Below are 249,683 nucleotides of genomic sequence, written 5' to 3'. Positions count from 1 at the left end.
TTACAGACAAGGGTACTTGTAAGGTTCTTGAAGTATACCCCTACCCCCATGGTCTCTTTAAAGCTAATGGGTAGTTATTTATATCTTTATTTGGGGGAGAAGATAAAAAAAGAATTATGATTAGCTCACTGACGTAAATCAAATTGTTCTAAATGAATGTTTTGTGCATCTTTCAAGCCAGCCCTGTGACACAAAAGCATTTCCGACTTACCCCAACACCTCTACTAAAAGACAAGAAACACCCTAATTTAGTTCATCTATGGCCAAATGCATATAAAGCCTGCATGAAGAATTAAACATTGTATTTGTTTTGCAACTACGCTTGGTTGCGTGAGACTTCTGATTTTAAAGACACAGGGTCGGCTCAACATCAGTTCTGTGGATGGAGATAAACGGTGGCCTCTCAAAAAGACAGGGCCTTTAAAAGAAACAAAACCATCACCATCACTCCAGCAGACTGGCATCCGGTTTCCAAGGAGGTCTGAGCAGCCCCTAATCCAATCCAGTCTTTTCATTGGTGGCCAAGTGGGCAATTCTCAATGGTTTGTTTCATGGTAAACAGGGCATCTTCCCATCAAGGAAAACAGAAAAGTAGCCGAAAGGCAAATATTTAACTGGTCAGCTTCACATCTACAAGGAAAATATCATCCTTCTTTTCTCACTTAATATAATTTATATTCAATTCACCATCCACTTTCTTTTTCTAAAGTGCACATTTACTGAAAAGCTCCACTAACCTTTAAATTTTTTTCTTTATGCGTGCACAGTTATGGTGAGTAGTTCTTCAGCTCTACACAAAACATTTTTGGCTGATATGACATGAGTTTATTGTCATTAATCTGCATCATCATAAACGACTAAAGTGCCCCGATCACTTTGTGTGTGTATGGGTGGTGTGTTTGTGTGTTTATCTGTGTGTACATGGGCTGCACGTCAGTGAATAGGTGATCTGCATGGGAAACTTCCAGCACTGTGCTGGCTGTTACAGCAGGCACAGCAGCTGGCAGACAGTATGCCGGCAACTGTTATTAGGGCTGACTGTATAAAAACAAAGCACACACACACAATGCCCTTTTATTTGACATTACAGCCATGCCACTAACAAAGTGATCCACACACCATATGAAATTTGACTTTGTAGGTGGATGATGTAATCTTCAGAAACCCTTACTGTTTATTGGGTTGTTTAACATCTCCTATTTCTGAGGGGGTTGTTTCGTGAATACTAACTTGGGCTAAGCACATTTTAATTTGAAGTTACATTCTGAAAATACTTTGAAAGGTAATTTGGACATGAAGTAGGTTTTTCTGTTCAGCACCAATGACCTGGATGTGTGACAATAATACCTCAGATATATGTTACAGACAAAACACTAAGGTTTTTCTAACCAGCAAGGCAATGTAAGGAATTACAGCCCAAAACCCAAACATTTCTTAAATCTTGAAGCAATTTTCTCTGCTCTAATTTATGTTATGTTCCTAATTAAGGATAAGCACAGTGAAACAGGGCTGATAGCAGTCAGCAGAGGCAAATTGAGGTAATCCTCGAGCGTCTAATTGCAAATAAAGAAAAGCTGCTGAAGTGCTGTACCAAACACAACAGCCACCATGGTTACAAACCGCAGATAAAATGGCAGACACTGTGAATGAGCTCAAAATGAGAGGCGGTTTAAAGTGCTCCGAGAGTGAAGCTGGCATCAGATCGCCGGTTACATGACTTGGTTGAACAATCTGGGTCTGCAAGGCGTTCCTTAATGTGTTGAATAGCACAACTTGAATGGCAAAACTCCCTGCTCAAATTTTCAAAGGATTACAAAGTTTCCCCTCTGTGGAGAAAGACAGTCTGGTAATGAATGTTTGGTTAAGACAGTTTAATTGATTACGTCAGTTTTTCCAAATTCTTTTCTGAAGTTATTCAGCTGGTGAGTAAGCTTTAAACATTCAATTCCAGCATACACTAAAAAAAAAAAGGCTCAATAACATTAGTGCACAAAAACTTGTTCCAGCTGCAGAGTTTTGTGGACTAATCTGCAGTATATGGACACACCTGAGTCTTTTCCCAGAATAGTCACGCTTCAGCGAGCAGATGAAATTTAAGCATTTTGAAAGTTACACAGGATCTGTTTTTCAGCATGTTGACTTTAAAATGGTTTGAATGTCTGCACCATTAAAGTGCAAAGTATCAACTCCAATTTGGATTGGTTTATGTCAGTGCTGAAAGAACCGTGTGTGAGACATAATCTATTTAACACACTAAACGTTTTACTGTTAGTTCATGTATAAAAGACGGAGAAGGGTTTGCATATCACATGCTGAAGACTAAACTGAACACAGAGACCGACAGCATTGTTGTCCAGTTACTCTTTGAAATTTGGGCGCTGTGTGTCATACACAGTCCTTTCAGTGCTGACACAGACTGAAGCGAAGACTTGGCTCTTGACACAAAGTGTCTTTGAGCCTTAAAATAAAGACTGTTTCAGCTGTTGATAATGTTGACTGAACTCTCTCTCTCTTGTGTACTCTATGTAGCTGTGCACTTGGAGTTCATGTTTTGGAATAAACGGAAAGATTTGTTACTCTGGTGAGAAATCCAAAGATTCTCCTTCCAGCTGTGTGAATGATGTTAAAGCTCTGTTCGCTTTAGAAAGTAGATACTCACAAACTCTAGTGCTGTTCCTCAGACTTTAACCTGGAACTGTAGTGAACAACATATGAGGTTTTAGTGTGGAGTCAACATCTGGTTTAGTATTTGGAAAGCAGTGGAAAATACGGAGGAAGAATGTTGTTTACCTCTACTCGCAAAATGCTTTCAAGAGAATCTAATCTATTCAGCTTGCCTATAAAACTAAATCCCACTTGCAAGTTGGAAGCATGCGCACTTAGAGAGAAAGCATGGTTCCAGCAAATATGCCCATGCGGGCCCACAGTGGGGACAATCCCGTTTGTTTGTTTTGCTTTTTAAGTGTCCCAGTGGGTAAAACTACTGTGGGGCCTGCATGGCCTAACCCACAGGTGGAGCAGTGAGGTACTCATGTAGGCTAACCCATGTGGGACCCATAAGAATTTTGCTCTTTTGGGTCGTCATGAGTGTTTTCATTATAGGCTTGCCCACAGAAAAGCCATATAAGGGGGCTAAAAGGCAACACTTCTGTGGGCCTTGTATGGGTGATGAGCCTGGGTTTTCCCTGTCCACACAGCCCCACAGTTCAGCCACACCTACCTACTGGGGCTCACATAGGCATGTTTGCTGGCAAATTATTTAAAACAAGGAAACATGATACAGAGACACGTGACTTATGTGTTTTAGTATACGTACAAAAATTTGAGGGTGATAGAGGTTAACTGATTCAACAAACAAATCTCTTGGGTTGTCAGGAAGAGTATGTGTTATAAAAATCCGTCAAATCAAGTAGGGCAGCCTACGCCTCGAGGTTGCTGACATTTTATGCCAGTATTTGGGTTCACTTGGTGTATTGGTTTACACATTTGGCTAACAGCTAAAACATCCCTAGTTCAATTGTGGGAGGAGTTACAAATCCTTTTCAAGATGGACATCCAATATAAAAAATCTGTCATATGAAATATGCTGAGCTACCTGCTGTAGTGAACCCTTGAGAATAAGAGGGCAACCAGAAGTAGCTTTAATAGGGCCCACAGTGATCCCACGTGTGCCCCAAGGGGTGAATGTTTGATGGATTTTTATCCAGTGTTTTTATTTTAAACCACAGTCCCACGTGACCAGACACTTTCTGATTATATATTTATATATTTATCTTTATCTTATTCTTCCCAGTTAAATTTACCCTTCATTCTAATTTGTGTTGTACAGTTATTTCATTTTTAACCTTAATTTATATTTTATTCCTTCCTAGTTAAATTTACCCTTTTTAATTTTTCATATTTATTTCCTATCTTATTCATAGCCTTTTCCTTTTTTGTTTTCTTTAGGTCACGAGCAGTTGTCCAAGCATTTCACTACATATCGTACTGTGTATGACTGTGTACGTGACAAATAAAATTTGAATTTGATTTTGAATTTGATTATATCTTGATCAAGTTTAACAAAATAAAGGTCTTGTCTTGGGAGTGTTTTCTAAGCATATCAGTCTCTGCAGGAGGCTCTGCAAACACAATGCATCACCAGTGCTTATGAGCCAAAATAGACAATGGCGGTGACCGACCCCAGCAGGCTGACGGGAGTGAAGAACATGTAAGCAGCAGTGAGCTCATGTAATTTATCGCTCCCGAGGCCCCAAGCCTGAGGGTAGCCACAAAAACAGCTGGGAGTAGAGCAGGAAGTTAAACCCAGGCTAGTTTCGCTCTAAGCCCGTGTGTGGAAGGAGAGAATTAAGAAACAGGCAGGACAAACTGTGTTGCATCTGCTGTCCTTGATTTGTGGTGGTGTTAGAGGGTGAGAGGAGTGGCTAGATTTAGTAGACAGCTTTAACTCAGGGAATGGAAAAACCAAAGCAATACACACACCCTCGTGGCTCTGCCTCCAGAGATAATTGGGTCACTGTGGCTCAACAGCATTCCTCATAAATTAACTACCAGCTGTATTTTCTGATGTTCAAAGCTTTTTTAAAAAAAAAAGATTGCTGCACATATGAAATAGAGATAGCACAATTATGCCAGGTAAGAAGCGCAGACAAGCATAAAATATGAGACCTATTGATTCTGACATGCAAACAGGACCTTAATACTGATGGAAACTGTCGCTGAATTTCTCCACCGCTCCCATCCTTTCTTGGCAGTAATGGCCATGGACAGGAGCAATATCACAGCATATTTTTGTGAGCTTTAGACCACATGTTACATGCTATTTGAAGCTCTTTAAAAAAGAAGATTTGTATAGGTAAACCTTTGGATTTCTTGGTAGCTGGGTTGATGGCGACATAGACGACAGCTTAACCCAAGTCTAGACAATGCTGCCATCTAGTGCGTTATTTTATGGTGACTCAGAGACACAAAGTACAGAAGAAGAAGCCAAAACATAATGTAGAATTTCTCCTAAATCTTGACATGTCCATTCTCCTTGTTGTGATAAAAATCCTCATTTGTATAAACTCAGCAGTTTATGGGCTGCCCCTTTTATTTATTTATTATAACTGCTTCAAAAAAAGGCATGAACCACAGAGAAGACATCCGATTTCTTAAGTTTCACATTAAAGTCTGTTGTTTACAAAAATGTCACACTTGACAACAAATCTGTCCCCTGTCTGCTGACTCATTTACTGTGAAAGTCTCTCACAGTGAGCTTGAGTTTCGGGGTCCCGGTTCTGTGCGTGCTTGTCACTGTCCCACTGATTTCCTGCAGAGAGGAAAGTGCTTTTATTTCTGTTGCACGATCAAAACTGTCTGGTGAATTTTATGCTGCAGCTTCACACCGGGATAAGTAAATAAATAGTCTGGTTCACCGTTTAACTGTGTCATTGCTCAGTGTCTGATGTTGTTGGAGTGCATGTTTTATACACCGAAGTCAAGGCAGCTTGACAAGTAGGAGATTATCTAGATAACAACGTGGCTTTAGATGTCACTTATTAAGAAAATAATAAAGCACAGACAAATAAGAGTTAGCAAGAGTTAAACCTCATTAATTTCAGTGTTTAACTCCAACAGTGTTCCTCATTAGTTTGATTGTATAATAGAAGCAGACAGCTGCCTTTAGAAATCACACATATACAGCCCTACTGGCCATTTATCATTCGTTTATTAGGCATTTTCAATTAACACATTACATTAATAAGATTTCTTTTTCCCATCACAAATATTGAAAGTGAAATTTCTCCAGAGGACTCCTGTTATGTTACTTGACAGATTAAGTTGAGTGCTCGAGTTTACCTGAGGGAAATTATCAACTCATTGGATAACAGGCGCCTTATGCTACTTGAATTGTATCACCTCCAAGCAGCCGCTCTCCTGTTGTCTCCCCTGAGTCTGGAATGAAAGCATGTAGTTTTGTGCGGGCAAGAGTGCGTGCTTCACATCTCTGTCCTGCTCTTGAACTCTTCCAAAATAGATTAAAAATAATAATAGCAATAATAATACAAATCCATGGAATAAGAAGCTGAAACTGGATTGTGAAATGCCAGCATTTAGTTTTACGTAAAATATTAATTTATATGTAAAGAAAATACCCAAAAAATACACAGGAAAATAACAGGTGATAGACTATTCAAAAGAAAGTTATATCCAACCAAATGTGTAAAATGCAATCAATAAATAAAGGAAGAAAAAAAATGGGTATTGGATGTGATCATTTTTCTCACACTTGGATGATTCAAACAGTGTCAGCTGCTACATTTGATCAAAGCCCATCTGCTGCCAAATTGTTTCAACTTCTTTCTTTTTAAATAATTGATTGCTTTTGTGATTACGTTTACATCTTTTATGATCACTGCAGATTATATATATACAATTTTCCTCCTTCCTCATTCGAATAAACGGCCCGTGGTGTTCTTGATGTACAATACAGTGCATTACCAAATCAATGTATTGAATAGATAACCTTCAACACTTGTTCTATAAACATTTGTTATCTTTGAAACTATTGCTGTTCCCAAAGGCAATCATGCCAGAACTCAATTGCAGCGTCTTTCGAGATTTATATTAAAATAATGCCTCATAACACCCTGCTGTATTCAACAAACACAATGCCACTCCTAATTAGAGATAAATAGGTCTACATTTTCTCATATGTTATTCATCTGCAGGTTTGGTGACCTTCAAATGGCAATGTGTCACTCTGGTTTTGTATTTACCTCAACAAACGAGACACGATTCTCAGAAAAGCCATCAGTGCTGTGATTACTTCTTTGCCAAACGGATTTTCATCTGAAAGGTCTCCGTGACGTTAATCAATCAATATCAATCAATAATCTATTACATTAGAAAATACTTCTTCTCCTTTATTATTACAGTAAATCAATATGCCAGTGTTTGCATGAATTTGATTTGCATACTCTGTAAATTTGCCACAGTATGTTGTTTATGTTGGTGTTTCTGGGGGTTTTGTATTCTTTCCAGCAGCTCATCTTTACCATGGGAACTTCAGGTTTCATATGATGGACACAATAACACAGAAGATTGTGTGTATTATATATCTGACTTATTAGTAAGGAGCTGAAGCTTTTGAATGTAGCTCTCTGGCATGCTTGAGCATTTTGACCCAAATTCCTTTGATTTAAATATGGTAATTTGTTATAGGAAGTGTAAAGAGTAAATTATCTAATCTTACTTATCACGCCTAATGCATGCATTTATTTTGCTGCCTAAAGGGCTTTTTTTCAGGATGTTTGTGCTCCTGAATCATTAACTATTATATAACTACTCTAGAGAGGGAACATAGCGAGCCTCTGCTCAGTGACAGAGGCCAGTAGAGTGTCATTACTTTCCCTGGAGGCCCTGTTTCATTAGAAAACAGACCCATCAGACTGCCAGCGGGGAGCGAGTTCATCACTGAGCCTCTCCCACACTGATCCACACTCAATACGGCCACAGAATGAGAAATGTACGCTTCTAAGATGTGTCAAACCTTTTTAGACAATTTTTAGGAAAAAGGTGTCATGCTTTATCTGTGCTTTAACTTATTTTATGTCACTGATGAACATTCAGAACAGTTTGTCATTGTTTCGGCTCACCTCTACACCTGTACACCTTAATCGGCATGCTGTTGATGAAGCTGTGGCATTCTCTGAGCTTTGTAGGAGAAAAACAAAAAAGATGTTTTGGGGTCAGTGCTCGTGTATTTTCTGTGCAACACTTTTAGGACAACAGCCACAGAGGGAAGATGTGCTGCTGTCAGGCAAAGCGGCTCTCATGACACCATCACTCGCACTGTTATCAGGAGGTTCTCTCCAAATGTCCTCTTAACAGCTGAGACTCAGGTTATTACCTTAGAAGACATAGCACAGAATGTAACTGTAAGCTCTTCATATAAAATATTCTGTGTGTACAATATTAAATATATGGAGAAGAGTACTGGTCAAGTAAAACAAATCATTTAATAAACACTATTTTAATATTTCTATAGATTTATGCATGAATTATTTAAAAAAATATCTATCATTAATTCCTTGTGTGTTTATTTTACTTTGTCAAATAACCCAAAGTATTTATTTATTTATTTATCACATTTTACCCCTACTCACTTCATTAAATGTAATTATTTTTATATTTTATTTTAATGTTCATAGATTTTTATTCTAGTATGCAAATGAGGAGGCTCTCATGAGGTCAACTTTTTAAATTTTATAACATGAATTGAAATTGACTGCCTCCAGTCCAGAGATTGTTAACAAAGTAATCACTCAGATAAAATAAATGACATGTGAATAAATAAATGTGCACATGAAGACATAAATATCAATGTCATAAGTGTCTGATAAAAACAAAAATGCCTAAACATGTTATTTAGAATAATGTTTTAGGTTTTTAATGGCATATTTATGTATTCACTACAAGATATTAGCTATTTTTGATGGGCAGTTTTGATCCTCCATAGAGCTTCTCCTGAAATGTAAAATACTCTTTATTGTTTCATTAAAATTATATATTTATACATTATTAAAAAGGGCTGGAAAGTTTTCTCCTGGGAAAAAAAAGAACAATAATCAAATACTGATCAACTCAGTACAAGATGTCTTCAAGATAAAGAGAAAACTATCATTTTGCAAAGTGAAGGTCAAACATTGTAGGGTGACAGTAAACAATAGGTATGTTTAATTCTGTGGCGCATCCTCCCACAAAGTGGGCAATATAATCAAATTATTCCTGCTAACATTTGCACGATCATTGTACTCAGTACTCGCTTAAAACAATTCATAATGTGATTTCTGGGGAGGTTACTATTTTAAAAACACGCCTGACCTTTCCGTCTTCTCCTCCATCTGGTAAAGACAATTGACTGATGCCAAATTAAACTGTGCTTCATTGTCTCTCCCCAGCTTAAGGAGTGCAGCTACAGCAGATCAATATATCATTTGTAAAGTAAAATCTAATTGGAAATTGTTTCCCATTTGCTCCGAGACACAGAAACCAGACCCGCTGGCTGGATTTTGGTGAGACGAGGCAGGCAGAGCCAGAGGGTGCTTTTGGCAAAACCAGATAAGAATAATTTGTTATCTTCCTCATAACGACAAATCAAACAGATTCCTCTGCTTATGTGGTTCCCTCTTCCCCAGTATACGGGCTACTGTTTAATTGTGTTTGCCAGCTGAAACCCTCTCAGCTTTTGAGGTTTCATTCGTCATCAGAGAAATACAGCTGCTCCAATCCGCTTATCAATGTGTGTCTCACTGATGTTTCCATGGAAACTGTGTTTACTGCCTCACAGTGTGCTAAAAATGGTTCCAAAGTGATAACGGTGCCAGAGTAGTGAAAGCGGTGTAAAGACGTTATGAACAATGACAGTCATAGACGTTGTGGCATTATAAATGTATACGTGTAAGCCATTGTTTATTGTTTAAACACGATCAGGGAAAAAACCTCTTCTATCGTGTTCTGAATTTCAAAAATGTCTCATCTGCCAATTTTAATCCTACTGATTATTTCAAGATTTGATAAAATGGGAAAATGCAAAAATATCCTTTTTCCTTTCTTCCTCTTCATCACTGTCTCCCTTTTCCTCTTCACAAATCTCACTGGCAGCTCTGTGGAGGTGCTAAATATCTCAGCCAATGAGTACAATTTAGACATAGAAATTACAAGTTGAAATTGAGTTTGACCTTGTGGCAGTCCAAACCGAGTGTGAAGTCCAAATAGGGGAATTACAGAGCCTAACTAATGTCATTATTTTCCCTTTCTTCTAATAATAATATGGATTTTTTCTCTGGCACGTTACCAAAAACCTGATCTTTTGTGACCCAGATTATGTTTTGGTTTCTGCAGCTGTGGCTCTCATTTCATCCTTATGATTATTCTCCACAAGTGACTGACATGACTACAATTTTCCAAGCTTTGCCTTTTCAAAATGTAGTGCAATTTAAATATATATATATATGTATATATATATATATATATATATATATATATAAGAAAATCCAACAAACGACTTTTATCCTCGTAATTATTTGAATCTAATTTTCTCTAAAACATCACTGTAGCGGTTTCCCCCACATGCACGCACAAACACTGTGAATGCTGTAAGATTGCTTTTGAAGAAGACAATAGTCATGTGTTGTAGATAGAAGAGACAGTTGGAGCACTGTTCCCATGGCAATGGGTTTAGAGGAAATAACTTTGCATTCATCAAGTTTAAAGTATTTTTTTTTCCTTTTTTCTGAAAAACTGGAGAGAAGCCGACTTTCTGCAAAGCTTTATGATTTCATTTTTTTTTTCTTAAAATTTGTCTTTTCCCTTTTATATTTCTTCTGATTCCATCAAACTTCTGCTTGCTAAGATCCATTTTCACTTTTCACTCTTTTTTAACCATGAACAGAACAGATAACATTTAATTTGTTATTTAGAGCAGGATCTGGAAGAATGTAACTCTGGGGTTATGTTTCACATGTGATTAATGGTTGGGAATGAATTAAAGCGTAGGTAAAGATGGCACTGATAAATTTCAGACCATATTATGAATCTTCTCTCACCGGCTTATGTAACACTTCCAGATCAGGCCCATCACTTAAACTAGTATCATCTTTTATTCCATTAGAAATAAACGTCATAGATTGTGACACTTAAAGTACATTCTCTTAATAATTTCTAACTAATGACTTGATTACAAAGTGAATATCTTCCACTTAACCATTTCAGGACCTGGAGTGTATCCTGGCGGTAATCGGGCAGAGGCTTACATTCATGCCAATTTAGAATCACCAGTTAACCTAGCGTGCATGTCTTTGGACAGATGGAGGAAGTTAGAGTATCCAGAGAGCAATCGCCAGGACAAAATGCAAACTCCACACAGAAATGCTCCAGCCAGGATTCAAACCCAGGCTCTTCTTGCTGTGAAACAACAGTGCTAACCACTGCACCACGTTGCGTTTAAATTACTTATAAACTGTAGAGCAGTTTTAAATAAAAGAAGGTGCACCATATAAAGCTTTTATTGAGTGTGATTTATTAGAAGGCATTCACAAAGCATCAAGAATAGATGAGTTCAATTTGGAATAATAAAGCATACCTGTCCTATCATTTCATTTAGTAACAACAGAAATACATTTGCAGTGACAGCTTCATGTGGGACTTAATGCTCTTTATAGATTACTATTAACACAGTAATAGGATAGGCTGTGTAATGCTTTATATGCCAGATATGACGGTGAGTGAAGAACAAATGAGATTAAATAAAGAAGAAAACTACAAAATGTGGATGATGTAATGAACTCAACATAAAGGTTTCTTCTGCATCTTTACATCCTTTATAAAGTAGATCAGCCGTAGTTTGTTTGAATACATTGTTAGTGTGCATATTCTGTCATGGATTTTAAAGCAGCTTTCGGGTTTTGGAACATGTGAGAAAATTCTTTAAAAAGTGTGAGGAATTGGCTGTTAACCAAACCCCGTCCCTAGATTAGTCAGGACCTTGATGATTGTTAGCAGGCTTTGTCATTGATTTATAGAAGCTGCATTATTTATTTCCCACTGTTTTCCTGAGTTACTTGCGGTTTGTTCCAGTCCTTCAGAGGAGGCTGAATCTACGGTGGAGTTGGTTTAAACACAGAGGTCACCCAAATGGACTAAACCATCTGCTGCAACAGCATAGGGGAGAATTATGTTTCTGTTGTTGTTTTTCTTTGATATAGCCATTGTCCCCACTTTGCCTTTGAAATGTTTTCTCCACTAGAATACAAAATATTTGTTTAGGAGAGCCTTATTTTTGAGTAGGTTTGTTTAGTTTACCGGCTTATTTCCTAAACAAGTACAGAAATAAATAACTATTTTTATGGTTATGTATGTTGATATTATTATTAATCTTTTTGGGGTATAATACAACCCACATTTTGAAAGTTATACTTGTGCCTGGATATTGATTGTCCTTAGAACGGACATTTTTAACATTACTACCAAGAAAGCTCTGATTCCCTTTAATAGTGTGTTTATCTGAAATATAGCAGTAAAGGGTGAGCTATAATGTAACCAATCACATTAAAGCATCTGCTAAAAATGTTAGTGCTTAATAAAGAAAAAGAAACAACCGATATAGGAAAGGTTTGGGAAGTGTGGACGTGAACTCGAGCATGAAGACATGCTGGGCAGTCGTCAGATTTGGGGACCGCTTTGAAAGAAAATTCCAAGGTAAATTCAGATGTGGCCCAGCTGTGACAGAGTAAACCTTTCTGGTAGTTTTACATCAAGACACACATGATGAGAATGAGACGAGACGTGACACTGGTTCAGTCAGAAAGACACTGATGCTTGATAATGGCAAACAATGTTACTGTGGGCTGTCAGCAGTCTTTTGCCTCTTTGTATTTCTTCAACATTAAGCAGTATTTAAATTTAAAATTCCCGACTGGGGCAGGAAACATCACAGACAAACCTCTCCGGAACAGTATGCTGCTCAAATTGATTCTGAATGTGACAAGCAAGTCATCTTTAATGCATTCTTCCATTTGACAGGCTGCATGCTAATCATTTTAATATTTGTGCGAGCACATCAAATCTTGTATTCTGCCAGTGAGCTTTTAACTGTATACCTTTACACACACCACTAAATGGCACATGTCATAATGACACTATCTCTGCCACAGAAGTTTTCCCACTGAGAGAATACTGAGAATACTCAGTAGAGCACTCATCGGTTTTCTCCATAAATATCTTTTTTTAAAGGCAGTGAAAAGGAAAATTTGATTGAAACCAGTTAAGCAACTGAAATTGCATTCAGTCTTCAATTTATTCTTGCATCATTTTGACAGCAGCACAACCAGTGTGACAACTCTCGGAGAGACAAGCCTACAAGCCAGAAATAGATAAATTATGAGTTTGTGTCAACATGGAGCAGACATTGGCCAAGAAAAAAGTACATGTAGATGAGCTGTTTGATGCTCGGGTGACTGCACAGAAACTGGAACTCAGGGGAGATGTCCCGACATGTAGATCTAAGTAAAACACGATGGAGTCACTGTTGCTTAAAAAGTAATTGCTTAAGAAACTGAGCAGCGCATTCGATAAGATGCGTACATCCTGTAGAAACATTGTGGCATTTTATTGTTTCTTTTAATCTCTTTAAATGTGTAGACATGGAGTGACTGTGGAGGATGGATGGGGGTCTAGACTGTGGATCAGTGGGTCTTCAGTGCTCAGTGATGGAGAAAGGCTCTCTGGCTGTCAGTGTGCTCCTACTGATGAAGCAACGCTGTGATTGACAGATGAGTCTTAGTGAAGACCACCACTGCTCTCTTCACTCAGCTTGAGGGATAACACACCCTATAAGGAGGTGCATCCTTATGAGAATTTAGGCTTTTTATTGGCTTGGGGTTCATATGAATCCATAGCTGTAATACCTAGAGAAGAGTAAACATTGTTTCATGTGACCGCGTTGCAGACAAACTGTTTGCACTGTATAATCTAAATGACTTTATCATTCTCTTGTGTGGAATGTAGGAACCTCAAAATAGCTTCATTTCGCTGTGAGAGAGAGCTTATGATAATTGTGTTGGGTGTTTTGGCACTAGAGAATTCTCAAATCCTTGCTTGTCTTCAAGAATCCCCTCATTAAATCCTTTGCATTCTTCCTCCGGCATGTTGTCTCTCTAAAACAGCTCCAGCCACAAGTTACCTCTCCGTATCCCTGCTAGGCCCCGAGATCAGCTCCATGAGTTGAATTATAGAGCAGAAAAGTCATTAAGTGGGATAAAGATACAAAGAATCGATGAGGCAATGGATACTCCGAAGCTCCCACTTGTCTTCAGTCCAGTGCACATGAGCATCAGGGTGGTGTAAAGTCTGCTTGTTGTTTCCAGGTGAGCTCTCCAGTCAGTCTACAACTCCGCAGTTACTGATGAGGATCAATAATGACCACCTACCCAGACAACACAGAACTTGTTCTTCCTAAATAAATAGTTGTATGGACAATAATAAATGTAAACAAGCATTAGTTTTGGCTGCAATTCTATAGGAGAGAGATTATAAAGTTGAAGCCCCTTCGTTTAATTTCATAGTTATAAATTGTGCAGCAAATCCTTATGGACATCACAATAAAGCTGATGATGTAAAACCTCTAATTCCCCAAAGAATAACAGGCAGCAGCAACCAGTCTTTGTTGTTGTGGGTGGGAAGCTTTAAAATAGCGCCTGTCCCGAGCCTGTAATTTTTAATAGCTATGTGAAAACTGCTGGATAAATGAGACCGACAGGCATTTCTTGTCTAAAGGATTGTCCTGTTTTATTCACAGAGAAAGGCCCACATCTCTCTCTGTCTCACACACACACTCTCTCGCCTCAGTGACAAGCAGATCTGACTTGTTCTCCTTTAATTATGTGACCCACCTGGGCTGAAGTCTTTCCTTATGGAAACTAATGGCCAATTGAAGCTCTGGTTTGGTGTCATTACACAGACATGCCAAGTGCACCTGTCTCAAAGATGGGAAATAAAGGGCGTGAGTGCAAAGACGATTTTGGCTCTTACCAGAGAGAAATGTATTCATTAGAGAAAATACCGGGTTTTATAGGTGTTATTGCCTTGAACCAGACACGCTCACAAGTGGAGTTATCCACATAAATGGTTGACACAAGACAAGACAAACTTTGTTTTTTTGTTTTTGTTTTTAACTTGAAAGTATTTATGAAAAACAGTACATGTGCCAGTTGTTCAATAATTCATGCAATCATTCAGTATTTATAATACTTCAGAACAAGCCATACGCAAGACCTCTGTTGATACATCAATGTTAAATCTGCAGACTATGGCAAGCCATGCCTTCCTGAGCATAAGATACAAAGTGACACTTTTATGACAGCATTAAAGGGGTTGGCGGTGGGGTGGGGTGAGGGGAGTGACGGCTTGACCTGAGAAGGGCTAAGATGATCTGTTAACTGGTTAGTAGCCAAGTGTCGGGCTAAAGTGCAATAAGCGTGTGATGTGCTGGCAGTAATCCTACAACAGGAGTCCTGCACTTGGCTTGAAGTGAATGAAATATTTTCTTTTCTCACTAAGTTTAGCTGCTTCCTCCTCACCACATGCCTGTGCGTTCATGTGGAATGAGTCATTCATGCCTGTGGTCCATAAAGCCTCACAGCCCACTCACATCCTCAAACTGCCAGGTCCCTATCCACTCTCTGCATCACCACCAGCAGCTTATATACATATATATTGAACAGTTATCACCCAAATCTGTGTGGCGGCCTTCTAAACCTCAGTTCCTCCACCCTCAGGCTACAGCCACCCTGTAGTAGCCTTTATTTCCTGCTGTCTCCGTTTGTGTTTGTCAGTCAGCTTCTCTTCGGTCTCGCTCTGGGAGGCCAACCTTTCAGCATTTCCAATGATGTGCCTTGGAAATCTGTTTCCAGGGCAACCGGGGTACCAAATACTCTCCCAGCAGCATCTCGCTGGTGCGTCCTCCTTTGTTTACACTCTTGATATCTGTGAGGACGTAGGTTGCTCTAAACACATTTGGGTGGGAACAAAAAAAACAACAACAACACTGCAAATATATAGACAGAAACGGAGTGAGAGTCACACAGTCAGTTTTATGTTATACACCCACAATATGTAATATGATAATGGAAGCCCTGAAGAATAGATCTGCTTTGTAATAAATCAGATCCTAAGTAGATGTCGATTTAACTAGAAGCCCACACCACCGTTCAGCTTAAACGCCGTGCATCATCTCTAGAAAACACAAGAAATGTTCTAAAACCAGTTGATTCTTACGCGCAGCTGCGCGCTCCCAGAGTTCCCCCATTAAGCCGATCTCGTGAGGTAAATGCTATCATTTAAAAGCGTCGTCATTTAAAGACAATGGAGACAATGTCTGAGTGTCTTTCAAGTGATTACCTTCCTCGTTTATTTGACTTATTGAAAACCAACTCACGTCCGCCACTTTTAAGCCTTGCGCTTGCGCGTAACTCAACCGGGAGCTGTCCAAGTGCTGAAATGAGAAAAAGGCGTTCCTCTCTCATTCCTTGACGTTCCCCCCACCTGAGAAAGATCTCACTTCATGAGTAACAACGCAAGCCAACGGGCTGTTCTTCTCAAAGCCCGCTCTTACATCTCAGCCAGCGCCACCGAAGCAGAGCTTCCAGCTGATGCGTCTTGGAGTTTCAGCTTCTCTACGTCTGGCCACTGGACTGATGTCTCTTCACACCTACGCTTCGACAAATCTGTTTTCGGGAGTTTCATGAAACCGCGTTGAGGAATGTCTCCTGTATATTCCTGTGACAAAAGAAGACCCAAACGCCCACGACTTAGTCCGGAAAAAAGCGGGGTCCCTATCTGGATTATGTGTTTGACTAATGTAAACATATGGAAGAAATAGAAAAGTGAGCACATGGGGAAACCACCAGGAATGAATCGCTCCCTTATTAAGGTTTTAGCAGCTTTATTCATATATGTGATGGAGACAAACAACTTCAGGTAGGCGAGTCTATTTATCAAACACGTTTGATTCAATATCCGTGAAACACTTTGTCTCTTCCAAGTAAAGTTTGGAAATTTAGATGTTAGAAGTTTTCGATGTTAGGGAAACGACATGAAAGCAGCGACAGTGAAGAAATTTCTGAACAAAGTTGGTAATTGAATATGATGTGCTTTTATTTTCAAAACTCTTTCTTGATTAAGATTTTAATCATCGATTGTTTTGTCGAGATTATTCTCTAACTAAAATATTATTAATACAAATAATATTCGTATTGGGAAATTTGGTTTGTACTTAAATGGTGACAGAGACGTTTACGCGTGTGATGGTATTTTCCCTTCCCCTCTGGCAACTCAACATTGCGTTAAAACATGGCTACAGCGTGGTGTGGTATCTGTGCGTGAATCTTTATCAACAGAATAATCCTTTCTTAGAGGAGAAGCCCACGACGTCGAAATCCCATCCGATACGTTTGTGCGCATTAACGCATTTTTTCTGGTTTCGCTCTGCGTGCCCACCACTGCGAGGCAGCTGCTAGGGGAAAGATAAGGTTTAACTCCCGATTCTGAGCTCTGACTTGTGTGATCCAGTGATTTTTCTCACCATGTGTGCGTTCCAGAGTTGTGGACGCCAAGGAGCACGATTCCAGATCATCCTCCAACCTGTCTCCATCAGACTTTCTGGATTCACTCATGGGTCGCACGTCTGGGTATGATGCGCGAATAAGACCGAATTTTAAAGGTTTGTTTGTCACGATCTTTATGTTTTAACATAATCTCCACACGCCCCACAAATTTCTAGAAACACAGCAAGTTGGGCATCTTTACTTATATGATTCACTAAAATGACTCAGAACACACAATCACTTCAGTCATCAGTAACATGATTGTTCCAGCTTGAATGAAACCACAAATTAATTCCTCACTATAACATTGCGTGCATGTTTTCATTTCCTGAAAATGTGTAAAGCAGAATCCCCATCAGGATAACATCATTTAAAAGGGATGCTTGTAAATATCTCCGTCACAAAGAAACAAATTGGTTCTTGCAGTAGACAAGGATGCCACCATGACAGGCCAAATGATGGATGGTGCCCCCGTGGCAAGGCTGCAGGCTACTGACTTCCTCTGTTGTTGTTGCTGCTGTGATGCTGAGGACAGACACAGCATCACAGCACTGGAACAGAGCTGAGTGAGAAGATGCTAGCCCAGCGGCGTTCAGGCCCACTCCAGGCTGGGTCAGGTGGACAGGGACTTGTTGGATAGCTGAAGCAGTCAGACAGTACACCACAGGAGCTAATCAGACTCAGAGACACATGGCCCAGATCTTTCCTTCCCATTTGAGGCAAAGGGAAAAAAATGTTTATTGCTGAGATGGACTCAAGATAAGAGGAAGATAGCCTGCTTAATACCAGCTGGCATTTTTTTTCTTTTTTTTTGCCGAGGGATGATGCATCACTTCTAGCCTTCAAAAAGAAAAAAAGCCTGATTTTATGTTTCCGGTTATTCTTTATTCTGATCACACACACACACACACACACACACACACACACACACACACACACACACACACACACACACACACACACACACACACAGAGTTCTGAATGCACACGCATACATTTTCTGGCAAGAACCCTCCCCCCCAACATTTGCATGAGCTCACTTCATCGTAAATAGATGATTTTGCTTCTGAACCTGCTAGTCACACTTTGAAGAGTGTTGAACTCATTTTCTGAAGGTTGCCCTAGATTTCCTTTGCGTGAGTTTTGTTGTCAGCAGCAGGTACTGCCATATTTTTCTGCTTCCACTGTTAAATGTAGCAAGCTAACGACAAACTGAGGCAAATATTAATACCAAGCTCCATGCAATATTGATGAAGAAAACACAGGGGAAGGGCACTAGGAAGGGCTTACAGCTCCACTTATCAGAGAGAAAAAGAGAGAGAGAGAGCGAAAAAAGATTTGCTTTGACTTTAAATGGCACATAACCTGCCAAGCCTCGCAAAGAGATTTCAGCTCAGCCTCTTCTATACAGAAAAAGATGACACTATTCATCAAAGCATGCCGGGCACTTCTTACTCACAGTGTTGGAGAGAAACTGCTCAGATTTGATACAAAGAAGAAAAGATTGTTGTAGAACTGCAACCAGAGAGTGTTTTCACTTTAAAAAAAAAATACTCTAGATGACTTTCCCAGTTGATTAGAAATTAATTGTTTAGTAAAAAGAAAGGGAATGTCAGTGACAATCCCAGCTTCATCATCCAAATCAAAATTCGTCACATAAAATAATCACATTTCTGAAGCCAAAACCAGTTATTTTGCGATTTTGTTTATACTGAAACAACTCTTAGTTAATAGAGTACTTAACATTACATTTTGTGGGGATTTCTAATTGATTATTCAGCCAAAGGTACTTTTGTGTTTGTGTGCATGCTCCTATCTGCATGTGCATGTCTCCTCTTGTGTTGTGTAGACACAAGAAAAATGTGTTTACAGCACGACAACCTTGAAAGATTGCCTACATTATCCTACAAGACATCACTGCATCATTATAACATTAAGCTGACACAGTGATGCCTTTACTAATTAATAGATTTTTCCTGCCCCGAAGCTCCCTCAAAAACAAAAGTTCAAAACACCGTTTGTTCTGTGAATGCATATTTTCCGTTTTCCTGTCAAAATATCTTCCCCACCTGAAACCCAGTCATCCTTTATAATACGTATGGTTTAAGGCTTTTTCCTGTCATGTCATTGTCATTCCATTTCACAGGTCCCCCTGTAAACGTTACATGCAATATTTTTATCAACAGTTTCGGCTCTGTCACAGAGACAACTATGGTGAGTTCCTCTGGTATTTGGTTGATTTTTGTCCTGTACAATGTGTCAATATGTTATCTATTCCTCAACCTGCAGGTCCACCAGTTAATGTTACCTGCAACATATTTATCAACAGCTTTGGTTCTATAGCAGAAACTACAATGGTGAGTTGAGCGTTGTGTTTGGACATGTTTTAAAGCCCTGACCTCTCCTATGGAGATACGACTGAATCATCCTGTTTTTACTTAGCCTTGCTGACCTTTTTTAAAACATCCTTCCATGCCATGTCTTCCTATTCATTAAATAAGATTTAGTTCTTTGCCATCAAAAAGTTTATTGGCGGGCTATCCAGTCAAATATTGGTTTCTGCTCCCATGAGTCTGGTTTTACTATTTCATACAACAAATCCTGACAAGTCACTTAAGCAGAGCCAATAATTAACAGTGGGGGGCTGGGGCTTTCAAACAAACTGATGTGCAATGCATGAGGTGTGAAGGCATCCAGCCCCTGAAGGGTAAAAATATAAAACCTGCAGGGTTGCACTGAAACTAATCAGGATCAAATCGTAATGAGTGATAATAACTACTTAGATCATAAATGGAAAATGATAATTTGCGCAGGAGGTGGAACATGTACGGTTGCCAGGAAATTACACAGTATTAAGACGGGCATGCAGATATTTGGAACCGCCAATATGCTGATAAAATGTCAAGCAACATAAGGGCTTCTCATCATCGTGACATATCAATTACATTGAGCTGTGTGACACTCAGTCTACTGCTAACTGTGCTGTCAGATGCCTCCTCTTCAGGCTCTGCATCTGATAAACACCTCATTTAGCTTCTCTTGCATAATTTTGAATAAGAAAGGTTATGGTGAGGTCAGTGGCTTGTGAATGCAGCTTGCAACAATACGTAGTCATGAAAGTTGCCATGAGAACAAATGTATGATAATTAAGATTAATTTTGATGGTATTGCTGAATGATATAAATTTTGCACATTTGTCACTCATTTTCCTTTTATTACTTTTCATGGATTATTACTGATGTTACAGGATTGCTTTCGATCCTTCTGCATTGCAATAAAAGTTTTAAAAAATGATCATCAAAACACACTGGAAGCACCAAAAACATTCATTACTGTCTGGTCTAAAGATGCATTTCATTTATGATTTGTGTATTAGAAAATAAATACAAAATTTCCTGTATTTACCTTGTCAAAAAGAAGGTTATGTAATATTAAAAACTGATACCAGTGATTGACATTTTTCCATCAGCATGCATTCTCATAACCCGAATCGCTGCGCTGCAAAATATGCAAAGCCGCCTGTCATCTCCGCAGGATTACAGAGTGAACATCTTCCTGCGGCAGAAGTGGAATGACCCTCGGCTGGCGTACAGTAAATACCCAGATTCCTCCCTTGACCTGGACCCATCTATGCTGGACTCCATATGGAAGCCTGACCTCTTCTTCGCCAACGAGAAAGGAGCCAACTTCCATGATGTCACCACAGACAACAAGCTGCTGAGGATCTTCAAGGATGGGACTGTCCTCTACAGCATCAGGTGTAGTACTTCACAGGTTTTTAAAGACAATTTTAAAAGGCTGAAGAACTGCACTAGAGCATCATTATTTGAAAATGTTTTAATAATTATTATTTTTTTGATATTGGGACAAAAAAGTTTCTGGACATTTTTTCACCACCAATGTTCTCTAAAGGGACAAAATGAGGAAAATAACTGGTAGATTAGGAAGCGGCAATAATAACTTGCCTTTTACACAGTTTGATATTAGTGTAGCTGAAGCAGAAATCTCTGCTGAATGCTCAGATTACCGCAGGACATGTTCACTTACTGCCTTTCTTACACTTTCTCTTAAACATCAAAGACTGTCAATCTGCAGCATGCAATTTGAAACAGATTTTTATCTCACTGTGATCATTTCTTTGAAACTGTATAATTTTCTGAACCGCAGCACATTCCCATGTGCAATACGACTGCAAGAGGACAAGTAAATCTCAGGGGCGCTGGTGAAAATCTAAAGTAAAGCCCAAACTTAGAGCTGAGAAGGAAGGGGGTATTTTTCTCCATGCTGGTCTTCTATTAAATATGAAAAGATGTTTGAAAACTTAGGATCCATACCACCACAAGTACAGGCCAAAAAGGGAAAAAAAAACTTGTAAAATGTGTTGCATTTTATTACAATACAAAAGCCACATGCAACATCCAATTTTCTCTGCAGCGATGCGATATAAAGCAGATCAATTCTGAGTCCATTTAGAAAGCGGCTCAACTCTGAGTGGTGCTCAGGTGTTAAGGTATCGCGGGCCAAGAAGAAAATGAAAGGTGGTTAGCTGCAGTCTCCATTCATGAGAGAAATGACAGAGTGAGCAGACTGTGGACCACAATGCATCACAGAAACAATAAGTTGCAGTAATGAAAGTGTAATAGGAACCTGCTGAAGGGTATCCTACATGATATGTTGGAGGTTATGACACAGGAGAAAGAGCAGCCAATACCTGATACAACTAAAAAAAAGTACCAACTGTAATCTAATTTTTCAAGATTTTTTTCAATACGCATGTCGAGCTGCTAGTTTGAGTGTTAATAAGCCTTCTTTTGACATCAAATAACACTGTTGTTTGTTACATTTTACATTGTGACCTTGTGTCATGTTACAGGTTGACTCTCATTCTATCGTGCCCGATGGATCTGAAGAACTTTCCAATGGACGTCCAAACTTGTACGATGCAACTGGAAAGTTGTAAGTGCTGATCTTTTTATATTCCAGATTTTTGCTACACTTTCTAAAATGAGAATCTACTTACTAAATTCACCCGTTCTTCTCTGGCTCTAGTTGGATACACCATGAATGACTTGGTGTTTGAGTGGCTGGAGAACGGTGCAGTACAGGTGTCGGAGGGACTCACCCTGCCTCAGTTTATCATGAGGGATGAGAAGGAGTTGGGCTACTGTACCAAACACTACAACACCGGTCAGCATTTATGTCTATGTTTCAAACAGCTGACATTTCTCCCAGGTTGATGGCTGAATTGCATTTTTAAATATGTTTTCTTGTTGATGAACAGGGAAGTTTACCTGTATTGAAGTTAAATTCCACCTGGAGCGCCAAATGGGCTACTACCTGATCCAGATGTACATTCCTTCTCTCCTCATTGTCATCCTCTCATGGGTGTCTTTTTGGATTAATATGGATGCTGCTCCAGCCAGAGTGGCGCTGGGAATCACCACTGTGCTTACCATGACCACCCAAAGCTCTGGGTCCAGGGCTTCTCTTCCAAAGGTAAAACCTTTGTTTGTTTTCCTCCAGCAGATAAGCACAAGCCTTGTATGTGGCAAAAACATATGAAGCTTGAGTCCTAGGTTTTGTTAGATATTTCTCATAAGCGTCTCACGTTGAACCATGTTCCCACAGATGTCTTTGCTGTTTATAGTAATTTGTACAACTCACCTGATCTGGTCTGAAAAGACTTGTGATTAGCCAAAGTGTTTCATGTCATATCACAGGGTAAATTTTCTAAAGCAAGAACGGAGAGCACACAGGAAGTAACCTAAGAGATTAATATTTCTTTTAAAAGTGAAAGTTTGTTATGGATATGCAAGTTAAATATATGTCTGCTGGCAAGATTGTCTCCAGGTGCTCCGACTTTTTCCCACAGTCCAAAGACATGCTTGTTAAGTTAATTGGATGTATGTCTCTCTGGGTGAGCCCTGTGATAGACTCGAGGCCCTCCCTCTGACTCTATGACAGCCTGGACAGGTTTCAGCCGCTCAGCTAGGAGAGCGGAGGATGGACAATGCAGTCAGTATGAAGTCAAATAGCAGTTTAAATATTAAATATCAAATGTTGTTATTTAAGACTGATCGCTGGTACATAAATCCACTTCTGAGTTTTTACATTTTTTGTACGTTTACATCCATTATGTAATTATATTGTTTGAGTGGTTATCATAAATATTTATCATTTGAATTAATGCAATCAAGGAAAAAATAGATTTTATAACCATAACTGTAATTGGCATTTGAATAAATTCTGTCTGACACTGCTAGAAAGCATTCATGGTTTATTAAAAAGATAGTAGGTCCCTGCAGTTTTAATGTAGCTGTAGGCACCTAGAATCCCAGCTGTACCTTGAAACAAAAGCAACCAGTGGATCAAACAGATTTTACTATTTCTTCTTTAGGCAGTCAGTGCAATGAGCTGAAAATGGGTGCTGCTCCTTTAGTGTGAGACTCAGGCATCAACATTTCACACAGAGGATGGATTTATAACTCAAAAATAAACACTGAACCAATTGAGAGAACAAACAAAGCAAATCAAAGCGTTCTCCACAGTGGACTGTTTAAACTACAGCTCAGAGCTGTTGTGAAAGCCACTGTAATACATCAGAGAATAAGATACTCTATTTTTGTGTTTTTGTAGAAGCACAGCTGGGCCTGATACAGTTCACAACATGTAACATTTTTGTCATAAACTAAAAAAATTGTATCAAGTGTTAAAGGTACTGCAGAAACAACACGAGTCAGATGATGATCAGTCACACATCAGTCTGCACATGAGCACTAAAAGGCCTCAGCCCTGTCAGAGATTCTCATATGAAAGACACGTATGCTGATGAATATTTAAAGGCAAGCCTTTGACAGCCTCAGTGCACGGACAACAATTCAATATGCCTTAAGTGCCCTCTAGAACCAGAGATGTTTCTCCACATGCTAATCAGCTGTCATGAAAGGATGGGGTCACACTGATGAGCAGAAAAAGGTTTCAGCCTCATCTTCACTTTCTCAAAAGAACCAGATCAAAGTCAGGGAACTACAGGTACAAAGTAATGCCACAGTTCTCTTTCTTTTAGCGGTTGAGACATTAATTATTTGCTACTGTTAAAGCCACGCAATCACTGACACTGCTGGCAGCTCTGACACACTTGTTAGCAAACATTATCTGTAATTACAGCTATTTAGAGGTCACAATTAACTGAAGGATCAAAATAAAAGGAAAAACACAGAAAGTGGCTGTGGAACAACTGATAGACAACAACACATAGGACTCAAGTTTAATATTAATAAAAGAGAAATACAAAAATTAAATAGCGTTCTCAGCTAAAGGCTACATTCACACTTTATTTTAACTGTTAGCCAATGCTGTCAGCTTGAAGAATCTAACAAAAAACATCTGTTTTCTCTCCCAGGTCTCCTATGTGAAAGCCATTGATATCTGGATGGCTGTGTGTCTGCTCTTTGTATTTGCTGCATTGCTCGAATATGCTGGGGTTAATTTTGTCTCCAGGCAACAGAAAGAGTTCCTTCGCCTGAGGCGAAGACAAAGAAGGAATCACAAGGTAGGCTTTCGAAGTCTTCACATGGTTGCTCTTCAAACTTTTTAGCCACATTAGCAGCTTGTCTCTGGGAACCCAGTGACAGGTGGGGCCGACAAGCCATTGAACTCCTAGTGCTGTTCCCAAGATGGGATAAATAGGAAGGGTTGTGTTAGGAAAGGCATCTGATGTAAAACCTTTGCCAAATCAAACATGCTGATTATCATAGCTAAGATGGTTTGGACGTGGGCAGAGGAGGGATAGTGGATATATTGGGCAAAAGGTGTTGAATATGGGGCTGTCAGGCAGGAGGGAAAAATGATGACTACAGGGAAGACTGATGGATGTAGTGAAAGGGGACATGCAGAGGGCTGGTGTGAGAGGTGCCAGTGATATGGTGAGATGAAGGCGGATGATCTGCTGGGCAACCCCTAAAGGAAGAAACCAGAACAAGAACAAGAAGATGAAGAAGAAGTAGTGTGTCTCTGAGGATGAGCATCAATAATACCTCTTTGGTCTGAAACAAAATTTCTCATTAACTATTGGATGGATTGCTTTAAATTTTGTAAAACATTTGTATGGCTCAGAGCATGAATCACAGTAGATCAGGTATGTAAAGTCTCACGCCCTTTTTTTGTTTAAGATGCCAAAAGTCAAAATTTTCACTCATATTTCAAAATTTACCAAGTGAATTACTTTAGAATTTGGTATAAAGCTCATGAGTCCAGAAAGATGCAGCCTAACTATAATGTGCTCGAACCAAGGGCAGACTCCAATGCAGGAATCGGACAGAGCTCTGGATAAAAGTCTATAAATCTTGTTTTAATGGGCAGAGCAGGGGTCATACACAGGCAGACTGTCCATGAGAAAGGGGGCAGGCAGTAGGCTCAGTCGGAAAAATAGTCCCAGAATAAAATCAGCCAAACTCCAGGGATTTAACACTCATGGTGATCGGCAGGCAGGAAGCATGAGGTCATATAAAGTCAGTCAATAAAACACTGGTTTTATTTGGACTGTATGACAAAAAGGGAAAAAACTTCAAAAGGAAAGGAGAAATGATATTTCAGAGTCTATGTAGGTCATCATACTGTTGACTGTGGCCACCGTGATACTGGCCTTTGTGATTTCAGATGTGATGGATGAATTTCTACCAAATTTTGTCCAAAGAGCTGGATGAATTGTCAGTGTGAGTCAGTTTAGTTTTACATCACAAAAAGCACATATTCTAACTACAAGTATGTGGCAATTACCATCTTTCAGCTGTTGATTTGAATGACAATCTTTTAAATGGAGAAAAAGGAAGTCTCATGTGCAACCCAGGAGGAACTGCTATAGTTCCTCCAGAATAAAAGAATACAACATAATAATAATGGTCTTGTTTTGTTATCCCAGTACCTGCAAAACTGCTGACTTCCTATTAGCTCTAACTCTATTTGCTATCATAGCCATAGAAACTTGTCAGGGGCGCTGAACACATGCACCTTTATTGCTGTTTGTCTGAATTAAGATTCACCCCCATGTGACCCTGTATTGAATAAGCAGAAGGAAATAAATGGATGGATGGATTAAGATTCATCTCCCGAAGCAATCTCTGTAAATGTTTTTTCGCCACTGTGCATCAGGTTATCTTGGGAGTTTATTTTAAATTAATTTGAAAGTGCAATATCTCATGATTAATGTTCATGTTCATGTGGGTTTGTTGAAAAACCTTCAGTCATTACAAAGTAAAGCCTAACATCTGAGCTGCAGGCTTTTAAAAAGCTCTAGCAAACTCATCCACATGTGCATGTCACTTTTCAGGATGACGATCTGCGTGAAGGCCGCTTTAATTTTGCCGGCTACAACATGAGCCAATGTCTGCCAACAAAGGATGGCTCAGCTGTTAAAAATGCTGTTCCAGCTCCCAACCCTCAACAATCAGCCTCAAAGGACATAGACACCATGAGGAAAAAGTTTGTGGACAGAGCCAAGAGGATCGACACGATCTCACGGGCCGCTTTTCCTCTGGCTTTCCTCATCTTCAATGTCTTCTACTGGGTTACCTACAAGATCATCCGGCATGAGGACATCCATAAAAAGTAAAGACTTTGCCGTCGGCTGAGAACATATATTTTACATTTCTCAGATTGAGAAATGCTTAGAAAGCACAGGGAGATGAGAGGGTAAACTGTGCATTGAGAGGCACCATTGTGGTAATGGTGGTGTTCTTTCAGGGATAACGTACAATATTTATGAATCGTACAGTAATGTTCATGATTTGATAATGTGAACAGTTGTTCAGACACAGATGCTTTATTTGTTCTTGTACTGCTGCAAAATATTTTCTGAAGATTATAGAGAAAAGGTCTTAGCTCAAGACTCACTAACATGCTGGAGAAGATGGACCAAAATGATTTTGAATTGATTCAGCCTTGAGGTCTACAACCAAGAAACAGAGGAACATTCCATGAATCCGTAACTCTAAGGTAACTCTAAGGTAGCTCTGTCAAGCCCTCAAGACGTTTTGCAAATTTTCTTACCGAGGTAGCATAGGACTGTTTTATAATGGACTTCTGTCATAGAACTTCCACCCTATTTATACAAAACATAGCTCTCACATAGCATTACATAACTTTTGGGGCCAGGGACCTCTAAAAAATATGTTTCAAGAAGCCCTTAACAATCGTAACACCACATTAGCTGATGTGGTAGAATCGCTGGATGATGTTGAATAACTCAGTTTCTTAATGCTTGTCTGCTACTTAGATGGCTAACAAGCCAAGCTAAACAGCACCCCGTCCTTTTTTTACACAGTTGTCACACTTACATGTTTCAGATCAATATTATTAGACAAAGACAATATGAATAAATACACAATGTATTTTTCAAATGCTGATTTCATTTATTAAGGAAAAATAGCTACTCAAAACTTTGCGATGATAGCCAAAACCTGATGACTGGTTGTTCAAATCATTGTTCTGCTGCATAACCTGCTGAAAATGATGGCTGGGCATTCTCCTTTAGGATATTCTGGTACAGAATTCATGGTTCCATTAATTACAATGAGTCATCCAGATCCTAAAACAGCAAAGGAGCCTCAGACCATGACACTACCACCACCATGCTTGACCGTGGGGATAATGTTGTTTTTATGAAATGCTGTGTTAATTTTATGTCAATATGTAACACAACAAAAAACCCTTCAATGAGTAAATAACTTGGTTTTTTGTTGTGTTACATATTGACATAAAACTAACACAGCATTTCATAAAAACAACATTATCCCAACGGTCAAGCATGGTGGTGGTAGTGTCATGGTCTGAGGCTCCTTTGCTGTTTTAGGATCTGGATGACTCATTGTAATTAATGGAACCATGAATTGGTTTCTCATCCGTTTCTTTATATTGTGGCATGAGTGTCAAGTAGTCAACTTCACCTGGTCAGGCGAAGTTGACTAGTTAATGGGATTTATTGATTCTGCAGGTCTCACAGTAATTAGGCCTGAGTGTAGCCAACTAAACTGAACTTCAGTCATTACATCTCTTATATTAGTCCATGTTTTATCCTTTGAATCCCCTCTTGGATTTGCCATTAAATTGGAAAAGGAGACACAACAGTGTCAGAATGAGGCTCTCTGTGTTGTTTTCCAAAAATATGTGGTTAATCACAGTTAATTCATGATTTAACATGGGGGACAATTACTTTTTCACACAGGGATAAGTACGTTTGGTGAGCTTTTTTTCCCTTAACAAATGAAATAATCATTTAAAAATAAAATTTTGTGTTTTCTCAGGTTATTTTTTTCTAACACTAACATTTTATTTGATGATCTGAAATATTCAAGTGTGACAAATATGCAAATAAAGAAATAAATAAGGAGTAAGAAATCAGAAAGGGGACTTTCTCACAGCACTGTAAGTGGTTTCACATAAGATTGATATCATCTGTCATAATCATTCCAGAGTTTCTATTGGCCCAAATATAACATGGGGTGCACCCAATTTAGTGCTGCAAATGATTCCAATCCCTTTTAAATGATAGAAAACAATCTATCTGTCTTTAGCTCATAATTTCGCCCTTGTGGATCCCCTGGCTTTACTTTGAGAACCACTGTTTCGAACTATACGAGCAGAGCACCAAACTAAGCAGCAGTAAATGTCTCAGGCATAGGTATGAATAAATCAGATGAAAATCTGGAATCAGGAATTGGGTTCTGCATTTTTACTAAATCCTGAGGCCTTAGATGTCAACAATTTGGTCGGATAAAGTGCTACGCTTCTCTGTTTTCCCCTTTTGGGCGGTCTATCACAGCTGAACGCAGCCTTTGAGCTTTTCTACCAGTGGCCAGACATCCAAAGGTACTTAACAATGTTTCCTTTTTCTCTAAGTGAATTATAAATATTCGGAAATGATGTCACCTTTTTGTTGATGTCTTTAACTTTGCTTTTCATTCTTGTGCAGTTTATTTAGCAAAATATCATATATCTCACATGAAAAAGGTATAATGGCTTATTTTGAGCAAGTGTATAGGTAAGCCCACAAACTGTGAACATGCACTATGTTGCTAAATGTTATCACACGCCCGTATTCACGTGAATTATTTTAAATTCCAGGGTTAATACCCCCAGGTATGTAAGGTATAGTTTTAGAATTTGAGCTATGTTTTTGTAGATTTAGACAAATAAAATATTTATTGTAATGGGAAAAAGTTATGTTTGTTATAAAATAATATCTTTCTGTATACTTCCGCTGTGGACTGTTTCCCTTCACTTGTTTGTTGCTGGCTGATGATATTTGTTTGTAGATGGACTGAAAAGTGAAGGACAGATCTGCATAACAGTAATGGTACAAAGCAGCTAATGACCCTTGCACTCCTTATATACTGTGGTGACAAACTCTTTTCTTGAATGCTATTCATGAAAAAAGGTTATTTATTGGTCTGTACATCAATAAAATTGACCGTGCACCATATTTACTTTATTTCTGCGTCTCCTGTCATTTATAAATAAGTGACCAGTCCTCTGAATTGACATTTTCATCCATTTGTTGATGAGAGTATAGTTTGCATTGCTTTCTTCTACAACAATAAAAGATGGATGCCTTAAAAAAAAAACGGCACAAACACGCAAAAATACTTTTTTGTGCTCGGTTGCAGATCTAAGAAAATGAAAACACTGCCACTTCTCTTTGCCAAGCTGATAAGTCAGGGTGATGACACATGGCATGGATCACTGGGTGGCCTGAGGTGACATAGATATGATCTGACAGTAGGTTTCCATTAATGCATGATAATGGACTTCACACTGTAATACAGAGATTCCATCAGCTGGTGCGTGCCTACTAGCTGAAGGGAAAATACTGGCACGGCTCCAGAGGCATAAAACGGCAATTATATACCTAAATGTATTTATTGTTTACAAACAAATATGTCCGTTAGATGGTTTACACCTGTTGTTACAGCATTTGTGCTCAAACAAATGCAACCACTACCCTAGTCCTATATGTACAGATGGATATACAGTCGTGAAGGTTTTGTGTATCAGGACAAAAAAAAATGAAAAAAACCCAACTATCTTGTATTTCCCAGGTTTAAGATTATTAAAACACCACCTCAGATAAGCACTGCGATTATTTATTTTAAAAAAACTGAGAGAAAATGGAGAAGCACTGGGGTTCAGGAGGTTATAGAACCCTTTTCAGCAGCAACTCGAAGTATTAATTTGGGGAAATTTTGGTTTACTCTTTTTTACAAAATTGCTTCAGTTCATTGAGGTTTGTGGCCACTAAATTATGCACTACGCTCTTAATGTGCTGCCACAGCATTTCAATCATGTTGAGGTCTGGGCTTAGACTGGGCCATTGTGGCACATTGATTCTTTTTCATTTAGGCATTCTTTTGTTGGTTTGCCGCCATGCTCAGGATTATTCTCCTATTGTATGACGCAGCTTCAGCCAAGCTGTACCTGTCAAACAGATGGCCTCATTTTGACTCTAGAATACTTTGCTACATAGAGGAGTTCATAGTGGACACACTGATCCAGGTGCTGTGGCTGTAAACCAGCCGAAATTAGCACTTTTCCACCACTGTGCTTTACAGCTGGTATGAGGTGTTTCTGCTGATATGCTGTGTTTGGTTATCGCCAAACTTGGCACTGTGCATTATTGTCTGAGATGCAGCTCTTGTGTTTGTTGCAATCTCTCTCTCATTGTATGATCTGACCTTGCAGTTAGCTGGGATGTCCACTCCTGCGATGATTGGCAACTTTCCACTTTCGCGCAATAGAATAACAGACAGAATAACAGACATAAATTGCCTAGAAAATGTTTCATAAACCTCCTCCGATTGATGGGCAGCATCAACTCTTTCTCTAGGTTCATTGCTCGTGTTCCTCCTCATTGGCATTGGTATCTTTCTTCCATGTTAACACACATCTAAATGTTCCAGACCAGCAAACTGCCAAAAAATCTGCTTTTATAGATGTGCTCACACTTACTGATGATCAGTCTGCTACTTACCCTCTTAAATTCAATGGAACAGTAAGCATGTACTGTAATTTTTCACACAGTTTCTGGATTTTGTCTTAAGTTTTATTAAATAAAAAAAGACAGTATGATATGACATGTTGTTATTCATCTGATGTTGTGGTTACTGTGGTTATTTAAAAAATATGCTCTGTTATGCAAAACTTTACAAGTAAAAATGTGTGCACACTCTTTTTCACAAGAGCATACTAATATATTAGGTGTCCAATAATGTTAGTAATTGCCATTCTGTTGACAGCGCTAGCATCCATTCAACCCTGTTTTTTATTTAGTGCAGAATACATGGGCTGTGGTGGGTTTATTGAGAAGGTCACATGAATCATCCAACTGCTTTTTAGTGCTTAAAACACAGGGATTATAAACTAATCAGCGATACTAATCCGCACTTGGAAACACCAGCCATTACACTGCCAGAGCTCTACACCACTGCCCAGTGTTACTGCTGTTTGAATATGCAAGGATGAAACAGCCCTCGTGCGATCAAGTTCAGTTGAACGATTTATGAAAGAAAAATTATTTGAAGCTTATAATTTATAAGAGGAAAGAACTTTCCATCATCCGCAAGGTTTACTGAGGCTGGTTTGTGAGGTCTGAGAGGCATTACATGAAGGTTGCCATAGTAACTGCACCGGTGTTGATATGGCCACTTAGAGGAAAGCAGGAAATTAATGAACTTAAGAACACTTGTGCCTGGTTTCACCAATGGTGCCTCTTAAGCCTGGATATAAATACTGCATTAAATCACAAACACAATTTCTACTATATTCTGGTAAGGCGGAATGAGTTTCAGGGTTTCTTCAGAGGATTATGCTTACATGATGCTCAGATTACACTTAAACTACAAACAGGGATGGTTTTGTGAAGACTTTGTTGCATATGCGGTGTCCACTATTTTAAATGCGAAATTGGATCAATGGGAGATGTGACAAACTGCTATTGATCTGTAGTCTTTTCTCTCCAGTGTGTATGAACTGACACTGCAAACTGTTTCTATAAAAAAATAATAACATGACAACTATATTCCTTTCAATTGCTTATCTTAGGGAAACATAGTATTGAACAAAAAGCTAACAAAAAGTGGCCAGATGATGTTCACATGATATAAATTCAGTATTATTCCTCTCTTTAGCATCATTTAATGTTTTTATGCAGAAAGAGATATAAGAAAGAGACGAAAAGGAAAATCTACAGCATTGTGACTATGTTTATTTAATCAGTTTTATTACTGTAAACTGGCCATGATAGTCACCCCTGGTGGACCATTCTAAAGCATGAAAACCCTATAAAGACTGTAATATTAGGCCTAAGGGCTTAACAACAATGGGCCTGCTATGTCAGCAATTTGTATGCAAAAGGTGCAACCTCAACAAATACTGTTAACTGCAACTGGTTTTAGAAATCTCTAATTATCTGTGGTGAGATGTTCCAAAAAAAGACTGTTTGTAGGTTAAATATTTTAAATATGGAAACAATAAATGCAAATGTTGCTAACTCATGAGAATTCTCCCTCTTTGAAATTGAGTGTCATTTCACATGGGAGCTCACTGGATACAGAATGATATAGCCTGTCTGTGTGTGTGTGTGTGTGCACGATGCATTATGTTGTAGATAATCAATGCCCTTCCATACCGTTTGGCTGATCAAGTGAGTTCCAGAATCTACCAGAGAAAAAGCCCTGTGACCCCGGATCAATAAGTCGACTGCAAACATAAAATCAGTGCCTTCGTCTCAGAGGGCCAGTATAAGCATGGTTAAAAGCATCATTCATCATGGGGATCACGTCAGCTGTAATTCAGATGTAAACAAATGGCATATCCTTATTTGTTATATATAGTTGTGGCAGATATAAACTCACCTGAGCTTAATAATGCTTTCCAGTGCAACGGTATCTTTATGTTATTGCTTATTATTATCCACAAAAATACTTTCAAAATTCAGATTTTAAAAAAATGTGCTGACTTTGAGCGCAGAGTGTAAAACATTTAAATAGGATTACAAAGATTAGATATGGAATCAAGCATGAAAATTATTCTAATTAGATAGCAAAATGATGGCATTTCAATTCCAAGTAACGTTCAAAAAAAAAAAAAAAAGAAAAAGAAAGAAAAAGGTTAATTTTCTTAATTAATTTTGGTAGAAACTGGCTTCCACGCTAAAATCGCTGTAGGTGGGAGGCGTCGGCACAGGTGTCAGATAATGTAGGAATCTGTTCGTTATCAATTTGTCTGCAAATTGCCTCAAGATGGGTCGCATACATTTTGTTTTCCCCTTGCCTGATAAGTTTGATAACAGCAGAAAATTTTCTGATTAAGGTGAGGAGGAGGAGGAGGCCAGAAACCCTGCAGAGGTCCTGTACCACTCACAGTAAATAGAATTTGACAGGAAATAATAGGACGACAAACCATGTTTTTTATTTGTGTGGCAGCACTCAGGGCTCTAAGGGAATACCAAAACAATTGAATTTTCCTTTCCACATGTGGATCCGTTTCCCTCCAGCCATTTACTGGTGTTATTTACTGTAGAGGATTCAAAGTTTTTCTTCGGGGCTAGAAGTGACAGAGGTGTTTATATCACAGACAAAAGGGGATGGGCTTCCTTCTGTATGTGAGAGACTACGTGCCGGTGTGTATGATCAGCCTGCATAGCAGCTGAAGTTCGAGGATTATTTTGTACCATAAAATAACAAAATAAAGGATTTTCAATTAACAATTCATTAGCTCACAGCAGTCTTACCATCAAATGGTAGGACATAAAGAATCCCTCATAATCTGAATCTTTTAAATGTGATACATTATGCTTGTCCTTATTTTCTGTATACTGTGCTTACAGTGGTTAAACCTTTTTAAAAAGCTAAACGCTCAGACTCTTTTCTCTCTCTCTCTGTATGATGTTAAAGATAGAGGGAAGCTCTTAATATTATAATTTAAGGCACAAGCTCACATAATGGCTTGAAGGGGAGAGTTGCCTTATAAAGAAATGTCCAGTATAAGACAGTTTAACTCCTCTCTGGAGGGGAGAGGGAGGGGAAACAGGAAACAGGAAACAGGAGGACAAAGGAGGGGGGAACAACTAAGCTGTAGTGCCTCTTCACCTCACTGTACAATACCTTGTGCAATACTTTTTGTAAATAGTCAACAGTGCAATAGACTCAATACTTGAAATGTGCAATTCACTTGTATTTTTATTTTTTATTCCTATTTATTCTATTTATCCCCTTTGTATATTTTATTTATATTTGTCTCTGTATTATATATATGTGTGTGTGTGTGTGTGTGTGTGTGTGTGTGTGTGTGTGTGTGTATATATATATATAACAATTCTGTAACTGTAACTTCGGTCGTTGCTGTGCTTTTTTTTGGAAGTCGAATTTCCCAGAGGAACCCACCCGAGGGATTAATAAAGTTCTATCTTATCTTATCTTATCTTATCTTATCTTATCTTAAACAAGCATTATTGCGAACTGTGAATCCTGCCAATCTCGTCTGGTTACAAAAATGTTCACAATAGGCCCACTTTAAGTAATTATGTTCCCATTCTGTGACAATGAATCCTGCGGTAGCATTTAACGCGATGAAGCAGAGAAAATAAAGGTGTAAAAAAAAAAAAAAAAGTACTACATACAGATGGAGTAGCTCCCAGAACAAACTAAATTAAATTCCACTGGGAGGAAATAACCTCTTGCCCTCCCTTTTAGCCAACGCTACTATTCAAGCTGTCACAAGCCTTAAGTATCGAGCCGTTTTGAGTACGATTTGATGTTTACTTGAATGAATGGCATCGTAACTACAGCACTGACAGGCTGTGCAGCATCGCAGCAGAAACATCTTCCAAGGACTTCTTTTTCTTTACATCCTTACGCATCAAAAATAACCGAACCATGAGGGGAAAGTACCACTAAAAGATTTCAGTCAACTATGTGAGGAGAAACAGTGAGGAGAAGCATAAAGCGTCGCAAAACCATCATGTGGTGTCTTTATTCATAACACAAACTGTTTCTGACTCCTGGATGAAAGTGATCTCTGTCTAGCATGTGGCTGCAGGCAGCAACAGACATAAAAGGGCATTTTTGAACACATTAGTCTAAAAGGACATAAATAGAAAAATAAATTAAACAGAGGGCTGCATCATAAAGGTGTCATTTTAAGAATCCCACATGGTCCAATTGAAATGGGCTGAGGCTTTTATCAATAGACACTAGAAAGGCATAAATACAAAGAGGCTGTGCAGAGCGGCTAGGTTCTCATTTGTGGTAAAATGTATCTTTTTAGTCATTACACCAGACACAATAAAGAAATAAAGAGCTACTTAGAGGTGGGATTTTTAACCATGAAAACCACTGCAGCACATTAGTGGAGAAAACTGAATGTCTAAGAGTGCTGCCAAATCCCCATTAAGTTGGATTTTCGACATGCTTTGGATCAGCCTACGATACTGCCCCACATCCACCAGGGGGCTCAACTTCATATTGCTCCTCTCCAAGTCCCTCTGGCACATCGCTCTACACTTCTGGAGCCCCTCTACAGAACCTGCATCAGGGGTTTCTTTATATCCAAAGCACTTCTCCTTTAGCTTCTCTTCATCTTCTTCGCAGAGTAGTAATGAGGCATACTCTCTGAGAGACACCAGCTCTTTTTCCAGCGCTAAGGCAAACATTTTAGATGCACCCTTACCTCCAGCACCTTTGAGAGGCTGGATGGAACAGGACTCGGGGAGGTACGCCAGCAGAGAGTCCAAGAACTGGAACATCTGTAACTGGCTGCATGTGAACAAAAAAAAAAAAGGTGACATTTCACAAGTTATTACATAATTCATGTCATAATACATTTAAAGAAGTTAAGTTTGTTGAAATCTTTTTTTGTCATTTGTCAGCTGATTCACAACCAGCTGCTAGTTCAGAGTTTATTTTGGGGATTTGTAATTTTAAGTGCTCTGCTCTCCAGAGAATCTTAATCTCTTTGATATTCAGTGGTATATCATGCTGACATACATCTTAGTCAACTTCAAAGCTATTTCAGCTTTGAATCTGTTAATATAAATTGAGCAGTGGAGGCTTCTACTCGTAGAACTATGCTTTCTTTTTCTTTAAATAAAATTTAATACATCACGACAATCCCTAGTAGAAGTGGCTCAGTGCACTGAGCAGTGATATTACAGGTTGTAATATCTAGCTTTGGATAACTAGAAAAGAAAATATAAGGAATAGCAGAATAGAAAGACTAAATGTAATAGCATAGGACAGATCCTTGTGGGTAACAGATGTTCTTTCTTCTTGTTTGTTTATTTGGTCCATGTGGTACCCTTAAATTCTAAGATTTACAAGAAATACTCCTTTCAATCTCCAAATTGATAATTCAATTGTAACTATACATCTCAGAAGTCAGAAATACAGCCTTACTGGTATCAGCCATCAGAAACTTATTTACCTGGAATGGACATGCAGCTCTCCCTGGAAAGGGGTTATCTGATGCCAGTTCAGCAGCATGAGAGCAGATGGTCCTGAAGAATTTAATAGTAGATACTGAGGGCTCACTTCTATCTTCTTACAACCCACTCTTTTTTGAATCCAGCCATTTATGTCACCTAAGCTGTATTCAGGAGAGTCTATATGGAAGACCCAGTGATCCAGCACAGTTAAAAGACTCAGGAAGTCCTCTCTAACCTCATCTGGAGAAAATAACAAAACAATTGTTAACATCTACATGTCAGGAGTAAAATCACAAGTCGCACACCTTTGTGCTTTTACCTGCTATGAGTTGGGGAGTTTTAAGCAGCTCGGTGTGCAAATTGTTCTGAATGTCTAAAGCAACTTGGCCACAGTGCAACACAACTGGTCTTTGGTTGCTCATGAAGGAAAAAGCATCTGGTGTCTGGATGTAATGGAGCATGACATGGCACTTGACACGGCCAGAGTTCAACAGAGGTGTCAGCTTGGTCACCGCAGTCACAGCCACTCTGCATGCGTTGAGATCATTGGTGCTGATGGCGTTGTGCTGCTTGCTTTTTTTGGCTGGGGGCTCTGGGAATGTGGAGGCAGAGAAGGAAGAGGAGGAGGGTGATGATGGCGAGGAGCAGGCCGCAGGGAGCCAGAACACTTGGCTCTGGGTCTGGATGACTGCGGGCCTTGAGCACTGGCCCGTGTCTGTCAGGATGGATAAGCTCACATTGGTCACTGGTCTGGAACAAAAATAGCACATCACTAACAATCAGATATCACACAGATAGTGGCTATTCAGAGTGGAAATTGATATAACAGTAAAGACGATGTGTGCGTGTGTCTGTGAATTGAATGTGCGACTGCTTGTGAATTGATTATTTCCAGGCAGTGAAATTACATCAGCTGTACAAGTACACCAATCAAAACAGCAATGTGTGGGACTTAAATGGCACCTGAGACCGTCATGAAAGTAGCTTTCCTTCACATGTTCTCAAATGAAAAATCGGTAACAGGTGGATGGAGGAATCTGATAGCTTTTTGTTCCCACATAAGGAGGTTGGAAAGATATTAAAAACTTGTTGCCATGGTGACCACCTAGTCACCCTGTATCTGCCTTGTAGTGAGGGGCAATCAAAGAGGCAAAAAAAGGATCTCTATCCAGTTAGTGCTGATTATGTTTAGAGTTTCTTACTGATTTAATCGAGCGCAAAGTAATGTGATTTATTCCACATTATTTCACAGCAAACAGCAACTGTTTAAGTTCAGATAAATCTAATCAGACAGCAATGATACCGTCTGACAGCTGGACTGTGGTTCTTGTCACTTGATTAAAGCACAGAATGCCATGTTGTTTGTTGTTGCCTCTGTCTTCACCCTACACTCATGGATCCACTCAACCACACGAACAGATTATGAGTGACAAGGTATCAAGCAGATTAAGATTTCAGAGGCGTCACTACTAAATGTTTAGATAATGCGTTTCAGAACCTTGGACCTTTGTCCATCAAATAATTTTTAAAAATGTAACAAAGAAATCATGTTTACGCTGATCTGTCAGTAGTTAGTATCACTCCCACAACCATTCGGCCCTCAGTGGTGCGATGCCACAGCTTGTCAATTCGAGGTTTTGAAGACACCGCTGGGATGTCGTGAATCTTGTCATCCAAGGCCTCGTTCTTTGACTCATCATCAGAGTCCCACAGAGCAATAAGCCCTTCCTAGACGGAAAGTGCAAAGACTATAATCAGCAATGACAAGTGTGTGACAGCACTGACAGCAATAGCACTTTATGTCAGACGTTTCAATTTGAACAACAGGCATTTAGGCACAGACACAGTGGACTTTATGAATGTTATTTAAAAAGCAGACTTCAGATGCAATGATGCAGGTAAAAGAAAAAAAAAGGATGTAAAGTATTTGAAAATTTTCTTTGAAAAACATTTATTTTGGGGAATACACTGCATTTGTTGTGGGTGTTTGTTCGATTTAAGAGGCCAACAGTTTGTTCACTTCAACTTCCTGGAGATCATATTAAAAGAGAGGGGGAGAGAGAGGGAGAGAAAGGGAGAGCGAGAGACAGATTTTGTGTTATAAGCTTCATGTTATGGACGCACAGTGTGAGCACTCAGGTCGCATCGGGCCGTATAATGTGAGACCCTGCATCGTGACCTACAAACTTCTAACCCCTGCGATTCAATCGTACAGTTTGAGCAGGAGCTGAATAACGTGACTGAAAAAAATTGCACAGTGTATGCCGAGCTTAAGTTTAACAATTTACTCTCTCAATACACTTCAACAAAGCATGCATGATGTGTTGTTACTGTAGTACCTGCTCATGCTGTGTGAGAACAGGCTCTCTTTCTGAGACCACATCAGTAAGGGCTTTGACCGACTGCCGTAGAACGCTTTCCTTCACTGTCACTTCTCTCTGAAGCTCTTGAAGCACAGTCAATCCACTCTAAATTACAAATCATATCTGATTGACAGGGCACATTATAAATTTAACACACAGTGAGTAACTTAAATTAGGTTCACGAGGGGTCAACATCTCATACAAATACCATCATCAGGTCTTTAATTATGCAGCAAATGTGACTGCCAGTATGGATTAAATCAAATTAGCATCACAATAAACTGTGTGTAAAAAATATTTTTCCAATTTTGATATAAAAGGACGACAAATTAAAGGAAAACCCTGAACCCTTGACCCCTACAGTGACGAGATCTTGCTGCTCTGTTTTGCTATAAGGGCATTTTGCTGACACAGCTTGAGTCCAATAGTCCCTTTGGAGGGAAAGACTGCTGAAAATCAATACAATCAGTACAAAGTGGGAGTGGTCACTTCCAGGGTGACAAGACCTCCATCCACAGGGCCTGAGGGTTCACTGAACAGTTCATTAATAATGAAAAATGATCTGAATCATATGACATGGCTCTTGCAAACACAGTGGGATTAGCATGTGAAATAGCACTCTGAACCGCCATTATGAAAGTCACCAATTCATTTTTAAAGAATGGTATGTATATGCCTTCAGTAAAGTTTCAGAGAATTGAAGAATCAATGCATTGGTGCAATGCAGCTGTTCTGATGGCAGATGAACCTAACCCCTTATTAAGAGGCTTTATGTTGATTTTTTTCCTTTAATTTGTCACTGCTACTTTGCTAGATAACAAATGCATATAGAAATACATCCAAGTGTTACAAACCATTAGACAACACTGACTTATCACACAACACATCAGAAGTAACTCAGATGAAAAAAAATAAAATAGAATGCTGTAACCATCATTCTCGTATGGTTAAACTAAAACATAAAGTCTTCCATTCATCAATTTGCTCATTTTCTTAAACAGTTATCCAATTCAGTTATGTATTGCTGGAGCCTATCCGAACTGTCACTGGGTGTGAAGACAGATAGATCAGCAGTCCATCACAGGGCTAACACATGATAGAGACAGACAACCATTCTCACTAGGATTCACACAAACATCTAATTTAGAATCACCAATTGACCTACAATGCATGTCACTGGCCTTGAGAGGACCCATGCAGGCACAGTGAGAACAAGCAGACTCTATACATAAAGGCGGGAGCCAGCAACTGGTTTCAAACCCAGGATTTTCTTGCTGTGAAGCGCCATTGTTAGTCACTGCACCACTGTGTGACCCCTGAAGGCAATCTATTACATACATAAACCATATGGAAAAAAGTACTGGGCCATCTACACATTACACCTACAGGAGCTGCTCGGTCTTTGAAACCCATGCCATGAAGCTCCCGGTGCACAGCGTTTATACTGGTGTTAATGCCAGAGGAGGTGTAGAGCTCTGAAGTTTTTGAGTCAGCAAATTTTAGCAATAGGCGACCCCACTAAATGTTTCCACGTTGCAATACATTTTGCAATACAGTTAGCTCTTATAGCTTATTGTAGAATATCTACTAGGGAAGAGATTTCACAAATTGACCTATTGCAATGGTGGCATCCTATAACAGTACCCTGCTCACATTCTATGAGGCCTTTAGAACCACCCCTTATTCACCCACATGTTTGTAAAGGGAGACTGCATGGCTGAGTTCTTGATTTCATACACAAGTGAAATCAGTTGCAATGAAAAACCCTGAATTCAAAAATTAAGAGGCCAATTTGACCCAATACTTTGGACCATATAATGTATGACCATTAGCCCAAAAAATATTACTGCAGTGCTTCTACACCTACTCTATTAATGTGTTATAAAGACTCACCTGCAGTCTTGATTCCAAAGCTTTAAGTGTAAGGAGATAGTTCTCTGGTGGAGGAGGGGATGTCTTTGGTGCTTCAGTGTCCTGGCCATGCTGAAACATGTATTTTCAGTTAGACATACTTAAAAAAAATCCTAAAACTCCTAAACTAAAAACTCCTGTAAACTAAAACATTAAGTCTTCCATTCATTCATTACATTTTTTAAACGCTTATCCAATCAAAAGTTGTGTGTTGCTGGTGCCTATCCATCACAGATAGATCGGCTTGTCACATTTGCCCCCCACGCCCCCGAAAGGGAAATTGGTGGAAATAGGAAGAAGAACATCACTCATAAGAAGAAAAATATGCTTACAGAAAATGAAACACCACAAAGGTCAGTGATGAGGAATTCTTCCAATGCTATAACTCGATCCTTAAAAACCAGCAGCATCTGGTCTGTTCCACACCCCAGGAAGTCATCCACATGGATGGAGGTGACACTTGACCAGAGGGCAGCTATCTGGAGAAGATGGTTTAACAAAGTAGACTTTATTAAAACTTTTAAAGCACAATGAGGGGTAGACAAGAGACTTGGACTGTAAAAAGATCATGAAACCTACCTGAAAAGTTTCCTTCCATATGGTGCAAACATGCCCCTCACAAAAGGATACAGCAAACAGAGAACCATATCTTCCTGTGTTAACTACCTGAATATTTTCAGGTTGCTCAAAGGGTAACTGACAAACATCTTTTACTACTCCATTCTCAAAATAAACAAGTTGCCGATTAGATGTTGCTGCAACTACATCACATTTAAGCACACCATCCACTCTGTCAGCCGCAACCACCAAGATGCACTGTGTGATGCTAATGTATAGATGAGGTAAAATCACACTGCCATCAAACACTTGTCCATCTTCAACAAAATAGCCAAGGGTTTGGCTAGTGGACTCTTCTGGAAGCTTTTGCAGTCCGAGAACAAACACCTGTCCTTTATGGAGAGGGAGTTCACCTACAACACAGTGGGAGAAATGAATGGGAACCTGTCTCACTCCTTCTGCCTGCGGGGATGTATAAAGGACACCACCTTCATGCCTCCACAACACAGTTGGACCCTGGAGAATATACACAGCCCCCTTCATTTGATAAGGGAGTTTAAACTCCACACAGGGCTCCAGTCGGTTTGAAGAGCTCAGTGTGAGAAGACTGTACTGAAAACTGCTTCTTTTCTCACTCTTCTTTATCACTAAAACACATGGCGCCGTGGCTCTCTTCTGAGCGTCCGTGACGCTTTTACATTTCACAATATCCACATGAGCTAATCTTTTCCTGCTGATGACAGCCGCTCCGTCAGCTGCCTTCAGAAACGTGTTCCCTTCCCGTTCAAATGAAAGACTGCAGAATATTAACTCGCTTCCTTCGTTGTCATTTGTGCCCGGAGCCCGTTTGCAGTTAAATGAGATAGTCTTTCCACAGTGGGAGAGCCGATGGGGATTTCGATACAAATCTTCCGAGAGCACACTCTCCATCATGCAGCAGAGAAGGGTCCGTTTCCGCCTTCTGAGACCTTTAGTCTACGTTAATGTAAACTTCGAAACTGTCACTTTCATTACGGTGGTGTTACAAGTTTAAATACACGCTAATTTTACTTGTGTCAACTTTTGTTTACACCGAGGTCACACTCGAAGTAGCGCGCCAACGGTCTCTGAACGCTTCCTGTCAGACGAAATGCATTGTGGGTGAGAGTTGTAAGCGAAACAGCCATGCACCGACACGGAAGTTGAAATGTGTAGCTACCTGGAACATTTATCTAAACAGACTTGTTGTAGGAGTAGTTAGGCTTTTAACAGGTCTTAGACACAATTCAACACTCCCTCGGTTACGAACAAAGAGCCACGCGAAGAGGTGTGGCTAAACCGGTAGAGCCAACATGGCAACGACAGGGCGTCAGTTTCCCAGTTAGTTCGCACTGATTCATACAAACAACAGTCAGCTAACTCGCTTTCAGTACACGGAACTGCCAAAGACCAGTGGACAGCTCAACATGGCTGAAGTTGAGCCACACGAAGGAGAGCAGGTATCGCTGATAACCGTTATTTATTTATTTATTTATTTTTGATCACTTATTGTCATAAATGACTATACGATTAAAGCCAAAGACGACTCTAACCTGAACCAACTCTGTTTTGACAGGACCTTGAAAAGAAAATCGAAGAGACAAGGCAGAGATTCAACAATGAGTTGCTCCAAGGTAGCACAGTTATTGCGGGCAAGCTGACAATAACATATCTTGCTTTTGAATGCATTTTGGTTGCTGTCATCTAGCTTGCATACATTCAGATATTGTACATTAAATAGTTAACTGTTACTTTACGCCCTGTTGCTTAAACGTTGACCCGAATACCCAGAGCCCAGATAAGCGTTAGCTCTTTACTGCCCCGAGTAGCAGTTTAGTTTTTAGACTAATTTTAGGCTAAGCCGTCACACCATGGCCTCCTGGGGGCTTTATTTGAGTTTGCGGCACAATGTGGACATTGTGGGTCTATGAGAATTTTAAATGGGAAAGTTTAAGTCTTTGAAATTGAAACCGATTTTGAAGTTGTCATGTGATTCAGTCTGCGTGTAAATGTTTGCAGATTCAACAGAGAAGTATGACCCCAGGGACGTGGAAAGGCTTCAGACAGATGACAGTCTGGTGGAGGGCTACCTGACATGGAGGATCTATAATGTTGATGATGCCTTGAAAATGATTGATGAAAGTCTTCATTGGAGAAAAGAGTATGGGGTAAATGGTAAGGTGCTGATATGATATGCAATATGTCACAGTATAACAATGTAACCTCACTGTTGTTAATGCTTACAATTTATAGTTTCAATACTAGGAAAATATTCGATTCCCAGTGCTACATGCATATTATATTTGAGCCCCAAAAATCATAAGCCCTTCCTAAAAGTGAAAATATTGACATTACCATTTTGAGATGTCTATAAGCCCGCAGTACAAACCGCTGCTTGTCTTTGTGCTTCCCTGGCATTAGTTCAGACAGAACATCATTGTTTGGGAAACGCCAGTTTCTCCACACACCCAAGAACAATCCCCACTGTTTCTTGTGAGGAACTTTTCAGAGTAACTGTCTGTTTTTTAAATAGCAAATTCTATTTGTCAACAGTTGTTTTTAGAAAGTTTCCTTCAGTAAAGTCTACAAGGTATTCAAGGACTTCGCCTTTTTTTTTTTAAGGGGGGGCTGGGGTGAATTTATATCCATTAACAGAAAATTTGCTATTTTCCATCAATTTTGGAAGTTTTAGAAAGACCTACTTTTGGGAATCTAGGTCCCTTAATAGCAAGACTTCATAATACTCTTAAAATGTGGCAAATTAGTGACCTTCTTTAAAGGACCATGCAGTGATTCAGAAATTTAGCACAGTATATTTCATACACTTTATGCTGTTTTATTTGTTAATAACTAGGGTAACACAAAATAATCAAATTAAAGATTTTCTGCGCCTTGAGGCAAAGAAATTAAAGGCAGCAGTAGTCTAAAAGATACAAGACAGATTCTTCCCTTTGCCTAAAATGTCATGTTGCATATTGTTATTCTTTGAATGAGAGCACTGGATAATAATGTAATGAGTGTCCTCATGTGTGTTTCAGACATTAATGAGAGCACTATTCCCAGATGGATGTTCGAAACTGGGGCTGTCTACCTCCATGGCTACGACAAAGAGGGCAACAAACTCTGTATGCACTTGCTCTATTAAAAGAGATTCTTCAGCTCAGCCTTTATTTGTTAGAAACGTTATCTTTCCCACTAAAAATGTTTGATCCCAATTTGAGAAAAAAAAATACAAATGAAATATGATAACTTAAAATTTGTTTCCTGTGTTTTAGTCTGGTTTAAGGTAAAGCTGCATGTCAAGGATGCAAAGACTGTCATAGACAAGAAAAAGTATGTTGCCTTTTGGCTGGAGAGGTATGCAAAGAAGGAACCTGGGATGCCTCTAACCGTTGTGTTTGACATGACGGACTCTGGCCTCAGCAATGTAGTAAGTCCATAAAGTTATTTTTAAGAGGAAGTCTTTTGTGTTTAAATAATTTACAGTTCGTGCTCTAGTCTAATCCAGGTCTTCAAAACTCACATTATTTTTTCAGTCTTTTCCTCTAAGGTATAAGTCTGTTGCTTTCCTGTTACTGTCACTGCAATGTTGTTTACCTTCCTCATACTTCTTGCTTCTTGAGCTGTGGACTTGCAGGGGCTGATACTCCTCAATGGTATTACACGTTAGAGATTAAAGTAACCTTTAAATCCTGATGGTCAGCTCGAGCGGGCCGTCTAATCCTTAGGCTCGCTGTGTCACAGGCATTGGCTCCTTGATGGAGGGCTCTGTCAGCGAGTTTATTTCATTGGCTTGGCTCTCTCCTAGAAAAATTGCTCAATTAAAGATGAATAAACCAACACAAACAAGGCAAAAAGAATATATAGCTATGCAGCTCCTGTATAAAATGAGTAGATTAGATGATCAGTTTGGAAAGCAGCTTTATTGAGGCCCGTTGAACCACAGTATGAGCCAGCGCAAAGCTAGCCAGTATGATCTCATTATGGGTTGGGAGTGAATTTCCTGCATAGCAATGAGGCTTCTAGCCAATTGTAAAGCTGAGCCGCGATATAGGGGTTATTACTATTGACGTATTTGCTGTTTGTCTGATAATTTAAATTATCATAAAACAATGAGGTTAAGATTTTTCATATTTATCTAAAATTGTTTAAAACGTGACTGAACATTTGACTTGGAGATTAAAATTTGTGCCTGTCTAAGGGGCTTTAATCAGAAGCCCTTTTATTATTTATGTTGAGAAAATGCACTGTAATCTGAGCCATTTGGGAGCTCTTTTTACGTAACTTGATTTTAGCAGGATTGCAGGATTGTGTAATTAAGGCATTGTGTAATGATAAAAGTTGAGGGTTAAATGTGCGTGTTACCATTAAGTAATGGCAAAATGGCATAAAAAAGCTAGATGGAAAAGATTCAATTTTTGTTAAAAAAAATATTGCCGTTCAGAAATGGAGAAAAAACGTGCTTAAGACTTTCTCTGACAATGGTTGACAGAGGCTGAGCAGGGGATCACTCAGAAGGGGAGCATGCAATGAATTTCCATATAATATTAAGTGGGTCGCTTCAGATGTAGAGGCTGTTAAGAGAGGGAAAAAAAATTTCCCCAGCAAAAGGGGTTTGTTGATGCATATTTTATTTTTTAAGCCTTTTGTGTGGTATTAATCACAAATTTCTTTCTTCCACTTTGTGTTTCAGGACATGGAGTTTGTGAAGTACATCATTAATTGCTTCAAAGTATATTATCCAAAGTTTTTATGTAAGTTACAAAAGTCATGTAAGTCATCTGGATCTTTTGAAACATTATTCTTACTAACTTGTTCCTTTTTTTTTTAATCATTTCAGCCAAAATGATAATAGTGGATATGCCTTGGATTCTGAATGGTAAGACTGTGGCTTCCAAATTTCAAGCAGTCCTTACTAGTTTTTACGATTCTGACGTCTCAACAATAAAACATTTGTGTCTGCTACAGCTGCGTGGAAGATTGTGAAGTCGTGGTTGGGTCCAGAGGCAATCAGCAAACTTAGGTTTGCATCCAAATCTGAGGTCCAGACATACATAGGCCCCGAGTACTTGCCACCTCACATGGGTGGAACGGTATGTTATGGCTTTTTAAAATGGTTTTAAATTATGCGTTAATTAGTTTAACAAAAGATGCATTAGCAATGGAATGGTCAATACTCCAGTGGGATTATAGTGTGATAAATATTAAAAACTGGGGTAGGCCACATGGTTTGGGTGTGATTTAGCAAAAGAAAATCCATAATAATCTTTCAGCAGGTTGTAATTCAAGTCGTCTGAGAGGGAATTAGAGTCTTCTACCCCCTCTGGGCTCTGATTTTAGGCTTTAGAAAATCTAACATGTGATGGGAAACTTCACGAGTCACAAGTCCTTTTCAGAGCAGATCAGGTGAATGCTACCATTTTGTATAGAATCTAAAAAGACCTATTAGAAAGTAACAGTGGAACATGTTAAGTGGACCATGATGTAGAAGATTAGGATTCAAATGCAGTGTGAAGTGTTAAGGTCAACACTGGGTTAAATGTTGTTTTTTTTCCCTTCTGTATCTGCATTAGTTTTCTTGCCAGTGATGAAGAAATCTAACTTTTTTAAATATTAAACACAAGTTTAGTTACTTTGCTTCTTTGTTTACATAACCAAAATCATATTTACTGATTAATCTGTTAGAAAAAGTGTTACTCTTTAATAACCATGCATGTGGTGACCTAACCTATTTGGCTATGTTCTAGGATTCCTTCAAGTATAGTTACCCACCTCTTCCTGACGATGACTTCCAAACACCCATCTGTGACAACGGGCCCATTGTTAGTGATGATGACAGGGAGAGCAAAGAAGGTGACTTGGATGTTAAAGATGCCCTTGAGTCCAGCTTCACTTCAGATGTTGTAGTAAAGCCCAAAAAGGTACATTTTCTTTCCATTTTAGTTATTTATATACTTTTTTTAACAAAGGAAAAAAAATAGTGGATAAAAATAATTTCAACTTTGTACACAATTTAATTACACAACAGTATAAAGTAAAACTGCTCCCTGGGTGTTGTGCAAGTCTGTACTTTGGCACTCAACACTTAGTATATGTGTAGTTAGTTTGATCGCATCTGATTGCCTATAAATAAATGTGATCTTTAATGCTGATGCTAATATAATTGGCAGGATTAGTGTTTCTGTTGTTATTAGAGTAGCTGCTCTCAAGTTCAATTCAATTGAATTTTATTTACAGTGCCAAATCCCAACAACAGTCGCCTCAAGGTGCTTTATATTGTAAGATAGCCCCTACAATAATACGTACGCGATGTCAGCTGAGACTGAGTTCTGAACATTTTTTAGATTTGGGTAGTGAAGCATTCTGCTTCTAGGGAGATTAGGTGAGGTTTGGTCACTGATTATTTCATCCTGTGCCTTCTTTCACTCAGTTTCTTTAAACTGCACACAAGGTAACAACATGTAATTGGGTTCCTTTCCAGCAGGTAATGGTTCTGATTTTTGTAAACATTGAGCTGCTACCTATTGCCTCTGTGAAGGTGACTTGTAATGTAATTGGCAGCAGGCATATCCAAAGCTCTTGCATCACAGATGGACCACTCAAACTCAAACTCAGCAGTCTTTGTCAACCACACAAGGAACTAAAAGATTGTTGAGTTTGTTGCTTAAGCCACTCCATGCTGGAACTGGATTCCTTCTCCCTGGCAGGATGGAGCACCATCGCTGAAATGCCCCAAAGACTGAATGTGTTGGAGCCCTCATCACCTCCCTCTCCCTCTTGTACAGCACCTTTTGCAAATGAGTGTTAAGTCCACCCTTCCAAGTCAACCTTGCTTATTTTCAAGTGAGCAGCATGCAAAAAGTGCCTGGCTGGAAGAAGATGGGATGTTATCAAAGGGATTACTTTAGCATATACTCATTATCTGAAAGCACCTGTTAAAGAAAGTTGCACTTACATTGTATTAGTGTGTTTTAATAAATACCACACTGGTTTAGATTTTCAGAGCTGGGATATACACATCAGACAGTCATTTCCAGTCACAAGTTTGATGCTTTTTAATGTCCTTAGTGTAACAAGTGAGATCACCTCAAACTCTCAGCCATTGTTTTGACTAGAGATGCCTAAACTTCACATAATCAAAACGTGCACAGATCCCATGAATTGCGTAATGTTATTTCCCAAACGTTGGTATTGTACTGCAGGCCTCTGAGGTGGCCGGTTTCATATCAAAACATTTGCGTCAGCTCTGTGGAAAAGTTGAAGATATTTTTGAGGCTTGCCTGACAAAGTAAAGTTACACAATCACTCTGAGATGACACTTTACACACACTGAATATCTGAATATGGCGTCTTAGGTGTTGTGAATATTCAGGGTGAGAGAGTAGTGGTTCCACTTTGACAGGTAATTTGTTGTAATGGTAATTAAAAATTCATGTAAGCTGTTGTTAAGCATAATTTTGACACTCGCCTAAGGTTGCAGACCCCATTAGAAATTAAGTCTGCAAACGTTATTCACCATCGCTCCCTTTTGAGCCTCGGGCATCTTTATTCAAGGTTTGCATATTATCCACAGCACCTGCATAATAACCACTTAGCACTTATTTTTGTGTTGCTTTATTATCCTGTTGGAAAAAGACCAAATTGGGTAGATAAAGGAAGCACAATAGAATAAAAGCAAAGCACTTGAATGGGATCAGAAGTGGACAATGTTAAGATGAGAGCTTGTGCATCAGCAGGTTGCTCAGTAGGGTTCATCATGTTTTCAATTCTGCTACACCTGATTTCTGGTAGTCCATACTATGAGTGAATCACTGTGTTTTTACAGTTGGAAACTCTTGGAATTTCAAGCCCGTCTGAGCGCATTCCTTAGTGCTTGTGCAGACGTTTCTGCTCCTCAACCATCTTGTGTCACTATACAAGACTGTTCCTCCATCAGCACCATGCACCTCAACCTGCATTCTTCTGGATACCAGTAATCACTAGCACAACTTTTTGGCCTCAGAAAGCTAATTGAGTTTCTTTCTGTTTTGAAACAAGGGCTGGATGTGGTAAGGAAGTGTAGGATTTCGCCTACACAAGGAGCTCAATGTCCGGAAGATTTCTGCAGGCTGGAAAGGCAGGTGTACTCACGTGGGTCGAATTATTGTGAGTGCACCTCCCTCACAGTCTCCTGATGTCATCACCACCCCTGGACATGTTCATCCCTTGACCTGTCCTGGACCTTACATTTCGATTTGACCCTCCGTTTGAAAGCATAACATTTCTGACCTTGTTATCAAGGCATGTCAGCTTAATAATGAGAAGCTTATCATTTGCACTATGTCCTGTAAACGCCGAACCAAGTGGGACAGTCATTTCACAGTTTAATTAGCTGTGGAGAAAGCGTAGCACACTCACTGCTGATCATTAGCAGTTTCACATTATTTGTATCTTCTCAGTTGAAAAAACTGCCAAGGTAATTACTGTTATATTACAGTAGACCAACTTATTAACCCATAGCACTAAATCTTTAATCCTGCCTGCCTTTGAGGCAGCTTTTCACAAAAGCCGTCTGTGTCTTGTCCTCTAACACTATCTCTTTTTAAGTTTGTTATTTAGCATTGCTAATCACACAGAGAATCTTATTTTGTGCCTTGATATGAACTGTTTCACCAAAAAACACTCCGATCAGCTCTTACTTTATTATATTTGTCAGTCCCTTCTGTGCCTTACAAAATGTGTAGAAATCACATATTTCTGTAATTTTAGTTTAATTCCTTGTACCCAGCTATGGCAGTGTATTCCTTTTAAATGTAATTTTCAAAATTAATTACCTTTTGTTTCTTTTTAACAAGTAATGAGATTTTGTATGAGTATGAATCTAGTAGAAATAATGCCAATGATATTATCACTAAAATAACTGTTAAACACTATCTGTATGAGACAGTAAAACATTTCACTTTTTAATTCAAACTTGATTATGTTTTACATTTTTCTACTCGCATTTCATTTTGTTAAGCTTGCTCTTTAAATGGATAAATAAATTGAGACATTTCATCAGCGGTTGATGTCTTCATTCTGGCAGTTGCATGATGGTCAGCCATGAAATTAAGCTCCCTTCCTCTCTGAGTCACAGAAAATACTGTCACGTGTAGAGTCTGCTCACTTTTGCCCCTGCCCACCTTCCTTTCCCCCCTCGATTCCTCACCTGCTGTGCTTGCTGCACAAACTGTTTTACACACCATGAAGCATCCATTTCCCGAACTGACCTACTTTAAAATAACTACCATTTATGCAGCCATTTTGAAACGTCTATCCTGTCAGCTGGTGTGTGGTCTTGAGATTTGTGTGAATAATTTGGGTCGAAGTTTAAGCAATTTGCTGACGTTATGAGCTGTATATGAGTCATCTTGTGACTCCTCAGTTACTTTCGTTTGTTTTGTTTTGTCAGAAGTCACAAGTTTGTGGATCACTTTTGGTTCCTCATCTTCATGGACATGCTAATTGTGGTTGTGTGTTCCCTCTGGAGGCTAAGTGGAACGACGGTCAGGGATCATCATAGGAATTTCCCATGCAAAATTATATTAAGTTGCGTTATCTGAGCATTTAAAAAAACTATTCATCAATGCCAGTACATGAATCCAATGACAGCTTTCTCTGTATGAATGCCAAAGGTCACACATTTCATTTTTAGGGGAAAAAAAACAGATAATGGTCACATGACAAAAATTGTGTGTCTCTCTAATCAAATGCTTTTTGTTCTTTCAGGTAAATTTTCTGGAACAAAGTTTGAGGTCAGAGGACAACGATAAAGGAGATGCAAGCGCCAGGACCAAAGGTGCCAGGAAGCCGCTGACCACCTTCAAAGGTTCTCTGTTAGATGTTAGGTAGGTTATAGCTCATCAAGATTGCATTAGTTTGGACACCTAAATTTAAGGTGGTGGTGGTCAGAGGGCCCGGTGGCGCCAGTGTCCGGCAGCCTCGCCTCTGTCAGTGCGCCCCAGGGCAGCTGTGGCTACAATGTAGCTTGCCATCGCCAGTGTGTGAATGTGTGTGTGAATGGGTAGATGACTGAATGTAGTGTAAAGCGCTTTGGGGTCCTTAGGGACTAGAAAAGCGTTATACAAATGCAGGCCATTTACCATTTAAGAGTTCCCATAACTTTGTCACAGGCAGGCGACATCTGCTGTTTTTTCCCTTTGTATTCTAATACTACACTGTTCAAGACCATACAACATGTGAGATAAAACCCCAACAAGACGACCCCTTATGAGCAGCCACTTGGCTTTTGCGCTTATACTACAACTGCCATGCTCTGCTGCTGCTTTTCGTCCCTCACTCTCCCTCTGCGTGATGCGCACATGATCACTGGTGCGCTCATTTGGGTGCGCTTGGTTCTTGCCTCTAGACATCCTGAGGCCGAGTCAGCAGGGAATTTGCACAACGCCCATCTCTCTTTGCGAAGAACCAACAGAAGTCACCCATCATGCTTGTATTCAGGTTTCCATGATATTGTTCGTTCAAAATGTTTTCACACGCTCAAAGCCAAATTTGGTAGAAAAAAGTCGATATGAACATGTAGAAAGTGTATTTTCAGTGGCAATATAGCACCTGCTTTCAGATTAGGAATCACCAAATAAAATTCGTTAAAATACAGGTAACAGAATCCCAGTAGCTAAGTGCTTGCTGAGCAGTGTAATAGTAATGACAGAACAATTGCAGCCATTTAGTTGTAGATCATTTCATGTTCAAACTAGCTTTTTGCAAACACACCTTAAGGGAGTAACCATGAAGTCTTGCAGACTGACAAGTAACTGATGGGTTGGAAAGCTTTTTGAATGTCACTCTGCATCATCAGTGTTGTGGACTACATGGCGAGATCATATTCAGGGAACAGCCATCGGGTCATGCAGCACTGTAATGCTTTTTATGTGTTTACATTTACTGAATGTATCACACAAAGCTCATGGGAAAAACCTAACATAGAACTAATATTCTATGTTCTAATATTTTTATTAAAAAATGATGTGCCTCAGCAGCTCCTCCTTTCTTTGGTACCCTAATGAAGATCACCTGTCAGACAGGCCTTTAGAGCCCTGCAGCGCTTCCTTTTTCTCTTTTGATGAATAATACCATAATTATTGGTATTATGTCTTGGAGGGGGTTACTACTATGGGAATTCCACTATCAGCTACTTTTAAATGGACCTAATGAACTACTAAATTTCATTGAGTAGGATACTGTCCAGCAATGGAGCATCCCCACATTCATGTGCTAATAGGCATTCCTGTTTCCATGGTTAACATTTCTGCAGAAATACAGTCCCGATCAAAAGTTTAAGACCACTTGAAAAATGGCAAGAAATCATGTTTTGCATGGTTGGATCTTAAGTAGCGCTTCAAAATGCAACAACAGTGTTGTCCTGTTGAAAAACCCAGTTGTTACCACACAGATGAGGGCCCTCAGTCATGAGGGATGCTCTCTGCAAAATCTGTGCATAGCCAGCGGCCGTTTGACGCCCCTGCACCTCCTGAAGCTCTATCCATTATGGCGTCCACTCCACTGTGGCACGCAGAAAAAAATCTCAGGTGGGATCTGCTGATCAGTAACTGCTGATCAGTAACGTTGGAAGCCATCAGGACCATCAAGGTACATTATTGCCAATTGGGTCCTCCGGCTCAGTCCTAGTGAAATTTTTTGGGGTCTTCCTGACTTTTTTTTGTTCCATAACTCTCAGGATCATTAAAGAAATTCCAAATGACTGTTTTACTGCATCCCACCTCAGCAGCGGTGGCGCACTGCGAGAGACCCTGCTTATGCAGTTCAGCAGCCCGACCTGTTCAAAAAGGGAATGAGTTTTTGCTTTTGCCATCAGAACGTCATGACAGTGTGACTACCCGACAGAAAATGACAATGAATCCACATTTTTGCACAGATTTGGCCTTTTAAAGGCATGTGGTCCTAAACTTAAGTGTTGTTTTCAATAAATTGGATGCTCAAAAAATGTTTTGTCTCACTCATATTTCTTCTGGTTGCATGTTGAAGCTCTACTTGGAACCTTGTTCAGATCCAACCATGCAAAATAGCATTTTTTTTGTCATTTTTCAAGTGGTCTTAAACTTGATCAGGACTATATATATACATATACATATATTGCTTTTGCAGATTCCTTCCCTTTGTTACGGTAATACTAGATATATTTTTTGTAATTTTGTAAATCATGCTAAATTCCCACCTCTGCTATCACAAACTCCACACCACACCAGAGTATACCAATATGGACCAATATTAATTCTATTTGTTTACTCTGGACCACGATTCAATTGCAGTTTCACACAAGCTAAACTAAAAATATACTAGCTTTAGAAATGAACCTCACCCTAAACAAACACGTAAAACATTCTTGGGGTCTGATCTGCACCTAGCATACTCTGCTTCTCTGCAGGTGCACCCAGCCTAGTTGTTTAAGCTGCTTCAGAATTTGCTTGGCCTTCTTCCCTGCAGCCTGAAAAAAAAACTGCACTAACCGGGCAAACATGCCAGAATCAGTTTTAACTGCAAACAGCAAAGGTTAGCTGTGAATGCATCAGTCTAGCTGATGTGGACCTGGGTTGAATACACAGACCAGCCAGCTTCTTTGTTCTGCAACGACAACTCTATTGTGTTTGGGAGACCTAAAGCCAGAAGTGTTATCTGGTCACCAAAAGGTAACTGGTTTGATGTTCTACACAGTTTACATGGGTTCATCTATGAGTCTGTCCCATGTTTCCAATATTTCTGCCAATTCCCTTTGGGTAAGACATGCCAAAGCTTGTTCAGGACCCTTACATCAAGGAAGATTTGCTGTAATATACGTGTAACTAGGTATAACCAGTTGACTCGCACGTCTATGTCTTGAAGAGCCATATGCAAAAAGATTAACTGCATCTGAAGTCATTATTGATGTTTTGTACCTTTATAGCTCAACTGATCTGTTCAAACAGAGGCAGGAATTAAGGATGCTGACAGTCAATTGCTCATTGACTAGAGATGAATTGGTGTTATGCTAATTAGTAAGAAACACTGGCAAATGATCAATTATCTTCAAGAAAGGTGTGCTAGTCCCCCTCCTACACATTGTCAAACAGAACATATATTTTAATTGAACCTTCATTAAATTGCAAATTGATTGCTGAGTTCAGAAGATATGCATTTCAGTATGGAGTACAACAATCCCATAATGATCTGGTTGTTTCGTGGGTAAATATTTTGCGTATATAATGTGTACTCTTCATGTACTCTTCATTTTCATGAATAATGTCTGTTGATTTCTGTGTTTACAAAGCTAAAGCTTTGATGTGAGGATTTTGACAGCTCTGGGCTGTGAATTATACTGATAAACAGATTAAAATGAGCCTTAAATGCAATTATGTTTGGGAGTTGTGTTAGCCTTCATTCGAGACTGGGGGCTTTAGGAGAGAGTAGGGGTCTTTGATCTTGTGTTTGCCAGAGGTTTGCAGAGCCCAAAGACTCACTTTGAGATCAAGCATGCTTTACTCTTTTTTTTTTTCTCTTTTTTTTTTTCTTTTTCCCTACCATAAGGGACATGGAAAAGGAAAAAAAGGGAAAAAAATCTTTGTTCTTAGCGGTCTTAGTTCATAAAACAGCCAAGCTGCATCATTGAGAAGCTTTATACATGCATAGCAGATAATATGATCCCGCTGTAATAAGTATGCAATGTGCACCAAGGCCAAATTCATCAAATCGCATGCTGCATGTATATATATATATATCACCAAGTTAGACTGTGTGAGCTAACGACAAGCAAAGCATACGTGACCCCTTACAGGTTTCCTATGGCTCGTTCCTTCCTTTGCAACGTTATACAAATCTCACTAAATCAAATGCTAGAAGGGATTCATTTTATTTCATATTTTTTAATCCAAGTCATAATATCAGGAGGTCTCCCTCTAGTAAGATGGACAGCTTGATTCCGGATACTAAGTTAGATTGCTTTATTTTAAATATATTTTCCTGTAGCAGTAACATCAGTGTTCTTGATTTTGTAGCTTGCCATCACCAGTGTGTGAATGTGTGTGTGAATGGGTGGATGACAGGTTGTGTAAAGCGCTTTGGGGTCCTTAGGGACTAGAAAAAAGCGCTATACAAATACAGGCCATTTACCATTTGATATTCTGGTACACAACAGACTTTGGAAAAACAACCCATGCTGAAGTCTCCTCCTTATAACTTACAAAACAGCCGGATTTTGCCCTGCAGCTAAGCTTGTTGAACAAGTCATAAAACTTTCAAAAGGGCTGTAGCAGAGCGCCGGTAACATAACTTGTTTAGGTTGGCTAAAGAGGACAGTAAACAAGTAAAGGTTGGTTTAGATGTACCATGCTCGTTCAGTACCACAGTGTTCTGTTATTATGTTTCCTTTTTTAATTCAATGATAAAATTGTTAACAATTAATTACAGTGAATTAAAGAAGCAGATTCTTCATTCAGTTAAATAAAATCCTGGAAAAGGTAATTTGTTAGAGGTTTCCATTGTCAAAACATTTGGCTACATTTTTAATAAAAAAGAATAAAATTGTGTCTCAGGTTTCCACCTATGTAGCAGTCTAATGTAGTTCCTGCTACACTCTGAGGTTTTTTTTACTCTTCATCTCTCTGTTCAGCCCTGCAGAGGAGCTCAGCTTTGGTTCTGGAGAGACTGAAAAGAAAAGCTTAATTATCCTGAACAATGTGGTCAAAAATCAGGTGGCCTTTAAGGTGAGTCTGAAAGCGTGTGGCACTTGCTACAGTTAATTCATGCACCAGTTCCCTTTGATCTCACAGTTCACAGACTAACTTTTGCGTTTATGTATTCAATAAATTGAGGAGACAGAAAAAAAAGCATTGTTAAATGTTCCTCTAATGTTTTCACAGGTGCGGACCACGGCGCCCGACAAGTATAGAGTGAAGCCGAGCAGCAGCTGCTGTGAGCCAGGAGCTTCAGTAGACATAGTTGTGTCACTGCATGGAGGTATTGCACTTAAGCTCTGCACTCTTCTCACAGCAGATGTTTCTAAATGCTGAACCTCAGAATAATCAAGAGGTTCAGTGTATTACCTTCCTAAAGTGCAGGCAGCCACTTTCTCCTGCCTGACATGCATATTTCAAGACTGATAAAAGAATCATCTCTACAAAACAAACCATCAGACAACTGACAGTGCTGCGTGAGTTGAAACAGCTTGTGCCCTTCAAGCACCGAAATGTCAGCTGTAGGTTATGATGTGCTGAACATAGCTCGCTCAGAGGAACCAGTGCAGCTTATTTTGGGTTACTTTTTTTCCCAGCTTTTATGCTGTGGTGGGGGGGTTTCTTCTCCCCAAAACTGTCACATCTAACACTGGCTTCTGTGAACATAGTCCTTCTGTTTCTGTGTCTGAACCAAATCAGTCAGCTGCACTAGTTTTGTTGTTGATTTTAAGAGCAATTTAAAAAATTTTTTTGCATTTTCTGAAACAAAAATCGAATTATTCAGTTTTCAACAGCTGTCTCGGTGAGTTGTGCTTACGTTAATGTTTTTGTTTTTTTGTTTTTCTCTGCCTGATTTTGTGCAGGTTCTCAGGCCTCTCCACAGGACAGGTTTCTGATTATGGCTGCAGAGATGGAAAATGCTGGATCACAAGATCTTTCACAGTTCTGGAAAGACGTACCGAAAACCAAAATCATGGAACACAGGTCTGCAGTGACGTGTTGGCCACACGTAATGCCAAGCTTTTACTTTGGCATGCCTCCCAAGTATATTTGGCAGCTTATTTTAGATTCTGTGCTCGTTTAATTCGCTGAGAGAAAGAAGAAATCCTTGTCTGACTTATTTTTTTCTAGTTAATTCACAACTAACCTGCTAGTCCCAGCCCTTCCTGTCTCATTTTCACTACCAGCTGTTTCACTTGCCAGTTTGCTAATGTAACAGCCTCAATATCATTCAGCTGCTTCCGTAAAGTGGATCCTATCCCAAAGGTGGTGGAAGTGGAACTCCACCTACTTACACTGCAGCTGGATATCAGCTTTGAGCTGTAGGGCCAGTTAAGTTGAAAACTAGTTTGTGTGCTATTGTGACGAGCTCAAAAAGGGTATAGCGCAGAACAAGGATTACAGCTGCTAACTGAAGTCTAAAATGATGGAAATAAATGAAGATGGACTATGTTTCTGCCACACAGTACTCCTGTGGACCAATGATTGCATCCTCCTGATATCCTACACTAATTAGATTGTCTTTCCTACAGATTGCGCTGTCATGTTCTGGAGAGTGCTAAACCAGCAATTAAATCTTTTAAGGATAACCCAATGGAGACAATGCCAATCGAGCAGCAGGAGTTAAATATAGCGGTGAGTTTTGGTGTAAAAAATAAATAAATACAGAAATCTTGGTCAGTTTTTAGACTTTTCAGACTCTGGCTCCATTGGTAACCATCTAATGAATATACATCCCTGTCACATGGCAATCAACAGTATCTTTCAAGTTTAACGTGGGAAAATGTTAACTGTTAGTTTGCTAACAGTGCCTGTATTTTGTTGGCATTTCTTGGTCTTTGGTCGCCACATGTCTACCTGTGTGTACACCACTTAAGCAACAGACACTCATCCATCCATCCATTTATTCAGTTCAGCACAGACTGGAGTAGGATGAAAAGTTGGGTAAATCCACTACAGGTCTCCAGTTCATCACACAAATGACTAACACAGAGAGACAGACAACTATTCATGCTACATTCATACCTACAGCAAATTTAGAATCACCCTTAACATGCATGCTCTTGGACTATGGGAGGAAGTTGGAATCCCCACGCAGACACATGGAGAACATGCTGACTTCATTTTCTAAAATTTTTCTGTCAGCAAAGAGAGGTTCTTACCGTAACAGTTAGCTGTTCCTGTTTTCCCTGCACACATGTTTCCACGACCTGTTTGAAAAACACTTTAGAAGCATAAACGAGGTCATTCAACCAGTTTTTGTCTCACCAGCTAATGCGAGTCACAGCCTGCACCTCACGGCTGGAGCAGAAGCTGGACAACACCCTGTGGTTGCAGAAGGTTCTCATTGTGTTGGTGGTAGTCCTCGTGATGCTAAACCTGCTGTGTCTCCACCTGCTGGGAACAGCTCAGCAGCCATCTTGATGTGCAACGGCACCCCATCAGCTGTTTCTGTAAATTCCTAATACACAGTTCCAGCGGGGCCGCGTTTGAACTTCCTGATTGGCGGTCATCTGATGTTTTCCCGCCCTTTCCACAAGCTGCTATCATGGAGAGTCAGCAGGGCTGACTTTAGGACATGTGAGTTGTTGTGGAGTAAGACTAAATGAAGAGATTCTCTTTTTCTGACACAGTCAGATTCAATGATGTGACATCAGTTCCTTGGTGTTTTTTTGTTGGTTTTTTTTTGTTTTTGCTTTTTAATATTGCTCATGGAAAAATTTAATTTACTCAAATTAATTGCAACAGTCACAATATGTAGAAAGTATTAGTTATTTTTTCAAACACGTTGTATAATTTTTTACATGATATAAATATAAACAAAATAAACACCTTTGGTCACCTTATCTAATTTCATTTGACATCAAAAGGCTTTTGTCTTTGTGATCAGTTCAGGTAAAAATAAGAGGAAAAAAATGAACTTGTGGAGTTCAAAACGCCAGCATTTGATCAAATATAGATGTTTTGGCTACTTAGCAGCCTTGTTTTACATAAATATTCAAGCTCCCGAGCACCCTCATTAGTACAGAGGTGCTTAATTGAAAACATCGCAACATATGACCTCACTAAACTTCTCCACACTCCGAGCAAGGAGCCACAAGAGATCTCTGTCTACACTATCTCCTCAATTTGTTTTAATTACCCCAACACTGAACTAAACTAAAATTACCAAAGCAATTACTGGCGAGTGCAAGGACACGGCACAACCCACTTGTAGCTTAGTGGGAAGCGCTGATATCTATAACAAGATCCAGCTCGGAGCAATCAGGATGTGAGCCGCGGCGCGAGGAGTGATCGCGGTTTGCTTATTAGATGTGTGCACATAAGGGCTGCCTGGCTTTAACAACTTGCAGTTTGTTCACAGTCAGTGGTAGCTGCTTACATTTTAGGGGTGATTAGAATTCTTCATGCATTAATGAGTAAACTAATCCTGCTTTCATTATGAACACTGGGCAGCTTTCACATGCCACAAAATATTTATTTATTTATTTTGTTTCCCTGCACATGGCATCGTGTTTTGTCATCTCTAGCTTTTAATATTTTAGAGGTAACTCTAAATATGCTGTCTTTCTTTAAGTGAAAGCTTCGTGTATGCGCTTTCTAGAAGGTATAGGATAGCTTTAAGTGAATGTGCATTGGATGTAAAACTTGCATCCTTGCTAGGAAGTGCATTCTGCACTATTTGGGTAAAAAGTGCCAATGCACTTTAAAAAAAAATGGATAAAGGTTAATGGAGTGTGTGCCTCTAGAGGGGAAAAAAGTAAAAGCTTTGGTATCACACATAGCTTGGTTGATTTTTGGAGTGCATCTGAGTGCCATGCAGCACGTGACTGAACTCTGAAATATTTCAGAAGAATAGCAGAGAGTCCAAAAACAGCCAGGATGACTGGAGTGGGAAATTATTCAAGTGGTCATATGACGGTGATTCCCAGACAGACTTGCCTCATCTGATTTTCGAGATATCACTAATTGCAAGCTGTGGATATTGTACGTCTTTTTTTTCCAGCAGCTGCAGAAGACAGAAACTCCTCCGTAGCATTGATTTCACATTAAAGATCAGGTAAATCGAAACTCGGTGTGCGTGCGTGTGTTCCTGGCCCCGGGCGCTAATGCAGTGTTTGAGGGGGTGACGATTTAGTTCGGGCGCCGTATTGGAACAGAGGGATCAATGGGGAGTTAACGAGTGCCGCATTCAACAAGAAGGCTGTGGGTGAATTGAATAAAATCATGTTGATGTCCAGAGGTGAAGGAGCAGCACATTCTGCTCCTTCATCATCTGTAAATGACCTGTTGAAATCAATGATTTTGATACAGTGGCATTACTCATTTCCAATAAAAATGACAGATGCATAAAATGCATCCATATCCCAGTCATATTGTCTGCTTTAGTCATTTCTTGCTTTTTACTTCTAGTATAAGCCTCTTTTCTGCTCTGGCTCCTGTTCTGTTGTATGTATTGATTAAATATGGGTCAAGGGTCAGTGAGTGCTTACTTGGTAGGTTGTTGACAAGCTTACAGGCTGCTAGGACTAAGCATTACAAAGTAATGCCTTGCTCAAAGTTCCTGGTTATAGGACATTCTTGAATAAAACTATGGGCGTTTCTGCATTGGAACAAATGTTTACTGTGAAACCAGCAGCTTATTGTCAATACTGGATTTGGGGAATGGAGATAAGTTCATCTTCTTTTTTCCCTTCTTTCAGTTCCTCCCTTTAGGGGTCTCCACAGCAGGTCATTTGCCTCCATCTCACCCTATCTTCCCCCGTCACACCAACTCTGCATGTCTTCTCTCACCACATCTATGAATCTTCTTTATGCTGTTTTTTCCCCTCCTGCCTTCCAGCTCCATCTTCAGCACCCTTTTTTCAGTATATCTATTTCCCCTCCTGTCTAATTCCAAACTGAGCTGTTCCTTTGATATAACCCTGTCCCTCTGGGTTACTCCCAATCAAAATCTTCAGCTCTGCTACCTCCTGTCTTTTTGTCAGCACCACTATCTCCAAACCATACATCATAGCAGGTCTCACTACCATCTTGTAAATGTTCACTTTCACTCTTGCTGCTTCCTTTCTGTCACAAATCACCCTTGACACTCGTCTCCACCCACTCCACCCTCCCTGCAGTCTCTTTTTCACCACACTCGTGCACTGTCGGTTATTTTGAAAGGTTGACCCCAGGTATTTAAACTCGTCTACCTCCACTGCCTCTACTCATGGCTATTCCCTTAAGATGCAATAAGTGGTGACCTTTAAGAAAAAGTCATTGCATTGTGTACAGTGTTGTTCTATCTTGATGCTCTTGTTCCCTCATAGAGCAACACAAGAAAAACAGAATCTTGCATCTTTACTATAGCATCTATAAAGGGCCCAGTTTTTTAGTCAGGTACACAGAAGAGTATTGATTGTGTTTATGTAAAAATAGGCTTTACTGAAATGATGACATAAGATTAATTCACATGATAAACAGAGGAAGTTCACTTTTTTCTGGGCTCGGGTATTTTAGTTTTATCCATTGTGCTTCTAATTATGTTGTTTTTCTGTTCAAATGTACTCTTTAAGAGTGCAACAGCTTTTTCAGTAAGTCATTAGTAAGATATCTTAACACTAGAATATTTGTCTTAAACTTGAGTAATAAAAAAGGTATGAACAGGAATCATTGCATTCAGTAGTGCGTTTTTATTTGCCTTACTATTAAGAGCAACACATTTCTAAGCGAAACATAAAATATCTATGAACAAAAACTTAAAGGAGTAAAAAAAAAGAGTTTTTTTAGTAGCCTAACGTCTGGTAGCTTGTGCGCATCATCCACCTGTATTAAACATCAAGACTAATTGATGTCTTTCCCGTCCAGCCTCCCTTCCTGAGGGAAGCAACAAAGATATAGGATATCTTTCACTGAAAGTAATTCCGACATTGTGGTTCATCATCAACCAGGAGCACGGACGTTGTTGCCACCATGTAAGATTATACAAGTCTGCCCCCTATTGACCAAAAACTTTTAAGACTCAAAATCTGAGGTTGCAGGGTTGAGGAATTTCAGCGCATTAAGATCTCCCCTTGGGTCTGATTGGTAGAGCAGATACTCTATCAGTTCTGTGGGTAACTGAAGGTCACAAATCGCACCCAGCCTCTTGTTGCCCACAGCTTTCCTGATGTGTAGTCGGCACAGCTGCATTAGAGGAGACACTCCTGGGGACACTCAGGGGAGAAGCATGAGCCGTTATAGATGGTTAGCTTCTTGCTGCGCCACCAGCCCAGTGCAAAGTCTTGAGTGCAAAGTCTCGACTACCTCCTGCTTGTTTCAGAAGTCTCTCTGTAAGGCTGTTGGGCGGAGCGAGGTCCAGTGGCTGCCTGCCCTCTGAGTTCCTAAGGAAGAGATCCGCCCCATGTTCAAGCAGGACGGATGTCAACTCAGGGCTGGACTGACGGGCGGCCATGTGCAGAGGCGAGTCCCCAGACACGCTGCTGTTCACATTTGCACCTGAAGAAAAGAAAAGGCCAAATATGATGTCCCCACATTACATGAAATAAAGCTTTTGTTGTGGTTCAGGTAAAGGTTTTCTTTGTTAGAACAGTTGAACAACCCAAGTCAGGAAAAAACTGCTGTATTTTAATTTACAAGAATAAGGACAAGGAGTCCTGCAAAAGATGCTAAGAGTCTCCAAGCCTGGGATTACATGAAAAAACACAAAACCTGAAGCCACAAGAGGACTGTGGTTTCTTAGCGCAACATGCAAGGTAGCTTGTGAAAGTACATGCAAATATACAGAGTAGAGCTACTGTCTTAAAAGCCATGTTGGTACAAGAAATATTGATATGATTTGGGTTTGTTTACCGCACACTGAGGTTTGAAGTACTGATGATATTTTTGCAAGACATCTTCACTTTAGTGCCTGAAACCTTTGCGCAGCACCATAGCATGGCACATATTTCCATGTTATATACCTTTCTTGTTATTAAAATCCAGCCTCTACATTACCTGTACTGCTATTGTGTGTAATGTTTATGATATTACAAGAGTTTCTAAAGTAGCCCCTGCAGCTAGCCTCCACCAAACAGGTCTAATAAGATAATTAATTCTCTGCTCTATAAACCCAATCTTCAACCCCTACTAATGCTGGCTCATGTGATGTTGTGTGTAGGGGTTTATCTAATTTTCCACAGCTCTGTCTGCAGCCACAAAGGGTTTTATACGCAAGTTTTTGTACGCTTCTCTCAATAAAATATTGAACACTAGACTTGCACTCTGAATATCGCACAATGGAGCACCACTCTCTTTTTGCCATTGAAAAGGTCTCAAAGTCTTCCACCAACTGATAAGATATTGGAAGAATGGATATTCTTTTAGCAATAAAAGTTCTAATGAGAAGCTTTCTTACCCAGCTGCAATAGTTTCCTCACGGTGCTCAGATGCTGATTGGAGCAGGCAATCTGGAGAGGGGTTCCTAACTCGTCAACATGCTGATCCACATCTGCTCCGTACTGAACAAGAGGTTCAATGCACTCAGGATGACCTAGGGAGAGGAAACAGAAATCACCACAATGATAAGAAATGTTCTTGAAAGGTTCTGCTGTAAAAATCTGCTTTTGCCTGCCATTCAAGAGATTTTGGGACTTCTGCCAGGATAGATTTTTCACATATCTGAGTCTGACCTCGAACCTTTTGTTGCAGCTATATGAATTGGAGAACTGGACTGGCTGGTCCCCAGGGAAGCAGCTCCATGTTGAAGAAGCAGCGATACACAGGTCACGTGCCCCTGAGCACATGCTTCTGTCAGGGCAGTTTTTCCATCCACAGTTGAGCTGTTTACCTGATGCATGGCGATATAGCAATAAGGTTAACAATGAATAAAAAAAATCACTAAAAATATTTACACATGTTTTGGTTTGTTTAGTTACGTATTCTTACTGTCTTAGAAGGACTGTGACTACATAATTTCTTCAGGGATCATTAAAAATTTCTGACTCTGATTCTCATTCTGATAACGGTGGTTGGACAAATTTGGCTTTATATCAGCTGATATTTGTTTGTTAATGAGTTATTGTCCATGCACGACCGTGGCTGTGTATTCGGTTAAAATCTTACTGCAGTCTCCCATCAATAAGTTAATATTGGCAATAATTGACATGGTTGTTTTGGGAACGAACTGTGAGTCTCTTTCAAGCAAAAACTGACAGCATACCGTCTTAAATTTGAGATTCTCATGAATTCAGCCAAAAACCACAAATAAACCAACACCACATGATGATGCTTTACTGACATTTGCACCGTTTTCCATCAGAAGCTTGGCACAAGCCGTGTGACCTTGTGTACACGCCCCATGAAGGGGTGAGGCCATATCCAGAGTGTTCAGATTTACACATGCACCCTGTGAACAAAACACAGCACATATAGAGTCATTGAGGTAGATGCACATGGCAACTTTTGGAAAGCAAGCTGCCATATGAGGACACAGTCGCCTTATTAAAGGTTTCACATCATAGTGAGAAACACATGGTTATTTAACATCTAATATTATGGGAAGGCAACTTTTTTTTCCCCTTTTAGCACAACTTACAATATTCAGTTAAAACTCTACCTGATCAATGAGCTTTTGCAGGGTGAGGAGACGTCCGTTAAAGGCTGCTTCGTGAATTGGAGACCAGTCTGATTCAACATCTTTGTGCAGACAAATAAAATAGTTATTTAACTTAGAAACCTACCTGCATAGGTACATGAATACATTAGAAGACCGGATGAAAGTCTCTGCATAAAGCAGTAAATAGAGCCCAGCTGCAGTGTGAGCTTGCACTGTTACTCACCACTCATCAAAGGGTTTGAGAAACAAACAGTTCCACTTTGACATGTAGGGTCTCGCGGAGTGTTTTTCTGTCCAGCAGACATAACTCACAGTGTGGGTTCAAAAGCTCCTCTGTGGCCCGGTTGTCTTTCGCCACAGCCTTTGGAACCTAAACTGAACTGTGTCCAACTAGGAGTTAAATATATTTTGTCCTCATTTGTTTTTGTTTTGATCTTTTTCAGTAGATATGTGACTGACCTTGGTTCTGTCAGTGTTATTTCCTGTCACACAAAGTGTTTGCCATTCAGGAAGCAGGCTAGTTTCAAGCAGCAGTTTTAGTCTCAGCCAATGGAGGTGCAGAAAACGAGAGAAAGACGCCTGTTGAGCAGGTCTGTAGTTTGTGTGTAATATGACACTGTACCTCCACACCCATCCTCTCCAGCAGGAAACATGGGCGGCGCTGGGGGAGGGGGTTTCTGGCGTTTTAACTTTAATAAAGGGAAATTAATATTCGGTGTTTATTATAAAGTTGTGCCCCCCTCAGAAAAATATTATGCATCATTGGTTTAAAAACTTGGAGGCAAGAGTGACTTTCTACATTTAAAGAATTTGATCTTCATGCAGTATATTGTTTCCAGTTATCGGATATAATAAGCTCTTTAAAATTATGCCCAGATTTTATGACTTTGGTTACATTTTCTTGAAAATTGTTACTTGACATAAAGCGCTCACTTTGTTGCAACTGGTTTGTTAAAAGTAGCTCTAATCATTTTGAAAGTTTTCTTCAGCAATAACGCTTCATGCCATGGTATATTATTGGATTTTCTGAGGTCCTTTGATATTTGTGGGATATTTGTGGGATGATGCTGTGGCTGCTTTATGAGTCTGCGGTGACCAGTGCCATCTGCTGCGCTGTGGTATGCTGAGGCAGCAGACTGAGAGTAACAAGCATCAGACAGACTCAACAAACTGATCCACAAAGCCCAGTAATGTTGTGGGTGTGGAGCTTGACTTTTTGATGGTGGTGTTAGAAAGGAGGATGTTGTCCCGGTTTGCTTACCACATAACATCACAGGAAATCATTCCTACCTGTGGCCATCAGTCTTTACAACTTCACCCTGTGAAACAGTTTTTTTATTCTATATAGTATTTTTACGAAATAATTACAGTCATTGCACATGTGACATGAGACACAGAGAGCAAAGGAAAGCAGCAAAATGGTACCAAAGACTTTCATACACTCTGCAATCTCATTTTTATTTCTGGGGATGGCCAACAGTTTCAGAGGAAGGAAGTCACGTGGAGAGAAGCTCAAAATATAATACACACACAGACTTTCCTGCTAAGGATTTCATTCCTCCACTGTGGCTTTACACAGCTGACTGTTGGTTGTTGATGTTTTAATGGTTCAGACCTCGTGCATTAGAACCTTTGACTTGGCAAAACTTTGTTTGACATGAGTCGGTGTCCTGCTGACCTTTCCTTTAATTTAGCACACCCACGGGTCCATTTTTCATTCTAGAGTTGCCTCTACTGTTCATGTATAAATTGCTTAACACCTTTTCTTACCCAAAAGCAACCTTCTTTTTAAAATTTCTTACCTAATATTATTTACATTACAGCTGAAAAGTAAATGCATTTGGACCTGGACACAGTAAATGTGCTGCTTAATTATTACTGGTCTGTGTCCTGTGTGAATTACAGAAAATAAAATCTGTAATCAATCATGGTAGCAGCTAATTCATTTAAAATATTTATTAAAATGTATTTTGCATAATGTAAGAATTGCATATTACATCAGCTCAATTCTTTAGAGCTATAGAATATATGCAGACCAGCAGAGGGCAGTCACAGAGAGCAGATGTTCAAAGCAAATCAATACTGTAATTGTATTCCTATGGGAGCTGTTAATCTCTGGCAAAAGGCTACACACTCGCTGTACAATTGACTTTGTGCCTTGTCAGGGAAAGGTGCATATGGATTAGAAAAGCTCTTTGCAAACTGAATGAATGTCTTCTCTGTATTTCAGAATAATGAAGGCCCTTGATGCTTTGTTCCCCAAATAAATCTGCTTCAAATGTCCACCAGTTTTCTCAGATCTCAGGCCAGGCAAGCAGATCCAGCAGCTATGACCTCTCCTGTATTTGGACTTCATACAAGACTCAGCTAACCCATGCAAGCACAGTGCACCACATGTCAGCTTTTCTGTCTGGAGTCTAAGAAATGGGTTGAAACCATTTAGACCCAAGCTTTCCGTGCTCGTGGATCACGTTTAAACAGGGCATAGTGCAGATACGACTCGATTTGACTAGGAAAAATGTAAACAAATAGATAAACTCAAAGCACGTAGGTTTAGTTGTTTACTGATCACTTGGTACAGCTCACCAGAGGACCATTCACAGCTCACCAAAAGGTGGAGGAGTCCCAGTTTATGCATGCAGACATGAAGGGGTTTGCATCACCTCCAGGAGGAGGGCATAGATCTTCTGCCTTTACAGAGAACACTTCTTAATCACGTGTTGTGCCAAAAAGCAACTAACAACAAGTGGTTTCCTGTATTTGCCTAAAAACTGATGTAAGTGACTTGTTGGTCAAACATATCTATGATGAATGATATCAAGTCATTCTGAGTCAGAAAGAGAATTCAAGTCACAAGGTAGAAGCTGCAGTCGGTTTTTCGGCAAAGAGACTTTTATATATCCTTTATTCATCTGGGTAAAAACTGTCATTAACATTAAAAATGTCTTTTTCAAAAGAGCTCTGGCTGAGAGGGCAGCAGAAAGATCAACAAATACAACATCACGGTTTTATGAAGATATTTTAAATGGCCATAGAGGCCTGAATTGATTATAATGCGGGTACAATAACGCAGAGCCATAAAGATATTTACAAATGGGACATTTCTTTGTTAACACTGTTTAAAAATTCAATGGACTACAGTCCGTTTAACAAAATAAGCAAATATATTACACATAAAAACGCACAGAAACATCAGAAATCACTTTTTGGCACAACACCTGTCCGGCTTGAAACTTTCAGCTGTCCAAGAGACTGACAGAGATTAAATGTTTGGGGATGTCTGTGTGGTATTTCACGTCCTGTGTAAAAAAGTACTATTTCTCTAATGAACGGAATTAGTCATGCAAAGGGGTTAACAGCAGAAATGGGGACTAATTGGTTGATTTACATATATTTTTATACACTAATGTAAATATAATATAATAAGATCATAATATTGTGATGTTTTGTGCATTTGCGGGCTTTTCTGTAAATCGTTTAAACTGATACATAAATACACAGAGTACTGTGATGAAGCCACCCCTTTTAAGACCTTTTAAGACCTTTTCAAACAACGGCGCTTTGTCGGATTCTTGCTTTGTGTGACACAGTTAAGCTACAACTGCAGGGATTAAATGGAAGCACATGATGATTCAACCCCGTGATTTCTCAGTTGGGTCATGGACTCAGTCATTTCCTCTCGTTTTCTTTTCTTTGTCTTCTTTCTTCTGGCACGGTAGTTCATTTTCTTCCTTTCTCTTTCTCCGCGCTGCTTTTTCCTTCAGTCCATCATGGCATCTCCGCGGATGGAGACTTTCTGCTGCCCGAACCGAGACGCGGCGACAGAGTTTGTGGTCACTTTTCAGCCCGTCTTATTCGGCGCTTTAAGTCTGGGAAGCGCGGCTTTAAGCCTCTTATTCGCTATTTTACAAATTCTACCAAAACGCAAAGGATACAGAAGACTCGGGCAGTATCCTCTGCCAAGGCCTGCGTCCTCCTCGCGGATATTGTTCATCATCAGTATATGTGACATATTGGGATGCACAGGTAGAGAAGAAACTGCTGGCATTGACCTACTTTTTCTCTTCATAGTTGAGGCAAAGAGCGAGTTAGTTTTCGCAGCGTGGTTTTGCTTGCTGGATCTAATTACGCACGCACATACTTTCCTTTTAACCCCTTTGTTGCACTGCATTGCATAGGTGCAACTATGAGAAATGTGTCTGTTAAAAGAAAAGTGTGAGATTTAATCTGCAATAGTCGATGCTACATATATTTTTACAAGATAAAATGTGTGCCCAGGGTCATGAATTCAATTAAAATCAAAAGAACGAATCGGGATCCTCTCATGTGAGTGATGAAATAACTCAGAAGATGCTGCACTTTTACTTGGCCTAGATTGATTGGAATGCGGCGGATTTCTCAAAGTCACACAGGGATGACACGATAATCTTTCCAAATACAAATGTAAAAAAATTAAATGTAAATAAAAACAGTATTTAGTATGATTGTTTAGATTATTTCATATGTATTTTTGTTGAAATCCTTATCTGTGAGAAAGCAATTATTGGATTTTGAAAATTGTTTAGATTTTGAATTTGATGCCAGCACTTTTTTTTTTTTAGATGAGTGACAGCGGGCCAGTTTCCTTCACATACTCGTTCACCAAATATTATTTACTGATGTTTGAGAAAATGCAGGGTTTGGTTTGACATTGTCTTGCTGAAATAAGTAAGGCCTTATAAGGTCTTTCCAGTGCCTGCATGTGAATCTTTCATCACTAAATAGGCCTTCACAGAACGGTTAGTAGAGCATGATTGCATGGTATGCAACAGTGAGTTTTCCACTTCACCTATGCCCATCTTAAGTGAGCGTGACCCAGAGTTGGCACCAGTGTTTCTGGATCTTGTATGTATTTTTCCCCCTTTGCATTGTAGAGGTTCAGCTCACATTTGTGAATGCAGCAATAAACTGTGCTGTTGGCCAGTGGTTAAAGTTAGTGTTAATGTCCAAGTCACTATTTAGTTCTTTGAAAGCTTGTTTTTGACATTCATAAATTGAAATTTTGTGCTATGATCTCAAATTGTTGACTTAGTAACTCAAAATGTAGACTTGTGGTTGGCTCTTTTTTATGGCTAAAATAAGCTTCCACAGTTTCTTGGGATTTCAACTATTCAGTATAGTTTTTGACTCTGTTGAATCGAGTAGTCTGCATCTTCTGAATCTTTGATGCTATTGCATACTGTAAAGAATGCAACCATATTCTTTGAATTTTTATATTGAGAAATGTTATTCTTGTAGGCAGTCTATCAAAGAGTGGCAAACCCCTCCTGAGATGCTCTCTGAGTACTTATGATGTTGCTAATTAATAGAGTGAGCAGATATCAACAAAGTAAATGTGGGCCAAACACTGTTTGTCTGGAACAAAGTGGGACTCATTAACAATGCTGGAAAGTGGTCAAGTGTATTATATTTTAACATTTCAAACTCACTGGTATTTGAGCTGCTGTTGAGTCTGGTAACAGTCTTTGGGTTTCAGAAGGAGTGCAAACAAAGAGAAAAACTTTATATCTCAGTATTGTTTTATTCTCTTTTCCATCATATTTGCCAACATCTGCAAAACCTGTGATTTTCTGGTGACTTGTAACTTTCACTGATGGCATGTCCATTCAAATCCAGAATGGACATGTCATTAAAGCTTTAACGTTTAACCTTTTCATTTAAACAAAGGTTTTAAATGTTTTAAATTGTATACATTAATTTCTTTAACTTAAATTGTACACAGCATCCCAACCTCTTTTTTTTTCTAAATGGGTTGATTTCTGTGTACTTGGTGCCCATGGAGATTCATGCACCGCTGCAGGGTAGCAGCTTGAAACCCGCTGATGACACAGATTAAAATGAAATACAGAACAGTAATAAAGATTCTGGGAGTGCTTCCATTGTTCCATTCGGCAGTGAAGCTAGGAAGTTTCATGGAGGAAATGGAAACACCCTTATAAAACACACCTGGTGGGCGTTAATATTTCCACATTGTAAAATAACTCTTGAAAGGACGCTGCCACTTAAATCTAATTAGTCAAAGCACTTAATAATAAAAGCTGAAAATAATAAATCTGTGGTGTTTTAAAAGTAATGAAACCCACACCAAGTTTACATCTCCTGGTAATGTTTTCGCCTTAATTATATTTGCTTGCAAAGCGGGATTTCCTCCTCAGCAGCTACAATTAAATATCATGCACTGTTTCCTTCTTGCAGGTGTCATTGTAAGATCATCTGTGTGGCTAGGTCTGCCAAACATCGTCGACCACATCTCAGTAGTCAACAACACTGATGTCTGGCCAGAAGTCTTCTGCGTAGGCAGCGCAGTATGTATTTTTTTGCAATAGTGAGATAGACTTATATATGCCTTGATAACACAGATGTTGAAAGCAGAGATGTGTAGTTATTAAGACAAAAGGATAGCAATAACTTTTACATTAGAAAAATTATTATAGAAAAATACACTTAGATTTGTTCGTTCCAATAATATTCACTTCACGCACAGAAGAGGTCATTTTGTTTAATGCATCATCACACATGACACAAATAGCTGATAAGCCAAGTAAACAACACATCTTTATCAGTTATTATGATCTGTAAAATAAGTGTAAGGCATGCAATTTATGTGTTGCAGATGTGGATCCAGTTGTTTTTTAGCGCTTCTTTCTGGTGGACCTTTTGTTATGCGGTTGACGTCTTCCTGGTGGTGAAAACATCTGCGGGAATCAGGTTCCCCCCACCTCACCTTCCATTCGCAATTCATTATCACCTTAGCTTCTCCTCTGATAGGATGCAAGTTGAAGCAGTATATTTTTACCAAGCAGAGTGTGAAACATTTTTCTCTCACAATGCTCAACTGCCACCTGTATTTTTATATTTTGGTTTTCACAAGATAAAACTGGTTTGAATCAACTCTTTTATTCTAAACTAAAGGTGCAGGATTCCATGCTGTCTATTGTTGCTATAGTCTGAGTTTTACAAGCCTCTCGTACTTCTCTCCCCACTCAGTCTTATTCAATTGCATTTTGTACAACAAATAAATGGGGGAAAAATATCCTCAAGATAAAGAATGACAACACGTAGTGTGAGCTTGGTCTCATGACTTTGGTTTTTTCTTCTCCCCCAACAGCACCATTATACTCTACCACATGATTACATGGGGCCTGGCTGTGCTGCTGTGTGTTGAAGGAGTGGCCATGCTGTACTATCCATCTATTTCTGAGTAAGATACCACTGACTGCTGTCCTGCTGACAGGCACATTTAAGCATCCGTTGGTGGAAAAATAGAAAATTAACATTTTCGTGTTCACATATTAACAGCCACAATAACATAACAGCAGAGAACTTATCAAACATATCAGTGGTTCTAACCATGTCTTAAAAAACGTCATTATTTCCATAGAAAAAGTCTGCTGTTGTATGGCTTTTATTAAGTGTTAAGTACAGCATTTTCTGACGTAGAGAAATATTACAATAATTCTGTTAACTATCACAAAGTTGATTTTTGATGCTGAATGAACTATTTCTCATGTTTTTTTTCTTCTCCCAGCTGTGAGCAGGGCCTCCAACATGCTATTCCTCACTATGTCACCACATACGCACCGATGCTGCTCGTTCTCATAGCCAACCCTGTGTTTTTTAATCGGACCGTATCTACTGGTGAGTTCCTCGCTCTCGAATTTCTCTGACAAATGCAACTTCTTACACATGTAAATGAGGGGAAATAAGATGCTTTCTCATCTCTCTCGCCTAGTGACATCTTTGCTGAAAGGACGACAAGGAATCTATACGGAAAATGAGAGGCGGCTGGCGAATGAGATAAAAATACGCTTCTTTAAAATTATGCTGGTGTTCTTTATTTGGTAAGTTAAGAACTAGTTTTGGGAAGGAAATAAGTGCTTCTTGCTATGTAGTAAATATAAATCTAGTGCTACGAGCCGGCAGCCTGTTAACATAGACAGAAAATGCACTGATAAGATGAAACAAAATGAATCTATCCACATGTTAAATCACCTTTGTTTGACCCATGAACCGCACCGTATAATACAGAAAAATCTCACTTGATTTCTGAGCTGAGTGAACACTTTGCTAAAGAGTTTCTGGTCTCGTTTGCTTTTTTCATGTCTCTTTTAACACAAAATAGCATCATTTTATAAAATCATGGTACTGTTTGGATTAAAAATGGACAATTATAGAGTGCAGCTGCCAAGTGGTTTAGAAGTTGTTACCATATCAGTGTGACGTGTCCTCAATTTCTCATTCAGCTCCACCTCTCAAACCTAACCCAGTTTCATGGTGACTATGTACAAAACAAAATGGCAAAGAGTCCACTGAACTTTAAGAACAACCTGAGTGTTTCCACTGTTAATTCAGTTCAATTCAATGTTATTATGCAGCATCAAATCACTAACAACAGCTGTTTCAAAGTAAAGATCCTACAATAATTGGGAGAAAGCCCCAACTCTCGAACGACACCCTGTGAATAACCTGTGAAGTTTATTCTGTGAAGTTTTGGTAGCTTGCTGGGCTGAAGCATCCAGGTGTGTGTAAACAATGCCACAATTCCCCAATAAATTCAAAATACAGACCCAATGCAATGCTCAGATTAATTGCAAACAACCCATTAGCTAGATATCGGACTCTACAGGCCTCATTTAGCATGGCAAATGTTCATGAACTCCTCTAAATATCATAATATTAAAATGTCTGTGAAATGAGTGAAATGTAAGGCCATCTGTCATACTGAAGTTTGGCTGAAAAAATCTAAAACAGAACAGTTAAAAAAGAAAAGTGTTGTGATGGCCCGGTCAAATTCCAGACGTCAGTGCTGAAATGCTGTGGCAACACATTAAGAGAGCTGTGCATAAACAAATGCCTACAAACCTCAATGAATTGAAGCAATGATGTAAAGAAGATGGGGTTGAAATTCCTCCACACTGATGTGAGAGACTGCAAAGGTCATACAGAAAACAATTACTTCAAGTTATTGTTGCTAAAGGTGTTTCTACAAGCTATTGAATCGTGGGGTGCACTTATTTTTCCACAGGACTGCATAAAATAATGAGAAACCTTTTTCCCATGACTGTATGCCTGTCTTTTATATACTGCCTAAGGTTTAACCGGTTTAAAAACCAGAATGTAAAAAACGTTGTAGTTTTATGGATGGGTGATCCAGACTAATTCTTTCCACTGACAGCAAATTATCAGTCTTGGCAAGTTTTTTGGCAACTTCACACTGTAAGAAAGGCCAGGTTATATTTCGGAGGCTAGGTCGAGAAGTTATTAATCCAGTATTCTTTTAATAACTTAAATTTAACTGCATTAAATTTTGTGTTTATGAGGATGAACCTGAGGGCAAATTGATTTTTAAAACTCACAAAGTCACAGAAACTAAAGCCAAGCCTGCTTAAAGATTTCAATATTTCAATTTCAGTAAACAGGCCAAAACATGCAAAACAATTATTTGTGATTTCAAACTTTTTATACCTAACCATTAGGTCTTTTCAATGATTTGTAAATAAGAAACATCATTAACATTTTAATGTTCTTGTAATAAGATGTGGGGGTTTTTTCTTCTCCGATGTTTTAGCTGGGTTCCCAACATCATTAATGAGAGCCTCCTCTTCTACCTGGAGATGCAGATAGACATCAGTGACAATAGTTTGAGGAATATCAGGAACACAGCGCTCATCACATGGTTTATCATGGTGGGTTTTAACAGGAAACCAGCGTACAGCACGCTACTTTAACCTGCATGCAATCCCTTGAAAATCTTTATATTCCACTCTTTCAGGGTATACTGAACCCCATGCAGGCTTTCCTTAACACCCTGGCCTTTCATGGCTGGACAGGCTTTGACATTGACTTCAGCCTGCAGCAGAGGAGGGAGCTGGTCTGGGACTCTGTCTCTACTTCAGCAGCTAACATGACTTCCCATAACCCTGTGGTGGGAACTACTCTGCTTTACCAGAGTCACGTCCAGGAATCACAGAAGAACATGATGGGAAACGGGCAACACCACTCTGATGCCATCAGCGTCCTCTCAGAAGGTAAACGGCATGTCAATGGTGGTAGCAGCTCGCCAGTATATCAGGGCTGGTGATGCTAAAAAGATATCAGCATCATATACTGTATGGGCTACCTCCCCTTAATATGAAGCACGGTTTAGTATTTTCTTTGAGATCTGAATACTGTTATGTTTTGTTTTGTCTTTTTTAAAAATAAATGAGCTTTATCAAGGTGTTGCAATGGCCTAGTCACAGTAGAGAGCCACTAAAGCAAACATAAAGCTCGCTGTGATTCATTTTAAATAGAATTTTATATTGTACTGCTGTACTGTAGCTGACGCTTACTGGGTGGAACCATGAATCATGTTGTGACGTTACGCAACACCCTCCACAATTGTCTTCATTTCTTCTTTTTGATTTGTACTGAATGCAACAGCAATGGGAAACTGCAGAGCACAGGAAGTTAAAAGATTTTCTGTGGAGAATGAACTAAAGTGATTAGAACTTTGCTGCTATCGCTCTGAATGTGTTGCTTTATTTATAGATGACTGACATGCTGTGTAATTTCATCAGCTGCAGTTTTTCAAGGTGCTACTCTGGTGCCAAGCTATCACACAGCGCATTAAGTGCAGATAATAAACAGAGAGCAGTGGAAGCCAATAAGAAAGAAAAACAGGTAGAATACATCACTCTGTCTGATACTGACTTTTAGCCAGGAAAAATAAGGAGATTAGATTCTGCATATATACTTTCAACAGCCACTTTATTAGGTACGCCTGTTTAACTGCTTGATGTAAATATCGAATCAACCAATCACATGACAGAAAATCAATACATTTAGGCATCCAGACATTATTAAGATGATATGCTGAAGTTCAAGCATCAGAATGGGGAAGAAAGGTGATTTAAGTAACTCTGAACACGGCATTATTGTAGGAGCCAAAGGGGTTGGTCTGAGTATTTCAGAAACTGCTGACCTTCTGGCATTTTCCCACACAACCATCTCTAGGGTTTAATGTCCAAAAGAGAGAAAATATTCAGTAAGCAGCACTTCTCTGTATGAAAATGCCTTCTTAATGCCAGCAGTCATAGAAGAGTGACTCCTTCAAGCTGATAGGGAGGGAACAGTAACTCAAAATAACTATGGCAGAAGAGAACACATCAAACCTGGAAGCAGAGGGGCTACCACAGCAGAAGAATAGACTTTGGTGCCACTCCTGTCAACTAAGAACAGGAAAGTGAGGCTACAGTTTGCAGAGGCTCACCACAATAGAAGATGTATTTTTAAATTTAAAAATAATGAAGTTGCCTGGTCTGATGATTCAGAAAAGCTGGGATTTGGCATGAACAACATGAAAGCATGGATCAATCCTAACTTGTATCAAAGCTCAGGTGATGTAATGGTGTGTGGCATATTTTTTTGTCACATTTTGCCCCCCTTATTATTCGCTAAGCGTTTAAATGCCACAGCCTGCCCGAGTATTGTTGCTGACAATGTTCATCTGATCATGACCACAGTGTACCCATCTTCTCACGGTTGCCTCCATCCCCACGCTTCCTGTCAAGACTCAGATTTCTCAAACTGATTTCTCGAACACGACAAGGAGTTCACTGTACTCAAATGGCCTCCACAGTCACCAGATCTTAATCCAATAGAGCACCTTTGGGATCTGGTGGAACAGATTTGCATTATGGATGTGGAGCTAACAAATCTGCTGCAACTGTGCGATGCTATCATGGCAATATGAAGCAGAATCTGAGCGATGTTTCCAGCACCTTGTTGATTCCTTGCATGAAGAATTAAGGCAGCTCTGAAGGCAAGAGAGGGTCCAACCCCGTACAAGTGAGGCGTACCTAAAGCGTTCGATGTAGTATGCAGATTACATCGAAAAAAGAAAATGACGAGTTCATTCTTTGACTTTCCAGCAATGTATTTCACAAACACGTTTGCAACTTACTGTGACGCACTGCTTCACATCTGCTCTGTGATTCATTCTCTGCCACATGCGCTAAAAAAAGGATGTGAAAACTGCAAAAAGGAATTGAAGCTGCTCTGCTGGACAAGCTGTGATAACACAATTTTCAATTTATGCTAAGCATCCATTAAGCTGCACCAGCTTATTAAAAAAAAATATATATAAATTGTATCAAGTACAGCAACACAAATTGGTCTATAATTTGACATCAGTGCATAATATAGCAGCAATTCTAACTTATAATTTGAAGAGATTATAACGCTATAGTCCCTCAAAAGCTGTTTTAAAGTTCAGCTAATTTTTCATTGTGAATATTCAAACTTTATATGCTGAGTCCTTTTGAATATCGTGGAAACAACTCCCAGTTATATCTATATGTACTGTAGCTCAACACTTATGTGCATTTGCAGCATATTCATGTTAATTTTATCCCTGAGTGACAATTGTGCACCGTACACCTCATGGACAAAATCCTTTCAGTGCTTTGTACCACCAGTGTCCCTGACATGTTAAGTATATTAAAAAATAAAGTTAATCTTTGAAAGAATATGTTTTTTCCCCCCATTCTTGTTTATAGACCATGTTTTTTTTTTTAATGCATTTAAAAACCACAAATCATCATTTCCACATTAAAAGCTGCATGGAAAGATATATGTTAACACAAATACGCAGTTTTGATAAGCTGAGTTGGTGTAATGCGCAGAAGCACCAAGTAATCTACCCCTATTTTGTCTTGCTAGGTTCAGAGTCTAGTACAGTTGAAATCCACATTTCCAGCGAGCTACAAGACTATGAGGATGTAGACGCAGACGGAGAATCCTTGGAGAACTCTGTGAGGCACTAACTGGGGTCGTCCACAAACCACCTTCCTCCACTTTGCTGCACCGCATTGCTTTTGTGGTCACGTTTTTTGTAGATGGTCTCCCATTAAGCCTTTGTTTTCCTGCTGAGATTTGAACTGGTCATGAGTTTCATTATTTGGTATGACAGACTAAGCCTCATTCCTGAGTCCAATCCTTTTTTTTTTTTTTTTTTTTTTAAATCCCTTTCCATAAAAAGAAAAAAACAAAAGTGCTACGTTTCAGACCCATCAACTCAACAGTCCCAGAATGAACACGGCTGACCTTTAAAAGTACTTTAAGTGCTTGAAGAAGCATTTCTTCAAATTCTTTAAATTGTATACACTGATTTTGTGACAAGAATCGTTTTCATTAAGCTGTAAAAGCCCCACAAAATGAAATAAGCTAAATAACTAATCTTAAAACAAAGTTATTGTATTGCCAGGTGTCCATGTTGTATTTTTACACACATGTATTTCATGCTATATTAAATATCTAAATATCTTTTACACTTTTGACTCAAAAACCTTTCAATTTTTCCCCAAATCTACAATATGTTAATGAGCTCAAGAAAAAAGGGGGAAAACACACAATTCAAGACAAAGGCTTGAGTTCTGTTATCAAAATAGAGTAATTTATTTGAGACACTGAATGACTTCAATGTTTTTTTTTTCTTGGAAACAGGTGACAGACCCTGGATCAGGGTGAAAAAGATAGTAGCCGTCACAGCGCTTATTCCATATTGGGCTCCTTAGCATGCCAAGAATGGCCACTGACCTACAGCCCAATGCTCAGTCTGACACAGACAATAATGGCTCTTAGCAAATTTAAAAAAAAAAGTAGTCAAAAAAAAATTAAACACCCATTAGTATCCAATTGTGACATTAAAAAAAAAACAAAAAAAATAAAAACAAATAGTTGGACCTTGACTTTCAGCAAAATGTGATTTTTTTTCTGAGCCCACCGATACAAAAGTGCACTTCATGTTGCTCCTGCTGAAGCTGACAAAAAGTGAGACAAAAACAAATAAAATCAAACAATAAAATGAAATTTAAAAAAATATTAAAAGCTAAAAAGGCAAATCAAAGTGGTAGCAGGTTCGCTTGAAGATACTTTTACTTTACATCCAAGCAGGCAGACATACTGCTCACAACACATTTCAAGCTCAGCACACCTGAAAAAAAATTTAAACAACAGCAAGGCTTTTGCATAAAATCCACCTCCTGGTCAAATGATCAGAATTTTCAGTAGGCTGATCAGAGGAAAAGTGCCAGAGAGGAACCATGCTAATAATAAAACAAGCTGCAGAAACTTTCCTTGCTTGTCTGCTTGGCAGTTACAGGTTTGTAAGATAACTCTTTATTGTCATTGCACAGTCATACATAGTACAGTAGTACAATGAAATTGGAAATTGTGAGCCCCGTGATGACTTGTTTTACACACAAAACAGAAATAAAAGCAGCAGGCTAAGTAGGATAGTGATGACTGCTAAAATCTTTAACAAGAGAACTTCCCAAATGCAGATGATGCGGTGTACATTTCCTCCATGGCTTTTAGTGATCAGCAGAGAAGAACAACAATGCTCAAGCCATTTTCCTTGATGTTTTTTCTGTGATTCACTTAACGAAAAGTAAGCTCGATCAAATGGATACGACTGGCAGATTTCAGAAAGGCTGCAACATAAGAAGCTCATGAGATATGCACTTCATTTAAAGAGTGGTCTTGTCTTGAATTATCAGCAAAGATCTGATAGCTCTAGCCATTAAAAAGCCCCTACAGGATTGCAATAAAGTGTGCTGTATATAAACATATATACACAGTATATAAGTCTGTGTATGAATCTAATTTACATCTTTACATTCTTTAAATTTACATCTAGAGTGGCAGATAATTCTCTGTATAAAGCACACTTTTCACATCTTGTCCACAGAATGACGTTTTCTGACGACTGAATCGAACAGGTCATTTTTGGAAGTTAGGACAATTTCTTGGCAGGCCTTTCCTTTTGTGTTGTTGAACCTGATGTTAAAAAGGAGCTAAGAACTACCTCATAGCGGCACATTCAGTTTGATTTTCAAAAATCCATCTGTGGAAAATAGATACAAAAAAAGAAAAGACGGAGGAACAAAGGAAAAAAGAAAAGAAAAGGAAGAATTACTCTTGAAACAAACGTTTCTCCACTGGGGAGAAATTAAGCACTGTGTCAACAGACAGCAGCAGTGCTTCAGTTTTCAGTATCAGCTACTTTCGTTGTGTTACTTCATTACGACATGAAGTTCCTCGCAATTTGTTTCCTCTCACAGCCAAACACCAGTGTCTCAATAACACTTTTGTCTTTATATATCTCGGCTCATCCGTGTTTCTACCCTCACAACCCGAAAACGGTGGACCAGTGGCCCGTGGGGATCGCAGCACTTCATCATAAGGAACCATTTTAATACATGGATGCACCCAGCGAGTTGTGTCCAGTCTAGGGGAATCTCTTAGCCAGCTTCCGCTATGTCTCAAACAGGCTTCTCATAAAATACACACATCGACTGGAGGGTGCGCTGAATTCAGTTGGAGTTAAAACCGCTGCAGTGATCTGGTTTTATTCCGGTGAGAGTTTTCATTCAGTTCACCTTTACAGCCTTTCTTGAGCAATGAGTGTGTGTTTGCTGATGGCAGGAGAAGGCATTTTTCTCCACAATCCAGGATTAATCATCAAGTGGGCTATTTTCGGAGATCGAGAACACAAACCTAGAATGTCAAAATAAATAAATAAAAATTAGATAGCTTTAATATTACATTTCAAGTCTGCATTTTTACTCGCTGTTCTTCAAATATTGGTCGTGAGAGCTTTCTGACATTTTTGTTTTATTTGAAATTAAAACTAAAATCAAAACAGCTTACCGAGCCGTCTGAGGCACTGGCACCAACTTTGTCTCCGGTGCTGTTCCAGCACACCTCGAAGATGCCGCCAGTACCCCTGTAGCTGTGCACCAAGGCTCCAGTCTGAAACAAAGCCACAAACAAATGACAATTAATTGTCTCTTCTCTGTCGTTTGGCACAGTATAAATTCCAGTCCGGCTCTTACCGTAGTATTCCAAATGTGGACACATTTATCAAAGGAGCCGCTGGCTAGGTGTTTGCCATCAGGGCTGAAGGCCACGCTGTAGACCGGTTCCTGGTGCCTGGTCAGTGTATGAATACAAACTCCTCGTTCAACATCCCACAGTCGCACTGTAGAGTCAAAAGAAGCGCTGTGTGGAGAACAGAGGATAGGAATCAGATGGTTAAGCAGCATCAAAGCATCCTAATAATCAGTTTCTTCAATAAATGCTAGTTTTTATTTCCACTGCTTTATATTGCAGAGGAAGACACGGGAAAAAAAAATTCCATTATTGAAAGCTATCCATTTGCATCATTTCAGTTTTTAAAGGCCATGTCCTAACCTATTTCACATTGCCTGTTATATCAAACTCTAAATTTACTGAAGACTAAAGTAAATGCAGAATGAGACATAGTTTCTTATCATCAAGAAGCATCGGGGCTTGTGGCCTTCGCAAACACATCTATAAGGTTCAACATACACACAGCTCATAGTGAACACAACAAGCCAGGACTTCATTAAAAGTTGACCCGTGTGATCGGTATTGAATGAGAGTTATATATAGTCAATCTCCTACCTGGCAAGCATGATGTTGGCGTTGGGGTTATTTGTGCTGGGGCCTGTGGGGCTCCACTTGATAGTGTAGATTTCTTTACTGTGAGCCTGGAGGTCATGGACACATGACTCCTGCTTCATACTCCAAATCTGCACGTGAGGGGAATGGCAAGAGCAAAGTATGTATGAATACAAATCAATGTGTTTGTTTTCTTTAACCTCCAAGACCGGAGACTGGTCTTACCTTTAAGGTCATGTCATCCGAGCAGGAGGCAAGCAGCATACCTGATGGGTCCCACTTAATGGCATTAACTTCATTCTGCAAAACAACGCTCATTAGCATGTATGTTGAGGTAGAACTAAAGTTAGTGTGAGAGAGAGATGGGGTCAGAAAAGCTGCTCACCGTGTGGCCCTGGAAAGTCTTGAGGGGGCGGTCGCTGCCAAGTCGACATACGTGGATGCACATGTCTGTGCTGCAAGAGGCAAACGTGGTGTTGTTCTGCCAGTCAACATCCAGTGCTGGGGCTGTGCACAAATCCATACTCATTAGGGTTGCACGATCGCAACTGAGCAGCAGTCACTTTGTATCATATTCATTATCTATAACAGTCATTTATCTGGATACATGAATTCGCTTTACCTGAGTGGAAAGGGAACTGCTGTTTGGCTTCTCCTGTGTGTGCGTCCCAAATGATTGTCGTCTGGAAAAGTTACAATTGCATTTTAAAACACAAGCTCAACTTTTCTGCACAAATGCACATGCCTCATCTGTCGTTCGATGGTCCATAAAGCCATCTGCAGTTAATGTCACCGACTCAGTTTGCTTAACCTTTCTTGGTAAAGTTTTACTCCATTCCATTTGATTAAATGTCTGTTGTGCTATAAAAAAGACAAATTAATCGTAAAAGACAGATAAGAAAATTTAATGTGGGAGCCAAAAATTTCAGGTTTCTTTCCCTGTTTTTAATACTGTTAAGAATTTTAGGCTATGGATATGAGAAAATGATATGTCAGAGATTTAGTCTTTGTCTGATGAGCAAAAAAAGGCTGGTTTGAAACAAAAAAAGCAAACAAAACCCCCCAAAACACAAGGATATTATTAGTGAAAGACAAATCCACGCCTGGGGATCTTTAGGAGTACCTTATCTACACCAGCGCTGAGAATACAGTTCCCCTTCTTGTTCCACTTGAGTGCAAATATGGGCCCTTTATGTTGACCCAATGTGCTTGCCAGATTTCCTAATGGATAAGAGTAATATCAGTTTCTCTTAGAAAAGATCCCTCACAAAATTGTCACGAAGGTTACATTTTTCACATCAACAATGTCAAAAAAATAAAAATCTAATGGCAAAAGAAACAACAATGTGTGACAATGATGGAGGACATACCATCCTTTGTCCATATCCTGGCAAATCCATCATACGAGCCTGTTGCCAGGAGAGTCCCATCGCTCTGTTGGACGACAACATAACAGAACTGTTACCTGACGGCACTGCCTGTTTACCAGATGGTAAAGGTACGAGAGGAAAGATGTGATGTATGATCTGAAACCTACATTCCAGTCTAGGGAGGTGACATCTTTGTTGCTGGGGACATCCTGGCCACCTTCTCGGATACAGTGGCGCAGCACCAGCTGGGTGGAGATCGAGTTATTATTCTCGTTCAGGTTCCAGATCCTGGCAGTGGAGTCCCCCGAACTGAACCAACCAACATAACAGGAGGCGGTCAAATGATTGTGGAAATACAACCTATCAGCAGTGTTTTTTTATAAAGCTAGATGTCTTACACCACAGCGTAAATACAATACAGTACGATTCATGCAGGATGAATTAAGATGTGTTTCAGCACAGACAGAGACTGACCCTGAGGCCAACAGATCGCTGACAGGGTTCCAGGCGCAGATGAAAACTTCAGACTCGTGGCCTCTGAGTACTGTAGCTTTACTGGCTGGTATCTCAACATCCACATCCATCTCCATAGGCTCACTGTGGTTATCTGAGGAGTGGACAGATACATATTTTATGTACATTAACATACACGCAAAACACAGATTTGCCTACAATTCTCAGCAAGTTTTAAGCATTGTGTAGATTTACCATTAATGTTTACAGTATTTAGTTTAGACAATTGTCAAAGGAGGTGAATATATTACTTTTCAAGCAACAGGGGGCCAACAAAGAAAATCAGTAATCTATTCAAAAAAGTCAACTAAAGTATATATTGATGTGCTTCAACTACTATGACATCTCTAATTTTAAAAGCAACTCTCAAGCTGTTATATTCCAGTAAGAAGACTCTGACCTATGCATCATATATTACTTCACACATGTTGGGCAATGGAAAATGGCTATCACTGCTACAGACATAACTGAATATACAGTAACTGACTGTGAGCTTGACACACATCTGTAACACAATGAGGTCACATTAACAGATCTCAGAAATGTATTACATGAGTCACCATTTCTGTCATGACTCAGATATTTGGGTTAAAGTTAAGAGACAAAATGTGGTGACTGTAAGCTGCGACCAACGATATTAATGTTCAACTTACTCATGTTGTGAGTACCATTCTCCTCGCCATTGACAGTGGCTTCTCCATTTTTTGGCGCATTGGACTGGATTCCAGAGGTTGAAGCTGTTATGGTACAGGTGGTCTGCTGCTGGGCTAGTCTGTCGCGGAAGGCCTGCTGCCGCGTCTGCACCACATCTGGCATCACCGCGTCAATGAGCGACAGTGACTCAATCGGTCGACCGTCAAAGACCGTGCCGTCCTGTCATCACAAGAGGAGTTAAGAACGCATGGTGGAGGGGTGTGGTTTTTAATTAGTGACTCGTCTCGTTTCCCTGATAATCGTCAATTACAAAGGTGAAGAGTGCTTCCTAATTGGCAGCCTAATACAAACACACTTCAGGGCTTCTTCCAGTACAAGACGACGTAAATGTGTGTGGGGGGGGGGGGAAATAAGCACTTGCAGTTACCCTAGCGAGTCGGCATCAAGATCAAAGTCTGTCTTTGTATCATTAAGCAACAGAAGACATCTGTGGGAGTCAGTAACAGCAGGTCCCAGCCCTCACCTCATTAATGCTGATTTCTGCCTCCACATACTGGAGTCCTTTCTGCAGGATAGAGATGAGAGCAGCAGGGGGCACTAGTGTTCCATTGATGTTGGATTGGCTGATGTGGCTCTCAATGCCAAAGGTGAATGCTGAGTGGGAGAAACCTGAAAACAAAACACCATTCACATTCATTAACAGCAGAGTGCCAAGCACAAGATGTGCACAAACACAACACAAATATTCAAAGAAAAGTCTTGTCTGATCCAATCAAAGCTAAGAGTAATTGAATACAACAACAAAATGGAATAACAAGCATGACATTTGAGAGTACAATAAGGCATGCCAATTTTCAGTGTTGACCTCTCAGAGCTGCTAGTAGCTTGTACACTGCCAGATGGCTTCAGACAGTCTCAATAAACAGTAATAAAAGACAACAGCTAGGGTTTCGGGACTGATCCAGATCCTTTAAATTCAGATCCCTGAGTATAATAGCATGCTGATATATCAAGAGCAATGCAACACTGTGTTTTCACATGGTGCTTACATCCTAAATTTACAAAGAAGAAAAAAAAAAAAAAGACATTTGAGAGGCAAACCTGACTCTTGGAGATATCTGTAGACCAAGAAGTTCACTTCGTCGCTGGTAATACTCATCTTAGCCCAGTGAAAGGAGGCGGTATGTTGGAAGGCTGAGCTCACTCCTGAGAAGAGATCAAGATTGGGATCTGAGATTAATATTTAGGTCTGTGCTCTGGCATGTGACATTTACAAATCCATAGTTTTATTGACCCGAATGCCATTTGGCATCTCCTACTGGTAAAAATAGTTACACAATGTGTCTTTGCATAGTGATACAGCTATGCGCAGACAAACAAACACACGCACGGGAAAGCCCTCACTTCCACTTCCTGTTAGTTCATTCACACTCTGGTCTTAACCACTGCTGCATGACTCGATCCTCTGATGTTGTTAAGCGCTGGATTAGTTCCTCCCAAAAATCTACATTCAGAACAAAAAGCAAGTAGATGGAATAAGCTTTGATTTTAGGATATCAAGCATGACTCTACTGCCCATCTAGTGACTTAAAATTAATCATAGCAGCCCACCTAACCTTCCAGTTTAAACAAATACAAGTATTTAATAACAGTACTTACGTTAACAATTAAATCAAAATGGAGTAACATTGTTAATTCTAACAATTTTTGGTTGCTGTACTGTTCATAATCTCCCACATGCTTTACAAGAACAGAGTAAATGAAGCTGGAAAAAAAAACCTTGTATATACACCCACAGAAACAATGTAAACACACACAAATTTATAGTAAACACCACAAGAACGAAAATGTCAGAGCAGCAGACAACAAAGCAAAGGAACCAAATTAAACCTGGGAATGCACAAAGACACACATCTAACCATTTCCTGCTCTCCCAATAAGAAGTAAACAGATGGACATTTCACCATAAAGAGACATAAAGGGATGCTGTCAGCTATGAAGACTGCATGGCTGTCCAACTTTCATTCCATACACTATCCAGGCCCACTCAAGATTCCCTTCGGTAGCATAGCAACAAGAGAGATCGAGCAAAATAGACAGAGCGGTGTTGTCCCAATTACCAGTGGGCATAAAGCCAGAGGGCTTGAACATTTTACTCAACATGAATTATTCACTCTTTCACCTTGGTATATTCTTTCAAATTGGGTCTACCTTTGTTGTAGCCCCATAGAGATGCCGAGGACTGGAATAATAGCTACCTCTAACTAGTGCAGCAAGCTTCTTTTATATTTTTGAACATAAAAGACTATGTCATTATACTCGGAGCAAAGACGCTCGCAACTGCAAAACATACACCTGAATGTCAGAAGCATTACATGGACAACAGTTTTATTCTCATTTCATCGATTGCTGAAGCATATGATAATGACAGACACATTTCACTCAAGGTAAGAGTTCTTTTACCCGCTTCTTCCAAAGAATAAACAATGCTAAGCTTGTCTACCTTCATCGATGTACCCAGTTCTGGCCCACAGCCCTCATGTTTCCCCTTTAGCTAATTAGCTTACATATGGGACTAAGACAGACTAGCCACATCAAAGCGTTCAGCCACTGCTCCCAGGGCCTCTATAGCTACATACCAAACAACTGGAAACATCATCAAATGGGAGTCTAGAGAGAGAGATGCTGGTCTCATCAGCAGCACCAATAAAGCCTCTATCAGATGGGCACATGATGCAACCGTCCATTACACAACACGCTGTGCATTCAAGACTCCTTTGACTAAACACTGGGCCTAACCAGAGAAGATGCCAACCTCTGTCCTGCAAAGGTTTATCAGTTCAGATGAACTCAGATAAGCACAGAAGAAAAACATGAGACATCCAAACTGATTGTACGCTTACAGGATCGTAGGATTTGTAGGACTTATTAGAGGGCTGTCTAATGTGCTTAGCAACATGCAAATAAAATCAAACACATTGTTGATCGTAAACCACACGGCTCAGTTTGAAATAGAAATCTGATTCATGTCACTTATTGCACAGGTAAGAGAAAAATACTCAACAATGAAACACGTAACCCTACTTTGTGAAATGCTTTCAGTCTCTCAGCTGGCAGATTTGATTAATGTCCTGTCAATCAACGGAAACAAAGCAGCAAATTGCACTCCAGCAAAACCAGTCTTCATGTGGCAAATACACATACGAGAAATCAGATGACGCATCTGAAATACAAATCAGCGTGTGAGCAACAGTTACAGAAATACCCATCTGTTTTCTATTAAGCTACCATTATCATCTTAAGAGTTTCCTGTCTTCACTTCGTCTTAGAGACTGTATTAAAACGGACAAAAAAAATAAAACCTCATCACAACGAACATGCCTGCATGGTGATATTGACACCATTTACAGGCGGAAGAAAAATATAGCTCTACAATCGTATCAACTCTGTCAAATGGAAAACATGTGACTGCAAAGCAAAAAATAAAAATAAAAATGGAAATTGCTAGAGTTGATAAAAATCACCTAATGGGTCAATTATGAGCATCCCTGCTGAGGACATCAGGCTCACTGCAGCCACTCTCACTATACTGCCTCTAAGACGACACCCTCATAATCCACCTTTGACCATCACACTAAACCAAACAAAGCCTGCTTAATGCCTCCTTAGTGTTCACATAGCATGTTATTGTTTCTGAATTCATGATATGTTAATGCGAAGCGATGTGCTAATCTGAATTCATGTGCATATCCATGTATACCAGCACACTATGACCCAGACCTCAATTCAGCTCTGATTTCTGCTCAATTTATGGTCATGCGTGGATGTCGAGTGTAGCTCTACGGCTACACAGATAACATAATTACTGGATTGAAACCAACGCAGATGCTGGAGTGCAGTCCTTCAGAAAGCCAACAGTATGTTGCCTGACTGATGACATTACAAGATTACAGCAGGTTTAAAGCCAACTGGTTGAAAAGCTGATTAAAATAGGAAAGTGTGAGTGGTGAGTGTGCACCACAAAGAAGAAGAATCACAAAATTACAAATGAATACATAAATAAGAAGCACACATTAAAAACATAAACAATGGCTGCAGAGAACAGTCTATACGTTTAAATTATAAATTGTGTCTTCTCTGCAACAGAGCGAAAGCCAGAGAACCAACAAGAGCCAAAACTGAACAAAGTAGCACACATTACTGGCTGTTCCACATATCTGACAGTGTCCCCAAGTGACACAGTGGCAACATGTAGACACGGGTCTGGTTAGCTCTGTGCAGCAACAGCACAATACTAAAGCAATATTGTGCCAGGACTGTGCCTCTGCTGCTGGCTAAAAAAACGTGACAACAATGCCCAGCAATGCTGTGGCTGAATGCTTCGAGATATTTTCAGTGTTGAAATAGACAACTTAGACTTTTGCCAGTATGTTTTTCTGCCCAGTTACTGCATAGTTGATTTATTTATCCAGGTACTACAGCTTTGGATTTGATCTTATCATAGCAGATAATGTGAATGTAGAAATAGCAGGTACTAGCTGATACTCAAAGACTCACAAGAAATATGAAACTGGATGTCAGATATAAGGACAGATGTCTCTTTTCTTTTCCTTTTTATTCTTTTTGCAGAAAGACCAAGGATAGTCAGCACCTAACACTTCCCTCTACAGACGCTCTGTCGATAAATTAGTACATTCCTAAGAAACAGACATGACTAACATATGATGCAATTCACAGAAGGTGGCAGTGTTGGGGGAGGGGGAACTCAAATTGTCATGCTATGCTGTTACAGCGTTTTTCCAACTTCCTTGTTTTGAGCTTCACATTTTGAACTGTGACCACAGAGGGATATCAGATGAAAGACTGGAGAGTAGTATGAAAGCTGGTCAAATCTTAATTTGTATGAAGTCAAATTTCAAATTAGAGACTTTTTTTTTGGAAAAGGGGTGGTTATAAAGCTCAGAAACCTGCTTCAATACATAAACCAAGAGTTTTAAATATCAAGCTGCTCTAAACTGTGCAAAAACAGATCAACAACAAAATATTGATATTCCCCTTAAGGAAAATGAAAGGATTACATATGAAACCGTTTAAATGCAACTATTTGAGCATTTAAAACAGCATGTGTTGATTTAAATGTGCATAGATAGAAACAAAAATTCACAGCAAATTGAATAATACCTTGTGCAGAAATCTTAGATCTTTTCCTGTGAAAACCTCACTAAAAATCCAATCAAATGCTTTCTGAACATCAACATTTGGCTGTAAAAAAAAAATAATAATAATAATAATAATACAGCACAGAAAAACACACAGGCATCTCCTACACATGCAGGCTGGAATAGAACGATGTTAAAAAAAAACCCTGCATACCACGGACCCCATTTTCTCCTGAACAGTCAACTCCTGACAGATGTGCAAACAAGACCTGGAAACAGCAGCCATTTTCTCTTGAACTGCTCTGCTGAGTAAAACCCGCCTTTGAAGCTTCTGGTTTGGGCTGCAGTCTGGGGTGTGTGTGTGTGGGGGGGGGGCAAAGGGGACAGTGGAGGGGTGCATTGTGATAATGATCCCCACACAGGTAATCACAACAACAACAACCATTTGTGCATTGTCCTTTGCCTTTCTCAGTGACTCACTAAATGACAGTCAATGTAGGTCGGCAAATGATGGGGGATGGTAGCCTTCGGTCTCTAGGGGAAACACTTCTCCCATGCTTGCTATGGGTGGAAACACTTAATGTTTACCAGGGGTGGCCAGCCAAGTGCAATGGAAGTCTGCAGGTTTTTCATTCCAACCAGTTACTACACCCACACATTACAACACCTTTGGATGAGTGCATCTTACACGTGAAATTACCTGTTACAGTAATGAGTTGCGGAAAAGAAAAAAAAAAATCTTTAGGCTCTCCAAGCCATGGTTGGCCATGCTTGGAACTACAAGGACTGGGCTACTAGATCTTTCAGCATGATGAGTCATGAGGCTGAAGCAGCTGGCATAGTTGTGTGACCACTGCAGCTTCTGTCTGCCTTTTTTTTTTTTTTCCTTTTTGAAGTCTACATGCAAGCATGTCTGCATAGGTTGTATACCCATACACCTTCACTCTGTGTAACCAAATACCTTTGCAAATGGACACAAACATGATACCATGAATCCCACATAACACATTAATGAGCGCATTCAGTCCCACTAGAGCTTCATCAAACACACCCAATCCTATGATCCTCGCAAATTACAAGTCAAATTTGAACTCCTTATTAGACACAGCAATATGAGTGAATTTGCACTCGCAAGAGAGACACTGGAAAAGAGGGTTTCTCCCTGGGAAATGATTGGAAAATGGCAACAGACTAAGGATCACTGATGGAGCCACCATAATTGTTTCCATTCAGGACCCAAGATCCACCCTCATGCAAAACTCGTCAACATCAAATAAAAATGTCATCTCTCACTTGCATACGGGTGACATTTAGTTTTCTCAGTTGAAACCAAACTAGTATTATAGTGTTCAAAGAAGGAAATTCCCAGGTGTCTTCTCTATTAGCGCAGACCCTACATTTGTAACCATAAGAGAGCAAAACATCAATTATTTTAATAAACAGAGCATATGACTCAAAAGAAGATGAATCTGTATTTTCATCATCAAAGAGTACACTCTAAAACTGCTTTAATTTTATAACAGAAGAGGGCTAAAATGACTGATTATTTCTAGTAAAAACATCTAAATGAGATCATCCATCCATCTCTCTCACACACGTTACAAAATTATTAACTACTGTTAAGTCAAAATGTAGCATATTTATTCCTTAAAAATAAAAAGTGCTATATTACGCTAATCATTCTTAACAGCTTTTTATCCACTACATGAAACAACCTGCCCACACCTAGGCACATTCTTGCCTAAATGATTTTGGTCATTTTGGCTGATGACAGATGCATCATTTTGTCATGCAAGTACAACAAATTATTGCATATATTAAAATGTTACAATATCGGATTAGTTTAAAAGCATACAGCATGGAACTGGAAATAAATCTGATTACTGACAAGCTACACTGAAGACAAAATAACCAGGTTACTGGTAAGCTATTAATTTGGCGTCTCCAGATAAGCTTCTTTCATACATACAATCACACAAGCGTATCGAGAACTAGTCACTGTGGGGCATGCCTGTGTATATGGCTTTGTGGGGGTGGGTGGCGAATAAGTACATTGTGTGGAGAAGATTCTGGGACACAAAGCTTTTTTTTTTTTTTCCCTTCATGCTGAAGGCAGCACACAAACAACATAAAAATCCACCTTTCCCATTGCTCAGTTAGAACTTCACAAATTTATGTGGTTTTACATCTAGGCCAGTGCATACCAAGCGAAGCGGAGAGTGAATTATCTGCACGTCTGATAATAAACGCCTAAATGAATAATGAATAGAGCATTTGGAAGTGTTTTGACTGTGTTGACATTACGCAAATGCAGCCATTGTCTACACCACTGACAGGAACTGAAAGTATTACATCTCTATGGGAGTGTACAGTATGTCTTAACAAGCTTTTGCATAAACACTATTTCACTACCCGAAAAAAAAAGTAACCATTATAGCTTTTGTGTATTTATTCAATAGTAATAAAGAATCCTTAACAAGTTAGTAGTCATTTCAGAGGCCTCTGCAAGGCATTTCTTTTTCTTCATCAAAATGAGGATAGCACAAATGAGCTGTAAACACCGAGACACACCAGTGTAGGCAATACAAGTGTTGCTATGGTGACCAAAGGCTCTTGCTTCTCTGTCAACAGCTGCTCATGCCACCCTAAATACCCCCACTCTCCTTGAGCTTTCCTTCCATCTGACATCAGGGTCAAGCAAACAAGTCAGACAAGCGTGCTGAAAAACTGATCTTCATTCTAAGCCATCTCACGGCTGCTTCTTTAGCCAGCATTTACACCGTGTAACACTAACAGCAACACACCAAAGATTTCCCTTTGTCTGTGTCCTCCACACAGCATCTTCCATGCTGAACAACTGACTGCACACGAGCAATAAAAGTTTGGGACATTTTAGGGTTTCCTCTTGCAACCGCATGAGTATATGGGTCATGGAAATACACACAATTATAGACAGTCACAGAATACTACTACCACATTTTACAGAAGTACATTCATTTTTGCTTCTTGGCCAAAACTATGAAATTGTCTTATTGCGATATCCTGTTGCAATTTTAAGCATAAACGAAGAAAACAAAAAACTAAACACTGCTATTGCTGTGTAATAAAAACTGATCTTAAATACTGCTGCATATACATCCAGCTGCTGCATGATGCACTTAGCCTCACCTCAACTCTATTCTGTTTTGTTGAATGCCTTTATTAAGGCTTTCAGTTGGCGTGCATTTAAATGTCAGAGTTGCATGTAGGGCTGGGCGATATGACCCAAAATTCATATCTCGATATTTTTTAGCTGGATGGCGATATAAGATATATATCTCGATTTTTTTTTTTTAAAGCTATAAGTTAAGAACAAAAAGAGAGTTCTTAGTCACACTGTGTCCCAGATGTCACATGGGCACTTTTATTTACATACAGCGTAGATGTACATGAAGAAATTACTCAAAAATAAATTATCAGCATTTATTAAATAATCATGGTCCATAAATAAAAGAAAACAATGTTGTTTTTGTGCATAACAAAAAGCTCACAATTGTGCAGTCAAAATGTAAACTAATAGACGCTGAGCATAATAACAAAGAGACAGATTTCACAGCTGCACCACATCTCTGAACAGGTGCCGTTTGTGGTCCTTATACACACACAGTACGTATCACTCCGCGAGGCTCCTCCTTGGTAGCCGTAATCCTCCGACAATCCATCAAGCGGTGCAGCTCCGTAGCTTAGCAAAGTCATATTAAAACATTTTTTTGACAGATTGCTGAGCGCTGTGTTCCACATAAAATCGGTTCGCGGTCAGTAAGCACAACCAGAATTCATACATAAGGCGCACTGTCGATTTTTGAGAAAATGAAAGGATTTTAGGCCGTGCAGCTCCTCCGGGCTGCATGTCGTTAGCGCGGTTAGCTCGTTAGCGCGGTTAGCTCGCTAACACGTTGACGCCGTCCAGCCCCACGCACGGTAACTCGCTAATGGAGATTTTCCGCTTTCATCTTGTCATTGCCTGCAGGTGAAGCTATGGGGGAGGCGGAGTTGTGTTCAGTGAAGGAGAGGCGAGGCCGAGTAACGTTGCGTAGAGACAAAAGTGGACGAAAGAGAGGCAAACCTGCGGCTCCACAAGTATAATTATAACGTAACATAGACTATATCGATATAAACGATATTCTCACATCTTATATCTCGTATGAAAATATATCGATATTTTTAAAAAACTCGATATATCGCCCAGCCCTAGTTGCATGCATTAACTTTCTGCCTTCTACCATCTGTAGTTTGTGCTTCTTTGTTCCTCTACATGTCCTCTCTCATTGTGTCTTTCTGCAGGGATCTCTGGACTCAGAGCTGCACGCTCCTGGTCTTCAGATACAAGCCCTCTGAGCTCAGTGTTTGTCGTTTCCCTGTAGTCTTCTTTTCTATCTTCGCTTCTAGTGTCAAGCTTCAAGTGAAAGCTTTTTTCCCCCCTCCATCCCCGCTGTCACCACATGCTTGCTCAAAGAAAATCACTGGGTTTCTCTCTATGATATTGTAATTAGGACATATCATACCGTTCACGGTAATACCGGTATAATGTTGGGCAATGACAAGAAAATGAAATATCGCGATAGAATATGGGTAAAATGCGCATGCGCAGTGCCTTTGTTTTCATACGCACATGGCGAAAAAGGCACGGCGGCGACGGAGAATGACAAGGGCGAAAGCGGATCGTTGAATGAAACGGATGAACCAGAATTGGTTTGTAAAAATGCTGCAACTTCAGTGGTGTGGAACTGGTTTAGCTTTCGTCTGTCAGATACATAACAAAGCACTATTTTTGGTGGAGCATGCTAGTGGACCGTCATTATTACCGTTTTTTTTTTTGGAAAATACGGCACACTTAAAAATCAATCATTAGATTTTTCTGAAAATCGACAGTGCCCCTTATAATCCCGTGTGCCTTATGTTTGAATTCTGGTTGTGTTTACTGACCTCGAAACGATTTTATGTGGTACACGGTGCTCGAAAATCTGTCAAATGTTTTAGTACGACTTTGCTAAGCTACAAACCCGCACCACTTGATGGATTGTTGGAGCATTACAGCTATCGTAGGCAGGAGCCTCCGGAGGGATACGTACAGTGCTTCAACATAATATTACCGTATTGCATGTGTATAAGCTCTTTTTAAGTTTTGTGGATATTATACTTCGTTATGCTGAGGATATGTCGGTCAATTTCCACTGGAAATGCCTTTAGGTTAAACTGTCAGCAAGGAATTTGCATTTGTACTGTTACATTTTTATATAACTTTAATGCAAAAAACAGCTGCTTGTTTAAGTGAAAATACATTGATGGGGTTTTTTTGCACTAATAAAATTGTGGAGTTGTAAAGTATTTTGTCTAGTGTCAATTATCGTCAGTTATATCGTTATCGCAAATTTTCAGATCTATATCGTGATAAATATTTTTGGTCATATCGCCCTGCTCTAATTGTAATGGCATTAAAATGGCACTGGTGTGATGCTCGAGCCATACTGCCTGCCTCAATCTCTGCATATAGCTACCTCACTGAACAGCTGTTGTCCACAAAGACAGTGCTGCTGTTGCAGCACTACTATTGCCAGCCCACAGAGAGAGCAAGAGAGATACCTTTCACCTTAATGCAAGTTTCCAACATTGTGGTACATGGCTGACAGCCCACCTGGCCCAAGCACCTACACACCACCTCCACAAATAAAATGGAAATCACTTATTATGAGGTGGATGTTGGCTAGTTGAATGAACTAACCTACATAACATGAGGCTGTCAACAAGTACTCTAAATTGGATTATATAATCAATATAATCTAACTATAAAATACATACAAATAAATAATATTCTTTGGAAAAACAAAAACGACAAGCAACACTGTTATGCCATTTGTCTTATCTTGCAAGCCACACATAACGCAATGCAGAGTTTCTACCAGTAAAGTTTTTAGACCCAGCAGCTGGGAACAGGACTGTTAATGTGGAAATATTTACCCACAATGTTGCACAGTGGCAGAGTGGAAACAGCAGAGCTGCTTGCTGCTTCAGATTTCAGACACACAGCTGCTGGTGCAAGGAAATACAGGGAGCAAACAATTAAGCCTACCACAATAAGGTAAATCTTAATGTGTTAAGTCACAACATTTCCCTGATTATTTTAATTTAGTTTTTCAAACTTCTTTATAGCTCTAACTACTAGAGGCTAAATTCAGTCATCAGGATCCTTACATTTTGCACTACACCAGCAGACAACCTAAAAGCATGGACAGAAGTTACAGCTTGTCACTATCAGTGACTGAAAATGAAATGTAAGTCCAGGGTCTGACAAGAGTGAATAATTCTGTAACAACCATGTGGTTTTGATGGCATGGAGTTCACAGCTGAGCTCAAGTGTGATTTGCACTCAAATCAATCTAAAAATAAACAACGTTAAATAAAATAACTATGTAAGACATGATGTCTCATTGTAGTGGTATGCCTGCTTGCAGACATGCTGCAGATACATCTAATATGCAATAATGGTTTGAACCTGAGTGGATTTTGATAAAGGAATAACGAAATGTCTTTTTTGGCCAATTCTAACAGCCCTAACATCATCCAGTCCTTTTGAGAACTGTGGACTTTCAGTGTTACTGACAAAACCCAAGCATGCACACATATACTGCAGGGTTTCCACCAGCATACTGCAAACCCAGAAGCCCAAGCAACTGCAAAGTTTGAATTACAGCCTTTCAAGTGACTGGAATTATAAAGAGATTTTAAAAAACAAACAAACCAAAAACATACAGATGCTGATTTTTTTAAATAAATAAAATATAATTCAGAAACAACTGTGAATCCATCATAAGCAGGGGATTCTCTCACATATCAAATCGCAATATTCAATCAATATTTAAGCCCAGTTTCCAAAAGGTGCACAAGTCTTTGTTAAATGATGTAGCACGGAGTGGCTAAGATGATGATGACATACTTTGCATGCATAACTACACTGATTGCTCCACAAAAGATAAGATAAGCTTACGTGGCTGACTCAGGATGAAGATTAAGACGTAGGCAAAAAACACAATATGACCATCAGTAAAGAACTTTCCCACTCTGGCAAGTATGTGCTTGCACAACTTCCTGAAAAGTCATCCACCAACTATTTCTTCATTCATCCTTCTAAAAAGTAACAAAAAAAAAACCAAGAAAAAAAAAAATCAAGCAAGTCACACTTAAGAGATGTGATCATCTGCCTACAATTGAAAAGCGCTAAACATTAATACTTAAATTTTTAACAGATGCCTAAAGGGATATATACTTGCTCTACTTTTATTCTAAGTAGGGACAGAGGGAAGACACCATAGGCTGTAGCTCACACAATGATAAACAGCACCACCCTAACACCAAATGATGTCCAAATAAATAACTACAGCCTTCAACTAGTCAGTACTTGTATGGCAGTTATTTTAGAGTAACCACCAGTGCACCAGTTGGCTGGTCGCCACTGAACACTGCATGTCTCTTTTGAAGGGAGAGAATGGCCCACCTTCCCCCATGGTCTATCATAAATAAATACTGCTACAGAAATATTTGGACAGCCCAGTGAAGAGATTTGCAGCACCACAAGGCTGACACACAGGACTTCCTTGCCCTACTTATGAAGAGGGAATACATTTCTGTTTTTAATACAGTCTCATTGCACTGTGGATCTGATGTTTTCTTACAGTAGTTAGATATAAATAAGTTAAAAAAATAAAATAATAATTGAACTATTATGTTTCATAGACTGTAGGCCATGAGATGGGTTTTTTTCTTCTTTTAAAACACAAGACCAGGTATTGCATGGAAGGTAAAAAGAACACCTTTCATCTCAGATCCTGTCACGAAGCAGCCTAACAATGTTATTTGGCTATGCCCCCTGAGGATTCAGTACAAATGGTAATTGTGTCAATTTATTGGAACGCCAAATAAAAAGACAGATAAATCCACTAAGAAAAGGATTTAAAGTCTATATCATTACTCATACTTTATAGAGTATTAATTCTAATGCTGAACATTAGAGATTAATACAGGCAAAACACTGAAACTAAATCCTGGTGTTCTTTTACCAGGTGGCACTGAACCTGTAACTTTTGTAACTACTGTAATTAGAGTTCAACACAACTCATACAACAAAGGACAGGTTTTCACCACACGGTAAGCAGTCTAGATTGGGTTATGGAGAAATTATTTTACATAGCGTGAATGATGTTATTAAATTTGGCTGGAGTAGCATTTTAATTCAGCCTCAATAAAGTCACGGACAATCTCAGCAACAGCTTGCAAGTTTATTTACTTGAAGTCCAGCATTTGGGGTGTTCTGAATTCACTTTGCTTCTATTGCTCATCTCTCTTCCTGCACTGACTCAGTGACCCCAATTCTAAAGCAGTAAATCACATTAAACTGCAGCAAGACTTGAATCTCCTACATGTTCGCTGTTGTTGCAGTGTTGCCCACCCCTTACTTTATATTGAGTCATCACAGTTGTCTTCTACATTCCCACCAACTACTGGACTGAAGTGGAGCAGCTGGTTGCAAAAACTGTTTAAGACACTCGTCACACCAGATCTTTAGAAAACAACACAGCGCAAGAAAGTGCATTTAAACAACTCAATCTAAAAGAATATCCTGCTTGACACTCAAACATTTTACACACCAGTCATACATGAGACCTTTTCTTTTTTCCCTTACTCTTTGTAAGTGACATTACATAAACAATTAATGATAATTTGGCATTACTATCCAGTGTGCACACACTCCATATGTATGGTAAATTTGCAAGGTAAACTATTAAGCACATAAAATAAACTATTCACAGTACAGGCTGGAAATGAGATTATAAGTGTTCGTTGTAGACGTGCCCCTCCTTATAAATTAGGTCATCAATGAGGATTGGGAAGCTACTAAACTGTAGCCTCAAAAAAAAGTCTAGTTAAAAAAAGAAGGAAGAAAAAAAAACAAAACAAAAAAAAAAAAAAACAGACTTCTTCGTGTGAACTATGCCTCAAATTTCACAGGACCTTGGAAAAACCATTATAGAAATGGAAAATGCAAGAAAAGGAAGGAAAGCATTTTTATAGACCTGGGTGTTCAGCAAATTCAAAATCATAAAAAATGTCTCTAAGTAAAAGTAGACATTCCTGCTGCTATAAATAAAAAACCAGCAGAAACTCCTTGGTTTGAAGAAAAAAAAATTCACTGGATGACACTAAGACCAACTGTGAAGTATGGTGGAGGTAGTATTATGGATTGGGACATTTTTACTTCAAAGGCCACAATTAAGGCCCAACTGTGACATTTACTCTTACTGCTAGCAGTTCAAAAAGTGATAAACAAAACTGAGTTTAGCCTTCCATAACACTCCTAGTTTCTCATGTGGCCTCTTGGGAAAATTAATTGGCCACCCCGCCTTACAGTGCTTGAAGTAACAATGAAATTGACACAGTAATAAGAAAATTTACAAGAGAATGGCATGATTGAGATCAACGACCTCAAGCTTAGGAGAGGTTGGTTTATGACACAAGATAATCACCCAACGCCAAAAAAAAAAAAAAAAAAAAAAAAAAAATTATGAACCAACAATGGAGAGGTTAAAACAGAAGAAAATTCCTGTTGTAGGGTGGCTGTGTTGGAGTCCTGCCCTAAAGGGAACTGACATGCTGTGGCATGGCTGTTCAGCAAAAAATCCCAGAAAATATGTAACTCCTATTGAGATCAAATAACATTCAAATACTGCCACTAGGTCAACAAGAAATGGGAGCATCACATTGACATTACTTATGTGGGCCACTGAAGTAGAATCAGGTTACAGAATTTAAATAGCAGGGGTTTTAGCCAGTCCTGGCATCTGAATCTTTTTTATATAGCAACATTAACATTTTTGTTTCTCTTCTTGGTGAACCGGTACAAAAGCATGACTGGTCCACATGGCATAGAGCCTATCCTCTTAATTAAAAGAAGTCAATGTTTATCCTTGTTTTTAATTATCTTGGATATATTCAACTGGGAGAAGGCCAAAACTTGGAATAACCTGGATTAAGATGCACTTTGATTCTCTTAAAGCAGACAAGACTGTTGAAGCTGTATCCCATCATTCCAGGCACTATTTAGAGTCGTAAAAGGCAGGTCAAACCACGTTTCTCAATCTCTCATTTCTCTCCTAATGTAGTCTGTGCTTGTTGAGTGTTATGTAGACATGCATTATCACACTTTATATTCCTTCCTACACAGCAGAGTTTCTCTAAAAGCGTCTGCCTGTGCTGTGCTGCATGGTAGAAGGTCATAAGCTTAACAGTAACAATTTAAAACTGGAGTTATACAAGAGCATGAACTGGCCCTTGAAACTGGTGGCACTGTCTAGTACAGTTGAATTTCTCTCCCCTCCCCCACACATGCGCTTCCTAAGTCTGCATGACAATATAAATATGTATCATTCATGCTTTAGCTCAAACAAAATGACCTAAAGTGCAGCTTAATGTTGTTTGACTTCAGTAGCACATTTCCACCAAAGTAGACAAACTAATCAGTCACCACAATGGGACAACCTTGAACCTCTAAAACTTAAGTCTGTTTAGTAAAAGTAGTCCACAGGTCGGCTACATAAGGTTAAGCATGAGTATGTTTCTTTAAGAAAAACAACAATGTAGCAGAAAAGTAGGCTGTTTGAAAAATCATGAACAAAAGAGGCTAAATTAAAAGGCGCAAACGGGAATTTCAACACACGTGTGGAGTCAATGGGTGACTAAGCTTTGTGCCGGCAAGTATCCTCCTAATCAACGCCGTAATCACCAATTTCTCAAAGTCATTATCCTCTTTGCTTTTAACCCACATAAACACACAAGCAGCCTGAATGCAGTGCTGCCCAAAACAGTGCCACTCGACCTTTACTTAGCTTACCTTTTATTGTGAGTGAACTCGTGGTGTCCGCCGCCACCTCTTCCTTCTTCTTCCACAAGGAGAACCTCCAACTTCAGCGAGCTAGCTACGACTTTCCTCCCATTTTGATTACCGTCACATTTCAAGTTCCGACCGCGGGTGTGAGTGTGTGTGTGACTCACTGCCGGCTAAATTTGCTGTGCTAACAAAGCGTGTTCACCCAGACGCGCGCGCGCACACACACGCACAACTGGCGGTAAAGTTGGAATAAACCCGAGTTTCTGTGGCTGAGGCTGCAGGCTACTCTCTGTAGAGTTTCACCCTCACCGTTCACTGAGAACAGGAGCAGAAAGAGACAGCAGCGAGCGCTAAACGGCAGGGAGAGAGAGACTTACACAGAGAATAGGAGAGAGAGAGAGAGAGGACGGGGGCGGGGGGTTGAAGGCTAAACTGTCTTTAATAAACCTGACTATTATAAACACGATCTATTCTGGGGTTAATAATCCAGGGACTGTTTTATCTCATTTGTATCTGATTGGCCTAATTAGCCAAATCAGCAGCCAAAGTGTCAATTTGTTAACACCTTATGGAAAATATACAGATACACGTGCTGTCTGGAACCTATGTGTGCCATTAACGCATAACTACTGTACACTTTGTATATTTGCGCACGTGTGGATTGAGCAGAGCGTGTATTAAATTTGACCCCCCTCCTCCCCCCATATAGATTAGGCGGGATAATTAATACCATTAAAACATGGCTCTCGAGCTTAAGTGCACTATGATATCTTGTTTCAGTTTAAGGACAGTGCGCTGAGACTACAGTGTAGCATGTTGTTGCCTATCTGGCCTCTCGGGGGCTCTTCCCATCCCCCCACACACCGCTATTTTTCGCCTGCCTGGTCACACAGCGGTTGATTAATTCTCCTTTCGCCTTGCTCAGTCATTCAGATTTGGAAAGTAAATAACAAGTTGACATCAGTGTGACACATTCCTTTGGTTACCGTATGTATATCAATACTTGCGCATCACATATTCCATACAAACGCTACAACTGCTCCAGCCTCAAACGAAATGGTGGTGTATTACGAGCTTTTAGTTGGTTGGCCTGCAAGCATACACGTGCACTTTGATATATTGAGAGATAGGTTAGAGAGAGAGGTTTGAAGGCCTCGTAATGCACAATAGTAGTGCAAAATAACCTTTTACATATACAACAGTGATAAAGAAAAATAATAAAATAAAATAAAAATAAGACTGGTGGTGTACAAAGATTTGGTGCAAATATCACTAATAAATATTATGTACACTATAACTCTAAGAAACAGCAATAAGAAGGTCTGATATTGAAATGCGTGTGGGGTTTTGGCAGGTGTGTTCACCTGTCACGAAGATGGAAGCTGTTGTACAGTTTCACATAGGCCAGTAGGAATGATATTCTGAAGTGTCCTTTATGGCAGCGAGGTTGAATAAGTCTGAGAGAGAATAAGCTCTGCTGCCTCTGTAGTATAGAATGGAGCGGGTGCAGTGGGTGGTCCATGACGGAGAGAGCAGTTTGCTGGCATCTCTGGCACTAATGCAAGCCCTCAGCAGATAACAGCAAAGTAAATGATCATACTATCACAGATTTCCATCATCAAACACGCCAACATGTTAAAGGATCTTAGCTTCCTCGCAAAGTAGATTCTGCATTCATATCATGTACTTTTGTTGTTTGTGCAGGAGAAAAAGGCCAACCCCCAGTAATACTTCATTTCTACCAATGTCCCTACAGATTAATCCAGCCAACATATTTTTACATATTCCATGTCTGAAGAAGCAGCTACTTTTGGCTGCTCCATTATTCACAAGGAGTCACCACAGCAGGTACCTCCGCATGTTTTATTTGGATGTTTTTACACCGGCTCCCCCTCCAAAGGACTTTGTATCTGCTCCCAGAATCGAACTGGCGATCACTGCACTGTGGAACCACTTACATATACAATGTCTAAAAAAGCTGTAATTACTGTGACAGATGTATGACTAAAACTAACATCCCAGCCTGGGACAATCAATCAGTCCAGAGAAGACAAGGCTATGTGTGGCATCAGCTACGCCTTTAGTGCTGTAAACCTTTCTGTGCTATACCAACACAACTTACACAATATATAAGATACCACTTATGAGCACGTCAGTTATCCATTTAATCAGGGTCATGGCTGAGGCTGCTTATTGTTTACAGACAATGTGTGCTACACATGAAAAGGTATATCCACAAATTCTTTACTTCTATACTGAAGAGACCAAAACCAACAACTAGTCTGTCTCAGTGTTTCTATCCTGTGTGTGCCTCAAGCCTTTTTCATTCCAGCTGTGAATACATGCTCTAAATGCAAATCCGTACAGTTTGTATGTCTGTGCATGTTTTGGTTATTATTTGATTACAAAGTTATTTTTGGACCTTAAAAACGATCTTGTGAGTATTTGTGGTCCCTGGAGGATCTATATGGGACTGACCTCAAATAAACTACACAACCCATGTTTATTGTAATGAAGGAACATGTCAGCCACTGTAATGGTTTGGCTCATTGATTTCCTATTGATTGACTAACAATAGAGGTCTGGAGGCTTAGAATGGGCTATATTTGGCTTGACTGCACAGACAGCACCAGTGGTACAAAATCATTAATGGTTTTGATGTTTTTTTTATGGAATGTGGCAACAGCGAGACACATATGCAGAGTTCTGCCAGCTTTCCATTTCCTGCATGTAATATTTAACCTTTTGTCAAATGTCAGTGCACCTTATGGTTTTGACTACCACAAGAGATTGTTGTCATGGTGTTTTTTCCTGTGTACTCTTTTAGAACATGATTATCACAAGAAACAGAGACAGTTACATTTATTAATGCTCACTAGCTGTTACACTACAAAAAAAAAGACAGTGATAATAAACACACACAGTTGCGGAGGACGTGTAAATGTCCATCTGATATGCATCTTGCTGTACCAACAGCTTCATCTGATTAGCTGATTAGTTATTTAGAGCATTACATATCTGATAAAAGCTCTCCTATCTGCCAAATAACAAAGTCATGGCCTTTAATACCAGTAAGTTTTTAGTAAGATTTCAGCGTGGAAAGGAGGAATGTTATTTCCAGAAACTGAAAAATTTGAAATTTGACCCATTTACACACTCAGCTTGGGTATATTGTATAGCAAAGGTCCCTGAGATGATGTGGTTACTTTAAGTACTGATATTATTGCTCTCTGAAAAGCCCTGCAAGGGGCACTGAAAATTATTTTCTGTGATGTGGTACGCTGTGGGAGTTGCAGTTTCGCTATGGGTGATTTGCAAGGTACAAAAGTCTCACACTGACTGAACAATATTTTATTATAGAAGTGAAGTGAAAGACTGGAACTTACATGTTTAAATTCAGCATTTCTACTTTAAAGTGGTGAGGCACAATGCAATTTCAAGTGTTTATCTGACCCTATAAGGATGCTTTGAATTTATGTCTCATAAGCAGTTCTGCAGTGTTTGCACCTAGTAATTCTTGAAGTCATGGCTATTGTCAGATTGAAAGTCAGATATACAAAATGAGTAAATAACGGTTAAACAGTTGTAGGCCTGCTTTCAGGGAAGTCTTATTGTTTGCCAAATGAATCATGAAACTCTACAAGCAAATCAATTCAACTTTATAACATACAAGCTGACATCGAGGTGAATCACCTCAGACAACTTTCCGAAAACAGCACTTGTGACTGGGCTTTAGTATTTGACAGTACAGTGTTTCAGCGTAATGTGGTGTAGCTCTATGGAGTTTGAAAGATGCACGCTAAGCAGTAAACTAAAAGCTTTGCTTTGTAGATAACTTTTCGGTTAAACATTGCACTACAGATTCTGTTTTACTGCATCTGATCCCACCACCTGGATTTGCCATCATTCAAGAATGAGACCTTATTCTTACATTCCTTCACTTAATACATCTACTCCACCTCGACCCTGTGGAACATTCCTCTTCCCCCCCCCCACAAACAACTATCCCTTGGGATTTTGTGCCGATCCTTAAACCAATCTTGTCACACTCTGCTGCAAACTGCCTGAAGCTACAGTCTGATGAAGCTAGAAGGGCAATTTTCTCTGTAAATTGTGTAGAAATTCGGATGAATTTCTGTGCATATTGTAGCATGAAGGGATACAATGCCTCCATATTTATTTATTTTTTTTGCATCTTACTTATGTAGCCAAATCCTCCCTTACCCTCTCTAATTGTTTAGTTGTCTATCTCTTCCAACGTATGTGATTTCATTGTTTATTTCTTATACAAAAATACTATTAAAAATATAAGACTCCTGTCATAAAAAAAGTTCAGTCTATTAAATTTTTAAACCACTGGAGCTGCTTTTGACAAGCGCATCTTAGTACTTAAAACTGTTGCCTTGTGTACGTGTTCTCCTCTGCACAAATGGTCAAACACACTTCTCAGTAGCTTCGCTGCCTTTTGCCCCTTGCACCTCTTTTACATGGTTTACGGTAGGAGCGTTTCCTGCCATAGAGCTGGGGCTGACCTCCTAACAAAGAACAGGTTCAATCTGCCTCCCCTCCCCCAACGCAGGAAGCTGATGAGGGTCACATGACCTTTCTAGACAGCACTGAGGAGCAATGGTAATATGTAAGGGTGGGGGAAGGGAGCAGCTAGTCACACCAGTCTTGTGTTGTTATTAGGCTGGAGAAGTGTGGGGAAAGCCTAGTCAGTTGCAGGGGAATATCCAGTCGAGTATCTATTTCTCATCGTGCTCTGGTGTCTATTTACATACTGGATTTAGTTCCCTAAACCCTCCTGCTTTATTCACACTATAAAAGGAACACGAGCATTGGACCCAGTCTGGAAGAAAGGGCTCCCTTATTTATGATTTTTGTGTCTATATGTTGATGAATAGACAAACGTACAAGCTTGGGAAATTCAATAGTGGCAAAACAAAAGAAAACAAACAACAACAAAAAACCTTGTGTATGTGAATACACTGTAATACACCTCCTCCACTGTCTCCCTCCCCTCCCCCAACCATCCACACCAGCTAGAGAGAAGGCTTTTTGTGGTGCACTGTTATGTCATAACCTACAGACCTATTTTTCAGACAAAGCAAAACAGACTGCGGGAACAAACATCTCTATTTGCAGCTGAAACACTTTGGTTTCCCTTAAGAAAAACAGATGTAACAGTTGACAGAGCGGCGCTCCGATCAGCCATTCCGTTTGAGATCTGCTCCAAACACGCTGCTTAAATATGCCACTTGCTCACTCAGCCGTAATCATTTTCACAAGAAAAACTGACTGTTTAAAAAAGAAAAATATTTGTGTTACTTTGGGAAGCCACATTCCTACACTCCTCAAAAATGAATTCAGGGAGGGGGGAGGCAGAGAAGGCGGGAAAGCAGACAGATATCAGAGATTCATGGATCGAGGACAAAGGTCAAGGGTTGCTGACCTGCGACCAACAGACTTGCCTTGCCTTTCCTCCCCCTCTAGCACAATAGCAGTCAATGGCTTTACAACGTTTTGTTCTTACAGTGGCATTTAAGCCTTTTTAAAAGAAATTCCCCCTTAAGCTCCTCAGACCATAATGGTTATGTTGTACCTTAGTTTCAATCTAGTTTTACATTTTAGACATATTAAAGTCTACATTTTAATAAAACTCGTACAAATTAAAAATATATATTTTACATTACATAACAATTATACAGTCACAGACACAAGACTCAACTACAGTCTTAAGTCTAAGACTTAGAATTAAGAGAACCATTTGTTCTCTTAACTGCCATTGCAGCAATTTGTGCGTTCTATGTTCACAGGATATACCAGCCTCCTTACCTTCTTTAAGGCCACCGATGAGATGACCAGACATAATGAACACAGCATCCTTAAGGTATAAATATTCTTGTAAATATGTCCCCAATATACACAGTTTGATATCAAAACACAGCTTAATAATTTATAGCAATTTTATGGGGGGCACTGGCTATTGGTCATGGACCCTTTGGGGTCCTGAGACCTCCATTTGAGAACCAATGAGCTGTACTACTTTTTTGTGTTTGTTATGTTAACCGACTAAAAATGTCAATAGCTAAAATATAATGTTATGTTATTTGATTAGCCATGCTTTTTCTTGTTTTATTTATCCCCTCCTGCTTTTTATCATTACTATTTAAGTTAGTCTAAATAAAATCTATGGAAACCAGGCTAGAAAGCCCAGCATATATCTGAACTCTTGCCAGGAGGTTCTCAGATGAGCTGTGTCTATCTATTCACTGTATTGTTAGCTTAGAAGCTTGTGGATGGGGATGTCTGATGTGTAGTGTTTTGCTGGTTTCAGCCTCTTGCTTTGTCATGGCAACATAATGGCGTGTAATGAGCTACCACTCGCTTAGACACCCAATACAGCATTGTGACTTGTCATGCTACATAATTACTCTTCTGACCCACGGATTTCAGAGATGATGGCTGTTGCAGTTGTCTCTGCAGTTGCTGTCGCCTCTTGTGATGATCTGCGCGAGACGAAGAGCAATTTAAAGAGTGATTGAATTGTATTTCAGACAGGAAAGGGTTTCACCCGTCACAATAAAAGTCATTCATGTGAAGCTGATATGCAAAATCATAACTGAGTGCATCCCTAGCACCTCTCTACCAAATTAGGTTATAAAACTTTGATAAATCCTGTAGCATTTTGCGATAGTTAGGTACATAAAAAAAAGCATTTCAACATTTTAGCGCGTGTGCATACATGCATGTGTGACACAGACACAGAAAGATTACATTGAGTTTTGAAAATGTGTTCTATTTTTCATCATATCTGATAATTGTTTGCCTCAGACAAGAGAACAAAATCCCCCCTGATAAATTCTCCATTGTTGGATATTAAGGCAGGATCATCTCCTGGAAAATATTGTGAGAAAAAGATAGATAGAGAGAGAAAGAGGTTGGGCGGGGGAGTGGGTAAGAGAGAGAGGTCTCAAAGGCTTGTCTAGACCTCAAAACTTGCCTGTGGTAACATTGCCATCTAGTGGTACCAAAAAACCCTCCCACAAATTACAGATATTGAGATGTCCCTGTTTGGTTAACATGGGTTAAACACACAGGTTTCTTGAATGTGTCCTCCTTATGTCCTCTTAGTCTATTTATTGTATCCAGTCTGAAAATAAACACCACCCTATGTGGTTATTATCATCCAACCTGCTAACAGCCGCAGAGGGATGGTCAGCTGTCAGTCAACCATCACCGTCTAAACTGAGACCAAAATGTAACTTCAGCTCTGAGTGGGTGGTTTATATGTGAATAACAGTTTTTGCTGGACTATCACCCCCTAGTGATTGCACAATGCTGCATTGTTTTGGGATGTGGCGAAAGAAGGAAAATATATCATGTGGACTTGTGTTCAGAAGTCCTGCACGCCAAGCTGGTTTTTCCAACCTCATATACAAGACAAATATTTTCACTGGGAATGTTAGAAAGTCTTGTGAACGCACCAATGAATAGACTCGATATTATGAACAGACAAAAGGGTGGCTGTAAGGCCAATGGGTGTATTTGTTTTTATCAATGAGACGGACTATATTTATTACTTTAAAAACATAACCATTTACTCGTGATTCACCAGAAAGAATGTCTTTGTGCATGTGTATCATGGGGAGATACTCGGGGCCAGAGACAATGCATAGATTTCACGTCCAAATTGTGAATCAATATTCGCCCCCTTTTTTTAATCTGCAAGAAGAAAACATGACATGACCTCTTTTGCATGTCATATCAGTATTTGGTGAATAAGAAATTGAATAATTCACATTCCTTTAATGCTGGGTAACCAGCTGCAGTTATCACAAGTAATATGACAGATCCTGAATTAATATACAGTGTGATAGTGATATTGTGCTGTGCTAACATCTTATTTGGCTTGTTACAATTAAATTAGAAAGGTGAATGTTTTTCTCTCCTCTGCTGCTTCTAGATTTATGATTTCTTTGCCTAACTTTGTAATGAAAGATCTTTTTTAATCAAAGGCTGGGTGAGTCTTACAGATAATAGCTCTTGCACTGATGTCATTGTTGTAGCTTGCTCTTACAGATAGCCAATGTCTTTTTGATGAAATGTAGCAGCTGGTTTCCCTGGAGACTCGCTATCAGTTAGAAATTTGATTTATATTCATTTAAAGCAGATTAATCAGAAATCATATTAATTGGGGAACAAATGCAGACTCAGTATCAGCTAATATTACATAATCAAACTCCTCTATTATTCTATCTATTATGTCTCATACGCTCATTTATTCCATGTGCCCTTTTTAACATACATTGCAATACATTGAGCATTCCCCTGATTAACAATGCTTTTAGATGATCAAGGACAATTTACTGTTTAATCACAAGTACCCAGGCAACACTGATTCAAATGCCTGCCGACATCTACAGCATTACTCCACTTCCATGTTCACATGCTCCCTTAAGCTTAACTAATCTCCATCTCTTTTGTTTGCTAGTGATCACAACAAAAGCCGGTGGTCCCCTCTGATCCGAGTGCCTCCCCACCACCACCATCAAAAGCGTGAACCCTGAGTCCACCTGCCCCTTTACTCATCAAAGATAGGCAAGTGTTTGATCGCCGTGCACCTTCTTTGTCAGTGAGTTTGCAGGCTGAAAACTGACACTGGTGTGTTGTCTTCTGAGATGTTTTTGTGAGCTCATGTTACAGAAACCCTTTTTTTCCCCCTCTTTGCTTCGAGACTGCACCCGGTCCCTCGCCACACCGGCATATCCAGTCATCTCTCAGAACAATGACTTAAAAAGAGAGCAAAAAGGCTACATTGTTACCAAGGGTGTTCTTGAACAAAAGGCCCCACTGTGAAGAGAGAAGTCATTTTATATAATAATTCTATGTGAAGGTGAGGTTATTGATTGGCTGTTCAGCACATAATGTTGATGTTATTGAGAGAAAGGACACAATGACCCTTGAGGGTAGAGTACAAAGATGAGAGGACTCTTTTATTAAAGGCAGTGTTAGGGTTGATGAAATGCTATTTACTTTAAGTTTTATCCTCTAAGCCAAGCATGACCTCATTAAGACTATGAGCCCTGAGTGTTATGTTGTATATGACTCATGAACAATTATATACCTTGAAGTCTATTTGCGGAGGTAAGCACATGTTGCTAGTGGAGACCCATTGTAAACATGGGTGTGTAAAACAATTGTGTGATATGTGTCAGAGATAAAATCCAGTCAGACAACCATGGCCTCTTTTAGATAGCTTTATGGTCTTAGTATGCAATTAGAAGAGGCTTTTCCCAGTCAATGAAAGCAGTGAGTTGGAGGAAGATGTGTCCCACAGGCTGCAGGAGACATCAGGACCGCACACAGACAGTGTGTTTCCTTCACCGCTCACTATAAACTCCCCCCCCAATTCATCACACATGGCTGTAATAAGCCAACAAATTAAGCCATTATACTGTTTTTAAGGTACACAGACATCCGCGTTTAAATGTTTTAAGAGTAGCAAGGGATATCTCACCCCAAGTTCCATTGTATGTCTGAGACCACCAGGGAAATTAATGCACATCCATCTTATCATTAGAGAACTGTGGGATGATTTTTATGATTACAAAGACATATTTTTAGCATGACAGGCCAGAGCACTCGATGCTGCAGCCTGCTTACTCTCACTGAACAGATTGTTGACTTTTTATCATTGTCAAGGGACCTTTTTTTGAATGGGAAGAGATATTTTTTTCTTTACTGTGTTTTCATGATCCCCATCACTGCTCTATGTGCAGTGCCTGCTATTTAAGATGTGTAAATATGGGCATATTACTTTTTCAGTGGCGAAACGGGTCAAACTATTTGGCATGTATAACTGGCCCAAAGCAAGACAGTGATTTAAGCCAAAACTAATGATGGTGTGCGAGTGCGTGTTCACTCCCACTCTGCATACAGTTTAAGAGCAACAGCTATAAAAGTTCATTATGCTGTTGCTGTAATGGGGTTCAGGAAAGTACTCCAGGAGCTGACAAAAGCTGGAGTGTCTTGTAAACCCTTGAGGGAACTTTCTAATTAAATACTCACTCCTTAACTTCAATAAATAGCAAAGATTTCAAGCTTTTCCTACATGTCATACTTTCTCCATACCTGGGGCGAAGAAATGATGCCAGAAGTCGGGAGTCCATATTGAGGAATTTAGTCAGGATGGTTTTAATAGTTTTCCATGTAGAATTGTTTTTCCAAGCTACTGTGAAGCATGTAGGTGAGAGCTGGAGGGGTATGGGCTTCCCTGGGATGTTGGCAAGCGTGTCCAAGCCCATATGTGGTGGTTTAATACAGAAGACCATCTATGAAACAGTCAGATGAGTTGTATCATCAGTAAGTTTAACTCTTCTACATAATGTAGCGTAAACAGATTTATATGTGCACACGAGCTGATATGCTGCCAAAAAGGATTTCATAAATGAATTTATAATGGCAATCCAGACCTGGGGTTGGATGGATGAATGGATGGATTGTTTGTATGGATGGATGGACAGATTGTTTACTTGTCACCGAGAGCTTCCAGGCAAGAGGAAAAGACCACAGAGAAGATTCATTGATGTGGTAAAGAAGGATTTGCAGAGGGTTTAGTGCAACGGAGGAGGACGCGAGGGACAGGTTGAGATGGAGGCAGATGATCCGCTGTGGCGACCCCTAAAAGGAGCAGCCAAAAGAAGAAGACAGAGTATATCTTGTAGCCTTTTTAAAGTTGATGTCAAATGAGGTTATCTCTAAGACTGCTAAATTAAAACAGAAACCCTGCATTTCAAACTGGAGCTTTAAAGACTTGGATGTCTAATGAACATTCAATGATTCTGGGAGATTAAGTCAAGATATCCTGGCCTCAAGCTTGAGTCTTGATCATTTTCCTTTTAATATGTCTCTTATCCAGTGTAGCGATAGATCTAAAACCGCTTAAATACTTTAATTAATTGTGTTTGGCTTTAAAACTTGTAGATTTGTTCTTATTATACAAAAAATATAATCAGATCAGCTGTCGTACACTTCGACTACTGGTCAGAACTACAGATAGAATATAGATCTGTCATAGACTAGGAATCCAAAGCTATGTCCAGTACAAAAATACTTAGGTAGATGGAAGGCGGTGGATTATGCTGATTAAATAGACAACAGTTTCCATAACATCTCTTGTCTGTTGTTTATTTATTGATTGCTCTGCCCATTCCAAGTTTTGATTGCAGAGTATGACTTCTACTCAAGCCCTTCCTCCTCCTTTGCAGGCCTGCTCCCTAAAACAAACAGCCTTTGCTTTGGACAGAGTGAAGGACTATGCAGCAGTCTACCTGTTTTAACGCTCCTCGTGCCTGTCAGTCACCGCGGGATCCTCCAATAGCAGGGCTCGTGAGCCGTTGACTCCTCCCCAGTGTATAATTGAAGTTTCCTTAGTTTCTTCGCCGGAGCCTGCACGCAGTGTTGTCCGATCCGCGGAGGGGATTAAATGCAGAGCAGCAGGGACAATGTTTTCCAGGAGCCTGAACGTGTGTGTGACCCTGTGTTTGTGGATTACGGCGCTAACGAGCCCGGGGAGTGTGTCTGCGAGGAAGCAGGACGACTCTTTCTTCACTGCCAGTATTTATCGAGCAAGATGCGCCTCGAGATGCCTCAGTCTGCACATCACTCGCATCTCTGCGTTTTTCAAGCACTCCCAGGTATGAGCATGTGTTCACGGGAACTCCTGACAATATGCGGGGAATCAGAAGCGAATGCGATGCCGTGCCGCTGCATGAATGGGAAGATGTGCCGGTCGATGATTTCCACACAGCCTAAGTCAAACCTGTTTATCCTGAGCCCATTGTGAGAAGGCTGGAGCAGGTCACTAATGAAGCCCGTGTAGTTCATTAGTTTGGTGCTCTGTTAGGAACAATCACTGTCACCAAACAACCCTGTCCCAAATTTGGAGATTGAGCTTCACATTAATTATGACAGCTTTGCTTCCTTACAAAGTTGCTATATACAGAGTGTGGCTGTCTGTGTGTATGTGTGTGAACGTGTGGAGTGGGAGGCTTTAAGCTATATCAAGCCTAATTAACCCATCTCAGTGTTTTGAGACAGAGACATTATGAATGCCTCTCAGTTGAGCCAGCTTCCATTCATTACTTGCTAATTACTGGAAAATGAGATACCTCTCACTCATTTGAAATGTACTTGCTGCTGTTTCTTTATGTAGTGGGTAACTTTTCTCTTACCTTGCGTTTGGAGACTTTTGACATTGATTGTCCCACCAGCAAGCGTGCTGTGACCCCGAGAGCGTTTGAAGCTCCTATATAAAATAGATGTATGCTTTGGATGATTTGGCATGTGGTGTCAGAAGTTGTTTTTCACCCTCCACCGGACACACTGTTCTCTCCCAGGACTCCAGAGAAAAGAGCTGGTCACTGATCCCTCTCCCCTCTGCTCCTTTTCACCAGCTATCTGTCTGCTGACGGCCTTTATATTCACTTCATTTGCATTTGCAAGGCATGTCTTTCTCAAGGTGCATTAATGAATCCCTGATTGTCAGGAAACATTCTGGGGCGAGGTAAATTTGTAATTAGGTCTAATGACTCAGCAAAGCCCATTGCTTTATTTCTTTGGTACCAATTACTTTTACACTGAAAGCACTTATTGATTTGGTGTAGTAATGCAGGTCCATGGGACACAGACCTTCTGCAGTTAATTCAAAGGAATTGTATTAAGGGATAACAAGGCTGATGGATGAAGTGTCTTTATTCCAATGAAAAATCCCACGCGGATGGAAAGTAGGAGACCCAGTTTGTATTTCTTAAAGTGCAACTTGGCAAATAGTGTCAGGGATTAATTTAGAGAATATACAGTGTGTTGCAGCCCTAGGTTGCAAAGTTGGGGGGATTAAATTAGTGACCAGCCAGGAGGCCAAATAACTGATGGAGTCTCACCTCTAATGAACAGCTAACAGTCAGTATAATTGACTGCAGAGCCTCAGAGTCTGGGGCGCTCTTCAGTGAGGGGAAGATGAGAGGAAGGTGTTTGTCTAAAGAGAGGGCCGTTTTGTGGTTTGTGATAAGCAAGGGTGCTGGAGCAAGCTTGTGGGTCTAAGAATAGACGGCAATTGTTGATAATTTGCACGAACTGTCTTATGCACTGTTTTCTCAACAGTCCTTTTATGTGAGGATGGGGGGTCTGGTCAGCTGCAAAAACATGCCCTGCCAATCCCCATCCCCCACCCCCAACCTCTACCCTCCTGGCCCTGCCAATAAATGCCAGCATCACACCTCATAGGCATGCAGAGGATATATACATCGGGCTACCAAGTGCTGCTCCAAGGAGGTCACCTTCCTGCTAAATGCTGGTGCCCAATTGTGCTAAATGTGATAAGCTCTAATGTAATGTTGCCACAACAGTGGGGCATGCTCAGTCAGCACAACCCACAGGTGGATCTGCTTCCTCTGCCAGATCTTATTACAGCAACGGCAGCTTGGAGCTCCACTCCAAGGATCGACACGACAGACCTCTTAATTCATCTCGGACATCCTTCAGGGGTCATTTAATACTCAGTGGGGAAAACCAAGACATGCAAGCCTTTCCATTTTAATGGAAATGAAAGACCTTGGCTGCATGTCAAACGTTTGCCTCCTGTTTCTTAATATTTTACTGTGTCTTCTCAATATCTGGTAATCTATATGGGCTGCTTATTTTGGTTAAGGTACAAGATACAAATTTTCCTCTTAACACATTTTGCAGCTGGAATTTAAGACTGGAATGATACTTGGAGAATTTAGATGTTATTACAGATGTTATGAACACCCACGCGTCTTTCCTTTCTTTATGTGGCTGAATCAGAATGCAAATCAGAGACTTTGTTTTAATTGCCCCAGTTCTGAATTAGTGTGAAATGGAAACAAGCATAGAGTTGCTGAGTTAGGAAACCCATGGGTTGTCAGATTTATAGCATCACTAGATTTATTGATGCAATAGTATTTCTAAATAGAGATTTATCGGCATTTTACTCCACTTTTGGGGAACTTGTCACCCTAGTACAATAGACAGAGGGGAACACCCAACCATAAATATTAGCCTCGGACACTTTAAAATATTAAGAGCGAGCTGGGAGCCCCGTGCAATAATGTATTCTGAAAGCATCAGCCTTGTAGTGGATTATTTATGTGGGGACCTGTGAAGCCAAAAACAAGGTGTGTCCATGAGGTCTTGTTATTACATTCGGAGCAATAAAAATCTAACATCTTAAATTCAGTCATTCATCGCTTGTGTGCTGCATAGTAAAGTCTAAGCATCTTGCCTGAGAGGTTTGTGTTTTAAGTGAAGGCAAGAAAAAAACATTGCTGAGTGGTTTTTCCATGTCCCCTTGTTTTCGCCTTTGATATTAAATAACCTGCGGTGGAATCAAACCTCAGCCAGTGCTCGTCTCATGTGTGGAGTTTTTCATTAGTGAAGACAGCGGATGAATAAGGGGTCTATGTAGCTTGGCCTCACCTCTCTCCATAAATGCTTTTAAACCATGACAGTCATGTCTGTAAATCTCAGCCCAGAGTGCTGCTACACCCTGAGCTACCTCATTTGACAAATAAGCCTCATTCCTAAGTGGAGACAACTTTACACTAGTGTTGCTTTACCTTTCTGAAACACCCTTTAATGTTAACACTGAACACACACTGAACGCATTAGCTCACTTTCAGAGTGTCTGACAAATTATTCATATAATGTGAATAATTAATGGGCAGAATGACCACAGCCCTCACACCCACTCGAGTCGAAGCCTAAATCTCAGGCTCCTATATTTTGCTGCTGCGTATGTTCCCTTAAGGAGAAGTTATTTTGGTGATGCTTGACGACTCCTGAGATGTCAAAGGACACAGAGAGAGATCGTGGTCTGTCCTTTGAAGTCCAGTCTCCAGTTGAGATGGCTTGAAAAGTACGGGGACCTGTAGACCAGCTGGATTAAATGCAATTTGAAAATGTGATTAGTGGGAACCGCAATGCTTTTAATCCAAATCAGACGCCCATAGGAGACAAAGATTTCCAGTTTCAAAAGCTGGATTGGACTTATCAAAGATCAAAAGGCCTTTGTACATGTTCGTCTCAGTTTGTCTAGACAATGCAACACGCCCTTGCCCACCTGCTTTAATTCTCAACTGACAATGCCCATAGTGTATCTTTGTGATAAATACCCTGTTTACATGCCTCATCTAGTCACTCCGCTGTCATCAACAAAGCATGGTTCACCTTCGTGCGTTTGTGCGCCACTGTCTGGTCTTCTCACACAGGAGAATATCTGGAAAGAATTCATTCACTTGAGTCCTTGACAGTCCTCAGGACTGCATAATGTTCAGACTGCAGAGGAATGTCATGGTGAGTCAGAGGGATGAAGTCCTGACCTATAATTATTCCCCCGTTGGTCCCTGAAATGGTGGGGTCAGGCCTGGACAGCTGGGGCAACATCCTGCTGAGCCTCTCTGCTACGGGGATGCTGTCACAAAGCAAAATTAGCTCCTATGTGGATCTGGCTCTGTCTCCATTGATGGATGGGTAAAGAAAGGTGTCAAAAACAGGATTGATGATTTAGGACATGGCCTTGAGTTGTGACAAACTGTATAAATTATCTGGAGGCATTGCCTGCCAGTGTAAATGTCAAAGTTTTATTGATGTGGTGACACTGACGGGGTTTGTTTGCTGGGATTGATGTTTAAAAACCACGTCAAAGTCTTCAGAAAACCTGCTGGTGCACACTAAATTTGAGCCAATTAACTCCCATTTTTTTACTTCACATGGTAACAAAATTAAACTATTCCAAGTGTCCTTAGTACTTTTTCATCCTTATCTGAATAGTTTTTTTTTTTCAAGAGATTCTCTGAAGACATGACTGTTCAATCATGGCCTCCTTTGAAGCCTTTTCAACCATTATCCTTGACACAAAAAGCAAAGCACCTACTGGTACTGGATGTCAAATTAAAGCCTTTAATGATAAGTTCTCAATGTCTCATGGGAAATTTCTTCTGGATTACATTGTGAGAAAATGCTTTGAACTTGACATTGAACTTAAGCAGACCTTTTGCCTGCAGACCCCTAAAGTTTGGCTTTATCTAACCGCTTCATTTCTTCCACAGGGATGCAAAGGGAACATCCAAAACTCAAGGCCAGATTTAAGTCAATGACTACACATTCCAGAAATGTAACTCTATAAACAGAGTCTCCACTGAGAATACTCTCACGATAATCTGTCATTGATCTTAAGTCTAGGAAATAATCAATGGTCAGATGATTATTTATAATGTCACAGGTGATTAAGCCAACTGATGTTGCAGTTCCCGTGTGTGCTACACAACTTTACAGCTTCTTCGAGTTGAGCTGTAAGGGAGTTACGGTTACGAACCAACCAAAAACGTAAATCCAGATGAATACGTCATTTGCATCTGCTGAATGTGGAAATGTATGAAACATTGTCATGTCAGTTTATAAGGCGAGGACATGTTAATGTTGCTTTGCAAGTGTGCAGAAAATCAGCTGTTGCTGATCTGTCTTTCGCCATAATCACCAGGTCATTTATGCTAAAGCTCGAGCCTTCCTCTTGGTATCCAACCAAAATAATGTTCGCAGAGAAAAACAGCATAATTCCCAGTCCTTGTGGAATAAGGGAAATGGCTTGAAAAAGTCATTTACCTCCACTAGTCCTCCACTTGATAGTCCTCTGCATTCACACATCGAAGCTTTACAAAAACACGGCTCTATTAGGACCAAATGTTTACCTTGTCGGAGTGCCGAAGGTGGCACTTCGACCGCAATTAGAGCAAATTGGCTATATCTGCGGTCTGTGCAGGAGTGCTGACATTAGTTCCTCCTTCCGTGACCTCTGAGATGTCTGTTGAGAGATCAAACAAATTCACAGAAAAGCTGGGGTCACCATGCTCTGCTGAAACTGACCAGAGGTTTGCCCTCACCTTAGTGTGGTGACCCTGCTTTCCTGCTTGGGCTGCATGCACTCAGCACACAAAGCTGAGTTAACATTATTGTTAATCAAAAAGGCCTTGGCCACCGCGGACGTATATTGTGAGAGGGAGAAGAAAGGGTCAAAGTTGCACATTGACTTGATGAATTGGTTATTATAAATGTTCTTTCAGCAGTATGTCTGATGACTGATGATGTTTTTCCTTCTTTTCAACAGAATAATGGATCCTTGGTGTGGTGCCAGAATCACAAGCAGTGCTCCAAGGTAACACCGTTTCATTTCTTCCATGAGTGAGACGCATGCTACATACATGCCTCGTTATCAAAGAATAATACAACATAAAGTGTGCGAGTCACGACAGGACTAGTTTTGTCATGCCTGCGGGATTCACAAGCTGTTGACATAGACTGTCATGAGATAAAAACCATAGTTGATTGCTCCTGCTTTCATAGATACCCATTTGCTCTTGTAATTGGAATACAATTAAAGAAGATCTGAAGAGATTAAAGGTGTGTCAATTTATGAAAGCAGAGCGTGATTGTTTTTTTCTTTCTGCTGTCATTTGGAGTTTCACTCGGATGCATTAAAGTATGTCTCCCGCAGGGCTTGTTTGAGTTCTGTGCCCTGTCCCAAAGAAGGTTGATACAAAGCCTGTGTTGACAGCTCCTCTGAAAAGATGGTGCTGACATATTCTATCAGACTCTCCTGGAGATGTTGACAAGGTCCTCAGAGATGCGCTGTATAGACTGTGGACAGAGAACATGATGGGGCTGAACTAAGGAGGATGTGCTAGCGGAGGTCCAAGTAGAAATGCTTGGAAATGCTTTTGGTATCTGTCAAATGCTCTCATTTCCCGCGCGCAGGCATTGAAACCAAGATCCAGCAATGTTAGACCTCTTTGAATCAAAATAGGGCATACACAACACGCATATTTGCAAGACGACAGGTTTTCCTTTCATGAAGCATCAGATGTTTCTTTTTTTTCTCTTTTTCTTCACTTATATGTCCGCCTTATATGTCAAGGTAGCTTGGTGAGGACAAATTCGATAACTTTTCCTCGCATGCCTTTATCAGTCTGCAGTTAAAGAGGAATGCATGCTGAGAATTTGTGTAAAACGCATTATTACAATGACTGTGATTAATTGAAAACTCATTATAATACAGAGCGGCGGCGGTTATTTGTGCTTACTTAATGTGGCTTCATGTGGAGTACTTATTAATCCCAATCAGTGTCTAGTATCAACAGCCTTGCAAAGTGAAATTCCCTTTTTTGAATTTCAAATCGTTTCTCGAGCAATTTGAATTTGTCTTGGATAAAGCCGAGCTATTGCAACAGTGCTTTGTCATGTGTTCTGTACGGGTTGTTTCACTTGTCCTATTTATCACGCACTTAAAGCACATTCTTCTTCACTGTTAACACCACTAAATCTGTACTAATTTGGGGGTGAAATGTCATTGTATAGTGCTCCCCCAGTTCCAACACGGGCACGGCCTTTCTGTTTGGAGTTTGCATGGTCTCCCGAGAGCTCAGGTTTCTCCTGCCATCGAAAACACGCCAGGTTAATGCTGCTCTGACTGTCCTTTCCTGCAAAAAGTCGCACATCCTCTTTGAATAAAGTAGTCAAATTACATTAGTTATATTAGTGAGTACAGTCTGAAGCTTGTGTGTGATCCAAGTTCGTTCTAAAATGTAATGTGTGATTAAGAAAATATGTCATTTATTTTATTTTAAAACTTTGGTGACATTTTGCTTCAGTCCAGCAGGCGAATCTTCTTTGTTTTCACCATAATGCTGTGAAACTTGTTCCTCTCCTTTCCACTGCGATAGTCAACAACAGCTCTTGGCACCAGCCATCCCTCAGTAATTCAGAGTTTTATGTTTGGAAAAAAAAAAAGAAAAAAGAAATAAAAAAGCTTTTGCTGGCTGCAAGTCTAAGACAGCATAGTGTTTTCATAATCAACCAGCCAACATTGCTGAAACTCTGCAAATATCCCAAAAAACTCTGTAATGAACTTCTTGGTCTCCCCGCTGTAACAAACATGCCAGTTAGCACTTCTTTATCCTACTTGTAGACTGTAAATACACGAGGCTGGATTTGATGTAAGCCCTTAAAAATAATGATATGTTTGTGTTGCTGTTCTACAGCTGTGATGCTCTGCTACTTTCAGTTTCAAGGGCTCTCCAAATCGAATTAATTAAATTCTAGGCTTCAATTCAGCCGTTCAGGGTGCGGGCCAGGGCATGGTGCTTAAGTTTAATTTGCACCAAGAAGTCAATATTTTGGTAGCAAACATCACCACACTTCACATCCACATCAATGGCTCGAGTGTGCTCTCAGGGCCTGTGTTTAGCGTGTCAAAACAGAGAGCTATTGTGGCCACTCTGACAATTGCACCAAATGGGCCCATGCTGTACAGTGGTTCCCCGTGAATAGCTCTACAGCCGCTGATTAGCCTCTTCACTTCATGAACAGCTCACAGTCAAACAGAGAAGACAAAGGCAACAGCTTCGGGGGGAGTGCGTTAGGGCAGAAGGCCTGTCCACCCTGGAGAACGGTTAAAGAGCCACTGAGAGCTCCCTGCCTGTGAAGGAAATGCAAGGAAGGGCTGCCTAATAGTTTAGACAAAGATGCTGTGCCCTGTCCATCTGTTTGCGTTTTAGGAAATCAAAGCCTCCTGTTTCCATTTGTGATGAGAAAGTCATCCCGGTCATCTCGTATGCAGTGTCCAGAGTTGGCCCTGCTCTCAGTTTCCCCCATTGTAATGGTAATTAACCTGCTTGCCCTCTCTTCAGAGCCGAGCGAGGTGGCATTTGAAGAGCTGGGGAGTCATTATCATGCCACAACAGTGGGCCAGCAGACAAAGTCTATTCAGCAGGGGAATGCCAGGGAAGTAGACGGCAAGCAGTTGTAGGAGCTATTGTCATTTTGTTTCCCTACTGTTAGAGCTCACCTCTTGAGAAGTTTGGCTGTATTCCCTAAAAGTTTAAAAAAAAAGAAAAAAAAAACACTCCAGGGTGTTCTCTCTTTTTTTTCTTCTTCTGGTGGGGCAAAGAAAATATATTTTGTGTGCCCACAGCATGGGAGAGCATGCAGAAGAAGCCAAGAAGCTTTCCATGTTCAGAGCGTAGCTGATATTTGCAGGGTGTGCTTCCCTGTGGGTGTGATCCAGGCTCCACATCAAATGCTAGGATAGACTTAAGGCAACTAAATGTCTGCAAGAAAGCTGTGCGCTTCATTACTCAAACTTCTATCAGGGAAGGATGAGAAGAAAGGGCATACTCTATATGCCTAGATAGGTTGGCCTGCAGTAATTCACTGAAAGGCGCCAATCAGAATAACTCCTCAGGAGGAAAGTGGGCTATTTTTCCCTTTTCCCTCCATTTAGGATGATATTTAAATTCCATCTTTAAAAATTCCATCCTTTATCGGGGAGATGTTGACTCAGTCCTGCATTTTTCTGTGAGCCAATCATAGCCCCATATTTACTTATCAAGCATTTGCAGGGAGAAAAATCTTTAGAGAGCAGCATTGTCTGGCTGCCATTCGACGCCAATGAGTCGTGCATGTCTTTCATAGATGCCTTGCGTGTACCAGGTGGCTCCTTTGAGTGATCTTTCCTATCACTCACACCCTAAGCTTCAAATTCCAGAGCAAGAATAAGAAGTGTTTACTCTTTTGGATTACACGCGCCTTCGTCTTCACATGTTGGAAGCTTTGGAGCGGTTTTCCTGAATAACAATCGCTGGAATGCTACTATGTCACATTCAAAAGTGTCTTTCAAAGACACTATCAACCACAACCCCCCCTTCTACCAACCCACACATTTTCTCAAGTCTCACCTTATTATTGTTTCCTGGTTCCAGTTCATCTTAATTGAAGCACTAAATGCATATTCATCAGAAAAGTGTCACTTTCACTTGAAGCTTTTCTTGGTGGTTAGGACATTTTGAGGTGCACTGAAATGATGTAATACAATGGGTAAGGGTTAGCAGTTTTACAGCTGGGCATGGCTGGACATGGCTGGGATTGTTAGGTGCTTAAACAGACTTCAAAGCACCTTTTGGTCATGTTGAGGCCAGACATTCATCGCACTTCCCCGTGTTAGTCATATTACCAGCACCGACACCTCAAAGCAAGCCAGGCTAGAAATCAATCTGTCAAGTAGACTGTGTCTGGATTGCCCGCCAGCGTACGTGTAAGCAGAGTGTAATTTTTTTTCCCGAAACAGCCCTAGCCACTCTGACTTAATTCACTTTCCCATTTCACGTAGTCATATGTGACCCGAGTGTTCAATTTTGAGAGATCATGTAAAAAGACAGCCATGTATTTTGCCTTTTCCCCCCCCTTGTATTTTATGTAGTTTGAGGCAGTGTGAGTGTCTGTGTGTGGGTGGTAGAGGAGTGTGAAGCAAGGCTGGTCAGTCCCAGCAGGAAGGACCTGATCTGGACATGGTTGTTAAGTTTCATTGGTTAACGGGGGGGTCGCTTCATTGGCTGCTATCTGTGGAGCTCATTATTCACATGGTGGGTGGCAGGGAATGAAAACCCCCACAGAAAAAAAAAAAAAGAAACACCAAAGACGTGGCCACAGGAGAGGAGGCAAAGAGGCTGCGAGGCTTGCAGTTGAGACTTTTTCAGCAGTGAAAGCTCAATCCAGAGCTCGTCTTTGCAATCCTGTCTGCTCAGCATCTGAGTGATGAGTGCGCCAGGAAATACTTCAGGAAAAAAATATGCTCGCTATCTTATACCTGTCTATTTTTATTGATCCCGCAGAGCATAAGGGGCCTTTTTATTTATTTTTCCTAAAGATAATCAAAGTTTCACAGATAGCCTGATTTCCCATGTTCTCCCTGTCAGAAAGGATTTAATTCTCTTGAAGGATTAATGTAATCAAAGCTGCAGTGAAATCCTCTTTTAGCAATAATGACCAGTCACACTGAGACAATCTGCCATCATCCAAGTGTGTATTTTCAATCTGAGGACGTATTGGCTGAACATCACAGATTACAGCGTACTTATCACATTAACTTTGCCATCATTTCCTTTCCTAAGATCACGTGTTAAGAGGTGCTGTAGCAAGAATTAATTTGGTGGTTGTTGTTTGTATTTTCGTTTCCAGACCGATCGTGCCAACAGTCGCCTTGGTGAAAGAAAGATTAGAATTTAAGAATCTTTAAGCTGATGTACTTAGTAGATGGGGGCTTATCAATTTATTCCAGCTGCACTCAAAGCTGCTACATCCCGCAGATAAACCCCACACTGAGTGCTGTGTGTGATGGTTTCAGAACGATTGAAAAGCAGGGCCTCGATGACCAATGTATCTCTTAACCTTCTGACTTGGAGATGACTACTTCAGCAAAGTAGATTATACTTCAGCTTTTCCAGTCTGAACTTGCATCAGAGATGAAGAGAAAGTCAATTTTTTTTTTTGTCTTTTGTTTGCTCTCCACAGCTGTATACTTTATCTTATGTACTCAACATGCCCAGGTTTGCCCTCTGTTTGTGAAGTCTTTGCACTGCTTTTTGAATTGCATGTAAAAGAAAATTCAGTCATCACATCAAGCAAAGAGAATGCATTATATCACTACTTTTTTTTTTTTTTTTTTTTTTTGTCTGCATGTTATTTCTCAATCTGGATGTGTTGCAATTCAAAGATGCCGATAATGCTGAGGGGCTGTTTAGTGAACACTAGAGAGGGCAAGTAGGATTAGTGAATTTAAAGTGTGTCTGAAACTCAAATAAACAACTGGAGATAGTGGTGGAATGTGACTGGAGCATGGGATTAAGACGGCTTTCCTCCCCTCTATGGCATGTTGTGTTTTACATGTTGTTGGCCTACATTGGCACAGAATCTCCAGGTCTGGTCTCATTTGATTTGAGATGAAGCAGGAAGGGATTAAGACTGCTTGAGTGGTCATTTTATGAAACAACCCAGCAGAGCTAATGCCTTTTGACTTGTTTACCATGTCCTCGGTCTACAATGGCAGAAATTCATTTTTCATCCCATGCATGGTAAGCAGGAGTTCACTGTTGCCGCCATAAATCAACCGTGTGAACAGTCTGAATAAATGGCTTTGCCGATGAGGAAGTGTTTTTATCGTGCGATCCCGCTTTCAACTCTGCTTCTATACGTCTGTCATCAACACATTATGCATGATTGTTTGGGTGTAAGTACAGTATATCATGCATTGGGCAGATCTGACATGCTTTTCAGAAAACCGTGGAGAGGGTTTGGCTTTCCCATGCCATGTCACAGCAAAAGCTCATGGCGGCCTCTTTATCACCAATCTGACCCCACATGATGGATACATCCTGTTGAGTCTAATTGTCATGAAATGTAAACTGAGCTCAGAAGTAGGTGATAACTGAAGGTCTGGTTACAGCCACTGTAATTTTGACTCCTGTCACTGCAGAACATAACGTGAGACGCCCGTGGACCCGTAAGAAAAGGAGCCCTTTAAAGGGCAGTGGGGCATTGGTGTGTTTGTGTGTCTGGGTGAAACTTCAGAGTCATTAAGTATTAAGTGAACTCCTATTGCATTCCACAGTAGACAAAGCACAATTCTGGCAAAGCTGTGCGGGCTTTTTTTGCTCATAAATAAGGCAGGCACCTCTGATTGTGGGGTAAATGTATAATTCATGCATTGCCCCCCCCCTTCCCAACTCCTCCTCTTTTCCTTCTCACTTTCTGCCAAGCTATTGCTATTCAGCTCTTTGTTGTCTGCGCCCTCAACTGCATTTAAATTAATAATTAAAGTGATCCTCAAAGAATGTCTGTGACACCACCTGCTAGCTCACTCAACGTCTCTGAGCCTGGTTTGACAAACAAAATAGAAAGTCTCAAATCGCATAAATTCAGTTTCACCCCACTGGACCTGGAAAACAACATTGTTTTAGTTGGTTGTATTGAAGAGGGAATTATGACACTTTAAATGCTCGCAGAATATGTCCCGCACAAGGCTGAAAAACACACGGACAGTTGGAAAATATGTCATTATTTGTTTAAGAGAAATTTGAAGAAGCCTTTGCAAATCCTAGTCTCAATCACTTAATAGAGTTGTCACATCGTATACTTATGACTGATGGTTTGTTGTGATAGTGGAAAATACCACATTTCCATGTGGTATGGATGCGCCTGAAGATAGATGGAGGAGGGCAGACAGCTACCAGTTTGTTGGAATCATAGATTACCTGGTTTGGAACAAATGAAGTGCAGAAGCACTAAACATGCCATCATTTTTGTCTTTCCTGACTATAGTAATTCTCCAAGGACACTGCTAGCCCTGTGGGTTTCCTGTTAGTTTGCAGAGGTTTATGTAATCGTGGAACAAAACACCTCACAGTAACTGCTACAGCATAGTTTTCTTTCTTTCTTTCTTTCCCCAAAAATAACAGGCCAAAACTTCATATGAATAAAAAATGCACTTCCATCCCAGCAAATAGCTTTTCTGTTGCCTCCGAAACAATAAAACCAACATAAATCTTACAGCCCTAAATAGAATTAGTGGCATTTACGTAAGCAAGCTCCTGCTTATGGGGGAAAAAGAAAATTGTGAGGCTGTATAGAGTTGCAATCTCACATCTCAAGTCAGCACACTGAATCTTTTTGATCTACACGATCCACCCACTGTCTGCGCAGCACACACCTGTGCTAATTTACGGCGGTGCAGAAATTAAATACGCGATATCTCATGGACTATAAGGTCACATTAGGTTGAGGAAATGGCGTGTCTAGACTTCATAACAGCTCAGGACGAGGATATCTTCTTCCTGATTTACTCGCTGTATTTTTACAGTCGCTTTGAAACATAATGGCACGTCAGAGATATATTGGAAGGCTTTACTAGTGTATTATTTTACAGTCCATCAGATCACAGCTCGTGCGCTTGATGAAATATGTTTTAACCTGGTTAACGTGTAATGTGAATCTCGCTGTTGCTCTCTCTCTGTCTCGCTTACTGTTATTTTTTTAATTTTTATTTTTATAGATTTTGGATTAGACTGAAGCTCATTTTTAAAGCAGTTTAACGGAGGGTCAATGTTAGAGAAAACAGGAAAACCCTTAAGAGTAATGGTCTTTACTGTGAGAAATAGTGATGCTCAGACAGAGTATGCCAAGTCATGCTTGCTGTCATGTAGAGACATTTGAAAATATTCATATGTTAAGATTTTTCTTCTTGGAAAGAGGTTTTGAGGTTTGTTAGCTTCAGCAGGCCACATGTGAACATTTTGAAGCACTATTTTGTAATTTTGAGCAAACTAAAAATCTTTTTGGTTTAGAAGGTTTGGTCTAGAACACCAAATACAGTTAACTATGCAGAAATATTATGACACCACAAACACAGTCTAGTTCAGTAACTTACGTTCAGTAACAAACTTCAGTTGCTAAAGTTAAATGTGCATTCCCCGACTGGTTGGTGAGTGCTGGAGGCTTCTGGCTGACACTAGATGAAATCAGTTGCCAAGATCTAGCTGCACCAAAAACCTCCTATTTATCGGTTTTGTCACTAGCAGATTGCAACCAACACCTGTAGTTTGCATGGAAAATGCTAACTTGTCTGCAAATACTGGCCAATATGCTGTGTATATCTCCTGATGTGGTGACACAAACTGTAAATGGAGGATCTTTTCCTGCAAATTGCATGTTTAAAAGGCACGATTCTGTTTCCAGGTTGTGTCGAACTTTTTAAGGTTTCACTTCTGCTCAGCAAGTAGTTTGCAGTCATGTTGTCGTCTTTCATGCAAACTGCGAGTAGCCATTGCAATCTCTCCCTCACCAAAGCAATTCCAAGGAGCTTCTCAGTGCAGCACCACACACCTCTTTACACCTAGTCAGTGCCAGCAGCCTCTGGCAACCAGTTGCCAACCAGTCTGGGAATACATGTTTCCCTAGTGAGTGCTAGTTTCAGGTTGGTTGCTGACCAGTCTCTAGGCCTGTGTGACTGGGACCTTAGCTCAGGTGAAGCCTAGCAGAGAGCTAACGTCTGTAACTATCTGTGTCAACATAGAGCTGTCACTCAGAGTGGCCACTTCCTTAAATGTGAGACTTAGAAATATATTTAAATGGGTGAAAAAAATCACATAGTTATGTAGGGGGAAATCTGCAACAGAGATTATTTTGTTGTTGTTATTGTTGTACCAGGCTCTAATGCTTTTTATTTCTCCTTTAAAGCTGATCATGTTAAAATGGGAGTCGGTGAGGATTGACTCACTTTTGAAGCCAGCTTCAAGTGGCCGTTTGAAGAACTGCAGGCTTCAGCACTTTTGTGTTGTCTGTATTTTTTAGCGCTGGAGGCTGCCACTCAGCTTCGCCCTTCCTCCAACTTGATTAAAATAGTTTTTTTATAGATCTAGAGAAGAATTTTCAGCCGTATACCAAGATTGTATAAAAAGTAAGAATGTGATCCAAGCTGCATAATGTCACTTGAGGCCTGCTCTTTTTGTCTCTTGATTGACATTTGTTTAATGACTTTTTTTTCCGTATCGGTGCAGTTGCCTTAGAGCTGGCACAAAAAGTGTCAGTTACACTGTGCTTGGTTACAAACACTGCTAGGAAAACACACAAAGATGAACCCAGACAAAAGCTGGAGGCAAGTAAAAGTTCAGTGGCCATGTTTGCATAAGATCTCTTACATAATTTAAAAAAAAAGCTAATTCTTTGTCAACACTGCAGTGCGAGTGTCATGTTTTCTCATGTTTCTACTTTGGAGAGATTTTTGGAAAACATTGATGTGAACATTGTGGCTTAGTTCAGATGGATGGCCAAAAATGAGTTTTCGAATTTATCAGGTCTTACCTGGCCCTTAGAGTGAGAGGGAGAGAATGAAAAGCTGAGAAAGAGAATTGAGAGGAGATATAACAATTTAGGAGAATCTGAGCAAGTTGGGGGGGGGGGGGGGGGCGGGGTGACAGCTGAATAAAAGTGAAATAGAGTGAGTGAAGAGATGGAGTACGTGCCTGTTTCGCTAGAGGAGAGAGCAAACCCAGCAACTTACTCCTGGATGGGTCGATAGATATGAGCCGGGAGCTGCTGGAATAATTGAATACAGTCATTGGGAGTGTGAAAAGCACCAGGGCAGCAAAAAATAGCCATAACTCAATGAGATTGGAGGTGAGATTTACAGTGTGTGTGTGTGTGTGTGTGATCAACAACAAAGATTCCACCATATCTGAGTCAACCAGAGCAGGTAAAAAAAAAGCTGTGGCTTCATCCCAAGGAGCAGCAAAGGCACCTTGTAAATATTTGTTGGCAGCACTCAAGCTATGACACTCACCATCAGTACCTTCATCTCCCAGATGTCATCTCTAAGCTTTTGGGATAGCGGTGGGAAAAAAATCTACAGGGACCCGTGTAATAGCAGGTTGATTGGAGGGAAAGCACAGGTACCCACATAAATTTGTGTCTGCTGAATTTTCATTTACAAAATGACAGAATCAGTCATAGCTGTCTCACACAGCTCCACGTGACTGTACAAATATGTTCGAGCAATATGGGAAAATGTCATCCGCATCAGTTTGAATTATGGCTCCTGTTTTGTGTACACTGTGTATTGTTAAGCCTGGGGCTACCTTGACTGGTAGCAGTTCATGCTTCATTAACTAAAACAATACACTTGTGTGACATTTTCCGTATGCACTTTTCATAGTTTATGTTATTCCAGTCACTCACTTGGGGCAATAAGCATTTTACAATGGGTGGAGATAACCATACGATGACTAAGAAAGGCAGTTCCATGCACAGCAGACCCCCCTCCCTCGCTCTCTCCCTTCCCTCCTCAGTCCCTGTGTCGCCCCCCTCCCAGCCTCGTCTCAGGCATGAAAAAGTGAAGATGGGCTGTGGCATTGGCTGCCATTCAGCCCGACTCTCTCATCGGCCCCACAGAATGCCTTTCAGGGTCCCCCAGAGTAACAACTGCTGCGTTTTATTACAGCGTGAAATGGGGAGTGAAAGAGCGCTCTGGATGTTCCTACTTAACCATGCAGAATGTGTCACCATTGGGCAGGAAGATAAGAGGACAAAGGGGAAATCAGCCGCCCAAATGCTTTTGTTAAGGCTAACAGCTCAAGTCCATAGAAACAACCCCATGCTCTTGTTTACATCTCTGAGAAAAGGAAAGCATTTGTGTTTTTTGGGGGGTGAAATTTGTCCTGAAATATGTTAACCTTCCATAGAATAATTACATGCAATTTTTGTGATGCTAAAACAGATGGTAGCTCCGATGCCAGCCTGAGAAATTTGCTCGAGGGAGCCCCGATGCTGGCACCCAGAACCAGCACATACACTACGCCCAGGTCAATTATGTTCTCCACTCTAGTTCAGTGGTGTAGCTTTTCCAGTTTATGTTTCGGAAGTTAAACATGAGCTGCTGGTGGTGCAAGAAATGTAAATGTTTGAGTACTTCAAATCTCCAGAGGATCCACTGATACTCACCGGAAGATCATGCCGTGGTGCTATTCATTTAGGAACTTTTACACAAGTTCTAGATATAGATAGACTGTCCCTACAAACCACAAACCACTGTGATGGCACCCACTCATTTATGATGTCCCCGATTTTAATATTTGCTTGGCACCGCTTTGGTGCTTGGAGTCATAAGCGGCTATTTCTGCATCAGTTAGCATTCATAAACTGTACAAGTGCATCTCAAAGACACAGATACCAGCTAATGAGGGGTGAGTAACATACAAATAGAAAAAAATGTGTTGGATGACCCCCCCCCCCCCCCCCCCCCGACACACACACACACACACACACACACACACACACACACACACACACACACACACACACACTAATGTGACCTAGTGTTTTGAAGCATTGCACATGGATTTTACTTCCAGGAAAGAAAATTAAAGCCATAAAGCATTCTATCAGAAGGCCACCAGATGGCGATAGCAATGGTTGCATAAAGACTCTCAATCCTATAGAAGTCTATAGAAATATGGCTTTCTGCCTTTACTTCTGTACGTGCTTTCCTGCTAAATTTATCGGTGTAGTTACTCATTTTGGGGTCATAATGAATAGAAAATGTAATTTATTTTGTAAGTTTTAGTCATATTACTTTTCAAAATGAAGGTAATGTTTGAATCACAACTCACTGGCAAATGAGTGTGCAGTTTGCACGGTTTTAGTTTAGCAAAAAGTGTCTTTGCACCTAATAATGCATACTTTTCAGGATCCAATACAGTTTTCACACAGGGGGAAGTAAGACCACATAATTTTTTTGTATCAGGCGGTGAACATGTTTATTCCTGCATCCAAGTTTGCATTTCTAACCTGGAAGCTGCAACTGATTGCTTTTTTTTTTTTTTTTTTTTTAACATTGGCGTCATTTTCCAGCCCTAGACATTTCCATTTGTTAGTTGAGTTGGGATTTTTTGTTTGCTGTATTTAATATTTAGTTTAAGAATGCCCATTGACTAAAGGTCAGCAAAACAACATTTTTAAAAATCAATGCATTTAAAAATGAAGCTACTTTCATTTTTCTTATTCACAAAAGGTCACCATAGCCAGTAGCTCTAGAGGATTGATTTGGCAGACTTTTACACTGGACACCCTTTCTGAAGCAACCCTAAAAGCAATTGTGTCTCCTTCTGGGCTTTTAACTGGGGCTCTGGTGCTTGTTAGTCGAATGTAGAAAAACAGAAGAACTGTTTCAATAAGGTGAGTGTGTGTGTACCAGCCTGGGATGGGGTGGAGGTGGCACACCCTTAAGAAATTACACAAGAGTTTATAGAAAATAAGTCTTGGCCCATCCAAAGGATTAGTCTGGCATCATCAGTAACATGGTTTAGATTGAGCACCAAACTGTGTAAATAGGAATCAGGTCTTTGATTGATGAGCGCACCTTTGTAATTATATCCAGGCATCCTATTTGCTTTGGCAAGACATCTGTCGTCGGTCCTCATCTTCCCTCCTTAAATGTCAGGTTGGGAGGTGTGGCTGTGGAGAAATGCTGACAGACTGTCAGTTTTCAGCACACCTGCAGGGAGCCCTGCCTCAACACAGATGCTTATCTTTGTGTCGTTTATGATGCAGCCACTTGTACAGCAAAAACAAGTTCCCGATAGAACTGTGCAGCTTTTTGCTAGTTAAGAACTTTTGCCCCGAAGAGTTACATTTTAAAAAAAAAAGGAAAGAAAAAAGACTGTGAGGGTGAGACAACACTAAACCCACAGCCAGCATTCTGATCTGTGTTGCAATATCCACGGTACACAATGTGCTGTGTTAATTCATGCTGCTTGGCATGCTGCTCTGAGCATCTCGGGGTAACGATGATTCTATTTTCACTCAGTGCAGTTGTGATTGTGGTGAACCAGAGAGGGTTTCATCCTCAAGAAAAGTCAATGAATGCATTCTGGCCATGCACACAAGATCGTTCAGTGAGTAAAATGAGCTTGATCCCCAGGCTTATGTGTGTATGTTCAGTGATTTGTAGAAGGGATTTTGGGGGCTTTAACATGTGCGTCTACTGGCAGAATATCCTTTAGACACCGGTGAAGCACACAGTTATTGCCTCAACACCTCATTGGTGCAGCGTGGGGCTCGTATATGAGCCTGGGATGCTGAGGTTTGCTGCTGCTGCGCCACAGCCTCTGCTCCCGCAGGACACAATTGAGAACAGAATTAATGATATAAGGTCACCATATTATGAATAGCAGATGATTTTAAAACGGCATAGAATGAGGCATGACTTGGACAGCGCAGCTAAGCTCGTATGTCATCTTAAGTCTCCGAGGTGTTACAGCGGTTTCACCTGATCAGCTCTGTAGAAACCACATTAGTTTCTCTTGGAGCTCTCTGCTGTCATAACCCGACAGGGTGTCCAATTTTTTCCTCTTGGCACTTTATATTTTATATTGCTGGAGTGATATCTATATTGCTATGAAGTAATTAAGAAAATACCTTCCCTCCCAGCCTTCTCCTCCCCTGGGAAATGGCCTGTTTAGCACTCAACACACTGTCCACACAGAGGTTGTCAGCTGCTTGAGACAGGGTTGGGTAAAGGAGAGACCCGGCAGAGAAGCAGAGTGCTGGCAGACGTGCGCACGGTCCTGATTGCAGCTTGCTCCTCCAGAAGCAAGGTTTATGTTTCATCATGCGCCCGTCCACCACACTCCATAAAAAGCAAATAAACTGTTCTCTGGCAATGGCATAATAATGACAGAGCCGGCTAATGAGTGAATTAAAGAGTAATAACTAAAACTCTGGCTCCCAGCCTGAGATGAAAAAATTCTTACCTCAGCTCCAGTGTTTAATGCAGTCACTACAGTAGGTGCCCTGATTTAATCATTCTATGTGCCTTACTCTTTGTGTTCTTCTCATAATCTGTATCCAGGGGTCTCCTTTTCTAACAGAAAGTGGACTTTTGCTAATGGCAGGTATCCATGTTATATTTGCCTCTATTACTTGCCGGCATATTGAACTGTCCTGGATGATGAATGTAGGAGAAAGCGTTGAAAATGTACTGTTGTGCCTACTTTAGCTGCACTGTAGCTGGTGAAGGAGTCTAAATTAAACAGGGTTGAATGAGTGGCTTTGGCAGGTCGTTGGTGCGGTTTGGGCTGCTCCCAGTGCAGTACAGAAGCAGCCTGGCAGCGGTTTGACTGAGCTCGCTCTTCTTTTTCACACCAGCTCTCAGCGGCCAGGAGCAAGAGCACATAAGACCCTAGCTTTTCTCAAACCCAATCCGAACATATTCCTTTTTCTGCAGCGGGATCTGCCTGATTCTATCGGACACGCATGGACCTTTTTGTTATATTACATTCACCTTTATTGAATTTGATTCGTTCGGGGTGAGCAGCTGAGTATAAAAGAAAAAAGGAGTATGGACTGGAATCCTGAACTTTAATTTTAAACGTTATCTTCCCAAATTATGTTTGGCAAAACGACTTAGAGCTACACTTTACGCTGAAGTTTTTCTTTTATCCCGCGCCGATTTCGAGCATTCAGTAAATTTGTTCCGCATGTTAAAAAAGGGAATCCCAGGAACATTAAACCAAGTGTATCATTTATTAAATGCTCTCTGTTCAGCATGGTAACAAGTAGGGAGCTTAGTGCCAGTGCCAAAGTGTATCAAGCCCAGACATGTACAGGGGAAGTGGCAGGACGAGAAGGAGGCGTAGACAGCATGGGAGGCTACTAGTGTTAAGGCGTGAAGAGAGAATCTGTCAAGGCCTACACCAAGCAAAACCCAAGCAAGAGCAGAGTTTTTAAGAGACAGCCTGCAACTGACAGACAAACTTTCTCCCATATCTGCTTTTGTAGAGGACTGTTTGCGCCCTTTGATGGTTTGGCCATTATCCGTAGCAAAAAGTGGTGTGTTTGGTTGCTGCAAAGGTGGTAGGGGAAGTGCCTAAGCGAGGTGCCTGTCAGCCCACCACAAGTAGGCACCATCTCCACAGCACTAACACTTTGATGTGGCTGGTTCTTTGAAGAACTGACACCCTTCTCCTTTTCACAGTGCCTGGAGCCCTGCAAGGAATCCTGGGACCTGAAGGAAAACCAGTGCCAAGATTTATGTGAGGTATGTCACTGCCACAAATGCTGCGGTTGCCTCAGATTTTGAGCTTTTGAGGGGGGTTTTTCAGGCCCAGTGGGAAGATTTAGTAAGAGGAAAGTTTGAAAAGGGGTGTGAAGCAACTGGTTTTGCACTGTAATGACACCCTCTGTGAGCCTAAGCTGTTTAATGTACTCGCCGCTCCAGTGAGTCATGAGCAGAAATGTAAACAGGAGAATCACTGTTAGCTCACAGCCCTGCCTTAAAAAAGTAGTCTGACTTATATTTTTTTTTTCTCCCCTTCTCCTTCCCTCTTCTTCCTCAGCCCCTCTTTCCCAAGAAACACTACGAGTGTCTCACTAGCTGCGAGTTCCTAAAGTCTGTGGAGGGAGTGAAGCAGGGTGACTGCCCTGCCCCGGAGAAGGCCAGCGGCTTCGCAGCTGCCTGTGTGGAGAGCTGCGAGGAGGATGGAGAGTGTTCAGCTGTCAAAAAGTGCTGCTCCAATGGCTGTGGCCACACCTGCCAGCTGCCAAAGAATCTCTACAAAGGTGATGCTGAAGGCAGATAAAATCAAACATTATTTTATCGTATTCTGCAACAGTACATCGCCGTGTAAATCCTTAAGAAGTCATATATGGTTCATTTGGCAGCCCCTGGTTGTTTAATGAATACAACAGCAAACACTCCTTGAGCTGCTGCTTTGTTAAACCTCTAACCGGGGTGTCGGTTTACAGTAAAAGCAGCCATTTCGAAACAAGTCATTTTGTTTGACCTGGCTTCGTCCCGGCCACGACACAAGCAGTTTTCCAACCACAGCAAGGCACATTAAACGTTTTTTACCTTTCCGAGGAGCCGGGGCGGCACAGCGTGTTGCTTCTAAGTGCCGCTGCTTCCTGTTCCATTACCGAAATATTTAACAAGATTTACCAAGGAGAAGACGTGTCTTTGTATATTTTTGGTAACTAATACAGGTGACAAATGCACTGCGTTTCCTGTGACGGCTTCACGTTTAAAGCCTGCCGTCTTTTCCCATGCTTCAAATGTGAAGCACCACTGGTGGGAGAGTAAAGTGTAATCAAAGACGCTGTTATCGTTCAGACAAAACCAAATCAGTCAAGCCTGATTAAATGTAGAGCATCGCTGGAATAACTAGACCTCCCACCAACAATCAAAGCGACTGCATCAGAGAAATCATTCCTGAATGTAAATAAACTGACAGCCTAATGCTGACAAATGTTGTCCACAGATATAAACAAGGTTTGTCAGAAATGGCAGTCTTAAGGATCGTAACTTCCACATTCCTAAATTGCCGCATTAATAGCAGTTTATAATAAGTCAGAACATAAGTATTAAAAGGTTACATACTGTGTATTGTAAACAACTCTGTCTGTGATTTCCTTATATATCAGCACCTTTATTTGCTTGTTTCAGGCTTGCAATTAACTGCGGTTCTGACTACACACATTAAACTCTAGACATCCAAGTCCCCAATTTAGTTTCCTTTTAAGTGGTATTTTGTATCAGCTTGTTCCAGCTGCTCGTTGAAGCCATGTCATGCTCACATTGAATTAAACATCGCACCTAAGACTTAATGTTTTTCTGTTCCATTTCAACTGATTAATTCTTTTCCAGATGTCTTGTGTACATTTTTATAAATATCTCTGTAAAATCCAGTGAATTTGAAAGCTGTTTGATTGCGCAGCATTGGTTTAATTAGTTGCCGGCAGAACATTTGAGATCAATGAACAGAGAGAGGGAAACGTTTAGATAAAATGCTCAGTTAAAATGCTCTGTGACAAATGAGAAAGCTCTAAAAATAGTTATTTAATAAACATCGTTCTTTATTTAATACTTAATTATTGACAGGGTAATAGTCAGCAAGGTTGACAGACCTTAAGGGACAGTGTCTAAACATCAGGTTGTAAGCACAGATTAGCTAACTGTCAGTCACTTGGCACACAGTACTATGGAAATGCTCGAGCTATCCCTCATTTCTTTCTATTTTGCTACAAAAATGTGAAATAAATGCAACGATTTCTTGAAACTTGCAAACTTGAATGGAATTAGAATATATTAGGCAAAAGCAAATTTTGTTTAATTCTAACAAGGTTGAAGGTGCATATATGAAAAAATTCAAATTTGGATTCAAAACTCCATAAAACCTGTTGCTACAGGTTTTATGGAGTTTCCAGCTCAGTTCTTGTATAATCTGGCATACCTCAGCCTCTTCTCCCTGTTTCTCTTCCTTAAGAATGGCTTCTTGACATCTCTCAGGTCCCGATTTTTAAAAAGTTTCAGATATTATTCACCTGCTTTAGATAGCGTTTGTTATTATCATTATTATTATTATTAATCGATTTTTTTAGGCCTATTTGCACCTCCATGTGTCCTGTTTGTTTCAAGGACACACTCCACACCATGATGGGAGAATCACCTTTTTGTGTCTGTCAAATTGTGATTTTTGTAGATTCGACTAAAGAAGGAAAAAAAGTGTTTTTGTGACAGTCTGCTAGTAACAAAGACACAACACTAGTTCTTCCCTTGAGTTAGGGGCCTTTTTAAATAATGGAATCATTCATAGCCACAAACAAACTGTAAATATGGAATGGAGAAAAACTTTGCAAGAAGTATTGCAAGAAAGTCTCCTTGGAAGCAAAATATTAAGAAATGAGAAGTGGCTCAAAACTTTTGCACAGTGCCGTCTTTATTTATTTATTTATTTATAAGAATTGCTGAGTATGGCTTATAAGAAGGACTAGATTACATAACACGGTTCGTCAGCCCAATCTTGCATACGCTGCTTTTCGACTTTTCCTGTTCGTTATGTGGAGTCTCGTATCTGGTACCGGTTCAATGCAGCCGTCGTGTTTTTTAATATGATTAACTGCTTCAGGTTGCATAATTTTCATAAATACCGTTGAACCAATTAATCCCTGCCTGTTAAACATTATTGTAAATCTCAGTGACGCAAACACAGATAATCTTGCAGGGTTTTTGACAATTGCAGTAAGAACCTGAAAATCTTTATTTCATCTCTTTGCATTGTGCTTCACCCACACATCCCTCATGCCATTTCAGCTGTAAATGGGAATGGATATTCAGCATTGAATTTGCAGGATAAGCTTGAGGGTTTCATAGACACAGATGTACCCAAGAATCTTTGCTCCAGTAAAATGGTTTAATAGTGCTGCCCAAGGCGACTTGATGTACCGCGGGTGCTGAGTCGTTATGTGAGAGAACCCAGGGCCCTTGAACTCAGAAGATTGGAGCTGGAACTGCATTATATACGCTGTCAGCACACAATTGCTGGCACCCTGAGGCCATAACAAAGTTCAGGAGATGAAGCGGTGGTAGGAGAGTCTAAATTAAGCTTTGAACCGCTCCACTGATAGACCGTAGTGCATGCTTTGAATCACACTTTAAGCATGGTTTACTGTGTAGCACACTTACTATTGCATGGCAGGAGCATGTGATATGTCAGTTTGAGCTTGTGCACACAGTAGAACATGGAAGCATTTATATTTGATTTGATCTTGAGGGACGTCATGGTGGATGTCATGCACTAAAAGGTGTACAGCACCCTAATCTGGGAAAGATGAAAGCTGGCGTGACCTTGAGAATTTCTGTACACTGACCGAGTCAATGAAAACCATTCACGGCACGGCGAGACCTTCATATCGAGCAGCCTTCCCGCTGATTTAGCCCAAACACTGAGCTCATGATGGGTCGCCTTCAGCGCTGCATTTACACTGAATTACACCAAGTATTCTGGTGAAAGTCTGGATGGAATTCCTGTCCCGGTCCTCAGTGTTAAAGGTCTAATTAGATGCTCATGCCTTCAAGAGTGTAATTGTTTCTGTGTGTGCGCAAGTGTGCATGCAGTCTTCACCATGATGAGCCTTGATGCTGGAAGCCATTAGCAAACATAAGCGGGGAGAAATGGAGCGTTTCCCCCCACTGAGATCACTCTCAGATGTGTGTGTTTGTGTGTGTGTTTGTGTTCAGGCTAGGGTCCCCAGTTAATGTCAAAGTCCCTGAGATAGACACCCCCCCCCCCCCCAAAAAAAAAGAAAAAGAAAAGAAAAAACTTAAGTCTTGAAGACACTGAACCCCCTGAGTTTTTGATGTTTAACAAACTTTCTTCTTCTTCTTCCATTTTTTATTTTTTTGCACCAATAAGTTCCACATCATCCACTGCTCTCCAGCGTTGTTTTATTTGTGGAGAAGTTCCTCATATAAAATATGCAGTGCGTATAGAAATAGAAATAACTAGCTTATTAGACAGTCTCTCCTTTTATACTTCTTTCATTTTCATATTGTTCTCTCTAGTTTTTCTCATTCCTGGGAAGAATTGGCTCGACATGCGACACAAGCCTGCACGTTTTGCATGTTTTCTATTTCTGAGACGAAAAAAAAGAAGAGAGAGAGAATGTCAGAATTTAATTAAATGTAGCCATAGTCACGCTGTCACAACAAGTCAGTCAGTCCACAAGCCCCCCTCGCATTACTGTAAATCATTGTGCTACACGGAGTATTTACACTGTTTTCCTCACCCCCTGTAATTAGAGCAGTCATTATGACAGTATGTGCGTGAGTATTGAGAATTATATTCCTGGAGTGTAATTGTTGGCATGATTAAGACATGAATGAACGCTGTACCCTTGATCGTGCTTCAGCAACAGTTGCATCATGATTTGGAGTAAGTGTGTGGCAAGGAGAAGAAAAAGAATGAAGCGTGATTTTTCTATTTATTTATTTATTTTTTTGGACCAAACCTGTCTCGAAGGTTATCTCACGGAAAAGCATTAATTGTCCTCCTACGTATTGTCAAAGAGACGTGTGTGCGTCTTTGTATTTTCGTGTGTAGCTTTGCGAGCACTTGTGTGACTTTGTGGGAAGATGAGCGAAGACAGAAGGGGAAGAGGAATGCTGCGGTTACCTCGGTGTTGATTATTGCGCAGGAAATATGACACGTTTGTTCGCGCACGCTCTGCTGTGGAGCTGTGAAACCACAGCACAATGACCCCCAGCTGTTAGTATGAAGAAAGCTGTTATCAATGGGACAAAACAAAGTACTGAGTCCTTATGCATATGACTCAAGGGGTCCTCCTTCCATGATTCTTGCGCATCAGTCACTTTTTCATGCTCTGCAAGGGGGCTGAATAGACATATAAGCTTATCAGATGCTCTGAATGCAAATTGCACTCTTATGTTGTTTACCGACATATTAGCCTTGAGCGTGGAGTGATGCCGATCATAAATGCGAAGCAGCAGTAAGCCGTTCGGCAGCGACAGAGGTCCAACATAATGTTCTGAAGTGCTAGGTGATTTATGGAGAACTGTTGGACGTGTTGGGTCTTCTCCTGTAGTTCCAAACTTGCTTTTCCAATCTCCATCTCATTATCACCGTGCCCGACGCTCAATCAACAACTCACTACGTGTCCAGTGCAATAAATTTACTTGAGAGAGTCAGTCTGACTTGGCAGAATGTTTGGCCGGTCCCGCACTTAATAAATCTCTAATTTATTGCACATGGCCGCACTGACTTTGACTGAAAGGCTGAATGTGAAGTTCAGTGATGCAAATTAACGCTGCATGCATGTGCGCGGATGCTTGTACTGGATTATTTTGCGTCTGCGAGCGAGAGAAAGAGAGCATACCTAAATGCAAACTGCGTGTATCATCACTAAGAAACGCAGCTACTAAAACACAGGAAATCTCCCAATCTGCCACAGTAGAAAGATGACGTTGTTGACCCGCAGCATGTATTTAATCTTTTGCGATGAGATCATGTCTCATTTTGAAATCTGTATCTGTCCAATTCAGAGTCATTCATATTTCCAACCTACATTAGTCAGGAGAGGAAAACAAGACATATCACGTATAATTTCTCCAACAATGTTCCACACAAGTGGTGATATTAATCCTTGTCAGTGTTTCAACATCCTTTCTTGTACTTTTAGGAGTCCCTCTGAAGCCGAGGAAAGAGCTGGTGTTCTTGGAGCACCCGTCCGGTCAGCTGGAGATCCGCTGGTCCTCCAAGTTCAACATATCCGTGGAGCCTGTGCTGTATGTGGTGCAACGCCGCTGGAACTACGGTATTCATCCCAGTGAGGATGATGCCACGGAGTGGCAGACAGTCGCACAGGTAGAAACCGATACACCACACAGATAAAATACTGGAGAATCCCATAAATGCATGAAGTCTGTCGTGCGAGGACTCCTTCTCGTCACATTTGTATCCGAATGAATTTACAGTTTCACGTGTCCCAGCATGCCACAGCTGCGAAACTGCTGCTCTGCACTGCAGCATGCGGTTGCACGTTCCTCACGGTGTCTTTGATAGTTTGGCAATGAGAAACACAGATGAATGATGTGGCAGCACACTCACATGGGGCTGTGACCCTGTGTAAACCCTGACCCCTGTGGTTTGCTCCCCCCACCCCCATCTGTCCCTCAGACTGCAGAGGAACGCATCCAACTGGCTGACATCAGAGCTAGCAGATGGTACCAGTTCAGAGTTGCAGCCGTCAATGTCCACGGGACCCGCGGCTTTACTGCACCCAGCAAACACTTCCGCTCCTCCAGAGGTCTGTGTGTTTATCTGCATATCCAAGTGTCTGTGTGTGTGTGTGGCCTTGCCTTGTGTGTCGGTTCCTTCCCTCTATTTGTTATGTTTGAGACCTTGGAACAGGTGAAGCCTCGGGGAAGTGTTTTAAGCAGGTCTATTTGGTAAATATTCCCTCTGAATGTCAGCTTACAAGCCTTCTGTATTACCGACTGAGACATTTTCGGTTTCGTGTATTGTGTGTCCTAAACACTTCAGTTCCCGCAGCTCCATTAGGCAACAGCAAATTGATTATGACTGGTTAAGCCAAACACACATTTATTAAATTTGAATTATAGCTTTAGACTGTTTAAATATGTTTATTTAAAACTAAATTTGGGATTTAAAACCGCTGAATTCTTTCATATACTGCGTTAAACCTGAATTGTAAATAAATGTCTCCCGTCCAAAGTTTCCACACGTTTACCCAGCGAGCTAAACGAAATTCACGCTGATGCCAAGTGGAATTTGAGTAATGAGGAGTGCTTGGGTGCACAGAGCATTCATTTTCTGTATTGCAATGAGATCTTTACTTACATCTTCAAAGCAGGGCTTTCCCCTTTTTACAGTCATATAAAATGTAATAAGTCTGAATTAGTCAGGATGCAGCAGGTTTCAAATGAATGCAAGTGTTGTCTTGCTTCCAGACAAAGTGATGTAACCCAGCCACATTTCAGATCTTTGCCACAGATTAGTGAACTCTGATGGCATCCCGTGTTACTACTGGGACATTTTAAATAGCCGTGTTGTATTGCAGATGGCATTTGTTAAAGTCACGGACAGTTGTTTTGTGGTTCTTCAGGGATTACAGGATTGTGAGTGTAACACTGTGTCTACAGTGCATCTGATTTATATCAGATATTGTTTGTTGGCAAGGCAGCAGGTTTTACGGTTATGCCTTCATTGGCCTTGAGCTAAGTGTCTTTAGATGTATATCGTGAAACATATACAAGGAATAAACTGTTCTCTACTGGAGTACTCGCCATGTTCTGCCAAATCCTAGAAATGGTACAAAGTACAAAACGTATTAGTGTGTTTCCTGGTGTGTTGACCTGTCCTGTCAATCCTTTGTCATGCCGTAGCTCCCCGAGGCATTTTGAAAGGCTTTCAGACCAGGTGGGATTCTGCTGCAGGAATGGAAGCTGACCTCCAATCAGGCCAATCACTGCGAGAATGTTGATAGATTGATGAGAGCTGCCACGGCTTTGATGAAGTCCCGACCATTCTGTCATGCCGCTGTTATTTATATAGTTCGGTCATATCATCTGAATGCAATTTCACACTACTATACTTTGTTAGGGCAATTTGTAAAAGCTGACTGCTTATTTATATTTCATGGCCAGCATCAGCTGGTTTGGAGAACCGATGTGTCCGATTGTGTTTTTTAGAGTGGATTAAATGTGTTTCAGGTGGGAGAGGGCAGGAGAGAGGAAAGCCAACTGGGTTGTGGCATGAATCATTTTCTCATTACAGAAAGACCGTTCCCCTTCTGGTCTGTCATCTGGCATGTAGCCCTGCCTGTCCTCCTGCACCAGGCTGACATCGGCCGACAGCAGTAGGCTGGGTCGCTGCACATACGGACTCATACGGTTCAGATCCAGCTTTACGCTGGACACATGCATATTAGTAGGAGTACTGGCATTCTAAGTGTGGACCGTGCAGCCAGAGTGAGCAGCATGTGTTTGTTAACCCTTGACCTGTACTCTCAGTCCTGCCGAACGCTGTCATAGAAATGACACGACACCTGTCATAACACCTCACGACAGATTGTTAATAGGGGACTAATTACTTTGCACAGTGCCATGCGTGTTCCCCTCCTCAGCTGTGGAGGTGAAAGGTATCTTGGGTTGTAATACTTTTTACCTGAAAAGTGCCTTGGACCAAGATTTGCCATATCCAAGAACTAGAGGTCCAGTTTGTTTCCATCTCTAAGTGTTAACAGATGTATTTAGAATCAACACCAACTCACAGTGTTGTTTCTGTGTCTGCGTTGTTGCTATGTCTTCAGATCCATCTGCCCCTCCCAGCCCGAGCAGTCTGTGTGTCACCAACGTGACTCTGGGCGAGGAAGGCCTGGTGACAGTTCGTCTCAACTGGACATTGCCAGAGGAGCCCGATATCCCCATACATCACTACAAAGTGTTCTGGAGCTGGACCGTGCCCACCAAGTCCATGGTGCCATCCAAGAAGAAAAGGAGAAAGACCACCAATGGGGTAATCTCCTCACTCTGTCTGAGTGATGTGTTCTTTTTCTTTCTTTCCTTTATCCGGTCTCTAAGACTACGAGGGCTCTTCCAAGATTATTTCAGCATCTTTTCTCCCAGTTTCGGTACAACTCTGTAAATATGCTTGGGCCCGCAGTGGGGGAAAAGATAAACATGGAATCGGAATGATATTTATTTATATGTGTAGGGAAGATCACTTATCCTCAGAGTGATACAATAAGTTCTTGATTGTTTTAATTCCTTACGCTGATGAAAGAACCCTTAAACACAGATTTAAGATTTGAGAGAAAGCACATTTAGTGTGATGGATAGCCTTGTTTAAAGCAATAAATCACAATTTCAAGGTGTGTGTATGTGCTTCTTATATCGATGTTTGTACATTTCATTTTCTGCTGCTCATTATTTGATTGTGTAATGTAGTTATTTTAAAAATCTGTTTTCTTACACATGTTTTAGCTGTTAAATCCAGCTGCATTCAAAATTCTTAACTTATTACTTTCTTTTCAATCATTGCAAAGTATATTTAAGACATTCTTTAATAATGACATGAATAGCATATTTAGAACGAATTGTGCTGATCCTCTTTATTAATGCCTTTGTTATTCTTTGGAGCAGTTTATTTTGCATGCTAGAACATTTTGCTCTCAGCTGTTTGTAGCAGCCAGAAACAAGAGTTTCTTTGGCATCTTTTTAAGCGTAGACATTACACATAAATCACATGACCAAGATCACTGGCTGCTCTCAAAAATGGAGTACTTGTTTGAGGTTTTACACAATATATCCATTAGCATCTGACCTGATATGGTATAGATGTGGCTCAGGAGGATGTCATTAAGAGACTCGGCCAAAAGCTCGGATAGTCCAGACCTGCCTTCATAGAGTCTTCTCCTGAATTAATTTTTGAAATGCATACCAGATGTGCCACAAAGGAGATAGAGGTGGTAGACACGGGACACCTATTGACACATGTACTACTGGTTTCCACTTTGGCACCTCAGGGCTTTGAAAGCAGCCTGCTGGCAGAGGAATGTCAAAACACCCACAGTCAATAACAAGAACTCATCAAGTTCATGCTGATGGAGGAATGCTAGAAGCCAAACACAGTGAAGAAGCCCTGGGAGGCTCTGATAACATGGCTCTGTCTTAAGGCCCTAAAGGCTATCTCCTCACCACCATCCCCTTTTTCAGCTCCACATGTGTTCTTAATAAGTAGGGCTTTCCCACAGGCCTGTGTTGTCTGGCATTGAGCTGGGCTGGAGCTGTGGCTGGTACAGTGACTTTAAATATAAGCTCATGTGACAGTGTGGTTACATACAAATGGCAAAAGCCAAGTGGGTTTTTTTGTTTGTTGTTTTTACAGGCTCAAAACTGGGTAGATCTGGAGGGACTGGAACAAAACAGCAGTTACACTGTGGAGCTGCAGGCTGTCACATACTGGGGGCAGGTGCGTCTGAAGAGCTCCAAGGCCTCCCTTCACTTCAGTACCAGTCAGAATAATGACTCAGGTAAACATTATTATCCTATTCTTTACCCTTGCTAGACGCGTGGCTTCGGGAATGACAGACAGAATGTCAGTCGGTTGATGAAATTCTGAACAGACATAAGTCACATCGTGAAAATCCAAATAACTGATTCTGCCTTGATTCTCGTGACTCTGTGAGCCTGATTAATTTTGGTGCCTGAATCCCTGTCAAATGTTATCAAGCATTTAATCTGCACCCAACTGATTTTTAAATGCTAAACAGCACATTATTTTTGCACATTTTAGCGCGTAAAGGGGCGTTAACATTTAACTCAAACTACCAGTGTGCCTGAGTGTAGCCCCGCAGATCTGCTAGCATGGTTGGCATAAATCATGAATTCATTTAAAGCACGTTTATGAGATGGTCCTAAAGGAAGAGCAGCTAACAGAGAAAAATGGCTAAATTAAAAACCTGCTGTATATATTAAAAAAAAAAATTGTAACAGATTCACAATTATAGAATTGAAACAACAGAATTCTGCTAATGCACATTTTTCCAAGATTGCACCCAAAAACTACAACCCATGATAGAAGTATAGTTATCAATATGGAAATTTGCACGTGTGCATAAGAAGCAGTTGGTGTGGTGGTAGATATCAGATGGCTCATATGATGCATGAAATCAAATGTGTAGTAATTGGCTTGTGGTGCATGGCATCATAATTGCTTACATAAAATATTTTTCCCCATAACTTTTGTAATAAATTTACACTGAAAAGAAAAAAGAATCTTACATTATTTGGGGGTCAGCACAGACAGTGAGCACTGTTGCTTCTCAGCAAGAAATTCCTGGGTTTGAATCCACCATCTGGATGGGGACCTTTCTGTGGGGAGTTTGTATGCTCTACCCATTTTTGTCTGGGTTTTCTCCCACAGTCCAGAGACATGTAATTAGTGGGGTTGGGTTAACTGGTGATTCTTAGTTGCCCATAGGTATGAAGGTGAGCTTGAATGGTTTTCTGTCTCTAAGCTGGCGACCTGTCCAGAGTGTACCCTGCCTCTCACCTTATGCTAGTTGGGATAAACTTAAGCCTCCCTGCAACCCTGAATTGGATAAGCAGAAGAGGATGGGTGGATGGAAGGGTGGAAGGATATTATTCTGATGCCTTCTGTTGAAAACAATGAAAACTGGAAAAACAAAACATGAAAGTTGCATTTTTGGAATTAAACTCCTGAGAGTCCAATATTAACCAGAAGTTACAGAACTGGAACTTTTATTTTAATCATAATCTTTATGTTTAGCCAAAGCTCCTTTGAAACTGACACAACTGAGGTTAGGCACTCACTGTTGATGCACAAACAGGGCCACCGCTACCTGAAATCAAAAGAAACTTGGATGAAGCTGCAGCTGTCTAATTGCTGAGCCATATGGGATTTGAGAAAACCATTTTAGCTGAATCCAGTTTTCTTTTTTGTTTGTTTGCTTTTCATGATAGCTGAATTTTCCTAATTTGAGGTAAACAATCATCATGAGATTTGCAACGAAAAAAGCTGGAAAAGCTAAGATACACTGACAGCACATCTGCAATCATTTGGAGTTCTTGAACTCTTGGGAAGCGTAGGCCAAGCCTCAAAGCTGTGTGTGTGTGTGTGTGTGTGTGTGTGTGTGTGTGTGTGTGTGTGTGTGTGTGTGTTACAGCAAGTTACAGCAAGTTACAGCACATTTGTGCATGAAGAACATGTTGTTCACTGGCGTAATCTTACAAATAAATAATAGTGTTTCTGTTACCATGCTGGACTGTTTTCTGCAACATGGTCACTTTCATGTCTTAGCTAAGAAACATTTCTCATTTCTCATCCCAGCAAAATCTGTGCTCAAGTCAAAGAAGGAGGAGATATCCCCTCTTGGTTCGACCCTGGCCAAACGCCCTTCTGGCCCTCTAGAAGTAGGCACGCCCTTTTACCAGGACGGCCAGCTGCAGGTCCGTGTCTACTGGAAGAAGAGAGGAGGTGAGCTCCCTACTGTAGTGATTTATGGCTTCGTTAGAATCTAATTAGCACCCCATCATGCCCATCAATCACTATGACTCATGTGTACCATAATAAAATGTTATGACTGATTCCCACTTACTCAAACAATCGAAATTTGCTTCTTTTTTTTATGAATGTGGTATCAGATGGTGTAAATGAAACAATGTGTCTTTGTGAGAGCTGTGTAATGTGAGTGCTGGGCAAAAACCGCACACGGACGGGTAAAGCAGAGCCACCGTTTAGTAAAGAACAATAAACACACAGAGTCAGAGCTGTGCAATGGGATTTATTGACAGCTGTATTTAATAGATTCTTGCCTTCGCATTAGCGTTGAAGCGGTCGATTTTCTTTTTACGAGACTTGATGTCATAGAAAGCGGGCTTGGTGGTGGATTGAAGCACTGTAACGGGTTAAAAAAAAAACCTATAGGAATGGCTGTCTCTGCGGCATTCACTCCCAAAAACTTTCTGTTAATACCAGAATGAAAATATGGAAACCTTGAAAGCGATGCTCTCAGGGTAACCTGTCAAGTCCCATTCACTGGTCTATGTTATGTTACTAATATATGTCATCGCCCAAGCCAAACTCCACATCTTGGAGTCAAGAATGCAAACCCTGGCTGAAGGAGAGGCCTGGTGAGACACCAACTGCTGAATCAGAATGAGGGGGGGAGGTTATGGAGTTGGCCCAGAGCTGTTAGCAAGGTTGGCCTGGTCTCAGAGAGCTGAGTGATGCTGACGGGATCAAGCATGCCTGGGGAATCACGGTGTTGCAGAGCAGAGCTAATCCCAGTCCAGCTTCTCTTTCTGTGTCTTGTTTCGTGGGTCCCCGTCCGCAGCGTGTGCATCACTGGCACTCATTAGTCTGAGTGATGACCCTGGCTTGGACTCTGACAACGTGCGCTCCACTACCGTAAACACACAGACATACGGATGGCCTCAGGAGGGCTGAAGAGTCTCTGGACATCTGGCTTGTGTGACAGAGAAAGCGACAGGTTAACTGAACCATGATTAAACTCTCATTCATTGTCTCTGTGATTCAAAACAGCCTAGCCTCTGGGTTGTGTCCAGCAGACGAAAGAGAACCATGTTGTACACGAGCTCAGATAATATATCTGTCTGCCTAACACCCAGACAATAGACGGCAGATCAGCTGTGGCGGGACTTCAGAGGCTGGCTTCCAGTCATGATTTATCGAACGCTGCTGCGGTTCCGTTCTCTACCTGATTTCCATGTCCTATTTCTTGTTTTACATACCACTGCCCTCCTTCAGTCAGACCGGGCTAGGCATATCTTGTTTATGTTCTTTCCCCGATTTCCCGGTTCCCTGTAATTCCTCTCTTCTGCTTCCAAAGAGCTCTGGGGCTTTAAGTGCCAGATCTGTGTCTAAGCCTTCAAAGGACCCCTTTTATCTGCAAACTACAACCCAGGCCCCTACTGAGGGGTGAACATAGCACAACTCAATTATTAATCAGAGATGTATTTCATATATTCAAGGGACACAGCTGAATGAATAATAAATCCAGTAACATAAGATGAGGTAGATAAATATTGCTGATGAGGTTGTGCGGGGCTACTGTACAGTAATGAAGTGAATGCTGTTTCGCAGAAGCAGGATTTGGACCACGATGAGCTTTTCAGCAGACAAAAGGGCAGATTTAGGAAGCTGAAAAGTTGTAATTGATAATTGCAAAGACAACAAATGGAGTTCACTCTTTTTCATGTTAGGAAAGAGATACCAATAGTATCTGATCCCAAACAAGGAAATCAGTGATTTCAGCCTGTCAGATTTGCTTCTGATGTCAGATAAATGTTTGATGGCTGCAATGCAATCCTAAGTACAGTTGCTTAAATACTAATTTTTAATCCACTGGAATATGTCATATCCACCACTGGGAGTAAATCGAGTGTTTCTCAAACATGTGGCAAAAAGTTCAAGAACTGAAAAAACATCAAAATCAGCCATGGTTGCATCTGAGCTACAGCCACTTAGTTACTCATGCTCTTACTGTGCTTGTGTGGGTTTCCTTTGGGTACCCTGGCTTCCTCTCACAGTTTAAAGACGTGCATGTTAGGTAATTGGTGATTTTTAAATTGGCCGTGGTTATGAGGTAGATGAAGTGCTCAAAGTGGGCAGAATGACACACCGGATGAATATCTGCTTAAATGTGGCTTAAGCTCTGAAGCACTTTGAGTGGTCATTAAGCCAGAAAAGTGCTAAATAAATGGCAGTCCATACGTGCTGTAATAATACACCCATAGTTTTTTGTAATGTTTTTTTTAATGCACAACTTCCCTTTCTTTTATATACACATCATAATTAAATTATATTAAAAAAAATAACTGACTACTGAGTAATTTCTCTGTTACATTCTCTATTCTCCTCCTTTCTTTGTTTCAGACTCCTCTGTGAGTCGCTACCATGTCCAGTGGATGCCAGAGTACTGTAGCCACAACGAGACCCAAGGACCACAGAAGTCCGTCACGCAGGTCAGTCCCCAGAAGCTGTTACGCACCACTTCCAGCTGGGGGTCCTTTCTCGTAGGGCAGCGCATTAGAGAAGTGGCGTGGTCAGAAGCTTTGTGCTAAGCAAAGCATGTGCCTAAGCCTTTGTTTGATGCTCAGGAAGAATAGCTCCACTAAGGAAAACAACTGCGCCGAGTGAATCAGGAGCCCTGTTGTGTTAGATTTGCACCAGGCAAACCAGTGGCTGTTGTTTTGAATATTATGAGTCAGTCGTGTGGTCACGCATGCGGTGTGTTGGCCAGTAACTTTTATTTACTTAAACAATGTTTCCCAGAATTCAGCAGCCCCAGCCGTGCGGCTGTGTGGGGCTTTGTTTTAGGATGCAGTGTTGTCTGTGTTGGAGAGCTTGACACAGAGAGGGTTAACTGTTTGTGCTCAGGCTGATACGTGATGGCAGAGGCCTGGTAATCAACGCATTCTTTAGAAACCAGCACCGTGGTTGCTAGGAAATACATTTCCATTTTCTATAGATCACCAGGAAGGGTTGCAGCCTTGTGCTTTTATGTGAGCACAGTGCCTCATTCACTTTTAATCAAAGCTGTTACATATCAGTGAGAATATATATTATATATATATATATACACACACCCTTTCCCTAAGGGCTGTCTATTAATGGAGGCCCTGTTCTATTACTGAAAGTCTAAATCCACTACTCACCGGGGGTTTTTGTTTCACAGAGAGCTGAGAAAAGCTTTTCTCATTCAGATCAATAGATGATTAAACTTAGAAATTAGTGTCAGTGTTACATGGCTCCAAAGAGCCCATTAACGTGGATTTACAGGCATCTCAAATTAGGCATGAATTCGCTTTGATCGCTGCTTCTTGTTGAGGTTCTTGTGTTTATGCTGTGCCACATTTGGAAGCTATGAAAAAATCATTTCTATTACAGTTTGAATAGGAGAATAGTAGCCTAACCCCTACCATGTGAGAGTTCAAAGTAGTCCTCCAGTACGGTACGTGTTCCTGGGGCCTGAGTGGGAACGTGATCTGCGCTGTGTATTTAATTATCTCCCAAGCTCCATGGGACCTGACCTGGGTGACATGTCAAAGTCATCAGAACTGAGTAATGTGTTTCTTTGCACAGGAGAACTACATCAACCTCCCAGGCCTGCTGTTCTCCTGCAAGTACAAAGTCACTGTTCACATGCTGAAGTCCAAGAGGCGCTCGAAGGACGAGAGCACCACTTTCCTCACCCCATCCTGCGCTACCATCCGGAGCAAGACTCACAAACACATCCCCTGCCCAGGAGAGGGAGGTGAGTAGTCTGCTGTTTGGGGGATTTTAAAACCGACCGCATTAGTGGAGACAATACAAAAACATTTGTTAGAATATCATTATTATTATCATGATGATGAGAAAAATCTCTATAGACTTAAAATATAGGTTTAACACGTTCAGGATAAATAGTTTCTCACATAACCTTTCTTACAAAACCAGAGTAGCTGTATTTCTTTGTTAATTTGTCAGTCTTCACGGATGTTTCCCAAAAATGTTTCTATAATAATGACACCAACTTTGTCCTAACAGCTTCAGGGCTTCCGAAAGTTCTTGCTAAACCTGAGAACCTGACGGCTTCCTTCACGACCAATGAGGGAAACATCACCGGCAATTTCCACTGGCGCGTCTCTAGGTTGGCTCCCCATCAGCGAATCACGGGCTTCCAGGTCACCTGGGCTGAAATCACAACTGAAAGCCGGCAAAACAGCCTGCCCAACAGCATCATCTCCCAGTCCCAGATCCTGCCACCAGTAAGTCTGTTTTTACTGAAGCAGAATTGGAGCTTAGCTAAAGTTTTGAATGTTAATATGGTTTTTATGAAACCACAGGAGATCGTGTTGTGACAAGACTATTAGTGTGTGCAACAGGAAAAGAAATGTATCTGTCAGATGTGACCGTGATTTGAGGATAACGCTGTTGTGGCTTCTTTGCATGAATCGTTTGATAAGCGGTAGTATGTAGACAGACACGGGGATAGATCTGGGGAAGTTTTTTGTCCTGCTGGAAGTTCTCCTCCTCTGCGCATTCATCTCCCTTCACGTCTGCCTCTTTCATCCTCCGTGAAAGCTCTGAAAAAGCTGCTCTTTGACATAATCTGTTCCATCAACAACACGTTCCGCCTATCTGCACCTCCCAGCCTCTACAGCTTGTCTATAAATAAAACCACCCACCGCACACTTTATCAACCTGGCAGTGAAAAGAGATACAGACAGCCTTATGAAAACAAAGTCTTTGTTTTTGTCTGTGACTTGTGCAAAGACGGCTACACTCCCCTCTTTTGCGGCCCATTCACATTAAAGTCCTGTCAGAATCAAAGGCGTGTTCTGTTGCATTTCATCTGATTGCATGTCGTCTCCTGCTCCCCTCCTTCGTTTTGCAGGATCATAACTTGCTTGTAGTGTCCAACCTGCGGCCGTCCACCTACTACAGACTGGAGGTGCAGGTTATAACAACTGGAGGAGAAGGTCCTGCCACGGTTAAGACCTTTCAGACCCCGAGCATACTGCCTGTCATACAACATCGTAAGTAGCAAGTCACTGTCAGCTTCCATAATTTATGAGCTGCACCTCAATTTGCTCAGTTGAAATGATAATGCCAGCGATTCAACATTTGAAATTCATATTGAGACTCTTTTGTTTGGTGTCTGTTACTGTTCAGTCCTAATAGCATACTGTAGATCTTCTATTTGTAGCTGCTTAAACCATGGCGCTAAACAGTTATGTTTTGTCTTTGCAGTAAATATATGACTATATATGGTATTAATGCCTAATATAATGTGAAGTAATGAATCTACCTATTTTCCTCTGCTGATTGTGTAAATCAGCATGTTTTTGCTGTTACTGAAAGTAAAATGTAAATGTTAAGGTGTTGTGTCAACAGTGGCGTTGTCATAGCTACATGAAAAGCAATGTAGGTGTAATATACACATATACGCATCTCATTATTAGGGCTGTTACAATATCAGGTTTTCCCATCATAAATGCTATGGCCACAAGAGTTTAAGATAATAGTATTATTGAAAAGTCACATTAATCTTCAACTTTTATTTTTTATTGTAGGAATGCCACTATATCAGAAATGTAGTAGTCAGTACCAATATAAGTAAAACTACATGATTCTCAATAATCGGCTTCAATATCAGAACAAAATTATCAATCAGTCAAATCAATTATATAAAAAAGAGCATTTACCGAAAAAAAAGCAAACAAATAAAAAGAAAATTAAGTAAACAACACAATGTTAAACTGTACATATAGGGACGTGCCAGCACAAATCCCTATCTTTCTTAGGGCATGTGCAAGATCAGCCTTTTATGCGCCTTCAATAAACCACCAAGCAGCCAGCAGAGTTACAACCGTCAAAGTAATTCAGAGAGGCACCAAGCCTCAGTGCTCATCTAGGAAAATCAAGGTGGCTAAAGGCTGACCTGCCTAAACATAAAAAAAATTTGAAACTATAGGTGATTAGCAACTGTAATATTACTGAACAGTAATTACATTACATATGTTGCAATAGGGGAAGCTGTAGTTAAACACCAGGTTTCATATAAGTGGCAAAAAGAAGCGCATTGCTACTCCCTGAAAAACCAATTCAAAGTGATTCAATCTGAAGTCGTATCTGACAGTTCTTTGAATCTGTGTGTTTTTTGAAGGACCAAGGCTGCGGCAGCACCACTCTCATCACCAGAAGCCGTCGGTAGAGAGACACTGAGTTTGAAGTCGAGGCAAACCCAGTAGGAAGAAGTACCAGTGGCTCTCTGCTCCTGTCTGTCAAAGAAGGAATGTGTGGAACCAAACAGAAACACAGCGCACCAGACCATGAACTGACCCCCCCTTCTTGTGAAATATGGGTCTATCTCCTCCAGGCTCCACAACACGTCAGCTATTCCTTCATAACCCCTCTCTCTTGACTTCCAAGTAACCGGAAGGGGTTTATCTATAGAGTGAAATTTATATTTTGAGGTCTCATATTCCGCGTTGGTTAGTACACAGCTCCCCAACTTATCCCATAAGGAGTTCATGTAATAAGTAAAACTAGATCCAGGAACCCCAGAATTGGTGATGAAGCAGTCATTGTAGACAACAATGACTGATTTAGATTTGGCTATTACACGGTTGAAATAAACAAAATAATTTGGGAACATGTTTGAAGATGATGGAATATTCGATAGGAAATGCAATAAATGTAAAACAATTAATGAAGAAAGAAAAGTAGAAATTAAAGTATTTATTTTGTGTTATCAGTTAAAGAGGCTCTTTGGCACACAGTCAGTACTGATGGTCAATGTAACTAAAGTCATCGTTGTCTAACCCAGAATATTTCGCGTAGTACGTTGCATGTAGTACATTTGATTTTAGAACTGTAAATGATTTACTTGCTTCAAATTGAAAGCTTGTAATGGTTTTGCATGACAGCCGTTAGCATTCTGTTGGCATGAAATGTCTGTGTTACCTCTTTTCAATATGTTAGCAATATTTCATTAACAGATTAACAAAGAATTATATTGGAAGTAATATGTAATGTTTATTAATGAAATTATAACTTGTGTGGAAATGATGAATTGTACATGTTCTTGGCTGTAGAAATATTTGTCGTGACAGTCAGTGAATGTCTATATTTATTTATGTGTGTATTACAAAGTTTGGTTTGGATGTGTGTGAATGTGTATGTTTTGTGTGTTTTAGCCTCATTTTTTTTTCTTTTTTTCTTTTTTTTTTTTTTGGGAACTGGCAAAAAAAAGAAAAATCTTGTAAAGACATTTTGTAAAAATGGAAATGTAAATACGGTCTTATGTTACATGTTATTTTTCCATGGTAGAAACTGTACAAACTGCTAAGTAATAAAATAATCCTTAACCTGTGCCCTCTTTGCTGTTTGCTTTAATTGAAGCTGCTAAGAGAAGTAAATAGACCTGCTTCCCCTTCCAATACTCGAGTATTTGGCAATTACTGTTGCTTATTTTGGCTGTAAACTCCATCGTGGCAGGCTCTGTGTACAACATATTCACTGATCGGTCCAGGAGCCTGAGACACGTGCTCTCTAAGTCTAAATAAACAGGTCATCTAGCTCAGCAGCTCAGCCTGAGTGAATTTGCCATTGCCGAGGTTGGTCAACATAATACGCTGCTTCTCTGAGCTCTTGTGTGTTTGAAAAGCGTTAAACGCCTCTTCTGCTCAGCAGCCTTTCCACCATCATAAAATGAGAAGTGGGAATGTTTACAAGAAATTAAAGCGTGCGACACAGTTGAGCCTAATGTACTGTACACGCATGGAGGGTGTGATTTCTGTGCGTGTGAAAACCTCATGCTGAGTTATTTGTGTATGTTGGATGAAAGCCTTGTGAATGAATTTTCGATAATCCTAAATGCTAAACGGTGTTTAATAGTGTGTAGAAGTACTTTAAGTTTTTAAAAAAAATGCATTTTATCATATCTTTCCAGGCCTGGAGGCATGCATTGTATTCTACTCAAATTAGTCTCAGTGATTTCTCACTTTTTAAACTTACAATGAACCATTATTGCATTAAGTGCATCTTCACTAGATGGTGGTTCGGTCTCCTTAATGTCCTTTTCACAGAGACTCAAAACATTCAAACCACAGGATGTGTTTGACATGTAAAATGTGATGGTTTGGAAAAGAGCAACTTCTTATCAGTTATGTTGTTCCCATTATAAAAATCAGAGACTAAAAAAAACCAACCCCCAGAAATGTGTACAAAAAATTAAATGCAGGCTAATTGGACTCTGTATCATGTTCTGTTATTATATTTCTGAAACTCATACAATCTGTTGGAGGGGCAGAGACAGGGTGCATGCTAGACAGTTACAGAGCTAACAGAAAGAGACAGACAGACATTTACAGCTACAGCCAATCCAGAAACACCAATCAACCTAAACGATGTGTGTCTTTGAGAGGAAACTGGAATACCTGCTTAGCACCTCAGAAAGGCTCAACCCTGGATTCAAACCCAGGATCTTCTCCCTTTGAGGTGACAGTACTCGACAATTCAAAGCATTTTAAACACAATTTTCTATTAATATATAAATAGTCCTTTAAGGAAGTATGTGCCCTGTTCTTTAGGACTCTCTCCTTGAAAAAACAATAAAAAAGTGCCTTATTTTAAAAAACGTATTGCGGCTTCATTCATCTTTTATATATACTCAGTGTCGACTGGTAAAACACAACCTTATGAGTTGTGCACGCCTTCAGGCTGCACGTTTGAATGTGATAAATGGACAGTTAGTGTCTTCTTTCAAGGCTGCTACTGGCAGCTTAGATTCCCAAATTTGCTGTTGCAATTAATCAGTGTGATTAATTGTTATCGCAAACGCGAGCTTATTAATGCAAATGTGGCTATTATACACTGGAGAGCTTGTGTCTGTATAAAGAGGTTGCGGTGTTTGCATATTTGTGTTTGCTTGTGCTTGTTTTTCTAAGTGTGGGTTTGTAAAGGGATGATGCCGTCCAGATGTTCAAATCTCTGGATGGAAGTCGATTCTCATCATCATTTTCCACAGCAAACAGCAATTTATTCCGAGCCCTTGTGTTCACACGTTCGGCCTCTTCAGTCAGTCAGTGCTTCACCGCTCACTTCTCAGGGATGTTGTTTATGTACAGTTCTATTATGTCGAAGGAGATTAGTTTCTTGGTCTGTGCACACTAATCCCTCTCTCTTTTCTAGGAGCCGGGCCAGTGTTTAGCGAAGGCTCCTTTCTGTGCGAGCCAGCCCAGCCTCTCTCTCTTTCAGCCTGTCACAGTCTCTCTCTACACACACAAAATACCATGGCCCTCAAGTGTGAAAACCTCAAAACAATAGGGCCTCCAGCCTCCTTTGAGGCATGTTGCAAGATGTCCAAGTCTCAGAGGACATAAAAGAAATGGGGAAAAAAAATGCAACAACTAAATAATAGGCCGGTCGTTAGTACCAAAGCTTTGTCTCTGATGGTAAAAGGCCAACGAGGGCTCATACACTTTGCATGACATTGCATCTTTATTGTAAAAATCAGGCAGGGAAAATTTGGGAAATATTGCTTTCAAATGTAAACGCGCAATTATATTTATTTGCCTCTGTGGATAATCCCACGGAGTTAAATATTTGCCCATCTTCTGGTTGACATTAGGGACTTTTTTTTTAATAGGATTGAGAATATCACAGTGAGTCCTTTCAGAGGAGCACAAAGATAGGCTGTTTCTCCCACACATTTCCTCTGACCTCTCGGCACCCGTTCTGCAGATTAACATTGCAATGAGCCATGCATCGCTATTTATCGATCTAAGCAGCTTTTATGGGTCATTCCACGATACTTGACAGAGCGACTGTAACACTACTCCCTAAAGGATGGATGGAATTTAGTTTTAGATGATAGGTACAATCCTAGCGTGACTTTGAAGTATGAGGCAAAAAAAATAAAATTGATGGACTTCACTTTCCCTTTTGAGATCACACCGATCGTAACCTGAACAATTTGAAAGCTCCAAATTTCGCTCTCATGCGAGTTTCGGGTCAGTGAGATCATCGAGCAGAGACAAGCGCTCCCTCCAGATTACTTCCACCTGGACTTTTGTGCTGCTACTCCATCAATATGATGAGATGGAATATATTGTCTGTGAGACTGATGAAAAATAACCAGAGTGTTTTCCCCCTCTATTAGGAAAAGCAATGTTGCTTTAATGCTGTGGTATGGTGAGAAATCTGACCTTGCCCTGGGCAGTGGCATGTTTCTGGTTAGGCTCTGGTGAGTGGGACCAGGCAGGGGACACATGAAAGGATCTCTCTGTCAGGCCGCAAAGATGTTCAGTCTGAGTCTAATGAAGACCAGAACACATATCCAGATCGGAGAACATGCATGCCACACACTATACAAACACCAGGGCTACAACACTGTTGACAGCCACGGTCTTCTTTCCCTGTTCTTTAAAGGCGGACAAAGTGAAAAGCATGTCTGTTCTGTGATTAAAAGGCAGCAGGACACTGAAGCAAAACTGCCACATCCAAAGACAGACAGACAATATTTTTCTCCCTCCCTTTTTTTCTTTTCCTCTGCGGCTCTACAGGGAACTTGATTTCCTGGATTCAGTGCCTGGAAAATGCTTCTTCACAGTATATTTTGGATTCAATTTGTTGAGCTGGGGTTGTACAAAGGTGCAGAACTGTTTTTATTGTGAGGTACTTCTGTGCTATCAGTTGTGAAACAATGCAAAAGCTCTCCAATAGCCTCAACAGTGTAATGTTCATATTTGTCGACACTTTGGCAGAAAGATGTTGATTTAGGGTCATTTGGTGGTATTTGCAGCAGAGATACAGTATGTTGGACTGCTAGAAAAAGATTTGTGAACAGATTAAATGACATCACTATCACTGACCTGTTATTTTAATTATGGTAGTAACTACATAATTTAATGTATTCTTCTGGAGGTAGTAAAAGTGATCCACAACAATTTAAGTATAACCCCCGCACACTCTTTCTTAACCCTGATACATTTACTAAATCACAATATGTCCACATACATGTAAGTGTGGACATTGTGACACATACACACACACAGAGACACTACATGTTACAAATACTACTGCACAATATGAGATAGATATACTGAAACAAAAATTATACAACGTTTTTATAAGATGTTATAGGTGCATAAATGTTACATGTTGGTCATTTTAGCCCGTTGCTAGGAGGTTGCTAGGCAACATGATGACGTAATATATGATAAAGACAGCAGCCATCAGGGGCCATCAAAGTATAGCAGTACATCACAATGTATTTTACAATCTGATTATACTACTGATTGAGGTAACACAAGACTACAATATAGAGATATTAAAATATGAAATATAAATCTGAAGTGTGAACCGATGATCCTGACAATAAATTAACACGCCGCATAAATCACATGTCTATCATCTCTATCATCTGTGGGCATAAAATTATGGACACTCAAAAAATCTGGTTCTTTGCAGTTTGGGTCAAAGGTAAGCGAGAGGTCCGATATGTTTGTGTTTACAAAGAAAACCAGAAGAATCGTTATCTAGATGCTTATTTCCAAACCAAACATCATTCTCTGCAGGCGTACAAAGTGAAGAGATCAAGCAAGAGTATCATCCATCTGGGTAAGAGCTGTTTAAAATCCCCCCTGATTAGTGCTAATCCCCTTGATGCGCCTTCCTGAGAATAAACACATACTGACCCAAGTGACCCATTCCTAATTAATGAAGTTAGGAAGTTTGCTATGCAATCATCAATACACTGTGGCCAATCCTGCGCTAAGGGAGCTCGCACTAAAGCTAACTTTGCTATATGATGATATATTTAAAGGTAATAACTCAAATTACAACAGCTGACATTTTAAATTGGGATCAATGGCTAGTGTCAGCTTTTCACCATATAATACACCCCCAGGCATGACTAGCAAAGAGGGGAAACTTTCTGTCTTGTCTTCTTTTCTCCTATGAAGCCTTTGTGTAGGGTCGCCTCAGAGGCGAAGCGCAGTTCACAGGTCAGCCGTACCCAGGAGGATGGACGGCAGTGTGAGGGCAGGACCCAGGCTCGAGGACAAGGAAAGGGTCAGGGGTTGAGTTCAGAGGGAATCCACACAGAGGATGTTGAAACAGATATTGTTGGGGGGCAGAGCTTCCTCCACTTTTCCCACTGGGTTGCCACAAAGACAAGGCGGGCACAGAGAGACACACATACAAACGATCCAAAGGTGTTAATGATAGAGCACATGTGCTCTTCAAAGTGCGTTACAGTAAAAGAAGAAATTATGACAGACATCACTTGTAGTCTAAACACGGCGCTTCAGTGCCTCTGTGTCTTCAATGTCTCAAAATAAACTCGGGTGACAGAACAAAAGAGCAGTGAAAATATGTTTTGAGGGGGTGGTTCACACATTAAAATCAACACATTTCATTTGCCTCTTTTTAGAAAAAATAAAACCAAAATATTTAAAAGCTAAGTAAAATGTAAAGAAAAGGTGAATGAAATGAAAATAACGCAAAGACAATATATAAACTGTTGAAACAGGTATTTATAAATCTATTTACTTCTTTCTTAAGGTCATGATTTTTAGTTTAAGTGTTAAGTTTTTAATGAAACGCATTTCAAAATAGCAAAAAAAGACACAAAACAAAAACCTGGTGGAACATCTCACAGCTAATACGGTTAATTAGCAAAACAACCTGATATATATATAAAAAAAGAGTCCCAGGGAGCAAGAGGTTTTCAGAAGCAAAGATGAGGTCCAAGCCTATTAAAAGTAATGATTGCCAATGGAAAAGTGAAGATTTCTCGTTTGAGGTGCACGGTATGGTTAAAAGATACCGAGAATCAAGAATTCCCTAAGTGCAAGAAACAAATCTGAACAGCAATAGTCTTTAAACCCGCAGATGGTGCTTTAGTATAAAAAGAAACCCAGTTCTATCACTGTAAATCACTACATGACCTCAGAAACACATCTGTCATGTGAACATCATTTTCACCACATCCACAAATGGAAGTCAGAACCTTTCTATGCAAAAAATATCCTCTGTTTGTTCTTTCTTTCTTTTTCTTTAAGAAATCATGGACACCATGTTTTTAAAGCAAATGACAAAAGACACCACCCAGGTTGTTATCAGCACACATTTCAAAAGCTAGAATTTGTGATGGTACGGGGTGCATTAGTGAACACAGCATGAGTAACTTGCACATCTGTGAACCACCATTGATACAGGTTAGGAGCAACATATGCCAAGCAGACATCTTCTTCAAGGAAAGCTGCATTTATTCCAGCTAAGGAAATATTTCTTCTTCGAAAATCTCATTCAATATACATCAAGATAGATTCACTGGCCACTTGATTAGGGACACCTGTTCAACTGCTTGTTAATGCAACTATCTAATCAGCCAGTCGCATGCCAGCAATTCCATCAATGTTGGCATGTAGACATGGTCAAGATGACCTGCTGAAGTTCAAAGCAAATATCAGAATGGGGAAGAAAGGTGATTTAAGGGACTTTGAACATGTTATGGTTGTTGGTGCCAGATGGGCTTACTGGAGTATTTCAGAAACTGCTGATCTGGTGGGATTTTCCCACAAAACCATCTTTAGGGTTTACAGAAAATGTCCAGTAAGCTGCAGGTGAAAAGACCTTGTTGGTGACAGAGGTCAAAGAAGAATGTCCAGACTGCTTTGAGTGTATAGAAAGGCAACAGTAAGTCAAATAACCACTCATTGAAAGCAAGGTACACAGAAAAGCATCTCTGAATGCACAACGTGTCTAACATTGAGGCCGATGGGCTTCAGCGCCTGAAGACCACACCAGGTGCCACCCCTGTTAGCTGAGAACAGTACATTATCTCTAGAATTTGCACAGGCTTACCAACATTGGACATGGAAGACAGGAAAGTTTACAGCACCTTGCTGATGCCACAAGGAGTTAGCAGCTATCAGTGGCCAACTCTTTGTGATAGTAGCACTGACATATTTGTCACCAATTCTATTAATTTTTTCTCCCCTGATTAAGTCATAAAAGCAGCATGAGACTGAAAAGGGAGCATGAAACAGATTTTAATAGAACAAATTATATCTGCAGTGACAGGTCATAGAAGCAAAAGCTTTTAAACCTCTGAGAACAGCATATTAATTAGCACCTGGAAATTTAGTTATTTATTTAGTTATTTTATTTCATTTTTATTGTCTATGAAGATGTCGGTGTCAGTACACCGGGAAAAAACCTTGCACATGGCTCAGCAAACCAGATTGTTTACATAATGAATGTGCAGTATTTCATCCTGTGCGTGTGCTCCAAGGCTAAGCGCTCATTTCCACCCTTGATGATCACAGGCACCATTGATTGTAATGCTGACGAGCAGGCTAATACTGCCCGTGGCGTACAAAGGAATCTGGACATGTTTAAAGTTCTAACTTTCATGTTTTTTCATGCTGGTATGAAGGAGAATGCTGATGTTGGGGGCAGCTGGCTCTCATTAAGAAAACATGATGTCAAACAGAGGGGCTCGCTGGTGAAAGTCAAACGCTCTTCTGCTCCATCGTCGTTGTCATCTTTTGGCATATCCCAAAGACAGACAGACAGACAGATACTCCACCTGGTGAACTTAACACGTCAACACTGGTCAGTAAACTTTTACATACAGACCAGAAAAAAAAGAATAAGGCTGTTAAAAATTTACAGTCTAAAGTATAAAGCTAAAAGTCAGCATGTCTCAATATACAAAATAGTAATTTATGTTCTCCTCAACCTAATAGGTCATGTATTTTTAATTTTGTAATTTTCTTTCACTCTTTATGAGACATTTATAAAACATGCTTGACTAATTGCTTCATAAACATTTTAATACTTAATGAATAAACAATAAACACGTTTCAGCATAGAATCTTTTATCAAAGGTCTCTTAAGTTTTATAGTCCTTTTAGCAAAAGGCCTACTTTATTTTAATCTCTTTACTTATAATAGACCATAGTGTTGTGGTCTCTTAATCCATAAACTCTACATGTGTAATTGTTTACAAGTCATGTCACTAAACTTTCCAATAAACTATCAAGTTTGCCCAAACATTGGCCTTATTTTCCCTAAACAAGTGAAGATATGAATGATGAATTACACTGTTAGCTAAAACCTGTGAAACCTTCATAAACTCATTAACAAGGCATGCAAGCAACACCCAGTGCTTTCATTTCTTCAGTTTACAACCCCAGTTAAGACTGACCATTTCCTGCACCTCAGCAAGCTTTGGAGGCACAGGCCGGTCTTGTTTGCCTCAGAGGGCGAGGACAGTGGTGAGCAGCTCAGGCTGATATATCTACAAAAGCTTCATTGTCATAGCAAAGAAGCCTTTGTTGGTGACTTCGATGGAAATATCTGGCACAGACTGTCTTCAACCTGCGCTGGGCGGATCTGGAATATTGCTGACGTCCTGGTCGTAAATCCCTTGTCTAAATGCACCATTACACGTGTGCTTTTTCAAGCCTGTTTGCAACATAAACAGTTCCGTTTGTGCTGAGGTGTTGAGTGGAGCCAAGATTTAGGTGAGCTGAGGGAGTTCTGTGATTCACTGTCAGGACGCTGTGCCTGCGCAGCCTGCAACACGTTTATGATGCTCAAGAGGGGCAAAAAAACATATGGTGTACATGTTAGGAAGGTTTTCACCGCATAGCTTAACAAGAGATGATCTCTCTTTTTCCACGCTTTGATGGTAAGTGCCTGTTAACCACGTCCCACCTTTGGGATAAATGACATTATCAGCTACTTAGCTGATACTTTTTGGGACGATCTGCTTTTCATCGCTTATAACGAAACCCTACGGCATGTTTTCCAAGCTCACTTTACTCCAGGACTCTTATATTAATGTGTGCTGCCTGGAACACACTCACGTGTTATTTTAGAGTAGAGCTGGGCGATATATCGAGTTTTTAAAAAATATCGATATATTTTTATACGAGATATAAGATGTGACAATATCCTTTATATCGATATAGTCTATGTTACGTTATAATTATACTTGTGGAGCCGCAAGTTTGCCTCTCTTTCGTCCACTTTCGTCTTTACGCAACGTTACTCGGCCTCGCCTCTCCTTCACTGAACACAACTCCCCCTCCTCCCGATGCAGGAAGCGACAAGATGGACACGGCAAATCTCCGTTAACGAGTTACTGCGCATCGCCCCGTGCGTGGGGCTGGACGGCGTCAACGTGTTAGCTAGCTAACCACGCTAACGAGCTAACCACGCTAACGCCATGCAGCCCAGAGGTGCTGCACGGACTAAAATCCTTTCATTTTCTCAGTTGATAGCGCGCCTTATGTATGAATTCTGGTTGTGCTTGATGGCCGCGAACCGATTTTATGTGGTACACGGCGCTCAGCAATCTGTCACAAATGTTTGAGTACGACTTTGGTAAGCTACGGAGCTGCACCGCTTGATGGATTGTCGGAGCATTACGGCTGAGCCTCGCGGAGTGATACGTACTGTGCTTCAACGTAATATTACCCTACTGTGTATAAGGACCATAAATGGCACCTGTTAAGAGACGTGGTTGCGAAGCGGATTACAAACTCCAGGCTGTCAGTCACGCAGTACAAGTCGGGAACAGAGCAGCTGTGAAATCTGTCTTTGTTATTGTGCTCAGCGTCTATTAGTTTACATTTTGACTGCACATTTGTGAGCTTTTTGTTATGCACAAAAACAACCTTGTTTTCTTTTATTTATGGAGCATTATTATTTAATAAATGCTCATAATTTATTTTTGAGCAAATTTTATGTACATCTGCTCTATGTTAATAAAAGTGCCTGTGTGACATCTGGGACACAGCTTTGACTAAGAACTCTCTTTTTGTTCTTACTTTATGGCTTTAAAAAATATATATCGAGATATATATCTTATATCGCCATCCAGCTAAAAAATATCGAGATATGAATTTTGGGTCATATTGCCCAGCCCTATTTTAGAGCTCGATTTTTTTGATTCCATATTATCCTACTCAACATAACTCAAGCCGAATCATCTGGCGAAACACCTCAAAGATACGACTCTTGCAAAACCACATGGATCGTCCCTGGAGTTTGACCCGCAGTTCACACATGAACACGCTGCGGTTGTCATTCATGCGTGCTAAAGAAAACAAACATGTTCCTTCTTTCAATTCATAAATAATTTACTGCTCCATATAATTTGTGCCATGTTTACCATCACTCCCTCCTCTCACATCTGGGATTGGATGATATTGCCAAAGATCTCGCTGAGCACAGTTCGTCTCTGCGCTCATCTCTTCTCATACTCTTAGCCCTTAAAAGCAAAGCTCCAAAGACAATGAAATATTGTGCAGATCTGATTGGAAACAGCCTCCATAATGTGAGTTTAGCAATCTCCTTATGTCATTCCACTTTTCAAATAGACCGTTTGAAACATCACAGTAATTTGATTAAAATGGATTGACAGCCTGGTGAGTTACTGTCAGTGAGCCAGTGGGAAAAGAGTGTTTCTGATTTCTCCTGAGGAGAATCCTTCACCTCCCCAGAAGTTCTTTTAATATAAGGGCAGTGCCTTTCATCTGCTCCTCGGAGCGAGGCTCTTAATGCGTTGCAGATTCTTTTCAACTCTGACAATCTTTTACCATCATCTTTTTAGTGGGTTTCTGCATAACATTTCAATTAATATCACATGAAAGTGAAAATATTACCCTGCAACGAAGTCAGTGTAATGTCTGATAATGAATACGCTCATTCCCATTCGTGGGAAAATAACCAGTGAAGAAACTGCAGAATTTCAAAGCAAAGTGTATGCGATTATACTGTAAATGTATTTACTTACTTTGGAAAACATCAGAAGCTCTTCAGTATTTGCCTTCTTGCTTAGAAGAAACCGACTGAAAGCCTGGAAATAGTAAGAAACAATAAGAAAAGATATGATGATTAATGAGCTTAGCATTGATATATTAGCTCTGTTGCTAGCTACCTTGGCTAGCTTTTAACCTCGCTATCACTTTTTATGCTATGTTAGGATTAATATCTCCTTTCTTTTGCTTTACATATAGTTGCATTGATCCTTCTATTTAGCTCTTGACAACAAAGCGGGCAGGCGTATTCCCAAGATGTTTAACTATGGCTTTGATCAGTGTGTTTAGTGCAATGTTCCTCTGGTCATTGGTCCCACTGCTGTGTTGGCAAAGTCTGGCGTTCTCATTCCTATAAAACCAAAACAGCCATTTGTTACAGGATACAACGCTGTGATCTTTGATTAACCCAATTAGCATGAATAAAGATGAGGAAGTAACAATTTCTAAAGATAATACACAACGTAAACATGATGTTAACCAAGCACTGCCGTGGTTGCTGTAAAAATCCCAGTCCTCTGGCCTCTCGCTGCACGATCTGTCTTTCATAGACGACCGGCGCTGACTGCCAAGAACAGCACTCTGGCTGATGTGCCTGGCTCTTGTTAACAGAGGATAGGTTTGTGTCAAGCACAGCTTCTCAGCAGGCAGAGCCAGTTGTTGTTGTGGTTAAAAAAGATTGTGGGAGCATTGTGCAATCGCTCACTGACAGAGATGTCGGGCCGCTATAAATGACACACCTCCGACCAACTGATCCTCTGCCAGCGTGACTCATCTTTTTCTCATGGTGGAGGCCTGACAGAATGCCTTTGAACAGGTGTCCAAAGCTGTTGTTTTCCTTTCTCATCACTATCATCATCATTTTTTTTACATTGTTATTTGTGTATCTGATTTCATCTCCTTTCTCTGTATCCACACACACCCACGCACGAAAACAGTTTCAATTGAACTTTTCGAATAAAAAAGAAACACTGCTAGCCCTCAGTATTTATCATGGCTGAAATGTGCTTGGAGACAAAGTGCCTTTGAATTTGAGCCTGTTCAACATACTTCATGAAAAAATATTGAATTAGATGTTTCATACCGCCTACAGTTTTTTTTTCGCAAGACAACGGGGGTTATATTTCCTTATTGGGATTATTCCTCTGTATTCTGATCCTTATTCAATGGACTTAAACTTTCTTCCAAGCTCAGTGTCACTGAATAACTATCCAGCAACTTTTCACTCTTGAAAGTCTGCCAGCCATTGAGGGGCTGTTTTTAATTGACTGATCGTCCACATGGTTGGAATATTCACGGGCATTGCCACGGGCAAAATTTCTTCTCATCAGAAGCTGCTGGTTGAGCATCTCAGATCTGAAGCCAGTAATTGAATAGATGGGGTTTTGATTGATGCTTAGAGGAAGTCCCTTTCCTATTTAAATATTCATGGCTTTGTAGCCTAAGGGTTAGACGGGAATCCAAAGCAAACCTGTGCACAACAATAGCAGCTCAGAGTTCCTTCTGTCTGCTTCTCATTACAGTAAACACACTTTAGAGCTACCATCCCTCTCCACATTCCTGCTCTCCGCTCCAGTGGGCTCCACCTAACAGAAGGTATTTGGCCTCTGAAGGCAAATCTAAATGTGCAGGATAAATTTTTTTTTTTTAAAAGACAAATTACCCATCATCTTATTATTTCACCACATAAATATCCCCAGAAAAACATGTATCATTCAATTTACTGAATTTCACAAGACACAATGCTTTGTTTTTTTTTTCTAGCAGAGCTTAGATTAAAAGTGACCATAATGCTGCAACGGCTGAAACATGCAATTCATGTTAAAGGTGTTTCCTTTGGCGCCATGTCTCTACTGCTAATGCACTCTTGGTCTCTGATTCCCAGTCAAGTCAATCAGATCATGCATGTTCCCTCCACAGCACAAACTGCCATGGACTCCCTGCGCCAAAAATATCTCTTACCATGAACCATCCGCACACAAAAAAAAGCCGCATTATTCATGATTCAATCTGTGGTTTGGAACAAATCTCCACTGTTATAACACAGGAGGAATAGCTTTAACAAATTGTAACAACCTGTATTAGCATTTGATGGAATCCAAAAGATACATATTTTTCTTCTTGCCTGTGGTGCTATTTATACATCTACGGATGAATGTAGTGTGAGTTTCTCAGTTATTAAGCTGTGGAAGATTTGATCAAGATTTACATGCATAAACCAGCAAAAGAAAACAACCAAACAAATAAAAGTAATCCACAAACCTTGTTGCTGGTGGTTTAATGTAGGCTATCAAACTACACCAGCCAACCATAGCACAGTGCAGAAGGAAGCACATGTACCCATGACAAGACGCCTGTGCTAATGACAGTGTGACAGGATGTAACATTTAATGGTATCCCCCTGAGGTTAGATGTCATTTTAGCACCACACTTTCTTTTCTTGGTGGGTGTACATTACTGTGCAAAAGTCTTGAGCCACCCCGAATTTCTTTATATTTTGCTTCTAAAAATGCCATAGATTACACAGTTTGAGCAGGATAGTACTTTTGCACCAGTATCATGAGTCCCAAAGAGCTATTAGCTAAAAACTTTGCATATCTCAACATGTTGTGCAATGTGTCCTCAAAAAATCAGAGGAAGCTAAACAAGAAAATTTGTATTCCTAAAAATAAAACATCTATATCAAAGTAGTCATACAGGACCTGGACTATTTAAGTTCTTCAGCCCATCCATCTACTGTTTGCTGAGGACTCATTAGACATGATCTCAGTAGAGGGGATGCTGAGGTATGCCAAATTACACAAGAACTGGACAGAAAATCAGTCACAACAGTTCTTTTGGAGGGGGGATGTTTGGAGGTCAGGAAAGAGGTACAACATTGAGTGCTTACATTCATGGTTTGGAACTGGATTTCAACCAGAGTTGGGGACCTTGTCAAAATTAATGTTATTATGAACACAGAGAAGTAGGATCACATTTTGATCCACCCTGCAATACCACCTGGAAAGGGTCTCATTGGCAATAACTTCATTTTTCAGCATGACAATGATCCCAAACACACTTCAAATGCAGGAAAAGCATACCTGGATCAAAAAACACACAATATAACACTATCAGAGCCTGGACCAAACACTATTATTATTATTATTGTTGAAGTAGTGTGGGGTCAAGGCAGCCAGCATTCAAAGTAAAGCTTTGAAATGCCCTTCAAAGACCCGAGAGAACTATTTCTGAAGGCTATTTAAAGAAATGACAAGAAAGCTTACCTAAGAGAGATCGGGCTGTGTTGAAGAATAAAGCTGGTCATACCAAATATTGACTTTCAAGCTCTTTAGAATTGTGCAAACTTTTGCCTTAAATACCGTATTTCCATGTATGTTTGGCCACATTTCAGTGAAACACTGCACTTGCTTCCCATTTTCTAGCAAAATATTTTTTTTAAATGAGGGGTTGCTCAAGACTTTTACACAACACTGTATTTTTAGAACTTACACCAGACAAAAATAAAAACTGGAATTTGCGAGCTGTCTCCTAAGCATACTTGTGTAATCTAATTTCAAACTGAAACAGATAAAATAATGTTCAAAAGAAATCAGATATATTATTATTCAGCAGGTGTCCTGCAAAATATTGGTGTTAAAACGGATAACGATCAAACACTGTTTATCATTTCATCCCAAGCAATCTCAGAAAAACATTATCAGAGGTAAAATTACAAATTTCAGTATCATAGCACTCAAACCATTAACCAACCATCCTCAAAATATGAGCTGCCAACAAATCAAGACTGTCTTTCCAAGAAAACATCTCCTGACCTAAAAAAAAGATGCCTTATTAGTCCAGTAAAATCCCAGCACATTGTCACGTGCAGAATACTGGGTGTCTTGCATATTTTAATCGCTCGTATTAAATTGGGTCTATGACTGTCAGCTTGCAGCGATATAAAAATACACCACAGTCTAGCGAGATTCTGAAAAGTAGAAGGAAAAAAAAAAAAAAGTCAGTTGGAAATAAATCCACCGACTTATAAGCCAACAAACACAGACACAATCTGGGTTGGAGTGAAAGAAGCCCTCGTTGGGAAAACAAGGGGCCATGAATTGTCTGCAGAAGTGTTTTCTGCATGGAATATCTCTTTTCTTTTCACAAACACATTTTTATTCGAGGATTTAATTAAGTGGGTTCGTTTGAGGAGTACTGGGACGCAGCAGAATAATAAAAGCTCTGTCGTACGGCCAAGAGTCAAACAGCATGCTGCTAAATAAACTTCTCACATTTCTGTCATCTAACTTTTCCTTTTTTCGCCATTATGTATAGTTTGTCTGCAGATTTTAACTGATGACTTCTGTAGATATTTTATTTTTTAATGGTCTTTTTTTCTCTCACTGTGCCTGTGCCTTAGCCTAGCATGACAAGTAAGATCAGTGAAAAATGTCACTTGACTACCAGCTGCAGCTTTGAAGTTAGAGACAAAGTGATATGAAACATAATATCCCCAGGGTCCCATTTAGTATTTGGCACAATAAACATTTGCCAAGTCCAATTGTGTGTGACTGATTCTGCTCATATAGGTCTGGCAAAAGAGTCAGTAGTATTATAATTAAAATGACAGGTATTCAGGGAGATGAGTAGGTCTTTGAGGAGTAGGGATGATTTCATTATTCAGTCTCACTGACTCCAGAGAGCACAGATTGCATTGCACACACCACAGAGACTATATTACAGTAAAGCAAGTCATGCTGTCGAACAAAATAAAATAAAGAGATATCATAAATTGGACTTCTTTTACATTTTTTTGCCTCCTGTTTATGAAATCATTCTATTATTTTCACAACATATTTCCTCCTTTCCCCCCCAGAAAATAATCACCACAAGGTCTTTTTTGGAACTGTTCTGGAGATGTAAATCATGCAAGATCTTCATCAGCAGAGTTGTCGTGGAATTGCAGCTGTGCAAATTCTCGTTTTCCCCACTAGAATACAATTTAAATCAGAGGTGTGCGCATGGAGGAAAAAATGCATCATAAAACATAATACATTTTATTTGAGCTGGGCAGAAAGCATCAGAACAATTCGATTTTATCATTAAATCTAGATATGAAAAGGAGAAAATGAAGTAAGACATTTCATCAAGCCTTATCTTAGCGTGATAATGACAAACTTGCTTCTTGGAATTTAGAGTTTGGAGTTCTCCTCCAAGAAAAGAAAAAAGAAGAAAAATCGTTCTTGTGACTGAGCACATTTTTTAATCATTCTCCAAAGCCCACGCTTCAGCCACTTATTATATCACAGCTAAAATGTTCTGATTTATTACATCTTCGAATTTCACAATCTGAGGACAAATTGGTCTCCTCAAAAATGCATGAACATGGCTGAGAAGCACCACATGAGATGAAAATGCATTCCCGATGTTGCAACATGAGAGAATACGGGCACGATGGTGTCACTGCTGATTAGAGGAGATGGCATGTTTTACGACCTGCAATACTGTTACTAATTAGCGGACACTTGATATGGTGTGTTTCATTAGAGGGAGACACAAGCTCTGAAACCCACAGTGTCATTTCTGTTGGTTCAGTTGCTGTAGCTCAAGGTGAAAGAGACACATGGCCCACAGAGTAAATGGGATAAGCATCTCTTCTAACAAGAGGAACAAAAGCGTTGGGAGACGGAATAAGCCTTCATGGCAAAACACTCATAAAGAGGCATGAACTGGCAAGTCCTCGATCTCCACATCTTGAGAAATAATCACTCCCTTCTGGATGTGTTTATGAGGGCAGAGGGGCCTGTGCTATGACGCCTGTACAATATACTGAAGAAGAAGCATGCAATGCAGCTGATCTGAGCCTTGGACTCCTGCAAAAGGGCATGCCTGAAGTGACACTGTGCTGTTGTTTTTGACAGACATGATTTCTGTGTTATGTCACAGAGATGAATGCATTTACAGTCTACTAAAGGGTGAAGGCAAAATAATTACAGTGAGCCAGTGTGTGAATAAATCAAAAGCACCATGCACTGTTTCACTTTACAGCTATAGCTTTGTAACAGTAGGTGTCCACATTTATTTAGTACAAATACAAAGAGAGAGAGAGCGAGAAATGAAGGAAGCAGGTATAGTAGTGGCCAGAGTTTACATCTGCTTATCGTGGGCAAACATCTCATGGTAATTTGGGGCTTTTACTGATTTCTTTGAACTGCTGTCTTTCCAGTGTGGGATGATTGTACAGCACACACCTTTAATGGCATTAAAAACACAAACTGGGTGCACAGGTTTGAATTTTTTGAGGGAATTTTCTCTGATCCACACTGGATCAAAAGTATACATACAGACTCAAATATATACATACCCTCATATAAATGTTTTAATAAGTGATGCTGAAAGATCTACAAAAATGTTCAATTTGGCAAGGCCAAGGCCTATTAACTTCTCATTATTGATCATGATTGACTACAACTGGTAGTTTCTTTCTTTAATACAAAACTAATTTATTTTGTAGCATTCATTGAATTGACCAATAATCAGAACAATAGGAAAGGAAGGAACTCAGGAAGGTTATTTAGATAGGTCACCACTTTTCCAAGGTACCACTTTTCCAAGAAGCCACAAACTAAGAGGAAATCGGATGTTCAGGAAAAACCCAGAAACCCCAAAGCTCAAGCCTGCCATGAACTGGAAACTGCTGGAACACCAGCATCGCTGTCACCAGTGACATTGCTGTGGACTAAGACGGTGCTGACCAAGAAAGAATCCCCTGCTGCCCACATAGATGAAATAGATGAGGCCATAAATGAAACAAATATTGAGCTATATGGCTACAATGACAAAAGGTTTGCTGGATGAGTAAAAGTGAGACTTTCACACCTGAGAATGCTGTAAAACATGGTGGTGGTACCATCATGCCCCGGGTCTGATTCCCTACCTGTGGGACTGGTACGCAAAGTGGATGGAATAATGAAGAAGTGGGGCTATCTCCAAATTCTTCAACAGCTAAAAAGCTGAAACTTGAACAGAGTTGGGTGTTCCAACAGGACAGTGATGCCAAACACTCAAAACTCAAAACAGGTTTTGGAATGTATAAAACAGGCTAATATCAAAGAGTGATCAAATATTCAGAAGTTTGTTCACGGCTACTAAAAGCATCTGGTTGAGGTGCAACTTGCTAAGGGACATTTTACCTGCTATTAGTGGATGTGTTTGAACCCTGTCTGGATTAGAGAAGATTTTAAGTCACTGAAGATCTATGCTGTACAAGTATTCCACCCTGGGAGAAGAAAAAAGTCTAATGGAATCACTAATAGCTTCAAAATTATCATGACATCCATCCCTGTGATGAGTTAATGAAAACAACTTTAAATTTGCACAAAAAAATCATATCCAAGATTTGCAGTAAAAGAAAAAAAAACATATTTGTCCCTTGGCACATACTTATTTTTTTTTTTTTTTTTTTTTTTTTTTTTTTCTTAAATGACATCAGAAACAGCAGTATGCGACATTACGTGATGGCAGAGCTTCAGTTCATCCTTTGTCATTTTTTTTTTTTTTAAATAAATAGGACAGGGGGAATGAATGAGAGAGAGAGAGGGGGAGAGAAAGAAAGAAAACCAAAGGGGAGAAGAGACGGTGAGAAGGGGGGGGAAGAGAGAGAAGAAAAAAAAACTCCTGGGTCACCTGTATGGAGAAAAAAAAAAAAAAAAAAAAAAACAACAAACAAACAAAAACAAACAGAGGAGACAGCAAACAACAAAGAGCAACATAATAATAGAGAAAACAAAGCACCATCACAATAAACTAGCTAGTCATAGATATCAGTATTTACTAAGTAATAAACGATATTGTGCAGCACGCAAGATAGACAGCGCACAGTGTGCTTTGAGGCAGCAGCCAAGAAAGCTTTAGTCCGCGTCTGTGAATACCCATGTGTGCATACCTGTGTGGATCAGCATGCTTGCATTCCAAAGGTTTCTCCATGTAATGATCTGCTAGGGAGTGTGGGGGGGGCCACAGCCCCGTCCTCCAGGGTGTGAAGCGGGTATGGAGGAGATCAAAACTCCAGACATCCAGAGGCCCCCAGAACACAAGAGACCATGGAAGACCAACAGAGGGGCAGCCGCGCCACTGTCCCAGTAAGAGCTGAGGAGAGTCCCAGATGAGGGCTCGCCCAGCAGCCGCGGAGCAGAAGTCAGGGGGAGTTGCAGTGACGCGCCCGTGAGCTCCGCCGGCCCCCAGCTGCGCCTGAGTGACCGAGCCCTAGGCCGAGAGGCCGGGGGCACCCCACCTCCAAAGGGGCCCGAGCGAGCCCCAGGCCCCAGGCCCCGACAAGCGGCCGCCAAGGAGTGAGCCGGTGTGCACCCGGACGCCCACCCCCAGACACAAAAGAACCACCAACACACCGACACCTGAGGGAGTCCGCCACCGGCAGGGGAAGTGGTGGTGGGTGGAGATAGGCCTCCAAACCTTGGAGGACCTGAGGTGTCCCCAGAGAGGTGGCGTCTGATACCCAACCTGACATATAGACACAGACATACAGGCACACACAGACACAAACATCCATTCCCACCCTCATGCTCTCATATGCACTCACTCCACACTCAACCAACGTGGAGACAGACATAAAGAGACGCTGTACACACAATCACACTCCCCAAGCGTACTCTACAAACCGGGTCTAGGTACCCTTGCCCCTGGAGGGGGGAATTGCACCCAGACCCAGGTGGTGTTACCCTTTTCCCTGCGGTGGGGAGAGGCAGACCACCCCGACTCCGCAGCAGCAGGGAGGCCCCACACCCCAGACCGCAGTCGGACGGCCAACTCCTCCTACTAGCCCTCCCGCTCCAGCAGGCCGCAGAGAATGGGGGTGGGAGAAGACTCCAAACCTCCCTCCACCCGCTCATTGTAGTGTTGATGCATATGTGTTCTAAGGTGCAATTAAAACCCAGGAGGGCATGGAGCTACCTGCCAAGGAGCAGCAGGTAAGCGCATAGTCCCTCCTGCTAACCCTCAATGACTAAGTGTATTTAAAATTGAGAGGTGGGCAACGACGTCAGGGGTGAGGTATACACCCTGATGGTGATTTGGACTCCGTGATTGTGCCCACCCCCAAGATCCTATATGTATGTGTAATGAGAGTGTGAATAATGTGAATGTCTAAGTTGTGGGATAAAATTGAGGCACATACTTATTGTTAAGTCCAAGGAAAAGAAGAGGTGAGTTGAGTCCAGCTCCTCTGTGACTGCAGCAGATTCCAGTGAAAGCTCTGATTCAAATGACTAGAGCTTTGCTCAGGGTCATGGATTCTGGACATCAAGCTGCATGCAATCACCGCTTAAAACAGCACCAAACACATGTTTTTCTAAAGGAGACCAGTGACAGGTAGAAAATTTTCAATCAGGGTCCCCAGACTGAAGCAAGGTTCTAGAAAAGAGTATATTTGTAAAATTAGCAAAAGGGTAGGAAAATTTAAATTGTAAGCCCCAGTTCTTGGCAATGCTGAACTATATTTTATAAATAGCAGCATTATTGTTTTGCTGCTATTGTGGCAATTTTTCATGTCTTTGTTCCATTCTCTTTTTTGGTCATTTTCCATGTTTTTCCCTTGTTTGTCTTCATTTGATTGACTTTCCAACAAGAAGCTTCAAGTGCCACTTCAAACAGACGTATGCCTGTTTGGTCATCCATCCATGATACTAATAAAACAACTACCGTGCCATCTCCTCCTTCATCGCTTAAAACAGAGAGGGAGACAGCACCACAATGCTGTGGAATGTTGGGATTAAAACCACAATCTGTTGACTTTACAATGAAATTATATGGACACAGATTTTCAAAGCATGACATGTTGCAAAACAAGAAAGAATCTGTAAAATACTTCAGCGGGTATGAGGTATGTCATGTGAGCAGCAGTTACCACAGGATTAGGAGAGGGTGGATTTATTCTCCAGTGGAGGTTAGAATAATTCCTTGTCAAATCCAGGGATGTGTATATTTTGTCCACCCTTTCTAAAACAGCTCGTTCAAGCTGATGGATATAGTAAGAGCGCATGACATGCAGAGGATTTTCTATTCTCTTTTATGATCGCTATGGCATTGTTTTCCATCTGAGCCCCTCTCAGCCTCTAGGGAAGCCAGGCATGTGTTTATTTGTCAGGAGCCCATTTGTAATAGATCCATATTTCAAAACAAAAGCAACCCATCAAAGTGTTTATTTTAATCGGTACGTCCTAGTCAGGAAAGCAATCGTGTTACAATGAGGAAATGAGTTTTGAAACATGAAAGAACAAAAGAAAAGTAAGGATTTTCTGACACCTGATACAGTGGAATATGAATTAGGATCCATTTAGAGGATAACTGGCTCATATAAAAACAAGTATAACTGATTAGTCTGTATCCAGACTGGTTTTAGGAATTGAAGCCTCCATACATGATATGAAGATTACTTTTTAATTTACTTTTCTTGCAGTCGGATTTACGTTTGGATCAGGAGAATTCCTCTGAGAATTTGATCAGAAGAGTTGCATTAACCTTGTTCTAGACGAGGAGGGCTTTACGTGCTGCTGCCAGCTTGTTAAAAAGTGAGGGAGAATGTCAAGGAAAGGAACACGTGGATATACTATTCCCAGTGGAACCGCCCAGACTTTAAGAGACGAATGTGCTCCATTTTTTTTATTAATGGCTTTTGCTATCAATATATTTTTATTAAATATGAAAAGTTCTCTAACAAACAGTGCCAGTGACCTGAAATGCCATAAAATTTCCTGGAACACAACTCGGAAGTGAAATAAAACTGTGTTTGCTATTGCTGGTTCAGAGTCTGTGCTGTTGTTCAAAGGTGTCTTTGACTTCGTTACCTGAACTGGTGCCAAAGCAAAGCTAAGATTTTGATTTATTTCCTACATATGACCTTTGCATAATATATTAAAGGGCTGTTACAAATAGATCTTCCATTTTAGCCAACGTTACGCAAGTGGAGCAACAGCAGAGCCCGAATGGAAGCTGGGGCAGGACGCCACACTATGTACTGTAATGGAATCCAGGTTATGACCTATTTTTGTTTATATTCACCTTTGCATGCCATGTCTGCAGCAGTTCCTTTGCTGACATTTATGAGGCCTGTGATGAATGTGAATGGCTGTTGCAACTTTTGTCTTCTGCTGAGAAGGGCCTAATGTTAGTCTGTCTAGTGTCTGTACCAACCACAAAGCAGCCTGACCTGTGCAAACCTGGGGACATGGCATCCAGATTTCCATCTCCAGCTGCCTTGTAGAACCACAGGACTACTTCCTCCACTTAGTTTCCTAATTTATCAGCCACCCCCTCCCTCATCACACACAGTGATCCCCATAACCAAAACCTCTCCTTTGATATTGAAAAACCAGAGTTCGTCACTTCCCCCACTTCCTATCACACTGAGGCAAATGACATTGACGGTAATTATTTGCCGTGTGAAGGTGTTCTCTCGAGTTACTTCTGATCTGACTTTAATCGGAATCTAAAGGTGTGATCGCAAACAGGCCGAGAATGAGCCAAAATTTCACAGGGATATCTGTGGAACTCATTTATGCCGGTGCCTGGACTTTGCTTCGAGGTGTGGATGGGAAACGAGAAATAACATTTAGCGGCTGCAGCTGAGAGTAGATCTATCACTCTGCCAACTGTGCTCTCTCATCCCTCCTTGGGCTCGGATGAGAGCTTTAACCTTGAGGGCAAGGCGGTGGTGAACATATGCAAGTAATTTGTACAGAATAAATAACAGGATGATCTTTTGACAGTCAGCGCAGCCGCTCTGGGCTTTATTATTGGCACACAGCTCTCTGGGGACAACAGTGCCAAGCTTCGAGGTGTCACTATGGAGACCTGGAGCTGCTTTTGATACTCATTACAGCTTAAGTGCTTAGTGGATGGAGCTCACACATCACTATATCATCGCAGGTTTTGCCAAAAAGAAATTTATATACAGAATTGTTATTAATAAGAGTTGATAATAAAAAAACCCCAATATGATTTAGAGGTTCTTTTACCGTACAGAGGTTAAAACATACGTGTGAAAATGCTCACTCAGTTAAACAAGACTTGACATTCACACACCATTACATATGATGGGTGGGGAGCTATTTGGGAAATGTCTAATACCATGTGAGAAGTGGATCAGTGGAAACAAACATCTCTTTCCTCCCCCACCTTTTTTTTCCATTGATTGAATCATTCCTCTCGGCTATCAAAGCCAAGCGAAAATCTCATAGAAAGATAAACCTTAACACCAGATCAGTCATTCTCGTCACCGCGTCGGATGACCTCGCCAGCGCAGGTACAGATTATGGATCGGCTCATTTCCCGTATATGAGGCAAAAAACAGATGGATTGCATATTAAAAGACTTTAGACGTGCCAGTGGTCATTTATAAAAGCTTAAAAAGTGGGTTGGAGGTGACATTCTTTCAGGAAGGAGAAAGATTTAAAATGGCATGATTTCCCAAAGGCCTCAGTAACCAAATCTCACTTGGAGAGAAAACTCGGAGTGAAATATAACCATCATAGATTTGTGTGATTTGTTCTGTGTATGGATTCAGAAAAGTTCGGATCAGCGAGGGGTCTGTGCAATAAAACCTCAGCGTAGCTCAGGGTTGAGATTCTCATTGGATAATGTTGGCTACGGAGGACAAAAAAATAGCCCATTAGATAATTTAATTACCTGGACAATGGATGCATGAGTGTTTGCGATTAAATGCTCAATTCAGCCAGCATTTTGAATATTGATATGGATGTAATTCTTGCTGGAACCTCGCTCTGGCTCAGCGGTTGGAATGAAAACATTGCCTGATGCTTTACAGAGATTAATAACAACCACCACCGCACATTTACACTGGATAGATGGGAGAAGAACATTTTATCAGACATCTGTTCAACCCAACCAATCGGAGACACTTGGACCTGAAGCTCCCTCGCAGAACCAAATAAAGCCGTGAATTGTTGCTAACACTGAACAGTGACTCGTGGTGGACTGTCATCCAAGAATACCACATAAAACCAAATCATTCATATAAAGCTCTGCTGTCCCTGCGGCTTTGAGCTGGGCCTTCAGAGCTTATAAAGGGGATAGCAAAGCCCTTTAAGAGACTTTGTGGCCTCTGGGGTTAAGGTAACAGCTAATTGTTCTGCTCGGGTTCTGAAGATATTCGCAATGAGCTCATGAATCGAGCATGTAACTTATGCATCAAGCCACATCCTCTCATTCTTCTCATGCAGCATGCACCCTGTGATTTATGGCTGGACAGTGGCCTGTAGAGGTGTTGGATTCAATGAAATACAAGGGAGAACATCTGGAAAGCCCATTAGCTCCAAATCACAGCTTGAGCCACTTTGATAGTGAGATGCAAGCCTGGAATGGACATGCTGGTGCACACTGAGGGACACTGAGAATTTCTCATCGAACAGACATGAGAAGAGAGGGTTGTTCATATTTTAAGTAGCTCAATATTAATGGTCCTACTTAAAGCACCAGGTGAGCTAACAAGAGCCTTAAATGAGCCTCTTCCATGTGTTCCTAATGTCTCCCAGATGTGGAGTACTTCAGTCCTGTTGGCGTCCTTGGTTGGAAGCAAGAGCGCCTCCTAATCTGAAAAATGAAAAGGCCTTGATAGGATAAAGAATCCATTCTAAAGCTGCGTGACACAGCCAGTGTTACACAAGTCATTCTAGTCAAGGATAATTGGGTAAGGAGAGCATCGGCAGGGTGTGTCTGAACAAGGTACCTCTGCCTCCACTCATCTCAGGCCCGACATAAGACCGTGGGGAGGTGTGTTGAAATACAACCCTGTCACCATTCATCCTCACCCCCTCGGTGCAACAATGACTCGCATGCAGTCTGCTTTTCATTTAAGGGAATTACCTTTGGGAGGCCAGAAGACGTCTTCAAACTTGCTCTGTGTGTGTTCTTCTCATCCCTGCAGAGCTGTCTCATTAACACAGGCTTGGTTTAGCGTAGCCATCTCTGTCCTGCTGAAGCCTGCAGCCTGCCGAATGGAAGCTGAATGTAATGACTCACACACAGACACACACACTCACATTATAAAGATCCTGCACACCCTCCCCGGTTACAGCAGCACTCCTCCGGTCGTTGCAGCTTACACTGCCAGCCTCTCAAACGAGAGGACTGTGATACTGAGGCCACTTAAGGCTGAGAGTGAGAGAACAGAAGAGGCAGGAGGGAGAGCCGGGTGTTGTGTGAAGTAAAAAGAGTAGCACTGGATTAGTCTAAATTATGACTTTCATGAGATTTTGCGATGATGTGCGCAGCTTACCTAATGAGGTTTTTGACACGGTACATAAGTTCTTATTGCTTTGCAGTCTGAAGTCTGACCTGTTGTCTTAACTTCAGTTTGGAGTGGAACAGCTATTACTCTTTTCCTGTGTAAAACTTGTTTTACTGCCGCTGAAAAAGCCCTAATTAGTCAATCATCAGTAGGGTGGCTACTTCCTTAAGAGCACTTAAGAGTTCAGGCGTCGTCTCACCGGGGTGTGGCTCATATCATTTACATTTCATTAAAGCATGCTGCGAGACGTCACCGATTTCTCCAGTAAACCGTGAGTTTCCATGAAGCAAGCACATGGGTGGGTTTGGGGTGTGTGTGTGTGTGTGTGTGTGTGGGGGGGGGGGGGGGGGGGGGGGGGGGGGGGACGTGTCACCCATCAGGAGCTGTCAGAGGATAGAATCCAGATCCTTGGCCAGGAGAGGCCAGGCCAGCCAGCTGTCACCTCGCTGACACTGGCTGAGACCATCCATCTGGCTGAGAGAGGCCCACCATGGGTGGGTGGAGAGAAACTCGCCAGATCCCAGACTGTATGCACATGAAGGTAGGAATGTACACATACAAGCAGACATTTTTTGTTAGCGCACAGACACGGGGACAAACATTTAAGGGCATTCATGCAAGCGCTCTTCTACGCGTGCACGCCTACGGGAACTTGCACAATGTGGCAGAGCTATTTTGAGTAATCACCAGCCACCAGCGCAATCTGTGCTGCTGTCCACATGAATCACTCCCTCACAGACAGATCCAGGAAATAGACGTGACACGCTGCCATCAAGCTGAACAGAGACAAATAAACAATTATAACATGTAGCGCTCACTTTCACATACAGCAACACCCTGTATCAGAGAGTGATTTTCAACAACAGGAGGTTGTTTTTTTTTTTTTTGTTCTGCACACCTATGCATCATTATAGCTTACTTTAAAGCTCCTCTGCTGGCGGTAATGATTGAACGAGTGGCAAGCTTCTTCTAATCCAAATTTAGACACGCTACAGTCGTAGATCTACCTCTTTGTTCGGTTTTTCCTGGAATTTTTAGTGCAGTAATTTGCTTGAGTAAAACATCTTTGCTACACATCGGATGAGAATGTAACTCATCTACCCTGGCACACCAAAATAAAAGGGATCACTGAAGTTGCCAGACATATGGAGAGCATTTGGAGATATTCAGATTCCCTGGCGACCACAGCAGAGACAGGAAGAGTGTTGTACATCTTGTTTTCGTAACAACTAATTTCAAAAACTTAAATGGCCGCAATTGTTCCCAAAATTCTTTTAACCAAAAGAAGCTTATGATTAATTTACTGTTTTCAATTTTTTTTTAAGTTTAAAATCAGTTTTGACTTGACATATACACGGATTTTGACTGAAAGGCGTATCATTGATGATTGCCTTTAGCATTCATAATGACAGCAATTTGAATCAGAGCTGGGTTTTTCAGTAAAGCTCCTTTTTTCTGTGAGGGAGAAAGAAAAAAAATCAATTGCCCAATACAGGGTTTATATGCCAGTCATCTCTTTAGCTTTTTATCTGCTGTACTGTAAAAATCTTGATTTTCAAGACCTTTAGATGTTTAGATTCTTATCCATCATGTAATACAGCATGGGAGACGTTTTTTGGCCCTAAATTCACCCTTGTAGCATGAAAAATACACAGAGAGAGTCATAAATATCTATTATCAGTGATATAAAGGACAAGGAGTTCAGCATCAAATAGTATGGATTCCGCAGAGGCCTGATCTCAGCTTCATTAAGTCAGTCTGGGATTACACGAAGAGAGAAAAGCAAGCGAGACAGCCTGAATCCACAGGAGAACTGAGGCAAGTTCTTGGAACAACTTACCTGCCAAGTAATTTTAAAGCAAAGTGCATCATGGAGAACCGGTGGTGTATTAAAGGCAAAGGGCAAACAGGCAAAATATTTATTTCATTATTTGCTTTCGCTGTCCTTTGTTTGAAGTTAACTGATAGATCAGACCTACAGCTTTACTTCACATGATGCTACAGTCAAAGCATCTGTTACATTTTTGTTTACTGTAGCACTGAATTTGTTGAATGATTGCTCCGAACGATGCTCCTTTATGTGAGGACTTCATTAGAGGGGCTCTGGTATTGTAGCAAACAGCAGGGTATGTAATGAAAGCTAAAACAGTATTAAAGTAGAAAAGTACAACATCAGACTAGCAGTGCTTACCCAGCGCTATAGCCCCTAGCACATTATTTCTAATAAGAGAGGTTATCAGCAAGAGTACAGTATATGACTCTCTACACACTTCAATCCGGATGTTCTTCTGGTGAAGTCATTGCAGTTTCTTATCACACTATCGCACACACTGAGACAAGAGGCACCACTGAGCCATGGGAAATGTTACGGAAAACACACAGGGCAGACTGGAGAAGGTAAAGACAAACAGAGGACGAGATTGGGAAACAAAGATCAATGATAATGTGATCTGATGACATATGCAGTTAAGTGAGTCGTTCCCCTCTGGTGGTCTCGCCATCGACCGACTCCGAGCCGAAGACAGCGAATTTTGTTTGGCTTGGCTTTAATCTTCCCATCAGACGATATGAAGCAGGCATTGTGCTGCAAGTGTTTTCCATTTTGCCACGAGAGAATTGTGTCAGGTTTTGCAAGTGCACAAGCAAAGATACGTCAGCGTGGCACTCTGACAGGCAGCTTGTTCAAATAAAGAACTGGAGCTTAGCACCTCTGCTGTTGAGAAACAAAATTAAAGCGATTCCCTTTGCTGCTTCTCAGAAACTGTCTGTCCATGGTGCTGAATTCATGCATTTATACATTTCTAATGTATTTCTAATGCTGTTTCCCTCCTCAGTTAATTAGCAATGGCTGCTGGAGAGTTTGAAAAATGGTTTTTGCTTTGCAAAGTAAGCTTGGATGGACCTTATGTTTGACAAACAGTGGTGATTGTTTGAAACTGTGTGAAATCTGATGCGTACAGCATGTAAATCAAAGTGCAAATGTGATAGTCATCAATTTTATTTTTCTCTTTCAAGGGCTGTTAATGCTTTGCAGCGCATTTGTCACTTTGAAATGCTTACATGCTCACAACGACAATGCTAACACGCCTTTGTTTTGAACGCCTCATGTTTCCCATCTTCACCACTATAAATATTCATCTGGTGATCAGGACCAAACGCGAAGCTTAGGCTGGTGGTAATATGTTTTTTAAGGAACTTTTAAACAATAGTATAGAAGTGCAGCTGAAAGTTTATACTAAATCAAATCAGTGTGTGCCGATTTCTTTAATCTACCACTTGATGGTGACTTCAGAACAAGCCAGTCCTCATAAACGCTGATGCTAAAATACTGACCTATCCAAAAGCTACTGTCCTTTGTAGCTATAGTTTTACATTTTAATAAGGCTTGAAGTTATGCATTATTTTATGTTTTCCTGCTTTATGTGACAGGTAGGTGCTAACTTTGCTTCCAGCTGTCTGCCACAACTCACCCTTTGACCTTGTTTGTGTCGTTGGAGCATTTTTAATGTAATTTTCTTGCAAGTAATAAGACCTGCTGTGTGATAACTACACAAACAGACCATCCAGGAAGTCTGTGCTCCAGTTTTTGTGTGTGTGCTAATATTTTGATCTTCATTTAGGTCTAATTTTTGGGTACCTGTGTAACAGATGAAAAGTCACGATGGTTCAGTCAAACTGTCACATGCAGTTTGTGATTTCTTCACCCAAACCAAAACTGCTATTTAAATTAATGCTTTGAAATGGTTGACAAAAGACATACTCTTCATACCATATAAATGAGACATGTTTCTAAAGCAAATTATCCAAAGGAACCATAAAAAAAGCATTGAAGAAAATACTATCTGATTTCACTATAGATTTGGAACTCGGTTCCAGCTTCCCACACCCCTGAACTGGATAAGCAAAGAAGAAAACAGATGGATGGATGCATCAGAAGGCAAATAATTGGGAAGATCTATGACAGTGAAAGTGTGCATGTACAAAAAATGCTTCAAAGTCTAGCCAGACCATAAGGACTTGCTCTAAGAATTTTTTTTCTTATTTTTAAGTGTAACAGATGTGTGAAGGAATCCACCGTGACGCTGCTACCATGCACACCTTCACTGACCCTGCAGGTCTAACAGCAATTTATTTTGATTATTAAAGTCAACAGTAATACATCAATAATCTGTTTGTGCTGTTCAGAGAAAAGCAAACAGTAGATAGCACTGTTAAATTAAATTCTTTATTAGCAGCATAATGACAACGTTAAACCTTCACAAATCTCTATGATCTGTATGTCCAATCCCCCCCCCCCCACACACACACCCACACCCAATCACACAGCAAGGCCTCATTCATTAAGAGACACCAAGATAAAGCTATGGGAATTATTCCTTACTACTGAGATCATTTTTGGTTCAGGGAGGACAACCAAACAAGTTTCATTCTTCTACCTTGCACTTATTTTATCTATCCCATTTGTAGCCCTTATAGGTATGTAAGTAGGATATTAATGAGTGTTTCCACTGTGTGCTTACTACCGTGGGTATAATAATCCTTTTGCCTTGGGCACGCTTGAATTTTACATGATGACCAAATGTTAGTAAAGCATAGAGGCTGAATTCTGCCAAGTATAGTCATAAACATCCTCACCCAAGAGGAAAAGCCTGTATGATGAAGTATAATAATAACAGTGAAAAACAATGCTTTGGCTTTGGTATTAATGCTGGAACAGCGGAGGGTCTGAAGACAAATCAAGCCTTAACAGAGGCCTTTTATAGAGATAGGCAAGAACAGGATATTATTTCATTATTATGTCTCAGCTTCACTTAACAATTTAGCCACATCATTACAGTGGCGCCCAGGTTGCAGTGTCACAGTAAAGTATGGCCCAGAGAGAGAGCCAAGAACTTTTACTGAGCTGATATTAATTGATTTGTCCTGATCTACCCAGGCCTGGCCTCCCTGGGCTCAGCCTCCTCAGTGGAGCAGTGCCAAGGCTCTGTCCTAACTCTGCATAAAAATAAATGAGAAGCTCTGGGGCTAGTCTCTAAAGCCAGAGGATATTGTTCGATTTCACGTCAGCCCTCCAGGAGGCAATTTAAACAACCCAGCATGCTAATCAACCTGGTATAAAAAGCAGTTCTGGAGGGTAGCCCATTCTTCTTTTTTTCTCACTCTCTCTTACTGCAACAAGGCCAAAAGGACATAAACAATCCAAGGGGAAAGTGTAATTGGGCCAGTGTCTATGCAGGCACTATCACACTCCAGCGTAATCTCGCTATATGAAGTGACACAGAGAACGACTTCTTCTTACAATAAAGGGCATGCCTCGGCCAGTTGTACAATATAATAGGTTGACAAACCATTTTTCAAAATACAGGAAAACCTTAAAATGCCCTTCTGCTGTAACAATCAATACTGAGAATCAATTCCTACAAACAAAGACTGTTAATGTGAAAAAAAACAAAGCAACTCCTCTAGAAGATTATAAGGTAGGATGCGAGAGTCCGTGTTTCTGCTGCCATCGACACAGCATCTCAGTTGAACTCGTTCGGAGAGGCAGAGACCAGCGCCAACAAATAATTCAAACCTCTAATATTCCCCTGCTTTTTGTTATAGCCGTAGAAATATGATAGCGTTCATTCTCCGCTTGTGCCATGAACCCACGGGTCACATGGTAGCAGATCACAGACTTCTGTGTGACTCAGAGGTTAAACTAATCATGAATGACTTTCTCACATGGCCCACGCAGTGCCCTTAGAAATCTACACCAGCTTGTCATCCAGCGGTGGGTCGAACCTGCCTTTCATGTATTTGCATCACTGAGCGGTTTAGATGGCCTGATGGTTATGCTTCTCGTGTCACTGACCTGCTCCTCGCTGAATTCACCGTTAGCTATGCAGTCCTTTATTTCCATGGAGTGATGAAACTGTCTATTTCACTGATAAGCTGTGAAAGACATCCTTTCAACATCAGTCTGGATTCATGCAGATCTTCACAATGCATTTATGCAACACTTCACAGGTACACTACCCTGATCTCAACCACACATCTGAATGTTTGAATGTTTAAAAAATGACATTAAATACATTTCTGAAAATCAATATTTCATCGTTGTATGTTTCTCAGTTTATGTTTTCCTGCCTTTAGAGAAACAAATGTCCTTCAACCATCTCAATACTGAAGTCTAAAAAAGAATAATTTCTCAGAAAAAATCAGCTGATGGCTTAATGTAACAGCTGATAAACACTGCCACCTATTGACAGAACAATAGTTTTACAATTTATATCAACTGATGCAATACATGAGGGTAGATTATATATCTGCAGTCTTAACTCGACAAACACGGAAGGATTTTTTTTTTTTAAGTTTACTTCACTCAAGTAGGTGTGTACAGCACATTTACATCAAAGTCAGATACTGCTGTAGTATCTTTTTGTGAAAAACTGAAAGAAACGTAACAAAGTTAATACAAAAAGAGCAGAACAAGAAAACCAAAATGCCACAACACCATTCTAACTTAATTTACAATTAATTAATGAAAGATAGCAATTATATCATAAGTTAATAGAAATTTCAGTTGTTATTGCAAAAGTGTTTTAAAAAAATTGCATAAAAATATTCTAAAGAACCTTTTAAACGTAGATATGATGCAGACAAATTGCCATTATGACTTTATTTTCTTACAGATATGCATAACAAATACCCTTTTTCTTTCATTAATTTAATTTAATCTTGTCACAGTAAAACTGTACTGTATAAGATTGTGATAGTGCATCTTTTAATTGAATGAAATTTCCCCCTAACACATATACATAAAACTAGAGCTTTTAAAATACTATTGAACATACTGTATCATCATCATCATTATTTTTTATCATCATTTACAAAAGAATATATTTACATGTAGTTGTCAAACAAACACATTCACCAACTAGAAGTGCCAAGATACACAAGAATACATTATTTCATATAATTTCTGTTGCATAATTTCAGACCAGCCCTCTGCAGTGGTCTGTAAGATGACTAACTCTGTGGTATTTTTAGAAGCTGTTTTGTTAGCATAATAGTATTTGCTGATTCATAGGAGGTCTTTGATATCTTATCTACTTTGAAAAAATAAAATGAATGGTGACCTCCGATCTAAAGTCTCTGATATAATTGTCTGCTTTTGTTTTCAGTGTCTCCTACCGTTAATCTGTCTGTTTTTCTGGCCTCTCTGAGCAAATAATTGTTTGCCTTTGTTCTGACTCAGACTGAAGGACTTCTACACTCTTTTCAACTGTAGACTAGATCTTTATAAATATCTTACAATTTCAGTTTTGAGATCTGTTTCCTTCTGGATTGCAATCAACAGGTTCACTTTTCTTTTGAAAGCCTTTATCTCCACTAAGGCTTTTCCGCCCTGGTTTTTTCTTCTTCTACGCCTCACGGTGGACTTTACTATTATCCTTTGTAGTTTCACCTTTATCTGCCTCACCTGTGTGTTTTATGCCTGGATTACATGTGCGTGTACCCTGTGGATGAATGATTTGAATCAAGCACCAAACTAATAACATTTAGTGGGTACACACTCAATCACTGTAAAGGGATCTCTTATAAGCAAATGGAAGCACTCACTTGAATGAGTAAAATAATTTTTTGCTCTTTTTACATGTATGTGGGGTGAATGTAGCATTGCAAGTTCAGTCTGTCTGAAAGGTCAACTGAACTGAGAGAGAGAAAGGCTAAAGTTTGTGAAAAGACAGTTCTTTGAGAAAATGGTATGTAAATGACACAATGCTACTAGGACTGCACGTGCTGCATCAGAAGCTTTAGAAAGACGTTCATTAGTTTAGCCTTTTTTTGAGGATCGGGCTCTGTTGCTACAGGGTTACAGTTACTATTGCCTTGTCCCGAGGCAGGATTCTTTGCTTTCATCACCTCTACCACCTGATAGGATCAGAAACGTGTTCGTCCTTTTCTTGCTGATTGTCTTCTATTTCTTTTTGTCCTCATGTTTCTGCAGTTTTCTGTTCAGGAATGATAGATTACTATTTTTTCTCATTTATGACATTCAATTAATTTCCTTCCCCTGAGCCTGATGATTTCCCAACATTTTCCTCATTAGGTTGTCCCATAGCCTTTTTTGAGTTGGAGTCATCCACATGTTCCCCAGCATCATTGTTAGATGCCCTCCTTGGCTGGGGTCAAAAGTTGAAAGCGGCTCTGCAGCAAATGGAGAGGCCCATTTTCAGGAGCAGACACTAATTTTTTTCTCTTTTTTCGTCCAAGTCTGAAAAAAAAAAAAAAAAAACAGTAGAAAGAGGAAAAAACAATTAGCAATGAAAGTGCACTAGTCTGTTAATAACTTGTAGTCAAAGACACCAGTATAGCTCAGTTTGTTGAGCAGGTGACCCATATGCCAAAAAGCTACTGCAGGGGCCTGGCTTTGATTCTGACCTGGGACATTTGTCAGTCTCTCAGCACTCTGACCCTCCTTTCCTCTCTGATCTACTGTCCTGTCATAAAAATAAATCTTTAACAGGGGAAGAATATTTTGCAGTTAAAATAAACTAGTCCTACTAAGTAGACATTTAATCAAAATGGTCACAGCCAAAAAAAAAAAAAAATGTTTTCAAGAAAGCCTCAGACTGCATTAAAATGGATAATCAAAATAAAAGTCAACAAAATTTTGCTCTCTTCCAATTTTTAACTTGTGTATTAATCCAGTTATAAAACTAGAAAATATTATTATATGTAAAATATATAACCAATTGCTTGGGTCTATGCTAGTGTTTCTCTACTGCAATTATGAGGAAATACCTGAGGGTTAAGTACAAACAATAAAGGACAGCCCTACTGCCACACACTTTGTACTTTGCATCACAACGCTAAGCACACATAATACAAATTTGAGTGTTTCATCTAATGGTGTTACACTCTCCCTACACTAAACCATAAACAGACAAACTCTACAGGTCAGGATATATTTTACAGGTTAACTATAAATGCTCCTCCCATTAGTTACTTGCATTGATTCACTTTGTATGGTGTTGCTCTAATGAAGTGAAAGTGTTTAAAATAAGTGTTTAACAGTACAAGAATTCACAGAGAAAGCCTGAAAGAACCTCAGCATAAATCTGACAGCTGACATTAATTTTGCAGCCTTAATACTGACAGCCCTGTTTTTGTTTGTTTCTTTGTTTGTTTTTAAGCTTGTTCATTTTTGTGCAAGTTATTATACTACCGTGATCAGCCATACTCAGAAGCACATAAAAAACATTAGACATGATAAATCTTGAAATAGGTCAGTTGTTTTATTTGTTGTTGTTCCCAAAAATGACCTCTGGCAAGAAAGCCTACGTTGTGCTACAAATGGCTTTGTAACTTTCTACTATAAATAAATGTCTGGTTTTTTTTTTTTATTACTACAGTTAAAAAGAACAAAACAACAACAAAAAACTGGACAGTCTGGGCAATGAGCTTCCGGAAATTTTCCTGTTATTTTACACATTTATTACTTACAATCTAACTGCAATGAGTCATAAATTTTCCAGGGCCGAGCAATATCCAGGCCAACTATTTTAACAGATTGAATACATAAGATGACAACAAACATAATACCTGAATGAATGGCAAAGAGAAAAATACACTTGTAGCAACATTATACCATCCATCAATGATTATAAATAGCATCACTATGTAGAAATTAAAATTAATGATGGTTGCAAGTCAAAGCAACAGTCGTTAATGAAAATGTGTTAATGTCACAGGCGTTAATTAAATAAGCAATCCATTTCCTAAAAGCTTATCTGTCTAAAGTATTTGAGGAATACTTGATTAGTGTAAGAGGAAAAAAACAAAGATTACCTGCTTGTTGCTTTTCCTCAAAATTCTTAACTTTATCCTTAACTGTAAGAAATGAATTGCAAAGAGAAAAATACACTTGTAGCAACATTAAACCATCCATCAGTGATTATAAATAGCATCACTATGTATAAAAATGGCTGTAAGTTAATAGGCAGTTGATAGAATAATTATTAATACTTATAGTTAACAGAATACTTTATCGAATCCACTCAATTTAAATCAAACGTCTGCACTTCAGTCATATATTAGATTTGAAATTCACTGTGGTGGTGTACAGAGGCATTGCTAACATGTGTTTGTTTTTAATGTGTAATCCTTTACATGTTTGCTATCATAACTTTTCATTGCTAATGAGAACCAAACAAAAGCTTAGGTTGATAGTCATAGGGTTATTTTTTTCATTTTAAACTGCAGTATAGACGTGAGAGTTTTTTTGTTTTTTCGCTTTTTTTACCTACATGAAAGAAGACAGTGATGAGAGCAGTGGTGAGAATCTACATGACTCAAAAACCTTTAAAGGCCACAACCAAAAGTGAAGACCAAGCCACAGTGAATACCAGTTTGCTAAGGAACACAACAGAGACCCAAAATGAAGGCAGTGAGCACATCCCAGTCCCACCCAGGCAGCATGGGCCTCAGAGAGCCAGACGCAGGGATGCAGGGAGGACCCCTGTCCTGAACCATGGAGGCCAGCTAGCCAGGGCATAAAAGAGAGGACGAAAGGGGGAAGGAGAGACCTCACAGATCTGCACCTCGCACTGAACCACAGGAACCAACATGGGGAAGGGAAGACACAGCACCCAGACAAGGAGCTGAAAATGCAGCTTTTACAAGTTTATACAAAGTTCATTTTAACTGTCACCAAATGCTGCTTCTGTGTGTGAATGTTAGATAAAAGCACTTACATAGAAACAGCAGACTAAAAAGTGCTTGTGTAAATTTGTTAATAAGCTAAGATGTGTAATGTGCTTTGAGTGCTCAGATAGAGCAGAAAAGCCCTTTAGAAGTTTCCTTCTTCCATTCCCCAGTTAGTAGAAGGAAACTACCAGTATTAAATAATTGAAACCAGGTGCCAAAAACTGCAGTTCCTTAAACTGCCAGTTGAGGGTGACTTCAAATACAAGTCAGTCCCCACACACACTGATATTAAAATGCTGACCTTTGCACCAGAACTAAACAGTCTGAATCTTTACAACAATTAGCTTAAACTTTTATAAGTTAATGAATAATGCATATGTGGCTGCTTTAAGTAAGAAGGAGGTGATTATGCTTATTTTTTATTTAGGACTAATTAGCAAACATATGACAGTAAAAATGTACATGTACGAATATATATGCTCATGTTTCAAAAGATGAAGTTCAAAAGCTCATCTGGCTTTGTCTTGCTTACTGTTTATTCCTGTGACTATTCTAAATCTAGCTGACATGGTATAATTTCAAACCTGGCTTTTCAGAAGCAGGGGATGATTGAAGATTCGACTCTGTAGCCCCACTGTGTTCTTTCAAATGACCACATTCAGAGACTTTGTCTTCTCCTAGTGGATTTACATCAGTTGTCTTTTTAGATGGCTTTTGAGGCACAGCAGGCTTATTTGTATTAGGCATACCTTTGCTGCTTTTCAAAAGCTTTTTTAAATATAAATACTCTGATTTATTGTATTGAAATGCTTACAAAGGCATTGCTAACATGCCTATGAAAGAAATTATTGAATCTTTAAATATATAAATATGTAAGGTCACCTACGCCATCTCAATCATTTTTGTTTTTAGAAAAAAGTTGCTCATTATTTTTATGGTGTCTTTTCCAAATTGTAGTCTTTCTGTGCCTGGAGGGGAAAAGGTTATTGTTTTTTTCTTCTATACCTGTCTGTGCAGGAGTGGTGGGAGACTCGTCCTCTTCTCTCACGTCATCAGGGGAAGGAAAAATACTAGTTTTAGTGTCAGGATGTGCTTCCTCATTTGTCTCTTGCTCTGAGCCTGAAACAAACAGTAAAAAGTTTAAAAACTACACTAGTCTGGTCTGCTTTGGATGTTTTTAGGGATGTCAAACTCATTTTACATCATGGGCCATATGCAGGCCACTTTGATCTTAAGTGTGCCAGACCAGTGAAACTCCAAGTTCTGTCAGTGTAAAGAAGTTCAACTACACATTTAAAATTCCTGATATTTTCATGTAAGAAAAAAGAAGTGCAATTTAGTTCATTGATGGTGTTTCTGCACCTGTCTGACCAGAACTTGTTGGTAGCTCTCCTTTTTCTCTCATGCCATCTGATTTCTTTGCTTCTTTTTCCGTTTCAGTTTCCTCTATAGTTTTTTCAGTGTCCTGATCTGAGATTACATCTTGCTTTTGCTCTTCAGCAGGTGGCTTGTGCGGTATGATCTGGGTCGAACTTTCATCAGCAAACTTTGCTTCTTCATTCTCCATTTTCTCTGACTCTGAAAAAACGTAAAAGAAAAAAGAAAAAAGAGTACCACTGGTTCAAAAAATACATTTAAAGAGAATATAAATACATTCATAAAAGTGCATGAGTCTGTTTAAAAATAGCAGAAAATGGAATGATTTGGCGAGTGTACTGGTTTAAACTGAACCTGTCTTACTCTACTAATGTTTAAAAATGTGTCAAGAAAGCATTCGCCAAGAAAGGATGGACAGTATTAGAATAAGAAATAAATGTAACTGAAAGAAAAGCACTTTTTCAAATGTGACATGTGCTTGTAATTTTAGTTCTGACTATTGAAACTAAACAATGTAAATTTTGTTATTAAAGCAAGACCACTGGTTCAAAAATTGCTTTTTTTTATTGTGAAATAAAAATGTTGCTGTTGCACTTTTTGCATCAGAAAAACAGAATGGAGGGCTAAATTTTCTTGGGCTTATCTTTGTCGTTTTCTAAATCTGACACAAAAACAAAAAAAAAATTTTCTTTACAAAATTAGACCATATGGAAGCTACCTTGGAGGTTGGACGTTAGTAGCTAGTAGTATTGTTCAGTTTGTTTGGTTAGCGGCTTAGTTTATGTATAAAAATACTTCAATTAATTTAATGAACTGATTATTATTTAAATTCACTTTTGGAAAAGAAAAAGATTCAAACTAAAAGCAAAATGTTGTACTCTACAAAAAGTTATTAATGAAAATAGGAATTTGTAGTAAGTGAACAGATCATACATGAAGGCGACTCCTAAATAGAGTAGCTGAAAGAAGAAGATTAATTAAGGAAACCACCCATTTGCCATAGTTATCCCAAACATCTGAGGATTACTGTCTTTCACTAGTCTGACCAATAACAGCCAGGTCCACAAGTCCCTGATTTTTCAGAGGCTCAAAGTACCTGGAAAACTTACTGACAAGCAGTTTCATGGCCAGGTGAGGTCAGTTTGCTATTGCATGACACAGATACAAGCTCTGGAATTCTAAGCCTTGAATTTGTATTTGGTTTCGTTTCATTGAAACTCTCAATATGAGGCTTAAAGAGATGATGATGATGATGATGATGCAAGTGATAGAGGCCACAATTAAGCTAAAATACCAAAGCAAATCTATCAGAAAGTCAACAAACATTTTTAGGAATCATCAAATCAACGACCTTAAAATGTAGACATGCGCTGGTGAGCTCACCAACACCTAAACATTTGTAAGAGTTCAAGTGATTCTTCCTGGCACTGTACTCAACTGAGCACCTGGTGTTGCTCAATTTGGTGTAAATTCTTATTTTGAGAGTAAAAGTAGTTTTTCCAAGCCCGAGCAATATGCAACACTATTTTAACAAGTTAAATACATAAACTGATAACAAATATGATACCTGGATGATAGAATTTACATAAAATTTCTTTTAAGATTATTAAAAATACACAAAATCAAAATATATATATATACAAGTAATAACTCAGGCAATGTAATGTAATATAATAAGGTAAAAGAAAAAGACATTCATTTGGCAAATAATCCCTAAACTGAATTATGTTATTGCACATTCAGAAATGAGTCAGAAAAATTCATGTGCAAAGTTATTCTGAATCTAACTGGCATAGTTTAATTTTCAAACCTGGTCCTTTAGAAGGAATCTGTGTTTGCAGATCAGACTGTGTGGCCTCAGTATGTTCTTCCAATTGACCACTCTTGACTTTCTTATCCAGTTGTCCTTTATTGTTTAAAAAAGAAGACTTTCTTGTGACCACATGAGGTCCATCTTTGTTTTTTTCTAAAGTGGAAAAACAAAAGAATGAAACAAAGATAAGAATTTCTTTCTGGAGATTAAACAACATAAAAACCTGGATTGGGATTCAGAAACAAATTTTTAACAAGGACTGCTGAAAATTAGTTTGGTTTTTAACTTATTTTATTCATGTAAATGCTTGTTTTCATGTTATAAATTGGTTACTATTTAATATAACTTTGAAGAAAAAAAAAAGCTGTGACGTACCAACAAATTAAAATTAATGATAGTTTCAAGTAAAAGCAACAGCCATTAATGAAAATGTGTTAATGTCACAGGTGTTAATTAAATAAACAATGCATTTGCTAAAAGTTTATCTGTTTAAAGTATTTGAGGATGATTTTATTTCAGTGGTTTTTGATTAGTGTAAGAGGAAAAAAACAAAGATTACCTGCTTGTTGCTTTTCCTCAAAATTCTTAACTTTATCCTTAACTGTAAGAAATGAATTGGAAAGAGAAAAATACACTTGTAGCAACATTAAACCATCCATCAGTGATTATAAATAGCATCACTATGTATAAAAATGGCTGTAAGTTAATAGGCAGTTGATAGAATAATTATTAATACTTATAGTTAACAGAATACTTTATCGAATCCACTCAATTTAAATCAAACGTCTGCACTTCAGTCATATATTAGATTTGAAATTCACTGCGGTGGTGTACAGAGGCATTGCTAACATGTGTTTGTTTTTAATGTGTAATCCTTTACATGTTTGCTATCATAACTTTTCATTGCTAATGAGAACCAAACAAAAGCTTAGGTTGATAGTCATAGGGTTATTTTTTTCATTTTAAACTGCAGTATAGACGTGAGAGTTTTTTTGTTTTTTCGCTTTTTTTACCTACATGAAAGAAGACAGTGATGAGAGCAGTGGTGAGAATCTACATGACTCAAAAACCTTTAAAGGCCACAACCAAAAGTGAAGACCAAGCCACAGTGAATACCAGTTTGCTAAGGAACACAACAGAGACCCAAAATGAAGGCAGTGAGCACATCCCAGTCCCACCCAGGCAGCATGGGCCTCAGAGAGCCAGACGCAGGGATGCAGGGAGGACCCCTGTCCTGAACCATGGAGGCCAGCTAGCCAGGGCATAAAAGAGAGGACGAAAGGGGGAAGGAGAGACCCCCACAGATCTGCACCTCGCACTGAACCACAGGAACCAACATGGGGAAGGGAAGACACAGCACCCAGACAAGGAGCTGAAAATGCAGCTTTTACAAGTTTATACAAAGTTCATTTTAACTGTCACCAAATGCTGCTTCTGTGTGTGAATATTAGATAAAAGCAATTACATAGAAACAGCAGACTAAAAAGTGCTTGTGTAAATTTGTTAATAAGCTAAGATGTGTAATGTGCTTTGAGTGCTCAGATAGAGCAGAAAAGCCCTTTAGAAGTTTCCTTCTTCCATTCCCCAGTTAGTAGAAGGAAACTACCAGTATTAAATAATTGAAACCAGGTGCCAAAAACTGCAGTTCCTTAAACTGCCAGTTGAGGGTGACTTCAAATACAAGTCAGTCCCCACACACACTGATATTAAAATGCTGACCTTTGCACCAGAACTAAACAGTCTGAATCTTTACAACAATTAGCTTAAACTTTTATAAGTTAATGAATAATGCATATGTGGCTGCTTTAAGTAAGAAGGAGGTGATTATGCTTATTTTTTATTTAGGACTAATTAGCAAACATATGACAGTAAAAATGTACATGTACGAATATATATGCTCATGTTTCAAAAGATGAAGTTCAAAAGCTCATCTGGCTTTGTCTTGCTTACTGTTTATTCCTGTGACTATTCTAAATCTAGCTGACATGGTATAATTTCAAACCTGGCTTTTCAGAAGCAGGGGATGATTGAAGATTCGACTCTGTAGCCCCACTGTGTTCTTTCAAATGACCACATTCAGAGACTTTGTCTTCTCCTAGTGGATTTACATCAGTTGTCTTTTTAGATGGCTTTTGAGGCACAGCAGGCTTATTTGTATTAGGCATACCTTTGCTGCTTTTCAAAAGCTTTTTTAAATATAAATACTCTGATTTATTGTATTGAAATGCTTACAAAGGCATTGCTAACATGCCTATGAAAGAAATTATTGAATCTTTAAATATATAAATATGTAAGGTCACCTACGCCATCTCAATCATTTTTGTTTTTAGAAAAAAGTTGCTCATTATTTTTATGGTGTCTTTTCCAAATTGTAGTCTTTCTGTGCCTGGAGGGAAAAAGGTTATTGTTTTTTTCTTCTATACCTGTCTGTGCAGGAGTGGTGGGAGACTCGTCCTCTTCTCTCACGTCATCAGGGGAAGGAAAAATACTAGTTTTAGTGTCAGGATGTGCTTCCTCATTTGTCTCTTGCTCTGAGCCTGAAACAAACAGTAAAAAGTTTAAAAACTACACTAGTCTGGTCTGCTTTGGATGTTTTTAGGGATGTCAAACTCATTTTACATCATGGGCCATATGCAGGCCACTTTGATCTTAAGTGTGCCAGACCAGTGAAACTCCAAGTTCTGTCAGTGTAAAGAAGTTCAACTACACATTTAAAATTCCTGATATTTTCATGTAAGAAAAAAGAAGTGCAATTTAGTTCATTGATGGTGTTTCTGCACCTGTCTGACCAGAACTTGTTGGTAGCTCTCCTTTTTCTCTCATGCCATCTGATTTCTTTGCTTCTTTTTCCGTTTCAGTTTCCTCTATAGTTTTTTCAGTGTCCTGATCTGAGATTACATCTTGCTTTTGCTCTTCAGCAGGTGGCTTGTGCGGTATGATCTGGGTCGAACTTTCATCAGCAAACTTTGCTTCTTCATTCTCCATTTTCTCTGACTCTGAAAAAACGTAAAAGAAAAAAGAAAAAAGAGTACCACTGGTTCAAAAAATACATTTAAAGAGAATATAAATACATTCATAAAAGTGCATGAGTCTGTTTAAAAATAGCAGAAAATCGAATGATTTGGCGAGTGTACTGGTTTAAACTGAACCTGTCTTACTCTACTAATGTTTAAAAATGTGTCAAGAAAGCATTCGCCAAGAAAGGATGGACAGTATTAGAATAAGAAATAAATGTAACTGAAAGAAAAGCACTTTTTCAAATGTGACATGTGCTTGTAATTTTAGTTCTGACTATTGAAACTAAACAATGTAAATTTTGTTATTAAAGCAAGACCACTGGTTCAAAAATTGCTTTTTTTTATTGTGAAATAAAAATGTTGCTGTTGCACTTTTTGCATCAGAAAAACAGAATGGAGGGCTAAATTTTCTTGGGCTTATCTTTGTCGTTTTCTAAATCTGACACAAAAACAAAAAAAAAATTTTCTTTACAAAATTAGACCATATGGAAGCTACCTTGGAGGTTGGACGTTAGTAGCTAGTAGTATTGTTCAGTTTGTTTGGTTAGCGGCTTAGTTTATGTATAAAAATACTTCAATTAATTTAATGAACTGATTATTATTTAAATTCACTTTTGGAAAAGAAAAAGATTCAAACTAAAAGCAAAATGTTGTACTCTACAAAAAGTTATTAATGAAAATAGGAATTTGTAGTAAGTGAACAGATCATACATGAAGGCGACTCCTAAATAGAGTAGCTGAAAGAAGAAGATTAATTAAGGAAACCACCCATTTGCCATAGTTATCCCAAACATCTGAGGATTACTGTCTTTCACTAGTCTGACCAATAACAGCCAGGTCCACAAGTCCCTGATTTTTCAGAGGCTCAAAGTACCTGGAAAACTTACTGACAAGCAGTTTCATGGCCAGGTGAGGTCAGTTTGCTATTGCATGACACAGATACAAGCTCTGGAATTCTAAGCCTTGAATTTGTATTTGGTTTCGTTTCATTGAAACTCTCAATATGAGGCTTAAAGAGATGATGATGATGATGATGCAAGTGATAGAGGCCACAATTAAGCTAAAATACCAAAGCAAATCTATCAGAAAGTCAACAAACATTTTTAGGAATCATCAAATCAACGACCTTAAAATGTAGACATGCGCTGGTGAGCTCACCAACACCTAAACATTTGTAAGAGTTCAAGTGATTCTTCCTGGCACTGTACTCAACTGAGCACCTGGTGTTGCTCAATTTGGTGTAAATTCTTATTTTGAGAGTAAAAGTAGTTTTTCCAAGCCCGAGCAATATGCAACACTATTTTAACAAGTTAAATACATAAACTGATAACAAATATGATACCTGGATGATAGAATTTACATAAAATTTCTTTTAAGATTATTAAAAATACACAAAATCAAAATATATATATATACAAGTAATAACTCAGGCAATGTAATGTAATATAATAAGGTAAAAGAAAAAGACATTCATTTGGCAAATAATCCCTAAACTGAATTATGTTATTGCACATTCAGAAATGAGTCAGAAAAATTCATGTGCAAAGTTATTCTGAATCTAACTGGCATAGTTTAATTTTCAAACCTGGTCCTTTAGAAGGAATCTGTGTTTGCAGATCAGACTGTGTGGCCTCAGTATGTTCTTCCAATTGACCACTCTTGACTTTCTTATCCAGTTGTCCTTTATTGTTTAAAAAAGAAGACTTTCTTGTGACCACATGAGGTCCATCTTTGTTTTTTTCTAAAGTGGAAAAACAAAAGAATGAAACAAAGATAAGAATTTCTTTCTGGAGATTAAACAACATAAAAACCTGGATTGGGATTCAGAAACAAATTTTTAACAAGGACTGCTGAAAATTAGTTTGGTTTTTAACTTATTTTATTCATGTAAATGCTTGTTTTCATGTTATAAATTGGTTACTATTTAATATAACTTTGAAGAAAAAAAAAGCTGTGACGTACCAACAAATTAAAATTAATGATAGTTTCAAGTAAAAGCAACAGCCATTAATGAAAATGTGTTAATGTCACAGGTGTTAATTAAATAAACAATGCATTTGCTAAAAGTTTATCTGTTTAAAGTATTTGAGGATGATTTTATTTCAGTGGTTTTTGATTAGTGTAAGAGGAAAAAAACAAAGATTACCTGCTTGTTGCTTTTCCTCAAAATTCTTAACTTTATCCTTAACTGTAAGAAATGAATTGGAAAGAGAAAAATACACTTGTAGCAACATTAAACCATCCATCAGTGATTATAAATAGCATCACTATGTATAAAAATGGCTGTAAGTTAATAGGCAGTTGATAGAATAATTATTAATACTTATAGTTAACAGAATACTTTATCGAATCCACTCAATTTAAATCAAACGTCTGCACTTCAGTCATATATTAGATTTGAAATTCACTGTGGTGGTGTACAGAGGCATTGCTAACATGTGTTTGTTTTTAATGTGTAATCCTTTACATGTTTGCTATCATAACTTTTCATTGCTAATGAGAACCAAACAAAAGCTTAGGTTGATAGTCATAGGGTTATTTTTTTCATTTTAAACTGCAGTATAGACGTGAGAGTTTTTTTGTTTTTTTGCTTTTTTTACCTACATGAAAGAAGAGAGTGATGAGAGCAGTGGTGAGAATCTACATGACTCAAAAACCTTTAAAGGCCACAACCAAAAGTGAAGACCAAGCCACAGTGAATACCAGTTTGCTAAGGAACACAACAGAGACCCAAAATGAAGGCAGTGAGCACATCCCAGTCCCACCCAGGCAGCATGGGCCTCAGAGAGCCAGACGCAGGGATGCAGGGAGGACCCCTGTCCTGAACCATGGAGGCCAGCTAGCCAGGGCATAAAAGAGAGGACGAAAGGGGAAGGAGAGACCTCACAGATCTGCACCTCGCACTGAACCACAGGAACCAACATGGGGAAGGGAAGACACAGCACCCAGACAAGGAGCTGTAAATGCAGCTTATACAAGTTTATACAAAGTTCATTGTAACTGTCACCAAATGCTGCTTCTGTGTGTGAATGTTAGATAAAAGCACTTACATAGAAACAGCAGACTAAAAAGTGCTTGTGTAAATTTGTTAATAAGCTAAGATGTGTAATGTGCTTTGAGTGCTCAGATAGAGCAGAAAAGCCCTTTAGAAGTTTCCTTCTTCCATTCCCCAGTTAGTAGAAGGAAACTACCAGTATTAAATAATTGAAACCAGGTGCCAAAAACTGCAGTTCCTTAAACTGCCAGTTGAGGGTGACTTCAAATACAAGTCAGTCCCCACACACACTGATATTAAAATGCTGACCTTTGCACCAGAACTAAACAGTCTGAATCTTTACAACAATTAGCTTAAACTTTTATAAGTTAATGAATAATGCATATGTGGCTGCTTTAAGTAAGAAGGAGGTGATTATGCTTATTTTTTATTTAGGACTAATTAGCAAACATATGACAGTAAAAATGTACATGTACGAATATATATGCTCATGTTTCAAAAGATGAAGTTCAAAAGCTCATCTGGCTTTGTCTTGCTTACTGTTTATTCCTGTGACTATTCTAAATCTAGCTGACATGGTATAATTTCAAACCTGGCTTTTCAGAAGCAGGGGATGATTGAAGATTCGACTCTGTAGCCCCACTGTGTTCTTTCAAATGACCACATTCAGAGACTTTGTCTTCTCCTAGTGGATTTACATCAGTTGTCTTTTTAGATGGCTTTTGAGGCACAGCAGGCTTATTTGTATTAGGCATACCTTTGCTGCTTTTCAAAAGCTTTTTTAAATATAAATACTCTGATTTATTGTATTGAAATGCTTACAAAGGCATTGCTAACATGCCTATGAAAGAAATTATTGAATCTTTAAATATATAAATATGTAAGGTCACCTACGCCATCTCAATCATTTTTGTTTTTAGAAAAAAGTTGCTCATTATTTTTATGGTGTCTTTTCCAAATTGTAGTCTTTCTGTGCCTGGAGGGGAAAAGGTTATTGTTTTTTTCTTCTATACCTGTCTGTGCAGGAGTGGTGGGAGACTCGTCCTCTTCTCTCATGTCATCAGGGGAAGGAAAAATACTAGTTTTAGTGTCAGGATGTGCTTCCTCATTTGTCTCTTGCTCTGAGCCTGAAACAAACAGTAAAAAGTTTAAAAACTACACTAGTCTGGTCTGCTTTGGATGTTTTTAGGGATGTCAAACTCATTTTACATCATGGGCCATATGCAGGCCACTTTGATCTTAAGTGTGCCAGACCAGTGAAACTCCAAGTTCTGTCAGTGTAAAGAAGTTCAACTACACATTTAAAATTCCTGATATTTTCATGTAAGAAAAAAGAAGTGCAATTTAGTTCATTGATGGTGTTTCTGCACCTGTCTGACCAGAACTTGTTGGTAGCTCTCCTTTTTCTCTCATGCCATCTGATTTCTTTGCTTCTTTTTCCGTTTCAGTTTCCTCTATAGTTTTTTCAGTGTCCTGATCTGAGATTACATCTTGCTTTTGCTCTTCAGCAGGTGGCTTGTGCGGTATGATCTGGGTCGAACTTTCATCAGCAAACTTTGCTTCTTCATTCTCCATTTTCTCTGACTCTGAAAAAACGTAAAAGAAAAAAGAAAAAAGAGTACCACTGGTTCAAAAAATACATTTAAAGAGAATATAAATACATTCATAAAAGTGCATGAGTCTGTTTAAAAATAGCAGAAAATGGAATGATTTGGCGAGTGTACTGGTTTAAACTGAACCTGTCTTACTCTACTAATGTTTAAAAATGTGTCAAGAAAGCATTCGCCAAGAAAGGATGGACAGTATTAGAATAAGAAATAAATGTAACTGAAAGAAAAGCACTTTTTCAAATGTGACATGTGCTTGTAATTTTAGTTCTGACTATTGAAACTAAACAATGTAAATTTTGTTATTAAAGCAAGACCACTGGTTCAAAAATTGCTTTTTTTTATTGTGAAATAAAAATGTTGCTGTTGCACTTTTTGCATCAGAAAAACAGAATGGAGGGCTAAATTTTCTTGGGCTTATCTTTGTCGTTTTCTAAATCTGACACAAAAACAAAAAAAAAATTTTCTTTACAAAATTAGACCATATGGAAGCTACCTTGGAGGTTGGACGTTAGTAGCTAGTAGTATTGTTCAGTTTGTTTGGTTAGCGGCTTAGTTTATGTATAAAAATACTTCAATTAATTTAATGAACTGATTATTATTTAAATTCACTTTTGGAAAAGAAAAAGATTCAAACTAAAAGCAAAATGTTGTACTCTACAAAAAGTTATTAATGAAAATAGGAATTTGTAGTAAGTGAACAGATCATACATGAAGGCGACTCCTAAATAGAGTAGCTGAAAGAAGAAGATTAATTAAGGAAACCACCCATTTGCCATAGTTATCCCAAACATCTGAGGATTACTGTCTTTCACTAGTCTGACCAATAACAGCCAGGTCCACAAGTCCCTGATTTTTCAGAGGCTCAAAGTACCTGGAAAACTTACTGACAAGCAGTTTCATGGCCAGGTGAGGTCAGTTTGCTATTGCATGACACAGATACAAGCTCTGGAATTCTAAGCCTTGAATTTGTATTTGGTTTCGTTTCATTGAAACTCTCAATATGAGGCTTAAAGAGATGATGATGATGATGATGCAAGTGATAGAGGCCACAATTAAGCTAAAATACCAAAGCAAATCTATCAGAAAGTCAACAAACATTTTTAGGAATCATCAAATCAACGACCTTAAAATGTAGACATGCGCTGGTGAGCTCACCAACACCTAAACATTTGTAAGAGTTCAAGTGATTCTTCCTGGCACTGTACTCAACTGAGCACCTGGTGTTGCTCAATTTGGTGTAAATTCTTATTTTGAGAGTAAAAGTAGTTTTTCCAAGCCCGAGCAATATGCAACACTATTTTAACAAGTTAAATACATAAACTGATAACAAATATGATACCTGGATGATAGAATTTACATAAAATTTCTTTTAAGATTATTAAAAATACACAAAATCAAAATATATATATATACAAGTAATAACTCAGGCAATGTAATGTAATATAATAAGGTAAAAGAAAAAGACATTCATTTGGCAAATAATCCCTAAACTGAATTATGTTATTGCACATTCAGAAATGAGTCAGAAAAATTCATGTGCAAAGTTATTCTGAATCTAACTGGCATAGTTTAATTTTCAAACCTGGTCCTTTAGAAGGAATCTGTGTTTGCAGATCAGACTGTGTGGCCTCAGTATGTTCTTCCAATTGACCACTCTTGACTTTCTTATCCAGTTGTCCTTTATTGTTTAAAAAAGAAGACTTTCTTGTGACCACATGAGGTCCATCTTTGTTTTTTTCTAAAGTGGAAAAACAAAAGAATGAAACAAAGATAAGAATTTCTTTCTGGAGATTAAACAACATAAAAACCTGGATTGGGATTCAGAAACAAATTTTTAACAAGGACTGCTGAAAATTAGTTTGGTTTTTAACTTATTTTATTCATGTAAATGCTTGTTTTCATGTTATAAATTGGTTACTATTTAATATAACTTTGAAGAAAAAAAAAGCTGTGACGTACCAACAAATTAAAATTAATGATAGTTTCAAGTAAAAGCAACAGCCATTAATGAAAATGTGTTAATGTCACAGGTGTTAATTAAATAAACAATGCATTTGCTAAAAGTTTATCTGTTTAAAGTATTTGAGGATGATTTTATTTCAGTGGTTTTTGATTAGTGTAAGAGGAAAAAAACAAAGATTACCTGCTTGTTGCTTTTCCTCAAAATTCTTAACTTTATCCTTAACTGTAAGAAATGAATTGCAAAGAGAAAAATACACTTGTAGCAACATTAAACCATCCATCAGTGATTATAAATAGCATCACTATGTATAAAAATGGCTGTAAGTTAATAGGCAGTTGATAGAATAATTATTAATACTTATAGTTAACAGAATACTTTATCGAATCCACTCAATTTAAATCAAACGTCTGCACTTCAGTCATATATTAGATTTGAAATTCACTGCGGTGGTGTACAGAGGCATTGCTAACATGTGTTTGTTTTTAATGTGTAATCCTTTACATGTTTGCTATCATAACTTTTCATTGCTAATGAGAACCAAACAAAAGCTTAGGTTGATAGTCATAGGGTTATTTTTTTCATTTTAAACTGCAGTATAGACGTGAGAGTTTTTTTGTTTTTTCGCTTTTTTTACCTACATGAAAGAAGAGAGTGATGAGAGCAGTGGTGAGAATCTACATGACTCAAAAACCTTTAAAGGCCACAACCAAAAGTGAAGACCAAGCCACAGTGAATACCAGTTTGCTAAGGAACACAACAGAGACCCAAAATGAAGGCAGTGAGCACATCCCAGTCCCACCCAGGCAGCATGGGCCTCAGAGAGCCAGACGCAGGGATGCAGGGAGGACCCCTGTCCTGAACCATGGAGGCCAGCTAGCCAGGGCATAAAAGAGAGGACGAAAGGGGAAGGAGAGACCTCACAGATCTGCACCTCGCACTGAACCACAGGAACCAACATGGGGAAGGGAAGACACAGCACCCAGACAAGGAGCTGTAAATGCAGCTTATACAAGTTTATACAAAGTTCATTGTAACTGTCACCAAATGCTGCTTCTGTGTGTGAATGTTAGATAAAAGCACTTACATAGAAACAGCAGACTAAAAAGTGCTTGTGTAAATTTGTTAATAAGCTAAGTTGTGTAACGTGCTTTGAGTGCTCAGATAGAGCAGAAAAGCCCTTTAGAAGTTTCCTTCTTCCATTCCCCAGTTAGTAGAAGGAAACTACCAGTATTAAATAATAGAAACCAGGTGCCAAAAACTGCAGTTCCTTAAACTGCCAGTTGAGGGTGACTTCAAATACAAGTCAGTCCCCACACACACTCATATCAAAATGCTGACCTTTGCACCAGAACTAAACATGTGTACTAAACAAGCATTTTTCATACAAAAAATGTAGCACAAAGTGCTTTACATGGTTAAAAGCAGCCCACCCCACCCCGCCCTCCAACTCACTCCCCACACTCTCATTAACATAAACGATCATGAATACACACATCCCCCCCTCACACACACACACACACACACACACACAGACACGCACACCTAAAGCGTAAAATTGGGCTGGGTACGCATGATCCAAATGAGGAAACAATATCACGGGGAGCCGTCTGCACCGGGAGCCGGTCACACACCGCAGCCTCCGGGCTGGGCTCACAGCAGGAGGGAGTCAAAGAAGCCCCCCAGCCAGGCTGAGAGGACCCCCAGAGCCCCAGCAGCCACGGTCGATCACAGCCCCGGTGCAGAGAGCGCCCTCCGAGGAAACACTGGAGATATGACACAATAGGATATATACAGGGTAAAAAGATAAAATAAATAAGAACGGGATACAATATAAATATAAATATAAATAGAGTAAGAAGATAAAAAACGAATAAGAGTAAAATCAATAAATATTAGGTAAAACCTAAATTAATAAATAGAATAACAGGATAGAATAAATAAGCATAAAATAAATAAACGTTAAGTAAAAGCTAAATTAAAAACGTGTACGTTCTCTGCGGCCCTGAGCTCCTCCGGCAGGCTGTTCCACAGACGAGGACCATACCACTGAAAAGTTGCCTCTCCGTGAGTATGTGTCCTGACTTTGGGAACAGTCAAAAGGCCAGTACCAGAGGACCTCAGGGTCCGTGAGGGTTCATATGGTAAAAGCAGATCTGAGAGATAAGAAGGCCCAAGACCATTAAGACATTTAAAAACCAATAAAAGAACTTTAAAATCGATCCTGAAACACACGGGGAGCCAATGCAGCGATTCTAAAACCGGTGTAATGTGGGCCTGCCCTCTGGTCTTCGTCAGCACACGAGCTGCCGAGGTTTGTAAAAGTTGTAAAGGTGAAATATTATTTTTGGGGAGACCAGAGAGCAGGGCATTACAGTAATCAATGCGACTGGTAATAAAAGCATGCATCAGCATCTCCGTGTTGGCCCGAGAGAGAATAGGGCGGACTCTGGCTATATTTTTTAGATGATAAAATCTAATTTTGGTTACATGTTTAATATGTGGGATAAAACCAAGCTCAGAGTCAAAAATAACACCCAGGTTTTTCACTTGTAGCAAAGGACATAGTGAAAATGCCTCTAATTTAGACAAGAGTTTCTCTCTCTGAGCCTCGATCGGGACCGATGATTAAAACTTCAGTTTTGTCCTGGTTAAGCTGTAAAAAGTTTTCTGCCATCCAAGATCTTATATCTAAAATACAGTTAAAAAGGGCATCCATTGGTCTGGTGTCATCAGGAGACACAGAGATGTACAGCTGAGTAGGGATGGGTATCATTTAGCTTTTATCCGATACCGGTGCCAAACCGGTACTTTTGAAACGGTGCCGGTGCTTAAAGAATGGAGAACACAAAATTGGTCCAAAAACCTCTCATGTTCAGCTGTTTTTTTTGTAAAAAGATAACAATGTTAGCCTTTTCTGCAGCTATAGGGCATATATGGTATGACTCTTGGCTGGAAGCAGTGCTTAGATCAGAATCAGAAACTTTATTGTCATTGTTTCGTTGTTCTCGTGACAATGACAATAAAGTTTCTGATTCTGATTCTGATTAAACAATGGAAAAAACACATTACTTTGTCCAAAAACCTCTCATGTTTAGCTGTTTTCCACTTTTTCTTTGGTCATTTTAGCCTTTTTGGCCAGGGTGAAGGGAGTATCTGTCACGGCTGGCGGAGGGAGCCGTGTGGTGTGGAGGAAAAGGAGGACCCAAGATGCAGCAAACTGATGATACGAGTGATGTTTTATTTACAAAGGTGGCGGTGACAAAAACAGGCAACGAGGTATGAGTACTTTACAAACGGAAACCTAAACTGGGAGAAACTAAATAGCAAACCTGAGACCGTACAAAGGGGGTGCGGGGCAGAGGGACGCAGAGACAGGACACCATGGAACGCAGATGAATGCAGAGATACGCAGAAATACACGGATGAGTGCAGACACCAACTATAAATACACACACCAGGTAATGAGGAAATGGCACACAGGAGGGGACACAGCTGGAACTTAATGGGCATAACGAGACACAGACCTACAAAGTAAAACAGGAAATCTAGAACCCGAACCGGACACAAGGGGGGAGGACACAGAATAACTAGAACAGAGGGAAATAGTCACAAAACACAAAACGTACCATGACAGTACCCCCCCTCCAAGGGCTGGCTCCAGACAGCCCAAAACAAAAACAGACGACCAACCCAGGGCGGGCGGCGGGGGCCCAGGACGGAGGGACCAACACCGAACAAAACAAGCTCCAGCGGACCGAGGGAATTGTCCAAAACAAAAACACACATGCTGGAGTACCAGGACAAAACACAGTTCAGGAGGCCGGCCCAGAGGCTCACAGCTCAGAAGTCCAGGACAGTTTATCTTCTGAGGCCGGCCACGTCGGCGACACAGCTCCGAAAGCCGACCGAGTGGAAGGCAGCGGTGGCGGAGCGGAGGCAGTTCAGGGGGCCGACCGTGCACACGGCAGCGGCGGCGACGAGGAAACCGTTCAGGCGGCCGACCGTGCGGACAGCAACGGCGGTGACGAGGAAACAGTTCAGGCGGCCGACCGTGCAGACAGCAACGGCGGCGTCTAGGAGGTCATCCATAGTGACGATGACGCTCCACCAGCGGCCTGGCAGATGACCGCCGATGTCGAGGCGGCAGTTTGGGACCCGAAGGTGGCGTGGCCGTCGCAGCACCAGACGAGACCGAAGCAGAGGCTGGACCAGACGAGGCAGCTGATGAGGATGCTGAAGCAGAGGCCGGACCAGGCGAAGCTGAAGCAGAAGCCGGACCAGGCGATGCTGACGAGGATGCTGGAGCCGGGCCAGGCGATGCTGAAGACACGAAGGCTGGAGCCGGACCAGGCGAGGATGAAGCAGAAGCAGAGGCTGGACCAGACGAGACTGAAGCAGAAGCAGAGGCTGGACCAGACGAGACTGAAGCAGAAGCAGAGGCTGAAGCCGGGCCAGGCGTGGGTGAAGCAGTGGCTGGACCAGGCGACGGCGTGGGTGAAGACACAGAGGCCGCAGCTGGCGAGGATGGAGACACAGAGGCTGCAGCTGGTGGCGATGATGGGTCTTGGGGCTGGACGGGCTCCTCGGGCCCCCCAGCTGACGAGACAGGAGGCTGGCTAGGTTCTCCTGAACCTCCAGCTGATGAGTCTTGAGGCTGGACGGGCTCCTCGGGCCCCCCAGCGAAAACAGTCTCTGGACCAGTGGGCACCGGGGCCCCTGGAACACACAGGTCAGAACCAGTAGGCGCACGGGCCTCTGGCAGGCACAGTTCAGAGCCAGCAGGCGCACGGGCCTCTGGCAGGCACAGAATAGAGCCAGCAGGCGCACGGGCCTCTGGCAGGCACAGAACAGAGCCAGTAGGCGCACGGGCCTCTGGCAGGTACGGGTCAGAACCAGCAGGCGCACGGGCCTCTGGCAGGAACAGATCAGAACCAGCAGGCGCACGGGCCTCTGGCAAACACAAAGCAGACTGCAGCTGCACAGAGCATCGACTCAGCTCAGGCAGCAACAGCCGGATGCAGTCCTCAGCTGGCTTCTTAACCTCCAGGGGTCCAGAGTCAGCCGGGGGCTGGGACCCAGCCTCTGGGGAGGCCCTGGAGTGCGTCACAGTCTCTGGGCTGGCCAGCTGTTGCGGACTGACTACTGCGTTATGTGGTGTGTCTCTCTGCTTGACATGAACAGGTGAAAAACAGTGCTTTTCCGGTTGGATGGACTGGACTTGTAGTACAGGCGGAGCTGGTGAAGATGGTGGCTGAATAGGTGGCTGAGCTGGTAATAACGCTGATGAGTCTCTTGCCAACTGAGCTACTGACTGAGCCACGGATTGTAACAAGGTGTCTAATAGGTCTGGCTGTGACTGTAATGGAGGTGGAGATTGAGTGGCTAACTGAGGTAGCGGCTGCAGGGCAGCTAACCGAGCTACCGGCTGGGCAGCTGGCTCAACAAACACAGCCCCGGAATAAACAGTCATGCGAGCTGGCGAAACAGACGGAGTGTCTTTTCCACTCACCACAGCCGGCAGTTCCGAAGTCCTACTCTCCGGCTGTGGGGCGACGCGCCGACGGCGCGATCGTCGCTTCCTCCCGGGCGAAACCTCCGGCGGGCCGGGCAAAACCTCCGGCGGGCCGGGCAAAACCTCCGGCGGGCCGGGCAAAATCTTCACCGCCGGGCTGGGTTGGGAAGCGGTAGCGGCTGGAGGGTGAAGGTGCAGCTCATGAAGGAGGAAGTCCCGTGCCAGCGGGTGAAGCGAGTCTAGCAGCCAGGAGTGTGCAGAGAGTAGCTGCTGTAGCCTGGCTTCTACAGCGCGGTGGAACTCTTCTTCCTCCTGCTCGAGCCACAGGTTTACCAACCTTGCGACCGTGTCGGTTACCTCCTCCCGAAACTCCTGGGTAGGTGCGAATGCTGCTGGGTCCATGTTGGTCGGCTCGTACTGTCACGGCTGGCGGAGGGAGCCGTGTGGTGTGGAGGAAAAGGAGGACCCAAGATGCAGCAAACTGATGATACGAGTGATGTTTTATTTACAAAGGTGGCGGTGACAAAAACAGGCAACGAGGTATGAGTACTTTACAAACGGAAACCTAAACTGGGAGAAACTAAATAGCAAACCTGAGACCGTACAAAGGGGGTGCGGGGCAGAGGGACGCAGAGACAGGACACCATGGAACGCAGATGAATGCAGAGATACGCAGAAATACACGGATGAGTGCAGACGAGCCGACGAGGAGCACAGGCAGACACCAACTATAAATACACACACCAGGTAATGAGGAAATGGCACACAGGAGGGGACACAGCTGGAACTTAATGGGCATAACGAGACACAGACCTACAAAGTAAAACAGGAAATCTAGAACCCGAACCGGACACAAGGGGGGAGGACACAGAATAACTAGAACAGAGGGAAATAGTCACAAAACACAAAACGCTGGGTCAACGACCCAGGACCATGACAGTATCTGCCATCAAACAAGAAGACAACTGCATGTAACTACGACGGTGTTTGATAGTTCACCTTATTATGCATTAATGTAATAACGTGGTTAGCCTACTCAACGTAAATTACACACGAACAACATTAAGCTACTCACGTAGAGAAGAACGGCTGCTGCTGCTGCATCATCATCCGTCATCATTTCTGCTACACTGGCAGGGCTAGGGGCCAGGACTCTCCTCTTCGGGTTTTTGGGGGATGTTGCTAACTCCGGGTCAGATAACAGGCACCACACCCGCAGTAGATGTGCTCGGTGTGAGGTCTCGCAGCAAGCTATCAAATACGGTGCATTTCTCGGCTTTTAAAAAAACGCTATGCGTCGCCAGGTGTTTCATCGGATTTGAGGTGTTACCTCCTTTGACAGTATCACAGTATCAGCTTTAAGCACTTGTTGCAGGCTGCTGAGTTTGCATATTTTGCTGTGAAGTACAGCCAGACTTTTGACCGCTTCACCTTGGACATTTTTAATCTGTAGCTCTGCTCTAACAGAACATACGTACCTGGGTCCGCCTACTATCCTCGGAAACGTAAAATGATTGGCTAGAATCTAAAGTGTATCACAGCTCAGGAAAAAAAAGCACCGAAATAAAGCACCAAAATGTGCGCTGCTTTTCGGTCTGGTTACTACCGTTTATGTCAGAACCGGTGTAACTGTGGAAGTTCATTCCATGCCTCCTGATGACACAGCCAAGAGGGAGCATATACAAATTAAAAAGTTAGGGCCTAAAATCGACCCTTGAGGCACACCACATGTCATTTTATGGATCTTAGAGGAGCATGTATCCATACTCACCATAAAAGTTCTGTCTGAGAGATAGGAAGTGAACCAGTTGTGTACAGCACCAGTGAGGCCCACCATATGTTTCAGTCTGTTTAAAAGAATAGCATGGTCTACTGTATCAAAGGCTGCGCTTAGATCCAGTAGCACCAGGACTGAGAGCTTTTGGGAGTCCCAGTTACATCTAAGATCATTTAAAACCTTTAGGAGAGCCGTCTCTGTGCTGTGGTTTCCCCCTAAATCCAGACTGGAATATCTCCAGGATCTGTCTATCATTCAAAAAGTCATTAATCTGAGTAAAAACAAGTTTTTCTAAGATTTTACTTAAAAATGGTAAGTTGGATACACGTCTGTAGTTATTAAAATCATTACAATCCAAATTGCTCTTCTTCAGAAGGGGCCTCACCACCGCCGTTTTAAAGGCAGCAGGGAAGACACCCAACTGAAGAGAGCAATTCATCATGTATAAAAGCTCAGCTTCAAAAAATCCATACAATGTTTTAAAAAGTAAAGAGGGGATTGGATCTAAAAGACATGTGGTGGGTCTCACTGTGGAGAAAACTTTCTTAAGGTTCTCAGCATTAACCAGGACAAAGCTGTCCAGTGTCTCCTCAGATACAATCGAGCCCTCAGATGTGTTTACAAACATATCGCGATTAGATAAAATATCAGATCTAATGGCGCTGATTTTTCCCCTGAAGTGGTCTGCAAACTGCTCACAGAGTGAGTCTGTGGGGGTTCTTTGCTGTTCAAATCAGGGTTAAATAAATGATCTATGGTGGAAAAGAGGACCTTGGGATTATTTTTGTTATTACTGATTATTTTGGCGAAGTATGAATTTCTTGAGTTCCTTAATGTATTATTGTAGATTTTAAGTTGCTTGCAAAATATTTGATGGTTGATAGTATTTTTATTTTTCCTCCATCTCCTTTCTGCTGCCTTGCAATTTCTTTTGAGTTTTTTGACTTCTTCGTTTCTCCAGGGTGATGCATGTTTTACGTTAATCTTTTTGGTGGTGAGTGGAGCAACGGAGTTAAGGGTTTTCTTCAGTTTGCTGTTAAAATGATTAAAAATAGAATCACAGGGGGGCATTCATCTAAAACCCTGGTAAAATTTGCAGCCACTTCAGAGGTTAGATAGCGCCTCCTCACAGTTCGCACCGAGGTCTCCCGCTGAATAAAACCGGTGATGTTAAAAAACACACAGTAGTGGTCAGAGACAGCCAAGTCAACAACAGAGGACACACTGGTGGACAGCCCATGGGTGATGACCAGGTCCAGAGTGTGTCCTCTGTTGTGAGTTGGCTGCGTGACGTGCTGGGTAAAATCCAAACAGTGAAGAATGTTTAAGAATTCTTTTGATGCAGGGTCAGAAGGATTATCTATGTGCAGGTTAAAATCACCGGTTAAAATTATCATATTATATTTTGAGTGTATGTTTGTTAAAAATTCTGAGAATTCCTTGATAAAAGCAGCACTGTCTTTAGGTGGTCTATAAATTGTGACAGATTTGTTGATGATTTAATACAAATACTGTCTGATGTCATTTTCTAAAATGTACAGTTTATTTACTCTGTTCAATCCTATTAAATCCTGTTTAATCCTATTAAAGAGCTCATTTTATATTGTCTATGCTTCACTGGATTTAATGTCAAGAAATTCATGTTCGTCTGCCTCTTCTATGCTGCTGTCTGTCTGTCTGTCTGGCGATTTGCCTATTCTGTCCTGATCTTTTGTGTGAGGGACTGTATGTATAGTTTCAGAAGAGTATTGAAAGGTATTGGTGTTGAATAGTTTTGACATTATGGCACTCCAAGGCTACAGACAACTATATAAAGGCAGTTTCCCTTTTCTGTGTCTTCCTGGACACCTACACCATCCTATTCACTGTTATCTTTAGATACATGGTTGCTGATTATTTTTCAAGAAGTCATTTTCAAACTGTGACACTTTCTGTAATAGGAAAAACCAAAAAGTAGGTTATTGGTGTGGTTTTTGCACCTGTTTTTTCAGGAATGGTCGGTGGTCCTTTCTTCTTTATCATGTCATCTGATTCATTTTCTTCTTTTTTTTCTCCAGTGACCTGATCTGAGTTGAGCTCTTCCCCAACAACAACTGTCTTGTTGAGCAAAGGTAAACTTAGCTGGTTAGTAGAAGCACCATCAGCATTATTAGGATACTCCGGTGCAGTTAGAAATTTATCTTCCTCCGACTCTGAAACAAATGAAAAAAAAAAGTTTAAAAACTGGATTGGCCTGTTAAAAGATGGCAATAGGATTAAATAAATTAAATTTGGAAGGTAACTTGGTTTATTCTAAACCAGCCTTTATCCAATAAGGTCTAAAATGGGTCAAGAAAACAATGAAGCCATTTCCAAATAAATATATTAAAATAAACCAAGTAATGCAATTGTTAAAGACATTTTCCCATCTAAACTAGGAAACGCTATTGTAATCATCAAAGGATAATGACTGGTTCAAAGAGTAACAAACTATTTTCAATGCTGGTAGGTATTTCAAATTTTTTGATAACAAAAAGACCTCCAGTGTCAACCAATGAATCTAACATATATCCTGTGTATCACTTGGTTTGTCATGATAAGTTAGTATTTTTGGACCCATTTCTCTCAAGAGGTTTTCATTTCTTAAACTGTTGTTGTTTTATTGTACCTTTATGCTTTACTGCACAGAACACTGCACCCAAAACACACAAGAGTAGTGCTATCACGCCAATAATCAGTCCAGTAATGAGTCCAGCTGAGGCTCCAACTGCACAGAAACACAGAAATCCAAATAGAACAACTTCCATAACAGTCAAACACATTTCCAATGCAGTTATATTTCAATAAAACCAGAGGTTTTAGACAACATGAACACTGCAGTCTCCCTTATCAATGACCAAATGGATATGTATATAAATTTTTAAACATGCAATTAATAAAATATCTTTTTTTCCACTAATATAATTGATAACACAGTAGGTTGTGCCCTCTGCACATCATTGTCCAGGTATATTGTTATTTTTATTACAGTAAAGTTAACAGAAAACTGCATTCTTTGAGATTAAAGTCACTGTTATTATCAGTGCAGTAGTTTAGGTGTTGTTTCCCAATTAAACCAGTGGCCTTTGGTGGGATAAGCCCTAGAAGGGTCGTAACACACTGATAAAAGCAGTTTGTATCAAATGGTTTCTGAAAATGCTCAATTCAATCCATTAATTACAGCTAATTAGTAAAATCTTACCAGGGTAGCAATCCTTTGCAGTGAATGTAGCTATTTCTTTGGACAATTGGTTGCTTGCAGTACAGCTGTATACTTTATCATCATGTTCTGTCCCTAGAGGTATCGATAATATCTGGCCAGGTTGAATTTTTCCAGGTTGGCTCCACTCGTAGTTTAAGGATTGTGATGTTTTTGCAGAGCACATCAGTGTGGCTTCACTTCCAGATTTGTCAGAGCTGCTGCCATCGCTCATGTTACAGGTTATGGTGGGCTTGGTTACTCTGTCTATATACATACACAAATACAAAAAAGCTAATCTGAAATTAAAATACATAAAAAGTAAATCTTCTGACAATATATATTGCATAGACTTGCAAATGTATTCATGAATTAATACAATCATCTGGTGTATCCAAGTGTGAAAAAGGCTAAATCATTTCAAGCTGATGCTTGTTTAATAATTTACTGGCCCTGAGTTTGAGATATAAACTCACCAGCTTCTGGTTTGAGGCTGAGGAAGCTAAGGCTGGACTGACAACAACACATTTGGTTTGAAAATGCATAATAGCAGCTTGTATGACACTACCTTAATATTAATTAGAATTACAATCCAATGTAGGTTATGTATATACTGTGTTAGGCTGCTTAACAAGTAACTAACTAGCTTTCTAAAGGGCAGAGTCTCTCTGAACCAAATACGAGTAGAATAAAATGCCCGATAAGTGACTAATTAAGAGATAAGCTGTTGTTATCATGATGAGCTGTGGGACGTTTTGGTGGAAGCACCAAGAGCTTTTATCCTTAAGGTACAATGCAACAATAGAGAAAGCATTCATAATCCTTCAGAATAAAAGCATATGTATCATATTTGTTACATTTATCAAAGTCAGAAGCAGAGTCAGAGTTAACTAATTGGTGTTCAGCTGAAAATTTAATGTAGCTATAAATAGAACTAATAATTTGCCAGAATAGGTATAAAAAACAGTTGAATAGTTTAATTAGAAATGTGTGATGTACAATCAGTACAATATAGAATTACCTGTTACTCCACACCACTGATGTTTGTTTTATAAAAGTGACTCGGGTTTTTTCTTTTTTTTTTTAGAAATTATAAAAGAAAAACTTTTTTATCCACAAGTTCAAATGTTAAATAATCTTAAAAACAATAATAATAAAACATATATTCACCAGTGATCTGTTTCATCTGTTCAATGAAAAAACAAAATGCACTGACCTTCTGGAAAGCTTTTTTTTTCAGCCTTGTACACATATCAACTACAATTTCATTTCATACTCTGACTGCCTTCACACAAAATTCAATGAAGATTTTAAACCAGATTCCAGTAAAGTAAAATCTCAAGTCTGCAACAAGAGTTCCTCCGGCCTTCCAAGCTGCTACTATGCTTCATTTTAAGTGCTTTAGCTCCTGGGCAGTGTTTGGTTTGGCTGATGTATATATTAATGTGTGTTGGGTGAATGAGACTTAATAGAAAGCATAACAGAAAGCGTAATAAAAAAGCGCTTTTGTTGCTCATATTGAATAGGAAATTGGAAGTACTACTCCAATTGTCATTATGACGTATTTGTTTGGCTATAACATGATTTCATATTTACACTGTTAGACAAACACATGTCCACAGATATGTGAGCAATTTCACTTTAACGCACACTTATAAACCATGATTTTTATTGATCAGTGTTCTGCATTAAATATCAACTGTAATCACAAAGAGATCCAATATTTTGTAGCTGCATAACATGGAGTTTTTCTGTAATAAAAGTACATTTTATGCATGCATTTCAGTCATGTATACAATATTTATTGCAATAGGTTAGAGTTAGTATAGCAACGCACAAGCATATAGAACACGGATGTCATTGTTAGTTATTAAAAAGGTAGTATAAAATGAACTTACCTAGGACCTTCAATTCAAAGTTAAGACGAATAACACCACTTTCCTTTCCCGCATCCAATTCATATTGTCCACTGTCACTGTGTGTCAGTTGGTTGATTTCCAGGTCTGCAGAGCCCCAGTCGAGGGTGACCCTCTTTTGAAATTGACTGTATTCAATTTGCTCTTTGCCATCAAATTGTACCACTTTATTCCCATTGTGTTTCCACAGAATGTCATCAAGGCGGTCTCTGATATCCGTCCTGAAGGTGACTGCCTCACCCACGAGTCCATATTGTGTTGATTGACCAGCAACTAGAAAACAAAAAAGTGAAGAAAGACGCAAAATACAAATAATTTAGACTATTATGAACATCACAGGCATGGTGACAGCTCAGTATCAAGACTTCAGCAATATACGCCAACATGCTAGTACAGTGTAATACAATTCTATATGCTTTTATATGATCCATATATAATTGAATCTCATTTTATTAGATGAAATATTTTATTTAATACCTTTCAATGAAAGTGTTTAAGTAGTACTTACTAGAAATATCTGTCAATGCTGAAGTTCAAAAGATAAATTGTTAAAAGAGTTAACAAGATTTTTTTAAAAATATGATTAAAGACAAGTCAGCATGTAAACTTTACAAAGTTTACACGCTGACTTCTAAACATTTTACAGTGAGAGGTAGCTAAAAGAAATGGACATATCTAAAAATCAGATGTAAGGACATGTTATGTGCCATGAGGATTGCGCTACAAATGTAAATGAAACCAGAAAAACCTACCACATGAGAAAATAATGGAAGACCAAAAATATTTTACCTCAGAAATCAGGAATATTAAAAAGACTAACACTGGAATGCTTAATGTCTAATAAAGTCTAATGTTTCTTAAATGAAAAAAAATGAGGCTGAATGAGCTTTCATATGTGAGACTGAAAATTAAAATCCTGGTCAAAAACAATACCAAGGACTGATTTAAAGACTGAGCTTCACGGAGAAGCTGTCAGGGCCAAACACAAAAACCTCAGTTTTTTTCAGAATTGAGATGCAGGAAATGTGATGACATCCAAATTGAAATAGCAGTGAAGCATCCATTGGGGTAGGAGAGGTTGTTAAGCTTAACACAGAAGTACAGGTTTGTAAGGAGCTCTCTGAGTATTCTCAATATATCAATCAATCAGCCACTGTAATAAACATAATAAATACTAAGAAGAATCCCTTTCTATTTCTACAGTGATGAATGTATTGGTGTATTTCCACTTAAGAAGGTCAGAAACAGGGGGGGGCAAATTATAGCTACACAAATCACAGTCACTCCACAGACGTCTGTTATCTCTATGCACAAAATGTTTCATACCTGCAGACTAGTCAAGCTTTAAAAAAATTACCTGGGCAGGAATTAAACATTCAAAAAAACATGCAGTAGGAAATAGCAGTCATACCCGAGTCTCGCCTTTCTCAATAAGTTTGGGTCATGGGCGTTGAAGACTTAATATGGCATAGAATATGAACAAATCAGTGTGCGCATACTAAACGTTAAACGTTTTCTTCGCGTTTAACTGCTCTGCTTTAGTACCAGGCTGCTTTTACAGCTTGCAAGCAGCTGGCCTTTGTGTTAATGTGTTTAACTACACATTAATGTAAGCAACATTCCTGTGAAGCTTTTTTTTCCCACGATATAAACTATGTTAAACTGTGAATTACACTAACTTACAGTTTACAAGTTGGTGAGAAAATACTGAGTCTTTGTGGCACACCTTAATCTCTGCCTGGTGTCTTCAGTCGGACCTGTGTGACGAGGTCTGGTCACCTTGTGCACTACACATTCACACAGAAAAGTATAGAAACTATCAAGTTCCGGCTATTCAAACTCACCTGCCGACGAGGTAAGGATCCAAACGGCGAGGAAATAACAATAAATCATTTCTAAACCGTCTGAAAAGGCAGTAATGTCGCCTCCGTCCCTTATTTAGAGATACTTTCACTTTCTTCTCACAGCTAAATCAGTCTCTTCTTATCGAACAAGTCTGTGTTGGCCCACAGCCTACCAATCTCTTCACAGCACCTGTATCTAAAACCGAAACCTGCAGTTGGACTGGCTGCCAAGTCCCATAAAAACAACACACAGGTGCAGAGTACAGGTACAAGCTCCACCCCATCTAAATGTTTCCGGTACCTTGGCGCGACAACGGTGACAATGAAACGCAGGTGGTTTTCAGAAGAACCAGGAAATAAATACGGCCAATGGTTCGTCTTTAAAAATATATGTCTTTGACTGTTTTCGTGTCTTAACAGTCGCATTGTTTTGACTTTCACAAAAAGTGTGGAACTCTTAATAACGACATGAGTACTTTTCACCACTTGATGGCAGCACTCACAAGGAAATGGATTACAGGTTCTGTTTGACATGTCAGTTTATTTGTTGATACGCAGGTAACCTGTGTTGCGTTCAAATACCATTGCATTTAATAAATCAGCATTAAAGTGTAGAGTTCAGAGTTAGTTTGCTAATTGAAAACATAAAAGGAAAATCCAAAAGTTACTTTAATTGCTTTTGCATTGCTCTTTCCTTCATTTGCAACTTTAAATTTCTCTGGCAGTTAATAAGAAACTTATAAGATAATGATTTAGCAAATGTTTAATTTTCGTTTTTGTGTTTGTAGACTTATTTTGACCTGTTGTGAGGTTGTAATCCACACTTTTCTGAGAAAGCTTAACTACAAACGCAATGTTTTCAAAACATCATAGTCATTAATTTGTTACAAAACGGTAACAAAGATAAAGTAAACATTGTAATGCATGCAAAAAACCCCAAACATATTTCTTATCTTTGAACATGTTTTTACTCTTCATGCATAATCCTACAACCACTCTTAGCACCAAAATAAGTCCTGTTCACAGACGCCTGTGTCATTGGCTCTCTGAGGCAGGTGTTATTCTGTGTATATGTGTGTAGGACTTCATGAGGGTCACACTGCCATGGTGCGAGACTCCCATTGGTAAAACGCACTCCTCTGTCAAAACCCCTCGGGCGACATCCCAGCACATCACTGTGGAGATGACTTGGTTTTTGTTATCTCTTCCTCCAGTGATGAAAAGTTTGTTGTTACAGGCAGCGATAGCACAGCTTGCCCTCTCCCCCAGACGAGTCACAAGGGTCCAGGAATCAGATAGAGGAGAGTAGCAGTACATGGCATGCATGGCACCGCCTGAGACCACAAAGAGAATTGGACAGATATCAAATTAATATACTATATCAGTACGCAGAATCATAATAAAAGTCTGAAAATACATTAAATATATCAAAACCAAAAGCAGTCGTGATGGAAAAGGCTCATGTCAATGTTACTGCAATATTCTAAAAGTTACCATTAACATTAAGTAAGTAAATGTACTGAGTGGGATTTGACAGCTTACCAACTACATAGATGCAGTTCTTGAATGTAACAGCATTAGTGCATTTAGTTTCAATGGGTATGGGTGCTTTCAGTTCCCAGCCGCCTGTCCCTGGCTCCCAGCATTGGACCCTATCGGTGGCCAGCTTTCCATTCGGCCCACCACCAATCACATAGATCCATCTGTCAAAGCTTGCAGCAGCAAATGAGCTCACACCTACTGCAAGAGGTGTCACCTGCAGTAAATAAGAGGCGTATATAAGTATGTCTGAATCAAAACAGTAAGGCAATTTAAAAAGCTAAAAGATCTAAACAAAAGACGCTAACTTAAAAATTATGTTAGCTGCAACTGATGATAGAACACCACAGGCAGGTGAAAGTCCAAACCTGAAAACTTTACTTTCAGGCTGGAGATCACACATAAGTCAGTTATTGAGGTAAATAAAATAGGAAAGAAACAGGCATAGGATCAAAAGTTAAATGGGATGGAATTTCTGAACAGGAAAAGAAAACACATAGAATACAAATGCAGATAATAGCAGAAAAGCTGAACTCTCGAAAGTAACATAAGTAACTTATGTGACACGTGAGGTATAGTAAAACCTAAGTTCTAAAAAAACTGGGCCACTATGTAAATTGTAAATAAAAAAACGCATTGCAATGATTTACAAATAGCACAAACCCATATTTTAATGTTTAAACTGAGAGATTTTACTATTTTGTCAAAAAATATTTGTTTATTTTAAGTTTGAGCAACAGTTATCTAAAAAGTCCACAAATGCTGTAAAATGTAAATCTGAAAGAAGATTTTGCAACAAAATGGAAAATAGAAGAGACAAATTCCAATTTGAAATTCTTTTTAGAACATATGGGCGCTGTGACCTCTGACTTATCAGCACTCTGTTCAAAAGCCTTCATCTCTGATGGTATGCTGGGGGCAATAGTGGCTATGGAAATGGCAGCTTACACAGATTGACACATGTTTTAGAGCAAAGTGTCTCTTCCAGATAGCCTTTTTTTCACAGAAATTATTGCATATTTCAGCAAGACAATGCTAAACTGCAGCCTACAGCAGCATGGCTTCACAGTTGAAGAGTCAGTGTGCTGAACTGGCCTGAATGCAGTCCAGACCTTTTAGCAACTGCAAACATTTGTCAGATTATGAAATGAAAATTACGACAAAGAAGACCCTACACTGTTTAGCAGCTTTAACCCTCTATCAGACAAGCGTGGAGGAAAATTTTTTCCTTAACATCCCAACACTGGTGTCCTCAGTTCCCAGACATTTACAGACTGATGTAAAGAGAAGAGGAGATGCTACACAATCACAAATCTCCTTGCCCCAACTTTTTAAAAACACGTTGCTTTCATCAAATATGTTGCTTTTGTGAAATTCCAAATAATTTTATTTTTATCTCAAGATCTTACATGTCATAAGTTTAAACATGCAATATGTTTTATGTGTTCTGTTGTGAATAAAACGTGTTATTATGAGAGTTGCAAAAAATCAAATTCTGTTTTTATGTATGTTTTCCACACCTTCCCAACTTTTGAGGGGAACTGGAGTTGTATATACTGCACTAGGTTAAAGAAGAATATATTAGATGAGAAATCGCTCATCGAAGATGGTGGTGCAGAAAACTGGGAGCAACACTCAGAGTACATGATAAAAACAAGACTGTCCAAATAAAACAGATTTGAAAACATGAATTAAAATGCTTTTAAAATGCATTAAAATGCTGCGCAGGTTGAAGTTGTTGGTAATTCCTTTTTGCTTACTTTTTATTAGGAACTACAAACTATACCCTTCACATATATACAGTACATATATTGTGTTTACCTGCATCCAGCGATTATGAAAGGGATCATAGGCCTCAACACTAGAAAGCCTCTGAACTCCATCAAACCCTCCCAGTGCGTACACTTTCCCACAATGAACTGCCATCTTGTGTCTCCAGCGCCCAGTCGACAGGGGCTCGATTTGGATCCACTTGTCCAGGGCACCATTGTATTTCCAGACATCATGCTGTGTCTCCTTACCTCCTACAGCAACAAGACCATTAGAGACAACTGTGATTATCTGTACAAATATTGCATTCATTCCAAAATACTGACATATCACCAAGTCTTTAGTAATAACTCTGCATAAGTTATCATGCTGTTTAAAGATGGAGAAATCCTGCGTGCTAGTCATAGCATTTACAGTCTGCGTGTTCCACTTAACTAGAACTGTCAGTTCCTGCGTTGGGAAATACCTAAAACCACAGCAACTGTTAGAGCAGAAATAATGTCACGACTTCCTGTTGTTTTGTTTTGTTCATACTATAAATTCCTAAATTCTCATTACATTTGAATACCAGTGAAGTGCACACTTCACGGGTAATAACAACAAGGAGCAATCGTCACAATTTCACAAGTGAAGCCTTTCTATGAAAAAAAGAATATGTTCACTCACCAGATATGTATACTTCATTGTGGAAAGTGACACAAGCAAATTCCACCCATTTTCTATTTTGGGACTCGTCCTCTAACTCTGTCATTGGCATCCTGGCGACCTCCAGGCGGCTGCGTCTGAGAGGGTCCAAACATGTGACAGTGGAAATGAAGCGTTCGTCTTTGGTGCAGCCTCCAATGATCAAGAATACTTCTGACAGAAAGTGCTGCACACGTGGTTTGGTTCGTTCTGAGACCACCTGTTAAAAAGGTCAAACATATATGAAACTTGGACATGAGACAAACAGTGATTAACAACAATAAAACACAATATGCCCAGCGGTTTATACTGACCTCCCTGCCAGAGAGATGATAAATTCGGGCCTCTTGCAACAAAGGAAAAGCTTCGCTGCACCGTCGTATCAGCTCATCTGACTCCACTTTCTCAACAAAGTATGCCGGCTCCAGCAGAGGCAACCGTACGTGCGTAAGCAACCTGGCCAGTGAGGGATAGCGTTCATCCTGCCGGGCTCTCACCCAGTGCATGAGTGCTTCAAAAACACACTCCTCACATTTCACATCCAGGTCATCCCTCTGCAGGATAGTCTCCAGAGATTCCACTGGCAGCTCCAGGAAGTCCTGCTGCTGGACCACTTGAGAGAATTGAGTAGTAATATAGTCCTGAGCTCTGGCGCGCAGGGCTGACAGGGCATGTCTGTCAGCCAGATTTAAGATGCCAATACAGGTGTCTAGCTGCATAGACTTGCTGAGAAAGCTAGAGCATGCATCTACCACACGAAGGAACTAAAGAGACAAAAAGAACAAAGGCATCGGTTAAAGCTATTTGTAGCTGATTAAGCTGCTCCAAATTGGCAATTACAGCTATAGTTGGATTTTAAGGGCTTAGAATTTTCTTGTTGGTAAACTGGCTGTAAATCAATTCTGTCCCAGTGCACTTCCTTTGTAAGCGATGGGGGACTTTTTCTGCAAAAAAATGCCTTCTAAAGTATAACACAGTCAAACATTTGTATGCAGTGAGTCCTCAGACGTCTGTCAGCGTCAGACCAAACAACTGTTTTCTTATTTGCAGCAAGAAAACAATCCAACAGTGGACAGTAATAGAATTTTGGACTAAAGAGGCCCACAGTTTTCCCCGGTGCCCACTTTGCTTATCTAATTGCCATAGCCTGAATTTATATAAGCTTTTGAAAACCTGCGTTTGAAATTCAACAGATTCGCTGTGGATATTTTTATCTATCACTTGCAGCAAAAGCATTCACAAAGCTCTTTCACAAAGCCAGTATAAAATGAGATACCTGATTAGTTTTTTTAAGGATATAAAATAAAATAAAATTTAGCCTCATACGATAATCTTAACCCTAACTCTTAACGTGATCTTAACCTTGCTTCTTAGTTACGCTGACAATCCAGCAAGAGTGCCTGAAGAAATTATCATCAAAATTTAACACCCAAAGCGTTTTTGCAAAAATAGAAGCACACAAACACAAACACCTGCCTCCTCTGCAGTGTGGCACAGCTGTGTAGTTAATTTAAGCCCTTATGGAAAAATGATCCTGAGTGTAAACAACTGACCAACTTTCACTTCCCTCTTAGCAAAACCAATTTCTCATCCAATCATGTGTTTGTTCCCTTTACGCAAGGAAAAAACTGAAGTAAGAAGCTGATAGCAGTTTCAAAAATTTAATTACAGTTCCACATCACAACACCAAATCCATCATCCCGATTAGAAATAAATGGTTTGCTTTCTGCTGCTAACTCAGCACGAGGCGTCTTCATTCCTTTGATGGCCTATTTGTTCCAACTGACTTTACATGCAGGTGGTTAAAATGTAAGAGATATAAAAAAGTTTGTATGAACCGATGGTGTTGATGGTTTAAAAATTCATTGAAAGAGATCGTTTGCTGCCAAAAGCCTTTTTCAAGTTAAACTCGACTAAAACAACTTTCAGTCAGATTAATTATAAACTTTATGGTTGATTTATTTTATGGACTTAAATTCAAGCTGTGCTGCCTTTATGTGAAAAACATGTTAAGGTCAAATGTCTTTGTAAAAAATGGTTCACTTGGTCTTTAAAGTCTAAATTCACACCTCGATTTGTAGAACTTTTTTGCCTCCGCTGTTTGATTTCACTACATCTTTACATTGGTGTTAAAAATGTCAATGACCTGGCACCAGACAATGATTTTGCAAAAAAAAACCCTGATTGAGCAACAAAGATCAGTTAAGCTGATTTACCTGAAACTGACTGGCAGCCTCGAGTATTCTCTGGACATTCGAGTGTGTGAGGAGAGCTCGGCTGGTGTAGGTATACTCCAAGAGACAGTGCATCGTCCCGCTGTCCAAACCTTTCATTTCCACACGTTCCTCATGACTCTCCTTGAGACCGCTGCAAAACATTGCCCTGTAGAGACCGGCCATAATTTGTGAGTAAAACAAGTAGGCCCGAGATCACGACACAGTTAAGACCAGATGATGATTTACCTGAAGTAGTGACTTGCAGCCGCCAGAATCGCTCTATGGCAAGCGAAGTCATGACCCTGAACGCGCAGTGTCACATCAGTCAATTCTCTGTTCACTCGTAGGGTTTCCATCCCTTTCTGGAGCTCCATGGGCAGACCTCCATCTTCCCAACGTAACTCACTTGGTCCTGTTACATTCCCTTTCTCCTCGTTCACGTTGGACTCCTCAGCGAGAAGCAGCAAAGGACAGTCTGTAGTCCTCTCCAGTGTGTCACTCATCTTTCAAACCAGCAGAGCTTCAAAACTCCCTTTCTGCAGAAGAGCAGCATGCAGCCACCTTCAGAAACACCTGCACACGCAGCCTAAATAGAAAGTGAACAAACATGTGTGGTTTACGCTTGCAGCAGTTCTTTTGCTTTGAGAAGTGGATTTGTGTTTTTTCCTGTCTTCTTCATACTTCCTATTCCTGTTCTGTAAGGGACATGCGTATGCATAACACTTCCCCTTCGTCTTCAGCTGAGTAAATTTCTCTCTAAGCTAGACAGTTTTTTTTGCCTTTCTTTGTTTTGTTTTTTTCACAGACAATGATGGCAGGTCTCTTCTATGAAAAAGATGAGTGCAAAAAAAAGAAAAAAGAAAAAAGAGAAAGAAGTCTGCTCAGCAGCTTAACTTAGGTGGGATAAAAGTATTTCATCTCAAACATAAGCGGAACGCTCCTGTGAACTCCTCATCTTGAGTTTTCTTGCATCACGCCATCACACTGGCGCCATAAGTCCAAGTTTAACTAGAAGGCTACCTTTTTATGTCTAAACCAGCAGGTTGTATCATGCTGGGAAACATGAAAGATGACGTGCTTGTCTTCCCATACGTGAGAAAGTCCCTCAAACCCCTAGAGGCATTCATTCACGACCATTTTGACGTATGCCAGTCTAAAGAACTCCGTGGTTGCGTAAGTTTGTGATTCATCAGAAGAGGAGCCTTAGATTGTGACATTTTACCAGATTTAGAAGCCTGAGACGGTAAAAGTGTCTTGGTAAACACAGCAAAAAGCCGAAAAACAAAACAAAAAACCCCACATTGTTTTATGTTTTTGTCCTTAATTACTACTGACAACAAAAAGGCAGCACTCTGCCCTCCAATATACATTTTATGTATTGGTATTGTGCAGTCATTCAAATGCAAAGTAGTAAGATAAACTCACTGGTAACTGAGTAAGATGCATTTTGCTCATTCTGGGTTGGACCTCCTCTCTGCCTTCATAACTGCCTTGATTCTTCCTGTAGATTCAACAAGGTGCTGGAAACATTCATCAGAAATTTTGGTTCATACTGACATGATGGCACTATCCTGTTAGAAGCAGCTATCACAAGATGGTCACATTGTGGTCATGAAGGTATGGACATGTTCAGCAGCAATACTCAGGTAGGCTACAACATTTAAATGATTTTCATTTGGTAGTAAAGGGGCCAAACTGTCCCAAGAAAATCTCTCCTGCATCATCACACCTCCAGCAGTGTAAACCGTTGATACAAGGTAGGATAAACCCATCTTTTCATGTTGTTTATGCCAGATTCTAACCCTACCAGCAGACTCATCAGACCAGACAGCATTTTTTTCCCCATCTTCAGTCTTTGTAAACTCTAGACTCAGTTTCCTGTTCTTCACTGACAGAAGTGGAACCTTGACACGTTTGATATGTTATGCGTTCAAGTTGCTCTTATGCCTATTTTGGTTGTAACGAATTGTTCCTGTCATTTCAAAGCAGGTCTGACATTCTCCTCTGACCCCTGCCATCAAAAAATACATTTTCACATACAAAAAATGTGTGGTTGATGTCTCACTGGATCTCTTCTCGTTTTCTGACCATTCTTTGTAAATGCTAGAGATGATTTTGTGACAAAATCCCAACAGATTAGCAGTTTCTGAAACACTATAACCATGTTCAAAGTTACTCAGATCATATTTTTTCTCATTCTGATTTGTTTGGTTTGTTCATAGTTTGTTTGTTTGTTCAAGTATTTTTAAGCAATGGTTATATAGTCCTTCTTCAGCTCTTTAAAAGTTTTTTTCTCCTTTTTTTTTCGACATGTTGATGTTTTTCCACTCATTTTTAGCCCAGTCTTTGTATCTGACCATTTTCAGAGCATTTCTGACAAGTTTGTTGAGCCACTTGACTTCAATGAATCACTGAAGCATTAAAAAAAGGAACTTCAATCAGTGTTGTGTCTACACAACAATGCTTTATTTGTCCCCATTTGCTTTAGTTGAAGACAACATCTTTTAACAGGCATAAAATTTTGTTTTTGCACCAACAAAGTGATTCTAAAAGAGATATCATATACCATATCATATACCATATTCCATATCTCACCATATTGTGTAGTATGTCTTTAAAACCTTTAGGGAAAACAGGACAAGACTAAAACTTGCGACACAAATGAACCTTATTTGAAGATCATATCTTAACAAGAAAAAAGTCCAGGGGTGAGGACCTGGAGGACCTGCCACAAAACCTGAAAAATGCATCTGGCCCTTCACCTAGTCATCTACTGTTCATTGAAACACCATCAGAAATGGTATCTTTGAAGGGTGGATGTCAAGAAGCCATTCTTAAGGAAAGGAAACAGGGAGAAAAGGCTGAGATATTTCAAATTACACAAGAACTGAACTGAAAATCAGTTGCAACATGTCATATAGAGTGATGACTCCAAATTTGAAATTTTTGGTTAAAAGCTGTAAAACAGTAAGTGTTATACATGTGTCATTACACACATCTGTAAAACACTGTGGAGGTTTTGGGGCTGAATTTCAGCCAGTGGTGTTGGGAATCTAAAATTGTTAAAATTGATGGAATTATGAACAAAAAGTTCACTGTCAATGCAGTAAAAGTCATGGACTGGCCTCCCCAAAGCCCAGACCTGTACATTACTAAAGCAGGGATCATCTTGATACAGAATGGAGAAAAAGGCAGAACTCTATTTATGACCTTAAATACAATATTACCATTTATCTTTGCACATGAATACCTTCCTGCACCTATCTGTCATTTTCCAGTATATACCACAACAACCATCAGCATAATATTGGCCACTTTGGGATGTTGTTAAAGAAATGAGGGGTGTTTTAAAACGTATGCACAGTAATGCACCTAACAAAGTGATGGATGAGTGTAGATTATAACAAAATACTTTATTAGTTATTAATAAGCTACATCATGGCATCATTTTCCCCCACTGTTTTTGAATTCACAATAGTCATTCTGGATTGAAATATCACTTATGGGCTTCTTAAATCCTGTATTTCTTCTGCATACATCATTAAATTTTCTTGTTTGTATGAACTTGATAAAATGTTTACCCCTTCTCTTTCTTAGCTTGTCTCTATTATATCAAACGTTTTCCACCATGTTTAAACGGTCTAAATGTTGAAACGCTGATTTGACTGTGTAGAACTGTACGTCTTTCTGGTCTCCACCAGATGGCAATATTGCGTCATTAATCTACAGGAATGTTCAAACAGACGCATTCACTGTTTGCAAAAACTGGGTCAAACTCAGATGGGGACCGTTAAAGGGTCGTTTCTAAGCAACGCAACTTGACCGCAACCACGTTATCTCACAAGTCGCCTATGCAACAATATGATCATGCTATGAAAATATATTTTAAAGGAAGTCGATGAATAATCGAAAAGTTACATATGTTTTCCCAAAAAGTTCATTCCGTCCATCTGGAAGTCTCATCTCAGTCGCAGCTGACTGCAGGTTTCCCCCCAACCTTGTAAACAGTATAGCTCTGCACAATGACTGAAACTAGCACCAAGTTTCAGTCATTATGCAAAAGTTGAGACTGAAGAAATCGCTTGGGTGAGTGACAAAACGTTTCTCCCTCTGAAAACGCTACATAGAAATGAACAGAATGAACGGTTTGGTGACCCACTTATGAGCCCGCTCGGCTTAAGGTTGTCTAACCACGCGTGTAACCATCCAATGTTTCGATCGAGGATGGAAAAAAAAACGAGCGATGTTACTGATCTCCACCAATCCACCTCTACACATACACAAAAGTCATGAATAATGTGCAGTATGCAGGAAATATCTCAGACTTCCTCTTGCTCTAGGTCACCGACAGGAAACATAAACCACTTTAACAAGTGTGAAAAGACACAGGCAGATTTTCACACAGACTAAGAACTTGATCACAGAGGCTATGCCGAGGACGTAAAGTGCTGAGCCTGAAGCTGAAGGTTCATGATGAGTTGTTTCCTGCTCTCGGTTTGGAGGTCCAGTTTGATTCTCTGCCTGGGTCAGCTTTTGCGTTGTGGTAAGTGGTACACTGGCTTCCTTTAGCTGGAGTGGATTCTAGTCAGTGACCTCGAGGATTCACTGGAGATGTCAGAATATTAACTGTGTTAAAGTAAGCTGTTGGTAAGAACACACTGTATGTCCATTTTGAATAGAATAAAAATATAGAATTACCATCAGTACATTTGCATGTTATGCTCATCGTCTTTGGTAAAGCTAAAATATTGTCTGTGTTGTTTGCGTCGTGATTTTTGAAAAGCTCCGAGATTAAACTCACTGATTCATCTCCTTTGGTGTCTCTATATTTAATATCAGTGTAATTGCTACACGAAAACAAATTAGCTCCGAATTATTTTCATGCATCATGAAATAGGTAGCAATAAATGTTTCATGGGTCTGGATTTTGACCCAGTGTTTTGTTTTTAAAGTGTGGAATTTAAAGTGTTCAATATTCCCCTTGTGTATAGGCTATATTATTATATATTATCCCCCTTGTAGTCTGAGTGTTTCCTCAGCTGCCCTCCTGTCGTTTAGATTCCATGTTTCCTCGTATTTCCCAGTTTAATTTGTTCAATTTTGGTTTCTCTTATTTTATACCTTTACGATCAGTGTTAATAGAAAGCTCACTTTATATTAACTTGTTCCTGCCTGTCAGTGTCTCCTGCATTGGGGTCCTCATTCAGTTTCACATCATCTGCAGGCTGCAGATCTTGACAAAATGTTTGCTTTCTCTGGGGAAAAAATATTTCCTACATGAAGGAAAATAAAGTGACTCAAGAAAACAAGCAGTTTTTACTTGGATGAAAAGAAGACGATTGTACACATTATTTGATTTAATTAGATTTCTATCACGGTCTGAATAGCACTCCTATCCTCGTAATCTTCGTCTAGACTTGTAAGACTACCTCAGACAGTTTGTGACAGGAACCCACAGTTTCCTTAAAAAGGAACTAACAAAAAACACAGTCACATGGCTGATTGTGGCCATCACCTGGAGGGTGAATATATCTTTTTTCAAAACTTGCAAACATTTTTTCTTTTTTTATCCGAAATGTCATAAAAACCATATTTTTGCAGAAAATAACTTAACAAATAAAAAAATATATAAATCTTTCTGAAAATATTGTGTATTCATTCTATCATTCATTTGTAACATGCCTGCAACATATATGTTAGATACTTTAATACTTATAAATACACAAGTGGCACTTCAAAGTTTCAGGATTCAGATGACTTCATTTGCGTTTTGTCTCTGCTTTACTCAGGAGAGGCCAGAGTGAAAACTGAAGTACAAGCTGGGCCTCTGTATCGTGTGTTAGGCTCTCCCCTCTACATCACCTGCAGTGTGAGTGGCTTCAGAAGTGAAAACACTGACAAACATTTTGAATTCCGTATGACGAAGCCTTCAAACCCAGACTTTGAGATCCAAATCATCAGTTCACATGAAGATACTTTTGGATATTCTTCTCACCTAACCCGTGTGAGAAAAAATGAAATTACTTTGAAACGTCTCTCACCAAACTCAGTCCGCTTCGAGATAAAAAGCCTGCAGAAAACTGATGAAGGGGAATATGAATGTACTGCAGTCAACTTAGAAGGTGCTTATGATGGAGAGTATTCTGATAAGACAGTCGTTAAAGGTAATCAATCACCATCCTGATTTTCAGTCATAACGCTTGAATGTGTCTTCATGTAGGTATGGTACAGATGATGTCAGAGCATTCATGACTTTTGATTTCTCTGATGTGGTTTCATAGTGATTGAAGACTCCTTGAGTGTCTCATCATCTGCTTCCACACCACTGAGCTTAAACGAGGGTGAAGCTCTGACTTTAACATGCCTGGCCTCTAGCAGCACCATCCAGCACACCCATCTGTCTGTTGCCTGGTATCTCCATAAAGATGGACAGGAGGACGCTCAGCCTATCATTTCTCTGAATAGAGATTTTACACTGAGCCCAGGCCAGGGGTTTGAAAGGCGTTACCAAGCAGGTCTCATACGCTTAGATAAATGGGGAGAAGCCTCGTACAGCCTAAAGATGGCTGAGGTTGAGCCATCAGACCAAGGTAGGATCTACTGCCAGGCTCAGGAGTGGATCCAAGATCCTGATGGCTCCTGGTACATCATCATACAGAAGAATGCAGAAGAAATGACCCTGACAGTTAAAGCCACAGGTTGGAAGCATTTCATTGATTTTGCTTAGCCATGCTATATTAAATTACATGTATTGATCAGCACATTAATGTTAGACAACTGCCTTCATGATTTAATGTGTGGATGTCTCACCGTTTTAATTTTTTATCTTGATTAGAGGTGGTAGAGCCATCGTCTCCGTCTCTGGCAGTGGAAATCTCAGCACAGCCGGCAGCGCTGCAGGAGGGGCAGGAGCTGATGCTGTCCTGTAATATAAACACACAGGACGTGGAGAAAAGATTCTTCTCTGTAGCATGGCTCAAGGGAAGTGTGGAGCTGGCCCGCATTGGTCCCACAGGCGTTCTCACTGTGGCACCGGAGTACAGTGTTCGACAGAAAAATGGAGAGCTCAGAGCCGCCCGAAGCGGGAACAGAGATTACCGTCTCATCTTAAAGCCTGTGAGAACTGAGGACCAGGGAGAGTATATCTGTACAGTCTGGCCTCAAGAGAGAGGCCAAGATGATGCTTTTATTGAAGGAGAACCCAAAGACTCCAGCCCACAGCGGGTCAGCGTCTCAGCCACAGGTGTGTCAAAGTGAACACATTCCGGGTTTAACTCTTTTCCCTTTTTCATTGTTCATTTTATCTGTAGTTATTAAGGATTACACAAGGTGATTTTTCTTATTTGTTTTTACTGTTAGTGAAATTTAATTATTTTATTATTAACTTCTCAAACACAGCAGTACTATTTGTCTGTTGCCTCATCTCCTCACAGAAAACAGGCTGACAGTCAAAATGCAGCAGGCTGTAAATGTGGCCGAAGGGGGCGGGCTGCATCTCTTCTGTAAAGTGGATGGGGTTCAAGGTCAGCTCTCTGTCACCTGGCAACTCAAATCAACACCAACGGCCCCGTTCACTGAGATCATCAGTATAAGTCAGGAGGGTGTTACAGAGATAGCAGAGGAGTTCGTTAGTCGCAAAGTGAAGGTGATGCGTCCAACTACTGACAACTTCACCTTAGCGCTTGATGAGGTCACACTGTCTGATTCAGGAGTGTACCGGTGTGCTGTGTCTGAGCGCAAACCTAACAGCAAGACTCACAACCAGGCACAAACTACCACTGTGACAGTGACTTCTATAGGTAAGATGTGTCTGTGTGTTTGTGTAGTACAAACTATGTAAAATATGATATTACCTTCATTGTAACAGGTGTTTCTCCCATAAATTCTAACACTTCTTTGTTAAACTACACTTCAAATATTACAGAAGAAATAGCAAAGTAAAAAGTGGATTTTGGTCAGCTTGACTATTAATCTGTTTACTTGTAGATATATTCATTAAACCATTTAGCCCATAGTAATATATTAAAAGATAATGGCATAAAAACACCCGAAACATACTGTACTGATATTGAGAGTCTTAATGTAATCCTTTGGGAACCCTTCTTTTGTTTACTGAACAACATTAAATCAAACGTTACATTTCCCCACAGGAAATCTAGATGGAATACGTCTACAAAGCAAAATCATGTTGTTTAGTGGATTTACTCTTTGTATCATCATAGGTCAAAATTTTAGGTTTCCACATCTCAACACTCAACAATCAGATTGCACATTTATCACCAGCGAGCAAAAAATATTTTGTTTTATGTATTTTTTTAGCTGAATTGTGAGTGCGGCTTTCAGAAAACAAAACTGTCTTCAGAATGTTTGACTGAACATTATGTTTTGTAGCATTTCAGCCTCAGGGTTTGTCATAGTGAACACACACACTCAGTTATTCAGGGTTTATTTCACTTTCCTTTTTACATTGTTGATTTTACCTGCTGTTATTAAGGCTCACTTGTAGTTTCAAAGTGTTAGTTTTCTTATTTATGTTTTTGCTGTTTGTAAAATTACTTTTTCTATGACTATCTTCTCAAACACAGCAGTACTATTTGTCTGTTGCCTCATCTCCTCACAGAAAACAGGCTGACAGTCAAAATGCAGCAGGCTGTAAATGTCACCGAAGGGGGCGGGCTGCATCTCTTCTGTAAAGTGGATGGGGTTCAAGGTCAGCTCTCTGTCACCTGGCAACACAAATCAACACCAACGGCCTCGTTCACTGAGATCATCAGTATAAATGAGGAGGGTGTTACAGAGATAGCAGAGGAGTTTGTGAGTCGCAAAGTGAGGGTGATGCGTCCAGCTACTGACAACTTCACCTTAGTGCTTGATGAGGTCACACTGTCTGATTCAGGAGTGTACCGGTGTGCTGTGTCTGAGCGCATAACTAATGGCAAGACTCACACCCAGACACAAACTACCACTGTGACAGTGATTTCTATAGGTAAGGTGTGTCTGTGTGTTTGTGTAGTTACCTACATTACAACAGGTTTTTCTTCTTATTGAGTGTTTTGATTTGTTTAATAATAAATTAGCAAAGTAAATATGTGGATTTTGATCTGCTTGGCTATTGATCTGTTTATTTGCAGATATGTCCATTGAACACTTTAGCTCATAGTGATATGTCACAAGAAAATGGTAGACAAATATCCAAAACCTGATATTCAGATCTTGTCACCGTTGGGAATCCTTCCTTTGTTTACTGTACCCCTGCAATTAAACCAAACTTTACATTTACAAGCAATGTTCTTTGCTTTTACATAAGAAATGAAGGGTGACATAACAATAGCCATATTGTGTAGACCGAGAAGCCAGTTGTGGTTTTGTAGCCATGTATTCACATCTCCTTTTTGCTTTCAACACTAATGATTGCTTGATCACCAGCTTCTCCTTTCTTACTTGCTGTCACTGACTATTTTGGATTTTTGTGTCAGACACGCTGATGGGAGTGTCTCTAAGCAGTCGCAACACTCAGGTGACTGTTGGAGAAAAATTGGAGTTGATGTGCCGGGTCAAAGGTCCACACATGCCGGTAACAGTGACTTGGAGCGTGCAACGTGAGGCTAAAACACCAGACACCATCCTGACACTTTCCCCTGATGGCACCATCAGTTGGTCTGCAGATCAGAACCACTACCAGCTACGAGTAGAAAGCAGAAAAACTGAAGTCATGTACTATCTGCTGGTCATTGGTACCAGCCACAGAGAAGGAGGAAGCTACCAGTGTAATGTGTCTGTCTTACTGAAGAATGTACACAAGGAGTTGAAAGCATCCAATCAGCTTTCTGTGATAGTAAACAACCCAGGTACTGCCAGCTGCAGCCATTTTGGGGCGTCATTAAATAGAAAGAGTCATTTTTTCCCTGTTTCCTCAGAAAATAATGAAAATGTTGTCTCCTTTTCTAGTAAGCAGACTTGATGTGTCACCTATTCCTGCGTTGACAACAAACATGAACACTGACATAACAATAACATGTTCCATCGTCACAAAAACGTCTGAATCATCACTCTATTCTATCACCTGGCTGCATGAGGAAAATGCCGGAAATAAGACCATTGTAAGCTTGGACCGGAATTCCATAGTAACGGAATCCCAGGTGGACCTGCGTCAGCAAATCAGCATGAGGCGCAGCAAAGGACCCACTTTTGAACTGATTATTCGGCAAGCTCGAATCTCAGATAAAGGTTTATATACATGCAAAGTGGGCGAGTGGCTTCAAGATCCTCGTGGTGAATGGTATCTGCTCTCAACAGTGTCCAAAAGCACAGTGCTAACAATTACTGAGCCTGGTGAATACATTTATTTTTCATACTTCAGAAACATGTTCACATGCCATATACAGTTGGCACAAAAATAAATTAAACAGACCATTTAAAAATATATAACTTCATATTAATTTTTTTCCATTCTCTAGCCAACGACCTTCGTTTAGATAAGAAAGAGCAGCAGCTGACTGCCAAAGAAGGAGAAGAAGTCAAGCTCAACTGTAGCATCACCTCAGGAGCTTCTGGTTCTTCGGTTTTCTATCGAGTCATTTGGCATTTTGCTGCACACAGTTCTTCTTTGAAGAAAGCCGCCCTGGTGGAGCTTGATCACACCGGCCTGGTGAGTTACCCAGAGAACAATGACACCAGAGGCCTGCAGGAGCGGCTACGCCTGTCCAGACCCACTGAGAAAAGCTTTTACCTAAGTATTCAGAAAGCCCATGAAGAGGATAGTGGAACCTACTGGTGCCAAGTGGATCAATACCAGCTGGATAATGAAGCTCACTGGCAGCTGAAGGCCTCAGACAGTGGTGGTGCTATCAAAGTCAGTGTAAAAGTAACAGGTATGATCACAGTTTTAGAAGTGTTCTGTTGGGCTCCTAATAGTCTAGCTATTTTGTGAGGTGTATGAATTAAGGATACTTGTAAGCACATTTTAAACCAATTAAGAAGCGGGTGATGTGTTTCCCTTAGTTACAAGTTCTGTGTCAATCCATCTGACCCTAATAGTGGTGGATGACATCAAACAAGACTTAAGTTTCAATCTTAAATTCAAGTCAAAAGCTCGTGCTTCAGGCCTTTTCTAATTCTGGGTCTGTACAAAGTCATAGAGAGTTGACATCCCCAGAACAGCCATATGAGAGCACACAGCTTTGGATGTGAGTAAAGCAGCCCCAACCATCCACACTTGTGACTGGAGACCTTTAATGGAACTAGATGAACTTCAGTGGGCAGCCAAATATGACTCAAATCAAGATGCGTTTGCACTGTGAAGCATGCAAAGGTTTTTCTAGTCCCCTCACTGAATGAAGATGGAGCTAGAAATGAACAAGAGACTATCTTTAATCTTCTTGCTGTAACTTTGTATCAGCCATATATAATTTAGTGTTATCATCTAATTTAACTCTATAAAAAAGGAATCAAATGTAATTCCCAAAACCTTGACAAAATGTTCCACTCTTCTCAGTTGTCTTCTGGGCACCTCTCTTGTTTTGCTGTTGATTGTTTCATCTCTTCAAGCTCTCCCTTGTGTGTCAGTATAACTGAATTTCATTAGGTCTCACTGGTTACCTTAATAAACTAAAGGTTTGCTCTTGTCCTTTTTCACAGAAAACAATCTCTCTGTTTCAAAGAAAGATACAGCGATGAATATAAGCAGAAACCAGGATTTTACTTTCCCCTGTAACATCAACAAACAATCCAGCAATGAATCCAAGTTCCAGGTCACATGGTTTTGGCAGAAAGAAATAGAAACTAAACAGCGCCCCATATTCACAGTCTACAGAAACTCGACTCTACAGGACAGGTTTGGGGAGAATGTTCGCCTGAGATACGACCACCCTGACCCCAGCCAATTCAGCCTCACCTTCTTGAACCCTGGTCCTGATAATAGTGGCCTGTATTTCTGTGAGGTAGAGGAGTGGCTGCCTTCTCTGTCTTGTGGGTGGAGAAAAGTTGCAGTGGAAAAGTCAGGGCATTTCAATGTCAGTGTTCTCACAGAAGGTAGGCATGTCTTAACACACTTAGTCATTTCTCTCAGTAAATATCACAAGATCATCTGAAAATACCTTTCTTTGTCTTCTTCTTTGCAGGTGATGCTAATGCCGTATCTGAATGCAATACAACAACCTATACAATCGTTATTGCAGTTCTCATCATTATGGTGGTGGTTATATTATTACTGATGTTCAAGGTGTGCAGAAGTAAAGGCTCACAAGGAAAAAACTCATCTTCATCTCTCTGGGCTGAATCAGTACCTATGAACAACAAACCCAGTGGAGACGATTGAACAGCAAAGACATTTTTTTTGGTTTCTTTTAGATATGATGCAAAAATATGTAAAATTTTCCATTTAAATAATTGTGTCCATTCATTTGTTTATAACATTCCATGAAGTAGCTCTGCTGATTTACTTTTAGTACAGGTAGGAAGATTTTTTTTCTTTAGGAGTTAATGAAACTACATTTAGAAAGGCAATTCTCATTTTATAGATACTTCTGCTCATTTTTAAGGCCCGAATGCACAAGCAGCTGAACTGTGGTGAGTCTGTGGCTTCACATCTGCGAAGACGTTGCAATGTAGCACGTTTCCATGCAGTTATAAGCATAAATTGTGGTGAATGTCTAACTAGTTCAGCAATTACTCAACCGGGAAGTGCTGTGGTAATGCTCAGAATGACTGTGTGGTCTTGAAATCCTGCTGAGTTGTCTATGTGGCAGACATTTAAATGTTAGATACTGATTGCCACAATGTTCTTAAGAATTTTCACGAGATACTTACTAATGAAACTTTTCCCTTTTTTGCTATTGTTACAAAATTGTTTTGCTAAAGCTTACAAAAATTGTTTGGTGATGACAGTATTTCTCATTTGCATCTGAGCCATGATGCACAGTGTTATATATGTGTGTGTGTGTTTCATTTATTTTATGTTTGTCACATGCAATCTAGTATTACATTTTTTTCATTGCTGTGGCTTGAAACAATAATTCTGATTTAATTTTTTTAACTGAAGATAAAAGGCATCTAAAGAATAGACCTTGACAGTTCATCATTAGATAAGATACTGAATATCAATGGATTGTAAAAATGAACTGCACACATATGGTGGACATAGGTATTGGTCAGCCATTTAAAGCATTTTAATTCATGGTTATTCATCTTGCATTTGTCCCACTGGCTGTTAAGTTGAGTGTTACTTTTTATGGATTGTATTTCTCTATAAATTGTATTTTTTCAAAAGTTATAGGCTTGGGCAGGTCTACTGCCCCTGAAGGACTGCTTTTATGTTGATGTGAGTGCTTTCAAAGTGAAAAATAAAGTCAGCACTTTGACGTGTCAATGTGTCAAAATAAAAAATATATAAAAAGACATAAATAATAATAGTGTGTGGCTATGTAGGGGCTCATAGGATGCAATGTACTATATATGTGTGCTGTCTCACACTCTGTCATTCTTTCTCTATTTCACTCAATGTTTCCTGCATCACCCTCTATGAATCTTTAAAAGTCCATCTGTGCAAAAGACTAGAATTGAATCAACTTGTTGCCTTTCCTTTTCAGTGAACAGCTGAAAGAAAAGGAAGGCTTTTGTGTGGTGTTTGTATACAAGTTGAGGTAAAACTTGCAGTGTCGCTCTGAAAGATGTGAGAGACTAAAAGAGCACTTTATGGCAGACTGTAGTTCTCTCGGCCTCAGAGAGATGTGCTGTTTTGAATTTGTTGAATTTTACAAAGTGGTGGACTCGGCTCCTTGGTACAGCCTCCCCCTAAACGTTACTGTAATTTCACTTGCTTGTGTTGCCATGGCAATGACTGTCGGGGCAAACAAAAAACCCCAAAAAATTTGGGAGGCAAATCACTGCACAAATGTTGCATTGACGGATATGATTTTATATAATTTTATATGATAGAGGTCAGTGATATTAAAGCAGTAGGCTTACACATTTCCCCTTCTTTTCGTGGGAAATGACACTGAAAGAACACTGCTTTTACAAAAACAATGACTCTGTTTGTCCGTACCTGCATACACAAACAATGAGTAGATTTCATATGTCAGTTGTGCATGCTGCCTGTCTGGTTGTTTAGCACACTTAAATGGCAAAGTGCCAGGAAGAATATTAGTGCCACTTGTAATGTTGTGGATCCCGTGGCCTCACCTCTAGCACCACCATGAGGACATTTTTTGGGTGAAATGTCTAGATAACGTTGACGAACCCCTAGGTTTCCATCTAGCTCCAACAACAGGATGCAATATTTCTTTTCCATCGTGTTGGCAATAATAATAAAGACGATCTGATGGTTGTTAACTTCAGTACAGCTACTGAGTTTTGTGGTCCTTCGATATTGAGTCCAGAACCATCATCAGCTCAAGATTCCAGTGTTCAAGATCCTAAAACTGCAAGAAAAGAAATTCCAATTAGTCCAAAATATAAATGTCAGCAATATTCCCCAACATTTAGACTGCAAACATGTTAAACATTAAGTCTGCTAAAACAACAGCGTGTGAGCACTCATAGAAGGTGACTGCAGTTTCCTGAAGGAACAGAAGATGTCCGGGGAAACCCGCTGGTCCTTATGGGTGGCTCCAAACTGATTCCATAGCCTCTGGTTCACAGCCAAGATCTCCATCCCCCCCAATTTTCTTTAACCTCTTAAACCCCAAGCCTACCTGATCTCCTGCCTTTTGCCCCCGTATCAGGGGGCGTTGGGGCTTAAGAGGTTAATCAAATCTATAATTCTGGAAAACTTAACCCTTATTTCTTTCAATGTTTCTGTAAGTGTGTCTTTCACCTGCATTTTGAGCAGCAGCTTGATGTGACAATGAAACATGCAGGTCTGTGAAACACTGTAAGTCTCAAAATAGGACTTTAGGACAAAGAGATGATCTAATTGAGATGTAGGAATATCATATTGTTCAGTCTATAGCTCAAAAGAAGACTCAAAGTCCTAATGAAGCTAAGAAAAGGTTTCATGATACATGATACTACATGCAATTCACCCATTATTAGCAGGCTTCTGCTTAATTATGTGCCAACTTGAACTGGGAAAAAACTCCTGGTGTTATTTATGTATTGTTCCATAGGAGGTGTGAATAAATTGGGAATCTGTGCCATATATTACTTCTATAGATCCCTAGTTTCTGTTATGATTATAATCCATGCTGATTCAAACAGGGACGAAGCATGGCAGTGCAGGGAAAGGTAAAAACACTTTGCATCTCTAGCTGGTTTTCTTTTTTTGCTGCTAATTAAAAACATCACTGATTGGCATGTGGCCTGTAGAAGCTTCACGGTTTAGCCTACAGAGCATTTCTGGTTTGTTTGCAGTTTCTATTCTGTCTCATTCAGAGTGAATTTCTAATATTTTTATTCTTAAACACATGTCCTGAACAGTTTACACTAGAATACATTTTCTTTCATCATTTCAAGTCTCTTTTCTCTTAACCAGAATTTAATATGGTGAATACGGTAATAAGGATAGATGGATGTTTTCTGATTGATACTCACTTCATAAAATGTTTTTTCCCCATACTACTTTCTGTATTTGTCTCACAAATGTGTATTTTGTTTAAGGACTAATACAGTCTCCTACCTAAAATACTTTCTTAGCATTTCTGTTGAATACATCCATTCATTCTCATCTGCATGCCCAATTCAGGGTCCTGGAGGGGCTGGAGCCTTTCCCAGCCACCACAGGGCGAGGTGTACCCTGGACAGGCCACCAGTCTGCAACAGTGCCAAGGTTTTTATGAGTAGAAACTGCTGCTGTGAAGCTCTTTATGCCTTTTTTGAACATACCTAAGAATATTTTTTATGGCATCAGGGTAGAGAATGACAAACACATAAAACGTTATTTTGTTAATTTTATGAACATTTAAAAATAAAGTCCCCCACTATTTTTAAGTAGTCTGCAAATTAAAATGCCGATTTGAATATGACTGGATAAACTGTACGTCTTTATGTTCTCCACTAGGTGGTACTATTGCCTCATTAATATACAGCATCATTCAAACAACCACATTCAAGCTTGCAAAGTTTGCAGTAAGTGGCCGAATTTAGATGGGGTGGTCCTAAGCAGCATAATTAACTACTTTCTCTCAAGCTGCCTATGCAAGAATCTGATCAAGGATGTAAATGTCAATGTCAAAAACGTGCATTACCTGCTGGGAACGCGCAAAGACATGAGTTTCGTTTGCACGAATTCAGAGGTGGAAGCGACTTGCTGTCTAGCAGGTTTTATTTTTAAGACATGTATTTGTAATGTCTAGCGGTGGTCAGTTTTGCCCTTCTCTCTCCCCACTTGTTTTGGGGAAGCAAGAAAAAAAAAAAGAAGCCCAGTTGTCGTTCCAGTTTTTCCACTTCTTCGTACACTGTTTGGCAATTTCCCGACAGGAATTCACTGACATGTACGAGGCCAGGTGTTCTGGGAATCCATCCTACCCGTTGTTTCTACGCATGCGCACAACACGAATTTCAGTGGCGGACCATCCTACCTATGTGAATATATGCTACTAACATACTCTGACAGGTAAAATTAAGTGCTAAACCGTCCTACCTTTGTAAATGTGACGTACAAGCATACTTTAACAGCTAAAATTAAGTGGCGAACAATCCTACCTTTGTGAATATGAGCTAGAAGCATCATTTTACAGCTAGAATTCAGTGGCAAATCATCTTACCTTTGTTAATAACAGCTAGACACATACTCTGACAGGTAAATTACGTGTCAAATCATGCTACCTTTGTGAATGTGACCTACAAGCATACTTTAACGGCTAAAATGAAGTGGCAAACCGTCCTGGCTTTATAATTATGAGCTACAAGCATACTCTGATGGGCAAAGTTAAGTGGCAAACCGTTATACCTACTTACATTTGTGCTGGAATGAATCTGTGACAGCAGAAATGTGCATAAACTACTTGCGGTAGGACGTTTTGTCAGAACACCGGAAATGCACAGGAGCAGTCTGAACAGGCCAATCACAATAGTAGCCGTCTCCCTCAGCGGGACGCGCAATAACATTTCCAAGAAATTGCACGTCATTATGTTCCCATTTACGGCGTGAAAGGTTTCAAAGAGGTTCGTAACGTACCTGAAGCGCAGGCAAATCAAGGCATGAAAAGGCACAGAGAGATCACACAGTACACATTAACCAAGGGCTTGATCGCAGCCGAGGACGTACAGTGTTGAGCCTGAAGTTGAAGGCACACGATGAGTTTCGTGCTCTCTCTTTGGAGGGCGGGTGTGATTCTCTGCTTGGGTCAACTTTTATATTGTGGTAAGTAGTACAGTGAATTCCTGTAGTTCCATAATATTAATTTTAATGTCTCAGATAAACCCAAGATGTTGTTTGTGTTGTCTGTAAATGTTTTTTTCACATTTTATGAAATTATATTTAGCAGAAACCTCAGAGTAAACTCACTGATTGATAAATGTTAATTCTTTTTTGGTCTCCATAGTTTAATATCAGTTTAGTTGCTACAGAAAATTAGCTCCTCCAAATTATTTTCACTTTTCACGAATCACTTTTATGACAAAGTAGTAATGTTTGCTTTCTGTGGGGAAAAATATATATTCCTGCATGAAATAAATAAAGCCAATCGAGCCAACAGCACACACCGTTACAGGTGATATCTGACAAAACTTGCAAACATTTTCTTTTAATCATAAATGTCATACAAACATATTTCCACAGGGAAATAAGACCTCAAAAAATAAAAAATGTCAAAATCTTTCTGAAAACATTGTGTGCACCTGTATATCAATGGATGTTCTATGCACAATTCATGCAGTGTGCCATAACCTACAGTATATGTTAGATACTTATAAATATACTTGTAAATACATGAGTGACACTTCAAAGTTTCAGGATTCAGATGACTTCATTTGTGTTTTGTCTCTGCTTTACTCAGGAGAGGCCAGAGTGAAAACTGAAGCACAAGCTGGGCCTCTGTATCGTGTGTTAGGCTCTCCCCTCTACATCACCTGCAGTGTGAGTGGCTTCAGAAGTGAAAACACTGACAAACATTTTGAATTCCGTATGACGAAGCCTTCAAACCCAAACTTTGAGATCCAAATCATCAGTTCACATGAAGATACTTTTGGATATTCTTCTCACCTAACCCGTGTGAGAAAAAATGAAATTGCTTTGAAACGCCTCTCACCAAACTCAGTCCGCTTCGAGATAAAAAGCCTGCAGAAAACTGATGAAGGGGAATATGAATGTACTGCAGTCAACTTAGAAGGTGCTTATGATGGAGAGTATTCTGATAAGACAGTCGTTAAAGGTAATCAATCACCATCCTGATTTTCAGTCATAACGCTTGAATGTGTCTTCATGTAGGTATGGTACCGATGATGTCAGAGCATTCATGACTTTTGATTTCTCTGATGTGGTTTCATAGTGATTGAAGACTCCCTGAGTGTCTCATCATCTGCTTCCACACCACTGAGCTTAAACGAGGGTGAAGCTCTGACTTTAACATGCCTGGCCTCTAGCAGCACCAGCCAGCACACCCATCTGTCTGTTGCCTGGTATCTCCATAAAGATGGACAGGAGGACGCTCAGCCTATCATTTCTCTGAATAGAGATTTTACACTGAGCCCAGGCCAGGGGTTTGAAAGGCGTTACCAAGCAGGTCTCATACGCTTAGATAAATGGGGAGAGGCCTCGTACAGCCTAAAGATGGCTGAGGTTGAGCCATCAGACCAAGGTAGGATCTACTGCCAGGCTCAGGAGTGGATCCAAGATCCTGATGGCTCCTGGTACATCATCATACAGAAGAATGCAGAAGAAATGACCCTGACAGTTAAAGCCACAGGTTGGAATTTTACTCAGTCGTGCTATATTTATAACACATCTTGATATTGGTCAGCACATTAATGTTTACTTATCCTATAGACACCTGTGTGAATGTCTCACTGTTTTCATTTTTTGTCTTGAGTAGAGGTGGTGGAGCCATCGTCTCCGTCTCTGGCAGTGGAAATCTCAGCACAGCCGGCAGCGCTGCAGGAGGGGCAGGAGCTGATGCTGTCCTGTAATATAAACACACAGGACGTGGAGAAAAGATTCTTCTCTGTAGCATGGCTCAAGGGAAGTGTGGAGCTGGCCCGCATTGGTCCCACAGGCGTTCTCACTGTGGCACCGGAGTACAGTGTTCGACAGAAAAATGGAGAGCTCAGAGCTGCCCGAACTGGGAACAGAAATTACCGTCTTATCTTAAAGCCTGTGAGAACTGAGGATCAGGGAGAGTATATCTGTACAGTCTGGCCTCAAGAGAGAGGCCAAGATGATACTTTTATTGAGGGAGAACCCAAAGACTCCAGCCCACAGCGGGTCAGCGTCTCAGCCACAGGTGTGTCAAAGTGAACACATATACACTCAGTTATTCAGGGGTTTAAGTCACTGTACCTTTACATTGTTTGTCTGCTCCCAAAGAGAGGAGTGAAGAAGTTGTGACAAACACTGCAGTCAAAATATCCACTTCAGCTGTTGTTATAAGTAGCTTCATTGACTACATCCACTGGTCCTACTAAAATTCACTGGACACGGGCACACACAGAGGTTGTGGCACAGTGTGAAGCACTATTAAAATTATTACTTATTAACTCAGTTATCACACTCCAAAACCCACTACACTCAATTCCATCACCTCACCAGGTCCGACCTAACACCCGACCACTTCCAGTGAATACACCGGCTGCTACCAGGAAACCTTAAATATAGCAGCAGGACCAGGGTTAAAATCACTAACACAATATCTAAAACAAAAAAATTTAAATAGGAACCATTTAAAAACTCCAGTGGATAATAATTGGCACATGACTGGAATTCGAAACAGAAGCAAGGAATAATTAGAATCACGCATAGCATTAACACATCATACACGACTGCATTGCTACAAATATGCTCAATAATTAAACATGTAAATCCCCACAGCTACAGGTTAAGGTTCTGAGGAAGGGCTTTAACATAAATTTGCATCAATAAAATAACAAAATGGGTCAAGAGGTACTTCACTAACACACTGTTTTGTTTTGTTTTAAGTTTATGACATAGCTCTAAAAGAAACATCCAGCCCCAGGTTAGTAATTAATCGGCTAAAGTGACTCATCTAGCTGATAGTACATTTACTGCACAAAGATAAGGCCGGTATTTAATCAACCCCGTTCACTGAACAAGACAAAGGCCTACCACACCTGGTGCACAGCCTTTTGTTACCTCAGCACCAGGAACCTGTAAGTTCCCATACACTAGGTTAATTTTATCGAACGTTATTAACTCTTTCTGTTGCCTCATCTCCTCACAGAAAACAGGCTGTCAATCAAAATGCAGCAGGCAGGAAATGTCACCGAAGGGGGCGGGCTGCATCTCTCCTGTAAAGTGGATGGGGTTCAAGGTCAACTGTCTGTAACCTGGCAACTCAAATCAGCACGAATGGCCTCGTTCACCGAGATCATCAGTATAAGTCAGGAGGGTGTTACAGAGATAGCAGAGGAGTTCATGAGTCGCAAAGTGAGGGTGATGCGTCCAGCTACTCACAACTTCACCTTAGCGCTTGATGAGGTCACACTGTCTGATTCAGGAGTGTACCGGTGTGCTGTGTCTGAGCGCAAACCTAACAGCAAGACTCACAACCAGGCACAAACTACCACTGTGACAGTGACTTCTATAGGTAAGATGTGTCTGTGTGTTTGTGTAGTACAAACTATGTAAAATATGATATTACCTTCATTGTAACAGGTGTTTCTATCATAAATTCTAACACTTCTTTGTTAAACTACACTTCAAATATTACAGAATGAATAACAAAGTAAACATATGGATTTTGGTCAGTTTGAGTAATTAGCTGTTTACTTGCAGATATATTCATTAAACACTTTAATCCGTAGTGACATATTACAAGAAAATGGCAGACAAATATCCAAAACATACTGATATTGAGAGTCTTAATGTAATACTTTGGGAACCCTTCTTTTGTTTACTGAACAACATTAAATCAAACGTTACATTTCCCCACAGGAAATCTAGATGGAATACATCTGCAAAGCAAAATCATGTTGTTTAGTGGATTTACTCTTTGCATTGTCATAAGTCAAGATTTTAGGTTTCCACATCTCAACACTCAACAATCAGATTGCACAGTTATTAACAAAAAGCAAAAGTTGTTTTGTTTTGTGTGTTTCTTAGCTGAATTGTGAGTGCGACTTTCAGAAAACAAAACTGTCTTCAGAATGTTTGACTGAATATTATTTGTTGTAGCATTTCAGCCCCAGGGTTTGTCATAGTGAACACACACACTCAGTTATTCAGGGTTTATTTCACTTTCCTTTTTACATTGTTGATTTGAATCTGTTGGTATTAAGGCTTAAACAAAGTGTTAGGTTGCATATTTTTGTTTCTGTTTTTTTTTTTTACTGTTAGGGAAATTATTTTGTCTTCTCAAACACAGCAGTACTATCTGTCTGTTGCCTCATCTCCTCACAGAAAACAGGCTGGCAGTCAAAATGCAGCAGGCTGTAAATGTGGCCGAAGGGGGCGGGCTGCATCTCTCCTGTAAAGTGGATGGGGTTCAAGGTCAGCTCTCTGTCACCTGGCAACACAAATCAACACCAACGGCCTCGTTCACCGACATCATCAGTATAAATGAGGAGGGTGTTACAGAGATAGCAGAGGAGTTCATGAGTCGCAAAGTGAAGGTGATGCGTCCATCTACTGACAACTTCACCCTAGCGCTTGATGAGGTCACACTGTCTGATTCAGGAGTGTACCAGTGTGCTGTGTCTGAGCGCAAACCTAATGGCAACACTCACAACCAGACACAAACTACCGCTGTGACAGTGACTTCTATAGGTAAGATGTGTCTGTGTGTTTGTGTAGTGCAAACTATTCAAGACATATGATATTACCTTCATTGTAACAGGTGTTTGTTCTTATTGAGTGGTGTGATTTGTTGAGCTTTTCTAAAACCACTTTGGGAAGGTTTAACTTTCTGTGAAGTATGATTTGTTGGCTCTGTCAAAACAGAAAAGGTTTGATGATGCTAATGTTTTCATTGCATCTTGATGATGGACAGAATTACAAATGAGTATATCACAGGGGCAGCTCAGGATTAGCTGTTTCTTTGGACATATAAGTTATAGAGGCAACGGTGAGCAGCATATGTGAAAAGGAGGGTAGTGGTTATAATAGGCAAACAATGCTGAATATCAGACTAATAGGCAGGATGGTAAAAGGAATTATTTTAATTTCTTTGCATTTTCATAACTATATGACAGGAGACATTAACACTCAGCGGGTAGGTTACACATTAACAAACCACAAGCACAAATGGGTTTTTTTGCCAAGCCAGACTTTCAGGCAAAAAAAGCTATCCTTAGAATGTTTGTGTTTGACTGAATATTTTGTTTTAGGGCAAATGTGGTTTAGGTTTCGCTTACAGTTTTTAAAAATGACACGTAGCTGCATAAATATATGGCTAAAGCTGGCTAATGCATACATTTATAAGCTTGAGACATAGATGTCATGACACATATTGGATGAAAGTCATTTTTGTGTATTCAAGCTAACATTTTCTTTTTTAAAAGATGAAATGATGCATGATTTTTTTTTCTTTAACACTAATGATTGCTTGATCACCAGCTTCTCCTTTCTTACTTGCTGTCACTGACCATTTTGGATTTTTGTGTCAGACACGCTGATGGGAGTGTCTCTAATCAGTCGCAAGACTCGGGTGATTGTTGGAGAAAAATTGGAGTTGATGTGCCGGGTCAAAGGTCCACACATGCCGGTAACAGTGACTTGGAGCGTGCAACGTGAGGCTAAAACACCAGACACCATCCTGACACTTTCCCCTGATGGCACCATCAGTTGGTCTGCAGATCAGAACCACTACCAGCTACGAGTAGAAAGCAGAAAAACTGAAGTCATGTACTATCTGCTGGTCATTGGTACCAGCCACAGAGAAGGAGGAAGCTACCAGTGTAATGTGTCTGTCTTACTGAAGAATGTGCACAAGGAGTTGAAAGCATCCAATCAGCTTTCTGTGATAGTAAACAACCCAGGTACTGCCAGCTGCAGCCATTTTGGGGCATCATTAAATAGAAAGAGTCATTTTTTCCCTGTTTCCTCAGAAAATAATGAAAATGTTGTCTCCTTTTCTAGTAAGCAGGCTTGATGTGTCACCTATTCCTGCGTTGACAAGAACTATAAGCACTGACATAACAATAACATGCTCCATCGTCAAAAAAACGTCTGAATCATCACTCTATTCGATCACCTGGCTGCATGAGGAAAATGCAGGAAATAAGACCATTGTAAGCTTGGACCGGAATTCCATAGTAACGGAATCCCAGGTGGACCTGCGTCAGCGAATCAGCATGAGGCGCAGCAAAGGACCCACTTTTGAACTGATTATTCGGCAAGCTCGAATCTCAGATAAAGGTTTATATACATGCAAAGTGGGCGAGTGGCTTCAAGATCCTCGTGGTGAATGGTATCTGCTCTCAACAGTGTCCAAAAGCACAGTGCTAACAATTACTGAGCCTGGTGAATACATTTATTTTTCATTACTTTATTACTTCACATGCCATATACAATAAGCACAAAAATAAATGAAACATGCCATTTAGAAATATATATGACTTCATCTTCTTATTTCTATTTTCTAGCCCCCAACCTTCGTTTAGATAAGAAAGAGCAGCAGCTGACTGCCAAAGAAGGAGAGGAAGTCAAGCTCAACTGTAGCATCACCTCAGGAGCTTCTGGTTCTTCGGTTTTCTATCGAGTCATTTGGCATTATGCTGCACACAGTTCTTCTTTGAAGAAAGCCTCCCTGGTGGAGCTTGATCACACCGGCCTGGTGAGTTACCCAGAGAACAAAGACATCAGAGGCCTGCAGGAGCGGCTACGCCTGTCCAGACCCACTCAGAAAAGCTTTTACCTAAGTATTCAGAAAGCCCATGAAGAGGATAGTGGAACCTACTGGTGCCAAGTGGATCAATACCAGCTGGATAATGAAGCTCACTGGCAGCTGAAGGCCTCAGACAGTGGTGGTGCTATCAAACTCAGTGTAAAAGTAACAGGTATGATCACAGTTTTAGAAGTGTTCTGTTGGAATGTTAATGTTCTTAATGTTGTAGCTTATGTTTGCATGGATGTTTTTCTCCTCCTCTTTCCTGATTTTTCCTGATTTTTTTTTTTCCTTCATTAGCCCTATAAGTCTTTAACACCCAAGGTAACATTACTAACGCATTCTAATCTCTTTATTTGTAATGAGAGATTATATCGAAAGAAGAGTTCAGATCAAGGAGCACGAGTATGTTTAAGAGCCTAGAGACAGCTGACATTAGTAAATCATTGGTGATTTGATCAGAACTGTGTCTATACTGTGAAGTATCTAAAAGTTAGAATTAAATATTTGGTAAGGTGAGAATACATTTATAAAACAACTGGAGAAAAACATTTTGAAAGGGTTTACATCAAGTTTCTCAAGAAATGGAATTATCAGGTCTTATCAGGTCTGATACCTTGTTAAACAAAAGTTTTATCCTTGTGCGTATTCACAGAAAACAATCTCTCTATTCCAAAGGAGGAAGCAGAGATGAATACAAGCAGAAACCAGGATTTGACTATCCCCTGTAACATCAACAAACAATCCAGCAATGAATCCAAGTTCCAGGTCACATGGTTTTGGCAGAAAGAAATAGAAACGAAACAGCGCCCCATATTTACAGTCTACAGAAACTCGACTCTACAGGACAGGTTTGGGGAGAATGTTCGCCTGAGATACGACCACCCTGACCCCAGCCAATTCAGCCTCACGTTCTTGAATCCTGGTCCTGAAAATAGTGGCCTGTATTTCTGTGAGGTAGAGGAGTGGCTGCCTTCTCTGTCTCGTGGGTGGAGAAAAGTTGCAGTGGAAAAGTCAGGGCATTTCAATGTCAGTGTTCTCACAGAAGGTAGGCATGTCTTGACACACTTCCCTTAACACGTCATTTTTCTCAGTAAATATCAAAAGATGTGGAAATACCTTTCTTTGTCTTCTTCTTTGCAGGTGATGCTAATGCCGATTCTGAATGTAGCACAAGGACTTATATAATAATAGCTATTGTAATTCTCATCGTCTTAGTTTTAGTCCTATTGCTACTCGTAGTCACAATGTGCAGAAGTAAAGGCTCACTGGGAAACAAGTCAGGGCCATCTCTCTGGGGTGAATCAGTGCCTATGAACACCAGTCGAAGTGGAGATGACTGAACAGCAGAAACTTTTTTTTGTTTTTTTTAAACGCACACATGCAAAAGTTTTCAGTTGGACTCCACCTAGTTTTAGACAAGTGGTCCACCACACTTGTTTCAGAACTCGAGGGGACTGATCTTTCCAAGCTGTTGCACCCAGACTGTTGAATGCACTTCCTTTGTACAGCGTTTGGACTCGGTGGAGACCTTCAAAAAGCAGCTAAAGACATTTTTATTTCGAAAATCTTTTAATTAGACCAGGGCTTGTATGATGTATTTATGACTGTATTGTGTTTTTGATACCTCTCTTGTGAAGCACTTTGCGACATCTGTCTGTAAAATATGCTACATAAATAAACTTTTACATTTACTTTACTGTTCTTTTACTTTCTGCCTTTACAAGTGTCCACTTTATTTGAAATAAACAAACAAAAATCATCTATACAGGCAGCTTACATTTGTGGATCTGTGCAAAGTTGACAGCATAAAATTTGCTTGAAAACCCCACGTGGGCGTGCGACATCATCTGTGAGTACCAGGTGAGTGGTGCACACGTATTCAAGGTTTTGTGAGCGAGGAGAGGTGTTACGTGTAGTTTCTGACATTTGTATGCACAGAAAGGGTTTTTATAGAGAAAATTATCCATTTGTGAGCAGAACTTAACTTGTGCGTGAATGATGAGTATTTATTTAGGTTTTCATGTACTCATTTGTAAAACAGTTTAACATGTGGTCAGATTGCTTTGTATTTGTGTGTGGATTGGAGCACACGACTGTGAGTCCTCTAAAATTACATACAAATCACTGTACATTGGTGTAAATCTTAGTCCTGTCAGCCTTGGATGTAATCAGGGCCATCCTCACACACATGAGGAGGTGCTCATTGATGAATTGAGAACTATATCTAGTTTTGATTATGTTAACTGTGAAGAAAACTGCCTCGCTTTTGTGTGGAGCCAAATATAGTTGAAATGCACAGGGGCACTAAAAGTGGAAGGGTCATCTCACACAATCTGCTCTTTCAGGTCCACATCATCTTCAAGATTAACAAAGTGCATCAGGAGAGCCCCAGCATTTACTCATTGGTCTATTTTCACTCTACTTTTCTACTGGCAGAGCACCATTTGTTCCTTATTCTTTCTTTCCTTTCTTCGTGTCACCTGTATCTTTTTTTAACATTACTCATTGCAGTCATCTGTATTTCTCCTTTCTTCTTTTTACATCACTTCTGTCTACTGTCTTTTCATGTGTACCTTACTCATTCTGTCTGCACTGTAGAGTCAGTGTTTACCACCTGGAATGCACTGAGTTGATTGGCTGACTGGTATCACGTGGGATGGCTTAACTCGCATCAAGTTGGTCTGTGCATTTCTTCAGCCACCGAACCTAGATCATAACCTTCTGTTTTGGCTGTAGGTCTGTATAGGATAGCAGTCTGCCTGTTGGTGACCTCTGGCCAATAACAGTCCATGAAATAGCTCTACCGGTTTACTTTCAGTACAAATACGAATACTTTTGAAGAATAAAATCAGCACTTTGATAAACTAACATACCAAAATAAAATGTGTTGCTCTGCAAATACTCAGACTGCAATGCACTGTATATATATTCTCATATATTTTTGTATAAGTACTAGTGAGATTCTGAGTGTCTGCTGTTATTTGCCTTGGTTGTATGGTTGCTGCACTGGCACAAAACTGTATAAATCCAATCAAAATTTTAATGCTTTTCCTCCATCTGTCTCACACTCTCCTTCTTTCTCTCCTCCTCTTTCCTGACTCAATTTTTTTCCCTTCATCAGCTCTATAAATCTTTAACACGCAACCTGTGTAAGAAAATGGAATAGAAACTACTTTTTGCTTTTGAGGGAACAGCCATAGACATCAGATTACTCTCATATGGAGGGAGGCTCATGTGTGGTGATTGTGTACAAGTTGAGGTAAAACTTGCAGTGTTTCTCTGAAAGATGTGAGAGACTGAAAGAACACTCAGGAACTTTATGGCAGACTGTAGTTCTCTCAGCCCCAGAGAGATGATATTGTGCTGCCTTTGGTCTTGGGTTTTATCATCCTTTCACAGCCTGGTGGACTGGGCTCCTTGGTACAGCTACCCTTGAAAATTTTGTCTAATTTCACTCCCTTGTGTTTCCATGGCAATGCTTGTCAGTGCAAACAAAGAAACACTGAATTTGGGAGGCAATGCTTGTAACTATGCAGTAAAGGCTAGCAGAGGCAAAATCGCATCCACAGCAGCAGCCATTTGACCTCCGTCTTCATGTTATTTGTCTTTAATATGCCAATGTTTGAGTTTTTAATAAACAGTCAGTTCATACATCTACAGTACAATCCCTCTCTTTTCTCAACTTGTACTTTTTGCCTGCATGTAACTGAACACATTGAGCTGGTTATCGTTATTGCTGTCGGACTCATTCCAGACCTAATTTGACATCAGCTTGATGTACCGGCCTTCATCTGCTATGAAAGTTGATTTATGACAATTGTGCAGCCATTTTTCTATTACAACTTTTCTAAATACAGGAACAGCACTGCTGTGAACTTAAAACACACAAATGCTGTAGTGAAATCAGTGATTTAATAGCAGTAGGCATCCAGTGTCTGGCAAGAACACTCTTACAAAAACCAGTCTCTGTTCATACTCGTTTACATGACAAACTGGCAGTTGTACACTCAACAGTTATACTCTACAGTATCTGGTTTATCAGCATACCTGAATGGCACGGTGACACAATGTATTTTATTTTCACTTTTACTTCTGTTGATCCTGTGACCTCTCTAGCAACACCATGGGGACATTTTTGGTAAAATGTCTCCACAACAGATTTACTCACGTGAACCAGGCTCCCAGTAGTTGGATAAGATTTGGCGTTCATATGAAATAATTTCTGTCCTGTAAAACACACACACATGCTAAAAAGCACAAATGAGCCAGATAAATGATCATTTCTTTTTTTAAACAATAATACACAGAAAACTCCAACAATCAGAACACTCTCTTTGAGCCAGCACTTGGCAACGATAGTCCATATAAACAGTCCAGATAAACAGTGGGTGAGGGGGCTGAGTATGGAAAAGGCATCTGACAAAAAAGGTTTTGCCAAATCAAACATGTGGATCATCAAAATGAGATTTCCATACCAGATTGGTTGGAGCCCTGATTAAGGAATTTAAATGTGGGGGATATGGCTGGTATAGAGATAGAGACCTGGCTAATATAATTAAGAGAAGGGAGGAAGCTAATCTGTGTGCAGAAGATCGGGTGGCAGGGAAGCAAAACCAGGTACAGTGAAGAGGGATTCAAAGTGTTCTACCATAGTGCAGATAGGAAAACAAATAGGGTAGGGTATTCTTGAAGGAAGAGTGTACTCATGGTGTTGTGGAGGTTAAGAGTATCAGACAGGGTCATGAGTATGAAGCTAGAAAGTGAATGGGGGATTTGCATTTATGCCATGCTACCAGATTGGATGGCTGTCTTACCTGTGACAAAGACAGCTGTACCAATAAGGTGATGTCTTCACTCGCACATCCTCCTCCCAAGTAAACAGAAATGATGATCCGCTCTCAGCCTTTCTCATATGTAAGGCACAACTCGTGTTTCTAATTAGCTAACAAGCTATGTGCTGTTCCACAAAGGGG

At 40.1% G+C, this 249,683-nt stretch overlaps 12 protein-coding genes across 21 annotated transcripts; 6 read left to right on the top strand and 6 right to left on the bottom strand.

Annotated features, from left to right (window-relative positions):
- Positions 1–13,730: 13,730 nt before the first annotated feature.
- glra2 (glycine receptor, alpha 2) lies at positions 13,731–29,634 on the top strand. Of its 3 annotated transcripts, none has more exons than XM_085385318.1 (9): positions 13,731–16,521; positions 17,142–17,263; positions 19,294–19,361; positions 20,682–20,905; positions 22,021–22,103; positions 22,197–22,334; positions 22,429–22,643; positions 24,550–24,699; positions 26,476–29,634. In XM_085385318.1, exons 1-9 carry the CDS (start codon positions 16,436–16,438, stop codon positions 26,755–26,757), a joined length of 1,368 nt encoding a protein of 455 aa, XP_085241444.1. In that variant the 5' UTR covers positions 13,731–16,435; the 3' UTR covers positions 26,758–29,634. The 3 variants fall into 3 exon arrangements, with proteins under 3 accessions (XP_085241444.1, XP_085241443.1, XP_085241445.1); XM_085385317.1 differs by lacking the exon at positions 19,294–19,361 and adding an exon at positions 19,437–19,504 and having other exon boundaries at positions 13,732–16,521; XM_085385319.1 differs by adding an exon at positions 19,437–19,504 and having other exon boundaries at positions 13,732–17,263.
- Positions 29,635–34,474: 4,840 nt separating this feature from the next.
- fancb (FA complementation group B) lies at positions 34,475–42,569 on the bottom strand. Its single transcript, XM_085385314.1, has 8 exons — positions 41,475–42,569; positions 41,228–41,374; positions 40,878–40,967; positions 38,961–39,089; positions 38,177–38,349; positions 36,941–37,371; positions 36,621–36,861; positions 34,475–35,953 (listed from the first exon to the last, which is right to left on the bottom strand). Exons 1-8 carry the CDS (start codon positions 42,384–42,386, stop codon positions 35,518–35,520), a joined length of 2,559 nt encoding a protein of 852 aa, XP_085241440.1. The 5' UTR covers positions 42,387–42,569; the 3' UTR covers positions 34,475–35,517.
- A 52-nt stretch (positions 42,570–42,621) lies between these two features.
- On the top strand, positions 42,622–60,507 carry mospd2 (motile sperm domain containing 2). The gene is made up of 15 exons (XM_085385315.1): positions 42,622–42,931; positions 43,048–43,105; positions 43,491–43,646; positions 44,510–44,596; positions 44,747–44,901; positions 46,165–46,225; positions 46,312–46,350; positions 46,440–46,564; positions 47,219–47,392; positions 51,219–51,337; positions 56,113–56,206; positions 56,363–56,459; positions 57,040–57,160; positions 57,709–57,811; positions 58,448–60,507. Exons 1-15 carry the CDS (start codon positions 42,899–42,901, stop codon positions 58,598–58,600), a joined length of 1,575 nt encoding a protein of 524 aa, XP_085241441.1. The 5' UTR covers positions 42,622–42,898; the 3' UTR covers positions 58,601–60,507.
- A 1,151-nt stretch (positions 60,508–61,658) lies between these two features.
- On the bottom strand, positions 61,659–65,341 carry LOC146651054 (ankyrin repeat and SOCS box protein 9-like). 2 transcript variants are annotated; one of them, XM_085384377.1, is made up of 7 exons: positions 64,978–65,340; positions 64,755–64,834; positions 64,437–64,544; positions 63,836–63,986; positions 63,555–63,689; positions 62,465–62,656; positions 61,662–62,364 (listed from the first exon to the last, which is right to left on the bottom strand). In XM_085384377.1, the coding sequence occupies exons 1-7, from the start codon at positions 65,057–65,059 to the stop codon at positions 62,174–62,176; spliced, it is 939 nt and encodes a 312-aa protein (XP_085240503.1). In that variant the 5' UTR covers positions 65,060–65,340; the 3' UTR covers positions 61,662–62,173. The 2 variants fall into 2 exon arrangements, with proteins under 2 accessions (XP_085240504.1, XP_085240503.1); XM_085384378.1 differs by lacking the exon at positions 64,437–64,544 and having other exon boundaries at positions 61,659–62,364; positions 64,978–65,341.
- Positions 65,342–68,045: 2,704 nt separating this feature from the next.
- On the top strand, positions 68,046–78,527 carry gpr143 (G protein-coupled receptor 143). The gene is made up of 9 exons (XM_085383810.1): positions 68,046–68,780; positions 70,989–71,098; positions 71,407–71,501; positions 71,902–71,994; positions 72,322–72,431; positions 72,526–72,634; positions 74,362–74,479; positions 74,566–74,821; positions 77,496–78,527. The coding sequence occupies exons 1-9, from the start codon at positions 68,525–68,527 to the stop codon at positions 77,597–77,599; spliced, it is 1,251 nt and encodes a 416-aa protein (XP_085239936.1). The 5' UTR covers positions 68,046–68,524; the 3' UTR covers positions 77,600–78,527.
- A 379-nt stretch (positions 78,528–78,906) lies between these two features.
- tbl1x (transducin beta like 1 X-linked) lies at positions 78,907–100,231 on the bottom strand. Of its 2 annotated transcripts, XM_085383809.1 has the most exons (16): positions 99,878–100,231; positions 85,188–85,301; positions 84,899–85,003; positions 84,321–84,466; positions 83,797–84,016; positions 83,105–83,237; positions 82,798–82,939; positions 82,631–82,694; positions 82,384–82,481; positions 81,883–81,943; positions 81,646–81,767; positions 81,486–81,560; positions 81,264–81,391; positions 80,672–80,837; positions 80,487–80,588; positions 78,907–80,333 (listed from the first exon to the last, which is right to left on the bottom strand). In XM_085383809.1, exons 3-16 carry the CDS (start codon positions 84,954–84,956, stop codon positions 80,307–80,309), a joined length of 1,542 nt encoding a protein of 513 aa, XP_085239935.1. In that variant the 5' UTR covers positions 84,957–85,003; positions 85,188–85,301; positions 99,878–100,231; the 3' UTR covers positions 78,907–80,306. The 2 variants fall into 2 exon arrangements, with proteins under 2 accessions (XP_085239935.1, XP_085239934.1); XM_085383808.1 differs by lacking the exon at positions 85,188–85,301.
- Positions 100,232–111,300: 11,069 nt separating this feature from the next.
- anos1 (anosmin 1) lies at positions 111,301–152,052 on the top strand. The gene is made up of 14 exons (XM_085384467.1): positions 111,301–111,573; positions 117,060–117,107; positions 132,309–132,371; positions 132,670–132,892; positions 138,308–138,492; positions 138,805–138,934; positions 140,960–141,165; positions 142,537–142,681; positions 144,502–144,648; positions 147,070–147,158; positions 148,279–148,450; positions 148,723–148,943; positions 149,573–149,714; positions 150,845–152,052. The coding sequence occupies exons 1-14, from the start codon at positions 111,382–111,384 to the stop codon at positions 150,901–150,903; spliced, it is 2,022 nt and encodes a 673-aa protein (XP_085240593.1). The 5' UTR covers positions 111,301–111,381; the 3' UTR covers positions 150,904–152,052.
- A 31,138-nt stretch (positions 152,053–183,190) lies between these two features.
- LOC146651049 (uncharacterized) lies at positions 183,191–214,803 on the bottom strand. 5 transcript variants are annotated; one of them, XM_085384701.1, is made up of 19 exons: positions 214,563–214,803; positions 212,701–212,991; positions 210,806–211,069; positions 210,233–210,331; positions 209,565–209,777; positions 200,477–200,518; positions 199,916–200,071; positions 198,094–198,309; positions 197,737–197,850; positions 195,875–195,916; positions 195,314–195,469; positions 193,492–193,707; positions 193,135–193,248; positions 191,271–191,312; positions 190,709–190,864; positions 188,884–189,099; positions 188,527–188,640; positions 186,664–186,705; positions 183,191–185,086 (listed from the first exon to the last, which is right to left on the bottom strand). In XM_085384701.1, exons 1-19 carry the CDS (start codon positions 214,609–214,611, stop codon positions 185,058–185,060), a joined length of 2,571 nt encoding a protein of 856 aa, XP_085240827.1. In that variant the 5' UTR covers positions 214,612–214,803; the 3' UTR covers positions 183,191–185,057. The 5 variants fall into 5 exon arrangements, with proteins under 5 accessions (XP_085240827.1, XP_085240829.1, XP_085240828.1 ...); XM_085384703.1 differs by having other exon boundaries at positions 188,893–189,099; XM_085384702.1 differs by having other exon boundaries at positions 193,501–193,707.
- Positions 203,446–206,210, bottom strand: LOC146651050 (uncharacterized). Its single transcript, XM_085383600.1, has 4 exons — positions 205,932–206,210; positions 205,338–205,460; positions 204,776–205,246; positions 203,446–204,703 (listed from the first exon to the last, which is right to left on the bottom strand). The coding sequence occupies exons 1-4, from the start codon at positions 206,208–206,210 to the stop codon at positions 204,155–204,157; spliced, it is 1,422 nt and encodes a 473-aa protein (XP_085239726.1). The 3' UTR covers positions 203,446–204,154.
- A 327-nt stretch (positions 214,804–215,130) lies between the features above and the next one.
- On the bottom strand, positions 215,131–221,458 carry klhl6 (kelch-like family member 6). Its single transcript, XM_085385413.1, has 7 exons — positions 221,018–221,458; positions 220,772–220,937; positions 218,870–219,319; positions 218,538–218,775; positions 217,923–218,125; positions 216,105–216,318; positions 215,131–215,896 (listed from the first exon to the last, which is right to left on the bottom strand). Exons 1-7 carry the CDS (start codon positions 221,272–221,274, stop codon positions 215,598–215,600), a joined length of 1,827 nt encoding a protein of 608 aa, XP_085241539.1. The 5' UTR covers positions 221,275–221,458; the 3' UTR covers positions 215,131–215,597.
- Positions 221,459–225,066: 3,608 nt separating this feature from the next.
- On the top strand, positions 225,067–234,452 carry LOC146651047 (immunoglobulin superfamily member 2-like). The gene is made up of 11 exons (XM_085384808.1): positions 225,067–225,314; positions 226,561–226,935; positions 227,053–227,469; positions 227,607–228,014; positions 228,205–228,570; positions 229,392–229,757; positions 230,248–230,619; positions 230,720–231,103; positions 231,229–231,642; positions 232,409–232,801; positions 232,891–234,452. The coding sequence occupies exons 1-11, from the start codon at positions 225,242–225,244 to the stop codon at positions 233,085–233,087; spliced, it is 3,765 nt and encodes a 1,254-aa protein (XP_085240934.1). The 5' UTR covers positions 225,067–225,241; the 3' UTR covers positions 233,088–234,452.
- Positions 234,453–237,842: 3,390 nt separating this feature from the next.
- On the top strand, positions 237,843–246,417 carry LOC146651046 (immunoglobulin superfamily member 3-like). Of its 2 annotated transcripts, XM_085384809.1 has the most exons (11): positions 237,845–238,073; positions 238,708–239,082; positions 239,200–239,616; positions 239,743–240,150; positions 241,105–241,470; positions 242,283–242,648; positions 243,488–243,859; positions 243,960–244,343; positions 244,466–244,879; positions 245,363–245,755; positions 245,851–246,417. In XM_085384809.1, the coding sequence occupies exons 1-11, from the start codon at positions 238,007–238,009 to the stop codon at positions 246,048–246,050; spliced, it is 3,762 nt and encodes a 1,253-aa protein (XP_085240935.1). In that variant the 5' UTR covers positions 237,845–238,006; the 3' UTR covers positions 246,051–246,417. The 2 variants fall into 2 exon arrangements, with proteins under 2 accessions (XP_085240936.1, XP_085240935.1); XM_085384810.1 differs by lacking the exon at positions 245,851–246,417 and having other exon boundaries at positions 237,843–238,073; positions 245,386–245,566.
- The last annotated feature ends 3,266 nt before the right edge of the window (positions 246,418–249,683 follow it).

This window comes from Rhamphochromis longiceps, linkage group LG16, assembly GCF_057381845.1.
Source record: "Rhamphochromis longiceps isolate RC_006_pf linkage group LG16, R_longiceps_female_GT1.1, whole genome shotgun sequence".
NCBI classification, from domain to species: domain Eukaryota; kingdom Metazoa; phylum Chordata; class Actinopteri; order Cichliformes; family Cichlidae; genus Rhamphochromis; species Rhamphochromis longiceps.
This window is presented reverse-complemented; position numbering and strand designations above follow the sequence as displayed.

Coding starts and splice junctions, on each gene's coding strand:
- glra2 (XM_085385318.1), top strand. CDS start 16,436: ATGGGGAAACCACCAGGAATGAATCGCTCCCTTATTAAGGTTTTAGCA. Junction 17,264..19,293: donor AATAAGACCGAATTTTAAAG/GTTTGTTTGTCA, acceptor TCCATTTCACAG/GTCCCCCTGTAAACGTTACA. Junction 22,104..22,196: donor TACGATGCAACTGGAAAGTT/GTAAGTGCTGAT, acceptor CTCTGGCTCTAG/TTGGATACACCATGAATGAC.
- mospd2 (XM_085385315.1), top strand. CDS start 42,899: ATGGCTGAAGTTGAGCCACACGAAGGAGAGCAG. Junction 43,106..43,490: donor CAACAATGAGTTGCTCCAAG/GTAGCACAGTTA, acceptor AAATGTTTGCAG/ATTCAACAGAGAAGTATGAC. Junction 46,226..46,311: donor ATATTATCCAAAGTTTTTAT/GTAAGTTACAAA, acceptor TAATCATTTCAG/CCAAAATGATAATAGTGGAT.
- LOC146651049 (XM_085384701.1), bottom strand. CDS start 214,611: ATGATTTATTGTTATTTCCTCGCCGTTTGGATCCTTACCTCGTCGGCA. Junction 200,519..209,564: donor GACCATTCCTGAAAAAACAG/GTGCAAAAACCA, acceptor CATTTCTTACAG/TTAAGGATAAAGTTAAGAAT. Junction 193,249..193,491: donor AACAAGTTCTGGTCAGACAG/GTGCAGAAACAC, acceptor TGTTTGTTTCAG/GCTCAGAGCAAGAGACAAAT.
- LOC146651046 (XM_085384809.1), top strand. CDS start 238,007: ATGAGTTTCGTGCTCTCTCTTTGGAGGGCGGGTGTGATTCTCTGCTTG. Junction 238,074..238,707: donor GGGTCAACTTTTATATTGTG/GTAAGTAGTACA, acceptor TGCTTTACTCAG/GAGAGGCCAGAGTGAAAACT. Junction 245,756..245,850: donor TGTCAGTGTTCTCACAGAAG/GTAGGCATGTCT, acceptor TCTTCTTTGCAG/GTGATGCTAATGCCGATTCT.
- LOC146651047 (XM_085384808.1), top strand. CDS start 225,242: ATGATGAGTTGTTTCCTGCTCTCGGTTTGGAGGTCCAGTTTGATTCTC. Junction 230,620..230,719: donor TGTGATAGTAAACAACCCAG/GTACTGCCAGCT, acceptor CTCCTTTTCTAG/TAAGCAGACTTGATGTGTCA. Junction 231,643..232,408: donor AGTCAGTGTAAAAGTAACAG/GTATGATCACAG, acceptor CCTTTTTCACAG/AAAACAATCTCTCTGTTTCA.
- gpr143 (XM_085383810.1), top strand. CDS start 68,525: ATGGCATCTCCGCGGATGGAGACTTTCTGCTGCCCGAACCGAGACGCG. Junction 71,995..72,321: donor TACTATCCATCTATTTCTGA/GTAAGATACCAC, acceptor TTCTTCTCCCAG/CTGTGAGCAGGGCCTCCAAC. Junction 74,480..74,565: donor TCATCACATGGTTTATCATG/GTGGGTTTTAAC, acceptor CCACTCTTTCAG/GGTATACTGAACCCCATGCA.
- klhl6 (XM_085385413.1), bottom strand. CDS start 221,274: ATGAGTGACACACTGGAGAGGACTACAGACTGTCCTTTGCTGCTTCTC. Junction 219,320..220,771: donor AGGCTGCCAGTCAGTTTCAG/GTAAATCAGCTT, acceptor TTGTCTCTTTAG/TTCCTTCGTGTGGTAGATGC. Junction 218,776..218,869: donor ATCATCTCTCTGGCAGGGAG/GTCAGTATAAAC, acceptor CCTTTTTAACAG/GTGGTCTCAGAACGAACCAA.
- anos1 (XM_085384467.1), top strand. CDS start 111,382: ATGTTTTCCAGGAGCCTGAACGTGTGTGTGACCCTGTGTTTGTGGATT. Junction 141,166..142,536: donor GGAGAAAGACCACCAATGGG/GTAATCTCCTCA, acceptor TTGTTTTTACAG/GCTCAAAACTGGGTAGATCT. Junction 144,649..147,069: donor CTACTGGAAGAAGAGAGGAG/GTGAGCTCCCTA, acceptor TCTTTGTTTCAG/ACTCCTCTGTGAGTCGCTAC.
- tbl1x (XM_085383809.1), bottom strand. CDS start 84,956: ATGAGTATTACCAGCGACGAAGTGAACTTCTTGGTCTACAGATATCTC. Junction 82,482..82,630: donor CAGGATATGGACAAAGGATG/GTATGTCCTCCA, acceptor CTTATCCATTAG/GAAATCTGGCAAGCACATTG. Junction 81,944..82,383: donor TCAGCGCTGGTGTAGATAAG/GTACTCCTAAAG, acceptor TAACTTTTCCAG/ACGACAATCATTTGGGACGC.
- LOC146651050 (XM_085383600.1), bottom strand. CDS start 206,210: ATGGACCCAGCAGCATTCGCACCTACCCAGGAGTTTCGGGAGGAGGTA. Junction 205,461..205,931: donor TTTTGCCCGGCCCGCCGGAG/GTTTTGCCCGGC, acceptor CATGTCAAGCAG/AGAGACACACCACATAACGC. Junction 204,704..204,775: donor TTCACCCACGCCGTCGCCTG/GTCCAGCCACTG, acceptor CGTCTGGTCCAG/CCTCTGCTTCTGCTTCAGTC.
- fancb (XM_085385314.1), bottom strand. CDS start 42,386: ATGATGGAGAGTGTGCTCTCGGAAGATTTGTATCGAAATCCCCATCGG. Junction 37,372..38,176: donor CTAACTACTGACAGATCAGC/GTAAACATGATT, acceptor TTTTTGTTCCAG/ACCAGTGACCAATGTGAGCT. Junction 35,954..36,620: donor GAGCTGCATGTCCATTCCAG/GTAAATAAGTTT, acceptor GTTCACATGCAG/CCAGTTACAGATGTTCCAGT.
- LOC146651054 (XM_085384377.1), bottom strand. CDS start 65,059: ATGTCTGCTGGACAGAAAAACACTCCGCGAGACCCTACATGTCAAAGT. Junction 64,545..64,754: donor TGCAAAAGCTCATTGATCAG/GTAGAGTTTTAA, acceptor TTTTGTTCACAG/GGTGCATGTGTAAATCTGAA. Junction 62,657..63,554: donor GAGGAAACTATTGCAGCTGG/GTAAGAAAGCTT, acceptor TCTTTTCTTCAG/GTGCAAATGTGAACAGCAGC.